At 39.5% G+C, this 288358-nt stretch overlaps 16 protein-coding genes across 28 annotated transcripts in view; 7 read left to right on the top strand and 9 right to left on the bottom strand.

Annotated features, from left to right (window-relative positions):
• Positions 1-18503: 18503 nt before the first annotated feature.
• LOC141778375 (uncharacterized) lies at positions 18504-20037 on the bottom strand. The gene is made up of 3 exons (XM_074652606.1): positions 19642-20037; positions 19033-19414; positions 18504-18935 (listed from the first exon to the last, which is right to left on the bottom strand). The coding sequence occupies exons 1-3, from the start codon at positions 20006-20008 to the stop codon at positions 18827-18829; spliced, it is 858 nt and encodes a 285-aa protein (XP_074508707.1). The 5' UTR covers positions 20009-20037; the 3' UTR covers positions 18504-18826.
• Positions 20038-24732: 4695 nt separating this feature from the next.
• On the bottom strand, positions 24733-53470 carry LOC141779816 (sialic acid-binding Ig-like lectin 14). Its single transcript, XM_074654852.1, has 10 exons — positions 53294-53470; positions 52853-52938; positions 49609-49696; positions 29357-29426; positions 28727-29084; positions 28262-28635; positions 27730-27993; positions 26309-26572; positions 24939-25044; positions 24733-24841 (listed from the first exon to the last, which is right to left on the bottom strand). Exons 4-10 carry the CDS (start codon positions 29397-29399, stop codon positions 24733-24735), a joined length of 1518 nt encoding a protein of 505 aa, XP_074510953.1. The 5' UTR covers positions 29400-29426; positions 49609-49696; positions 52853-52938; positions 53294-53470.
• LOC141778348 (myelin-associated glycoprotein-like) lies at positions 43954-80479 on the bottom strand. Of its 3 annotated transcripts, XM_074652553.1 has the most exons (12): positions 79264-80479; positions 78271-78358; positions 77785-78138; positions 77316-77627; positions 64384-64737; positions 63914-64225; positions 49123-49476; positions 48654-48965; positions 48112-48426; positions 47171-47261; positions 45598-45700; positions 43959-45508 (listed from the first exon to the last, which is right to left on the bottom strand). In XM_074652553.1, the coding sequence occupies exons 2-12, from the start codon at positions 78314-78316 to the stop codon at positions 45125-45127; spliced, it is 2937 nt and encodes a 978-aa protein (XP_074508654.1). In that variant the 5' UTR covers positions 78317-78358; positions 79264-80479; the 3' UTR covers positions 43959-45124. The 3 variants fall into 3 exon arrangements, with proteins under 3 accessions (XP_074508656.1, XP_074508655.1, XP_074508654.1); XM_074652554.1 differs by lacking the exons at positions 77316-77627; positions 77785-78138; positions 78271-78358; positions 79264-80479 and adding exons at positions 64870-64957; positions 68266-68351; positions 68707-69353 and having other exon boundaries at positions 43955-45508; XM_074652555.1 differs by lacking the exons at positions 77316-77627; positions 77785-78138; positions 78271-78358; positions 79264-80479 and adding exons at positions 64870-64957; positions 65883-65905 and having other exon boundaries at positions 43954-45508.
• Positions 80480-80615: 136 nt separating this feature from the next.
• LOC141778351 (NLR family CARD domain-containing protein 3-like) lies at positions 80616-89738 on the bottom strand. Its single transcript, XM_074652565.1, has 8 exons — positions 89566-89738; positions 89096-89437; positions 88108-88185; positions 87909-87959; positions 85985-87794; positions 84236-84322; positions 83563-83730; positions 80616-83432 (listed from the first exon to the last, which is right to left on the bottom strand). The coding sequence occupies exons 2-8, from the start codon at positions 89421-89423 to the stop codon at positions 83099-83101; spliced, it is 2856 nt and encodes a 951-aa protein (XP_074508666.1). The 5' UTR covers positions 89424-89437; positions 89566-89738; the 3' UTR covers positions 80616-83098.
• A 1393-nt stretch (positions 89739-91131) lies between these two features.
• Positions 91132-96020, top strand: LOC141778388 (sialic acid-binding Ig-like lectin 5). Of its 2 annotated transcripts, none has more exons than XM_074652614.1 (8): positions 91132-91299; positions 92962-93363; positions 93458-93769; positions 93853-94116; positions 94479-94751; positions 95123-95225; positions 95318-95483; positions 95598-96020. In XM_074652614.1, exons 1-8 carry the CDS (start codon positions 91257-91259, stop codon positions 95769-95771), a joined length of 1737 nt encoding a protein of 578 aa, XP_074508715.1. In that variant the 5' UTR covers positions 91132-91256; the 3' UTR covers positions 95772-96020. The 2 variants fall into 2 exon arrangements, with proteins under 2 accessions (XP_074508715.1, XP_074508714.1); XM_074652613.1 differs by having other exon boundaries at positions 91133-91299; positions 92959-93363.
• A 2504-nt stretch (positions 96021-98524) lies between these two features.
• On the top strand, positions 98525-124498 carry xrcc1 (X-ray repair complementing defective repair in Chinese hamster cells 1). The gene is made up of 17 exons (XM_074652615.1): positions 98525-99061; positions 101516-101608; positions 102045-102152; positions 102266-102424; positions 103280-103357; positions 104400-104523; positions 104743-104849; positions 107216-107378; positions 107459-107693; positions 109145-109261; positions 116629-116710; positions 116801-116900; positions 120288-120336; positions 121854-121990; positions 122298-122388; positions 122502-122577; positions 123363-124498. The coding sequence occupies exons 1-17, from the start codon at positions 99011-99013 to the stop codon at positions 123468-123470; spliced, it is 1878 nt and encodes a 625-aa protein (XP_074508716.1). The 5' UTR covers positions 98525-99010; the 3' UTR covers positions 123471-124498.
• Positions 124499-129625: 5127 nt separating this feature from the next.
• drd2l (dopamine receptor D2 like) lies at positions 129626-169564 on the top strand. 3 transcript variants are annotated; one of them, XM_074652617.1, is made up of 10 exons: positions 129626-129818; positions 129853-130002; positions 155245-155652; positions 158665-158774; positions 161327-161463; positions 163838-164058; positions 164159-164224; positions 166754-166837; positions 167039-167396; positions 168290-169564. In XM_074652617.1, exons 3-10 carry the CDS (start codon positions 155281-155283, stop codon positions 168484-168486), a joined length of 1545 nt encoding a protein of 514 aa, XP_074508718.1. In that variant the 5' UTR covers positions 129626-129818; positions 129853-130002; positions 155245-155280; the 3' UTR covers positions 168487-169564. The 3 variants fall into 3 exon arrangements, with proteins under 3 accessions (XP_074508718.1, XP_074508717.1, XP_074508719.1); XM_074652616.1 differs by having other exon boundaries at positions 129626-130002; XM_074652618.1 differs by lacking the exon at positions 164159-164224 and having other exon boundaries at positions 129628-130002; positions 168290-169558.
• Positions 169565-172203: 2639 nt separating this feature from the next.
• Positions 172204-185377, top strand: LOC141778230 (uncharacterized). 3 transcript variants are annotated; one of them, XR_012596012.1, is made up of 11 exons: positions 172204-172666; positions 173599-174201; positions 179027-179119; positions 179473-179604; positions 179763-179928; positions 181097-181272; positions 182829-182924; positions 183990-184132; positions 184300-184455; positions 184921-184977; positions 185073-185377. XR_012596012.1 is itself a non-coding variant. In XM_074652424.1 (10 exons), the coding sequence occupies exons 2-10, from the start codon at positions 173652-173654 to the stop codon at positions 185145-185147; spliced, it is 1587 nt and encodes a 528-aa protein (XP_074508525.1). In that variant the 5' UTR covers positions 172204-172666; positions 173599-173651; the 3' UTR covers positions 185148-185375. The 3 variants fall into 3 exon arrangements, 2 of the variants coding, with proteins under 2 accessions (XP_074508525.1, XP_074508526.1); XM_074652424.1 differs by lacking the exon at positions 184921-184977 and having other exon boundaries at positions 185073-185375; XM_074652425.1 differs by having other exon boundaries at positions 184921-185152.
• Positions 185378-187013: 1636 nt separating this feature from the next.
• Positions 187014-191274, top strand: ethe1 (ETHE1 persulfide dioxygenase). Its single transcript, XM_074652622.1, has 7 exons — positions 187014-187572; positions 188679-188823; positions 189542-189690; positions 189962-190091; positions 190269-190358; positions 190547-190663; positions 190825-191274. Exons 1-7 carry the CDS (start codon positions 187342-187344, stop codon positions 190869-190871), a joined length of 909 nt encoding a protein of 302 aa, XP_074508723.1. The 5' UTR covers positions 187014-187341; the 3' UTR covers positions 190872-191274.
• Positions 191275-197551: 6277 nt separating this feature from the next.
• On the top strand, positions 197552-233191 carry phldb3 (pleckstrin homology-like domain, family B, member 3). The gene is made up of 15 exons (XM_074652623.1): positions 197552-197870; positions 210141-210289; positions 211899-212009; positions 213114-213251; positions 214848-214976; positions 219227-219409; positions 223511-223621; positions 226223-226324; positions 226693-226783; positions 227332-227497; positions 229337-229418; positions 229813-229962; positions 231037-231259; positions 232014-232099; positions 232348-233191. Exons 2-15 carry the CDS (start codon positions 210143-210145, stop codon positions 232480-232482), a joined length of 1854 nt encoding a protein of 617 aa, XP_074508724.1. The 5' UTR covers positions 197552-197870; positions 210141-210142; the 3' UTR covers positions 232483-233191.
• A 2323-nt stretch (positions 233192-235514) lies between these two features.
• LOC141778392 (B-cell receptor CD22-like) lies at positions 235515-247385 on the top strand. 3 transcript variants are annotated; one of them, XM_074652619.1, is made up of 12 exons: positions 235515-236018; positions 236142-236184; positions 237647-237729; positions 238609-238974; positions 239060-239356; positions 240042-240299; positions 240386-240646; positions 242004-242270; positions 242358-242654; positions 242748-242838; positions 243881-243956; positions 245594-247385. In XM_074652619.1, the coding sequence occupies exons 3-12, from the start codon at positions 237684-237686 to the stop codon at positions 245909-245911; spliced, it is 2277 nt and encodes a 758-aa protein (XP_074508720.1). In that variant the 5' UTR covers positions 235515-236018; positions 236142-236184; positions 237647-237683; the 3' UTR covers positions 245912-247385. The 3 variants fall into 3 exon arrangements, with proteins under 3 accessions (XP_074508720.1, XP_074508721.1, XP_074508722.1); XM_074652620.1 differs by lacking the exon at positions 235515-236018 and having other exon boundaries at positions 236098-236184; XM_074652621.1 differs by lacking the exons at positions 235515-236018; positions 236142-236184 and having other exon boundaries at positions 236600-237729.
• A 1378-nt stretch (positions 247386-248763) lies between these two features.
• On the bottom strand, positions 248764-263625 carry LOC141778396 (B-cell receptor CD22). Of its 2 annotated transcripts, XM_074652624.1 has the most exons (17): positions 263511-263625; positions 262351-262425; positions 261834-262241; positions 259651-259938; positions 258983-259240; positions 258587-258850; positions 258166-258462; positions 256550-256843; positions 255809-256078; positions 254504-254764; positions 254228-254306; positions 254075-254138; positions 253808-253947; positions 253538-253595; positions 250791-250885; positions 250641-250707; positions 248764-250292 (listed from the first exon to the last, which is right to left on the bottom strand). In XM_074652624.1, exons 2-17 carry the CDS (start codon positions 262403-262405, stop codon positions 250074-250076), a joined length of 3117 nt encoding a protein of 1038 aa, XP_074508725.1. In that variant the 5' UTR covers positions 262406-262425; positions 263511-263625; the 3' UTR covers positions 248764-250073. The 2 variants fall into 2 exon arrangements, with proteins under 2 accessions (XP_074508725.1, XP_074508726.1); XM_074652625.1 differs by lacking the exons at positions 250641-250707; positions 250791-250885.
• Positions 263626-264010: 385 nt separating this feature from the next.
• Positions 264011-265823, bottom strand: irgq2 (immunity-related GTPase family, q2). Its single transcript, XM_074652640.1, has 2 exons — positions 265608-265823; positions 264011-265161 (listed from the first exon to the last, which is right to left on the bottom strand). Exon 2 carries the CDS (start codon positions 265157-265159, stop codon positions 264020-264022), a length of 1140 nt encoding a protein of 379 aa, XP_074508741.1. The 5' UTR covers positions 265160-265161; positions 265608-265823; the 3' UTR covers positions 264011-264019.
• A 1386-nt stretch (positions 265824-267209) lies between these two features.
• Positions 267210-276548, bottom strand: LOC141778400 (uncharacterized). The gene is made up of 9 exons (XM_074652636.1): positions 276428-276548; positions 275975-276089; positions 275075-275287; positions 273297-273620; positions 272893-273117; positions 270666-270971; positions 270376-270487; positions 270056-270125; positions 267210-269816 (listed from the first exon to the last, which is right to left on the bottom strand). Exons 2-9 carry the CDS (start codon positions 276033-276035, stop codon positions 269472-269474), a joined length of 1656 nt encoding a protein of 551 aa, XP_074508737.1. The 5' UTR covers positions 276036-276089; positions 276428-276548; the 3' UTR covers positions 267210-269471.
• A 2062-nt stretch (positions 276549-278610) lies between these two features.
• LOC141778399 (sialic acid-binding Ig-like lectin 5) lies at positions 278611-287143 on the bottom strand. 3 transcript variants are annotated; one of them, XM_074652633.1, is made up of 10 exons: positions 287062-287143; positions 286542-286651; positions 285599-286015; positions 284987-285307; positions 284538-284795; positions 282703-282987; positions 282460-282571; positions 280689-280758; positions 279004-280069; positions 278611-278943 (listed from the first exon to the last, which is right to left on the bottom strand). In XM_074652633.1, exons 2-9 carry the CDS (start codon positions 286600-286602, stop codon positions 279683-279685), a joined length of 1911 nt encoding a protein of 636 aa, XP_074508734.1. In that variant the 5' UTR covers positions 286603-286651; positions 287062-287143; the 3' UTR covers positions 278611-278943; positions 279004-279682. The 3 variants fall into 3 exon arrangements, with proteins under 3 accessions (XP_074508734.1, XP_074508735.1, XP_074508736.1); XM_074652634.1 differs by having other exon boundaries at positions 286542-286631; positions 287062-287122; XM_074652635.1 differs by lacking the exon at positions 284538-284795.
• Positions 287144-287504: 361 nt separating this feature from the next.
• Positions 287505-288358, bottom strand: part of LOC141778397 (myelin-associated glycoprotein-like) — a 34691-nt gene continuing 33837 nt past the window's right edge. Inside the window, exon 10 of the mRNA XM_074652626.1 lies at positions 287505-288358. This exon is cut by the window's right edge and continues 1517 nt beyond it. The gene's annotated coding sequence lies outside the window, so the exon portion shown is untranslated.

Below are 288358 nucleotides of genomic sequence, written 5' to 3' on the forward strand. Positions count from 1 at the left end.
AAAAATGCTTTTGCCACATTAGGTCACAGACTTCGATGGGATTTTTCTTCAGGGACCTCCATCTGAAAATATTTTGGTTGTCTGACCTGATTAAGACCAGAATTCTATAGTTGTCAACTCCAGTTGAGGAGATAATCGTGGAGGAAGTGAAACCTATGATCAGAATATAGTCAGTCTTAGGACTCTTACTCACATTGGGCTCACTTATAGTGAATTAAATAGGGAAAATTAACTATTCCCCGTTTTTCTGGTCACCCCTTGGAACCCCCTCAAGAACCCTTGGGGTCCCCAGAGAGAGAGAGAGAGAGAGAGAGAGAGAGAGAGAGAGAGAGAGAGAGAAGGCACGCTGGCACAAATAAATCAAGGTATGAGAAACTTTCATGCCCAAGTTAACGGATATTTAAATCATTTTTACTGTAATTGGCCTATCATGTTTTATGGAACATAAAACTTCTGAAATGTAATACTTACGTTGAACATCTATTCGACTGAGGTTGGATCGTCCAGCTCCAATGTCATTTTCAGCCTGGCAGAAAAACGGACCGTCGTCTTTCGGTGCTTTAATGGTCAGAACATCTCCGGTCCCAATAACAGTCTCCTGGCATCCGTCAGCTCTGTACCAGGTGTAGCTCCTTACTGCTGGGTTGGCAGTACTACTGCATATCAGAGTCATATTACTGCCCTCTGGTACTGGACCTGAGGGATGGACTGATACTGTGGTGTCTTTGGGGGAATCTGAAAAATAAGTAATGAAACATAAATATTATTGGTATGTGTTACATTGTCTGCTGTAGGTTCTAGCTTCTAATATCTGTATTGTAATAGAAACAGATTAAGAATGCTGACAGCATTTTTTTTTTACACTGCATCTGATTAATAAAATACTGTTTTGTCCTGTTTCCCAACTATTCTAAAAGTCCAATATATAAATCTGGTGTTTTGAATCCAGTCCTAATTGGTACTGACGTTAGGGATGTGCATTTCAAGCAACATTACTATTCAATAATCACTGGGAACTAGTTGATTTTTCAAAAATCCCTACTCTACCTTTTCACTGTTATGGAAAATTATGGAAAAAAACTGAAATTAGGACCAAAACGGATGTATATTTAGGGATTTGAAGAATAATTGATTATACATTGTGCAAAGGGTATAAATATTATAGAAGAATAAAAATGATCATACGCCTGACAACACTGCTGAATCAATAATCAACTCTTGAAGTCAAAACATGGCAAGTAGACCATTAGTTATTGAACCTCAAATGGTCAACAAAGTGATTAATACCAGTGTAAACTCAAGTTTCATGATAGCATCAAGAAACCAGTGGTGAAATGTTGGTTGGCTGCTTCCATTTGAAGGAAAACTTGGAGGAGCGGCTTGTCACTAAAATGAGAGAAGCGCTGGTCCATCTCTCGACCGCACACCGACACTCGCTAACGTTAAGCAAACAATCTATGCATTAGTTATTCCTTAAAGGAGTTTGCTACTGGTATAACACATTTTAGTTTTAAAAATATTAAAAATAAATAATTCTCAGATGCTTAGGTCCGCCGGTGTGTCAACTCAGGTCTGGTGGGACGCGGGGCTTGTAATACACTGGCAGAGACCAGTATGTTGAAGTTGTCTTCTTATTGGTGTTGTCAGATTTATAAAACCAATAAATCTCTGCAAAGACTTTAGAATGTTTTTTTGTTAGAGCTGCAAATAATTATGAATTTTATTATTGATTCATCTGCTGATTATTTTTTCAATTTATTGATTAAGTACAGTGGCTTTAAATATCCAAATAAACCAATTAATGGCTAAATCTGTTAATTAAATCAGAGCAGTGTGTAAAGATAGACCTATCAGGGTGTATAGAACATATGAGTTTGAAATTTGATACATACACTGAACATCTATATGACTGAGGCTGGATCGTCCAGCTCCAATGTCATTTTCAGCCTTGCAGAAAAAAGAGCTGTTGTCTTTCGATGCTTTAATGGTCAGAACATGTCCGGTCCCAAAAACAGTCTCCTGGCCTCCGTCAGCTCTGTACCAGGTGTAGTTCCTTACTGCTGGGTTGGCAGTACTACTGCATGTCAGAGTCACATTACTGTCCTCTGGTACTGGACCTGAGGGATGGACTGACACTGTGATGTTTTTGGGTGAATCTGCAATATGAATAAATCATTTGTGTTATTTATACGTTTAACTTAATCTGATTTGTCATAAAATGAAGAAAGATTATGTCACTTTTTTTCTTGCTTTTTTGGCACTTGTTGGACTGTTTTTAAGCCTATTAATTCATTTAATTAAGCTAATTGAAATGCATTAACTTGATTTTAGAGGTGTGGAAACCATATGATGTTGGCAATAAAAGCAGTCTAAATTCAAAGCTATCATTTAATCATCGGTGCTGTAAGGACAAATGAACTCACATGAAATATCAGCTGTTAAATTGGGGCTAACAGCTGACTCAGTGCTGCCATCTTGTTTGTTGTAGACGGCAGTACAGGAGATTGTCTTTCCATGATGGTGGTGAGAAGCAGTGAAGTACACAACAGAGGTCTTGACTTTAGTTTTGTCCTGATTCTCCTGCAGTGTCTCCTGACCGTCACCCAGGCCGGAGGTCCATGTCAGAGTTGGAGGATGAGACGGACAGGGAGCTGGAGCAGAGCACATCAAACTCACTGAGGTTCCCTCCTTCACCTTCAGTGTGGACGGAGTCAGAGTCGGTCTGGGAGGATCAGCTGGTGGGAAGGTACATATGAACCAGTCACTAAAGAAACAGTCCTTTCTCTCCATTTTTATGCTATTTGCCAAATGCAATGAATGCAAAACAAGGTCACAGCAGTTCTACAAGGGAAATAAATGACTGAAAGCAAGTAAACAGACTTCAAAACCTACCTTTGACTGAAATAGAGATTTTGTGTCTTTCAAAATTATATTTCAGATAATTGTTGCATTCTAATCTGAACCAATAGTTATTGGTGTGAGCAGGTTGCATGTTGTTCAGGGTTGTGGTGCAGTCTTTTCTTGTCAAGTCTCCTGTCAGTTCTCCATTTATTATAGTTTGTTCTGGTTTACCGCTGTCAAACACAACAGTCCATTGATCATTTATCCATACTGCTTTACATGTGCTATCTAAGTTTGATTCATATTGGGCTGTTATGTCAAAGGAGCAGGGGATGGTCACACAGGATCCACTAAGAACCTCTATAGTCTGCGGCAGTAATGCCTTAAACTCTCCACACAGGGCACCTGAAACACAAGAAACAAAATGAATACTACTTTACAGTCATGAGGAGTTTTTGCTAAAATCTTACCACTAAACCTCATTCTTAGAATAATCCAAAATGACGACATCAAAGATTCAGCTTTGTTCCCACAGTGTTTTCCCTCTAGATGTTTCATTTTTCACCCATCAGATATAAGTTTTAAGAAAAAGGCAGCAGAATATAAATGCTTGACTAACATTGCATAGTTATAGTTTTTATAGTCACTGATTTAAATGTGAAAGAACTTCAACTCACCTTGCAGCAGAGAACCAATGAGGAGAGTCAGAGCTGCAGCCATCTTTGTGTGTCCGGAGAGGCAGAAACTCTGGAGATTACACATTAACATTCACATGTTTAGTGCATTTCATCCCTAATTAACTTTTTATAGTCAGGTTTATGTTGGAGGCCACTATTGAATGCAATATTTGCAGAGGTTGCAGATGGCGACACTTTTTCGATCTTAATCAATGTGGAAAAGATTCCAAAGACGCCTGTACAGGATTAAATTATTTTTAGGTGTGTCAGCGTCTCATGAGGACACCCATTTATTATCCATAAGGGGAAAAGGGGGATGTATTACCTGCAGATTTTCCAGACCTTTAAGAAACTTTGGTGATGGAGATATTCAACAGAAGGGTAATACTGGTTTAGGCTTAGTCCACATACATGGGTATTTTTCTAAACCTAGCTTTTTCTATGCGTTTTGGCCTGTCGTTCACACCCAATCAGCTTTTTTGGTCACTGGAAACTGAGCTTTTGTAAACCTCTGGCCAGGGTGAAGATTTTCAGAAACTCAGTGTTTCAGTGTTGATGTGTAGACAGGGAACCTTTGTCAGCTATCACTTATGAGGTGACATATCATGCAACGGCGGCATAAATACAGCACATCCATGAACGCCGGACATAGCCAAATAACCGTAAAGGTGCTAAATACGGGATTGGGAGCATTTCTATTGCCTCTCAAAGGCTCTCTACATGGCGACAGCAAGCCGGTGATTCACAGCTAACGGTGCTAACAGAGCTAACAACAGTGAAAGTGCTGACAGAGATAAGTGTTCACCTGAGGGGGAACCGGAGGGTACACTTCCATGACGACACCATCATTCGGGACGGCGTTATCAGCTGTAACAGCCATATGAAAGCAGTGCAGAGCGGCGGCTGTGAACTAGCTAATGGGGCAAGCTCACATGCACGGACATGCACTAAAAACACACCCGGCTATGTCAACAAAGTATAGAGAAGCTTGGATTACAACACACACTGATGGAGAGTGACTTCATTCTCTGCTCAGGTAGACATTACTCCTCTATATCTTCACATAGCTAATAGTTGTTTGTTGTTATATTAATGCTCTGGATATCAAATTTAGCACCTTTAACTAACATAACTTTTTATGTGTTTATGTCAACCTGCCTACTGGTGTTGACAGCACTGCAATTGTGCTTTTGCTTTTTCATCTGGACAGAGATTTTTTTAAACAGTGCTTGTGTGGAAAGGATCTTTTTGAGAACAAAGGAAGAAAAGCGCCGTTAACAAAAATACCCCTGTAGGATGATTCTTTTCAATGAAATGCAGTCTACCTCAGTCCCAGGAAGCATCATGCATCAAAATCTTTTATTTTTCAACAATGCTATACTGGTGTACGCTCTTGTACATACAACCATTTATGGCTTCAGTTAGGAGTTAAGGGCCAGGGTAGAAGTGTTAATACTAATGTCACTTCTCTTTATTGACTGCTGTCTGCAACTTTTCCATCACGTCACCTTCTTAAATTACTAGCTAAGTTTGTGGTGTCACCCATTTCTTCAGTTTTTTTCAGGAAGTGGAAGGCTTACAGTAGGTATGTGACAACATGTTAACGTGAATTTGTTTTCTTTAACGCATTAGGGCGACTTGTGATTTTGGAGGTTGTAGCAGGCTCAGGTTTTAAAGCTAGAGTGAAGATACTGGCATCATATGAAACCAGAAATCCATCGGTACCAACATGTCATACTGCAATATTTGTCATTGTTTTGTGTTGTTAATTGATTTCCAATAATGAATATAAACATACATTTGCATAAAGAAAACACATTTCCCCACTCCCATGTTGATAAGAGTTGATACTTGAAAAATCTCCTTTCAAGGTACATTTTGAACAGATAAAAAAAATGTGTGATTTATTTGAAATTAATTAACTATTTTAATCGATTGTCAATCCTACTATATATATATATATACACACACACACACACACACACACACACACACACACTACTTAGTCATAGATACTTTTTCTTGATAAAAGAGGTATAAAGGAGTAAGTACTTACTTTTTAGTGTGTTTAATGTGACCTGAAGTAACACCTCACCAAGCTGAGTTTTTACAGTATTATACAGTATGTCCAAAGTTTTACCAGAAGAACTATCTCTTGTCTGAATTACTTCTTTATCCTAATCTTCCATCGTCTCTTGTACGTTTCAGACAGAGTGGCGTTGCCAGTTTTCATCACCACAGTTATCGCTCTACTAGTACTAGTATGTGCTGTACGTAAGGGATAATGTCCAGCGAGACGGTCATTGTTGTGAAAGACTCTCCGACAGGGCGATGCTGCACATTTTCTCTCATTGTCCTGTTCTTTCACAACAATGACCTGCTAGCTGTACATTATCCCGCTTATGACACGGCTACTTACTGAAGAAATCAATAATTTGACACAAAAACAAGCCGCCAGAGTCCGACATCAGAGTTGCGCCCATAGCAACGGTCTGTTATAGAGAAATCACAGGCCGCAGAACGCCATGATCGACCAATCAGAATCGAGTATTCAACACAGTCGCGTAATAATGTTTGTCAACAGTAACAATTTCCAAAACCACAATCGAATGACAGCTAAAATGTTCATTTCTTTCTACCTTTGAAATAGTTCTTTGATCTAAACTATTCGTGACTTTATGTTTACGTTTTTAGTAGGGGTGGGGAAAAAATCAATTCATGTAAGAATCTCTTATCTTCTACGATTCTGAATCCATTTCTGAACTTTCCCCGACTTTATTTCTTTTTATTTTATACTGTACAAAATCATATGTAATGGTTCATCTAAGCACACCACTAGGTTTTAGTATTATGACTATATTTAAAATCAGTTTTGATGATTTAAATGCGTCATAAGAAAGAAGTTGTGATGACTTACATTTTCTTCAGGTCTTCCGAGCAGATAGGTGAAAGATGTGTAGAGAAGTGAAGTTCCTTAAAGGTTGTGCTGCTTTTTCAAACAGCCTGCAAGACTTGAAAATGAGGAAGTCTCTAAAAACTCACATTTATGTGGCAATGAAATGTACTTTTTTTTTATCAGATATGGTTTTAAACGGTCTCACATCTGTTCTGATCCTTGCTTTACTTTACTAATCTCAAATATTCTGCTTTCATACAAATATTCAGTCTTTGGACCTAAAATGAAATATAATGTTTTTATTACCAACCTAATAATGTAATGGGAATTTCTGCAAATGATTAAGACACTACAGAAACCTTTAATTAGCCTTTATTGTCAAAGCGATTTACACATACTATAAAAACAATAACACTGTTAAACTTAATACTGAAATCCCACCAATTTAACAGAAATGTTGCTGTTTCAAATCTACAGACTGACCAATAAATCTGGATCGAGAAGGTGATGACATAGACTCAGTCAACTGTCCCATGATAATTAACAGAATCATAAAACAATAGAAATAGCAGGAAACTTAAGTTTTTACATTGCTACATAAATAATGCCATAATTATGGAAAAAGCACATTAATCATCAGTCAAATTCAAATCAACACTGTAGTCTCATATGATTTCATGAGACACTGAATGAAAGCATGTAAACAAGTAAAGGTTCATCCATGAGAACAACAGTAATACAAAGTGAATGATAATACAGGACTGTTAATTATTATTATCATGTATGGGAGGCAGACAGTGATATGCACACAAACATTTTAGAATGGGATTCAGTCCAATTCAACAGCTCTACGTATGAACCTCAGGATGTTTGACCTTTATTGAATGTCAGAGAAGAGTTCACTCAGTTCAGTGGTGATTGTTGAAGCAGTTGTTTGGAGTTTTGATGACATACATGTTCCCTCCATGTATGTACTGTACATTTAAGAGACAAAATACACCTGGAAATATAAAGCAGTCCAATACAAAACCACCACCAACTCAGAAGAGACCACAAAGTTAAATGAATACCTCTGTGATCCAGTTTCAGCAATAATTAAGCAGTATAACCCCACAAAGCCTCGTATCTCTAGTATTAATCACAGTGCTGTTTTGCATTGCATTGTGTATCTGCTCATGTTATTGTCCTCACCTTTTAGTTGCCAGTAGGGGTTCAGATCAGTGGGTTACCTCCAGGTCTGAAAAGTGAAGCCAATGCTGAAGTGCCTTAAACTTGCATTCTTTCTAACAGCCAGCAGGAGGCGACTTCAAAAAGAAGTCTGATTGTATAGAAGTCTATGAGACAATGAGCCTACTCCTCACTTGATTTATTACCTCAGTAAACATTTTAAACATGAGTTTATGGTCTCAATCTCTAGTTTCAAGTCTTCTTCAATACAGCATGATGTTCATTTAGTAAATTATGGTCCCATTTAGAGTCAAATAGACCATAAAGCAGGGGATGCTTTAGGGCGCGGCTACCTTGTGATTGACAGGTCGCTACCACGGCGGTCTGGGAGTTGTCCGTGTTTTGGTCTGACAGCTTTAACTCTTTCACAGTGTGTTTTCACTTCATGAAAGTTAATTGTAACATTTTGGTCGCCTAAAAATGTCTCATTCAGCGTTCGGTTGTACTTAGCTCCACCCTCTTGTGTCACAAAAAACCAAGATGTCGATGGCCACAAAACTAAATTCCGAGGCTTGAAAGCTGCAGTCCACAAAACCACTGGGTGACATCACGGTGGCTACGTTCTCTTCTTATATACATGCTATGGTTCGGACATGCTGATAATTCTAGTTGGATACTTAAAATCGTTTTTTAAATAAAACATTTACTACTCTTGATCAACAGAGCTTAAAACTACCATGTAATATAATCAATACCTCTCTGATGACGTGTAAACCCAAGTTGAGCATTAGATGCTTCATAGAGAGAGTATTTATTTAAATTACATTGTATAGTTGTTCATATTTTGTGTCCAACCCCCGTAGATAGTTGATTTATAAACACTCATATCACTAAAGTGTCAATTTAAGGCGTTGCAGAAAAGAGCAGAGCGACAAAGGATGTCAAATAATATATAAGATACAAGACACCCTTCAGTAAAGTTATCTGATAATTATCAAGATCAGTGGAAGTTGACTTGGTCATTTTGGAGTTTTTGCAATGACATACTCCGGAGATCTGTCTCTACGCTCCAGTGGCATGTAAGTTCTGTCCTCTTCTTCTGGCTTCACATTCTTTCTTGCTTTCCTTTTGAGGAAAACAAAGAAAAATACATAAATACATACTGTATATGTCATCAACAGAGCTTTCATAGAAAAAGTATAGTCCAGTGTAATAACATACCAAAGGAACACCATGCAGACAATGCACAGGACGTTGACAGTGAGAGATACACCAGCAACAGTCGAGAGAAGGACTCCACTGTACGGTCCACAATGTTGCTCACAAGCTGTCATAAGAAATAACAGAATACTCTACATATCAGATCCCTGTTCAAGTGTAACATTTACATACTGTAGGTTCAAACTATTCAAATATCTATTTTTCCATGATACCGTGTCTAAGCGGGCCTTGAGCGACACAGCACTGTGCAGCGCTACTTATGTGTGATAGATTCTTTCTCTAGGAAAAGAAAAATGCTTTTGCCACATTAGGTCACAGACTTCGATAAGATTTTTCTTCAGGGACCTCCATCTGAAAATATTTTGGTTGTCTGATCTGATTAAGACCAGAATTCTATAGTTGTCAACTCCAGTTGAGGAGATAATCGTGGAGGAAGTGAAACCTATGATCAGAATATAGTCAGTCTTAGGACTCTTACTCACATTGGGCTCACTTATAGTGAATTAAATAGGGAAAATTAACTATTCCCCATTTTTCTAGAGAGAGAGAGAGAAAGAGAGAGAGAGAGAGAGAGCGGGGCAAAGAGGGGCTGGGTGAATCAATGTGCTGTGCGCAGCTCTACAATGAATTCATATTTTACTTATTTTAAATAATAAAAATAAATAGAAAATCAATATGTGGCTGTCAATGTTGATTTTGTGGCACGCTGGCACAAATAAATCAAGGTATGACAAACACTGAATTTCATGCCCAAGTTAACGGGTATTTAAATTATTTTTTACTGCAATTGGCCTATCATGTTTTATGGAACATAAAACTTCTGAAATGTAATACTTACGTTGAACATCTATTTGAGTGAGGTTGGATCGTCCAGCTCCAATGTCATTTTCAGCCTGGCAGAAAAACGGACCGTCGTCTTTGGATGCTTTAATGGTCAGAACATGTCCGGTCCCAATAACAGTCTCCTGGCCTCCGTCAGCTCTGTACCAGGTGTAGCTCCTTACTGCTGGGTTGGCAGTACTACTGCATGTCAGAGTCACATCTCTGCCCTCTGGTACTGGACCAGAGGGATGGACTGACACTGTGGTGTTTTTGGGGGAATCTGAAAAATGAGTAATGAAACATTAATATTATTGGTATGTGTTACATTGTCTGCTGTAGGTTCTAGCTTCTGATATCTGTATTGTAATAGAAACAGATTAAGAATGCTGACAGCATTTTTTTTTACACTGCATCTGATTAATAAAATATTGTTTTGTCCTGTTTCCCAACTATTCTAAAAGTCCAATATATAAATCTGGTGTTTTGAATCCTGTGGAAATGTATAACCTTTCATATAATGTGTTATTTAATTAAAATGCATTTATTGATTCAAGAGATTGATCAATAAAATGTGTAAATTAAAGTAATAAATAAAGGCTAAGCAGATCAAATAACAGCTTTATGAAAAGCTAGATAAAATATTGGATGAACTTTTGAATCAATTTCAATCAGTTTACTGAAATATGACTTAATGCAAAGTAAAACTTTTGAAATGTAATACTTACATTGAACATCTATTTGAGTGAGGTTGGATCGTCCAGCTCCAATGTCATTTTCAGCCTGGCAGTAAAACGGACCGTCGTCTTTAGATGCTTTAATGGTCAGAACATGTCCGGTCCCAATAACAGTCTCCTGGCATCCGTCAGCTCTGTACCAGGTGTAGCTCCTTACTGCTGGGTTGGCAGTACTACTGCATGTCAGAGTCAGATTACTGCCCTCTGGTACTGGACCTGAGGGATGGACTGACAATGTGGTGTCTTTGGGGGAATCTGAAAAATGAGTAATGAAACATTAATATTATTGGTATGTGTTACATTGTCTGTTGTAGGTTCTAGCTTCTAATATCTGTATTGTAATAGAAACAGATTAAGAATGCTGACAGCATTTTTTTTTACACTGCATCTGATTAATAAAATATTGTTTTGTCCTGTTTCCCAACTATTCTAAAAGTCCAATATATAAATCTGGTGTTTTGAATCCTGTGGAAATGTATAACCTTTCATATAATGTGTTATTTAATTAAAATGCATTTATTGATGCAAGAGATTGATCAATAAAATGTGTAAATTAAAGTAATAAATAGGCTAAGCAGATCAAATAACAGCTTTATGAAAAATTAGATAAAACATTAGATGAACTTTTGAATCAATTTCAATCAGTTTATTGAAATATGACTTTACTTAGAGTAAAAATGTTGAAATGTAATACTTGCATTGAACATCTATATGTCTGTTGTCGGATCGTCTAGCTCCAATATCATTTTCAGCCTGGCAGAAAAACAGACTGTTGTCTTTAAATGCTTTAATGGTCAGAACATGTCCGGTCCCAATAACAGTCTCCTGGCCTCCGTCAGCTCTGTACCAGGTGTAGCTCCTTACTGCTGGGTTGGCAGTACTACTGCATGTCAGAGTCACATTACTGCCCTCTGGTACTGGACCTGAGGGATGGACTGACACTGTGGTGTTTTTGTGGGAATCTGAAAAATGAGTAATGAAACATTAATATTATTGGTATGTGTTACATTGTCTGCTGTAGGTTCTAGCTTCTGATATCTGTATTGTAATAGAAACAGATTAAGAATGCTGACAGCATTTTTTTTTACACTGCATCTGATTAATAAAATATTGTTTTGTCCTGTTTCCCAACTATTCTAAAAGTCCAATATATAAATCTGGTGTTTTGAATCCTGTGGAAATGTATAACCTTTCATATAATGTGTTATTTAAATAAAATGCATTTATTGATTCAAGAGATTGATCAATAAAATGTGTAAATTAAAGTAATAAATAAAGGCTAAGCAGATCAAATCAACAGCTTTATGAAAAGCTAGATAAAACATTAGATGAACTTTTGAATCAATTTCAATCAGTTCACTGAAATATGACTTTATGCAAAGTAAAACTTTTGAAATGTAATACTTACATTGAACATCTATTTGAGTGAGGTTGGATCGTCCAGCTCCAATGTCATTTTCAGCCTGGCAGTAAAACGGACCGTCGTCTTTGGATGCTTTAATGGTCAGAACATGTCCGATCCCAATAACAGTCTCCTGGCCTCCGTCAGCTCTGTACCAGGTGTAGCTCCTTACTGCTGGGTTGGCAGTACTACTGCATGTCAGAGTCATATTACTGCCCTCTGGTACTGGACCTGAGGGATGGACTGAAAATGTGGTGTTTTGGGGGGAATCTGAAAAATGAGTAATGAAACATTAATATTATTGGTATGTGTTACATTGTCTGCTGTAGGTTCTAGCTTCTGATATCTTTATTGTAATAGAAACAGATTAAGAATGCTGACAGCATTTATTTTTTACACTGCATCTGATTAATAAAATATTGTTTTGTCCTGTTTCCCAACTATTCTAAAAGTCCAATATATAAATCTGGTGTTTTGAATCCTGTGGAAATGTATAACCTTTCATATAATGTGTTATTTAAATAAAATGCATTTATTGATTCAAGAGATTGATCAATAAAATGTGTAAATTAAAGTAATAAATAAAGGCTAAGCAGATCAAATCAACAGCTTTATGAAAAGCTAGATAAAACATTAGATGAACTTTTGAATCAATTTCAATCAGTTCACTGAAATATGACTTTATGCAAAGTAAAACTTTTGAAATGTAATACTTACATTGAACATCTATTTGAGTGAGGTTGGATCGTCCAGCTCCAATGTCATTTTCAGCCTGGCAGTAAAACGGACCGTCGTCTTTGGATGCTTTAATGGTCAGAACATGTCCGATCCCAATAACAGTCTCCTGGCCTCCGTCAGCTCTGTACCAGGTGTAGCTCCTTACTGCTGGGTTGGCAGTACTACTGCATGTCAGAGTCACATCTCTGCCCTCTGGTGCTGGACCTGAGGGATGGACTGACACTGTGGTGTTTTTGGGGGAATCTGAAAAATGAGTAATGAAACATTAATATTATTGGTATGTGTTACATTGTCTGTTGTGGGTTCTAGCTTCTAATATCTGTATTGTAATAGAAACAGATTAAGAATGCTGACAGCATTTATTTTTTACACTGCATCTGATTAATAAAATATTGTTTTGTCCTGTTTCCCAACTATTCTAAAAGTCCAATATATAAATCTGGTGTTTTGAATCCTGTGGAAATGTATAACCTTTCATATAATGTGTTATTTAAATAAAATGTGTTTCTTGATGCAAGAGATTGATCAATAAAATGTGTAAATTAAAGTAATAAATAGGCTAAGCAGATCAAATCAACAGCTTTATGAATAACTAGATAAAACATTAGATGAACTTTTGAATCAATTTCAAACAGTTCACTGAAATATAACTTTATGCAAAGTAACATTTTTGAAATGTAATACTTACATTGAACATCTATTTGAGTGAGGTTGGATCGTCCAGCTCCAATGTCATTTCCAGCCTGGCAGTAAAACGGACCGTCGTCTTTGGATGCTTTAATGGTCAGAACATGTCCGGTCCCAATAACAGTCTCCTGGCCTCCGTCAGCTCTGTACCAGGTGTAGTTCCTTACTGCTGGGTTGGCAGTACTACTGCATGTCAGAGTCACATCTCTGCCCTCTGGTACTGGACCTGAGGGATGGACTAACACTGTGGTGTCTTTGGGGGAATCTGAAAAATGAATAAATCATTTGTATCATTTCTAGGTTTAACGTAATCTGATTTTACATAAAATAAAGAAAGATTATGTCACTTTTTTTCTTGCTTTTTTGGCACTTGTTGGACTGTTTTTAAGCCTATACTAATTAATTTAATTAAGTTAATTGAAATGCATGAACATGATTTTAAATGTGTGGAAACTATATGATGTTGGCAATAAAAGCAGTCTAAATTCAAAGCTATCATTTAACCATCGGTGCTAGTAAGGACAAATGAACTCACATGAAATATCAGCTGTTAAACTTGTGCTAACAGCTGACTCAGTGCTGCCATCTTGTTTGTTGTAGACGGCAGTACAGGAGATTGTCTTTCCATGATGGTGGTGAGAAGCAGTGAAGTTCACAACAGAGGTCTTGACTTTAGTTTTGTCCTGATTCTCCTGCAGTGTCTCCTGACTGTCACCCAGGCCGGAGGTCCATGTCAGAGTTGGAGGATGAGACGGACAGGGAACTGGAGCAGAGCACATCAAACTCACTGAGGTTCCCTCCTTCACCTTCAGTGTGGACGGAGTCAGAGTCGGTCTGGGAGGATCAGCTGGTGGGAAGGTACATATGAACCAGTCACTAAATAAACAGACATTCCTCTCCATTTCTATGCTTTCTGCCAAATGCAATAAATGCAAAACAAGGTCAAATCAGTTCTACAAGGGAAATTAATGACTGCATTGCAGGTAAACAGACTTTAAATCCTACCTTTGACTGAAATAGAGATTTTTTGTTTGTCAAAACGATATTTCAGATCATTGTTGCATTCTATTCTGAAGTAATAGTTATTGGTGTGAGCAGGTTGCATGTTGTTCAGGGTTGTGGTGCAGTCTTTTCTTGTCAAGTCTCCTGTCAGTTCTCCATTTATTGTAGTTTGTTGTGAATTACCGCTGTCAAACACAACAGTACTTCCATCTTTTTTCCATACTGCTTTACATGTGCTATCTAAGTTCGATTCATATTGGGCTGTTACGTCAAAGGAGCAGGGGATGGTCACACAGGATCCACTAAGAACCTCTATAGTCTTTGGCAGTAATGCCTTAAACTCTCCACACAGGGCACCTGAAACACAAGAAACAAAATGAATACTACTTTACAGTCATGAGGAGTTTTTACTGTTTGATGGCCCAAATGTGAAAGAACTTCAACTCACCTTGCAGCAGAGAACCAATGAGGAGAGTCAGAGCTGCAGCCATCTTTGTGTGTCCGGAGAGGCAGAAACTCTGGAGATTACACATTAACATTCACATGTTTAGTGCATTTCATCCCTAATTAACTTTTTATAGTCAGGTTTATTTTGGAGGCCACTATTGAATGCAATATTTGCAGAGGTTGCAGATGGAGAAATGTTCAGCTGAGCCTATATTTCTTTTTTGATCATAATCAATGTGGAAAAGATTCCAAAGACGCCTGTACAAAATTAAATTATTTTAGGTGTGTCAGCATCTCATGAGGACACCTATTTATTATTCATAAGGGGAAAAGGGGGATGTATTGCAAATTTTCCAGACCTTTAAGAAACTTTGGTGATGGAGATATTCAACAGAAGGGTAATACTGGTTTAGGTTTTGTCCACGTACATGGGTATTTTTCTAAACTTAGCTTTTTCTCTGCGCTTTTGCCGCTCGTCCACCTTTTGTAAATATGACCATTTATAGGAGTTAATACTTGTCTTACTTCTCTTTATTGACTGCTAGTGTTTGCAACTTTTCCATCACGTCACCTTCTTAAATTATTAGCGAAGTTTGTGGTGTCAGCCATTTCTTAAATTTTTTTCAGGAAGTGGAATGTGAAACTCGCTCACACAAAATACAGACACTATAAATGGACCCGGAGCACAACGAGAGTGAGAGAATAAGACAGCCTAACTACAAAAGACACAATTTTTAAAACCTTATTTGACAAATTTCACACATTTTTAATTTGTGTGTGTGTGACAGAGAGTGAGAAAGTGTGTTGAAATATCAGGTGTGACTCTTGGAGGTGTTAAAATGCCCCACTTCCTGCTATCTTGTATGTTTAACATCACATTTTAAATGACTCAAACCAAATTTCATTAGAGATACTATAGACTAATATGTAAATTAATTTACTGACATGTTTCTTTAATTTATTTTTTTTTTCCCTTTCGTTTAATACCTTTATATTGAGGTCATAGTCAAGTCAGCCCACTGACAGCTGTTGTTGCCTATTGGGCTGCAGTTTGCCATGTTATGATTTGAGCATAGTTTTTATGCTGAATGCAGTACCTGTGAGGGTTTCTGGACAATATCTGTTATTGTTTTGTGTTGTTAATTGATTTCCAATAATAAATATATACATACATTGGCATAAAGAAAACATATCCCCCCACTCCCATGTTGATAAGAGTATACTTGAACAATCTCCCTTTAAGGTACATTTTGAACAGATAAAAAAATGTGTGATTTATTTGAAATTAATCGTGATTAATTATTTCAATTGATTGGCAACCCTAATATATATATACACACTACTTGCTCATAGATACTTCTTTCTTGATAAAAGAGGTATAAAGGAGTAAGCACTTACTTTTTAGTGTGTTTAATGTGACCTGAAGTAACACCTCACCAAGCTGAGTTTTACAGTATTATACAGTATGTCCAAAGTTTTACCAGAAGAACTATCTCTTGTCTGAATTACTTCTTTATCCTAATCTTCCATCGTCTCTTGTACATTTCAGACAGAGTGACGTTGCCAGTTTTCATCAACACATTTATCGCTCTACTAGTACTAGTATGTGCTCTGCTGTTTGTTAACAGGTAGTCTAACAGCTCAAGACAACAAAATGCAACACATTACAGTTATTGTTTTCTAACTTTTACTTGGACACTTTTTTTTAACTCTGTCCGTGTGGACTAGGTCTTAGTGTTTGTACTTACTGTGAGAGAAAAACAAATAAACATTCAGTTCATCATTACCACAAAATGCTGCGTTTTTAAACAAGAAGACGAAGATGAAATGATGATATCATGGAAAAAGGAAGCTAATTGCTAAAGGCAAACCTGACAAACATACAGAGTCTTTTATTTATTTCCTATATATTTACAGAGCTATTGTTTTATGCAACTTATATATTCAACAGTAACAATGTCCAAAACAACAATCCAATGACAGCTTAAGAGTTCATTTCCTTTTTACCTTTGAAATAGTTCTTTGATCTAAACTCTCGTGACTTTATGGTTACGTTTTTAGTAGGGGTGGGGAAAAAATCAATTCATGTAAGAATCTCGATTCTTATCTTCTAAGATTCTGAATCCATTTCTGAATTTTCCCAGACCTAATTTCTTTTTATTGTACAAAATCATATGTAATGGTTCATCTAAGCACACCACTAAGTTTTAGTATTTTATATTATATTTAAAATCAGTTTTGATGATTTATATGCGTCATAAGAAAGAAGTTGTGGTGACTTACATTTTCTTCAGGTCTTTCGAGCAGATAGGTGAAAGATGAGTAGAGAAGTGAAGTTCCTTAAAGGTTGTGCTGCTTTTTCAAACAGCCTGCAAGACTTGAAAATGAGGAAGTCTCTAAAAACTCACATTTATGTGGCAATGAAATGTACTTTTTTTTTTTTTTATCAGATATGGTTTTAAACGGTCTCACATCTGTCCTGATCCTAGCTTTTACTTTACTAATCTCAAATATTCTGCTTTCATACAAATATTCAGTCTTTGGACCTAAAATGAAATATAATGTTTGTATTACCAACCTGGTAATGGGAATTTCTGCAAATGATTAAGACACTACAGAAACCTTTAATTAGCCTTTATTGTCAAAGCGATTTACACATACTATAAAAACAATAACACTGTTAAACTTAATACTGAAATCCCACCAATTTAACTGAAATGTTGCTGTTTCAAATCTACAGGCTGACCAATAAATCTGGATCGAGAAGGTGATGACATAGACTCAGTCAACTGTCCCGTGATAATTAACAGAATCATAAAACAATAGAAATAGCAGGAAACTTAAGTTTTTACATTGCTACAAAAATAATGCCATAATTATGGAAATAGCACATTCATCATCAGTCAAATTCACAACACTGTAGTCTCATATGATTTCATGAGACACTGAATGAAAGCATGTAAACAAGTAAAGGTTCATCCATGAGAACAACAGTAATACAAAGTGAATGATAATACAGGACTGTTAATTATTATTATCATGTATGGGAGGCAGACAGTAATATGCACACAAACATTTTAGAATGGGATTCAGTCCAATTCAACAGCTCTACGTATGAACCTCAGGATGGTTGACCTTTATTGAATGTCAGAGAAGAGTTCACTCAGTTCAGTGGTGATTGTTGAAGCAGTTGTTTGGAGTTTTGATGACATACATGTTCCCTCCATGTATGTACTGTACATTTAAGAGACAAAATACACCTGGAAATATAAAGCAGTCCAATACAAAACCACCACCAACTCAGAAGAGACCACAAAGTTAAATGAATACCTCTGTGATCCAGTTTCAGCAATAATTAAGCAGTATAACCCCACAAAGCCTCGTATCTCGTATCTCTAGTATGAGTTTATGGTCTCAATCCCTAGTTTCAAGTCTTCTTCAATACAGCATGATGTTCATTTAGTAAATTATGGTCCCATTTAGAGTCAAATAGACCATAAAGCAGGGGATGCTTTAGGGCGGGGCTACCTGGTGATTGACAGGTCGCTACCACGGCGGTCTGGGAGTTGTTTGTGTTTTGGTCTGACAGCTTTAACTCTTTCACAGTGTGTTTTCAGTTCATGAAAGTTAATTGTAACATTTTGGTCGCCTAAAAATGTCTCATTCAGCGTTCGGTTGTACTTAGCTCCACCCTCTTGTGTCACAAAAAACCAAGATGTCGATGGCCACAAAACTAAATTCCGAGGCTTGAAAGCTGCAGTCCACAAAACCACTGGGTGACATCACGGTGGCTACGTCATCTTCTTATATACATGCTATGGTTCAGCCATGCTGATAATTCTAGTTGGATATTTAAAATCGTTTTTTAAATAAAACATTTACTAGTCTTGATCAACAGAGCTTAAAACTACCATGTAATATAATCAATACCTCTCTGATGACGTGTAAACCCAAGTTGAGCATTAGATGCTTCATAGAGAGTATTTATTTAAATTACATTGTATAGTTGTTCATATTTTGTGTCCAACCCCCGTAGGTAGTTGATTTATAAACACTCCTATCACTAAAGTTGCAATTTAAGGCGTTGCAGAAAAGAGCAGAGCGACAAAGGATGTCAAATAATATATAGGATACAAGACACCCTTCAGTAAAGTTATCTGATAATTATCAAGATCAGTGGAAGCTGACATGGTCACTTTGGAGTTTGGGCAATGACATCATACTCCGGAGATCTGTCTCTACGCTCCAGTGGCATGTAAGTTCTGTCCTCTTCTTCTGGCTTCACATTCTTTCTTGCTTTCCTTTTGAGGAAAACAAAGAAAAATACATAAATACATACTGTATATGTCATCAACAGAGCTTTCATAAGGAAAAGTATAGTGCAGTGTGATAACATACCAAAGGAACACCATGCAGACAATGCACAGGACGTTGACAGTGAGAGATACACCAGCAACAGCCAAATACAGACCTTGACCAGATGTTTGAGGCTCAAGGCTGTAGATGTAAAACCGTTGACTTGCAGATCCCAGAGAGTTGGAGCTGCTGCAGATCAAGGTGGAAAGATTCCTCTCCTGTGGTTGATTCACAGTGATGATGCTCTTCAGACCTGTGTCATTCAGAGACTCATTGCTGATTGCAAACCTGTCAGAGCGATTGACAGGTAACCCATACAAATACCACTGTAAAGAGGGAGAGGGATTTCCCACGGTCCTGCAGGAACAGTTGAGCTGGGCTGCAGCTTTGGTGCAGTCAGGTGAGGGCAGGATCTGTGGAGCAACTGTAAAGAATGGACAGGAAATTTAAGAGTTAAGTCAAGTTGAGTCAAGGAAGGTTATAAGTTAATATAAGAAAATAGTTAACTTTTAATGGGAGTGGAGGTGAAAATGAGACTGTAATCAAATTGTCATCCATTTCATGTGTTGAAATTTGGTTTCATGGCTTTTACTTTGTTATTTCGTGAAATCACGGAAGTGTCAATATTTTACAAATGACAAATGAACTCACATGAAATATCAGCTGTTAAACTTGTGCTAACAGTTGACTCAGTGCTGCCATCTTGTTTGTTGTAGACGGCAGTACAGGAGATTGTCTTTCCATGATGGTGGTGAGAAGCAGTGAAGTTCACAACAGAGGTCTTGACTTTAGTTTTGTCCTGATTCTCCTGCAGTGTCTCCTGACTGTCACCCAGGCCGGAGGTCCATGTCAGAGTTAGAGGATGAGACAGACAGGGAGCTGGAGCAGAGCACATCAAACTCACTGAGGTTCCCTCCTTCACCTTCAGTGTGGACGGAGTCAGAGTCGGTCTGGGAGGATCAGCTGGTGGGGAGGTACATATGAACCAGTCACTAAATAAACAGACATTTCTCTCCATTTTTATGCTATTTGCCAAATGCAATGAATGCAAAACAAGGTCACAGCAGTTCAACAAGGGAAATGAATGACTGAAAGCAAGTAAACAGACTTTAAAACCTACCTTTGACTGATATAGAGATTTTTTGTTGAGCAAAACTAAATTTCAGAGCATTGTTGCATTCTACTCTGAAGAAATACTTATCACTGTAAGCAGGTTCCATGTTGTTCAGGGTTGTGGTGCAGTCTTTTCTTGTCAAGTCTCCATTTATTGTAGTTTGGTGTGGATAACTGCTGTCAAACACAACAGTATATTGATCATTTTTCCATACTGCTTTACATGTGCTATCTAAGTTTGATTCATACCGTTCCGGTATGTCAAAGGAGCAGGGGATGGTCACACAGGATCCACTAAGAACATCTATAGTCTGCGGCATTAATGCCTTAAACTCTCCACACAGGGCACCTGAAACACAAGAAACAAAATGAATACTACTTTACAGTCATGAGGAGTTTTTACTGTTTGATGGCCTCGCTAAAATCTTACCACTAAACCTCATTCTTAGAATAATCCAAAATGACGACGGCAAAGATTAAGATTTGTTCCCACAGTGTTTTCCCTCTAGATGTTTCATTTTTCACCCATCAGATTTAAGTTTTAAGAAAAAGGCAGCAGAATATAAATACTTGACCAACATTGCATAGTTATAGTTTTTTATAGAAAGAACTTCAACTCACCTTGCAGCAGAGAACCAATGAGGAGAGTCAGAGCTGCAGCCATCTTTGTGTGTCCGGAGAGGCAGAAACTCTGGAGATTACACATTAACATTCACATGTTTAGTGCATTTCATCCCTAACTAACTTTTTATAGTCAGGTTTATGTTGGAGGCCACTACTGAATGCAATATTTGCAGAGGTTGCAGATGGAGAAATGTTCTGCTGAGCCTATATTTCTTTTTTGATCTTAATCAATGTGGAAAAGATTCCAAAGACGCCTGTACAAAATTAAATTCGTTTAGGTGTGTCAGCATCTCATGAGGACATCTATTTATTATCCATAAGGGGAAAAGGGGGGTGTATTACTTGCACATTTTCCAGACCTTTAAGAAACTTTGGTGATGGAGATATTCAACAGAAGGGTAATACTGGTTTAGGCTTAGTCCACGTACATGGGTATCTTTCTAAATCTAGCTTTTTCTATACGCTTCTGCCGCTCGTCCACCTCTTGTAAATATGACCATTTATGGTTTCATTTAGGAGTTAATACTTGTCTTACTTCTCTTTATTGACTGCTAGTGTTTTGCAACTTTATCATCATGTCACCTTCTTAAATTATTAGCGAAGTTTGTGGTGTCACCCATTTCTTAAATTTGTTTCAGGAAGTGGAAGGCTTAAAGTAGATATGTGACACTCGCTCACACTAAATACAGGCACTATAAATGGGCCCGGAGCACAAAGAGAGTGAGAGAATAAGACAGCCTAACTACAAAAGACACAATTTTTAAAACCATATTTGACAAATTTCACAAATTTTTAATTTGTGTGTGTGTGAGAGAGTGTGAGAAAGTGTGTTGAAATATCTGGTGTGACTCTTGGAGGTGTTAAAACGCCCCACTTCCTGCTATCTAGTATGTTCAACATCACTTTTTAAGATCATGTTGACTGATATGTAAATTAATTTACTGACATGTTTCTTTCATTTTTTTTTTTTTCCCTTTCGTTTAATACTTTTATATTGAGGTCATAGTCAAGTCAGCCCACTGACAGCTGTTGTTGCCTGTTGGGCTGCAGTTTGCCATGTTATGATTTGAGCATATTTTTTCCAATAATAACATACATTTGCATAAAGGAAACATATTCCCCCACTCCCATGTTGATAAGAGTATACTTGAACAATCTCCCTTTAAGGTACATTTTGAACAGATAGTCTAACAGCTCAAGACAACAAAATGCAACACATTACAGTTATTGTTTTCTAACTTTTACTTGGACACTTTTTTTTTTAACTCTGTCCGTGTGGACTAGGTCTTAGTGTTTGTACTTACTGTGAGAGAAAAACAAATAAACATTCAGTTTATGATTACCACAAAATGCTGCGTTTTTAAACAAGAAGACGAAGATGAAATGACGATATCATGGAAAAAGGAAGCTAATTGCTAAAGGCAAACCTGACAAACATACAGAGTCTTTTATTTATTTCCTATATATTTACAGAGCTATTGTTTTATGCAACTTATATATTCAACAGTAACAATGTCCAAAACCACAATCGAATGACAGCTTAAGAGTTAATTTCCTTTTTACCTTTGAAATAGTTCTTTGATCTAAACTCTCGTGACTTTATGGTTACGTTTTTAGTAGGGGTGGGGAAAAAATCAATTCATGTAAGAATCTCGATTCTTATCTTCTAAGATTCTGAATCCATTTCTGAACTTTCCCAGACTTTATTTCTTTTTATTTTGTACTGTACAAAATCATATGTAATGGTTCATCCAAGCACACCCCTAGGTTTTAGTATTATGAACTATATTTAAAATCAGTTTTGATGATTTATATGCGTCATAAGAAAGAAGTTGTGGTGACTTACATTTTCTTCAGGTCTTTCGAGCAGATAGGTGAAAGATGTGTAGAGAAGTGAAGTTCCTTAAAGGTTGTGCTGCTTTTTCAAACAGCCTGCAAGACTTGAAAATGAGGAAGTCTCTATAAACTCACATTTATGTGGCAATGAAATGTACTTTTTTTTTCATCAGATATGGTTTTAAACGGTCTCACATCTGTCCTGATCCTAGCTTTTACTTTCCAAATATTCAGTCTTTGGACCTAAAATGAAATATAATATTTGTATTACCAACCTAATAATGTAATGTGAATTTCTGCAAATGATTAAGACACTACAGAAACCTTTAATTAGCCTTTATTGTCAAAGCGATTTACACATACTATAAAAACAATAACACTGTTAAACTTAATACTGAAATCCCACCAATTTAACTGAAATGTTGCTGTTTCAAATCTACAGACTGACCAATAAATCTGGATCGAGAAGGTGATGACATAGACTCAGTCAACTGTCCCGTGATAATTAACAGAATCATAAAACAATAGAAATAGCAGGAAACTTAAGTTTTTACATTGCTACATAAATAATGCCATAATTATGGAAATAGCACATTCATCATCAGTCAAATTCAAATCAACACTGTAGTCTCATATGATTTCATGAGACACTGAATGAAAGCATGTAAACAAGTAAAGGTTCATCCATGAGAACAACAGTAATACAAAGTGAATGATAATACAGGACTGTTAATTATTATTATCATGTATGGGAGGCAGACAGTGATATGCACACAAACATTTTAGAATGAGATTCAGTCCAATTCAACAGCTCTACGTATGAACCTCAGAATGGTTGACCTTTATTGAATGTCAGAGAAGAGTTCACTCAGTTCAGTGGTGATTGTTGAAGCAGTTGTTTGGAGTTTTGATGACATACATGTTCTCTCCATGTATGTACTGTACATTTAAGAGACAAAATACACCTGTAAATATAAAGCAGTCCAATACAAAACCACCACCAACTCAGAAGAGACCACAAAGTTAAATTAATACCTCTGTGATCCAGTTTCAGCAATAATTAAGCAGTATAACCCCACAAAGCCTCGTATCTCTAGTATTAATCACAGTGCTGTTTTGCATTGCATTGTGTATCTGCTCATGTTATTGTCCTCACCTATAAGTAGCAAGTAGAGGTTCAGACCAGTGGGCTACCTCCGGGTCTGAGAAGTGAAGCTAATGCTGAAGTGCCTTAAACTTGCATTCTTTCTAACAGCCAGCAGGGGGCGACTCCTCTGGTTGCAAAAAGAAGTCTGATTGTATAGATGTCTATGAGAAAATGAGTCTACTTCTCACTTGATTTATTACCTCAGTAAACATTGTAAACATGAGTTTATGATCTCAATCGTTAGTTTCAAGTCTTCTTCAATACAGCATGATGTTCATTTAGTAAATTATGGTCCCATTTAGAGTCAAATAGACCATAAAGCAGGTTGTGCTTTAGGGCGGGGCTACCTTGTGATTGACAGGTCACTACGCGGTGTCCGGTCTGGGTGTTGTCTTGTTTTTGTCTGACAGCTTTAACTCTTTCACAGTGTGATTTCAGTTCATGAAAGTTAATTGTAACATTTTGGTCGCCTAAAAATGTCTTATTCAGTGTTCGGTTGTACTTAGCTCCACCCTCTCGTGTCACTTCTGTTTGCAAAAAAACAAGATAGCGACGGCTAAAAACCAAAATTCCAAGGCTTCAAAACGGCAGTCCACAAACCACTGGGTGACATCACGGTGGCTACGTTCTCTTCTTATAAACATGCTATGGTTCGGACATGCTGATAATTCTAGTTGGATACTTAAAATCGTTTTTTAAATAAAACATTTACTACTCTTGATCAACAGAGCTTAAAACTACCATGTAATATAATCAATACCTCTCTGATGACGTGTAAACCCAAGTTGAGCATTAGATGCTTCATAGAGAGTATTTAGTTAAATTACATTGTATAGTTGTTCATATTTTGTGTCCAACCCCCGTAGGTAGTTGATTTATAAACACTCCTATCACTAAAGTGTCAATTTAAGGCGTTGCAGAAAAGAGCAGAGCGACAAAGGATGTCAAATAATATATAAGATACAAGACACCCTTCAGTAAAGTTATCTGATAATTATCAAGATCAGTGGAAGTTGACTTGGTCATTTTGGAGTTTGGGCAATGACATCATACTCCGGAGATCTGTCTTTACGCTCCAGTGGCATGTAAGTTCTGTCCTCTTCTTCTGGCTTCACATTCTTTCTTGCTTTCCTTTTGAGGAAAACAAAGAAAAATACATAAATACCTACTGTATATGTCATCAACAGAGCTTTCATAAGAAAAAGTATAGTCCAGTGAAATAACATACCAAAGGAACACCATGCAGACAATGCACAGGACGTTGACACTGAGAGATACACCAGCAACAGCCAAGAGAAGGACTCCACTGTACGGTCCACAATGTTGCTCACAACCTGTCATAAGAAATAACAGAATACTCTACATATCAGATCCCTGTTCAAGTGTTACATTTACATACTGTAGGTTCAAACTATTCAAATATCTATTTTTCCATGACACCGTGTCTTGACTGGCCTTGAGCGACACAGCACTGTGCGTTTTGAGCTGAACTTTGTCGGATGCCCTATTACTATTAATTCCTGTCGCTGGACGAGGAACGGCTGATTTGTGAAGTTGAAGTGAGGAGTTATCTGATACGATACCTCCTCATTTCACTACTAAAACCTAAATGAGGTGGCAGCTGGCTGGAGGGAGATCACCAGGGAGCTGAAAAGTACTCCTCCCCATGTTTTAAGTGGTTACGTCTACACTCCAATGAAAGTGATGTTGTGTGACTCCCGTCATGCGGTCCATTCAGTGTGCACGAGAGAGAGTGTGGCTTTTTTTTTTTTTCCACAATCGAATATTAATTTTCATTTTCATTTTCATTTTTTTTTTTTACAATTTGAATATATATTTGAATTTAGAACATTTGTTGACAGCCCTACAGATGTTGTTTTTTTAACAAATCTCAATATGTTATGTGCAAAAGTTGTTATCTTGTGGGAACAAGATCATCTCTCTTCCATACACCCACAGCTCAGTTTAAGTTTTAATGTCACCTTAGAATCTCGTGCAATGAAAAAATAAATAAATGTATATACAGTATGCATAGTATACAAAAAGCTTTTGATGTAGCCATTATGTGTGATAGATTCTTTCTCAAGAAAAATGCTTTTGCCACATTAGGTCACAGACTTCGATAAGATTTTTTTTCAGGGACCTCCATCTGAAAATATTTTGGTTGTCTGATCTGATTAAGACCAGAATTCTATAGTTGTCAACTCCAGTTGAGGAGATAATCGTGGAGGAAGTGAAACCTATGATCAGAATATAGTCAGTCTTAGGACTCTTAGTCACATTGGGCTCACTTATAGTGAATTAAATAGGGAAAATGAACTATTCCCCGTTTTTCTGGGCACCCTTGGAACCCCCTCAAGAACCCTTGGGGTCCCCAGAGAGAGAGCGAGAGCGAGAGCGAGAGAGAGAGAGAGAGAGAGAGAGAGAGAGAGAGAGAGAGAGAGAGAGAGAGAGAGAGAGACAGAAGGCACGCTGGCACAAATAAAATCAAGGTATGAGAAACTTTCATGCCCAAGTTAACGGATATTTAAATCATTTTTACTGTAATTGGCCTATCATGTTTTATGGAACATAAAACTTCTGAAATGTAATACTTACGTTGAACATCTATTCGACTGAGGTTGGATCGTCCAGCTCCAATGTCATTTTCAGCCTGGCAGAAAAACGGACCGTCGTCTTTCGGTGCTTTAATGGTCAGAACATGTCCGGTCCCAATAACAGTCTCCTGGCATCCGTCAGCTCTGTACCAGGTGTAGTTCCTTACTGCTGGGTTGGCAGTACTACTGCATGTCAGAGTCACATTACTGCCCTCTGGTACTGGACCTGAGGGATGGACTGATACTGTGGTGTCTTTGGGGGAATCTGAAAAATAAGTAATGAAACATTAATATTATTGGTATGTGTTACATTGTCTGTTGTAGGTTCTAGCTTCTAATATCTGTATTGTAATAGAAACAGATTAAGAATGCTGACAGCATTTTTTTTTTACACTGCATCTGATTAATAAAATACTGTTTTGTCCTGTTTCCCAACTATTCTAAAAGTCCAATATATAAATCTGGTGTTTTGAATCCAGTCCTAATTGGTATTGACGTTAGGGATGTGCATTTCAAGCAACATTACTATTCAATAATCACTGGGATCTAGTTGATTTTTCAAAAATCCCTACTCTACCTTTTCACTGTTATGGAAAATTATGGAAAAAAACTGAAATTAGGACCAAAACGGATGTATATTTAGGGATTTGAAGAATAATTGATTATACATTGTGCAAAGGGTATAAATATTATAGAAGAATAAAAATGATCATACGCCTGACAACACTGCTGAATCAATAATCAACTCTTGAAGTCAAAACATGGCAAGTAGACCATTAGTTATTGAACCTCAAATGGTCAACAAAGTGATTAATACCAGTGTAAACTCAAGTTTCATGAAAGCATCAAGAAACCAGTGGTGAAATGTTGGTTGGCTGCTTCCATTTGAAGGAAAACTTGGAGGAGCGGCTTGTCACTAAAATGAGAGAAGCGCTGGTCCATCTCTCGACCGCACACCGACACTCGCTAACGTTAAGCAAACAATCTATGCATTAGTTATTCCTTAAAGGAGTTTGCTACTTGTATAACACATTTTAGTTTTAAAAATATTAAAAATAAATAATTCTCAGATGCTTAGGCCCGACGGGGTGTCAACTCAGGTCTGGTGGGACGTGGGGCTTGTAATACACTGGCAGAGACCAGTATGTTGATGTTGTCTTCTTATTGGTGTTGTCAGATTTATAAAACCAATAAATCTCTGCAAAGACTTTAGAACGTTTTTTTGTTAGAGCTGCAAATAATTATGAATTTTATTATTGATTCATCTGCTGATTATTTTTTCAATTTATTGATTAAGTACAGTGGCTTTAAATATCCAAATAAACCAATTAATGGCTAAATCTGTTAATTAAATCAGAGCAGTGTGTAAAGATAGACCTATCAGGGTGTATAGAACATATGAGTTTGAAATTTGATACATACACTGAACATCTATATGACTGAGGCTGGATCGTCCAGCTCCAATGTCATTTTCAGCCTTGCAGAAAAAAGAGCTGTTGTCTTTAAATGCTTTAATGGTCAGAACATGTCCGGTCCCAAAAACAGTCTCCTGGCCTCCGTCAGCTCTGTACCAGGTGTAGTTCCTTACTGCTGGGTTGGCAGTACTACTGCATGTCAGAGTCACATTACTGTCCTCTGGTACTGGACCTGAGGGATGGACTGACACTCTGGTGTTTTTGGGTGAATCTGCAATATGAATAAATCATTTGTGTTATTTATAAGTTTAACTTAATCTGATTTGTCATAAAATGAAGAAAGATTATGTCACTTTTTTTCTTGCTTTTTTGGCACTTGTTGGACTGTTTCTAAGCCTATTAATTCATTTAATTAAGCTAATTGAAATGCATTAACTTGATTTTAGAGGTGTGGAAACCATATGATGTTGGCAATAAAAGCAGTCTAAATTCAAAGCTATCATTTAATCATCGGTGCTAGTAAGGACAAATGAACTCACATGAAATATCAGCTGTTAAACTTGTGCTAACAGCTGACTCAGTGCTGCCATCTTGTTTGTTGTAGACGGCAGTACAGGAGATTGTCTTTCCATGATGGTGGTGAGAAGCAGTGAAGTACACAACAGAGGTCTTGACTTTAGTTTTGTCCTGATTCTCCTGCAGTGTCTCCTGACCGTCACCCAGGCCGGAGGTCCATGTCAGAGTTGGAGGATGAGACGGGCAGGGAACTGGAGCAGAGCACTTCAATCTCACTGAGGTTCCCTCCTTCACCTTCAGTGTGGACGGAGTCAGAGTCGGTCTGGGAGGATCAGCTGGTGGGAAGGTACATATGAACCAGTCACTAAAGAAACAGTCCTTTCTCTCCATTTTTATGCTATTTGCCAAATGCAATGAATGCAAAACAAGGTCACAGCAGTTCAACAAGGGAAATGAATGACTGAAAGCAAGTAAACAGACTTCAAAACCTACCTTTGACTGAAATAGAGATTTTGTGTCTTTCAAAATTATATTTCAGATAATTGTTGCGTTCTAATCTGAACCAATAGTTATTGCTGTGAGCAGGTTGCATGTTGTTCAGGGTTGTGGTGCAGTCTTTTCTTGTCAAGTCTCCTGTCAGTTCTCCATTTATTATAGTTTGTTCTGGTTTACCGCTGTCAAACACAACAGTCCATTGATCATTTATCCATACTGCTTTACATGTGCTATCTAAGTTTGATTCATATTGGGCTGTTATGTCAAAGGAGCAGGGGATGGTCACACAGGATCCACTAAGAACCTCTATAGTCTGCGGCAGTAATGTCTTAAACTCTCCACACAGGGCACCTGAAACACAAGAAACAAAATGAATACTACTTTACAGTCATGAGGAGTTTTTGCTAAAATCTTACCACTAAACCTTATTCTTAGAATAATCCAAAATGACGACATCAAAGATTCAGCTTTGTTCCCACAGTGTTTTCCCTCTAGATGTTTCATTTTTCACCCATCAGATTTAAGTTTTAAGAAAAAGGCAGCAGAATATAAATGCTTCACTAACATTGCATAGTTATAGTTTTTATAGTCACAGATTTAAATGTGAATGAACTTCAACTCACCTTGCAGCAGAGAACCAATGAGGAGAGTCAGAGCTGCAGCCATCTTTGTGTGTCCGGAGAGGCAGAAACTCTGGAGATTACACATTAACATTCACATGTTTAGTGCATTTCATCCCTAATTAACTTTTTATAGTCAGGTTTATGTTGGAGGCCACTACTGAATGCAATATTTGCAGAGGTTGCAGATGGCGACACTTTTTCGATCTTAATCAATGTGGAAAAGGTTCCAAAGACGCCTGTACAGGATTCTGAGTCATTAAAACTCAACTGAATCCCAACAAAATTTAATTCTTTTAGGTGTGTCAGCGTCTCATGAGGGCACCCATTTATTATCCATAAGGGGAAAAGGGGGATGTATTACTTGCAGATTTTCCAGACCTTTAAGAAACTTTGGTGATGGAGATATTCAACAGAAGGGTAATACTGGTTTAGGCTTAGTCCACATACATGGGTATTTTTATAAACGTAGCTTTTTCTATGCGTTTTGGCCTGTCGTTCACACCCAAACGGCTTTTTTTGGCCACTGAAAACTGAGCTTTTGTAAACCTCTGGCCAGGGTGAAGATTTTCAGAAACTCAGTGTTTCAGTGTTGATGTGTAGACAGGGAACCTTTGTCAGCTATCACTTATGAGGTGACATATCATGCAACGGCGGCATAAATACAGCACATCCATGAACGCCGGACATAGCCAAATAACCGTAAAGGTGCTAAATACGGGATTGGGAGCATTTCTATTGCCTCTCAAAGGCTCTCTACATGGCGACAGCAAGCCGGTGATTCACAGCTAACGGTGCTAACAGAGCTAACAACAGTGAAAGTGCTGACAGAGATAAGTGTTCACCTGAGGGGGAACCGGAGGGTACACTTCCATGACGACGCCATCATTCGGGACGGCGTTATCAGCTGTAACAGCCATATGAAAGCAGTGCAGAGCGGCGGCTGTGAACTAGCTAATGGGGCACGCTCACATGCACGGACATGCACTAAAAACACACCCGGCTATGTCAACAAAGTATAGAGAAGCTTGGATTACAACACACACTGATGGAGAGTGACTTCATTCTCTGCTCAGGTAGACATTACTCCTCTATATCTTCACATAGCTAATAGTTGTTTGTTGTTATATTAATGCTCTGGATATCAAATTTAGCACCTTTAACTAACATAACTTTTTATGTGTTTATGTCAACCTGCCTACTGGTGTTGACAGCACTTCAATTGTGCTTTTGCTTTTTCATCTGGACAGAGATTTTTTTAAACAGTGCTTGTGTGGAAAGGATCTTTTTGAGAACAAAGGAAGAAAAGCGCCGTTAACAAAAATACCCCTGTAGGATGATTCTTTTCAATGAAATGCAGTCTACCTCAGTCCCAGGAAGCATCATACATCAAAATCTTTTATTTTTCAACAATGCTATACTGGTGTACGCTCTTGTACATACAACCATTTATGGCTTCAGTTAGGAGTTAAGGGCCAGGGTAGAAGTGTTAATACTAATGTCACTTCTCTTTATTGACTGCTGTCTGAAACTTTTCCATCACGTCACCTTCTTAAATTACTAGCTAAGTTTGTGGTGTCACCCATTTCTTCAGTTTTTTTCAGGAAGTGGAAGGCTTACAGTAGGTATGTGACAACATGTTAACGTGAATTTGTTTTCTTTAACGCATTAGGGCGACTTGTGATTTTGGAGGTTGTAGCAGGCTCAGGTTTTAAAGCTAGAGTGATGATACTGGCATCATATGAAACCAGAAATCCATCGGTACCAACATGTCATACTGCAATATTTGTCATTGTTTTGTGTTGTTAATTGATTTCCAATAATAAATATAAACATACATTTGCATAAAGAAAACACATTTCCCCACTCCCATGTTGATAAGAGTTGATACTTGAAAAATCTCCTTTCAAGGTACATTTTGAACAGATAAAAAAAATGTATGATTTATTTGAAATTAATTAACTATTTTAATCGATTGTCAACCCTACTATATATATATATACACACACACACACACACACACACACACACACACACACACACTACTTAGTCATAGATACTTTTTCTTGATAAAAGAGGTATAAAGGAGTAAGTACTTACTTTTTAGTGTGTTTAATGTGACCTGAAGTAACACCTCACCAAGCTGAGTTTTAACAGTATTATACAGTATGTCCAAAGTTTTACCAGAAGAACTATCTCTAGTCTGAATTACTTCTTTATCCTAATCTTCCATCGTCTCTTGTACGTTTCAGACAGAGTGGCGTTGCCAGTTTTCATCAACACAGTTATCGCTCTACTAGTACTAGTATGTGCTCTACGTAAGGGATAATGTCCAGCGAGACGGTCATTGTTGTGAAAGACTCTCCGACAGGGCGATGCTGCACATTTTCTCTCATTGTCCTGTTCTTTCACAACAATGACCTGCTGGCTGTACATTATCCCGCTTATGACACGGCTACTTACTGAAGAAATCAATAATTTGACACAAAAACAAGCCGCCAGAGTCCGACATCAGAGTTGCGCCCATAGCAACGGTCTGTTATAGAGAAATCACAGGCCGCAGAACGCCATGATCGACCAATCAGAATCGAGTATTCAACACAGTCGCGTAATAATGTTTGTCAACAGTAACAATTTCCAAAACCACAATCGAATGACAGCTAAAATGTTCATTTCTTTCTACCTTTGAAATAGTTCTTTGATCTAAACTATTCGTGACTTTATATTTACGTTTTTAGTAAGGGTGGGGAAAAAATCAATTCATGTAAGAATCTCTTATCTCGATTCTTATCTTCTACGATTCTGAATCCGTTTCTGAACTTTCCCCGACTTTATTTCTTTTTATTTTGTACTGTACAAAATCATATGTAATGGTTCATCCAAGCACACCCCTAGGTTTTAGTATTATGACTATATTTAAAATCAGTTTTGATGATTTAAATGCGTCATAAGAAAGAAGTTGTGATGACTTACATTTTCTTCAGGTCTTTTTGAGCAGATAGGTGAAAGATGTGTAGAGAAGTGAAGCTCCTTAAAGGTTGTGCTGCTTTTTCAAACAGCCTGCAAGACTTAAAAATGAGGAAGTCTCTAAAAACCCACATGCATGTGACAATGAAATGTACTTTTTTTTTATCAGATATGGTTTTAAACGGTCTCACATCTGTCCTGATCCTAGCTTTTACTTTACTAATCTCAAATATTCTGCTTTCATCCAAATATTCAGTCTTTGGACCTAAAATGAAATATGATGTTTTTATTACCAACCTGGTAATGGGAATTTCTGCAAATGATTAAGACACTACAGAAACCTTTAATTAGCCTTTATTGTCAAAGCGATTTACACATACTATAAAAACAATAACACTGTTAAACTTAATACTGAAATCCCACCAATTTAACAGAAATGTTGCTGTTTCAAATCTACAGACTGACCAATAAATCTGGATCGAGAAGGTGATGACATAGACTCAGTCAACTGTCCCGTGATAATTAACAGAATCATAAAACAATAGAAATAGCAGGAAACTTAAGTTTTTACATTGCTACATAAATAATGCCATAATTATGGAAATAGCACATTCATCATCAGTCAAATTCACAACACTGTAGTCTCATATGATTTCATGAGACACTGAATGAAAGCATGTAAACAAGTAAAGGTTCATCCATGAGAACAACAGTAATACAAAGTGAATGATAATACAGGACTGTTAATTATTATTTACAGGTATGGGAGGCAGACAGTGATATGCACACAAACATTTTAGAATGAGATTCAGTCCAATTCAACAGCTCTACGTATGAACCTCAGGATGGTTGACCTTTATTGAATGTCAGAGAAGAGTTCACTCAGTTCAGTGGTGATTGTTGAAGCAGTTGTTTGGAGTTTTGATGACATACATGTTCTCTCCATGTATGTACTGTACATTTAAGAGACAAAATACACCTGGAAATATAAAGCAGTCCAATACAAAACCACCACCAACTCAGAAGAGACCACAAAGTTAAATGAATACCTCTGTGATCCAGTTTCAGCAATAATTAAGCAGTATAACCCCACAGAGCCTCGTATCTCTAGTATTAATCACAGTGCTGTTTTGCATTGCATTGTGTATCTGCTCATGTTATTGTCCTCACCTATAAGTAGAGGTTCAGATCAGTGGGTTACCTCCGGGTCTGAAAAGTGAAGCCAACGCTGAAGTGCCTTAAACTTGCATTCTTTCTAACAGCCAGCAGGGGGCGACTTCAAAAAGAAATCTGATTGTATAGAAGTCTATGAGAAGATGAGCCTACTCCTTACTTGATTTATTACCTCAGTAAACATTGTAAACATGAGTTTATGGTCTCAATCTCTAGTTTCAAGTCTTCTTCAATAAAGCATGATGTTCATTCAGTTTGCGGCAGTAATATCTCAAACACTCCACACAGGGCACCTGAAACACAAGAAACAAATCTAGATAGTTTACAGTAGTGAGACCATTTCATTGCTCACATGCCTTACTAAATATCTTGTTTTTTGTTATATTTATAGTTATTGATCTATATATAAATTAACCCCAACTCACCTTGCAGCAGACAGGCAATCAGAAGGGAATTCAGCGCACACACACTACTTACTCATAGATTCTTCTTTCTTGATAAAAGAGGTATAAAGGAGTAAGTACTCACTTTTTAGTGTTTTTAATATGACCTGAAGTAACACCTCACCAAGCTGAGTTTTAACAGTATTATACAGTATGTCCAAAGTTTTACCAGAAGAACTATCTCTTGTCTGAATTACTTCTTTATCCTAATCTTGCATCAAACATACAGTCTTTTATTTATTTTCTATATATTTACAGAGCTATTGTTTTATGCAACTAATATATTCAACAGTACCAATGTTCAAAACCACAATCGAATGACAGCTTAAGAGTTTTAAACAGGAATTTTGCCACCTTTCACAAAGTGTTTTTCTTTCTACCTTTGAAATAGTTCTTTGATCTAAACTCTCGTGACTTTATGGTTACGTTTTTAGTAGGGGGGGGGGGGGAAATCAATTCATTTAAGAATATCGATTCTTATCTTCTAAGATTCTGAATCCGTTTCTGAATTTTCCCAGACTTTATTTCTTTTTATTGTACAAAATCATATGTAATGGTTCATCCAAGCACACCACTAGGTCTTAGTATTATATATTATATTTAAAGTCAGTTTTGATGATTTATATGTGTAATAAGAAGTTGTGATGACTTACATTTTCTTCAGGTCTTTCGAGCAGAGAGATGGAAGACGTGTAGAGAAGTGAAGCTCCTTAGAAGTTGTGCTGCTTTTTAAAACAGCCTGCAAGACTTGAAAATGAGGAAGTCACTAAAGAGCACATGCGTGTGACCACGAAGTGTGCTTTTTTATAAGAAATGATTTCAGACAGTCCCACATCTGTCCTGATTAACACGGTTACTATAAAAACATGGTGATGACATACACTCAATCAACTTTCACGTAATAATTATAAATCAAACAACAGAATCATAAAACAATAGAAATACAAGGCCACAGTGTAAATATTAAATTGCTATGTATAATAATAATATAATAATAGAAATAGTACATTTATTCTCAATCAAATTCAATTCAGGACCGGCAACACTGAATGAAAGCATGCAACGTATCCACAACAGTTTGTGTGATATCTTACATAAAGTTGCGTTTTCTGACGTATGTCCAGCAACTTGTGTCACTTTGCCCTCGTTTATGCATACAGTCTTTTCAGAATAATCTTCTGTCTTCACAGGAAACAACTTTGTCAGGTAAAAAGTAAAAAAAAAGTAAAACTACTTAGGTTAGGTATAGGAAAAAATCCTGGTTTTGGGTTACAATAATTATGGAAGTGGTGTTATTAAAGTGCAGACGTTTCGTGACAAATTAACGTTGACTTCTGGTTTCACACGGGGTATGAACACCAGTCTCCTGGGCAAATGTCCAGTGTTATTTATCCCACGCGTACACCCCGACGTCCTCCCTTTGCGGTGTTTGTCGCTCTTCACACTTAACACTTAAAAGAGCCGGCTCTCTGAGCCTGAACATCACTAGTAACTACTTCACAGACACAGAGCGGAGAGAGGACGTCACCTCAACAACGCTACCTCATGACAAGTAACTGCGGCAGTGCTACTGCAGGGCTGAGTTTTCTCTTCCATTCTGCAGGAAACTTGCAGCGGCGACACGCTTTGAGTTCAGGCTGGTGCACGCCAGGGGTAGAGAACGAGCAGGGAGGCATCTGATTGGTTCTTTCCAAGCGGACCGCGAGGCAGTGATTGGTAGACGTTTTTACAGGATTACAGCAGCTACAGATGACGGCTCTTTTACGGTCCTTTTTCAGAGCTCATCAGTAATGGATCACTGTCGGGGTGTAGAGACCATTTCAACCGATATAACAGATAGTGAATACTGGAGAACATCGTCAACCCTGCCTTTAAGAGGCTACAGCTACATCTACAGTCATCTTGATGACTTCTTGGACATCTTGAGGACATCAGAAGAGGTTATTCTCACCTCGGCGTATGAGGCACTTTCGGTGGACAATGAGGCCTCATCAAGACGTGCCCTCACCCTGCGTCTTACTCCCTGGGTTCCTCGCCACCACACCTCTCGACATATTTGTCCTCCATTCATCATTGCTTTGTGCTTGACCACATTTCATTCCATCCCTTGATCGTCCAAACCCCTCCATTACCGTCCATTACCCCTCCATTCCCAACCGTAATTCATTCATCCCTTTCTTACTGTACCTGCCTTTTCAAAAAAACTGATTTGCATACTTAAACAATGTACATTTTTATCAGTAAAGAAAGCAAAGGGCATATGATCCATTCTGGCTCCTGAACACACGTAATTGAAAATAAAACCTCAAAGAATGAAGGTGGGGGTTTTCTGCTGTTTCACAGACAGGAAATAGCATATGATATTTATCTATACTTCCTTAATTACAGATAAGATAAATTATGCATATCAAACGGATGTGACAGAGAAACACCAAGAAACAGACACACGAAACCCACAGGAAACTGGTATCAGACTCTGCTATACCAGAAAATAAAGATTTTATTTACAATGAATACAAATGTCTTTGATTAAATAGTACCAATAATGTAAATGAGTCTTATGCAGGCCAAAGCTAGGTGGTGATGCATTAATGAATTACAATAAATAAATAGATGAATCAAAATATGAACACTGTGGGGCTGGTCTGGACCCTCAGGGAAGCTGGTGTAGAGGTATGCAAAAAAAAAAAATTATTAGTCACAAAATATGTAAGCAAATGAATGAATACACCGTCACAACACACCATCCAATGAATCATCCGCTAGACCTCTCCCTCAAACAGTGATTACCCAACTATAGCTAAGCAAACATCATTTTTAATTCTTCACTCAGTTCAGTGGTGATTGTTGAAGCAGTCGCTGGCTGTGTTGTTGACACAGAAGAGATTTTGGTCTGACGCTACTGTCTGCTTTACAAAACTGTTACAAATCACTGTTGAAAAATATATATATTTGTTTTATGGTAAATTCTTCGACATACAATCCACCTTATTCCTAGCCCCCATGATGCCTTGCGTGAATTATATCCGTAACTTTCGGTGCGTCGTGTTACTGAATCGTTTTCCATGGTAAAGATACGCTAATCCTCTCTCCTAGAGCGATTGTATTAAAGGGACTGTTTGTAACTTTTTAAGCGTATAAATGTACCGGGTCGGGACACATGCGCGCTCGCGTATGGCTGAAGTCTCTGCTCCTCTGCCTGCCTGCCTTCACTCACACCGCGCGCGTTCTCGCTCCACCTCTAGATGTGCATGCACGCTCACTACACTCTGCCGAAGAGTTAGTTTAGCTCTGAGAATATCTAGTGAATGTTCAGTGGACGTTTGTGCAGAAATAACTGCTGCAGCTCCTCCAGACCAACAGAGGTTTCCCGTGTCTTGTGAAGTGACGGGGCTCTGCGGCGAGAATCGTTATCACCGGCACCCGGTCGGCGACGGTAACGTTTCTTTTCCTGCAGCGGGGCTGGAGCAGGAAGAGAAGCGTTACCGTCTCCGACCGGGTGCCGGTGTCTCTCTCCGGCTGCAGTCGGAGGCGATAACGTTTCTCTTCCTGCTTCAGCCTCAAAGCCGACACTAGGATCAGCATTGATTCATGGAGAGACCTTCGTCTGGTCAGCTAACATTACTGCCAAGCAGCTGAAATATAGAGTGATATTGTGCTTTTAGCTGACGTGTGTCGCCTCACTGTGTTGAGTGATGCTCGTTCATGTCTACTTAGAGCGCAAGCGCGAGCCCGACGCTGACTTTCGTTGACTTAACGGCCACAGGTGTCGCTGTTAACAAGCATTTCTGAAAGTTACAAATAGTCCCTTTATTAAATCTAGTAAAACATGTGTGAACACCACCTATTACAGCTCAAACGGGATAATGTGATCATAGCTCTGCCTTCTACTGTTTTTAGCAGTTTTTAGTGAAATTATACAGAAATAAATAAATAAATATACAAGATAGCCATTTTTATATTGTTTTGATGATATAATATCGTCCTATTGCATAGCCCTATTTCTTGACTTAAAAAGGAACCCTTGTTGAGTCCATGGTTTGTTCTTTTTCATACATATGAGACAAAAATTATGCATTACATTTATTTTCATGTACCTGATGATAAATAATTGCTAAGATGTCCACTGACCAGGAATTGACAATAACAAATAGGGTTTTTATTTTTTTTTATTATATTTTCATCAACAACATCTTTTAATAAGTAGTTTATTTTATTTTAAAGATTTGTACCTACAGTTTATGTTCAACAGATTATCTTAATTAAATCTAACTAAAAATTCAGTTAGATTTGAATTTTGCCTTTTATTGGATCAAATAAATTCGGCAACAGTACTTGCTGGATGAATTCATAGCAACATGAAAGGAACATTTATTAAATTAAATTTGTCTGGTTGGTTTTAGTTACCATTAAATACCATTATCTATATTTATACAAGAATTGAGACTTCAATCTTGCAGTTATTACAATGAATATATTTAATTTTGACGATGGCAGATTGTTTCTATAAGTGGGGGTTGCAATGATAACAAATGCCACACACAAAAATGCTGCATAATTTCTGGGGATTTTTCTCTAATCAGATCTTTACTTACTTTATACTTTACTTTATACTTTATTGTCAGACAGGTCTGAAATTTGTTTTGCATAACAGCAGCTCCGTTTGCAACATCACAGAAAGGACAAAGACAATAAACAAGGATACAAACATTTAAACATTACAATCACAGAAGACAATATTCAGGGCCCTTTAACGCACATTTGATCTGGGATTAGGCTCCATATTTAGTTTAAGGATTGACTGATGCAAAAAAGAGTGCTTCAGTCTAACCTTATTAAATCGTGGAACCCTGTATCTCCGATTCGATGGTAACAGTTGATATTCACTGTTCAAAACATGATTGGGGTTAGAGACGATGTTGTTAGCCAGCCTTAAGATGTTATTATGAGAGGCTGATTCATAGAGTTTCTCAAGGGGTTGACCAACAATCTTTGAGCAGATTTTCATTTGGTGCAGCAGTTTTGACTTTAAAGTAGTTGACAAATTCTCGTACCATGTAGTATAACAATACTGCAGGACACTCATAATCACAGAAGTAAAAAACAAAAGAAGAATTTGTTTACTCGCCCCAAAAGACCTGAGGCGGCGAAGAAAGTAAATTCTTTGTTTTGTCTTTTTACAGACAAATTCAATGTGGTCTTTCCAAGATAACAGATGATCAATCATTACTCCCAAATATTTATATGAAAATACCTGCAGGATTTTTTCGTTATGAATAACAATAGGAACTTTATGAGAATCAGATGGTGAACCAAATACAACTTCTTCCGTTTTCTTTGTGTTAATCTGAAGAGCATTACTGTCACTCCACTCGACCATTTTGTTCACGCCATGTTTGTGCAGCCCAGGGTTGTCCGAGTGACTTAACAGGGATATTATAGCCGTATCATCAGAATACTTTAGGATGTATTGATTTGGTGTATTTGTACGACAGTCATCGGTGTAAATGGTGTAAAGCATAGCTGAACTCACGCAACCCTGAGGGGCTCCGACGTTGGTCGTGATGGCAGTGGAAAGGGTTTTATTTATTTTTACAATTTGAACTCTGTTAGTAAGAAAAGAGGCATACCAGTGTATCAAATAGGGATTCAGTTCCCGCTGAACCATTTTTGACACCAAGATGTCTGTCTGTATTGTATTGAAGGCTGATGAAACATCTAGAAAAAGGGCTCTTGCATAGGTATTTGGTTTGTCTAAATGTTTCGTAATAATATGAACCGGAGTGGCAACAGCGTCTTCTGTACCACAACCCTGCTTATATGCGAATTGATATGGATCGAGTTTGTCTTTTGTTGTACTGACAAGATATTGGAGCAGAATTCTTTCTAGAGATTTCATAATCACTGAGGTAAGGGCTATTGGTCTAAAATCCTTGTGTTCTTTAGGACATTGTATTTTGGGTAAAGGTTTTATGTGCGCAGTTTTCCATGACAGAGGTACAGTGTGCGTGTCTACAGAAGCCTGAAAGATTGGTTGCCACACTGGTGCCAGCTCGGTTGCAAAGTTCTTCAGAAGGAAAGCGCTGCATTCATCCGGTCCAGCAGCTTTCTTGGAATTTGTACACCGAAAACTTTTCCTAACATCTTCGACAGTGATGACAATTCTGTCTGAGGTAGTTGGTATAATAGTTTTAAGTATTTCAGTGCACTTATCAGAATTATCTAGTGATTCAAATCTGGTAAAGAAAGTGTTTAGGTCGTTGGCAAAGCAAAATTCATTATCTGTCACAATAGGTTTAGTTGGAGATGACATTCCTGTCATACATTTCACGGTATCCCACACCTTTTTAGAGTTATTAGCTTTAAAGGCATCTTCCAGAAGCTGTCTGTGTGCCAGTTTTGCTTTCCTCAATTTGATTTTGAGCTCTTTTCCTGTCTGTTTAAGTGCTCCATAATCTTTGTTTTTGAAAGCCACTTTCCTTGTATTTATTACCTGTATTATGTCCCTGGTCACATATGATTTATTATTTGGATAGATTTTAATCTCCTTTGTGGGGACAACCAGCTGTACACAAAAATTTATATAATCATTTGTAACAGTAGTCATTTCTTCTAGTGATCCCTCCTGAAAGATTTCCCAATTTGTCCAATCAAAACAGGCTTTCAGTTGCTCCCTACTTTCATTTGTCCATGTCCTTATCACTTTCTTTTCAGGTTTACTTTGCTTGAGTTTGGTCTTATACACTGGGATCATGTGCACAACGTTATGATCGGAATTTAATATGGGTGGCCTACACTTGGAAACATAGGCACCTTTAACGTTTACAAAACACTTGTCCAGGATATTGTCTTTTCTTGTCTGGTCCTTAACATACTGTTCGAACCCAGGTAACACAGTCTCCAAGTGGCACTGGTTCAAGTCCCCCACCACTATAGCCGGTGCATCGGGGTGGCTGAGTTGTAGCTCATGAACACAGTTAGCTATGGTGCTGGCCGCCTGTGACGCTTTGCCGCTGGGAGGCGCGTACACAACAAACAGCAGTATACATCCAAACTCTCTAGGTAACGACTGCGGACGACTGAGGAAACTCCGACATCTGCCATCTGGAGCCCCTTCAGCACAGACTGCGATCATCTGCATCCCTCACTGCATCTACCTGGACCCACTCAGCATAGGTCGTCTTTATCCAGTCCAGGTAGGCCTGAAGTCCATCCAGAGGCGTGGTTGTATTTGCTCCCTCCTTTTCCCCACCTCTGTGAGGTCACTTCCAACAATGCTGATAAAGGAAGAAATAACCATTAACAAACACTAGATGGCAGCGTGTTCATTTGTTGTTACTGTGAGCAGGAGTTGGTTCATTTTCCTGTAATGTCAGTGAGTATCTTCTGAGACGTGTTTTTTTCTAAGGCAGATGACAATGTTTTCTGTTCCACTCTCTGCGGTGGCAGTAACCCCTCAAAGAAATAAAAAATAACTTCAACTGGAATTTAAAAATGCGTTTTGCTGCTCTCTGGCACAAAAGAGAGAAACTGCAGTTATTTCATGATGGTTATGCATGTCAGTTGTGCCAACAACACAACATTAAACTTAAAAATAAAACATTATTAAAAATGTGAAAATGTTAAAATAAAAAGTTAAAAATAAAAAGTAAATATGAAAAATAAAAAAAAAAATATGAAAAATAAATTTAAAAAAAATAAATTAAAAGAGAAAATATGAAAAAAAAAAAAATGAAATAAAAAATAACTTCAACTTGAATTTAAAAACGCGTTTTTTGCTGCCGTGTGGCACAAAAGAGAGGAACTGCAGTTATTTCATGATGGTTACGGCTGTCAGTTGTGCCAACAACACAACATTAAACTTTAAAATTAAAAATAAAACATTATAAAAAATTTTAAAATAAAAAGTAAATATGAAAAAAAAAAATAACTTCAACTGGAATTTAAAAACGCGTTTTTTGCTGCCGTGTGGCACAAAAGAGAGGAACTGCAGTTATTTCATGATGGTTACGGCTGTCAGTTGTGCAAACAACACAACATTAAACTTAAAATGTTAAAATAAAAAGTAAATATGTATAGAAAAAAAAATACAAAAAATTCAAAATGAAACATAATTAAAAATGTTAAAATAAAACAAATTCAAAATAAAAATAAATATGAAAAATAAAAATAAATAAAAATGGAACATTAATAAAAATGTTAAAAAAAAATATGAAAAAAAATAAAATTCTAAATAAAACATTATTAAAAATGTAAAAAAAATAAAAAAATGAATATGAAAAAAAAAAAAAATAAAATAAAAAATAACTTCAACTTGAATTTAAAAACGCGTTTTTTGCTGCTGTGTGGCACAAAAGAGAGGAACTGCAGTTATTTCATGATGGTTACGGCTGTCAGTTGTGCAAACAACACAACATTAAACTTAAAATGTTAAAATAAAAAGTAAATATGTATAGAAAAAAAAATACAAAAAATTCAAAATGAAACATAATTAAAAATGTTAAAATAAAACAAATTCAAAATAAAAATAAATATGAAAAATAAAAATAAATAAAAATGGAACATTAATAAAAATGTTAAAAAAAAATATGAAAAAAAATAAAATTCTAAATAAAACATTATTAAAAATGTAAAAAAAATAAAAAAAATGAATATGAAAAAAAAAAAAAATAAAATAAAAAATAACTTCAACTTGAATTTAAAAACGTGTTTTTTGCTGCTGTGTGGCACAAAAGAGAGGAACTACAGTTATGATGGTTACGGCTGTCAGTTGTGCCAACAACACAACATTAAACTTAAAAATTCAAAATGAAACATAATAAAAAATGTTAAATAAAAAAATTCAAAATAAAAAAATTCAAAATAAAAAAAAAAGAATATGAAAAAAAAAATATGAAAAATAAAAAAAAAAAAAAAGAGAAAATAGAAAAAAAAAAAAATGAAATAAAAAATAACTTCAACTGGAATTTAAAAACGCGTTTTGCTACTGTGTGGCACAAAAGAGAGGAACTGCAGTTATTTCATGATGGTTACGGCTGTCAGTTGTGCCAACAACACAACATTAAGCTTAAAAATTAAAAATAAAACATTATAAAAAATGTTAAAATAAAAAGTAAATATGAAAAAAAAAACATAATTAAAAATGTTAAAATAACAAAATAAAATAACAAAAAATATATGAAAAAATTTAAAATTAAAAATGAATATGAAAAAAAATACAAATACAAATAAAAATAAATATGAAAAATAAATAAAAAATTAAAATGAAAAATAGAAAATAGAAAATAGAAAAAAATACAAAATGAAAAATAATATAAATATTATATATACTCATATTTTATTATAATAATTTGAATATTAATTAATAAAGTATGTTTTCTTTAGTATATTAATCTGAAAATAAGAATCTTTGTTGGCTTTGAATGAGCCGTTTTTATCTACATACGGAGCGGCTCCTCTTCATGGAGCCGGCAGCCAATCGATTACGTTACTCGCTCCGGAGTTAACCACCGTCACTCCACTCAGCGTTGGGAAACAAGACACAGGAAACCTCGGTTGGTCTGGAGGAGCTGCAGCATTTATTTCTGCACAAACTTCCACTGTACATTCACATGATATTCTCAAAGCTTATACTAACTCTGTCTTCCGCTCCGCTAGCTCACTTGTTCTTTCACATACATTCCCCGCCGCTCTCTCTCTCTCTCTTGCTTCACCACTCACTTCCCACGTACACACACACTTTAAGCGCTGACTCTGCTGCGCTACTCTTACAACCACTGGCTCTAGATAGAGCCATTCACATGTTCACGTCGGCCACCATAGTTGATGATAACACTGATGATAAAAATAATAGCCAATAATAGTAAATGATGCAGATATGCTGCAGTAAAAATAGCGGTAGAAGAAGCACATTCATCAAATCACTTAATAATTACAAATCAGAAATTCAGTCTCATGGTGTTACAAGACACTGTAATAATGTCTGAACATCCATGAGGACATCTTATGGAAACATACAAACTGATAGATAGTATAGGACTGTCATTAAGTGTCATTGTCATATATAGGGGGGGAAGACACTAATGCTTTATTGAATAATTAAATTTGATTAATAAACCCTGTGATCCTTGACCTTTTCCACCCCAATCTTTTTTTAACCACTCAAGAATTTATAAAAATGATCAATAATCCCTCCAAAATACCACATTAAGACACCAAGACCTTGAGGAACACCATAGAAAAAAACGTTGGTTTCAAAAACTTTTGACATTTGGAGATTTCTGCAAGAATTGCATTTTTCGGCAATTGGACGGTGAGCACTTCTGTTCTGGAAACTGCTCAGAAACCCCCTTATTGTCAATCTAGCTAGGAAAGCCATCCATCCTCTGAATGCTCTAGGTCTCTAGTTTGTGGCGGTAAAGTTTCATGAGGCTGTGATTATCCTAGAGGTCACCACAGGTCATTTTATACAGAGAGGTCAAGTTTAAAAAATGGTCTCACTACAATGAAATGGCTACTATGGGGACTAACATCATCACACATGAATACAGTTGGGCTCATTGGATCCATGAGAGTCTCAGCTTTACAGTGAGACCAAATGTATGTAATTCAAAGACGTTTTAGGGACCCCAGTATGCAGAAATATTCAAATACACCATTTTAGAATAGGCGAAAATAACACATTTGTACAACATGCAAAAAACAGTTTGATTTTTGCCCAAAACTGCATGTGATTATCATAAAGTGGGCATGTCTGTAAAGGGGAGACATGTGGGTTCCTATAGAACCCATTTTCATCCACATATCTTTAGGTCAGAGGTCAAGGCACCCCTTTGAAAATCGCCTTGCCATTTTCCTCAGCAAAATTTTGCCTACGTCTTTTCGCGTTATTTAGCATTCTTCCCTTCATGCTAGCATGCTGGGGTTTCTAATTCCATATGATACCAATACCTTCACTGTAACTCTAAAACTGAGCCTGTAAAGTCGGCCGAGGGCGCCGACGCCTTCAGAGAGTGGAAAAGATTACATTTGTCATTTTTGTGAGACAGTTGGAGAGGTGCTGATTAGTTCTCAGTGTTGTTTTACATATATGAGGCCTACATATATGTACATGTAAAAAACACCACCGCTACCACAAAAACTATCATAGAATTGAAACCGTTTCAGCAAAGAATAAACAAAACAAGATCTATTTGTGCATAATATTTTTGTCTCTAAATTGAACCTGGGCGTATTCACTTTCCACTTCCTTCTCCACATTTTTAGGCCCCACTTTGTCATATAGACTTGCCAACTCCAGTGCATAATTACTGTACGTTCCTCCCCCCATGCGCCTCTCCTCCTCCAGATAGGAGCTACCAGGCTGATGCATGTCCACACAGTCTTCTCCCTTCTTCTTCTTGCTCTTGCTCTTCCAAATCACACTGGAGTAAACTATATCACTGCCTTCCTCATTCTTCTTCTCTGAGCTTTTACCGGCAACCTGTTGATGTCCTGGATGAGTGTTTGCCATATTTGAGTTATTCATCACACTCGTGTTGACATAGATATCCTCCTCTGTTGTGATAGATACCTGAAATAATAAAAAAAAGAACAGTCAGTGGAACAGATGTTCTGTTAGATTATCCCTGTCTCATACCCAAAATAGGAAACAGTCTGTACCTTATTTCGCTCTTCACTTGTCAGACCTTGACTCATCACAGCTGTGCTGGTGTCACCCGTGCACTGACTCTTTATAGGATTACGGCAGCCGGTCCTCTGAGCCCTACAAAATAGGACAGTAGGACACTCTATTCAACTTAGTTATGGACATATTCATTTCAATTCATTTCAACTTTGGCTGTCAGCCTGCTCATGTATTCGTTGTGATCAGCGAGACAAACTCTGATAAGCACTTCAGGAATAGTTTAGATTATAAAATGTGCTACGATGGTGGTCATATCAGGTGAATTTATAGCACTAGGATGGGACGATATAGGATTTTATCACCGATTCTGATAAAAAATGATCACAATAAGTTGATCTTCACGAGTGAATTGAAAAAGCTGTCAAGCTCGCTATCATGGTTGAGAAGTGAAAAATAGAGCTCGATTTAAAAAATACAGGAATTATCATGTAAGGAGGAACAGACTCACACTATGTTGTCGTTTTAACTCTTTCATATACACAATCAACCCTGGTTTTTAATTTAAAGGCAGGGTTGACGATGTTCTCCAGTCTCCACTTTTTTATATATTGGTTGAAATGGTCTTTACACGCCGACAGCGATCCATTACTGATGAGCTCTGAAAAAGGACCAGAAAAGAGTCGTCATCTGTAGCTGCTGTAATCCTGTAAAAACGTCTACCAATCACTGCCTCGCAGTCCGCTTGAAAAGAACCAATCAGATGCCTCCCTGCTCGTTCTCTACCCTTGGCGTGCACCAGCCTGAACTCAAAGTGCGTCGCCGCCGCACGTTTCCTGGAGAATGGAAGAGAAAACTCTGCCCTGCAGTAGCACTGCCGCGGTTACTTGTCATGAGGTAGCGTTGTTGAGTTGAGGTCCTCTCTCCGCTCTGAGTCTGTGAAGTAGTTACGATGCTCGTGCATGTGTGTTAGACGGAGCTCCTGAAACGATGCTACTTTCAAACTATGCTAGCTTTCCAACATCGTCGACCCTATCTTTAAGTTATTTTTCATGAAACGTATTAATTATTTTGTGTATTCATAACATATTGACGGTGTTAAACATTGGTTTTGGAAAGGAGTTATTCCACTCACAGAGCTGGTAAAGCTAGAAAAACATATAAGAGTTAAAGGAACAGTGAGTAACATTTTGGGGGATCTATTAGCAGAATATTATACAATATTCATAACTATGTTTTCATTAGTGTATAATCACTTGAAACTAAGAATGGTTGTGTTTTCATTAGCTTAGAATGAGCTCGTCATATCTACATGGGGAGCAGGTCCTCTTCACAGAGTACGCTCTGTTGCTCCGCCATGTTTCTACAGTAGTGTTATCAGGATAAGGATGACCTCTGAGCGAGGCAAACGGCATTACCACGGTTTTTGCACTCGGCGGCTCACGTTACCGCAGTCTTGGAAAGGGAGGAGTGAGCGGAGAGGTGCTGTGGTTGCAATCTGCAACCACATCTCTAGATGCCGCCAAAACCTACACACTGTACCTTTAAATTAACAACAACCACCTTGCTGCGTAGTGGTAGTCTGAACATTCATTCCTAGCTGTTACCTACCTGATAGCAAACAGTAGAGCACATATCAGTGCTGCTGATAGAGCAACAACGGTGCCGATGAAGACTGGCAGCGAAACTCGACCTGAAGAATCTGTGTGCGAGAGAACAGCAGATTATGTAGGTTAGCAAGAAGCATAAATATATTGGGTATGTTTTTGTGAAGTACGTTTGGACGTACATGAAGCTTTTAGATTCCTCATTATGTCGTCTTAGTAGTAGTACTGTAGGTTGAAACGTTGTTGTAAATGTTTTCATGTTATTTGTAATTAGGTCTGGGCAATATATCAACATTGTATCGATATTGTGATATGAGACTCGGTATCATCATAGATTTTAGATATCCTAATATTGTAATATGGTATTAAAGGTTGCATTACAGTGAAGTGATGTAATGTTTTGAACTTACCAGTCTGTTCTAGCTGTTCTATTATTTGCCTTTACCCATTTAGTCATTATATCCACATTACTGATGGTTGTTTATCAAAAATCTCATCGTGTAAATATTTTGTGAAAGCACCGATAGTCAACCCTACAATATCGTCGCAATATCGGTATGAGGTATTTGGTAAAAATATGATATTGAACTTTCTTCATATCGCTCAGCCTTATTTGTATTAAATGTTTTGTTGTATCAAAGCTTGACAAATCCATCCCAGACATGATAGATGTTAATGATGGAAGCTGAAACCAAGAGTTTGACTAACTAACATATCCATTACATGCATCTCCCCTACAGGATGCAGAACTGTTACAGTGGGAACTTACAAGGCAGTCAGTCTAAACATTTAAGAACAAAAACACTAAATAGAGATATGATATATACTGTGTAGATATAGAGAATACGGCTCTGGGTTCAAGATCAAGTTCATCAAAAGAATTTCAAGAAATCCTGATAGTTTCCGACTAATCAATAAAACCTGTATTTAGCACAAAGGACAGACCTTGACTTTCCACAGATGTTTGAGGCTCAAGGCTGTAGATATAAAACCGTTGACTGGTAGATCCCAGAGAGTTGGAGCTGCTGCAGATCAAGGTGGAAAGATCCCTCTCCTGTGGTTGATTCACAGTGATGATGCTCTTCAGACCTGTGTCATTCAGAGACTCATTGCTGATTGCAAACCTGTCAGAGCGATTGACAGGTAACCCATACAAATACCACTGTAAAGAGGGAGAGGGATTTCCCACGGTCCTGCAGGAACAGTTGAGCTGGGCTGCAGCTTTGGTGCAGTCAGATGAGGGCAGGATCTGTGGAGCAACTGTAAAGAATGGACAGGAAATGTAAGAGTTAAGTCAAGTTGAGTCAAGGAAGGTTATAAGTTAATATAAGAAAATAGTTAACTTTTAATGGGAGTGGAGGTGAAAATGAGACTGTAATCAAATTGTCATCCATTTCATGTGTTGAAATTTGGTTTCATGGCTTTTACTTTGTTATTTCCTGAAAAAACGGAAGTGTCAATATTTTACAAATGACGAATGAACTCACATGAAACATCAGCTGTTAAATTGGGGCTAACAGCTGACTCAGTGCTGCCATCTTGTTTGTTGTAGACGGCAGTACAGGAGATTGTCTTTCCATGATGGTGGTGAGAAGCAGTGAAGATCACAACAGAGGTCTTGACTTTAGTTTTGTCCTGATTCTCCTGCAGTGTCTCCTGACTGTCACCCAGGCCGGAGGTCAATGTCAGATTTGGAGGATGAGACAGACAGGGAGCTGGAGCAGAGCACATCAAACTCACTGAGGTTCCCTCCTTCACCTTCAGTGTGGACGGAGTCAGAGTCGGTCTGGGAGGATCAGCTGGTGGGAAGGTACATATGAACCAGTCACTAAATAAACAGTCATTCCTCTCCATTTTTATGCTATTTGTCAAATGCAATGAATGCAAAACAAGGTCACAGCAGTTCAACAATGGAAATGAATGACTGAAAGCAAGTAAACAGACTTTAAAACCTACCTTTGACTGAAATAGAGATTTTTTGTTGAGCAAAATTATATTTCAGATCATTGTTGCATTCTACTCTGAAGTAATAGTTATCACTGTAATCAGGTTGCATGTTGTTCAGGGTTGTGGTGCAGTCTTTTCTTGTCAAGTCTCCTGTCAGTTCTCCTTTTATTGTACTTTGTTGTGGATCACTGCTGTCAAACACAACAGTATTTTTATCATTTCTCCATAGTGCTTTACATGTGCTATCTAAGTTCGATTCATGTTGGGCTGTTACGTCAAAGGAGCAGGGGATGGTCACACAGGATCCACTAAGAACCTCCATAGTTTGCGGCAGTAATGTCTCAAACTCTCCACACAGGGCACCTGAAACACAAGAAACAAATCTAGATAGTTTACAGTAGTGAGGCCATTTCATTGCTCACATGCCTTACTAAATATCTTGTTTTTTGTTATCTTTATAGTTATTGATCTATATATAAATTAACCCCAACTCACCTTGCAGCAGACAGGCAATCAGAAGGGAGTTCAGCGCCCCAGACATGTTTGATCGTCAGGAGAGACGGAAGATCAAGTTTAAAACAGTCTGGAGATTATAGAAGGAACAATTCATATGTTTGAGTCGGTTCATCCATAAAGTAATGTGATTTATATAGCAGGGTTTATTTGAAGGTCAATGTCAAATGTGTTTTTTTTAAGTATTCAGATCGACATTTTGTTGAACCTATATATTTTTTTAATCTTCATCAGGGTGGAAAAGCAACATTTAAGACACTAAAATGTTCACCTAAATTCCATACAATTTAAAATGTATAGGTTTTATATAATGTGTTAGCAGCTCTTCAAGGCAGGATGATGCAGTGCACTTATTTACCACACTAAGAAAAATGAGTAATAGATTACTACTTTGAAAATTATTACTTTTAAAACCGAAATTGAACAATTAAATTAATAAGTCATTTTTTCAACATTTCTTGCAGATTTGACGTACGTCTTTTATATAAAAGTTTGATCATGGTAATATTTATTCAAAGCTCAATACTGGTAGGATGTTTCTGTCTGATCCCACTGTACTGTAGAGATAAAAAATAGTTGTTCTCTATAAAATAGGGAAGAAACATTAACTGATGTTTATCACACCTTTCATAACATGGTTATGCAGAACATGATAATGATACAAAGGAAAAACAGGAAGTGCTAACAGAAACGGTAACAAAAGGTTGATGTACTCTTTGCTCTTTTATATTTAATTATTTTTAGTTAGCTCATTAATCTGGAGCAGTGTCATTAATGTCAAAAAACAGAATCGACTGCCTTCCTAAAAGTTTTAAATTTCAAAATAGAAACTTTGCACAATTCTCAATGACCATTTGTGAACTTCCTTTGCTTTTGTTTCAAAATGTGCAAATATATGATGGTTGATTTAAAGCCCGGTGAACCAACCTTTAACTCAATGAAAGAAATCTTGCCATTTTAATCTTATGTTTCTTATGGAAGTTGTAATGACTTACGTTCTCAAGAGGTCTGTTTTGCAATTCACATGTTTAGTGCATTTCATCCCTAATTAACTTTTTATAGTCAGGTTTATGTTGGAGGTCACTATTGAATGCAATATTTGCAGAGGTTGCAGATGGAGAAATGTTCTGCTGAGCCTATATTTCTTTTTCGATTTTAATCAATGTGGAAAAGATTCCAAAGACGCCTGTACAGGATTAAATTCTTTTAGGTGTGTCAGCATCTCATGAGGACATCTATTTATTATTCATAAGGGGAAAGGGGGGGTGTATTACTTGCAAATTTTCCAGACCTTTAAGAAACTTTGGTGATGGAGATATTCAACAGAAGGGTAATACTGGTTTAGGTTTTGTCCACGGACATGGGTATCTTTCTAATCTAGCTTTTTCTCTGCGCTTTTGCCGCTCGTCCACCTCTTGTAAATATGACCATTTATGGCTCAGGAGTTAAGGGCCAGGGTAGAAGTGTTAATACTAATGTTACTTCTCTTTATTGACTGCCAGTGTCTGCAACTTTTCCATCATGTAACCTTCTTAAATTATTACCTAAGTTTGTGGTGTCACCCATTTCTTCAATTTGTTTCAGGAAGTGGAAGGCTTAAAGTAGGTACAGACGTGGACAAAATTGTTGGTACCCTTCCGTTAAAGAAAGAAAAACCCACAATGGTCACTGAAATAACTTGAAACTGACAAAAGTAATAATAAATAAAAATTTACTGAAAATGAACTAATGAAAATCAGTCATTGCTTTTGAATTGTGGTTCAACAGAATCATTTTAAAAAACAAACTAATGAAACTGGCCTGGACAAAAATGATGGGACCCTTAACTTAATATTTTGTTGCACAACCTTTAGAGGTAATCACTGCACCGGTACCAACAATTTTGTCCACGTCTGTATGTGACACTCGCTCACACTAAATACAGGCACTATAAATGGACCCGGAGCACAAAGAGAGTGAGAGAATACGACAGCCTAACTACAAAAGACACAATTTTGAAAACCATATTTGACAAATTTCACAAATTTTTAATTTGTGTGTGTGTGAGAGAGTGTGTTGAAATATCTGGTCTGACTCTTGGAGGTGTTAAAACGCCCACTTCCTTCTATCTAGTATGTTTAACATCACTTATTAAATGACTCAAACCAAATTTCATTAGAGATACTTTTGACTATTATGTAAATTAATTTACTGACATGTTTCTTTAATTTTTTTTTTTTTTCCTTTCGTTTAATACCTTTATATTAGGGTCATAGTCAAGTCAGCACACTGACACTATTGTTGCCTGTTGGGCTGCAGTTTGCCATGTTATGATTTGAGTATGTTCTTTCCAATAATAAATATAAACATATATTTGCATAAAGAAAACATATTCCCCCACTCCCATGTTGATAAGAGTATTCTTGAAAAATCTCCCTTTAAGGTACATTTTGAACAGATAAAAAAATGTAGATGCAGATGGATGGATGGATAAAAAAATGTGTCATTTATTTGAAATTAATCGCGATTCATTATTTTAATCAAGTGGCAACCCTACTATACATATATATATATATATATATATATATATATATATATATATATATATATACACACACACTACTTACTCATAGATTCTTCTTTCTTGATAAAAGAGGTATAAAGGAGTAAGTACTCACTTTTTAGTGTTTTTAATATGACCTGAAGTAACACCTCACCAAGCTGAGTTTTAACAGTATTATACAGTATGTCCAAAGTTTTACCAGAAGAACTATCTCTTGTCTGAATTACTTCTTTATCCTAATCTTCCATCAAACATACAGTCTTTTATTTATTTTCTATATATTTACAGAACTATTGTTTTATGCAACTAATATATTCAACAATAACAATGTTCAAAACCACAATCGAATGACAGCTTAAGAGTTTTAAACAGGAATTTTGCCACCTTTCACAAAGTGTTTTTCTTTCTACCTTTGAAATAGTTCTTTGATCTAAACTATTCGTGACTTTATGGTTACGTTTTTAGTAGGGGTGGGGGAAAAAATCAATTCATTTAAGAATCTCGATTCTTATCTTCTACGATTCTGAATCCGTTTCTGAATTTTCCCAGACTTTATTTCTTTTTATTGTACAAAATCATATGTAATGGTTCATCCAAGCACACCACTAGGTCTTAGTATTTTATATTATATTTAAAGTCAGTTTTGATGATTTATATGTGTAATAAGAAGTTGTGATGACTTACATTTTCTTCAGGTCTTTCGAGCAGAGAGATGGAAGACGTGTAGAGAAGTGAAGCTCCTTAGAAGTTGTGCTGCTTTTTAAAACAGCCTGCAAGACTTGAAAATGAGGAAGTCACTAAAGAGCACATGCGTGTGACCACGAAGTGTGCTTTTTTATAAGAAATGATTTCAGACAGTCCCACATCTGTCCTGATTAACACGGTTACTATAAAAACATGGTGATGACATACACTCAATCAACTTTCACGTAATAATTATAAATCAAACAACAGAATCATAAAACAATAGAAATACAAGGCCACAGTGTAAATATTAAATTGCTATGTATAATAATAATATAATAATAGAAATAGTACATTTATCCTCAATCAAATTCAATTCAGGACCGGCAACACTGAATGAAAGCATGCAACGTATCCACAACAGTTTGTGTGATATCTTACATAAAGTTGCGTTTTCCGAAGTATGTCCAGCAACTTGTGTCACTTTGCCCTCGTTTATGCATACAGTCTTTTCAGAATAATCTTCTGTCTTCACAGGAAACAACTTTGTCAGGTAAAAAGTAAAAAAAAAGTAAAACTACTTAGGTTAGGTATAGGAAAAAATCCTGGTTTTGGGTTACAATAATTATGGAAGTGGTGTTATTAAAGTGCAGACGTTTCGTGACAAATTAACGTTGACTTCTGGTTTCACACGGGGTATGAACACCAGTCTCCTGGGCAAATGTCCAGTGTTATTTAACCCACGCGTACACCCCGACGTCCTCCCTTTGCGGTGTTTGTCGCTCTTCACACTTAACACTTAAAAGAGCCGGCTCTCTGAGCCTGAACATCACTAGTAACTACTTCACAGACACAGAGCGGAGAGAGGACGTCACCTCAACAACGCTACCTCATGACAAGTAACTGCGGCAGTGCTACTGCAGGGCTGAGTTTTCTCTTCCATTCTGCAGGAAACTTGCAGCGGCGACACGCTTTGAGTTCAGGCTGGTGCACGCCAGGGGTAGAGAACGAGCAGGGAGGCATCTGATTGGTTCTTTCCAAGCGGACCGCGAGGCAGTGATTGGTAGAGGTTTTTACAGGATTACAGCAGCTACAGATGACGGCTCTTTTACGGTCCTTTTTCAGAGCTCATCAGTAATGGATCACTGTTGGGGTGTAGAGACCATTTCAACCGATATAACAGATAGTGAATACTGGAGAACATCGTCAACCCTGCCTTTAAGAGGCTACAGCTACATCTACAGTCATCTTGATGACTTCTTGGACATCTTGAGGACATCAGAAGAGGTTATTCTCACCTCGGCGTATGAGGCACTTTCGGTGGACAATGAGGCCTCATCAAGACGTGCCCTCACCCTGCGTCTTACTCCCTGGGTTCCTCGCCACCACACCTCTCGACATATTTGTCCTCCATTCATCATTGCTTTGTGCTTGACCACATTTCATTCCATCCCTTGATCGTCCAAACCCCTCCATTACCGTCCATTACCCCTCCATTCCCAACCGTAATTCATTCATCCCTTTCTTACTGTACCTGCCTTTTCAAAAAAACTGATTTGCATACTTAAACAATGTACATTTTTATCAGTAAAGAAAGCAAAGGGCATATGATCCATTCTGGCTCCTGAACACACGTAATTGAAAATAAAACCTCAAAGAATGAAGGTGGGGGTTTTCTGCTGTTTCACAGACAGGAAATAGCATATGATATTTATCTATACTTCCTTAATTACAGATAAGATAAATTATGCATATCAAACGGATGTGACAGAGAAACACCAAGAAACAGACACACGAAACCCACAGGAAACTGGTATCAGACTCTGCTATACCAGAAAATAAAGATTTTATTTACAATGAATACAAATGTCTTTGATTAAATAGTACCAATAATGTAAATGAGTCTTATGCAGGCCAAAGCTAGGTGGTGATGCATTAATGAATTACAATAAATAAATAGATGAATCAAAATATGAACACTGTGGGGCTGGTCTGGACCCTCAGGGAAGCTGGTGTAGAGGTATGCAAAAAAAAAAAATTATTAGTCACAAAATATGTAAGCAAATGAATGAATACACCGTCACAACACACCATCCAATGAATCATCCGCTAGACCTCTCCCTCAAACAGTGATTACCCAACTATAGCTAAGCAAACATCATTTTTAATTCTTCACTCAGTTCAGTGGTGATTGTTGAAGCAGTCGCTGGCTGTGTTGTTGACACAGAAGAGATTTTGGTCTGACGCTACTGTCTGCTTTACAAAACTGTTACAAATCACTGTTGAAAAATATATATATTTGTTTTATGGTAAATTCTTCGACATACAATCCACCTTATTCCTAGCCCCCATGATGCCTTGCGTGAATTATATCCGTAACTTTCGGTGCGTCGTGTTACTGAATCGTTTTCCATGGTAAAGACACGCTAATCCTCTCTCCTAGAGCGATTGTATTAAAGGGACTGTTTGTAACTTTTTAAGCGTATAAATGTACCGGGTCGGGACACATGCGCGCTCGCGTATGGCTGAAGTCTCTGCTCCTCTGCCTGCCTGCCTTCACTCACACCGCGCGCGTTCTCGCTCCACCTCTAGATGTGCATGAGCGCTCACTACACTCTGCCGAAGAGTTAGTTTAGCTCTGAGAATATCTAGTGAATGTTCAGTGGACATTTGTGCAGAAATAACTGCTGCAGCTCCTCCAGACCAACAGAGGTTTCCCGTGTCTTGTGAAGTGACGGGGCTCTGCGGCGAGAATCGTTATCACCGGCACCCGGTCGGCGACGGTAACGTTTCTTTTCCTGCAGCGGGGCTGAAGCAGGAAGAGAAGCGTTACCGTCTCCGACCGGGTGCCGGTGTCTCTCTCCGGCTGCAGTCGGAGGCGATAACGTTTCTCTTCCTGCTTCAGCCTCAAAGCCGACACTAGGATCAGCATTGATTCATGGAGAGACCTTCGTCTGATCAGCTAACATTACCGCCAAGCAGCTGAAATATAGAGTGATATTGTGGTTTTAGCTGACGTGTGTCGCCTCACTGCACTGAGTGATGCTCGTTCATGTCTATTTAGAGCGCAAGCGCGAGCCCGACGCTGACTTTCGTTGACTTAACGGCCACAGGTGTCGCTGTTAACAAGCATTTCTGAAAGTTACAAATAGTCCCTTTATTAAATCTAGTAAAACATGTGTGAACACCACCTATTGCAGCTCAAACGGGATAATGTGATCATAGCTCTGCCTTCTACTGTTTTTAGCAGTTTTTAGTGAAATTATACAGAAATAAATAAATAAATATACAAGATAGCCATTTTTATATCGTTTTGATGATATAATATCGTCCTATTGCATAGCCCTATTTCTTGACTTAAAAAGGAATCCTTGTTGAGTCCATGGTTTGTTCTTTTTCATACATATGAGACAAAAATTATGCATTACATTTATTTTCATGTACCTGATGATAAATAATTGCTAAGATGTCCACTGACCAGGAATTGACAATAACAAATAGGGTTTTTATTTTATTATTATATTTTCATCAAAAACATCTTTTAATAGGTAGTTTATTTTATTTGAAAGATTTGTACCTACAGTTTATGTTCAACAGATTATCTTAATTAAATCTAACTAAAAATTCAGTTAGATTTGAATTTTGCCTTTTATTGGATCAAATAAATTAGGCAACAGTACTTGCTGGATTAATTCATAGCAACATGAAAGGAACATTTATTAAATTAAATTTGTCTGGTTGGTTTTAGTTACCATTAAATACCATTATCTATATTTATACAAGAATTGAGACTTCAACCTTGCAGTTATTACAATGAATATATTTCATTTTGACGATGGCAGATTGTTTCTATAGGTGGGGGTTGCAATGATAACAAATGCCACACACAAAAATGCTGCATAATTTCTGGGGATTTTTCTCTAATCAGATCTGCGGACGACTGAGGAAATTCTGACATCTGCCATCTGGAGCCCCCTCAGCACAGACTGCAATCATCTGCATCCCTCACTGCGTCTACCTGGACCCACTCAGCGTAGGTCGTCTTTATCCAGTCCAGGTAGGCCTGAAGTCCATCCAGAGGCGTGGTTGTATTTGCTCCCTCCTTTTCCCCACCTCTGTGAGGTCATTTCCAACAATGCTGATAAAGGAAGAAATAACCATTAACAAACACTAGATGGCAGCGTGTTAAGAAAATAAAAAAAAAAAATAAAAATAAAAATAACTTCAACTGGAATTTAAAAAAACATTTTGCTACTGTGTGGCACAAAAGAAAGGAACTGCAGTTATTTCATGATGGTTACGGCTGTCAAGTGAAAAAAAAAAATTAAAATTAAAACATTATTAAAAATGTAAAAATAAAAAATAAAAAATAAATATGAAAAATAAAAAGGAATAAAAAAAATTCTAAATAAAACATTACTAAAAATGTAAAAATGAATATGAAAAAAAATTAAAAACAAGAATTAAAAAAAATTGAAAATAAAACATAAACAATGTTAAAATAAAAAGTAAATATGAATAAAAAATTAAAATAAAAAAAATTGAAAATGAAACATAATTAAAAATGTTGAAATAAAAAAAAATTGAAAATAAAACATTATTAAAAATGTAAAAATAAAAAAAAAATGAATATGAAAATAAATTTAAAATGTAAAATAAAAAGAGAAAATAGAAAAAAAAATAAAAAATGAAATAAAAAATAACTTCAACTGGAATTTAACAAAACGTTTTGCTACTGTGTGGCACAAAAGAAAGGAACTGCAGTTATTTCATGATGGTTACGGCTGTCAGTTGTGCCAACAACACAACATTAAACTTAAAAATTATAAAATAAAAAGTAAATATGAAAACATAAATAAAAATGTTAAAATTCAAAAATTCAAAAAAATAAATAAATATGAAAAAAAAAAAAAATTCAAAAAATTCAAAATAAAACATTATTAAAAATGTAAAAAAAAAAAAAAAAAGTGAAAAAAAAATATTAAAATTAAAACATTATTAAAAATGTAAAAATAAAAAAGAATAAAAAAAATTCAAAATAAAACATTACTAAAAATGTAAAAATAATTAAAAAAAATAAATATGAAAAAAACAAGAATTAAAAAAAAATCAAAATAAAACATTAAAAATGTTAAAAAAAAAATTAATATCAAAAAAAAAAAATTCAAATAAATTCAAAATAAAACATTATTAAAAATGTTAAAATAAAAAGAAAATATGAAAAAAATAAGAAAATAATTCAAAATAAAACATTATTAAAAATGTAAAAATAAAAAAAATATGAAAAAAACAAAATAAATAAAAATAAAAACAAATATGAAAAATAAATAAAAAATGAAAATGAAAAATAGAAAATAGGAAAAAAATACAAAATGAAAAAGGAAATAAAAAATAACTTCAACTGGAATTTAAAAACGCGTTTTGCTGCTGTGTGGCACAAAGGAGAGGAACTGCAGTTATTTCATGATGGTTAAGGCTGTCAGTTGTGCCAACAACACAACCTTAAACTTAAAAATAAAACATTATTAAAAATGTGAAAATGTACTGTTGTCTCAGTGTAAGAAATGCAGGAACTCTTTCAGTGAAGTTGTTTGATGATCATCCTAGAAATTCACATTTGGGGCTAATATATAATAGACAAAAATCACAACAAGGTTAATAGACTCAAACACAAGCAGCCTTATTGATCATCAATTCTCAAAAGTATAATTAGAATTAATACATACAGGCATTGGGTACCTGGTATCTGGGTACCTAAAATGAAATATATTATTTAAAGCAACTTGGACATGGGGATATCTAAGATGTATTAAAGGACCAGTGTGTAACATTTAGGGGGATTTATTGGCAGAAATGGAATATAATATTAATCTAATATTTTATAATATATATAATATAAATAATATATATACTCGTATTTTATTATAATCATTTTAATATTAATTAATAAAGTATGTTTTCTTTAGTATATTAATCTGAAAATAAGAATCTTTGTTGTCTTTGAATGAGCCATTTTTATTTTAACATTCATCAAATCACTTAATAATTACAAATCAGAAATTCAGTCTCATGGTGTTACAAGACACTGTAATAATGTCTGAACATCCATGAGGACATCTTATGGAAACATACAAACTGATAGATAGTATAGGACTGTCATTAAGTGTCATTGTCATACATAGGGGGGAAGACACTAATGCTTTATTGAATAATTAAATTTGATTAATAAACCCTGTGATCCTTGACCTTTTCCACCCCCATCTTTTTTTAACCACTCAAGAATTCATAAAAATGATCAATAATCCCTCCAAAATACCACATTAAGACACCAAGACCTTGAGGAACACCATAGAAAAAAACGTTGGTTTCAAAAACTTTTGACATTTGGAGATTTCTGCAAGAATTGCATTTTTCGGCGATTGGACGGTGAGCACTTCTGTTGTGTAAACTGCTCAGAAACCCCCTTATTGTCAATCTAGCTAGGAAAGCTATCCATCCTCTGAATGCTCTAGGTCTCTAGTTTGTGGCGGTAGAGCTTCATGAGGCTGTGATTATCCTAGAGGTCACCACAGGTCATTTTATACAGTGAGGTCACGTTTAAAAAATGGTCTCACTACAATGAAATGGCTACTATGGGGACTAACATCATCACACATGAATACAGTTGGGCTCATTGGATCCACAAGAGTCTCAGCTTTACAGTGAGACCCAATTTATGTAATTCAAAGATGTTTTAGGGACCCCAGTATGCAGAAATATTCAAATACACCATTTCAGAATAGGCGAAAATAACACATTTGTACTACATGCAAAAAACAGTTTGATTTTTGCCCAAAACTGCATGTGATTATCATAAAGTGGGCATGTCTGTAAAGGGGAGACATGTGGGTTCCTATAGAACCCATTTTCATCCACATATCTTTAGGTCAGAGGTCAAGGCACCCCTTTGAAAATCGCCTTGCCATTTTCCTCAGCAAAATTGTGCCTACATTTTTCGCCTTATTTAGCATTCTTGCCTTCATGCTAGCATGCTGGGGTTTCTAATTCCATATGATACCAATACCTTCACTGTAACTCTAAAACTGAGCTTGTAAAGTCGGCCGAGGGCGCCGACGCCTTCAGAGAGTGGAAAAGATTACATTTTGCGAGACAGTTGGAGAGGTGCTGATTAGTTCTCAGTGTTGTTTTACATATATGAGCCCTTCATATATGTACATGTAATGGGGACAAAACACTGACGATATAAAACACCACCGCTACCACAAAAACTATCATAGAATTGAAACCGTTTCAGCAAAGAATAAACAAAACAAGATCTATTTGTGCATAATATTTGTGTCTCTAAAATGAACCTGGGCATTTTCACATTTACACTACGTTCCTCCCCCCATGCGCCTCTCCTCCTCCAGATAGGAGCTACCAGGCTGATGCATGTCCACACAGTCTTCTCCCTTCTTCTCCTTGCTCTTGCTCTTCCAAATCACACTGGAGTAAACTATATCACTGCCTTCCTCATTCTTCTTCTCTGAGCTTTTACCGGCAACCTGTTGATGTCCTGGATGAGTGTTTGCCATATTTGAGTTATTCATCACACTCGTGTTGACATAGATATCCTTCTCTGTCGTGATAGATACCTGAAATAATGAAAAAAAGAACAATCAGTGGAACATATGTTCTGTTTTATCCCTGTCTCATACCCAAATTAGGAAACAGTCTGTACCTTATTTCGCTCTTCACTTGTCAGACCTTGACTCATCACAGCTGTGCTGGTGCCACCCGTGCACTGACTCTTTATAGGATTACGGCAGCCGGTCCTCTGAGCCCTACAAAATAGGACAGTAGGACACTCTATTCAACTTAGTTATGGACATATTCATTTCAATTAATTTCAACTTTGGCTGTCAGCCTGCTCATGTATTCGTTGTGATCAGCGAGACAAACTCTGATAAGCACTTCAGGAATAGTTTAGATTATAAAATGTGCTACGATGGTGGTCATATCAGGTGAATTTATAGCACTAGGATGGGACGATATAGGATTTTATCACCGATTCTGATAAAAAATGATCACAATAAGTTGATCTTCACGAGTGAATTGAAAAAGCTATCAAGCTCGCTATCATGGTTGAGAAGTGAAAAATAGAGCTCGATTTAAAAAATACAGGAATTATCATGTAAGGAGGAACAGACTCACACTATGTTGCCATTTTTCTATTCATCCTTTATTCATGCAAGGGAGGTCTTATGATTTACTTATTTAAGATTGTTTGATTGTTTGTTTTTCTACTAAAAAAAGATGTGTCCTATCTGTGATGCAATACAAATATGAATTTCTAACAGTTGTGTCACGGACTGTGCGCCCTCATTTGCAACCGAATAGGTTTGGCCCGCCCCCGTTTTTAGCGACCCTGGTCCGACCCTGGTCCGACCCACCTCTCGACCTGGGTCGCAAAGGCGAGTCGTTCAACGCGTGTAAACCCTTTCATATACACAATCAACCCTGTTTTTTTTATTTAAAGTCAGGGTTGACGATGTTCTCCAGTCTACACTATTTGTTATATTGGTTGAAATGGTCTTTACACGCCGACAGCGATCCATTACTGATGAGCTCTGAAAAAGGACCGTAAAAGAGCCGTCACCTGTAGCTGCTGTAATCCTGTAAAATCACTGCCTCGCGGTCCACTTGGAAAGAACCAATCAGATGCCTCCCTGCCTCCCTGCTCGTACTCTACCCTTGGCGTGCACTAGCCTGAACTCAAAGCGCGTCGCCGCCGCACGTTTCCTGGAGAATGGAAGAGAGAACTCAGCCCTGCAGTAGCACTGCCGCGGTTACTTGACATGAGGTAGCGTTGTTGAGTTGAGGTCCTCTCTCCGCTCTGTGTCTGTGAAGTAGTTACGATGCGGCGGTGCTCGTGCATGTGTGTTAGACGGAGCTCCTGAGGCGATGCTACTTTCAAACTATGCTAGCTTTCCAACATCGTCGACCCTATCTTTAAGTAATTTTTCATGAAATGTATTAATTATTTTGTGTATTCACAACATATTGACGGTGTTAAACATTGGTTTTGGAAAGGAGTTATTCCACTCACAGAGCTGGTAAAGCTAGAAAACCCTACATAGAGTCCATATTTATATGAGAGTTAAAGGAACAGTGAGTAACATTTTGGGGGATCTATTAGCAGAATACAATATTCATAACTATGTTTTCATTAGTGTATAATCACTTGAAACTAAGAATGGTTGTGTTTTCATTAGCTTAGAATGAGCTCGTCATATCTACATGGGGAGCAGGTCCTCTTCACAGAGTACGCTCTGTTGCTCCGCCATGTTTCTACAGTAGTGTTATCAGGATAAGGATGACCTCTGAGCGAGGCAAACGGCATTACCACGGTTTTTGCACTCGGCGGCTCACGTTACCGCAGTCTTGGAAAGGGAGGAGTGAGCGGAGAGGTGCTGTGGTTGCAATCTGCAACCACATCTCTAGATGCCGCCAAAACCTACACACTGTACCTTTAAATTAACAACAACCACCTTGCTGCGTAGTGGTAGTCTGAACATTCATTCCTAGCTGTTACCTACCTGATAGCAAACAGTAGAGCACATATCAGTGCTGCTGATAGAGCAACAACGGTGCCGATGAAGACTGGCAGCGAAACTCGACCCGAAGAATCTGTGTGCGAGAGAACAGCAGATTATGTAGGTTAGCAAGAAGCATAAATATATTGGGTATGTTTTTGTGAAGTACGTTTGGACGTACATGAAGCTTTTAGATTCCTCATTATGTCGTCTTAGTAGTAGTAGTGTAGGTTGAAACGTTGTTGTAAATGTTTTCATGTTATTTGTAATTAGGTCTGGGCAATATATCAACATTGTATCGATATTGTGATATGAGACTAGGTATCATCTTAGATTTTAGATGTCCTAATATTGTAATATGGTATTAAAGGTTGCATTACAGTGAAGTGATGTAATGTTTTGAACTTACCAGTCTGTTCTAGCTGTTCTATTATTTGCCTTTACCCATTTAGTCATTATATCCACATTACTGATGGTTGTTTATCAAAAATCTCATCGTGTAAATATTTTGTGAAAGCACCAATAGTCAACCCTACAATATCGTCGCAATATCGGTATGAGGTATTTGGTAAAAATATGATATTGAACTTTCTTCATATCGCTCAGCCTTATTTGTATTAAATGTTTTGTTGTATCAAAGCTTGGCAAACCCATCCCAGACATGATAGATGTTAATGATGGAAGCTGAAACCAAGAGTTTGACTAACTAACATATCCATTACATGCATCTCCCCTACAGGATGCAGAACTGTTACAGTGGGAACTTACAAGGCAGTCAGTCTAAACATTTAAGAACAAAAACACTAAATAGAGATATGATATATACTGTGTAGATATAGAGAATACGGCTCTGGGTTCAAGATCAAGTTCATCAAAAGAATTTCAAGAAATCCTGATAGTTTCCGACTAATCAATAAAACCTGTATTTAGCACAAAGGACAGACCTTGACTTTCCACAGATGTTTGAGGCTCAAGGCTGTAGATATAAAACCGTTGACTGGTAGATCCCAGAGAGTTGGAGCTGCTGCAGATCAAGGTGGAAAGATCCCTCTCCTGTGGTTGATTCACAGTGATGATGCTCTTCAGACCTGTGTCATTCAGAGGCTCATTGCTGATTGCAAACCTGTCAGAGCGATTGACAGATAACCCATCCAAATACCACTGAAAAGAGGGAGAGGGATTTCCCACGGTCCTGCAGGAACAGTTGAGCTGGGCTGCAGCTTTGGTGCAGTCAGGTGAGGGCAGGATCTGTGGAGCAACTGTAATGAATGGACAGGAAATTTAAGAGTTAAGTCAAGTTGAGTCAAGGAAGGTTATAAGTTAATATAAGAAAATAGTTAACTTTTAATGGGAGTGGTGGTGAAAATGAGACTGTAATCAAATTGTCATCCATTTCATGTGTTTAAATTTGGTTTCATGGCTTTTACTTTGTTATTTCCTGAAAAAACGGAAGTGTCAATATTTTACAAATGACGAATGAACTCACATGAAACATCAGCTGTTAAATTTGTGTTAACAGTTGACTCAGTGCTGCCATCTTGTTTGCTGTAGACGGCAGTACAGGAGATTGTCTTTCCATGATGGTGGTGAGAAGCAGTGAAGTACAGAACAGAGGTCTTGACTTTAGTTTTGTCCTGATTCTCCTGCAGTGTCTCCTGACCGTCACCCAGGCCGTAGGTCCACGTCAGATTTGGAGGATGAGACGGACAGGGAGCTGGAGCAGAGCACTTCAATCTCACTGAGGTTCCCTCCTTCACCTTCAGTGTGGACGGAGTCAGAGTCGGTCTGGGAGGATCAGCTGGTGGGAAGGTACATATGAACCAGTCACTAAATAAACAGTCATTCCTCTCCATTTTTATGCTATTTGTCAAATGCAATAAATGCAAAACAAGGTCACAGCAGTTCAACAAGGGAAATAAATGACTGGAGTGCAAGTAAACAGACTTTAAAACCTACCTTCGACTGAAATAGAGATTTTTTGTTGAGCAAAATTATATTTCAGATCATTGTTGCATTCTATTCTGAAGTAATAGTTATTGCTGTGAGCAGGTTGCATGTTGTTCAGGGTTGTGGTGCAGTCTTTTCTTGTCAAGTCTCCTGTCAGTTCTCCTTTTATTGTACTTTGTTGTGGATCACTGCTGTCAAACACAACAGTATTTTTATCATTTCTCCATAGTGCTTTACATGTGCTATCTAAGTTCGATTCATGTTGGGCTGTTACGTCAAAGGAGCAGGGGATGGTCACACAGGATCCACTAAGAACCTCCATAGTTTGCGGCAGTAATGTCTCAAACTCTCCACACAGGGCACCTGAAACACAAGAAACAAATCTAGATAGTTTACAGTAGTGAGGCCATTCTACTGCTCACATGCCTTACTAAATATCTTGTTTTTTGTTATCTTTATAGTTATTGATCTATATATAAATTAACCCCAACTCACCTTGCAGCAGACAGGCAATCAGAAGGGAGTTCAGCGCCCCAGACATGTTTGATCGTCAGGAGAGACGGAAGATCAAGTTTAAAACAGTCTGGAGATTATAGAAGGAACAATTCACATGTTTGAGTCGGTTCATCCATAAAGTAATGTGATTTATATAGCAGGGTTTATTTGAAGGTCAATGTCAAATGTGTTTTTTTTAAGTATTCAGATCGACATTTTGTTGAACCTATATATTTTTTTAATCTTCATCAGGGTGGAAAAGCAACATTTAAGACACTAAAATGTTCACCTAAATTCCATACAATTTAAAATGTATAGGTTTTATATAATGTGTTAGCAGCTCTTGAAGGCAGGATGATGCAGTGCACTTATTTACCACACTAAGAAAAATGAGTAATAGATTACTACTTTGAAAATTATTACTTTTAAAACCAAAATTGAACAATTAAATTAATAAGTCATTTTTACAACATTTCTTGCAGATTTGACGTACGTCTTTTATATAAAAGTTTGATCATGGTAATATTTATTCAAAGCTCAATACTGGTAGGATGTTTCTGTCTGATCCCACTGTACTGTAGAGATAAAAAATAGTTGTTCTCTCTAAAATAGGGAAGAAACATTAACTGATGTTTATCACACCTTTCATAACATGGTTATGCAGAACATGATAATGATACAAAGGAAAAACAGGAAGTGCTAACAGAAACGGTAACAAAAGGTTGATGTACTCTTTGCTCTTTTATATTTAATTATTTTTAGTTAGCTCATTAATCTGGAGCAGTGTCATTAATGTCAAAAGACAGAATCGACTGCCTTCCTAAAAGTTTTAAATTTCAAAATAGAAACTTTGCACAATTCTCAATGACCATCTGTGAACTTCCTTTGCTTTTGTTTCAAAATGTGCAAATATATGCTGGTTGATTTAAAGCCCGGTGAACCAACCTTTAACTCAATGAAAGAAATCTTGCCATTTTAATCTTATGTTTCTTATGGAAGTTGTAATGACTTACGTTCTCAAGAGGTCTGTTTTGCAATTCACATGTTTAGTGCATTTCATCCCTAATTAACTTTTTATAGTCAGGTTTATGTTGGAGGCCACTATTGAATGCAATATTTGCAGAGGTTGCAGATGGAGAAATGTTCTGCTGAGCCTATATTTCTTTTTCGATTTTAATCAATGTGGAAAAGATTCCAAAGACGCCTGTACAGGATTAAATTCTTTTAGGTGTGTCAGCATCTCATGAGGACATCTATTTATTATTCATAAGGGGATAAGGGGGGGTGTATTACTTGCAAATTTTCCAGACCTTTAAGAAACTTTGGTGATGGAGATATTCAACAGAAGGGTAATACTGGTTTAGGTTTTGTCCACGGACATGGGTATCTTTCTAATCTAGCTTTTTCTCTGCGCTTTTGCCGCTCGTCCACCTTTTGTAAATATGACCATTTATGGCTCAGGAGTTAAGGGCCAGGGTAGAAGTGTTAATACTAATGTTACTTCTCTTTATTGACTGCCAGTGTCTGCAACTTTTCCATCATGTAACCTTCTTAAATTATTACCTAAGTTTGTGGTGTCACCCATTTCTTCAATTTGTTTCAGGAAGTGGAAGGCTTAAAGTAGGTACAGACGTGGACAAAATTGTTGGTACCCTTCCGTTAAAGAAAGAAAAACCCACAATGGTCACTGAAATAACTTGAAACTGACAAAAGTAATAATAAATAAAAATTTACTGAAAATGAACTAATGAAAATCAGTCATTGCTTTTGAATTATGGTTCAGCAGAATCATTTTAAAAAACAAACTAATGAAACTGGCCTGGACAAAAATGATGGGACCCTTAACTTAATATTTTGTTGCACAACCTTTAGAGGTAATCACTGCACCGGTACCAACAATTTTGTCCACGTCTGTATGTGACACTCGCTCACACTAAATACAGGCACTATAAATGGACCCGGAGCACAAAGAGAGTGAGAGAATACGACAGCCTAACTACAAAAGACACAATTTTGAAAACCATATTTGACAAATTTCACAAATTTTTAATTTGTGTGTGTGTGAGAGAGTGTGTTGAAATATCTGGTCTGACTCTTGGAGGTGTTAAAACGCCCACTTCCTTCTATCTACTATGTTTAACATCACTTATTAAATGACTCAAACCAAATTTCATTAGAGATACTTTTGACTATTATGTAAATTAATTTACTGACATGTTTCTTTAATTTTTTTTTTTTTTCCTTTCGTTTAATACCTTTATATTAGGGTCATAGTCAAGTCAGCACACTGACACTGTTGTTGCCTGTTGGGCTGCAGTTTGCCATGTTATGATTTGAGTATGTTCTTTCCAATAATAAATATAAACATATATTTGCATAAAGAAAACATATTCCCCCACTCCCATGTTGATAAGAGTATACTTGAAAAATCTCCCTTTAAGGTACATTTTGAACAGATAAAAAAATGTAGATGCAGATGGATGGATGGATAAAAAAATGTGTCATTTATTTGAAATTAATCGCGATTCATTATTTTAATCAATTGGCAACCCTACTATACATATATATATATATATATATATATATATATATATACACACACACTACTTACTCATAGATACTTCTTTCTTGATAAAAGAGGTATAAAGGAGTAAGCACTTACTTTTTAGTGTGTTTAATGTGACCTGAAGTAACACCTCACCAAGCTGAGTTTTACAGTATTATACAGTATGTCCAAAGTTTTACCAGAAGAACTATCTCTTGTCTGAATAACTTCTTTATCCTAATCTTCCATCGTCTCTTGTACATTTCAGACAGAGTGGCGTTGCCAGTTTTCATCAACACAGTTATCGCAGTTATCAGTTTATCATTACCACGAAATGTTGCATTTTTAAACAAGAAGACGAAGAGGAAATGATGATATAATGGACAAAGGAAGCTAATTGCTAAAGGCAAACCTGACAAATATACAGTCTTTTATTTATTTTCTATATATTTACAGAGCTATTGTTTTAGGCAACTAATATATTCAACAATAACAATGTTCAAAACCACAATCGAATTACAGCTTAAGAGTTTTAAACAGGAATTTTGCCACCTTTCACAAAGTGTTTTTCTTTCTACCTTTGAAATAGTTCTTTGATCTAAACTATTCGTGACTTTATGGTTACGTTTTTAGTAGGGGTGGGGGAAAAATCAATTCATTTAAGAATCTCGATTCTTATCTTCTACGATTCTGAATCCGTTTCTGAATTTTCCCAGACTTTATTTCTTTTTATTGTACAAAATCATATGTAATGGTTCATCCAAGCACACCACTAGGTCTTAGTATTATATATTATATTTAAAGTCAGTTTTGATGATTTATATGTGTAATAAGAAGTTGTGATGACTTACATTTTCTTCAGGTCTTTCGAGCAGAGAGATGAAAGATGTGTAGAGAAGTGAAGCTCCTTAGAAGTTGTGCTGCTTTTTAAAACAGCCTGCAAGACTTGAAAATGAGGAAGTCACTAAAGAGCACATGCGTGTGACCACGAAGTGTGCTTTTTTATAAGAAATGATTTCAGACAGTCCCACATCTGTCCTGATTAACACGGTTACTATAAAAACATGGTGATGACATACACTCAATCAACTTTCACGTAATAATTATAAATCAAACAACAGAATCATAAAACAATAGAAATACAAGGCCACAGTGTAAATATTAAATTGCTATGTATAATAATAATATAATAATAGAAATAGTACATTTATCCTCAATCAAATTCAATTCAGGACCGGCAACACTGAATGAAAGCATGCAACGTATCCACAACAGTTTGTGTGATATCTTACAAAAAGTTGCGTTTTCCGAAGTATGTCCAGCAACTTGTGTCACTTTGCCCTCGTTTATGCATACAGTCTTTTCAGAATAATCTTCTGTCTTCACAGGAAACAACTTTGTCAGGTAAAACGTAAAAAAAAGTAAAACTAAGGTTGGGTATAGGAAAATATCCTGGTTTTGGGTTACAATAATTACAGAAGTGGTGTTATTAAATGCTCCTTCCAAGGAAACACCCCACACACACACATGCACAAGCACCGCCGCCTCGTAACTACTGGTGATGGGAATTTCGGCTCGTTTTAGTGAGTCAGATCATTTGGCTCAGCTCACTAAGAAGATCCGGCTCTTTCGGCTCTCAAACGGCTCTTCGTTTTACCACTTCTGCCTTTTATAATTCAGCCAAATTTAGCTTTAGCTGTTTTGACCTATGATTAGTATGTGTGCACATATATCACTTAAATTATTCAATATAATTATACTAAACCTTATAATTTCCAGAATACCATAATTTTACATGCTGCTTCGTTTCCGACTGTCACTCATCTTGTCTGCTATTCGTGCACCGCTCTCCTCTCTCGCTTTCGCTCCTCCTCTCCCTCCTGCTCTGTACCTGTAGACCGTCAGTGCGCCGTGCACCCCCGCCCCTCCCTGCTTGATGGTATGGTCCTTGTCTGTCATCACCTGTTTGGTTGCAAGGACTTCATTAACACAACATTCAGTCACAGTCAGTGCATGGAGTGCCCGTTGGCGCGGAGAAGATCATCCTATCATTCTGCCTTGAATTAATTTAAAAAAAAAAAAACGCTCTCGGACGGGAGCCGGCTCCCATCGTTCAAGTAAAAGAGCCAGCTCTCTGAGCCTGAACATCACTAGTAACTGCCTCACAGACACAGAGCGGAGAGAGGACCTCAACTCAACAACGCTACCTCATGACAAGTAACTGCGGCAGTGCTACTGCAGGGCTGAGTTTTCTCTTCCAATCTCCAGGAAACGTGCGGCGGCGATGCACTTTGAGTTCAGGTTGGTGCATGCCAAGGGTAGAGAACGAGCAGGGAGGCATCTGATTGGTTCTTTCCAAGCGGACCGCGAGGCAGTGATTGGTAGAGGTTTTTACAGGATTACAGCAGCTACAGATGACGGCTCTTTTACGGTCCTTTTTCAGAGCTCATCAGTAATGGATCACGGTCGGGGTGTAGAGACCATTTCAACCAATATAACAGATAGTGAATACTGGAGAACATCGTCAACCCTGCCTTTAAGAGGCTACAGCTACATCTACAGTCATCTTGATGACTTCTTGGACATCTTGAGGACATCAGAAGAGGTTATTCTCACCTCGGCGTATGAAGTACTTTGGGTGGACAATGAGGCCTCATCAAGACGTGCCCTCACCCTGCGTCTTACTCCCTGGGTTCCTCGCCACCACACCTCCCGACATATTTGTCCTCCATTCATCATTGCTTTGTGCTTGACCACATTTCATTCCATCCCTTGATCGTCCAAACCCCTCCATTACCGTCCATTACCCCTCCATTCCCAACCCTAATTCATTCACCCCTTTCTTACTGTACCTGCCTTTTCAAAAAACTGATTTGCATACTTAAACGACGTAAACTTTATTAGTGAAGAAAGTGAAGGGCATGGGATCCATTCTGGCTCCTGAACACACATAATTGAAAATAAGACCTCAAGTCTGTGATAACCCTGGCTCTGTGGGGGCGAGCGTTGTCATCTTGGAGGATGAAGTTAGGTCCCAGATTGTGGAGATATGGGATCGCCACTGGCTGCAGAATCTCATCCCGATATCTCCCTGCATTGAGATGGCCTTCAATGATGACAAGCCTTGTTTTGCCAGTGAGGGAGATGCCGCCCCACACCATGACACAGCCTCCACCAAAAGCTGTTACTCCATCGGTGCAACAATCAGCATAGCGTTCTCCGCGTCGTCTCCATACTTTGATCCTGCCATCCAACTTTGGCAGACAGAACCTGGACTCATCACTGAACATGACATTCCCCCATATGTTCAGGTTCCATTGTCTGTGTTGTTGAGATCAGCGCAAACGGGCCTGACGGTGAAGGGCAGTCATTGCAGGCTTCCTGGTAGCCTTATGAGAATACACTGTTTACCATTGGCAGAGCATTTTGCCAAATTTGTGGGTGCTACCCACATAATCAGCTGTGCTGCTCATCCCACAAATCTCATCTCCCTTAATTTCTGGGGATTTTTCTCTAATCAGATCTGCGGACGACTGAGGAAATTCTGATAACTTTATCTGGAGCTACTTGGCATCCTGTTACCTTCCTGCCATCTGGAGCCCCTTCAGCACAGACTGCGATCATCTGCATCCCTCACTGCGTCTAACTGGACCCACTCAGCATAGGTCGTCTTTATCCAGTCCAGGTTTCCTCCACAAAACAGAGGAACTGCAGTTATTTCATGATGGTTACAGATGTCAGTTGTGCCAACAACACAACATTTAACTTAAAAATAAAACATTATTAAATATGTGAAAATGTTAAAAAAAAAAAAAAAAATTGAAAAAAATAAAAAAAAATAAAAAAAAGTATATTAAAAAAAAAGGAAAATAGAAAATGGGAAATAAAAAAAAACTGCAACTGGAATTTAAAAACGCGTTTTGCTGCTCTCTGGCATAAAACAGAGGAACTGCAGTTATTTAATGATGGTTACAGCTGTCAGTTGTGCCAACAACACAACATTTAACTTAAAAATAAAACATTATTAAAAATGTAAAATCTTAAAAAAATGTTTTTTAAAAAATAAAAAAAAAAAAAAAAAATTCAGCTGGAATTTAAAAACGCGTTTTGCTGCTCTCTGGCACAAAAGACAGTGTGAAAATGTACTGTTGTCTCAGTGTAAGAAATGCAAGAACTCTTTCAGTGAAGTTGTTTGATGATCATCCTAGAAATTCACATTTGGGGCTAATATATAATAGACAAAAATCACAACAAGGTTAATAGACTCAAACACAAGCAGCCTTATTGATCATCAATTCTCAAAAGTATAATTAGAATTAATACATACAGGCATTGGGTACCTGGTATCTGGGTACCTAAAATGAAATATATTATTTAAAGCAACTTGGACATGGGGATATCTAAGATGTATTAAAGGACCAGTGTGTAACATTTAGGGGGATTTATTGGCAGAAATGGAATATAATATTAATCTAATATTTTATAATATATATAATATAAATAATATATATACTCATATTTTATTATAATAATTTTAATATTAATTAATAAAGTATGTTTTCTTTAGTATATTAATCTGAAAATAAGAATCTTTGTTGTCTTTGAATGAGCCGTTTTTATCTACATACGGAGCGGGTCCTCTCTTCACGGAGCCGGCAGCCAATCGATAACGTTACTCGCTCCGGAGTTAACCGCCGTCACTCCACTCAGCGTCAAGAAACAAGACACAGGAAACCTCGGTTGGTCTGGAGGAGCCGCAGCATTTATTTCTGCACAAACTTCCACTGTACATTCACATGATATTCTCAAAGCTTAAACTAGCTCTGTCTTCCGCTCCGCTAGCTCACTTGTTCTTTCACACACATTCCCCGCCGCTCTCTCTCTCTCTCTTGCTTCACCACTCACTTCCCACGTACACACACACTTTAAGCGCTGACTCTGCTGCGCTACTCTTACAACCACTGGCTCTAGATAGAGCCATTCACATTTTCACGTCGGCCACCACAGTTGATGATAACACTGATGATAAAAATAATAGCCAATAATAGTAAATGATGCAGATATGCTGCAGTAAAAATAGCGGTAGAAGAAGCACATTCATCAAATCACTTAATAATTACAAATCAGAAATTCAGTGTCATGGTGTTACAAGACACTGTAATAATGTCTGAACATCCATGAGGACATCTTATGGAAACATACAAACTGATAGATAGTATAGGACTGTCATTAAGTGTCATTGTCATATATAGGGGGGGAAGACACTAATGCTTTATTGAATAATTAAATTTGATTAATAAACCCTGTGATCCTTGACCTTTTCCACCCCCATCTTTTTTTAACCACTCAAGAATTCATAAAAATGATCAATAATCTCTCCAAAATACCACATTAAGACACCAAGACCTTGAGGAACACCATAGAAAAAAACGTTGGTTTCAAAAACTTTTGACATTTGGAGATTTCTGCAAGAATTGCATTTTTCGGCAATTGGACGGTGGGCACTTCTGATGTGTAAACTGCTCAGAAACCCCCTTATTATCAATCTAGCTAGGAAAGCTATCCATCCTCTGAATGCTCTAGGTCTCTAGTTTGTGGCTGTAAAGTTTCATGAGGCTGTGATTATCCTAGAGGTCACCACAGGTCATTTTATACAGGGAGGTCAAGTTTAAAAAATGGTCTCACTTTATGAAATGGCTACTATGGGGACTAACATCATCACACATGAATACAGTTGGGCTCATTGGATCCATGAGAGTCTCAGCTTTACAGTGAGACCAAATGTATGTAATTCAAAGACGTTTTAGGGACCCCAGTATGCAGAAATATTCAAATACACCATTTTAGAATAGGCGAAAATAACACATTTGTACAACATGCAAAAAACAGTTTGATTTTTGCCCCAAACTGCATGTGATTATCATAAAGTGGGCATGTCTGTAAAGGGGAGACATGTGGGTTCCTATAGAACCCATTTTCATCCACATATCTTTAGGTCAGAGGTCAAGGCACCCCTTTGAAAATCGCCTTGCCATTTTCCTCAGCAAAATTTTGCCTACGTCTTTTCGCGTTATTTAGCATTCTTCCCTTCATGCTAGCATGCTGGGGTTTCTAATTCCATATGATACCAATACCTTCACTGTAACTCTAAAACTGAGCCTGTAAAGTCGGCCGAGGGCGCCGACGCCTTCAGAGAGTGGAAAAGATTACATTTGTCATTTTTGTGAGACAGTTGGAGAGGTGCTGATTAGTTCTCAGTGTTGTTTTACATATATGAGGCCTACATATATGTACATGTAAAAAACACCACCGCTACCACAAAAACTATCATAGAATTGAAACCGTTTCAGCAAAGAATAAACAAAACAAGATCTATTTGTGCATAATATTTTTGTCTCTAAATTGAACCTGGGCGTATTCACTTTCCACTTCCTTCTCCACATTTTTAGGCCCCACTTTGTCATATAGACTTGCCAACTCCAGTGCATAATTACTGTACGTTCCTCCCCCCATGCGCCTCTCCTCCTCCAGATAGGAGCTACCAGGCTGATGCATGTCCACACAGTCTTCTCCCTTCTTCTTCTTGCTCTTGCTCTTCCAAATCACACTGGAGTAAACTATATCACTGCCTTCCTCATTCTTCTTCTCTGAGCTTTTACCGGCAACCTGTTGATGTCCTGGATGAGTGTTAGCCATATTTGAGTTATTCATCACACTCGTGTTGACATAGATATCCTCCTCTGTTGTGATAGATACCTGAAATAATAAAAAAAAGAACAGTCAGTGGAACAGATGTTCTGTTAGATTATCCCTGTCTAATACCCAAATTAGGAAACAGTCTGTACCTTATTTCGCTCTTCACTTGTCAGACCTTGACTCATCACAGCTGTGCTGGTGTCACCCGTGCACTGACTCTTTATAGGATTACGGCAGCCGGTCCTCTGAGCCCTACAAAATAGGACAGTAGGACACTCTATTCAACTTAGTTATGGACATATTCATTTCAATTCATTTCAACTTTGGCTGTCAGCCTGCTCATGTATTCGTTGTGATCAGCGAGACAAACTCTGATAAGCACTTCAGGAATAGTTTAGATTATAAAATGTGCTACGATGGTGGTCATATCAGGTGAATTTATAGCACTAGGATGGGACGATATAGGATTTTATCACCGATTCTGATAAAAAATGATCACAATAAGTTGATCTTCACGAGTGAATTGAAAAAGCTGTCAAGCTCGCTATCATGGTTGAGAAGTGAAAAATAGAGCTCGATTTAAAAAATACAGGAATTATCATGTAAGGAGGAACAGACTCACACTATGTTGTCGTTTTAACTCTTTCATATACACAATCAACCCTGGTTTTTAATTTAAAGGCAGGGTTGACGATGTTCTCCAGTCTCCACTTTTTTATATATTGGTTGAAATGGTCTTTACACGCCGACAGCGATCCATTACTGATGAGCTCTGAAAAAGGACCAGAAAAGAGTCGTCATCTGTAGCTGCTGTAATCCTGTAAAAACGTCTACCAATCACTGCCTCGCAGTCCGCTTGAAAAGAACCAATCAGATGCCTCCCTGCTCGTTCTCTACCCTTGGCGTGCACCAGCCTGAACTCAAAGTGCGTCGCCGCCGCACGTTTCCTGGAGAATGGAAGAGAAAACTCTGCCCTGCAGTAGCACTGCCGCGGTTACTTGTCATGAGGTAGCGTTGTTGAGTTGAGGTCCTCTCTCCGCTCTGAGTCTGTGAAGTAGTTACGATGCTCGTGCATGTGTGTTAGACGGAGCTCCTGAAACGATGCTACTTTCAAACTATGCTAGCTTTCCAACATCGTCGACCCTATCTTTAAGTTATTTTTCATGAAACGTATTAATTATTTTGTGTATTCATAACATATTGACGGTGTTAAACATTGGTTTTGGAAAGGAGTTATTCCACTCACAGAGCTGGTAAAGCTAGAAAAACATATAAGAGTTAAAGGAACAGTGAGTAACATTTTGGGGGATCTATTAGCAGAATATTATACAATATTCATAACTATGTTTTCATTAGTGTATAATCACTTGAAACTAAGAATGGTTGTGTTTTCATTAGCTTAGAATGAGCTCGTCATATCTACATGGGGAGCAGGTCCTCTTCACAGAGTACGCTCTGTTGCTCCGCCATGTTTCTACAGTAGTGTTATCAGGATAAGGATGACCTCTGAGCGAGGCAAACGGCATTACCACGGTTTTTGCACTCGGCGGCTCACGTTACCGCAGTCTTGGAAAGGGAGGAGTGAGCGGAGAGGTGCTGTGGTTGCAATCTGCAACCACATCTCTAGATGCCGCCAAAACCTACACACTGTACCTTTAAATTAACAACAACCACCTTGCTGCGTAGTGGTAGTCTGAACAGTCATTCCTAGCTGTTACCTACCTGATAGCAAACAGTAGAGCACATATCAGTGCTGCTGATAGAGCAACAACGGTGCCGATGAAGACTGGCAGCGAAACTCGACCTGAAGAATCTGTGTGCGAGAGAACAGCAGATTATGTAGGTTAGTCAGAAGCATAAATATATTGGGTATGTTTTTGTGAAGTACGTTTGGACGTACATGAAGCTTTTAGATTCCTCATTATGTCGTCTTAGTAGTAGTACTGTAGGTTGAAACGTTGTTGTAAATGTTTTCATGTTATTTGTAATTAGGTCTGGGCAATATATCAACATTGTATCGATATTGTGATATGAGACTCGGTATCATCATAGATTTTAGATATCCTAATATTGTAATATGGTATTAAAGGTTGCATTACAGTGAAGTGATGTAATGTTTTGAACTTACCAGTCTGTTCTAGCTGTTCTATTATTTGCCTTTACCCATTTAGTCATTATATCCACATTACTGATGGTTGTTTATCAAAAATCTCATCGTGTAAATATTTTGTGAAAGCACCGATAGTCAACCCTACAATATCGTCGCAATATCGGTATGAGGTATTTGGTAAAAATATGATATTGAACTTTCTTCATATCGCTCAGCCTTATTTGTATTAAATGTTTTGTTGTATCAAAGCTTGACAAATCCATCCCAGACATGATAGATGTTAATGATGGAAGCTGAAACCAAGAGTTTGACTAACTAACATATCCATTACATGCATCTCCCCTACAGGATGCAGAACTGTTACAGTGGGAACTTACAAGGCAGTCAGTCTAAACATTTAAGAACAAAAACACTAAATAGAGATATGATATATACTGTGTAGATATAGAGAATACGGCTCTGGGTTCAAGATCAAGTTCATCAAAAGAATTTCAAGAAATCCTGATAGTTTCCGACTAATCAATAAAACCTGTATTTAGCACAAAGGACAGACCTTGACTTTCCACAGATGTTTGAGGCTCAAGGCTGTAGATATAAAACCGTTGACTGGTAGATCCCAGAGAGTTGGAGCTGCTGCAGATCAAGGTGGAAAGATTCCTCTCCTGTGGTTGATTCACAGTGATGATGCTCTTCAGACCTGTGTCATTCAGAGGCTCATGGCTGATTGCAAACCTGTCAGAGCGATTGACAGATAACCCATCCAAATACCACTGTAAAGAGGGAGAGGGATTTCCCACGGTCCTGCAGGAACAGTTGAGCTGGGCTGCAGCTTTGGTGCAGTCAGGTGAGGGCAGGATCTGTGGAGCAACTGTAAAGAATGGACAGGAAATTTAAGAGTTAAGTCAAGTTGAGTCAAGGAAGGTTATAAGTTAATATAAGAAAATAGTTAACTTTTAATGGGAGTGGAGGTGAAAATGTGACTGTAATCAAATTGTCATCCATTTCATGTGTTTAAATTTGGTTTCATGGCTTTTACTTTGTTATTTCCTGAAAAAACGGAAGTGTCAATATTTTACAAATGACGAATGAACTCACATGAAATATCAGCTGTTAAATTGGGGCTAACAGCTGACTCAGTGCTGCCATCTTGTTTGTTGTAGACGGCAGTACAGGAGATTGTCTTTCCATGATGGTGGTGAGAAGCAGTGAAGATCACAACAGAGGTCTTGACTTTAGTTTTGTCCTGATTCTCCTGCAGTGTCTCCTGACCGTCACCCAGGCCAGAGGTCCATGTCAGAGTTGGAGGATGAGACGGACAGGGAGCTGGAGCAGAGCACATCAAACTCAATGAGGTTCCCTGCTTCACCTTCAGTGTGGACGGAGTCAGAGTCGGTCTGGGAGGATCAGCTGGTGGGGAGGTACATATGAACCAGTCACTAAATAAACAGTCATTCCTCTCCATTTTTATGCTATTTGTCAAATGCAATGAATGCAAAACAAGGTCACAGCAGTTCAACAATGGAAATGAATGACTGAAAGCAAGTAAACAGACTTTAAAACCTACCTTTGACTGAAATAGAGATTTTTTGTTGAGCAAAATTATATTTCAGATCATTGTTGCATTCTACTCTGAAGTAATAGTTATCACTGTAATCAGGTTGCATGTTGTTCAGGGTTGTGGTGCAGTCTTTTCTTGTCAAGTCTCCTGTCAGTTCTCCTTTTATTGTACTTTGTTGTGGATCACTGCTGTCAAACACAACAGTATTTTTATCATTTCTCCATAGTGCTTTACATGTGCTATCTAAGTTCGATTCATGTTGGGCTGTTACGTCAAAGGAGCAGGGGATGGTCACACAGGATCCACTAAGAACCTCCATAGTTTGCGGCAGTAATGCCTTAAACTCTCCACACAGGGCACCTGAAACACAAGAAACAAATCTAGATAGTTTACAGTAGTGAGGCCATTTTACTGCTCACATGCCTTACTAAATATCTTGTTTTTTGTTATATTTATAGTTATTGATCTATATATAAATTAACCCCAACTCACCTTGCAGCAGACAGGCAATCAGAAGGGAATTCAGCGCCCCAGACATGTTTGATCGTCAGGAGAGACGGAAGATCAAGTTTAAAACAGTCTGAAGATTATAGAAGGAACAATTCATATGTTTGAGTCGGTTCATCCATAAAGTAATGTGATTTTTAGAGCAGGGTTTATTTGAAAGTCAATGTCAAATTGGACATTTTAAGTATTCTGACCGACATTTTGTTGAACCTATATCATTTTTTAATCTTCATCAGGGTGGAAAAGCAACATTTAAGACACTAAAATGTTCACCTAAATTCCATACAAATTAAAATGTATAGGTTTTATATAATTTGTTAGCAGCTCTTGAAGGCAGGATGATGCAGTGCACTTATTTACCACACTAAGAAAAACGAGTAATAGATACTACTTTGAAAATTATTACTTGTAAAACAGAAATTGAACAATTAAATTAATAAGTAATTTTTACAACATTTCTTTATATAAAAGTTTGATCATGGTAATATTTATTCAAAGCTCAATACTGGTAGGATGTTTCTGTCTGATCCCACTGTACTGTAGAGATAAAAAATAGTTGTTCTCTCTAAAATAGGGAAGAAACATTAACTGATGTTTATCACACCTTTCATAACATGGTTATGCAGAACATGATAATGATACAAAGGAAAAACAGGAAGTGCTAACAGAAATGGTAACAAAAGGTTGATGTACTCTTTGCTCTTTTATATTTAATTATTTTTAGTTAGCTCATTAATCTGGAGCAGTGTCATTAATGTCAAAAAACACAATCGACTGCCTTCCTAAAAGTTTTAAATTTCAAAATAGAAACTTTGCTCAATTCTCAATGACCATCTGTGAATTTACTTTGCTTTTGTTTTAAAATTTGCAAATATATGATGGTTGATTTAAAGCCTAGTGAACCAACCTTTAACTCAATCAAAGAAATCTTGCCATTTTAATATGTTTATGTTTCTTATGGAAGTTGTAATGACTTACGTTCTCAAGAGGTCTGTTTTGCAAATAGATGAGAGATGTGAAGTTGAAGTCAAGTTCCTTGGAAGTGAGGTTGCATTGTCAAACAGCTGACAGAAAGTATCTTGAAAATGAGGAACTTGCACAAGTGCAAGGAGGTGAGTGGCATTTGCAGCACATTTTTGCCTAATACTGAATGATAATGTCAAAATGTGTCTCCGAGCAAGTGTTCTTTAAAGGAACAGTGTGTAGCATTTACAGGGATCTATTGGCAGAAATGGAATATAATATTAAGTATGTTTTCTTTAGTGTATAATCAGCTGAAAATAAGAATCGTTGTGTTTTTGTTACCTTAGAATGAGCTGTTATATATATCTACATACGGAGCGGGTCCTCTTCACGGGACATTCATGTTTTTGCGTCAGCCACCGTATTTCTTCTACACGCTTGGCACACAGGAGAAGTTTCAGTTGGACGCCATATGCAACCTCACCACTAGATGCTGCAATATCCTACACACTGCACCTTTAAGTTATGAAAACAAAGTGGTGTTCAATAGAAGTCAAAATTCAGAACAGTCTGTAGTTTAATGCTGTTGAATGTCTGAAAATAGGAGTCAACATTACCATCCCATTCTGTTGACCTTTGGTGGTCTCTCTTGACTGGGTGTTTTTAAATCAATCTGTCATTTATGTCCCAATTGTTTAGGGTCTCACAGACTCCGCGGCTGTATGTATGAAAATAACAATACCAAGTAGAATGACACTCAGAGAGCGCAGACCTCCGCCAAGGTGCGTGACTTTAAAAACAGATCACACCTCCCAGCTGGCGGTACCGTGAGGTGGTCGGCTTATTATTAACACGGTGTGTTTCCGTGTAACGTTTCAGCGGATGCTTCTCTCATTCAGCAGCCTTGTTATGTCTGTATAACGTTACACTACGTTGTCTCTCATCCCGTCATCTACCACTTTTTTCTTTCTCACCGCGGACGGCCAGCAGCCGCCGCCGTACCTCGGAGTCTCACCACACATCCATACACGTATCTCTCTGCTCTCAGAAGGGGGCGGGGTCACTCATCATCAACGCGTCATCAGTTACACTGCGCATGTGTTATACCCTGTGGTCTTAATGCTCAGGCTGATCGGCATCCTTAAAAATATTCCTGAATCCAGATCATGATCTGGATCACCACCAAAATCGAATGGAGTGTTCATTGTGCTACACTCCACCCCTCCAAAATATTTCATTCAAATCCATCGCGAACTTTTGGAGTAATCCTGCTAACAAACAGACAAACAAACAAACAAACGCCTTTGGCCTTGGAAGGAGGTAATAATGATTGCAAAAAAAACCACTCTATTTCCTTCAAATATGTGTTTTTCTTTTCATCTGACTTTATTAAAACCCAAAATGTAAAACAAATGTTGAAGTGGTAACCTTTCCCTTTACCACACGTTATAATTATATAATATACAAATGACAAATAGGCATTATTATTACATGAAAACATTTCACGTTTTAAATGTTATCTAGGCTTTGTATGAACAAATATATATTACATTTGTTTATCAAAATGTAGGATATCTTATCCTACATAGTGACGTTAGTTAAGTTTGGAGGAGTCAGTTAAACCCCAGAAGGTTCTACCTCCCTGTTTGACCTCTGAGGAACAAACTGTTCTCCAATAAGAGAAACCTGAATACACTTATTTGGGATCTGGGAGGGAAGGTCTGTGCACAAATTACTCTCAGCACAGATCTCGGATATAGAAAAGATAGAAAATCTGTTGTATTTAATCTGATGTCTGTGATACCACAAACAGAACTTATACATCAAATTCTGTTTAAGTTATTATCTTTTTGTTGAACCTACATATTTTTTTAATCTTCATCACATTGAAAAACAACATTTAAGCCACTAAATTGTTCACCTAAATTCCATACAATTAAAAATGTATAGGTTTTATATAATGTGTAAGCAGCTCTTGAAGGCAGGATGATGCAGTGCACTTATTTATCACACTAAGAAAAACGAGTAATAGATTACTACTTTGAAAATAATTACCTGTAAAACTGAAATTGAACAATTAAATTAATACATTTTTACAACATTTCTTGCAGATTTGACATCAAAATTAGTTGTTCTCTCTAAAATGGGGAAGAACATTTACTGATGTTTCACACCTTTCATAACATGGTTATGCAGAACATGATAATGATACAAAGGAAAAACAGGAAGTGCTAACAGAAAACAGTGACAAAAGGTTGACGCACTCTTTTCCATTACTTATGCGTCACATTCTGTTTGAGTAATTATCTTCAGTCATGAGCGGTCCACAGCTCCAAACCCCGCCCTGGACCCAGATTACTGCCTCACACATACTTAATACAATAACAAACATATAATGAACGAGTCGTAGTGGGTGTTTCTAAATCAATCTGTCATTCAAAGAATAAATTGTGCCTCTGAAACCACAAACATAGCTGACATCTGAAACATGTATCAGTTCAACATTGTATTTGTAAGCAATTGTAAAATGTGTTGAAGTCATAAAGAATCAAGCTAATAAAAACAATGTTCAAGGTAGGGATAGTAGAGTTATCTCTGGTTGGCAGAGTTCTGTTGTAGTTTCATTACAGTACATCCCGACAGTAATCAATAAATCAAATGCTCTGACAAAAAAGAAAAGAAAAACAAACCTGTCCTTTGCAGAAGTGTAATAATCCCGTCCAATCATTTCATACGGCCCGATTTAAATGATTTATCGGGCTACCTGAATGTCTATACCTGCACGCTCTCTGTCCGTGTAGCTTGACAGCTGTGAGTACAAACAATAGCCATGTTTGTTGTTTACGTGTATAGAGTGCTGCAGGGATGACGTACTTCTGTAGGCCAACCAGGAAGTTAGCATCGCCCTGGTTCCCTCGACAGAAAGCCAATGGGATCTTTCCATTGGTTTTGGATTATTGCAGAAAAACACTCTGTTGCAAACAAACATTCATGATACTTTACGTTTTGTTCCGTAAGATAATCTCCACTTTTAGAATTTTTTAATAGTAAATACAATGCTAGAAGTAAAAAGCTAACGTTAGGCTATAAACAAACTATACTGCGGTCGTATGAGCATGAGTATACACAGCGTGAGTATACACAACGAGGCTGTAAAGGAGGACGAGTCGGCGTGATGACGTTTAGTATAGTCTCATTTAGCCAATTGTTAGCAACCGCCTTTTTAAGGCACGTAAAAGCTTCAAAATTCACGAGTTGGATATTTATTGATTTTATATCGTAGAACAAATCGTTGAAATCTCTTAAGCTTGTGTTAACCACAGACCTTATTTCAGGCATCTAACTAAAAACCCATCGACTTTGAGATGAGGGAACCGCAAGTGCTAAAATGCTAGCTCATTTCTGGGTTTTAGGACTCATTCCTGCAGCGCTCTATGATGATATGTTTATGTTCATAATGATAATTTAATTTTGGGGGAGTGGCTTTGGAGGGAGGCCTGAAGCGGCGGGCTGTCAGTGTTTCCGACTTGGCGACTTTCTCGCTAGATTTAGACACTTTTTGGAGCTAGTGCTGCTTACATTGGAAAAGAGTTGTCAACACTGGGCTCGGTTGTTCAGTTGGATCATTTTTAAAAATCTGTGGTACTCCTGCTGATTTCTCAAGATTACCTTTAAGTATGTTTTTTATGTAGTTAAAGAGGGCTCAGGTCTACAGGACCCCAAGCAGTACAAGAGGATTAATATGAATTCCACTCTTACAGATAGAAGTCAGAATGTTAGATGACTCTTGGCCGATGCTATGAAAGCATCAGATGCCTTCATAAGGGCCCAAACCCTTACACACAGTCTGCTACATGACTTGTCTTCCTCTGATCAGATTAGTAGAAGACTTCAGCAACTCCACAATGTTTGTCCGGAGCTCCTGGGCTTTCTCTGCGTTCTCTCCTTTCTCCACCTGTTCTCCTGCCACCTGGAGCCCCTTCAGCACCGACTGCAGGGCGTCTGCATTCTTCACCGAGTCCATCTGGTCTCTGTCTGCCCGGATCTCCTCCACCCAGTCCAAGTACGCCTGTAGCAATCCACGGTCATCCACAAAGTTTGCAATAATCCGGAGTCCCGGTCGACGTTGCTCCAGCTCCCTCAGCCTCTTCCTCCCCACCTCTCCGATGTCATTCCCTACAATACTGATGATGGAGATATATGCATGGTAAGAGTTATTCATTTTCATTTACATTAACTCTCACTAGATGGCAGTGTTTCCATACATTAGAACATCGAGAACACTGAGCAGAAGTCGATGTGTTTTAGTCTTACGTCAGTGTCTTCAGAGAGGTGTTTTTGCTGAGGCAGTGGACAATGTTTTCTGTCCCTCGCTCTGTGATGCCGGTGATGTCCAGATAGAGTTCCTCCACAGTGGTGTTGTGCTCCAGAGCGTTCCACAGCTCCAAAACCCCCTCTGGACCCAGGTTATTGCCACACATACTGTATACATGAGTAGAAGAATTGTGTTGCAGTTGAATACATTTATAGTATAGTGTTTAATGACTCATAGTAAGGGCTTGTAGCCAGAGGGGTTAGGGTATCTGCAGGTCTGGAAAAGTCTTGAAAAGCATTGAATTCAGTCCCCTCAAACAAAGGCCTTAGAATGCATTAAAATAGTCTTGAATTTCATGTCCTTTTTTATGCAGGCTGTCAGGAGACAAAACATTTAGGTCACTCTGATTGGTTGATTATATTACTAGGAATTATTGTTAAAAACAGCTGGGACGTACTGACAGAAATGTGATATAAATTACAGTAAATTCATAATCTTAATAAATACTTGTAGGCATTATTGTCCCCAGTGGTTTTCCATCATTATTTCTCTTATGACTGAACAATAAAAGATATTAAATTGCAATCTGCTGTATGCGGTATTAAAAAGTTCTTCCATTTTTTTTCAAAGTGTTATTATGATAGTTGTAATAAATCCTCTGTAAAGACTTACAAGAGCTTCTTCACTTGGCACTCATTCGATTTCAGAACTGCAGATTCTAAAATAGCTGCTTGCCTGTCCAGGCAGTTGTACCTCAAACTGGAAAAGAAAAGAAAAACATTACGTCGACATTGTTTTTGGCAGTCCATTCATCCCTTTTCAAAAATGCGTATTATGCTCAGGTACATGCATTCTCAGGGTACACCCAGGTTGTGACTATCACAGAGTTATTGGGTAACTGGTAGTTTCCTACCTAGGACCCTATTTTCTCATGTTTTTGTGGATAAGTGACTAATAGGGAGAACAATTTAGGAAATTGGTTCAGTATTGAGGGAGAGCGCTGTAACCCACAGCCGCAGAACGAGCTGTGATGGCAAGTGACCACCGTCAGTTTACGTCCACTAAAAGTGCTTGTTTTTGCCACTGACAGGTTGTTATGATAAGTGACAACATTATGGAAAGAACCCTACAGAGAAATAAAACGTTTTTCTACCTTTCACTTTGTTTATTGTGTCCAAGTCCCGCTCAAGAAGTCTCATTGTGAAATCTGAATATCCGTATACTCTGACTTAAATAAATACTGGCGGCCATCAAATTCAAACACCACATTGTCACATTCATCTAAATATTCAGCCATGGCATTGAAGATATATTAGACAACACTAAGCTACGCTTTCTGTATTCTAACACAACAAACTCTGCCCGGCTGGCACTCACGTTTCCACCATGGATGTATTCCACTATTCCACCGTTGTCTTCCGGCAACACGTCACCTCGCCAGATTTCAAGACAAGACTTCTCCTTGAGCGAGACTCTTTCCATAATGTCAGACACTTATAATAACAAACAGAGCCTGTCATGGCAGAAACAAGCACTTATAGTGGACGTTAATGACGGTGCCAACTTGCCCCAATAGCACCATATTGCAGCCTGTGAGCAGCTGCTGTCTGCAGCGCTCTCCCTCAGTACTGGGCCAATTTCTGAAGTTGTTGTCCCTATTACTCAGTTAGACACAAAAACATGGGAAAATAGGGTCCAAGTTGAAAAATACCAAAGTTAAGGCTGGCCCACACTAAAAGATTTTTCAAATCTTAACAGATTTTGAAAATGTGAGAGACCCCACACATAACGACATGTTATGATACAGTAAATCTAACAGTCTTGTTCCTATAGTGTGTGGTAAGCAATGATTTAGCCAAAACAGCAACAACACCACACATTAACAGATTCCATTCATGAACAACAAGAGTCCCGACTAAAACAAAATGGAAATCTCGCATCATAACGTGACAAACATTGAGTTTTTACACTACTTTGAACTGAAAATTCACCAAGAAAAAAGAAACAATATGGATGAAATCATTGAGACACGTTAAATAAACACTTGTGTTGTTGGCACGAATCAACAAATTAGTCCTCCATTTCTGTGATCCATCTTATTACCACTTCACAACAGGATATCTGATTGTAAATATTGAATATGTTTTATATTTATGATTTGAGATCGGTGCGACCAGGATGGACTTACGAGCCGATCGGGGGATGTAAAAAACACTTAACATACCTCACACCACAGGAATATCCGAAGAAAGATTCTTTAGAACCATCAAAAAATCTGTCTTTGCTGACGGTTGTCAGGAGGGGTGAATCAGGCCCAAAATCGGCTTGATTCTACCCTTTAACACACAGACAGACAAGCATGCAGACACAGGATGAAGATAGAAACTCCACACAGAAAGGCATAGTCAATCAATTACTCACTAGAGAGATTCACAGCGGTGTAGGATTGGTCCCAGTCTGTTTAGTCCTCTGTTTCCAATGTTGGAGTAGCCTAAGTTGAGCTCCTGCAGCTTGTGTGGAGAGAACTGCAGCACGTAGTGCATAGCTGCACAGTCCACAACACTCAGCTTCATCTTAAACAGGTTGAGTGTCTTGATCTCTGGTGCTGCCATGCTGGTGACCTCCTTCATGTGGAACTCCATCAGGCAGTGGAGAAGATTCAGGGCTGCCTGGTTCTTGAGCTTTCTACCCTTAAACTGGTCTTGGAACCACAACCCCAACCTGGCGGGGATGCCATCCCCTTGCTCCATGGTGGAAAGAACGAGGCCATCCAACTGACCTGCCAGCCGAGCTCGGAGCATTCCCATGAAGAAGCGTGTGAACATCTGGAGGCTCTCCAGCTTGTCCGTGTTGAGGTCTGCGTTTTGCAGGGGTGCAGCTGTGGAGGATGGTGGATGTAGCCCAAAGCACCAGAAGTCCAGAGCTTGAATTATGTCTTCCTGGCTGAAGAGATTGATTGCGCAGTAGAGGGCAGCCAGATGTTCTTGAACAGTCAAGTGGAAGAAAGAGAACATCTCCACTGTTTCCTCTTTGAGAGGCTGGAGGATGTGACAGAGAAAGGTGCTCTGAACATCAGCAGGTGTAACACCGTAGTTCTCCAAATCTGCTCTGTCGAACATGATCTTTTTCTGTAGAAGGTTCTCGTAAGCCAGTTTCCCCAGGTTTGTCAGCTGCTGCTTTGCCAGTGAGAGAACCTCAGATCTTGAGGTGCTTCTATTCGCACTCCCCCTCAGCGCATGGTGCTTGACTGCTGTGAACAGGTAGCAGAAGTACACCTCACTGACTGTTCTGGGCGGGTTAAGCTCCAGAGACTTTGAGTCACCAACGTCTTGATTTCCTGAAGAGAAGAACTCCGCCATAGCGGTGCAGATGATGTAGCAATAAAGAGGGATGAAGGACAGCACGAAGAGGTTGTCATTGTTCAAGATGTAATCGTAGACTTTTTCAGCAACTTTTCTGTCTCTGTAGAACTTGGTGGTATATTCCTTCACCTGGTCCTCCTCAAAGCCCAGCACCACACAGCATCTCTGGAAGAAACGCTTGGGAGCTTCAGTAGATGGTCTTGTCGTGAGAATGACTGATGCTTCTGGGAGAAGGCTTCCCTTGATCAAAGCCACCATCATCTCTGACACTGGCACCTTCGAACGAATGTCAATGTTTTTGTCTGGGCCATTCCAGTCCAAGGGGAATTTGAACTCATCTAATCCATCTAAAATGAAGAGCAAAGAGCTCGGTGTAGCGAAAAGATCAGGTAGAGCCGCCTTCAGGTAGCGGAACCGTTCTCCAAGCAGCTCCAATAAGCTCAGTGGCGTTTCAATCAGATTGAGCTCTCTGAAGCGCAGGTCGAAAATGCAGGTGAATTCACGCATGTTCTTCCCAATCGCCCACTCATAGACGAGTCTCTGGACTGCTACACTCTTTCCAATACCAGCGATACCCTTCACTTTAACCCTTTTCGGGGGCCGTCCCGATGGTCCTTGGGGGCCCAGTAAATGGCACGGCCGGATGCGCTGGCAAGCCTGGTGGACATAGATGCGAGCTCGTCTGCTCGCCAGGTCAAAGTACTCATGTTGGCTGCTGTCAACGAAGTCATCATCTTCAGTCACAAAAAGGTCTGTGTAGCGGATCTCGATGTGAGAAGCTGAGTTTGAAGCCTGTCCCTCACCCTCTGAGTAACACTTTAACTGCTCGGCGCGTTTCAGTAGCGTCGTTTTATGGGCAGAAATTGGAACTGCAATGGAAGACAGGAAGATGAAATACATTGTCAAATTACTCCTCTAATACTTTTCTGTAAGATAAATATGTTTGACTTATCTCCTTCAGTTCACCTAACATATTGACATACCTCGGATGTTGGCCAGTTTAACACTCCTGCTAGGTTTCAGTTCTTCTTTAGCTGCACAATGAAGATCATTTCACTTGAATGCATTTTCAAAATAAGGGAACAAGTCAAGTATTGTTTTATCACTAGAAAGAAAACACTTAAGAAATATTAAATATATTATTGTAAAATCTAGTTTTTTGATGAGATAATAAATCCATACCTTTAACCTCAGTAGTCAGGGTAAATCCTTTGTTCTTTCCTTTGAACAGTTTAGCAATGGGGCCTTTAGGCTTCTTCTCTGTGGATGTAATGGGATTCATATGGTAAATAACACATTTTGATAAATATGATATGACGTAGTGTCATTTCAAGTTTGTTTGGATACCATGCATGTGTTCAAAAATGTCAGGTTCACAGGAGACTGTGTTGCCTGAGCTTTCTTCTAATTAAGGCTTCGAAGCTCCAGTGAGAAATATCCAAAGGTATTAGAAGGTATTCAAAGCTTCACGGAGTAGCGCGGCGTGGCTGGCTTGTTCTTCTGTCTGTTTGTTTCCATCTCCCCCATTTCAGTTCCCGAGACAGCAATGCTGCCACACTACTGTACACACACACTCACCTCTACACACAACAAATACCGACATCTGTCTGAGAATAACTAGTAATAATTAATGTTGAATATGAGTAATGAATAATGTTGTGGGGTTATTCCTTATTTCATGGGCTATTTGGGGATTTATACTTTATTATTACATACTTATATGTTAAAAAATAAATAAGCCAAAGTTTTAAATGAACATTTTGACCTGACGTTGGCGCTCGATGACGAGTCAGGGTCATTCATTACAAGAACAAAAAGTCAATAGGATTCATCCACTGGGCACTATGAATCTGTTAAAAAATGTACATGGATCAGTCCTATAGTTGTTGAGATATTTCCCAATCTGGATCCCTAGAGCCATAATTCTCATAGTCAAATATTCTTCATATATGTTCACTCCTTTATTGCCAAAGGCAGTAAAATAAACTTGGCAAGACATCACAGTTAATTGCACCCTGTTAATAATCTTCTCACACCTCTGTTACCCGAGCAGTAAAACTTGATTGTCTCGAGTTCCAATCCGTCAGTTTGTCAACTTTCCTTTCATATTAAATGTACTTGTTAAATAAATAATAAATACTCCACCACCAGTATATTAAAGCAACCTCACCTTCGACTTTTACAGGTGCGGGCGCAGGCTTACTGACGACATCGTCCCTGCAGTGCCTCTCCACCCAGACCTGCAGATCTCTGCAGTAATAATCCTGCACCTCCTTCAGTACCTGCAGGAACTTCTGGCTGCCCTCCTCAGTGGCACACACCATCTCCAGAGCCTGGGCCACGGCATTGGAAGGTGACCTCTCCAGCAGAGACAGGTAGTGGGCAGGGGCAAGCACCTCAGCATCACGCAGCCAACGCAGCAAGGGTGCCGGGTGCTCCAGAGTCCAGTTCAGCAGCAAGTCTCTCTGAGACCGGAGCAGATGCTGAGCTGAGTTCATGGCTTCAGGAAATACTGCGGGGAGGAATAAAATAAATGCTTTACAAGATGTTTTGCTAATAACTTCCATTCAGAAAGCTACGCTATGAAAAGTAAAGGAATTCTGCACAAACACTGCCATGCTCGATGATGAGAATACTTACCTTAAAGAAACGTTTCATTGTAATGTTCTGTGTCACTCTCCCTCCCGTCTAGTTTTGCCATGGCATTCATAGTGTTTGCAGGAAAGCTGTTTGTGTTCCGTCTTAAGGTGCAGGGAGGCGGAGTGCAGTGACTTACTGTCGGCAGCAACTCAAACAACTATTCAACGGGTCCAGAGGTCAAAGCATTCAAGTCTTTGTCCCTGCCTCTGATTAATCGCTTTTGTTTGATCTGGCAGAAATATGCCAATCCCCTTGGGAGTGACTTGGGAGTAACAGTAAAAATATCAAACTGTTGTGTATTTTCATAACAATTTGTGACTTCATAATCTGAAATGCTGGAAAATGAAACTGACTATAACAGTGCTATATTTTTTATAAACACCGATCAACCATAACATTAACAACATTATGACCACTGACAGGTGAAATGAATAACATCGATTATCTGGTTACCATGGCATCTGGCAGTGGAGGGGGGATATATTCAAGCCCCCAGGAAGAGCGCCGGTCGTCCATCCCGACTTTCGTAGTGGTCAAACGGCGGTACTGCAACTTCTGTGTCCGTCACATGATGCCATTGGGCCCAAAAAGACTTTTTCCCATAGATAGATTTTAACAGGATAAGGGCACAGTGAAGACCTGAACACAAGCTGTATTCACAGAGACTTCCCTCTCTGCTAAACAGCCTCGTCCTGCATAAGACAAGTACGCAGTTAAAAGAGCTAATAGAACAATGGCCAAGTGTTCACTGAATTTGTAAAACAATAAGCCTGTTATGTAAGTATGATTGTTAGAAATTTAAAGATAATAATAATAATACATACAGTACATACATTACAGACAGAGAATTGTATTAAAAGTTCCTAAAAATAACTCAATATTCACGGGAAATATTCTGTTCAAAATTCATCGAAATCACTAATTTTACACAAACCTCCTGCAGTTATTGCGTTCACTATTTTGGTTAATTGTACAGTTTATCAGTTGTTTTAGTTAGGGGTCTTCAGTTTACTCAAAAGAGATCCCTTGAGAAAAAAAAGTTAGAACCGCTGGTCTAAACAGTCTCTATAAATACAAAAGTTGTAGCTTGGCACTTTTCACCTTTGCTTCCGTCCTCTTACATAACTGCAGTGACCTACTTACATTGACGGATATTTATTGTCGCTATAAATCAGTGTCAGGCAGAAAGAAGTTAATCATTAATCATTTTTATTCAACTTTCAATGGAACTTTTATGGCTATCGTTTTTATCACACTGTGAGATGTGTGGTCAGTGTCGACAAAGGGGATTAAGAAATGAACACATTTAGTTGTCGGGGCCTTTGAGGAAATGACCAACAGCATGAGGGTGACTCACCCGCTGTCATGAGTTGTCTCTCAGATACTTGCTGAGCTCTTTCTTTCCAAACAATTCCTATAGTTCCACCGCTTGAATGAGCATTTGAATCTTTTGACCATGTGAATGATTGTAAAGTTGTAAACCTACCATTGCTGATTTGTAAAATGAGCTCAGTGGTATGTAATGAATGAATGTAAACAGCATTATATTAAAGATATGGAAAGAGTGATGTAAGAGGAGGCATCAAGTGAAGCCCTCGCACCAGGAGCACAATGAAACACTCCAACTTCCCCCTCTTTGCTCCTCTGTTCATCCTGTCCTCTGTCTGTGCTGGCAGAGCAGGGTTGCAGTCATGCATGTGGACGCTGTCTTTCTTGTGTGTCCTCTGATTTTTGGTGAGTAATTTAATCATTTATGATTTTTTTTTTAGTAATGGATTAGCTTCAGATTTCTGTATAAATTCATTATTCAGTCACATTAACCTCATTAAGTTTCCCCCTGATATCTCTGTTATTATTGCTGTAAGAGATGGAGATGTTGTGAATGTCTCCTGCAGAACATACTGTATTGGATGATTACATTATATTCACAGATGAGGATCATTTCTGTCGCTTTAATAATGCTCATTTACTTTCTCTGTGAAGTTGATGACAGTGTGAGAATACGTATGCAAATGTTTCCAGAAATAATCTAGTTCATTTAGATTTTAAAGTATTTTTCCTACATAATATCCGCTGAGCATAAAACTTAAAGCCTGTAGATTTTCCAAGAGCCAAAAGTGCAGTTGCCTTCTTCCCTTTTCTAAATATACATCTGTTGCGAAATTGTTCTGGGTCATATTGTGCACTTGCAGACAGTGCAGCTAAATACAGCTGGTCTAACCTCGTGTTAGTTCAAAATGTGTCCTTGATAGGGCAGTCAGCCGATTCAATATTTAATTGCCTTGTCTTACACCCTTTAAAATCAAGAAGGCCTTGCATCCCCCGTGAAGCTTTGGCGACCTCTTATGGGGTCAGGACCCCCAGGTTGGGACCCAGTGGTTTAGACGGCTGGTTAATCTGTTTATATACACAATCTAGGGCTGTCAATCAATGAAATAGTTAATCATGATTAATTGCAAATTAATCACACATTTTTTATCTGTTCAAAATGAACCTTAAAGGGAGATTTGTCAAGTATTTAATACTCTTATCAACATGGGAGTGGACAAATATGCTGCTTTATGCAAATGTATGTATATATTTATTATTGGAAATCAATTAACAACACAAAACAATGACAGATATTGTCCAGAAATCACAGGTACTGCATTTAGCATAAAACAATATGCTCAAATCATAACATGGCAAACTGCAGCCCAACAGGCAACAACAGCTGTCAGTGTGTCAGTGTGCTGACTTGACTATGACTTGCCCCAAACTGCATGTGATTATCATAAAGTGGGCATGTCTGTAAAGGGGAGACTCGTGGGTACCCATAGAACCCATTTACATTCACATATCTGGAGGTCAGAGGTCAAGGAACCCCTTTGAAAATGGTCATGCCAGTTTTTCCTCGCCAAAGTTTAGCGCAAGTTTAGAGCGTTATTTAACCTCCTTCGTAACAAGCTAGTATGACATGGTTGGTACCGATGGATTCCTTAGGTTTTTTTCTAATTTCATATCTTTAAAACTGAGCCCGCTACGACCTAAAAATCGCAAGTTGCGGTAATGCGTTAGAGAAATTAGTGGCGTTAAAACACATTGGCGTTAACGCGTTACTAGCCCTAATTCTTTATGATGACCTTTCTAGAAGATCTCAAGGGATTCATTCAGTTAGACTTGTGAGAGCTTTGTAGCTTTGAACAGAAATATTTTAATTGGCCTGCTCTCTGGTAATGGTCTTTGACTTCATAGTGGTCAAGTTAAATCTAGAAAAGACATCAAGACAACATTATGAGGCACAGTTATACGTCTGAATGGCTTGATAACAACCCTGCTCTCTCCTGTGATTTAAAGCTGAGCCTAGAACAAGGCATAGTTACATTGGTAATTGTTTTCCTTTCTCTATCACAGCAGCAGCCTTGTGGAGGGGGGTCCAGGCCGTCTCTCCTGTGCCCTCAGTCCCTGACCATGTCCAAGCGCTGGTGGGCTCCTGTGTGGTGATCCCCTGCTCTTTCACTCTTCCAGCTCCTCATCCTCTCAAGGGGAGGAAGGAGAGGGTGGACGTCCGGCTGAGGTTCAGAGGCGGCGGCCGCTTCTTCCCTCTCCGCAGCACCGCTTTTAACAGCGAGGACAGAGATCAAGTGAGCCGGGATTTCCAAGGCCGGACATCCCTCTTTGGGCGAATCACAGATGGGGACTGCTCAGTGAAGATGGAAAGGATCAGCCAGGATGACTCGCAGGTGTTTGAGATCACTCTGAAGAGAGGTGATGACTTACTGTGGGGGAGGCCAAGGAGCTTCAATCTGGATGTTGTGGGTGAGTCACTGTACTGCCTCTTTATTCTCTTCTCTCTCGAGATACATATCAGTACTAAAACCACAGTAATGATGGAGATTTTCCTCTCTGACAGACACCCCCGAGGCTCCTGTCATCAGCGGCATGTTGTCAGCCACAGAGGGCCAGCTGGTCACCCTGAACTGCTCCGTCCGCTATCACTGCCCCTCCAGACCTCCTGCCCTGCAGTGGAGCTGGGAGAGAGGAGCTCAGCTGAACAGCACTGAGCCTGAGGAGGTACAGACACTCCACCCAGAGCCCCACAGGCCCATGTTACTGGCCCCTCTGTCCTTCACCGTGTCACACCAGGTGAAACCCAGGCTCAGATGTGAAGTCAGCTACCCCGGAGCCAAAGCACTGGCCGTTTCAAAGGATCTGCATGTGACATGTAAGCACAGCTTGGACGAGTATCTTTGTGCCTCTTGGCTCAGTTTACACTAAAACCTTTTTTTCTTTTCTTATGCTCTATAGTTTCACCGAAAGACGTAATGGTTCAGGTCGAGTCCTTGATGGTCCAGGAGGGGGGCAGAGCCTTGCTGTTCTGCTCATGTAAAGCTGACCCTCCTGTGTCTGAGTACCGCTGGTCCTACAGTCAACACGGCCGCACGGTGCACCTCCACCAGCGCACACACTCAGTCCGGGTGTTCAACGTGACCCGGGACATGAGGGTCCGCTGCTCAGCACAGAATCTGATTGGTCGAGGAGAGTCTCGACCCACGCCGCTGAACGTACAATGTAATCCTACTTCCACCTCCGATGGCCATACACACATATATTTGACAACAAGCCTGACCTGCATGTGTTAATAATAGTAACTTTCACTTCCCTCTCTTGTTGAAAGTTTGTTTCAATCTAACTGGTCGGGTGTGGTCACCCTGTAACCGCACCAAACAGTGATGTCACAGTCTACTGAGCGCGCATGGGACACCGACCCGCAATGATTTATACGTGTTAGGACTTACAAACAGTACCTTTAAAAGGTCCATACACAAAAATACCCTTTAAATGGTTCCATATGTACAGAGTAAACACCATCTGGTGAGTTTCAATATCACATACATAAAAAGTACATTTAATGTGCTCCTTCTCTCCTACAGATAAACCAGTCATCCTCCGGCTCTCCTCCAGCTGTGCTGTGGAGGATCTTGAGGTGCTGTGTCGCTGTTCGGTCGACTCCAACCCCAAACCAGCAGTCACCTGGAGCGTGAATGGTACCGTTCCACCTCGTGATTACAACGTGTCGGTAACATCTGAGCCCGACGCGCTAACTGCCACTCTGAGGGGCCGCATGGACAAACCTCAGCCTGTGATCTGCTTTGCTTTCAACGCACTGGGAAATGACTCCATGGTGTTGCTGCAGGGAGGAGAAGGTGTGTTCAAAGCACTGTTTTTTCCACACTAACAAAAAGACAGCAGCTCTGCCTCTTGTTTATTTGCTCTGATGTAGGAACGGTGCTGAAACACCTGTGCTACATGCCGGCAGCTTGGAAACATAAGTAGAAGAGAATAAGCTGCAGAATGCTGCAAAGAAAAAACATATGTTGTTGTACCTTTTATTGTACCGAGTACAGCTTTACAGTTGCTGCAGTCCATTTTATATTTCCTCGTATTGCTAAGTTTGTTACATTTTTAAATCTTTTCCAGATCTAATTAGAATAAATAAGTAGGAAAAATTGTAATTATTATGTTATAGTTTCACATCAGAAGCTGATCCATCGCTGCTCTTTTTGTCCATAAACAGAGACGGCACCTTTGTTGTGGTTGGTGATACCTGCTGTGTCCATCTGCCTGGTCATATTCCTTCTGTCTCTTTTGTTCTACTGCTGCCGAAAGAGAGCCGGAAAGTACGTGATGCAAATCAGCCCTTTAAATGCTCACTTAAATTTGTCACACTTGCTCATTGTGATGTTTCACGCACCTGTTCTGCCCCTCGCAGACATGTCCTGAGTAGACACCCAGCTGTGTACCCTGAAGGATTGGGAATTTATCAGGACCAGATGCCACTCTACATTAACTGCACAGAAGTGACTCATATCTACACCAACGGCAGCTACCAACTTGTATACCAGAACTGCACACCTCTTTTTGTCCACAGTAAGCAGGTAGGTTATGTCCTTGGCATCAGAAGGTATTGCATAAACAAAAATCTCCAAAATCTGTAATTCCCAGATTTGAGGATTAGCATCTAACATCTGTCTTTTTTTTTTTTTTTTCAGATCCGTCCAATGGGCAGAAGAGGTGGGGAGAGACGAAGAGAAGGAGGAGGAGGAGGAGGAGATGGAGGAGGAGGAATGGACAGACGAGCGGGTTTGGGAGTCAGAGGCTTGAGAGAGGTGCAGAGCTCTGCCGGGGCCGATGCAGACACGGCCATCTACCTGGAGATCCTCTGAGCTCACTGTGGAGAAGTAACATGATTCACCTGCTACATTAAACTCCCAGTAGACTTCAGATTCATCCTCACACTGATGGTAATGCATAGTTTATGTAATTTTCAGTTATTGTATATATTGTACATCTATTGTGTGATCTCTTAAATAGACAGTGGTGGTCCATCTTTATCCTAATCTCCAAATTGAACAATTTGTGCTGTGACCTGCCCCTGTGCTCTTTTTTATATATATATATTAAAGATGAAAAGGTTTGATAAAAGAGTGTTTCTTTATCTTTTCATCCTGTGTCTATTTTAAAACACACACAAGCACTCCGATTTGATTTGGTCTTACCAGTCTGCTGCTGCAATCACATTTGCAACAGCAGCTGCAGCATGTCTAACACAAAGTGATCCTCAGACGGTGTTTTAAAGTTCCTCTGGAGGGAGAAAGACCGCAGCGCAATCTGTGATGCAATTTGCATCATTTATTACACAAGTGAGGAAGTGTATCACAGTGCTCATGAGAGAATACATCTTGTCATAGCAGACATGTCATTGCAGGAAGACCACAGGTGTAATTAATAACATTAACAATGGCTCTGTTCTATTAAGCATCCAAGCAAGTATGTTTTGCCAGTGGCAAGGAAGCACAATAGGGCCCTGGGACTGTACCAGCTAAATTTGTGACCAACTATTTATTCGTTTTAAAGGTCCCATATTATGCTCATTTTCATTCTAGTATTTTATGTTGCTACTAGAACATGTTGTAATGTTGTAATGTTCAGAAAACCCTTTATTTTCCTCATGCTGTCTGCCTGAATATACCTGTATTTACCCTCTGTCTCAAACGCTCAGTTTTAGCGCATTGCGACGCAATTGCGTTGCTAGGCAACAGCTTGGGTCCATGTTTACTTCCTGTCAGCTGATGTCATTCACATACACTGCAACCGGAAATAAACTGGGACACATTTAAAATGTTTACGTTTGAAACTGTGAAAAGGTCTAAATATTGTAGATTTGTGACATCACAAAATGACAGAAATCCTAACGGCTTGTTTCAAAAGGACAATTTATGTATTACGAGCTGTGTGTATTTCTCTGTATATTGAGAGTTTTGATAGTTTAACAGTATTTATAAAGCACTTAAACCTGCTTTATAATATAAAAGACCTGAAATATAACTTTTTACAATATGGGACCTTTAATATATATTTTTGTAATTATGCATTTTAATCTTTAACTGCTCAGCTACTCATTTAAAGATATTTTGTCTCACTCACAAGATTTCTGTTCACATCCTGAACGACTGGTGGCGATATAATCGGATATAACTCTGACGATGTTGTTATTGAAACCGCAGAAGAAGAATGAATGAATGAATGAATGAATGAATGAATGAATGAAAGACTTAATTTCGAACATAAAATAAATAAAAACAGATACAAAATAATAACAAACAAAACAAGAGTTATAGTGTCCAAAAAGGAGTAGGTAGAAGAAAAACATATTTCCCTACCCCTTTCTCACTTCTCCTTTAATAACTCATCATAGAATGATAATATAATATAATATAAAAACTATCCCAGATTTATTTACATCCCAAGTTTATTTACAACCCACAAATCCATCCGGAGTTAAAGTATATAACCAACCCTTAACACAACTCTTCCTCAACCATATACCTCCCAAAAATATCTTTCTTGCATAGCTTTTTTAATTGATTTATATTTGTGCTCCCCATCAACCCATCACCTAACCCATTCCACAAATCCACCCCACAGACTGAAATACACATACTCTTCTTTTTAGAACGAACACAATGCTTTTTAAAATTAAATGTTCCTCTTAAATTATAACCCCCCTCCCTGTCACAAAACATTTTTTTAATATTGCCCGGAAGTGACACAACACTCTCTCAAGAATACTGGGACTTAAGTGACACAGGGAGACATCTGTACAGTATTCAGACACATGTAGGAGATGGTGGAATACGGAGCGGGAGCCCAAGCGAAGAGATGGTCATTACCCGTCTGAAAATAGGACATACAGGATTAAACCAACCACTCCAGAGAATAGGCAAGCACCCAACTGGACTACTATGCACGCTCTGTAATAAACCAGAAACTGTCAAACATGTTCTTATAGAGTGCAACAAATATGACGAAGAAAGAAGGGAATTGCTATCAGGAGTAGATGATGGAAATATTACAATCTGCTAGGAAAGACATCTAAGAAAGTACACAATCTTCCAATTAATTACTTAAGGGCAACAGGAATAATGGAGATAATTTAATTATTATTAGTATTATTATTATTGTTATTATTATTAATAATTAGTATTTTTTATTTTATTGTTATTGTTATTTTATTTTATTTTTTTAAACATTTTATTTATTTATTTATCAACAAATATGACAAAGAAGGAAGGGAATTGGTATCAGGAGTAGATGATGGAAATATTACAATCTGCTAGGAAAGACATCTAAGAAAGTACACAATCTTCTAATTAATTACTTAAGTGCAACAGGAATAATGGAGAGAATTTAATTAATATTATTATTATTGTTGTTATTTTTAATAATAAATATTTTTTTTTATTATTATTATTATTATTTTTATTTAATTTAATTTATTTATTTATATTTATTTTCCTGCCAATCTACTGCTCCACACTCCAGCCCAGTAAGCCGGTTTGTCAACCGCCAATAAACACCAAAGAAGAAGAACACAACGCCCTCTGATTGGATGGGAAGCCCGTTGGGCGGAAGATGCGTCACAGCCCGACACACACATCCAGGCTTTTGGTGGGAATATGAGTTCACTCTCCGCATGTTTACCTTAAGATTAAAAGCATTAGTATGTGTTCTGTGATGTCTAATGTGATGCCACAGTGAGCGGCGATGTGTCCGGTATATAACCGTGTTAAAGGTTGCTGTGTAACGGAGCTGCAGGAGGCTTTAAATCAGGAAGAGTTCAGTGTGTCTATTGTCTGCTAGCGTGCTCTCCCGGTCTGTGACCGACAACAGACCGACACCAGACCGACAACAGACTGACTCTACTGCAGTTTAACAGACTGACTCTACTGCAGTTTAACAGACTGACTCTACTGCAGTTTAACAGGCTTTAATGTTCAGCCACTACAGGGACTTTATGTGAATGTGTTGTTTAGTTGGTTACGATAGAGCTCGGTTGACAAAACAATAATTAAAGCTCATTAATCAGTCTGTGTGGAACCTGTCAGAGAGTCCGAGAACCAACATGCCAGAGATACAACTCAAACACGTCGTTTCCTGCAGCACCGAGGACTCAGTAAGTTACTCACTGCTCACTATTCACTACTCACTGCTCACTATTCACTGCTCACTATTCACTGCTCACTATTCACTGCTCACTATTCACTACTCACTATTCACTGCTCACTATTCACTGCTCACTATTCACTACTCACTGCTCACTATTCACTGCTCACTATTCACTGCTCACTGCTCACTATTCACTGCTCACTATTCACTGCTCACTATTCACTATTCACTACTCACTATTCACTGCTCACTATTCACTGCTCACTATTCACTACTCACTATTCACTGCTCACTATTCACTACTCACTATTCACTGCTCACTATTCATTGCTCACTATTCACTACTCACTATTCACTGCTCACTATTCACTGCTCACTATTCACTACTCACTATTCACTGCTCACTACTCACTATTCACTGCTCGCTATTCACTGCTCACTATTCACTGCTCACTACTCACTATTCACTACTCACCATTCACTGCTCACTATTCACTGCTCACTATTCACTGCTCACTACTCACTATTCACTGCTCACTACTCACTGTTCACTGTTCACTACTCACTGTTCACTGCTCACTACTCACTATTCACTGCTCGCTATTCACTGCTCACTATTCACTGCTCACTACTCACTATTCACTGCTCACTACTCACTGCTCACTACTCACTGTTCACTACTCACTGTTCACTGCTCACTACTCACTATTCACTGCTCGCTACTCACTGTTCACTATTCACTGCTCACTACTCACTATTCACTGCTCGCTATTCACTGCTCACTACTCACTATTCACTATTCACTACTCACCATTCACTGCTCACTATTCACTGCTCACTATTCACTACTCACTATTCACTACTCACTGCTCACTATTCACTGCTCACTATTCACTGCTCACTGCTCACTATTCACTGCTCACTATTCACTGCTCACTATTCACTATTCACTGCTCACTATTCACTGCTCGCTATTCACTGCTCACTATTCACTACTCACTGCTCACTATTCACTGCTCACTATTCACTGCTCACTATTCACTGCTCACTACTCACTGCTCACTATTCACTGCTCACTATTCACTGCTCACTGCTCACTATTCACTGCTCACTATTCACTGCTCACTATTCACTGCTCACTATTCACTACTCACTATTCACTGCTCACTACTCACTATTCACTGCTCGCTATTCACTGCTCACTATTCACTGCTCACTACTCACTATTCACTACTCACCATTCACTGCTCACTATTCACTGCTCACTACTCACTGCTCACTACTCACTGTTCACTGTTCACTACTCACTGTTCACTGCTCACTACTCACTATTCACTGCTCGCTACTCACTGTTCACTATTCACTGCTCACTACTCACTATTCACTGCTCGCTATTCACTGCTCACTACTCACTATTCACTACTCACCATTCACTGCTCACTATTCACTGCTCACTATTCACTACTCACTATTCACTACTCGCTGCTCACTATTCACTGCTCACTATTCACTGCTCACTATTCACTGCTCACTATTCACTGCTCACTATTCACTGCTCACTATTCACTATTCACTGCTCACTATTCACTACTCACTATTCACTGCTCACTATTCACTGCTCACTATTCACTGGACTTTTATCTGTAAAAATGTTTTACCCATTGTGTGTATATATATATATGTATATACATATATATATATATATACATATACATATATACATGTATATATGTATATGTATTTATATATATATATATATGTTTTTATATATATATATATATATATGTATTTATTTATATATATATGTATGTATGTATTCATATATATATATATATGTATGTATTTATATATATGTTTTTATATATATATACAGTATATGTATATATATATATGTATGTATTTATATATATATGTATTTATATATATATGTAATTATATATATATATATATATATATAAGCTTTATTGTCATCTTATTAAATACAACAGGATTCACAGTTTGCACTTCTGGTCGGTTCTTTAAAACAAATACTTGACAAGCCTAAACGAGGCAGATAAAACATATAACAGGTAAAACACACAGTTATAAAGCAAATCAAACAGGTAAAGTAGATGTAATAAATAAATATAAACAGAAGTGTTACACTAGAAGTATAAAAAATTGATGTAATGTAAACGGAGGTAATTGCACTTCTAAAATAGTTAGGGTAGATGTCATAAATAAAATGTAAACAAAGGTAGTTGCACTTGAGGTGTATATTGCATCAAGGATATATTGCACAGACAAATGTATTTCACACATATATATATATATATATATATACATATATATATATATATATATATATATATATGTATATATATATATATATATATATACATATATATATATATATATATATATGTATGTAGTTAAATATGACCCTTCTTTCCACTCACTTCTTGTTATGTTTGCAAAACAGACTCACAAGGCCGACAACCTGCTGAGCTCTGACACCTACAGAAAGTGGAAAGCAGCCAGACCCGGGGAGAAGCAGACCTCTGTCATTCTGCAGGTAGGATTTCTGACCACCAACCCAGCAGTGGTTACACACTACATGTTGTTTTGTCATTATTGATCTGAAGTGTACTTCATGCTGTAGATACTTAACTCCTAAAAACTGTGATGCGGCTAATTTGATCCCTCGTCATAATATTACCAGAAAAAAAGTCGTAGTATTACGAGAATAAAGTCATAACTTCATGAGAAAAAAAGAAAATAACATGTAAAATTACTACTTTATAATATAATAGCATCGATTATACGATTTTACACAACATGTTAAAGGCACTTGGACATGTTGATTAGGAGATTGTATTTTCCTTGGCATAAACATGTTAAAAAGTAGAGACTGGTTAAATACTTTCACCTCTTTCATCTATTCTTTGAGCTCCTTCGACTTTGTTTCCTGTGTAAAGCTCTGATAACCTGTTCTGTTTTACTTCTCTCAGTTGGAGAAGGAGGAGCAGGTGCACAGCGTTGATATTGGAAATGAAGGGTCAGCTTTCATCGAGGTGCTGGTGGGGAACTCTTCAGCTGTCAGAGACCAGGACTATGAGGTATTCTTGCAATCCAAACTAAGTACAAAGTATATCACCTCCTAATTATTGTAATTATTCTGCTACTGTTTTTGTTTCCTCATTCTTTGATGTCAATCTTTCTTTACTTTTAGGTTCTTTTGGTCACGTCTTCCTTCATGTCCCCCACGGAGAGCCGTAACGGCACCAACTTGAACCGGGTGCGTTTCTTTGGGCCCCAGCAGCTGCAGAAGAGCACCGCACAGGAGAAGTGGGACAGAGTGAAGATAGTGTGTAGCCAGCCATACAGCAAGGTAAGGGCCCAGTCATTTAATTAAAAAACACTGAGTGCAAACTGATGAATTCATCTAACTCTTAATCAACAGAATCCAAAAGTCAAACATTTTTATTTTGGAATATTTTCATAACTGACTTTGATAAACCGTACATATTATTGCTTTACACACACGGCACAATAAGGATCTACTTGTATTGAAGCTGCATCTGTAGATGTAGATTTTAGGGATGTCACGAGAACCGATACTTCAGTACCAAGGCGATGCCAAAATTCTAAAAACGTGACGGTACTCTTTTCCTACAGTACGGAAGGTACCGTACGATGCCTACGTACGTATGAGAACCTTTATTGATTTGTTTGAGAAGAGGATTCACTCGTTTGGGAAAAAACTGAACAAACTGAATTTCGATCTTTTGTTGTTTATTGCTAAATCTCTGAAAAGTGGTGTTTTTTGTTTTTCATCAAAATATAACATTAACATTTTAAATAAATATTCATATTAAATATGATTTTAAACTACTGCTTGCAATCTGAGGATATATATAGAGAGAGTTTGTGTGTACGTGTACAGCCTCTGCTGTTTTCTTACGGTCTACAGAGCTATACCTGACGAGTAAAGTCTTATAATGTTCCTTTATTTTTTTTTTTTACCGTGGTATCGAGAATCGTGGAAATTCACTGGTATTGGTATCGAGTACTAGATCTCTGGTATCGTGACATCCCTAGTAGATGTTGTGTTTAGTAGTTCAGTTGAGATAACTGGCGAATTAAAGGTTACTTCTGTGAAAAGAAAGTGGACACTAATGAAGCATATATCCGTTGCTACTTGTGATATTAAATCAACAACGATGATTTTGTGTGTACTTTGTAGAACATAGCTTACGGACTGGCCTTCGTTAAGTTTCATTCACCGCCTGACAAAAATGATCCTCCTCCAACAACCCCCCCGGTAAGTCGTGCCTACAGATGATTTTTTTTTGTCTTCTGATATTTTCACTTGAAACCATGAGAATATTGTTGGCGAGTACTGATAGTTGATCTGATACAATTCCTGACTTTCGGGACTTATACCAAAACAATACTTTTCGATAACATACTTTGAGAGTAATCAACTTTGTCTTCTATAAAACCCTGTACAGAAGACAGACATCTCAAATTTGAAATGTTGTCTTAAACTGCCTGATCAAAAAATAAGTAAACCAAATTATCTGAACAGACATTCAATGTAAACTTTCTTTACTACTGGTCCTTTGTTATACTAAGTTTTTGACATGATGTGACACATTTCAGTTAAAGGTACTATTTGTAACTTCTTACACTTACACTCTTATAAATTCCTATGCGCACTCGCGTGTGGCTACGCTGTTCCAACGAAAAACTACGGCACAATCAGGCTTGACTTAAACATTGCTTTCCTAACTTAGTAAAACAAAATGTAACAAATAAATACATATATATATATATATATATAAATGAATGGATGTTTATTATTAAAATAATAAATCATACACCAGCAACTAGGTAAACTAATCTTCAAAATTCGTTGATTTCTTCGGCATGATGCTTCTGGAGGTGCTTGATTACGTCGGTTGTGTTACATTTTGCGGTGCTACTGTCGCCCTTTCAAACATTGGCTTTGCAGATTTTACAAGTAGCCGTAGAACTTGTTGGCGCAGCAACCGTGAAATACCTCCGAACAACTGACACGTTTGTTGTCCGCTCCCTCAGCTGTGCAGTCTACCAGCGTGCTCTCTGATGCATGACGTAGTACGCACACATGTAAACATGACGTAAACATAGATTTGAATTGAATAGATCGGGCCCATCGTCACCGATACCCGATCCAGCTATTTCAGTCAGTATCGGCCCAATATCCAATATCAGCATCGGATTGGTGCATCCCTAATAATTTGTCAAATTGAAAACGCACTCCAGCCGGTCCCTCCACCTTCTCTTTTGGCTTTCAACTTCTCTTTCTTCTCTCCTGTCAGAAACTGACAAAGCTGGGACAGTTCAGGGTGAAGGATGAGTCTCCTTCAGCTGGTCCCAGCCTTCAGCCTGGCAGCCTCTTCTTCAGTCGGGACAATGCAACAAAGTCTAGCACTCCACTCAAAGGTAAAAACCAAATATTTAAATTTACCAGCTGCTGAAGCCCAATTAAGTTCTTTCATGTCCTTGTAATAATAAAATGCTAATTACATAGAATGATTAAAAAAACGGCAAGAGAGCACTAATTAGGCTTAAAGCTATGTACTTTAAGAGATATTTCAAAGGCATTTTTTATTATCAAGCTACTTTGTTCCTTCAGCAGCCCTCTGCACTTTCTCTGCTTAGTGTCTCCTCAGAGTGAGAAGTTGAGTTACGCTGCTGCTGCCCTGCAGGCTGGTGGCAGCTCCCACTCGTCAGGACATGCTTCCTCCTCCAGCTCTGCCTCACCACAGGTACTAAACACCACCATCATTTTCTCCACTGAAGGACAGCCAACAAACATCGGTTCCCTTAACAAGCAGTAGTTTTTCCTTTAGACAACAGGAAAGTTGAGAGGTTCGTAGAGAAGAAGAAGCAGAGCCAATAAAGCTTGTTGTCGGATGGGATCTATAGTTTTTAGTTTTAACTACCACATCATGTCTGGGAAAGTTAATTTGATTTATAGTGTATGAAAAATCTAACTTTTGACTTATTAACCGAAATGAATTTAAATCAGAAAACAAACTATAATTAAAGCTGGAGTAGGCAGATTGGAGCAAATGTTGGAGCAAAACGGTCACTATATCCTGACAGCAGTGCATGAGACAGGTAATCTGAAAAAAAAATCATGTGCCTCGGTGTCTTCTGGTGCTCCTAACGGCATCTGTAAGAATTCACAGACCGGAGGAAAACAACCAATCAGAGCTGATCTGGAGTCTGCCGTCTCCGAGCAGATGTCAATCTCTCGCGAACTCCGATCAAACGGTCAAACTAGGCAGCGCTGATCAAATATGAATCAATATTCTGTTACTGTAATGCCTATTTCTCTCCTCAAACTTCCTCATTTACAGCTAAACAGTACACTACAAGATGTTTCTGAAAACATTTTACTCGAGAAATACATAAACATTGCCTGTATCAGTACATCAATTTAACTCTGCCTGAGCCCACTCTGAGAAGGAAACCAGGAGGACGGGGGAGTGACGTTCTGTTACATCTCTCTTTGACTTTTGAAAAGCAAAAAATAAACACAGAAAGATCTAGGACTGCACAAATACACCTGTCTATGCATCAGAAAGTAGCCTGTGGAGTTCCCATGTGGAGTCTAAAAATGCATGGAAAACTCTAGCCGTGCTGCTTTTATCCAAGGTGCTTGGGAAGTTGCGCTCCTGCCGCACCTGCCGTTACTAAGCAACCAACACCTGCGTGTGACGATGATAAAGGTTTAGGTAATTTAGCAGGAAGCCTCACTGACCAATCTAAACTCAGACAAAACAAAGATAAATGGATTTCCAGCACTCACAGTAAATTACTGCTTGATTTCTCTGTGTCAGTTTGGCGGACCGTTCAACTGGATGTTGTGACGTTCTTGGACAGAAAGGGTGAAGCAAGTAAAATAGTCCGTGGGACGGATCATAAAGCTCTGGATATCCCTGCACTAAAATGATTAACTTCTCCTACATACTGTATATGTACCGTAGACTGATATTTAGGGAAGAAAGAAAAGATATCTGCTGGCTGTTATTGATTGAGCCTCGTCTCAAGACATGCAGTGTTCCAAATGTTGAACTATTTTTTAGGGCTGTCAAAGTTAACGCGATAATACATTTTAATGCCACTAATTTCCTTAACGCTTTAACTTTCCAAACCTCCAGATCAGTGAATGTAAATGGGTTCTATGGGTACCCACGAGTCTCCCCTTTACAGACATGCCCACTTTATGATAATCACATGCAGTTTGGGGCAAGTCATAGTCAAGTCAGCACACTGACACACTGACAGCTGTTGTTGCCTGTTGGGCTGCAGTTTGCCATGTTCTGATTGGAGCATATTGTTTTATGCTAAATGCAGTACCTGTGAGGGTTTCTGGACAATATCTGTCATTGTTTTGTGTTGTTCATTGATTTCCAATATTAAATATATACATACATTTGCATAAAGCAGCAGATTTGTCCACTCCCATGTTGATAAGAGGATTAAATATTTGACAAATCTCCCTTTCAGACACATTTGGAACAGATAAAAAATGTTTGATTCATTTGAGATTAATCATGATTAACTATACACAATCACGCAATTAATCGCGATTAAATATTTTAATCGATTGACAGCTATCCCATTTTTATCTTGCAACTCAGCCGTCATGTCCTGCAAAATCGGTGCTTTGGAACGCGTTTGAGGCGGCTTGCCGTGCGTCTACATTCACAACAATGGGTTTAAGGGCACAGAAATTGCAGCATTTGAACTGCCCCTAAAAAGATATCCCAGTAGATGCAGTTCTGTTTGCAACTTTCTAGTATAATTGTTTCTCAACTTTTTTTTTTATGAAGGTTAATGATCTATAAATCTGCAGAATCATTGTTTTTGCATACTGAGGAGAATTTTTATCTCAGATGGCTCACCCATGACGAATAGAAAAAATTGTCTGCTACACTTGAGTAAGGTTTATTAAATGTACTTTTATTTGTCAGATGACCTTGTTCTGGCATTAAATGAAATGGAAGTGTGGACAGTTTGTGGCCGTTTACTTTTTACCACTCGTCATCCATCAGTATCTCCTTCAACGCACCTGAAGAGTTGCCATATTGTTTTGTGACTTGTTTTAATTTTTTCTTCATAGCCACCAGCAAAAAGAAAATTTGAGTTCAGTAAAGAGCGGCAGTCTGCCTCCGGCCCGCCATCCACGAAGAAAATAAGCCCAGCTGGCTCACCTGAGGGTAAAGCTGCGACCCCCAAACACAAGCCGAGCCCAGCCAGCACGCCGAGCCCCAGCACCACGAAAGGTAACACTTCCATCAGAGCCTGAATCTTAGCAAACGGATAGTTTCTTGACTTCCTTGACTTTTCACAATTGTCTCTCCAGCTTCCCCGGCACAGAAGTCCGCTGACAAGAAGCGGGAGAGCCAATCTAAACCCGAACCTAAAGCCAAACCACAGAAAGCTAATGCGCAGCAGGTCCCATTCAAACGGATGATGGAGGGGGTCGTGTTTGTCCTCAGCGGCTTCCAAAACCCTTTCAGAGGGGAGCTGAGGGAGAAGGCTATGGACATGGGAGCCAAATACCAAACCGACTGGACAGCCACCTCCACACACCTCATGTAAGTGTCATTTATGAATCCATTACTTACTTTTTTCCTTATTCCTTATTGCAAAGATTTTGCATGACAAGTGTTGATACAGAAAACCTACCAATAGTCTGTTTAATTGTTGCATATATTTCAAAGGAACAGTGCAGCTTTCTTGAAATACCTGCAGATATGGCTGCACGATTACGGCTAAAATGATAATCGTGATTATTTTGATCAATATTGAGATCACAATTATTTATCACGATTATCGATTAATTTTAGGGACAAACTTTTTTTATTGCACTTCACATTTAAAGGGATTGTTTGTAAGAATCAGAAATTGCTTGTTATCAGCGACACCTGTGGCCGTTAAGTCAACGAAAGTCAGCATCTACAGTATATTACTCTTCTACTCTGAACTGAGGCCGAAACATTCAGGGAAGATTTTCACAGGCTGTCGTTGCAGAGTGAGCGCAAAATGGCATGACGGCTCCCCAAGAGTGAAGCCAAAACATCTCAATCGCCCCCTGGTGGCTGGCTGTTAGTTTAGGAAGAGCCTTGATTTGATATGCAGCAGAGTTTTCTATGAGCGCATTTTAAACGTCAATGTCGCAGTCGATCATGTTCATTTAATTGTGGGAAGCCAAAATCGTGATCGCGATTAAGATTCGATTAATTGTGCAGCCCTACCTGCAGTGGTAAAGTAGTCCACCCACCGTAGTCTGACTTGTTTGTGCCAATGTCATTTTACTGACCATTTTGTTAAGTTAACTTGACTGTCTGTCTTGTGTTTTTTCTTTTTCTTTTTTACCACTTTTCACAGAAAAACGCACAATAAAATCAGATTTTTGTATTTCTACCACATCAAAAAGTTATTGCTGCGAGGGACACAATAAACTAAGTCCTAAAATACAGCTCAGAAATACGCCTCCATAAAGAGAAAGTGAAGACAGAAATGGGGAGCAAGTGCAAAAGAGCTGCCGATAGGCCAAAAGACAGTATACATGGTGAAACGGCAGCATGTTAGCAGACAATCAGATTTTAATCATCGTCGACAAAAGTGATTTTTGATCGCATTTCATTGCTGTACTCAGCACATTGTAAATTGTTTGACATTTAAATATTATGTTAACGTGGCTGCTATATGTGATGAAGTTTAAGCTGTGGGACAGAATGAATATTTTATATTAGCATTATTTAATATAAAGTGCAAACATTTTTCAAATGATGGTCTCTTTATAGTTCCAGATGTTCTTTCATGAGAGATTTTTATCTGTGTTTGGTTTTTTATTATTGAAACAGATTGCATGATTGTGTAACAGCCCTGTTAGCACTCTCAGTAATTCAGTTTGATTGCATCTTGATCTCTGCTGTCAGAGCGGACTATTGCCCTTGTCAGCTTCTCTTTAGTGATGTAACGTGTGTCTATTTGTGTGTGTGTGTGTGTGTGTGCACGTCTGTTTCGGCCCATTAATCTCCAGCTGTGCCTTCGCCAACACCCCCAAGTACAGCCAGGTGAAATCAGCAGGGGGCATCATCGTACGGAAGGAGTGGGTAATGGACTGCCATAAGAGGAAACAGAAGCTCTCCTATAAACGGTAAGAGGGCGAAATCCAAAACACACTATTGACAACAGAGGATGTCGTGGTGATAATAGTGAAGTGAAACTGTAGTGATGCTTGTAGGGCTGCCCCCTCTTAGTCAATTAGTTGACTAATTGGTAGTTTTGGTCTTAGTCGACTAAGATTTCCAAGTCATTTTTTAAGCTCTTTTCATGCTGAATGACTCATTTACAAGAAACTTATTACCACATCTCTGGTAAACACGAGATTTAAAGAGGCAGTTAAGTCAACGAAAGTCAGCGCCCTGTTGCTCGCTCTACATAGACCTAAACGAGCATTGGTCAAAACAGTGAAGCGACACACGTCAGCTTAAAGCATAATATCACTCTATATTTCAGCTGCTTGGCAGTAATGTTAGCTGACCAGACCAAGGTCTCTCCATGAATCAATGCTGATCCTAGTGTTGGCTTTTCCTGCCTCAGCCTCCCGACCGCGGCCGGAGGGAACAGGCGAGACGCCGGAGTTTTGGTCGGAGACGATAACGTTTCTCTCTGCGGAGCCCCGTCACTTCACAAGACACGGGAAACCTCTGTTGGTCTGGAGGAGCTGCAGCAGTTATCTCTGCACAAACGTCCACTGTACATTCACTAGATATTCTCAGACTAACTCAGACTTGTAGAAAGGCCTGAGCTCAGCTGAGAGCAGCTGGATGGGATTCAGCGTTTGTTAAAGGGCACTTCCACAGGGTGACTGACCTGGTTTTAGTGTGGAGCACGTGTCCAACGTATGAATCCTCATCTGATTAATACTCTCTCTTAAGCCACGTCTGTACCTCTACATCGTACAATCTGTGCACAGCACTCACACTGATTGAAGCGTCCAAAAATACACCCCTCACAGCAGTGATGCCCACTTGCTACAGGGAACATTGTAACCTTGAGCAGCTGATTCCTGCTGTGATCACAAACTCGACCCCAGCCAGCTCCAGCAGCTCTCTAATTATATGCCTCATTACAGTGCGAGCTTTCGCGATGTCTTCTGTCATCGCCCCACATGAATCTGTGTCTACTGAATAATGTAGATACTGGGCAATGGAAGGTCCAATTTAATTGGTATAGTTTGGTACTTGGGTTATACTGTTTGAATGTGCATTATCATTTAAAGAATTCATTCATACTTGTTGCTTCTGTAGTGATTGTTTGTGGCACGAGGATGAAACAATTTCCCACCGGGCCGCCACACTGCAAGATTACTGGTGCGTCTCAAGCCCGGGCCACACAGGGAACGTCAGCAGCGTGTGTTGTTTTTTCATTTCGGCGTCCATATTAACAGGTTAGAGCAGCACGGCTCGGCTGCGTGTGAGCTGCGTCTCTTCTAGAGATTCGATGTCTCGTCTATTTTTACCACGAGCCGCGCGGTTCACAGCAACAGTAGACAGCGAAAGTGATCTTTTGACAGTATATTGACATCATACCGGCTACATTACTACAGTTTCAATGTCTAGACATCTGTAGAATATGTCACGGACATGAAAAAAAAGTTCTCTTTCTGTGGACAGAATTCCTTGACTTGTCAACAAGAGGCTTTTATTCTGAAATATTTACAGGACAGTGTTGTAGAAAATGCAGTGACTTGCAGGGCTCCATGAATGAATAAAGTACGGGGTTTTAATGGTGGATTAATGTTTCTCCGTTGAAAATAAATATAAATGATCATTATCAATATGAAAGGCAAACTCTATGTAGAAAGAAAGGGCTGACAGCAGCAGCAGAAACGCTGCGAACTCCGACCAAACGGTCAAACTAGGCAGCGCTGATCAAATATGAATCAATATTCTGTTACGTTAATGCCTATTTCTCTCCTCAAACGTTTTCAGAAACATCTAGTAGTGTACTGTTTAGCTGTAAAATTAGAAAGTTTGGGACCCGGCAGCTGAGGAAATACCAAGCACCGCCCGCCAGCCGGAGCACAGCCAATAGGAACGCTCTCTCTACATTTTCTAAAGCCTGAAAACAGAGCCATGAGGAGGTGCAGAAGTCTAGTTTTCTCTCAGAACACTTGAATTACAATATGCTGAAAGGTTATTATGGAATTTTTGCCCAATGATGCCAAAAACATTCTGCCTACTGCAGCTTTAATGTGGCTTTCTTTACTGTCTTCTCTGCTCCGATCACCAACAGCTGTCTGCTCTGAGCAAATCCACCGTCACGCTCTCTCTCGCTTGACCGCACACTCGCTACGCCCGTAAGCTCTTTCTCAGATGACCCACGCTACTCTTATAACACCATGTTTCCATCAAACATTTTTATGTGAGTTATCTCATTAGAGAAGCTGGATGGAAACCACAATTTCCAGCATAACTTTCCCCAGAGTTGTCAAACGCACCGCTGCACCCGAGCCTCTCTATAAAGCTATAGATCAAGAGACCCGTCATCTGCACCTCTCATCTCTGTCTTCATCTTGCTTCGGAAAGCAACAAATACAGTCTCATATGAGCTGAAACAGAGAAACCGGCCCATCTGCTCTTTGTTTCCATGTTTTATGTTCCCTGACATTGGAACCTTGTGCTCAGGTTGACACTTCATTTATAACAGCTGATGGAAACACACCTAATTCACTTTCTAATCGCTGCCAAATGTAACATTGGCTTTAAATCCCCTCGAATGTGGGATGTAACAGTTACGCAAAATAATCCCAGTCAAATAATTGTGATCAGGCGATTATGTAATAATTGTGACAGACCTCGCGGGTGGTGCTAAATTCTAAGAGCTCAATATAAAAGCGCCATAGTCCATCATTAGTTTGTTCTGTGAGCTGATACAAATGTTCTGCTTCTGTTTATAAATGATTTGACTTTTACAGGAAAAGCTGAATGACTCTTGCTTGTGAAATGTTCTGCTCATTTTCAGAATGAAGTGCATGTAACCGAAAGGGGCTTAATGTTGGCGGTTTTAATCTCACAAAATAGGGCTGTCGCCGTGAAGGAATTTCCCCTGCGGTGAGAATGATTGGCTTAACTGCGCAATTTGTTTTTATTAATAATGAATTTATCCAGATTTTAGCACTATATAAAAAAGCTTTATTGTTAGGCTATTATTACGTATATTATTTCAGTTTCAGTTTTAAAACGAATTAAATAGAACACAGAAAGGCAATGAGGCGCTGCCATTTTTGTCAGCTGAGACGCTTTGGTTGCGTCTGGTTGCTATGATACGGAATATACGCAGAAGTAAAAATATCTGTACAAGGTTGTCAGGTTGCAGTCACAACAAGAACCGTCGAGATCTTGTTATTAGTTCCTTCGGTTATAATTAGTTATTTTGATGTGACTATCATTTCAAAGACATTATCGTATTCAGTTCCAGCAGGATTAATCTGGTGATACGACTGGGTGCACAGAAATACAAACTTTACTTATGTTCGTCTTCAAAGCCAGAAATGAAAGCGGTCAGAGGTACGTTTTGATGGGATTATTCTGGACAGCCTCGGTTTGAACAAGAGCCATGCAAAGAGTCTGAGAGAGCGATGGGGAAACCTCTTTCAATAAACACGGCTGAAGGGCGATGGCAAACACAACGCTGTGGTTGTATGAAATCTGATCATTACTTTAAGATTCTCAAAAAGTGCGCTGCAGCCTGTGTCGTCATTCTCCCTCGCGCTCGCCCGTCTCAGTCAATTCCCGATTGTGTCGAAGATCCCTCACCCCCGCCCTCGCCCCTCTCTTGTCGTCAGAATAATCCATTCCCCTGCCCAGCACTGCTATTGTGCAGCGCGTGGAGTGTGCAGCTTTGATGATGTATCCTTTATTTAAAAACTGCATCTGCTATGGGTAATTAAAGGGACCACTTACTTTGATGATGACAAGTGCCCAAACAAATACGCACACTCTCAAACTGTTGCTCCATCATGCACACAAGCACTTTCTTACAGGAGGCAAATGCACCGCTTCAGCTCCTGCCCTGTATACGTACTGTGTAGTGTATATATTAAAGAGATTGTAACATCAGCTAAGCACCCCAGAAATGCATTCTGCGTAGTCATTATCTAATCAGTGAGGATCCAGAGATGGAAAGAAAGAGAGGAGAGCAGGAAACACTCAGGCAGCTCTACAACATCCCATCACAATAGAGCTGAATAATTACACTAATTTGTCATTAAAACCCCGGCTCTGCTGCAACATCCCAAGAGGAAATGAAAATAGTTTTCATGTCGGAGCAAAAATATCAGAACAATCACACCGTGATTAATCTACGGCAAATAAAACTTAGTCACTTAGAAGTTCTTGTCTGAAAACATTCACTGTATCCTGAAGTGTACGGAGACAAAAGTGTAAAAAATTAGGGCTATCAAAGTTAATAACGCCTTAACGCAAACTCGTTTTAACGCCACTAATTTCGTTAATGCAATAACGCAACTTGCAATTCTTAGGTTGCAGCGGGCTCAGAGTGAAAGCTAGAGTGAAGATACTGGTATCATATGAAACTAGAAAACCCAAGGAATCCGTTGGTACCAACCATGTCATACTAGCTTGCTGCAAAAGAGTTTAAATAACGCTCCAAACTTGCGCTAAATTTTGGCAAGGAACAATAACCAGCAAAATCCTCCCATTGGAGATGCTGGAAACAACGAATGTTTGACAGTTTTGCTTAAAAAAAAAAAGTTGTATTAATCGTTTATCAATATTGTCGCTGATCATCTTTCTGTTGACCCATTTAGATTATTAGATTAATTGTTTTCAGCTCCATGAGATGAGAGAGGTTGAAATGCAACAAACACAGCAAACACAAAAAAATGAATTATCAAAAGCGTTTCAGCTCTAGCATAACTTTATAAGTTATTATATATGGGTTTTTTTGTGTCTCCAGTTCTCTGTAAACCGAGCAGATTAAGCTTGTTTGGCTGCTTTTGAGGTAACAACACTTATTGCCATAAGCAACAGATATTGCTTTACTCCCCTTGCCCCCGGTTTCCTCTTTCATTTTCCAATTTCCTGGGCACTAAGGTTTATGAAACAAGCAAGCATAGGTCAGTAAAATGTCTCCTACAGTGTGAGCGGAAATATTTACACCTTACCGGTGGTATTTCGAGACTCTGCACTTTCAAGCTGATGATGTCTAGGTGACTTTTTAGCGGCTTGAGGGAATATGTGGAGAGGGTGCGTAGAAACTGATGAATTGATTCATTGAACTCTCTCACATTCAGAAGATTCTGCTTTTAATTTCTCCTCACACTCTCTTAACCTTTGCAGAGATGATTACAGATTGCTAACAGCAATCTTTTTCCTGCTTCTTTTGTATTTTTTCAGGTTTGACTTGATTTTTTTAATTATCTGCTACAAGGAGGCTGATGTTTGCACTCTGCTTTAGCTTTGTTAGTATTTTTTACAAAAATTTTAACATATTTCAATTAAATGTTTTTTAAAGTTCAGCTAAGGGACAAAGAACAAGTCCTTAGTTTCTGATCTGGATTAATAATAGTGTCCAACTCAAATGTACACAAACTGGCACATTATTCCATGATTGCCTGTCACTCTGTGTATTCTGATGCAGATCTGTATCTAGATGCAAATAAGGAGTTTCTGATATTTATTATTATGAAAATGGAAACTTTGAAGGACTGTGTAGCCAAGACAGAGGTAGTACCCCATCTTACATATGAATGCTTTCTAGTTTATAGATTCAACAAGTGCATGTCGCTGAACTTGATGTCACATGGAGCATTAATAGTATTAGCAATGAAGTAAAGTGCCACTAAATTTTCCACTCCAGGTCCTACCTTGCCCTTTAAAATGGTCAATATGACACTGGACTTTACTGACGCCGGGTCTGAAATTAACTTTTTTCACTTCCTGCCACTGTGACAGGCAAGTATTTTTTTTTTATCTGCCAATCAGAAATTGTATCTGCCACTTTTGAAATCTCTGCGCTAAATAAAGGAATAACATTTTAGATCTGATGTCATTCAATGCTCGATATGTTTTACACAAAAACATTATATACACGGTAAATTACAGTGTTCCAATTACACCGTGGAGGGAGGCTAGTGTCCACAGTACTGTACTGTACTTTGTTATTGTCATCTATAGTGGTTATTTGCATAAAAACACACAATTCAAATGATTATTTAAATATTTGCTTTTATTAATAAAAAAAATCTTGGTAAGTTGTTATGAAGTTAAACGGGTCATAATTCTCTCTCTAATATCTATTTTATATTGATGTGAAAACATCTCCTTCAAACAACTGGATTTATTCAAGTTTCTCGAGAAAACTTAATTTTACGAGATTACATTTGAATGATTTATGATAACGTAATTTACCTTCACCCAATGGTCATTTTTCCTGAGCAAACTTTAAACGCCTCATAATAATAACTTAATGGCACCTCCGTTAACGTTAGTAGCTCCGTTATTTAATCAGTCAGGACTGTGCTGCCCACCGGCTGCTAACAGCTATCGTTACTAACTCTCCTCCTGCTGATTTAAACACGGATTGTTGTTCACAGTGTCGCATTATCAGGGAAAAATAGGGTGCGTCCCCTCAGGTTTAGTAGCGCCAAGTCGGAAAGCATCAATAAGAGGAATCGATTTGCAATGCAATGCTCTTGGTGGGATCTCTTGTTGGGTCTCTAACCTAAAGAGTACGGTCTAAGACCTGCTCTACATAAAAAGCATCTCAAAATAACTTTTGTTATGATTTGATGCTAATTAAAAATTAATTGAATTGAATGTGCTATCCACTAACATAGGCTGGCTTTATGACCTCTACTGCAGCCAGCCACCAGGCGGCGAACGAGATGTTTTGTCTTCACTTTTGGGGAGCTGTCATGTCGTCCATCTTTATATACACTCTATGGGAACATCTTACAGATAGCTCAAGAGAAAACTGAATAGTAGGAGCTGTAATGCAGCATTCAGTCTGACTTGTATGGTTTCTGTTTGCTGACGGCTTCTGGTGATGACTGCTGTCCTGTTGTATAAGTTATTTGACTGCTGCCCATCGTAGCTTTCCCTTTTTGAGGAGCCACTCTTAAGCGAGAGTGACCGTGAAACAAGGAAAGGCTGTGGGGGGAGTACTGGGACAAAGCCTAATTTATGACGTGGTTGAAAGGTTTTTCCTCTTCCTGCAGTAGATTAGACTCGTCTCCCAGCAGGCAAACTTCAAAGTATTTAATATACAAGCATTGGTAATGTTTTAAACATCAGGACATTGGACGTCTGGTGAAAAATATTACTTTCACTCTGAACCTCGCTTTCGTTTCACTATTACTCGACAATGGCCCGCTGCCATTTGAAACATTGTAAAGCTGATTGGTAGCAAGATATATTGTGGAGGCGTTCTTTTCCCCTCTGGCCTTTAATCATCCTGACACATTTTGTTCACTCGTTCTTTGTCTTCCTCCAGGTATTTGATGGATGGAGCGGAGTCGAGCTCGGAGAGTGAAATGGAAGTGGACGACCAGAGTGACGAGGAAATGAACACAAAGGTGCGTTTGTATACAAAACGGTCTGATAACTAAATCCTTTTTTCCAGTCCGTCAGTCAGTTTTAACGTTCTGTCCATGCTGTTCTTTCAGACGCCACAGAAGCAGGAGAGACGAGTGACCCCCAAAAAGACACCAGAGAAGAAGAATGAAGACGATGAGTATGCCGGCTCCACTGATGTGGACGAACCAGGTTTGAGTCAAACTACTTTAACAGAAAGTGAAAACATTAGGGCTGTCAAAGTTAACGCGATAATAAGGCGGTAACACAAATTAGTTTTAAAGGTCCCATATCGTGCTCATTTTCAGGTTCATACTTGTATTTTGTGTTTACAAGAACATGTTTTCATGCTGTAATGTTCAAAAAAGCCTTTATTTTCCTCGTACTGTCTGCCTGAATATACCTGTATTCACCCTCTGACTGAAACGCTCCGTTTTAGCGCATTTTGACGGAATTGCAACGGAATTGCGTTGCTAGGCAACAGCTTGGGTCCATTTTTACTTCCTGTCAGCTGATGTTATTTACATACACTGCAACAGGAAATAAACTGGGACACATTTAGAATGTTTACGTTTAAAACTGTGTCAAGGGTCTAAATATTGTATATTCGTGACATCACAAATGGGCAGAAATCCTGACAGCTTGTTTCAAATGCAGAGTTTCTGAATACGGGCTGTGTGTATTTCCCTGTGGATTGAGCGTTTCGATACTTTCACAGTATTTAAGTGTATAGTAGTAAAAAAAACATGAAAATCTCACTTTTTTAAAATTAGGGGCCTTTAATGCCACTAATTTCTTTAACGCATTAACGCAACTTGCGATTTTTAGGTTGTAGCGGGCTCAGTTTTAAAGGAAGAGTGAAGACACTGGCATCATATGAAACACGAAACCTAATGAATCCATTGGTACCGACCATGTCATACTAGCTTGATGTGAAGGAGGTTAAATAATGATCCAAACTTGTGCTAAATTTTGGCGAGGACAAACTGTAGTGACCATTTTCAAAGGGGTCCCTTGACCTCTGACCTCAAGATATGTGAATTTAAATGGGTTCTCTGGGTACCCACGAGTCTCCCCTTTACAGACATGCCCACTTTATGATAATCACATGCAGTTTGGGACAAGTCATAGTCAAGTCAGCACACTTGACACACTGACAGCTGTTGTTGCCTGTTGGGCTGCAGTTTGCCATGTTATGATTTGAGCATATGTTTTATGCTAAATGCAGTACCTGTGAGGGTTTCTGGACAATATCTGTCATTGTTTTGTGTTGTTAATTGATTTACAATAATAAATGTACACATACATTTTGCATAAAGCAGCATATTTGCCCACTCCCATGTTGATAAGAGAATTAAATACTTGACAAATCTCCCTTTAACTAAATTTTTAGCAGATAAAAATGGGGATTTAATATTTTAATCGACTGACAGCCCTAGAAAAAAATGTAACCCGTCCCGAAACCGTTTAAGATTCAGTCAACATCAGCACTGCCACTTCAGTGACTCCACACTTCTCTGTATTTCTTTGCGTTCTACAGAACCTGTTGTCGGGATGAAAGAAAAAGCCCATCTTCTGCCTTACAAAGGCTTCAATTGTATTTTTTCAATTGACTTATAGCCAACGTTAATCTGAGACAGGGAGTAATGAATAGGGGAAGAACCGGGCAGTCGGACCGTTGTAAAGGTGAAATAAAGGAAATGGAAGAATGACAGCCAAGATCAAAGAGGCACTTAGAGTCTGGATAGAAGTCGAGTGGAAAGGAACAAAACAAGAAGAAGTTCACAAAATTAAATTCTCCTGTCTGTTGAAGCTTTTGTAAGTCATGTAGGCCAGCTTATTTACTTCAGTGCATTTTTTTAACTCACTTAAAAGTGATGTTGAACTTAAAGGAAACTCTTCGGGTTATGTTCCAATAAATGCTCAAAAGCTGGTATTCACATACAGTAATAGACAAAAGTGCCAGTTTGTACGAACAAATATAGTCCAGTTCTGAAAAGACGGGGATTAGAAAGGGGGGAGCAAATGAAAGTGTCTGAGCTATAATATTGTTCCAAGTAACATCAACTTAACATCTGTAGATCAGAAAAAACAGAGGCTTCTAAACTAAATTCCCGAAAATTAATCTTATTGTTTTATTAATTTTTCTTTTGTTTGCGTTTGAAAATCAGGGTTTATCATTTATAATTCCTCAGGTTTTATTATTTTTTTCTCTCAGAATTTACTCAATTTACAAATATATATATATATATATATATATATTAGGACTATCAATCTGTTCACAATGTACCTTAATGGGAGATTTGTCAAGTATTTAATACTCTTATCAACATGGGAGTGGGCAAATATGCTGCTTTATCCAAATGTATGTATATATTTATTATTGTAAATCAATTAACAACACAAAACAATGAGAGATATTGATCCAGAAACCCTCACAGGTACTGCATTTAGCATAAATCAATATGCTCAAATCATAACATGGCAAACTGCAGCCCAACAGGCAACAACAGCTGCATGTGATTATCATAAAGTGGGCATTTGTTCACATATGTCGAGGTCAGAGGTCAGAGGTCAAGGGACCCTTTTGAAAATGGCCATGCCAGTTTATCCTCACCAACATTTAGCGTAAGTTAGGAGCGTTATTTAGCCTCCTTCTTATGATGAAAGAATCTTCACTCTAGCTCTAAAACTGAGCCTGCTACAACCTTAAAAATCACAGGTTGCATGTATATATAGGGCAGATCCAGTGGCTGTGACTCATGGAAAGTGATTCATTCCAACTAAGGAGGCAGCGAGAGGGTAGCACTGGAGCTGAAGAGGACTGAATGAATTGAGAGGGGGCAAGGGCACAATGTGAGGGCGCGGGGATTAGACAACAGGGATCACCTTTATGAAGCACTTGGAAATGGATGAGTTGACAACGCTGCCGTGAAAAGGACATAGAGCAACATACGTACTGTAGATGCTGTCTGAGGGGGAGAGCAGAAACGGAGGCGAGATGCAATCACTGTGAAGGGACTTGTGCATGATTCTCATTTCTATGTTAATGCGAAGCCACAGGTAAAGTGCCGATGTGCATCAGTGAGGCGACACAACACACGCTGACCCACCAAACACATACAGGGGGACGGCATTTTAATTAGACCTGCTCGTCTTTTCCCCTCAACAGCGCAGGATTGTATGGTAATGGAAAGTGTCGCCAACAAGGTTACGGTGTTTGAACTGCTGATATGTGTGTGTGTGTGTCATAGAAATGTGGCTTTTCAAATTAAAATTAAATTTTTATAGCACTTTGTAGAAAACATGAGAACGATCGAACTCTTTCAGAAATGACAAAAACATATATAAAGCAGATTTAATTCTTGGACATTTGATTATCATAGTTAATTAGTTTTATGATTTAAGGTACAAGGCTGTAGCAGCAACCTTGTGTTGTCAGTGAACTGACATGGTCAACTATAGATATATAAAACTTATCACATACATCATTTTCTGCAAGGCCTTTTCAGGCATTAAGATAAGCCAGACAAGGTTTATTTTTTACCATCTTGACAAATAAACTCTTGGTTTCTACAGGAGGCGGTGATGATGAGTCTGCTGTGGACACGGAGGACGAGCTGCAGAGGTAAACAAAACACATAATGTCAATGATGCCGTTTGTAATATTTATGTGGACGAGTTTGTTTTCCGTCTAATTAAAGGTTGTTGACTTGATCTCTGCTTTCTTGTTGCTCCACTAGTCAGTTCATTCTAAAATCAGTAATTCCACTTTGACTGACTTGGACGGTATATTTTCGCTAAAAGAAGAAGAATCAGCTGCATTTAAAGCTGCATTGGGTAGAAATGGAGCAAATGTGATTAAAAAGTGCATGAGACAGGTTATCTGAAGAACATCATGTTCCTCTGTGTCCTCCGGTTTACTCCGCTCCGGAGTCCTCCGGTGCTCCCAGGGTCTGAAAATACCACCCGCCAAATACGGGTAAATTGTTGGCAAATCATCAGGATACCCGCCCCTTTGGCAGGCAGGGAAAACGCTAGTGATGGGAATAGAGAACCGTAGTTGTCCGCTTTCTTGACATGTCAAGCCTCCGTGACCATCAATTGCTCTGTATTGATGCTTTCTGACAGTTACGCATGCACAATGACACATAAGCACGCGTATTATGTTTCAGTTTGTTTGGGACCGGAGCCATGGCGGAGAGAAAAAAAAACGCTCATACAACAAATCTGTGTTGAAATCGGCAGGATGAATGTTAGTAACGTTACCTGTTAGAAGCCGGTGGGCAGCACAGTCCTGCTTGGATAAATAGCGGTGCTACTAGCGTTAACGGAGGTGCCATTGAGTTATTGTTATGAGACGTTCACAAATATATATATATACTTGTCTGCCACAATGGCAGGCAATGAAAAAAGACGTTAAGATGAAAGACGTTATTATGGAATTTTTTGCCCAATGATGCCAAAAACATTCTGCCTACTGCAGGTTTAAAGCTTTTATGAGAAGAAAGATGCGTTTGCCGTACTTCAAAAGTTTAATATACCAACTCATAATATACCAGCTCATCCTTGCACGCTGTAGTCTGTGACCTGGTCACTGGTTGTTCAGCGCTACGTCACATGTTGTTATTGGGGCGGCTGTAGCCCACTGATTAATTCCCAACAATTGTTAGATGGATTTCTATGGATTTTTGTGTAGAAATGTATGGTTTTCAGACAATGAATCTTAACAATTTCGGTGACCTCGGCCTTTTACCGACATTTTTTTGGTTCAGAGTTACAAATCTGGGATGAATTGGAAATGAGGTACAGACATTCGTGCCCCCACAGCATAAAGACCCGTGACTTTGCTTTTAGCTCTACCAGGAGGTAAAAATTCACTTTTTCTGATTAATCCACAAACTTCTACAATTTACGACGCAATAGAATTAGCTTTAATTCTTTCTTTAACAGATTATTTAGCTCCATACAAGTGAGATCTATATTGACCTGCCAATGTAGCTGTGACCGCCATTAGAAGAAGTACTCAGAGAAGACAAAAAAAAACCGAAGGCGAGACGCAGAGAGGTTTGTTCTTTTGAGAGGCAGACATGGAACCGTGACGCATAAAAGATATAAGGGGTCCCTTTCCTGTCCTTGTAATAGGGTGGAGAATGAGAGCAGACAGAAGAAAGCAGCATCAGGAGGGAAGACGGTGAAACAGGAGGATCCGTACGGGGGGTCGACAGATGAAAACACAGACGCTGAGGCTGAAGAAGATCACCCCATCCCCGAGCTACCAGGTATGTCTCTCTGTTCTTGTCTCCGTTGTCCTCTAGTCTCTTTTGTCTGCTCCTGTTCCTATCACAGGAACAGATGTCCTTCCTTACTCGCCGGACGTTGCAAACCCTGACAGAAAGTAATTGGATTGCTTTCTGCCTTTCAGGAACTCCACACACCAGCATTAAAGTGTGTACGGTTTTCTGTTTTCTCTGGTGCTTTGCTCCTTTTCTCCCCTTTTATCAAAGAGCACCTATAATTACTCCTCCTACATATTGTGTAGTTATCAGTTGCACTCTTCTGCTCCTTTCTCTTCCCATTTTCTTCCAGACTTCCTGAAAGGAAAGCACTTTTTCCTCTATGGTAAATTTCCTAACAACGAGAGGCGCCTGCTGTTGCGATACATCGTCGCCTTTAACGGGTGAGAAAGACTTCTGCAAGTACAGTACAACTTTAAATGGTCGTGGGAATTCACTGTGAAAATCTCTGCAATTAAATGTTTGTATAAAAACCACAATATTGTCTTTGCTTCAGACTGATTGAGGAGTACATGACGGAGAAGGTGCAGTTTGTGGTGACCAGTGAAGGGTGGCACGACTCCTTTGAAGACGTGAGTGGAGTCTTTTCTCCGTAGTAATGATGTCTAACACAACCCTCCTGTTCATTTCATGTTAATTCATTTTGTGTTCCCGGTTCAAAACGACCGCCCCACATACCTGCCAACCCTCCCAATTTTCCCGGGAGGCTCACGTTTTTAATTGCCCTCTCCCGGTTTCCTCCCGGGGTCACAATTCTCCCGCATCTTTCCCAATTTAAGGCAATTTCTCACATACCAGCGTGCATGAACTCAATTTGATATACTAATTGTAGGAGGGTTAAGAACAATGTACATTTCTGTGTGTGTGGATGTGAGCGTGTTTGCATGCATGCTTTTATTTTTCACTCTCACAAGCAAGATTTTGTGAAGTTAATTGCTTCAAGAAATGTAATGCTCATTTATACAAAGTGCACAGCTGAAAATCTCTATTCAAAAAGCCACAGGGGAAAAGAAAGCGTCACGCCAGCACACAGAGTTCGTTTTCTTTTAAGCAGTAGGCACTCCTTTTGCAAGGTATCATCAAATAAAAGCATTGAAGCAAATTGGGAACCTGAGTATTTTAGCCCTCCTGGTGAAAATACAGCAGCGTTGGGACCAAGTGCTTTTGAATCGGTTTGAAATTGAGGGTCAGAATTGGTTTTCAGCCATTTGCAGGCCGTGTTAGCATCTGAATTGGCCGTTTCAGTTATACAATCAGAGCTTTCAATTTTTCAACAGCTTTATACCTCTTCCATGCATTTATGATGCAACAAGAACACTTCATGACCTCTCTGTTCCTCTGGCTTTCACTCTCGCAGGCGCTGATGGAGAACGGGAATCTGAACTTTGTCAAACCCGCGTGGATTTACGCAGTCAATGAACGGCAAAAGTTACTGCCCTATCAACCCTACTCCGTCGTCCCCTGAACAACACACTGTGTGTACACACAAAGGTGTGCGCAGACACGCTTACACTTCATATCCTGACCAATGGGGAAAGCCATAGACACATTTTTTATTCTTTTTCAAATTCATCGCTTCACTTACATAAAAGCAATACACCGTTTGTAGTTCATTAATGCCTTTTCCACTGACTTTATACTTGCTATTCATGAAATGTTCTCAGTCCTCAGGTGTTTTCAACACAGATGTTCTCACCTTTCGACCAAGATGGGAAAAATGTATTTTTAATGGTGTCTGTTGAGGTTAATGTTTGGATAAGGTTTAGATTTATATTAGCTTTTTTTTATTTGAAGGTTGTTAGCTCTAGCTTGGCCAGAAAGTAACATCTTCATCATCAGCGCGCCCTCGGTGAACAAAGCACACCGTCTGTGCTTCTGGACTTGTTTGAATCCCTCGGTTCCTGTGCTGCAGTTAGCTGCTGCTCACCACCGGCTACCTCAGGCTCTGTCTGGAAATGAGTTATCACCCGGTCCTGACTGCCAGCGGCACTGATAAGACTCTGACTTGTGTAAACGGGCAGACCCTTATGAGAGCAGCCCAAAGTCAGGGGAAAAGTACCATTTATTAAAGACTGCAGCCACAAAATGCAAAAAAAACAGGACAACTAAATTCTGCAAATGAAAATGAATAGTGTGGGGGGGGGGGGGCTGATTGTTTTTCTCCCTTTATTGTATTAAATGCCATGAGTGGGGAAAATTATGGATTTCTATGTGTTGTGAAAGTTAGATAAATCTGAGTTTGTGGTTTGGTTTTATTCATGTTTGTGGAATTAATATGATGGAGATGGACCAGCTCGGCAGATGTGAGGACGTAAAACGGACGTCAGTGTTTTGCATCACTTGAGATTTCCAAGATGCTTGTTAAGACACGTAGAGCTCACCGTCTGCTTGCTTCTCCAAAGCAGCTTGTTTCTCTATCTTCAACTCTTTTTCTTTGTTGTTCTTATACTACTTAATTATTTTGTCTAAATAAAAATTAGATTTTTGTATTAATGATATTGTTCTCATTTGTATTCATCAAACTGTCTTTGCACTTAGCTGCGCTCATCCTTTCCTCTCTGTGTTCACAGCTTGAGAGGCACTCTCTTCCTTTTCGTTCCTTCTCTCATCTCGAGCTCCTTTCTACTCTCTAATTTACCTCTCGTCTTGTTTTACACCCCGGTGCCACCGGGTCTTCTGCTCTTCAGTCAAGGGGATTAGAAAGCTGGTATGTGGATGTGAGACAGGGAGAAGGGGAGGGGGGTGGTTGCAGGGGAGAGAGGCTGCAGGAAAGATGGAAAGGTTTGGATGTGTGCAAAAGCAAGTGTGAGGCGTGTTCGTACCACTTCCTGCAACCTTCGTACCAGGCGTTGACTGGCTTTTCATAAAAGGCAGAGTGCAAGGTCAAATCCATGTCGGTCTGGAAGCAGGATAATTTACAGCCGCTAACGGCATCATGCAGATACGATGTCATATTTCATTTAGATTCATATCTGTCGTCAAGATGGCAGAGAGGATAGGCTGCTTTCAAACTGTCCCGTTTGACAAGTTGACTTTGTTCAAACAGCAGAGTTTCCACCCTATTCCCGTCCCCTTAATCTCTTCCAGTCAGATTTATTCTTTGCTCTTTGCATTTTTATGTCTCCCGTGAATCTTAGCAATGACCTTGGCTGACTGCTAAGATAGCCAAACATTGTTTGACTCTGTGGTTGTAATCCTCATCTCTGGCACCCAGTGTTGGCTGTCTACAACTGATGGATGTTTTTCTTTAAAGGAGCAATGTGGAACATGATGCCACCTGCTCCAAAGAAATAGAGGTCAGCATTTCCTTGGTCCATGCAATTTAGATTTAACTAACAGCAGGGCAAGAATCCGCAAAATTCAACCAAACTGCTAATACTCTGAGAGTCGGTGAAAATAACACCGCTATCTTATAATCTACACGTGTGGCGTCGGCCTATAGTTTACGTCAGTCTGAAAACATTTTATGCGTGAAATAAGCCATGCAGTTGCTGAATCTGTCTTTATTTTGGATCGACAACAGTCAGTTTAAGAGTTTCTCGGGAGTTTCCAGAGGCGGCGAGTCGCGTTGGACGCCTGTGGTTTGCATAAAGTAGACTAGCCCTCAACTTTATGCAAATGAGGAGCGGCCGTCGGTCTGTCTCTCGAATCGCGCCGCCGCACTACCAGAATGCATTGCATGGCTGCTTACATAGACAATGTGGACATGTACCATCATAGGAATAAACGGGAGCCCGCCTCCAACGCTGTATCCAGTTCTCTTTCTACATCCGCGCTCCAGCCTCCGTCTGGGTCTCATTCACATGAACGGAGGTAGGGAAATAACTCTGGATTCACCTATTAGTGCATTTTACAACTTTTAGGACCTAATGATTTAAATAAGGGCTAGTAGAGTGTTCGTACGGGGAAGTTGATTTACCTCAAAAAATAATTATCCACTGATTTACAGACGTCTCTTTCCTACAACGGAGTATTAGGGCCACATTGAGGAAAATAAATAAATCTGAGATTACAAGAAAAAAGTCATAATATTATAAAGTAGTCATTTTTATGTGTTATTTTCTTTTTTTTCGTTAAGTTTAGATTTTATTCTCGTAATATGACTTTTTTTCTCGTAAAGTTACGACTTTTTTCTCGTAGTTTTATGACTATTTTCCTTCAATGTGGCCCTAATACTCCGTAGTTCATTGTCTCTTTGGCCCTCACTGCATTAGACTTATATACTATATACTTAGACTATAAACTGTGTTACCTTCATCACAATGATCAAATGTTTTGCAGCTCCAGACAGATTCTGTTTTTGTTTTTTTGCCTAAAAGGGCTCTTTCGATGGTAAAGGTTGCTGACCCCTGACCTAAAGGGAGTGTCTTCAAATTTGTAACAAACATCCACTTGGATTCGAGGATGAACTGATATGATTTTGGTGGTCAAAGGTCACTATGACCTCACAAAACACATTTTGGGCCATAACTCAAGAATTCAGAACTCTATTTCTAAACCTCTGTCTGATATCTTTCAGTCAAAAGGAAGCCAAAAAATGATTTTCTCCTCACTCTTGTCACCCAACATTAACATGCAGGTGCCGTATGATGTAAAAGAGAAAGTGAAAGGTTATTCACACTGAATTTTCATTTCAGTGTATAATGAATAGATTGACCTTACGAATAACCTGGATTACTAAATCGGTTCAATCAAAGGTTCAGTTGATGTATTGTGACCCTAGAGCTGAAATACATAATATAATATCAAGTTCAGATGCTCCAGCAAATTCAAACGAGGGAATTGTGATGGCTCGAGGTGTGCAAGGTCAAACACTGCAAACCTGTCTGGAGTCTGGCTCTTTAAAAAAATAAAAATAAAGTCCAGTTTGTGATAAGTTGGCTGGAGTGGTGTGTAAAATGATGTTTTGTTTTTTTTAAAATGAAATAAACTTTAAACGAAATCATGCAATGCACGTAAAACATCTTTGCTATATCTAAAGACAAAAAAATGTATTTCCAATTGGATGTAAAGTAGAGTATTTGTTTTTAGGCTTTGTTTTCCAATAATTAATATATACATACATTTGCATAAAGCAGTATATTTGCCCACTCACATGTTGATAAGAGTATTAAATACTTGACAAATCTCCCTTTAATTTACATTTCACAATTATGGGCAATCATGCGATTAATCGCAATTAAATATTTTAAAGGTCCTGTATTGTAAAAGTTGAGATTTTCAGGTCTTTTACATTATAAAGCAGGTTTAAGTGCTTTATAAATACTGTTAAACTATCAAAACGCTCAATATACGGAGAAATACACACAGCCCGTATTCAGAAATTGTGCGTTTGAAACAAGCCGTTAGGATTTCTGTCCATTTGTGATGTCACAAATATACAATATATAGAGCATTACAATGTTTTAAACATAAACATTCTAAATGTGTCACAGTTTATTTCCTGTTGCAGTGTATGTAAATAACATCAGCTGACAGGAAGTAAACATGGACCCAAGCTGTTGCCTAGCAACGCAATTCCGTTGTAATTCCGTTGAAATGCACTAAAACGGAGCGTTTCGGGTGATTACAGGTATATTCAGGCAGACAGTATGAGGAAAATAAAGTATTTTTTTGAACATTACAGCATGTAAACATGTTCTAGTAGAAACACAAAATACAAGTATGAACCTGAAAATGAGCACCATATAGGACCTTTAAACGTTTGACAGCCCTAATTATAATTCATCATTTATTTGCTGCTGATATTTTGTATTAATCAGAATCTGTGTAGTAAGTAAGGATTTAAAATAAGTGTAGTGGAGTAAAAAGTACAAGCCTCTGACATGAAGCAAATTGGAAGTGTACAAAAAAAATGGAGCTACTCAAGTTCAGTACAAGTACCTCAAAATTGTGCTTAAGTACAGCACTTGAGAAATGTACTTGGTTACTTCATTACGACATTCCCTCTTCATTCTCACCAATAGCTTTCTAGACAACTGCTTTGCTCTCTTGTTGAAGATCATTTATACTTTGATCAGAGTTCCTTCTTTTCCATTCAGGTTTTTCACTCCCAGCTATCAGTGATAAACATCGGCAGCTTGAAGAGCGGTGCCACTGAGATTTCTTTTTTATGATTTATTGTTAATCATGACAGCTGTGACAGTTTTCCTGCATGATGTCTTGAAATCAGTTTTTGCCATATGGACTCATTTACTCCTGTTCAACCCCAAATGGCTTAACATCTCTGGAGTAATTTTGTTTGCCATTAAAGGTAATCCATCACAGTAAATGAAAAACTGACAACACAAGTCACAAAATTACATTAGAGCATTGATATCAGGCAAGAGTGTTACATCCTGAAGATGTTCTGCTATTGCTTCATATTAAAGTTAACATGTTAAAGAAAATTAAACTTTTTTCATAAAACTGCTCTTCATAAATAAGGTATGTTTTGTGTGTATGAAGAGCAGTAATGACAAAACAAATGATGCCATCATACCCCGGTACTCTTCTTAATTGGAAGTTAATTGGAAGTGTAGCCTACTAATATAAAAGTTACACTGTTTTGTGTTTTGGAAGTGACAGTATAATTTCAAAGACACACATTAGTTGCTGCCCATTGAAGGAATTGTTAGACATTTTTGGAAGTATGCTTATTCGCTCTCTGGCAGAGATTTAAAGGGACTGTTTGTAACTTCTTAGACGTATAAATCAATCCGGGTCAGTGTCCCGTGCGTGCTCCCGTGTGGCTACGCTGTTCAGACTCAGACTCCAACACAAACTACAGTGAAGCACCAAAACCTCTTGGTTGTATCTAGTGAAGCCGTCTGTTAAACATTGTTGGCCGCGGTCGGAGGACGCGGGGGAGACCGTAGCTTTGGTCTCCAGGACCGGAGTCTCTGCTGTACTCTGCTCTTCTGCTCCTCTGCCTGTCTTCACTCACACACCACGCTCGTTCTCGCTTTCTCCACTCTCACGTGCATGCTGCTCACTCCACACTGCAGAAGAGTTAGTTTAGCTCTGAGAATATCTAGTGAATGTTCAGTGGACGTTTGTGCAGAAATAACTGCTGCAGCTCCTCCAGACCAACAGAGGTTTCCCGTGTCTTGTGAAGTGACGGGGCTCCGCAGAGAGAAACGTTATCGTCTCCGACCAAAACTCTGGTGTCTCCCCTGTCTCTTCCTTTACTCTCCTCCAACTATTTCCATCCATCTTCCTCCTTTACTCTCCTCCAACTATTTCCATCCATCTTCCTCCTTTACTCTCCTCCAACTATTTACATCCATCCATCTTCCTCCTCCTCCTCCTTTACTCTCCTCCAACTATTTACATCCATCTTCCTCCTCCTCCTCCTTTACTCTCCTCCTCCTTTACTCTCCTCCAACTATTTACATCCATCCTCCTCCTCTTCCTCCTCCTCCTTTACTCTCCTCCAACTATTTACATCCATCCATCCTCCTCCTCCTCCTCCTCCTCCTCTTCCTCCTCCTCCTTTACTCTCCTCCAACTATTTACATCCATCCTCCTCCTCCTCCTCCTCTTTTACTCTCCTCCAACTATTTCCATCCCTCCTCCTCCTCCTCCTTTACTCTCCTCCAACTATTTCCATCCCTCCTCCTCCTCCTCCTCCTCCTCCTTTACTCTCCTCCTCCTCTTGTGTGTGTCAGACTCCCCGCCGTGCTGACTCCCGGCTCTACCGCCGACCGACCACCGACAGGAGAGGAGAGGAGAGGAGAGGAGAGGAGAGGAGGGGAACTCTGTGATTGAGGAGCGAGGACTTAACGAGCGTCTGTGTGTTTATGTGTGTGTGTGTGTGTGTGTGTGTGTCTGTGTGTGTGTGCGTGTGTGTGTGTGTGTGTGTGCAGACCAGACCGTGCACGGACTGAGGTCAAGGTGGGAGGTTGGGCTGTATATTGTTAGATGGGATGCTGCAGCCTGACAGCCAATTTGGTGCCCGGTGTTGTTCCTGAGAGAGGACAGAGGACCTGGATGTGAGCAGCTCTGCCAGCAGAGGGGTAAGTGATTTAACCGCTTTAAAAAAGAGGTTGAAACATGAAGTTTTATTATCTATGTAGGACATCACTTTAATTAGATTTATTCTCTCTGTGTGGGCGAATATATCTCTTTAATGAGGAGATGTTGTGCTTTGTGTTGGAAGGATTGACAAGTTTCTGCTGGAGCAAAACAAATACAATGCAGTGATATTGATTCTTTGTGTTTGGGGAAAACACAATAAAACTGCTAAAAACATTTAAATATTACTGGGAACCATACATTATAAAACAAATATAAAAAGATGTGCATAGGTGACTTCAAATGAGCATAATGTTTATTATCAGAAACAAAACTAATAAAAAGGTAATTTATTTCATCTCTTTCCCTTAAATTCCTCGAGAGTTTGAATTTCATTACTCACCTTGATCTGATTATGTTCCTATAGAAATCCAAAGTGCCAAATGTTTGTACTATTCCCTTTTGCACAAGCCTCCCCATTACTCTTTTAAAGGATTTTCTATATTATATTTATATTTCGAGGATATTACATTTATAGTTGTCTCCAGCGTCATGGTGCCTTGATGAAATAAAATCATCCTCCAGCTGGATCAAAGACACAGATAATATAATGGCTTTTTATGAAGTTCTCATTTGTGATACCCTCTGGTGGCCAAAAGGCTGCAAAGTGTCATTATGTTTGGTTTGGAGGCTTCCTCTCAAGATAATGAAGCTCAGTTTAAGACACATAATGAAAGCGCCTGACTGAAATGTGAGATTTGAAAGGGGTGGAAAATGAACTTATTTGGCAGGGAGACGTGTGGTTAAGTGTGCAGCCAACCCTGATTATACCGACATCTTGTTAAACGTCTCTACCATCTGTGTTATGTGACACATTCTTACTTCAAGTACTCATTTTGAATCTGTATGAAAACAGCAAATAGGGAGAATTACACCTGCTTTTCGGTTATCATTCTGTTATCACACACACACACACACACACACACACACACACACACACACACACACACACACACACACACACACACCACTGAAGCACTTTTTCCTTAACAGTCGGTGTGTGTGTGTGATTGTGTGTTAGTTTAATGTGTGCTGGTTTAATTTCAAGTCTGTGCACATCAGGTAAACATCACTTGGAGCTGGCTTCCAAAAGCTGCAGTCTCTCATGTTTGAATAAAAGATGGAGACGATGCAAAAAAAATGCTTCTTGAATAAAAGATGGTTTGTGTTTGGATCGGAGCGTCGCCCCCCCGGGTGGAGGTCGCTTCGTGTGACTCGGTGTCAAAAAGATTCCCTATTTATTCTGTTAATCAACCGATAAGGAAGAGATTGTTTCCCGTGCAACAGAGAAAACATTTATCATGTCACCGAGTGCCTTCCTCGCTCCCTCTCACGCACTCCTCCGTGACCAGTTTCGTCTCTTTGATCGTTGCTTTGGCAGGTCACGTTTCAGCTGGAGAGGTTTAGATGGAGCTAATGTTTTATTGATTATTGTCAGTGTCAATATCTTGTCTGCACTTTACACGACCACTTTACTCCACCTCCACTTCACTCAATTTAACTCAACTGGACGTATGGATGGATACCTTGTGCTTAATGATGTGGAGGTGTGACCTTTTGTTTCTGTCTCCTCTTCTCACATACTAGAAGTCAAGTACTGAAGGTGTACTATGAGGTGTCACAAATCACAGCATGTGTCATTTCATCACAAGTGGTGCCATGGCTCTGCGCAGGCTGTATATATTACCATATACATGTATATGCTGCAGTTTTAGCAGCACAAGGAAAAAAAACAACAACATAATTAAGCAGCTGTGGTTCTGAATAGCAGCTTGTGATCCAAATCTCTGTCTTGTTCTTACAAGACAACATAATTCAGCCATGAGGAGACATTACCGTCTTTCATTGCTTGATTTATTGTTCTACGAAACAGGTGCATTGGCATATTTTGAGGGAAAAAAACAAAGTTGTTATCACTTGTGAGTTTTCTAGGGACCGATCTGACTTTTTCAGTCCCGATAACGATACCTGGGCTTCGGGTATCGGCCGATACCGAGTACCAATCCGATACCAGTGTTTAAGGGATCATTCTGTTATGTGTCAGACAACATAAGGCTTGACTTAAACATTGCTTTCCTAACTTTGGAAATCAAAATGTGACCAATAAATACATAGTCATACATTTATTTCATTGTTATTTATTATTAAAATAATAAATCGTACACCAGCAACTTGGTAAAAAATCTTCGAAATTATCAGGAATTACAATTCAAGTGTAAACCTTTTTTAATGAAGCAACAATTTGGTCAAAACTTAAACAGGAATTAAAATTAAAGTATATAATGTATATTGTATACAAACATATAATTGAACTGAATAGATCGGACTTATTGTCATCAATATCCGATCCATCGTATCGGTATCGGTGCATCCCTAGAATTTCCCTGCGTTGCATAACTAAAAATACAGCCCTGTAATTTTATATCTTTCCAGAAGTCGCTGTCTGCTCGTTAAAAAGCGGTGAAAAGGGGAACATGAGGAGTTCTGGGAGTGATTGTGGGTAGAGAAGTGTGACACAACAGCGAATAATTTTCTGCCCCAAACTCAGCAGAGAGCTGATTATACTGCAGCTGAACATCCACATCACTCCCAGGGGCCGCGACTCATTCCTGCCTCTCGGTTGAAAGAAGTGAAAGATTTATTGCCGGCCAGCTCCACAGCCTTTAGTTTGAAATTTGAAGGAGTTTCTTGTGTTGTCGGGAGGGGAGGGGGGGGAGCAGACAAGGCCAAGGATGTAATAGACCAGTCAAGTGTCTCCACAGAGGAGCTACAGAGGAGGAGAAACAGGAGATCAGACAGGGGGAGAAGGAGATAAGAGGGAAAGCTGGTGGGACGAAGGCTGTTGGATGTAATTGAAGGGAGATTTGGGACGGGAAGGTTATCAGACAACACAGGATTGAAGGAACGAGAGGCTAGTTAATAATAAAATAAAATACGACGGGGAACCGTATGTAATTACACAAAAAGAGATTACAAGCTTTCATTTGCAGACACATCTCTTTTTTCCATAAATGATAACAGACAATACTTGTTTCATTATGCATCTTTATCCCATGCATTTTTAAATCTGTGGGCCAGAATAACAAATGATGGACCAGAGGCACAGAGCGGGAGGCAGTGGTGAGGGGCAGATGAAGTGTAGATGGTAAATTGACCGTTGAATGAGCTCTTTGTTTGAAGGCAAAGGTCATAATGTAAAGAGCAAAGTGACTTATTACAGTAGTTACTTACAATATGTTCCCCACATAACATCGAGAGTACTAACTGCTTCAGTAACGCTAAATGTTGATATATAAACAGAGAGATTTATCTCTTTTCTGCTGTGTTTTCTGTTTTGCATGCTTGTATCCTCACACCTTTTTTATCCCCTAACGTTTTCATCTGGTTCATTCTGAATTACACAAAAGACAACCTCGCTCTCTCATGCAACCTTGTTTTCTCTCACTACGTTTTGTATCTCCCTCGGTGAATTCCTGTAGCTCCGACTCGAATTAGACTTTGCTTTTCTCATAATGAATGTGAGTCTGCACAAAGTAAATTAAGGCTCTAATGAGCAACATCGTCAAAGGAGTTGCATCAGAAGAATAGCTGCTTTAATCACGGTGAAACATTTGGTAGCTCAGAAAACATCTGGGCTGTGTCTCACTTTTGTTGCCTGTTGCTTGGACGAAACAGTCTGCTGAAACTTTGATAAATGAGCTCTGAAACGAAGATGAAATGTTGTGGACGCGCTCCCGTAGCACAAATTGGATATTCCATTTTTAGCTGTTTCTTAACTGCTATGTAAAAATTAAGTTTAAATACGTTTGGTTAGGGTTGGGGAAACTTGTACTTGGATTACTGTTAGTCAAGTAAAACATCTTTGGTTAGTGCAATGCTTTGTTGGTGATAAAAAAAACTAATTAGACAAGTTTACAGCCTAGATGTCGTCCTCTGACTTTCCTCCACATTATACTGAGAAAGTTGTGTCTTTTTGTACATTTACATTTTAACATATTAGGCTCATTCCACAACAAAGTTTGGGAGACTCTGCACTGCTTGGGAGAGTAGTATAAGACTGGTGCGTTTGCGCGTGCATGTGAAATGCACGCGCGCGCGTGCGTGTGCGTGTGTGTGTGTGGGGATACAGGTGAACCCTTGGTGACCCTGGTGTCCTTTTTGTAACCCTAGGGCTGATGTTAATTATTGGTAGTTGTCCAAAGGTGTCTGCTGTATGTGTTATCAGTTGCTCCACAACAAAAAAGAAGACCCCATCCTGTGGATCCTGATGCAGATAAAAAATACAGTTGTATCCCAATATGTGTCTTTATTACCGTATCATTAAAAGTTCAAACAAACCCCTGGTCCCTGTGACCAAATGTTTTTGCTTTTTGGTGTTTCCACAGAAGACCCATACTGTTGATCCTGAGTCAGATAAAAAAAAAAAGTCGGTTGTATCCAAGATGTTATCAGTTGCTCAGTAAACAAAAGAAGACCCCCTCCTGTGGATACTGGTTCAGTGAACAAAACACAGTTGTATACCTATATGTGAACTCCGTTGTATCCAAGAGGTGTCTTTTTTATTACAGTATCATTAAAAGTTCAAACAAAGCCTAGTGTGCTGTGGTCAAAATGTTTATGGCTTTTGATGCTGTGGTGGTTGGTACTGTTTGCAGGCTATAGCAGCATGGATCCTGTAACCATATGTTTGTTTGTGAGAGGGTGTATGGATTAGCGTTGTTCGTAGTCGATATTAACATGTATCCAGGACAAATGGTGTGAGAAGGGAAGTATGTCATCTCCTTCATGTCATCTCCTAAAATTCTTTATGAGATGTATCTGTGAGAGGGGGTGGGGTATGGGGTGGTATTGTTTGTAATAGATATCAGCATGTATCCAGGGACAAATGGGGTGGATGTGAGCGGGATGGGGGTCATCTCTTGTATGTCATCTCCTAAAATTCTTTAGGAGATGTATCTGTGCTGTAATGATTTGTTAACATTTTAAATTGGTAGATGTGTGTTAGTACACCACTAATTTTGCTTGTAGTCATCTCCCAAAAAAAAAAAAAGCGGTGCAATGTCGGTAGAGTTACAATATAGTGGGTTTTTAAAAAAAAAAAAAAAATTTATGTAGTGTGAATGGGGCAACCTCAAGGCCTGTCAACCATGCGTATTCATGAGATGTCACTAGCTCCATCTTTTACCGACACTTTGTGTATATAGTCAGCATTCAGCTGAGGTCGTGTTTACCAAACTTCACAACTTTTGAAGAGGACGCTTTTCCTAACGCCACTCTTGCATTTTGCACATTAGGTACAGTGTTCTTTTCTTTGGATGCTTCATTTTTGGCGTCTGTGAACATAGAGCTGATGTGACTTGCCAAAAAGCCCCAGTTTTGTCTCATCTGTCCAAAAGACATTCTCCAAGAAGCTTTGTGGCTTGTCAATATGCATTTTGGCATATTCCAGTCTCACTTTTTTATGATTTGGTGTCCTCTGGGGTTGTCTGCCATTAAGTCCACTTTGGCTCAAACAGGAGAAAATGGCTCATGGACTACTACTAAAACACTATGAATACTATAGAACTAACTAGCATTGTTAGAAAAATAATTATTAATGGGACAAATTTCTTGGGTATTTTAGCGTGCGATCAACTGCCTAAACACATCAGGCTGCTTGGAGATGGTCTTATAGCTTTTACCTTTAACATGCTTGTCTATAATTTTCTTTCTAATCTCCTGAGACAACTCTCTCCTTAGCTTTCTGTGGTCCATGTTCAGTGTGGTACACACCATGATACCAATGTTTAATGTGTCCCTATGGTCAAATTATTTTCAATCTTTTCTAGGGGTACCATCATTTTGTCCAGGCCAGCTTCATTAGTTTTTTTTTTTTAAATGATTCTGAACCAAAATTCAAAAACATTAGCTGATTTTCATTAGTTCATTTTCAATACATTTTTATTTATTATTACTTTTTTGTCAGTTTCAAGTTATTTCAGTGACCATTGTTTTTTTTTATTCTTTCTTTAACGGAAGGGTACCAACAATTTTGACTATGTGTGTAGATACACACAAACACACACACACACACACACACACACACATACAGTATATACATATGTCTATATCCACACCCGCTTACATATAGATATCCACTTAGACACAGCCAATGTTTAATGTGCCCCTATGGTCAAATTATTTTCAATCTTTTCTAGGGGTACCATCATTTTGTCCAGGCCAGCTTCATTAGTTTGTTTTTTTAAATGATTCTGAACCAAAATTCAAAAACATTAGCTGATTTTCATTAGTTCATTTTCAATAAATTTTTATTATTACTTTTTGTCAGTTTCAAGTTATTTCAGTGACCATTGTTTTTTTTTTATTCTTTCTTTTAACGGAAGGGTACCAACAATTTTGACTATGTGTGTAGATACACACACACACACATACAGTATATACATATGTCTATATCCACACCCGCTTACATATAGATATCCACTTAGACACATTCGCTTACACAGTTATCTATTCTATTTTACAGACAAAAAAAAAAAAAAGGACATATTTACATCCCTTTAGTTGACCTTTTTGTCGACATTACTTATTAATTAATTTTGTTTAACTCCAATCCTCACCCTGACTCAAAGTAGCCCACCCATGATCAAAAATGATATTCTGTTCTTTTATTTCTATTAACATCCCTCTCAAGAACCCACTGATGTTTCAAAAACATTTTGAAATGTTCAGTGTTTAACTGTTGTCTTTTTATAGCTTTAAATATAAATGCTTTCCCCATCGTAATGATGATGTTGTTCAGGTCTTTTCCTTTTTTTTTTTCATCACCCCTTAAATCACCAAACATTATAGATAAAGGACAACTATAGAAATTTGATTTGTAGACTGAGATCCACTTTTTTCAACGTTAATCCAAAATAATGCAACTTCCTTACAATACCAAAAATAAATGAATGTCTGACTCCTCTTCCTCCTCACACAATCTACATATGTCACCTTGTTGGATGCCCCATTTTAATTTTTTTTAGCATTCTCTTAGTAGGCAAGAATTTGTAGATTAGTTTTAGTTGTAAAATTCTAATGGAGACATCAAAAGAAGTTGTGTAAATACATGCATATACTTTCCTCCATGGGATACATTTGTCTAACAAATACCCCCATTTTTGACTGGATAGCTACTGGTGTAGCAGAAATGTGTTTAAGTTGCATGTATAACTGATATATTTTCTTGTTTATTTTTGTCTTATTCATCCATGTTGTGTCCTTAATGTAGGGGTAACATGCCACTTGTTTTGTACATAATAATAGCTTCCTTTTCCAGATCTGAGGTATAGCTGCACAGAGTTGATTAAATGTAAAAAGGTCACAAACATTACCGTATACTATTTTAAATTCATCATAAGTCTTGATTTCGCCCCCACTATTCAAGAGGTCATTTATAAATAATATTCCTTTTTTCAAACATTGATTCAATAAAGATACGGTGATCATTAATCAAAATATTTCTATTATACCACAACACTTGGCTCTGGATTTCATAACTTCACACTGGTTGATGATATTGGTATTGAAACCAACTGACTATGGCCTCGTCCAAAAAGCCGGATAAGTATGGAAATGACTTTCTCTTTAATATAGTGAACTGAAAAGCAGTTAACTGGAGGTAAGGATAGAGTTCTTTGTGGAACAGAGGATGAGCAGACCTCAATCATTTTGCTGAAAACCACTGCGGATTTAAGATACATTTTGGTATAAGGGATGCTTTTAGTGCAAAGTTGAGTGCCTTAAGGTTTAACAATTTAAGTCCACAGTGTTTGTAATCATTATACAGATAAGCTCTTTTAATTTTGTCAGGCTTCCAACCCCATATGAAATTGAACACATTTTGCTCATATTTTTTAAACAGCTCCTCTCCTGGGGTAGGTAATGACATGAGGATATAGATAAACTGAGGAATCACTAAGGAATTTATCACGGTTATTTTTTTCCATATAAAGTTAAGTTAGTCATTCCCCAAACTTTTTAATTTTCTGTCTACTGTATGTAGCTTTCTATCAAAGTTTTCCTTCGTGATAAGGTCCATGTCTTTAGGGATATGTATACCAATGACATCTATTGGGCCATCTGACCATTTTAGTGGGCAGATTACTATAGATATTAAAATTTGTACCTTTCAGAGATCCAATTCGCAGCACAGTACATTTATCATAGTTAGGTTTTAGTCAGGAAATTACTGAGAAGTTATTCAACTCTTTAACTAATGCAGTAAAGGATGCAACATTTGGTTGATTTTGAAAGTTTACATCGTCCGCATACATTTAGATTTTTGATTCCAAACTATTTATTCTCAAACCTTCTATGTTGTTATTCATTCTTACTTTTTGTGCTAAGATTTCTATAGCTATAATAAATAGATACGCAGACAGTGGACATCCTTCTTTCAATCTTCTATATTGCTTAATTGTTTCAGAAAAAAAACATTGTTTATTATTTTACACTTTGGATTACTATACATTACTTTTTATCCAACTAATTAAAGAGTCTCCAAAGTTAAAATATTCTAAACATTTATAAATAAAATCCAAACGTACTTTATCGAAAGCTTTCTCAAAGGCAGCAAAAAAAAAAAAAAAATGAAAGCAGAGGTTTTTGTTGAGTCATAATATTCAATTATTTCAATTATTTGTCTAATACTGTCACTGATAGATCGACACTGTAAGAAGCCACACTGATCTGGATGAATAATATTGGGCAGTACTAGTTTTAATCTGTTTGCAAGACATTTGGCTAATATTTTAGCATCGTTACATTGTAGTGTGATTGGCCTCCAATTCTTTAGAGTAGTGGGATCTTTATACCTTCCACCTGAATCTTGTTTCAATAATAGTGAGATTAAACCTTCCTGTTGAGTTTCTGTAAGTTGTTTTTTGCTATATGACCAGTTGAATGTGTTCAGCAAAGGTGTTTTAACAGACTCATAGAAGGTTTGATAAAAGTTTACAGGTATGCCATCGGCTCCTGGACTTTTTACCTTTTTCAAAGGAGTTAATAGCTGGATGTAATTCCATCCAGCGTAATAAGTCCCTCACAAGAGTTTTTTCTTTCTCTGTTAACTTTACGGTATTATCGTCTTGAGAATTGGGGCTAGTATTTTGAGGCAATAAATCCTCTGGTAGGCTCTGTAAGGAGTACAATTTTGAAAAATAATTATGTTGTACCAGCAAAATTTCCCTTGGTTTTTTCAATGATTTTATTTCCTACTACAAGCTTCAAAACATTTTTCTTTACAGTGTTTTTATACTGCAGATTTAAAAAATATTTGGTTGATCTCTCCCGATTTTTCCAGCCATTCTATTCTATTTCTCAAATATGATACGTTGGCTTTCTCTGCACATAGTCTTTCTAACTCTCTTTCCTTGTGCTCAAGATTGTCCAGTAGAGCTTGTGACACATTTGTATTATTGTCTACCCGTTCTGTTAAATCTTCTATCTCAGCTATCAATATTTTTTCTGTCTCCAAACGATTTTTATTTTTCCTTGAGCTGTATTGAATGCAGTGTCCCCTTAAGGTGTATTTTAAAAGCATCCCATATAATCAAAGGATCCGCTGTATCATTATTCACTACAAAGAAATCTTTTATGAATTTGTTTGTTGTATCTATAAACTCTTTATCCTTCAATAGCTTCTGATTTAATTTCCAGTATCCTGGACCCCTATGAAACGTTGTGGTACAAATGCTCAAGGTTATAAGATGATGATCTGACCTAAATCTCTCTTTAATCTCGACTTTATTCATTTTTGGAGTCAAAGAAAATGATGTTAAGAAATAATCTATTCTGCTAGCCTGATTTCCTCGTCTCCATGTATATCTTGTTTGCTTTGGATTTCGCAATCGCCATATGTCAATTAAATCTAGCGAGGTCATGAGGCCAGAAATAGCATTATATGCTCTAGAATGATAATTCTTAGTTTGTATGCCTTTTCGATCCAGATCTACATCCAACACAGTGTTGTAGTCTCCTGTCATTATCAAATTTTTTATCATGTAGTTTTTCTTTTCTTGCAACATGTTGAATATATCTTGAAAGAAGAGTGGATCATCAGAATGAGGTGCATACAGATTTACTAATACAAATTCTAGGCTATCCACCAATATATCTTGTATAATATATCTACCTGCTTGATGTATTATTGTATCTTTGACCACAATATCTACTTCCTTTTTATACATTATCATTACAACTTTAGAATTTGAGCATCCGTGTGAAAAGTATATGTTATCCCCTCCACTCTGTTTTCCATTTAATCTCATACAGTTGGGTAGAGTGAGTCTCTTGTAAACAAAATATATCATAGTTTTTATCCGTAAGCCAACTAATAAAGTGTCCCCTTTTCTTCCTATCAGCTAAACCGTTACAGTTGAAGCTTGATATTACTAACTTAGACATATTTGATCTTCAGTGGATTCTATACTTTCATGATTCTTGAAAAAAAAAAAGGATGGAAATAATAATAGTGACACCAAAACAACGGGAAGGGGCTGAAAATATTTCCTGTTTCTTCCATCCTCTGATGATATATTTTCTATTGTCATATTTCTCTCCCTTTTTAAATAGCGTCTAAGAGAAACATTTTACTATAACAAAACATCCAATCCCAATTTATGAGCGCAAAACTAAGAACAAAAGATCATCATTTTTTTATTTTCTGCATTGATGATCTTTTGTTCTTAGTTTTGCGCTCATAAATTGGGATTGGATGTTTTGTTATAGTAAAATGTTTCTCTTAGACGCTATTTAAAAAGGGAGAGAAATATGACAATAGAAAATATATCATCAGAGGATGGAAGAAACAGGAAATATTTTCAGCCCCTTCCCGTTGTTTTGGTGTCACTATTATTATTTCCATCCTTTTTTTTTTTCAAGAATCATGAAAGTATAGAATCCACTGAAGATCAAATATGTCTAAGTTAGTAATATCAAGCTTCAACTGTAACGGTTTAGCTGATAGGAAGAAAAGGGGACACTTTATTAGTTGGCTTACGGATAAAAACTATGATATATTTTGTTTACAAGAGACTCACTCTACCCAACTGTATGAGATTAACTGGAAAACAGAGTGGAGGGGATAACATATACTTTTCACACGGATGCTCAAATTCTAAAGTTGTAATGATAATGTATAAAAAGGAAGTAGATATTGTGGTCAAAGATACAATAATACATCAAGCAGGTAGATATATTATACAAGATATATTGGTGGATAGCCTAGAATTTGTATTAGTAAATCTGTATGCACCTCATTCTGATGATCCACTCTTCTTTCAAGATATATTCAAAATGTTGCAAGAAAAGAAAAACTACATGATAAAAAATTTGATAATGACAGGAGACTACAACACTGTGTTGGATGTAGATCTGGATCGAAAAGGCATACAAACTAAGAATTATCATTCTAGAGCATATAATGCTATTTCTGGCCTCATGACCTCGCTAGATTTAATTGACATATGGCGATTGCGAAATCCAAAGCAAACAAGATATACATGGAGACGAGGAAATCAGGCTAGCAGAATAGATTATTTCTTAACATCATTTTCTTTGACTCCAAAAATGAATAAAGTCGAGATTAAAGAGAGATTTAGGTCAGATCATCATCTTATAACCTTGAGCATTTGTACCACAACGTTTCATAGGGGTCCAGGATACTGGAAATTAAATCAGAAGCTATTGAAGGATAAAGAGTTTATAGATACAACAAACAAATTCATAAAAGATTTCTTTGTAGTGAATAATGATACAGCGGATCCTTTGATTATATGGGATGCTTTTAAAATACACCTTAAGGGGACACTGCATTCAATACAGCTCAAGGAAAAATAAAAATCGTTTGGAGACAGAAAAAATATTGATAGCTGAGATAGAAGATTTAACAGAACGGGTAGACAATAATACAAATGTGTCACAAGCTCTACTGGACAATCTTGAGCACAAGGAAAGAGAGTTAGAAAGACTATGTGCAGAGAAAGCCAACGTATCATATTTGAGAAATAGAATAGAATGGCTGGAAAAATCGGGAGAGATCAACCAAATATTTTTTAAATCTGCAGTATAAAAACACTGTAAAGAAAAATGTTTTGAAGCTTGTAGTAGGAAATAAAATCATTGAAAAAACCAAGGGAAATTTTGCTGGTACAACATAATTATTTTTCAAAATTGTACTCCTTACAGAGCCTACCAGAGGATTTATTGCCTCAAAATACTAGCCCCAATTCTCAAGACGATAATACCGTAAAGTTAACAGAGAAAGAAAAAACTCTTGTGAGGGACTTATTACGCTGGATGGAATTACATCCAGCTATTAACTCCTTTGAAAAAGGTAAAAAGTCCAGGAGCCGATGGCATACCTGTAAACTTTTATCAAACCTTCTATGAGTCTGTTAAAACACCTTTGCTGAACACATTCAACTGGTCATATAGCAAAAAACAACTTACAGAAACTCAACAGGAAGGTTTAATCTCACTATTATTGAAACAAGATTCAGGTGGAAGGTATAAAGATCCCACTACTCTAAAGAATTGGAGGCCAATCACACTACAATGTAACGATGCTAAAATATTAGCCAAATGTCTTGCAAACAGATTAAAACTAGTACTGCCCAATATTATTCATCCAGATCAGTGTGGCTTCTTACAGTGTCGATCTATCAGTGACAGTATTAGACAAATAATTGAAATAATTGAATATTATGACTCAACAAAAACCTCTGCTTTCATTTTTTTTTTTTTTTTGCTGCCTTTGAGAAAGCTTTCGATAAAGTACGTTTGGATTTTATTTATAAATGTTTAGAATATTTTAACTTTGGAGACTCTTTAATTAGTTGGATAAAAAGTAATGTATAGTAATCCAAAGTGTAAAATAATAAACAATGTTTTTTTTCTGAAACAATTAAGCAATATAGAAGATTGAAAGAAGGATGTCCACTGTCTGCGTATCTATTTATTATAGCTATAGAAATCTTAGCACAAAAAGTAAGAATGAATAACAACATAGAAGGTTTGAGAATAAATAGTTTGTAATCAAAAATATCAATGTATGCGGACGATGTAAACTTTCAAAATCAACCAAATGTTGCATCCTTTACTGCATTAGTTAAAGAGTTGAATAACTTCTCAGTAATTTCCTGACTAAAACCTAACTATGATAAATGTACTGTGCTGCGAATTGGATCTCTGAAAGGTACAAATTTTAATATCTATAGTAATCTGCCCACTAAAATGGTCAGATGGCCCAATAGATGTCATTGGTATACATATCCCTAAAGACATGGACCTTATCACGAAGGAAAACTTTGATAGAAAGCTACATACAGTAGACAGAAAATTAAAAAGTTTGGGGAATGACTAACTTAACTTTATATGGAAAAAAATAACCGTGATAAATTCCTTAGTGATTCCTCAGTTTATCTATATCCTCATGTCATTACCTACCCCAGGAGAGGAGCTGTTTAAAAAATATGAGCAAAATGTGTTCAATTTCATATGGGGTTGGAAGCCTGACAAAATTAAAAGAGCTTATCTGTATAATGATTACAAACACTGTGGACTTAAATTGTTAAACCTTAAGGCACTCAACTTTGCACTAAAAGCATCCCTTATACCAAAATGTATCTTAAATCCGCAGTGGTTTTCAGCAAAATGATTGAGGTCTGCTCATCCTCTGTTCCACAAAGAACTCTATCCTTACCTCCAGTTAACTGCTTTTCAGTTCACTATATTAAAGAGAAAGTCATTTCCATACTTATCCGGCTTTTTGGACGAGGCCATAGTCAGTTGGTTTCAATACCAATATCATCAACCAGTGTGAAGTTATGAAATCCAGAGCCAAGTGTTGTGGTATAATAGAAATATTTTGATTAATGATCACCGTATCTTTATTGAATCAATGTTTGAAAAAAGGAATATTATTTATAAATGACCTCTTGAATAGTGGGGGCGAAATCAAGACTTATGATGAATTTAAAATAGTATACGGTAATGTTTGTGACCTTTTTACATTTAATCAACTCTGTGCAGCTATACCTCAGATCTGGAAAAGGAAGCTATTATTATGTACAAAACAAGTGGCATGTTACCCCTACATTAAGGACACAACATGGATGAATAAGACAAAAATAAACAAGAAAATATATCAGTTATACATGCAACTTAAACACATTTCTGCTACACCAGTAGCTATCCAGTCAAAAATGGGGGTATTTGTTAGACAAATGTATCCCATGGAGGAAAGTATATGCATGTATTTACACAACTTCTTTTGATGTCTCCATTAGAATTTTACAACTAAAACTAATCTACAAATTCTTGCCTACTAAGAGAATGCTAAAAAAAATTAAAATGGGGCATCCAACAAGGTGACATATGTAGATTGTGTGAGGAGGAAGAGGAGTCAGACATTCATTTATTTTTGGTATTGTAAGGAAGTTGCATTATTTTGGATTAACGTTGAAAAAAGTGGATCTCAGTCTACAAATCAAATTTCTATAGTTGTCCTTTATCTATAATGTTTGGTGATTTAAGGGGTGATGAAAAAAAAAAAGGAAAAGACCTGAACAACATCATCATTACGATGGGGAAAGCATTTATATTTAAAGCTATAAAAAGACAACAGTTAAACACTGAACATTTCAAAATGTTTTTGAAACATCAGTGGGTTCTTGAGAGGGATGTTAATAGAAATAAAAGAACAGAATATCATTTTTGATCATGGGTGGGCTACTTTGAGTCAGGGTGAGGATTGGAGTTAAACAAAATTAATTAATAAGTAATGTCGACAAAAAGGTCAACTAAAGGGATGTAAATATGTCCTTTTTTTTTTTTTTGTCTGTAAAATAGAATAGATAACTGTGTAAGCGAATGTGTCTAAGTGGATATCTATATGTAAGCGGGTGTGGATATAGACATATGTATATACTGTATGTGTGTGTGTGTGTATCTACACACATAGTCAAAATTGTTGGTACCCTTCCGTTAAAAGAAAGAATAAAAAAAAAACAATGGTCACTGAAATAACTTGAAACTGACAAAAAGTAATAATAAAAATTTATTGAAAATGAACTAATGAAAATCAGCTAATGTTTTTGAATTTTGGTTCAGAATCATTTAAAAAAACAAACTAATGAAGCTGGCCTGGACAAAATGATGGTACCCCTAGAAAAGATTGAAAATAATTTGACCATAGGGGCACATTAAACATTGGCTGTGTCTAAGTGGATATCTATATGTAAGCGGGTGTGGATATAGACATATGTATATACTGTATGTGTGTGTGTGTGTGTGTGTGTGTGTGTTTGTGTGTATCTACACACATAGTCAAAATTGTTGGTACCCTTCCGTTAAAGAAAGAATAAAAAAAAACAATGGTCACTGAAATAACTTGAAACTGACAAAAAAGTAATAATAAATAAAAATGTATTGAAAATGAACTAATGAAAATCAGCTAATGTTTTTGAATTTTGGTTCAGAATCATTTAAAAAAAAAAAACTAATGAAGCTGGCCTGGACAAAATGATGGTACCCCTAGAAAAGATTGAAAATAATTTGACCATAGGGACACATTAAACATTGGTATCATGGTGTGTACCACACTGAACATGGACCACAGAAAGCTAAGGAGAGAGTTGTCTCAGGAGATTAGAAAGAAAATTATAGACAAGCATGTTAAAGGTAAAAGCTATAAGACCATCTCCAAGCAGCCTGATGTGTTTAGGCAGTTGATCGCACGCTAAAATACCCAAGAAATTTGTCCCATTAATAATTATTTTTCTAACAATGCTAGTTAGTTCTATAGTATTCATAGTGTTTTAGTAGTAGTCCATGAGCCATTTTCTCCTGTTTGAGCCAAAGTGGACTTAATGGCAGACAACCCCGGAGGACACCAAATCATAAAAAAGTGAGACTGGAATATGCCAAAATGCATATTGACAAGCCACAAAGCTTCTTGGAGAATGTCTTTTGGACAGATGAGACAAAACTGGGGCTTTTTGGCAAGTCACATCAGCTCTATGTTCACAGACGCCAAAAATGAAGCATCCAAAGAAAAGAACACTGTACCTAATGTGCAAAATGCAAGAGTGGCGTTAGGAAAAGCGTCCTCTTCAAAAGTTGTGAAGTTTGGTAAACACGACCTCAGCTGAATGCTGACTATATACACAAAGTGTCGGTAAAAGATGGAGCTAGTGACATCTCATGAATACGCATGGTTGACAGGCCTTGAGGTTGCCCCATTCACACTACATACATTTTTTTTTTTTTTTTAAAAACCCACTATATTGTAACTCTACCGACATTGCACCGCTTTTTTTTTTTTTGGGAGATGACTACAAGCAAAATTAGTGGTGTACTAACACACATCTACCAATTTAAAATGTTAACAAATCATTACAGCACAGATACATCTCCTAAAGAATTTTAGGAGATGGCATACAAGAGATGACCCCCATCCCGCTCACATCCACCCCATTTGTCCCTGGATACATGCTGATATCTATTACAAACAATACCACCCCATACCCCACCCCCTCTCACAGATACATCTCATAAAGAATTTTAGGAGATGACATGAAGGAGATGACATACTTCCCTTCTCACACCATTTGTCCTGGATACATGTTAATATCGACTACGAACAACGCTAATCCATACACCCTCTCACAAACAAACATATGGTTACAGGATCCATGCTGCTATAGCCTGCAAACAGTACCAACCACCACAGCATCAAAAGCCATAAACATTTTGACCACAGCACACTAGGCTTTGTTTGAACTTTTAATGATACTGTAATAAAAAAGACACCTCTTGGATACAACGGAGTTCACATATAGGTATACAACTGTGTTTTGTTCACTGAACCAGTATCCACAGGAGGGGGTCTTCTTTTGTTTACTGAGCAACTGATAACATCTTGGATACAACCGACTTTTTTTTTTTATCTGACTCAGGATCAACAGTATGGGTCTTCTGTGGAAACACCAAAAAGCAAAAACATTTGGTCACAGGGACCAGGGGTTTGTTTGAACTTTTAATGATACGGTAATAAAGACACATATTGGTATACACCTGTATTTTTTATCTGCATCAGGATCCACAGGATGGGGTCTTCTTTTTTGTTGTGGAGCAACTGATAACACATACAGCAGACACCTTTGGACAACTACCAATAATTAACATCAGCCCTAGGGTTACAAAAAGGACACCAGGGTCACCAAGGGTTCACCTGTATCCCCACACACACACACGCACGCGCGCGCTCACGCGCGCGCACGCTCACGTGCACGTGCATTTCACATGCACGCGCAAACGCACCAGTCTTATACTACTTGGGAGCATCGCTCTCCAACATTTCTCAAAACCGTTCCTTAATTATGCATCATGTATGGGAATAAGTGACATTTATGGTGACTGAAAGTATGAAAGGCAAGGGAGAAAATAAGTAACCCAATATCATGCCAAACCGTGTAACAGACCTGCCTGTGGATAGTGACACAACAAAGGAAGCGTGACCACAACAGTCAGAAACAACCAGCAATATAAAGAAAAAAATATCTTGAAAGCCCAAGACCAGAAAAATATGGCAAAAGTCACACCATAAAAAATGATGAATGGCTTTTTCATGCGACCGTGCTGAAACATATTTCAATTGCCAAGTTACGCACATTGCGCATCAGATCCTAAAAACAGTCATATAGAAATTGTCAAGCTTGCACTGAGTCTGTAATGCAGACTCCTTAAATGTCATTCTCAGGCCAAGCGTGTCCTTACGGGGATGTGATCTTGTAAAATATGACCTTAAGAATCACATGTTAGAAAATCAAATGACTCGTATCCCTGACCTCAGGGACAGTTTAAGACGTATATACGCAGTTTTACTTCGGTGGCCATGTGCGAAATTAAATTGACTTCTCCGAGCAGGGATCATTGCTCCATGTTTTGACAGGAAACCAATGAACTAGTGTTAATGACAGCCTTCCTCTTACAATCAATACGAAATGCCCATAGTGTCACTGTAGTTGTGTAGCAGACAGACAGCAAGTGCTACTCAGAGTCAAAGCTGTTTATAATTCAAACCTCTTGACGTTCTTACTTTCTATTCTGCTGGCATATTGCTTTCAGTGGAAATGTTTTGTTTCGATGACATTCATTCACGAGCAATAAATTCCATGTGTAACAATTTTGAAATCAAATTTCACATTAAAGGTGCTGTGTCATTTGAAGGTGAAGTGAAGCTTCAGTGTTGTAACGCTGAATCAAAATGATCTTTGAAGACCTTGATTCTCAAAGTGGGTACCTGAAAAGTTTTCAGATTCATTCATTGAAATCATCATGACTTTTTTTTTTTTACAAAAGGCACAGGTTCACTGAATAACATTTTACATTTTTACATTTTTAAATATATAATAGTTTATAGATTATATTCTAATCTAACAAATCTATAACTCTTAGAGTCTGCAAATATGTTTAATACATGTTTAATATCTGTCTGTTGTTCTTTCACATAATTAAGACTATAGAAGTGTAAAATAAACATTTAATAAAATTAATTATTCCAAGGAACATACATGAGGGGGTCTCCGGTATATTCTCTATCTCTTAAATGGTAAATGGACTTGCATTTATATAGCGCTTTTCTAGTCTTCCGACCACTCAAAGCTCTTTACACTACATGTCAGTATTCACCCATTCACACACACATTCACACACTGATGGCAGAGGCTACTAAGGTGCCAACTTTACCCATCAGGATCTAATCTAAATACTCATTCACACACCGATGGCTATGCCTTCGGGAGCAATTTGGGGTTAAGTGTCTTGCTCAAGCACACATCGACATGTGACCTGGAGCAGCCGGGGATCGAACCACCGACCTTCCAATTGGTGGACAACCTGTTCTACCCGCTGAGCCACAGCCGTCCCCTCAAGGGATCCTTGGCTGAAAAAATATTCTGAACCTCTGTTTTAAGAAGTGTAGAAAGCAGTTTTGTTGTTCAGATGAAGAATGTCTTTATTGAGTCTAATCTCTTCGATAGAATTGAGCAAGTCCTCACACTAAACAACGTGGTAGACAACGGCACCGATACCACTTTGCGGCAGCGTGACGTTAACCCTTTGTCACCATCTTTCGAGTCCTCACGCTCCACCAGCGTTCTCCCTCAATACTGGACCAATTTCAAAAAGTGTTGTCTCCGTTAGTCACTAAGCCACAAAAACATGGGAAAATAGAGTCCAGGTTGAAAAATACCAAAGTTACCCTTAAAGTAAATCCATTTTAAAGGTCAATATCACTGAATTTGAGAATTGGCATTCCCTACAATTTGTTATAATTGTGTCCTTCAACCAAATAAATGTATTTTAGAGGACGTGCTACAGTCATTTAAATAGAGAACTGACATACAATAGCAGCTTTCTCATATGTGATTAAAGATGAAAAATGAATTGAGCACAACCAAGGACGTTTCAGAGGAATTGATAGGGAGGAATTATAGAAGACTGGTTAATGATGTAATATCCATTTTGTTCAGACATGAGACACACTTGAAGGACATTTTCATCATTTTCACTACCATTACGGTTTTTTTTTTGGTTCTTAGGTCATTAATGTTGCAACAAGACGCCGGTTTCAGTCTGTGCAGCATTTTGAAGTATGATTGGAGATGTTCACTGTCACCTTGATGTGTCGCCTCTGACGATCACAAACACAGACAGCTGGTGCTCCGCATTGTTCTGCTTCTTCTTCAGTCTTTGGACTTTCCAGTTTGCTTGCTGTGTTTGGTTCCAGTTGTAATGCAAGGAAGACACGACTTTCTCAGCAAAACTACACTGCCATTGAAAAGTTTGGAAGCAGCTGTTCTATTGATGTTTTTCGATAATGGTTATTTTAAGAGAGATAATAGTTTTGGCTTTCAAGATATTTTTCAAGTAATCCCTTTTTAACTATATAAAAATGTGATAAACAATGATAAAAGTCCTAATCCTATAACCCTGTGTTTATTACTGAAACAGCATACAATCATAGTGCTACTGTATTTTTACCAGACCCCCAATGCTGTAACTCACAGCTCTAAGTGATGTAATGCAAACGAACTCCAAATCACCTCGCAGCTGCGTGGACAGGGTTGCCACTGAAGGGGCCCAAAACAGGGAATCTGTCTCTGACATAATGGATGTCGGGGAGGCACCTAGAGCAGATGTATGGTATATGTTGATTAGTGGATATTTTGACAGAGACCAGTAAAAATGGAGGATACGAAGATATATGGCAGGAGAGGTGGGATAAGTTCTTTGATCTAGTATATAGGGTTGTGATGTGGAGCCCGCGAACAGTCGCGTCTGGAACGGCTCGGGTTTGGTTGTGTTTTTGTCTGCTGATTTGAAACACAATAAAACTCTGCTTCTTGCACCATACTTGTACAACATTAAGAGATTCATTTGAGTAACCTGTGTTGACTTTCTGACACCTTTAAAATTGAACATTGAAGAACATTGAACTGGGGTCTCAGCCCTTCCAGTCCCAAGGCTTGAGATTTCCAGACTCAACAATTGCTGGTTGTTTCTGACTGTTGTGGTGACGCCTCCTATTGTGTAATCAAGTAGACGGTCCCAAACAGTCCGACGTCTGACCGTCAAATATCGAGTAGACCTCTCAGACATCTGACTGACAGTCAAGCTTTTGTGGCAGGAGATTCCAAACTTTTGAACAGTGGTCTATTCAGCTGGAGATTATTTTTGTAATTCGGTTTATAAATAGAACATCTGTGCTGTGATCACATTAATATTAGCTTCTAATTTGACGTGTTTTTTATTTTAAAAACAATTTAATTTTGATCGGGGAAAAGAAACATTCACCGCTCCGGGCAAAGCGTATCCCATTACTGTTTGAAGACCTCGTCTTCTACTCTGCTGATTACTTTGACCCTAAGCTTTATTGAAGCACAACACTGCAGTCTGTTATTGGCTAACAGCTTTTTCCTGGTCTGGTACTCTGTCTTTGGGGAATTTCTCTCTTTGACATCTTTTAACCCAATGATGAAGGAAACTGAGTTTATGGCTGGAGGGAAACTGTTTAGGTTCATTTTCTAATTCCAAAGAGATTATATTTTAGGTGTTTGTTTGTTTGCCTCGTTGTTTTCGAGATGATGTCTCAAAAATGAGTTAACATTTCTATGTAATGTAATGTAATGTAAACAACAAGTGATCACTTTATTGCTGCAACTAAGGATAATCTCCATTATCGATTAATCTGTTAAAAAATATTGTATTTGAAAATGATTTAATGATGAACAATGCTCACCCCAAATGCCTTCTTTTGACTAATCATTTCAGCTCTAATTCAGTTTTGGTGCAGATTTTTTAAAACACATTTGACATGACAACACTTTTGTAATTTTTTCTCATGAATGACCATCCTTAAGCGGTCTGGCAATGTATCCTGTGATTGTCTGTAGATTTATGCAGATCCAGATTCATGTTTTTTATCATTTTCTACCACTCAAAAGAACACATTCAAAAGATTATGCAGCCTTGGCGGAGCTTTGCCCACTTGGAGTGCTTTCTATTTGTTTTTGTTTTTATTCAAGTTTTTAAGCAGCTAAAATTAGCCATTAGCCGCCCAACAATTTACTGAAGCACACTCGAGCGGACGCACACTTGCCTTCACGGAGGCTTGAAACGAGCTTCTCCAGATGAACGCCAGCCCTCCCCTTCAATCCTGCAGGATGCTGCCTCCTGTAGCGATTGGACTGACCTCTGCCACAATAATGATGTCTGTATGAGTCCTCCACTGAATGAAATCAATATCTAATCGTGTGAAGTCAATACGTGTGCCACCGGCGATAATGTCAGGTGCTGTGGCCAGTGGTTCGAGCTCAACAGGTCGGATGGATTATTGATTTGTTAGGCTCAAGTCATTTTGGACATGTGTTGATTAGCAATGCAGATCACAAGTCAGGGTCCGAGGGAGACAGGCGGTATGTACTGCAAGTATGTGAGACACATCCTAGCGAGTAGGTGGCGTGATGGGTGGTGTTGAGGTGGCGAACTTCTCACTGAATTTATTCACAACCTTGGGACTGACAGGAAAGATCATACAGGAAAGATGCTGCAAGTCAGTAGTCCATTTCAACTTCCTGTCGCTGATAAATATTGTATGCAGCTTTTTGCATGCTATTACACAGCCCGGTTGTTGGAGTGTGTCAGAGCAGAGGGATGGAGGGAGATAAGAGAGGGGAGGAAAAGTTCTCATATATCCTCATCATGTCTCAGAAACACATAAACCTTCAGTAGCGGGTTACTAATGGTGAGTTTTAAGCAGGAGTTTGCAGTTTTCTGCAGATGATCTGTTATAAATCATGGATTCTTGGATTAAGCTGTTCCTCTGTGTCTTACCTTACTGTGGAAATCTTTTATATCAGGTAAATGCTGCATCACAAAGCAACCCCACACATCTTGCTTTTCTTGTTATCTGACAAATTTCAATAGTTCTGGGATCAGGTTGTATATGACTGATGCTGGAGGCATAGCGATGTCCTCAGTCTTTGGTTTTAGATATAGATTTTTAAAAATTAAACAAAACATGTTCTCTAAATGTCATATTCCTCCTTCATCATCCACAGAAATCTGTTTCTGAATATATCTAAAATGACACTTTAAGGACCAGTGTGTAGGATTTAGGGGGATTTATTGGCAGAAATGGAATATAATATTAATAACTATGTTTTCATTAGTGTATAATCACCTGAAACTAAGAATCATTGTGTTTTCGTTACCTAAAGCTGAGCATTCATACACTGTACGAATTTAGCCCGTTTCTACATAGGGGAGCAGGTCCTCTTCCACGGAGTCCGTCATATTTCAAAAGTAGCCCAGAACGGACAAACCAATCCATTTCTTGGCGGTCCTTAATGTGTAAATGTGGATAGGTACACTGTAATCCCCTGCTTTTCTATTGGTCAGGAGAACTGCTTTGTCCTTAGCTCAGTCTTCAAATTTAATTAAACCAATTATTCAGCAGCAGTGACCACATATGAGCTGTGGATTAGTTGAGCTTTAATGTCCCAGACGGACAATTTGGCGTACAGGCAGCAGTCAATGAATAATGAATGCACAGCGATGAATAAAAACAGAAGCACACAGGTTAAAGGTACCTCTTTGGCGGTTTTCACCACTAGTGATGCTATGGAGTGATGGTTTGACAAGTGGGCCCAATTTCACGCTATTCCACTGATCAACACCTGGTGGCAGTAAGAGACAAACAAAGGAAACAACAAAGGCAGTGAAGAAGAAGACTGCCTGCAAGTAAACATCATGGATGTAGTTTAAGAACTGGATACCAGACTCCAAATCGGCACCTACTCACTTGAACGATAATTGCTTACCGAGTGCACAAGCCAATGGAGTTTTCCTGCTTCCTGCTTTGTTTCTGCGTTGTGCAGCATGCACTTCAGTGTTTCTCCCGATGGCCACACCTGTGTGTTCAACTCTCAGCCCATACACTCTGCAGTGTGCTTTATTTAAGCTTCGGTAAAGCTTTACAAATATAAAACCTACATGGATTACAAATTCATATTACAAAGAGTTTGCAAATCTGAGTGTCCTGTCAAAAGTTTTACCGATGTTTCTTTTATAATGGTGGTCTGAGGGGAAAATCCTTTATTGGCCGCTGGGGATTTTGTCGTTGCAGTACCATGAGTTGGCCACTCATGGTCCAGGATAATTGGCGGCGAGTGGTGGTAGTCTACTAGAGCTGTCAAAGTTAACGCGATAATCACATTATAACGCCACTAATTCCTTTAACGCATTAACGCAACTTGCGATTTTTTTGGTTGTTGTTTTTAGGTTTAGGTTGTGCAGTTAGAGTGAAGATACCATATGAAACTAAAAAACCTAAGGAATGCATTGGTTCCAGCCATGTAAAACTAGCTGGTCGCGAAGGAGGCTAAATAACGCTCCAAACTTGTGCTAAATTTTGGCAAGGCAAAACTGGCATAGCCATTTTCAAAGGGGTCCCTTGACCTCTGACCTCAAGATATGTGAATGTAAATGGGTTCTATTGGTACCCACGAGTCTCCCCTTTACAGACAAGTCATAGTCAAGTCAGCACACTGACACACTGACAGCTGTTGTTGCCTGTTGGGCTGCAGTTTGTCATGTTATGATTTGAGCATATTGTTTTATTCTAAATGCAGTACCTGTGAGGGTTTCTGGACAATATCTGTCATTGTTTTGTGTTGTTAATTGATTTACAATAATAAATATATACATACATTTGCATAAAGCATCATATTTGTTCACTACCATGTAATAAGAGTATTAAATACTTGACAAATCTCCTTTAAGGTACATTTTGAACAGATAAAAAAATGTGGGATTAATGGTGATTAATTATGGACAATCATGTGATTAAGTGCGATTAGATATTTTAATCAGCCCTAATCCATAGTAAACATGCACATAAACAATGCATGATTTTGAATATTTAAAAACAAAATGGCTTTGCCAATGTTTTACGTGGAAGGACATTTGTTAGTTATCGAAGGTACAAACAATGCATTTTGGTGAACTTTTGTTTGTTTACAAGAACCTCATTGTTGTCGTCACTTAATTGTCACCAAAACCGTCCAGGAAGCAGCAGAAAATAGGAGGAAAGATAAAATCTTGCTCGAAGAAGAACTTTCTTTTTGAAACCAACCTGTTAAGTCTGTTGACTGTTTGTTCTTCAGAACTTTACAAGAAGTTAAGTTTAATCAGTTAAACTGAATTTATTTGTATAAAAGCGGTGACTGTAGTTTCCCCTGCATGAATTTGAGTTACTCCCTTTAATTCGAGCTTTCGCAGCCCCAGGGTCCAAAAAGACCCCGTAGAGATCCAAGAGATCTTTTATCTCTGTTTCAGTTGGTGGTTTAGATAAAGTCAGGTGACCTTGACTGTGACTGACACATGTGTGAGTACAGTATATAGGCGAGGTTCAGTATTGTTTGTATGCATGTCCTGTGTGTGGTTTCCTCATAGATATAAAACGGTTTCATATCTTGTGGGTGTCCTGCTAAGTTGTATCTCTGAGGTGAGACCAAAGACACATTTTCAGCCCTGGTGCCACAATAACCTTTTCTTTTATATTCCTCTGTTGTCAGACTCGTGACCATGACCGTGACCACCGGAGCAAGATCATGACTTCGCTCAACGAGTCAGACGAGACCTCCCGTCCCTCCTTCCCTCTCTCCTCCCTTGGGCACAATTTCTCCCACTTTGTCACCCATGACCCTTCCTACTCCCCTATATCCTTCCCCACCTCCTCCTCCTCCTCGCTGACGCCCTCTAACTGCACCAGCTCTCCGTCAGCCTCCTCTCCTCCGTACAACTTCTACGCTGTGCTGCTGGTGCTCCTGATCTTCTGCGTGGTGTTCGGTAACGTACTGGTGTGCGTGGCGGTGTCACGGGAGCGCGCTCTGCAGACCACCACCAACTACCTCATCGTCTCATTGGCTGTGTCCGACCTGCTGCTGGCCACGCTGGTCATGCCCTGGGGCGTCTACTTGGAGGTGTGTGTGCATTAATGTATTGTGTATGTATGATGATTGATCAGTGACAAAATCACTCAGCTTGATGCAGTGGGAGCTAAATGTGGATAATAATGTTGTGGCTCATGTGCTTCTTTCTCTAAAAGTTTATTTTCCATTGCAACACATGCAAAACGGATGCAGGAACACCAGATTTCAGAGCAGTAGTGACAGAACAGATATTTATTTCATATGGCAATTTAATGTACTTTGATATTTTAACCGACCTGGGCTGCAACGTACGATTATTTTCATTAAATATCCATTTCCTTAATTGAGAAATCATTATGGAACCTTAACGACTAGTCGAGTAATCAGTTAGTCAATGCGCAGAAAATTAATTGGCATCTATTTTGATAATCGACTTATCGTATTAGTAATTTTTCAAGAAGAAAAATGGCTAACACTCTCGGGTTCCAGCTTCACAAATGTGAAGATTTGCATTTTTTTCTTTGTCATATATGATACTAAACAGAAAATTTAGGTATTAGACTGTTCACTAAAACAAGCAGCTCTTTTTCCTGACATATGATAGACAAAATTATTAATCAATTAATCAAGAAAATGATCAGCAGATTAATTAATAATGAAAAATAATTTAGTTGTAGGTCTAAATCAATTAGTGTTTAAAATTTTGGATAATTGTGGAAAAATGCTTATTATATCATGTTCAAGGCGATGTCATCAAATCAACCTTAAGATGTTCAATCTATCACATTAGACAACGAAAAACAGCAAATTTTGAAAAACCATAATTAAAATAGCTGTAAATTAATTTTCTATAGATTACAGAAGATGAGAACGGCCGTGCTTGCAATTATTTTTTTTAATTATCTTGTTAATAATCTCGTTATCTCAACAAAACAAGCTTTCTTATCTTGAGATAACAAGACTTAAATTTATGACTGTAAGATAACAATAGGCTGCACGGTGGTGCAGTGGTTAGCACTGGCGCCTCACAGCTAGAGGGTTGCAGGTTCGAATCCGGCTTGGGACCCTTCTGTGTGGAGTTTGCATGTTCTCCCCGTGTTAGCGTGGGTTTTCTCCGGGTACTCCGGTTTCCTCCCACAGTCCAAAGACATGCAGGTTAGGTTAAATTGTGGACTCTAAATTGCCCGTAGGTGTGAGTGTGAGCGTGAATGGTTGTCTGTCTCTATGTGTCAGCCCTGCGATGGACTGGCGACCTGTCCAGGGTGTACCCTGCCTTCGCCCAATGTCGGCTGGGATCGGCTCCAGCCCCCCCGCGACCCCTAACGGGATAAGCGGTTGCGGATGGATGGATGGATGAAGATAACAATAATTAACTTGGCATCGCAAGAAAAACTAAAAGACGTTTCCACTAACATGTTTTATATTTATTGTGAATATAATCCATTTAATTTTATTTCCATATATGTGTTTTATATGTATCCTCGTTAACACCTTCTTTTGAAAAGCGGACGTAGTCGCACTTTACTAGTTGCCAACCTTATCGCTAGATTTAGCGACTTTTCAGACCCTCTTATCTACTTTATTTCTAAAAAACGACAAATTTAGCGACTTATCCACATCAGGTAAAAGGCGAGAACTACATTATATTGTAATTAATTCCTGTACATGCTGCTCAGAGTAATCACAGTCCACGGCTCTTCTGCCTCTCGGGCCGTGCACAGGCAGGCAGTCAGCCGACACAAACACTAAGCTTCAGGGCGCGGTCACACATGAGCGAAAATGAATTAATTTGCCTGACATTCAGTTCCATTCTGTGCTAGCGAAGGTGAAAAAACGTTTGTTTCCGGTGGCGAAGCAAATTTGCTGTTTTCGCAAATTCGACTTTGGTGAACTTTCAGGTGAATATCGCCTCGGCAGTCGATGGTCACTCACCTGCATTCGTGGATGTGTGGCTTTATGCAAAGGATGAGCGCTGACGTCGTCAATATGAAAATGAGCGCATGATATCATCTGTCGACTTTTATGGCTTTTGGAGCTTGTGCCAGCTGCTTTCATTGGAGAAGAGTTGGCAACACTGAACTTCACCAAGTCCGTCACTGTCAGCTCGATCTGGGCCATATTAATGCATTTACCATCGGCTGATTGACCGAAACATATTAAGTAATTAGAAAACGTCCTTTTGTTTTCTCGTGATTATGAGTTAATTATCTCGAGCTTGTTTTCTTGAGATAACAACATCGTTAACTTGTGATCTCAAGATAACAGTATTAAAAAAAAGATAATTGCAAGCACGGCCGTTCTCGTCTCAAATGGTTAAATCACCTGATGATAAGAATCGTTGTGTTTTTGTGAGCCATTTATATCTCCGTCATGTTTCTACATTAGTGCAGAACAGACAAACCAAACACTGTTAACTTTTCCTGCTTGGGCTGGAGTCGATAACGTTACTCGCTCCCGCCGCCGCTCTCTCTCTCTCTTGCTTCTCCACTCACTTCCCACGTAAACACACTCTAAGCACTGGCTCTGTAACGCTGCTCTTACAACAGCTGGCTCTAGAGAGGGCCATTCGTGTTTTCGTGTCGGCCACCGTAGTTCTCCAACACACTCGGCACACGGGAGAGGCTTCAGTTGGTTGCAATCTGCAACCTCACCGCCAGATCCTACACATCGCTCCTTTAGTCAAATCTAAAATGTTGCAGATTAATTTCCTGTTGATGAACTAATTATGTATTTAGTACTAATCAGTTGTAATTAGAAGTTCCAATAATCACTGAAGCTAGCTCATTTCAGGTGCAAGAAATTTGATGTAACCATAAAACGCATTATCCTTTTTTTTATTGTGATTTGGAGATAAAATTAAACAAATTCTTTGAGGGTAAATTTGTCACTTCAGAAACAAATCATCATGGCCGACAGTAAAGAAAAAATGGAATTAAATATAAAGTACCTCTGAGTGATCCAGCCTGGTTCATATCAACGCTGCTCCATCAGGAATACTGTACAACGTATTGTATCGGCCAAAATATACAAACCAGTAAAGAAATGTGTTTGTGTTTGTTGAAGGTGGTGGGAGAGTGGCACTTCAGTCTCATCCACTGTGACATCCTGCTCACCCTGGACGTCATGATGTGCACCGCCAGCATCCTCAACCTCTGCGCCATCAGCATCGACAGGTGGATTCTTCCTTTTACTTTACTCCTTAATTTGCTCTCTTTACTGGGCGTGTTTTTCTCTTGTCTTATAACACACACTCTCTACTTCTTTCTCTCTTTTATTACAAAAGAAGAAGTTAATTGATGATAAATAATTTCACAGGAACTTTTATCCAGAGCGAAGACCAAAATAACAAAGATGACAGTGAATCAATATGTAATTTCTCTCCCCTAACCTTGATCTTGATTGGTGCAGGTTGGGCTAAAAACAAAGAGCTGGTAACACACGTGTGCAATAAAAATCTTGTAAAATGCATCCATCATCCTGCTATCACGGACCAGTAGGACAGAAGCCCCTCATACTGTAGTCATCGGTTTGTCTTTCAGCAGGAGATGACAGGCTTCCACTGCGTCTTTCACAACGTCCTCTGCAGTCATTAGTTCTTCGTGGATCAAGGAGACGTGTGTTTGATGATTTGGCGTTCCACCTGATGCCCTCTTCATGGGTCTATGGGGAGGTGGCCAGACGCCCGGCGGGCAGGCCGTCAGCAGCTGCACCCTAATTAATCTGACAAAGTGACACATTGAGGCTGGACCAGATTAGACTCATGTAATTTGGCGCATTAAATAAGGATAGAGTCTAATTGCTTTGTCGGAGCTGTAGACGATAAAATATACACTGCAGTTAGAAAGCTGTCTTGGCTTCATGCCATAGCAGTTTAAATGAAAACAGTGACTACAAGGTTAAAGTGCTGACAACTTCAATGTGAGGGTGCTTAAATCAGATGAACGGTGTAAGAGTCGGAGCCTTTTATACACAGCCCTCCAATCGTGGATGATAGAAAGTAATCGGATGAATTATCACGAAGCCAAATAAAGTCATCACGTTTAGTTTAGTTTCTACTATATAATTATATTATAATATATAATTACTCTCCAGTATTTCTCAGTGATTGTGCTCTCATATGGCTTTGACAGAAACGTGAAGGAGCTGTGCGTACCTAACAAACAATCACTGATCCCCATTGCTGTAACTCCTGTTCCTTTTTTTTGATCTAAATGATTTAAAGGGACTGTTCGTAAGAATCAGAAATGTCTTGTTAACAGCGACATCTGTGGCCGTTAAGTCAACGAAAGTCAGCATCCTGTTGCTGGCGCTTGTGCTCGCTCTACATAGACATGAACGAGCATCGCTCAAAACAGTGAGGCAACACACGTCAGCTAAAACCACAATATCACTCTATAATTCAGCTGCTTGGCAGTAATGTTAGCTGACCAGACGAAGGTCTCTCCATGAATCAATGCTGATCCTAGTGTTGGCTTTTCCTGCCTCAGCCTCCCGACCGGTGTCCTGAGACACCAGAGTTTTGGTCGGAGATGATAACGTTTCTCTCTGCGGAGTCCCGTCACTTCACAAGACACGGGAAACCTCTGTTGGTCTGGAGGAGCTGCAGCATTAATTTCTGCATATGCACATTGCAAGATGCAGCCCAAACTGTGCTGTACACCCTCACAGAGCCACGAGCATGACTGTAGATGTAATATTGGGACTAAATTATGTTAAAATCATGCAGAAACCTCCGGGTCTGAAAAGTGAAGCCAATGCTGAAGTGCCTTAACTTGCATTCTTCCTAACAGCCAGCAGGGGGCGACTCCTCTGGTTGCAAAAAGAAGTCTGATTGTATAGAAGTCTATGAGAAAATGAGTCTACTTCTCACTTGATTTATTACCTCAGTAAACATTGTAAACATGAGTTTATGGTCTCAATGGCTAGTTCCAAGTCTTCTTCAATACAGCATGATGTTCATTTAGTAAATTATGGTCCCATTTAGAGTCAGATAGACCATAAAGCAGGGGATGCTTTAGGGCGCGGCTACCTTGTGATTGACAGGTCACTACCACGGCGTTGTCCGGTCTGGGAGTTGTCCATGTTTTTGTGTTACAACTTTAACCCTTTCACAGTGTGTTTTCAGTTCATTAAAGTTAATTGTAACATTTTAGGTCTCCTTCACAGCTCATGAGGTATAAAAACTGAAAAAGTGCTGCACCTCCAACATTCCTAGACATTTGACATTTGACTCCTGAAACAACAAAGACTTCCTCCTGGGAAGGGAACTGAATCTACTGAAAGTTGAGTTTCATCTGTAGAGTCTTTAGTAACTCTGTTTCGGTCCGTGACCTTCTGCTCGCAGTCGGGATTACAGCCGTTTTCTGAAGAAGACTGCACACACCTGCGCTCAAAGCAGACGGCTCTAATTGGTTTTGACATGCTGACAGATGTGTGTGTGTTTGTTTTGGGCTGTGAATCAGGCAGTTACAGCTTTTGTCTGTTTGAGGGGAGACTGGGAGTTTGTTTGTCTGTGTTCTTTATCAGGTGTCTGAGTTTACTTTAAAATATGTGTGAGCATGTCGATGGGATATTGAAGTCTGAAGAAGCATCAAACTCTGTATTGACAAATGTGCTCAAATGCAGGGACCAGGAGTGAGTGTGTGAGAGGCATGCTGATGGGTTTTCTGTGTGCTTTATGCATCTTTGTGTGTGTGTGTGTGTGTGTGTGGGTGTATCATTGCAGATACACAGCGGTGGCCATGCCGATGCTCTACAACACCAGATACAGCTCCAGGAGGAGGGTGGCGGTGATGATTGCTGTGGTGTGGTTCCTCTCTTTTGCCATCTCCTGCCCTTTGCTGTTTGGACTCAACAACACTGGTAACAGCTACGTCTGACTAGTTTAGGTGTTGTCAGCTCCACCCACGCTGTGCAGTCTTAGACTGTATTCGAAACCGCATACTATACTAGACTATACTACGCACTGATTTGGCCAAAATGTAGCATGTAGTATGCAGTATGCAAACAAAACAAAACCTGCCGGGGTCGCTACCTCGTCAGCCGGGCGGTCACTCTCACCGACCGCTATGAGCTGGCTGGAGCTCTCTCAAGAGACCGGTCTCGTAGACAAGACGCTTCTTTTTCCCTGTTGACGGATGGTTTGTTTAAATATCACAACACAAATGTCGTCACTGTTTTCGTGGACTTTATTTATCATGTTCTGCGTGTTCTCTTCAGCCCAGATGTCAAGCAAACATCAGACTTCTGCAGATCATCCTCTCCCACTCATGTTAACCTGTCGTTTACCTGTGTCCATCTCAAAATTCCAGCATAGACAGCCTGCGTTTTTTTCTCACTTGGAAAAGATCCTAGACCACCTCTCGCAAGCGGTTTCGAACCGGTTGTTTTGGTCTGCACCAGAGTGCGTTTACTACGTTCACAACCGCCCAAACGAACTCCACTGGGGGGTTGAACCGAGTTAGATTAAAGCGGACTAACTGTTTGCTTGTGAAAGCGCCCTAAAAAGTCCTTCAAAAGAAACAATCAATAACCTGTGATGACAAGTGGCTTCACTTTAAGGGGTCACAAGCCAAAAAGGTTGGGAACCGCTGAGAACTGTAACTTAAGATTTTAAAAGACAGTTCAAGAAAATGCTAGAACAAAGCTTAATTAGTCTGATCCTTAATCTCATTTTAAGGAACACCCAGCGACACATTACAAGACTGTATTCTGGGATCCTCCATTTCACTTCCATTAAAGAGGCTTGTTGCAGATCCAGCATCTACTGCAGAATCCACTGGAAGGAAAGCATCTTTGGTTCCAGCATGTATTTAACCTGGTTGCCTGCAGTATGGCCTATTCCACACCAATGCAGGTTAAGGCACAAAACGTCTCTTCTTTTAAATGATCTTAATTTGTAAATGGAAGACTGGCTCCTTCATAGCTAGTTTAGTCTGCAGCTGTTAAGGGATGTTTTCTTAATTTAGGAGTATTCTGCTAAGCGTCATCGTCCTCTGAGGTGTAATTTAACTCACTAAAAGAGCAGCGTACACACTTTCTTACACACACACAGCCTCTGCAATATCCTGATCCATCTGTCCCTGACTTTGATTGTGAATCTCTGATGCGATAGTAAACAAATCCCACGCATCTGCTCAGTCAACAGAAATTAACACCCACCGAGTCAGCAGACTTTAGACTTAAATATCCATTAGCACAGATAAACAGATATTCGATAATAATCCTGTATGTTCTTCTCGTCGAGGGAATGACAGGTGACGTCTGTCCTGCAAACAAGTGGGAACACGTAATCCTCGATTCGTTTGTCGTCTCACAAAAGGAGCAGGGGTGAAGACGCTCGGCTGCTAACCTCTGCCTTATTAATGAAGGCAGCTGAGAGGAGGGACTCGATGGGAATGTGCTCGCATTGAAAGCAAACCACTTGAGAATAAGTGGAAAACAAGAAGTTATGTGAGAGTCGAGAGCCTCAGTTTGTGTGTCCAAACATGGCAAGATACTGAATAATTTAAAGTGCGAAATATATTTCCCCCTCCTCAGTTACGGGCTGCTCAGTGTTTGTACTTCAGTGATCAAGTTGCATGGGCATGCAAATTTGTGTTTACTGAAACTCACATGAAAACAGCATTTGAGTTGTTGAGAAAATAATCTCATCACACGGTCCATTTAGTAGCTGTTCTGGATCATATCACATGGTCTTCATCAGAAGATGGAGTTTGCAATTGTAGATGTTCTTTCGGGAGGCTGAAGCAGGAAAAGCCAACACTAGGATCAGCATTGATTCATGGAGAGACCTTTGTCTGGTCAGCTAACATTACTGCCAAGCAGCTGAAATATAGAGTGATATTGTGGTTTTAGCTGACGTGTGTCGCCTCACTGTTTTGAGCGATGCTCGTTCATGTCTATCTAGAGCGAACGCGAGCAACAGGACGCTGACTTTCGTTGACTTAACAGCCACAGGTGTCGCTGTTAACAAGCAATTTCTGAATCTTACAAACAGTCCCTTTAACTAAGAAAGTAGGCTAAGTAAATAATAAATAGTCCGGTTGTCGCTTTCAGTCCAAAATGCTAAACTCAGCTAATCATCTTCTGGCTCAATATATAACAGACAGACATGAGAAATTGGCCTAACTGAAACAACAGTGAAATCATGTACTGTGATGGTCTCTGAAAGTTTCTGAACAATATATATATATAACAATATGAATTCTTTTGCACTTCCCTCTCTCTGTATTAGCCAGCCGGGAAGGCACCACATGCAGCTTTGCTGATCCGGCCTTCGTGGTGTACTCATCCGTGGCCTCCTTCTACGTTCCCTTCATTGTGACGTTGCTGGTGTATGCGCAGATCTGCGTGGTGCTGCGCAAGCGAGGCAGACGCACCGCCCCGCGGCGCAGACACGGCCTGCACGCACAAGGCGGCGGGGCTGAGGCGGGAGAAGGTCATCAACACAGGAAGGTAGAGTCACAGATTTGGACGTAGACTGAAAGTGTTTTGATGATTCTTAAGCCGTTCATTTTACAGACTGTTTGTCTGTGTTCTCCCTTTTCTCTTCCAGCAAATGTTGGCATTGATAGATGTTGACCCTCTGGCCTGCACCAACATTGATTGTACCACCATAAAAGTTGAGATGAAGTCCATAACTTCAATGTAAAAAAATATCAGTTCAAAAGTTTCCAAAATGTGCTTTTAATTGAGTGTTTGCTTCATCAATCATCCATATTTTAAAAACCCTCTGACACACTCCATCAAATATTCTGTATCAGCTTGTTCCAGCTCTTCGTTATAGGAGCTATAGGATGTTTACACTGAGTGAAATATGCAAACTCAAGACTCTGCACTATTCTTTCAACAAGAAATAGTCCAGATGTCTTTTTTTCCAACCCGTCCTCACTTCCAACTCGTCAAATACCGCCGTTTGGTCAGCGCCTTCGGCATCAGACACCAACGCACGGAGGCACCCTTCAGCAACATTATATGACGAACCGGGCTTTCAACTAACTCCAATGTAAATCCTCCCCCGGCATTAATCGACAGTCGGAGCTAGGGATGTAGTATTAATATCGTTAGTGTCCGTTCAGGGCGGGCGGGAGCGGTGGTGGATGTGTCAAACAAACACAGGACTTCCAACCAGGAGACAGCTGTTCATGTCCCGTGGGAAACTAAAAGTAACGTCGACTTATTTTTGTCACGTGAGTCGTTTAGTATCGTCAGCCCTGTGAGTCACTAGTCAGTGAATTTAACATCAATCACGACCGCTTCCTAAACCTAACTTTGTGAAAACGGAAGTTTATTTTGAAAGGACACGATGCACGTAACAAGCGTATATTGACACGCCGTCCCTGGTCCATCCAAAAGTAACGCAAAAGGGGTACCCCGTGCGTCGTGTCCAATGCCGAGGGGCGCTGACCAAACAGCGGTATTTGACGAGTTGGGAGTGAGAATGTCTTTTTTTCAACATCCAGTTGGAGATATTCTGTGTTTTTGGACACTGTGGGATCTCCTCTAGAATTTGAAATAAAGTGCAGTGGTTTTGAACAATGTTTGGAAGCACAAAATTAGCTTGTAATGACCAGGAAGAAAGATTAAAAGTCAGTCACCAACTCAATATTTCCAGTAGTTGAAACAAAAGGACAAAAGCAAATTACTTTTTTTTGTTGAGTTAAAAGCAAACTAACAACTTACTTAGGTCAGTAAGAACAGAAACAGTACTACACTGGGATATCTTGACCTGTCTTTGAACTGCTGTCCTCTTATACACACAGTGTATGTGCTCCGTGTACTCTAGCCCCTGATCAACACATGGGCATGTTCCTTATATTAGCTGATATAAGTTTATCACGGATGTATTGATATTCATTTGATTTTGGCTTAAATGTAACAAAAAAAAAAAAAAAATTTAGGGGACCTTCATCAAAAATGTTTGCGTTTATGCTTAAAGGAACAGTGTGTAACATTTAAGGGGATCTATTGGCAGAAATAGATCATTCAAACTGGACAGAAACAAAAGAAAACTCACCTAAACCGTCGTCGTTACTCTTTCCAACAATCACCAAGTGTGCTTTGATCGAACTCAACTGTAATTTCACCGAGTTTAATGTGAAAAAACGCCGAATCTACAGTTGTCCCTCCTCCTTCCACCCCCGCTCTCTCTCTGAAGGAAGAAGGCGGGGTCATGCGTCATCAACGCGTCATCAGTCACACTGCACATGTGTTATAGCCAGAGGTCTTAATGTTCTGCATGATCGGAATCCTTAAAAAGATTCCTGAATCCAGATCATGATCCGGATCGCCACCAAAATCTAATGGATTGTTCATTGTGCCACACTCCACCCCTCTAAAAAATGCATTCAAATCCAGCAAGTCCATGGAGTAATCCTGCTAACAGACAAACCAACAAACCAACAAACCAACAAACCAACGCTGGTGAAAACATAACCTCCTTCCTAGGCCTTCGGCCTTGGCGGAGGTAATAAGTGTATGTTTTCTTTAGTGTATAATCACCTGAAAATAAGAATCATTGTCTTTTTGTTACCTTAGAATGAGCCGTTTATATCTACATACGGAGCAGGTCCTCTCTTCATGGAGCCGGCTGCCATGTTTCTACAGTAGCCCAGAAAGGACAAACCACTGTGTTAGCTTTTCCTGCTTGGGCCGGAGTCGATAACGTTACTCGCTTCGGAGTTAACGTCGTCACTCCACTCAGCCGCCAGGAAACAAGACACGGGAAACCTCTGTTGGTCTGGAGGAGCCGCAGCTTTTATTTCTGTACAAATTGCAACTTCCACTGAACATTCACTGATATTCTCAAAGCTAAACTAACTCTGCCTTCTGCTCCGCTAGCTCACTTGTTCACTCACAACGTCATACACATTCACCGCCGCTCTCTCGCCCTCTTGCTTCACCACTCACTTCCCACATACACACACTCTCTACGCACTGACTCTGCTATTCTCCAAATGACCTACTCTACTCTTACAACAACTGGCTTTAGATTCACGTTTTCACGTTGGCCACCGTAGCTCTTCTACACGCTTGTCCCACGGGAGAGGCTCACCGCTAGATGTTACACACTGTTCCTTTTAAAAAAAATCGAGTACCGGTTGGGCTTTTCCCAAGGCTATATTTTTTATGCTGCTTCCTTCCCTTTCAGAATAAGTGTACACAACCAGAGGATGTGAAGTTGTGCACCCTGATCCTGCGGCCCACCACCGCTGGCCCACAGCGCAAGAAAGTGGTGAGTCTCTCAGCATCACATATGGCCTCTCTTTCCTGTCCGTCTCATGCAATCTGTTGCCTCTACAGTGATGCTCTGCCGGCTTCCTGTTGTCCCTTTCTCTGCCTTTGTTTCATCTTTACAATCAAGCGTCCACAACTTTGTTTGTCCCCCAACGCTTCCGTCCCTCACCACCCTCCTTCCTCCCTCTCTGTGTGTCAGACCCTGGTGAAGGAGGCGGTGGTTCACCCCCTCGAAGTGGAGCCGGGTCAGTTCCTGCCGCAGACCGAGCAGAGCCTGGCTCCTCCTCCTGCTGTCCCCCAAACCGCCTCCCACTCGGGACGAGCCAGGATCTCCCTGGCCATCTCAGTCGGACCCGCACCGGTTCATCCCTCCACAGTGACACGATCGGCCCTGATGCCTCGCCCCCCCACCCTCGAGGACGGCATGAGGGGCCGTGAGGGATGGAGGGAGCGTAGCGGAGGGAGAGATAAATGGGGGATCACCAAGGAGAGGGTGAGAGGGAGGCTGTCGCAGCAGAAGGAGCGGAAGGCGACACAGATGCTCGCTATTGTGCTTGGTGAGCGGAGGGTGGTACAGACAGGTCTTCTTTAGACCATGTACAGTACACATATGGTACTACGTGTGTGTGTGTGTGTGTGTGTGTGTGTGTGTGTGTGTGTGTGTGTGTGTGTGTGTGTGTGTCAAGGTTATTATAGTAAACTAAAACTGAAACTAAAAAAAGTGAACACTGAAAAATATTGTTAGTAAACTAAAATAAAAAGTGAGCGAGCCAGTGGGGCACGCTCACATGCACTAAAAGCACGTATGGCCGTATGTAAACAAAGCACGGAGTTCAAATTACAACACACAGAGGGAGTGACTTCATTCTCTGCTCAGGTAGACTTTACTGCTCTATATCTTTACATAGACAATAGTTATTTGCTGCTATATTTATGTTCTGGATATCGTATGGAGGAAGAGTGTTTTTCTTTCCTACCTATTTTAACTCTCTTTCTGTGACGTGTAGCTGTGCTCATTACGAGAGCATCTCGTTTTTGTCGGTGTCTTCTCGTAGCAGGAAACACAATAACGTTGGGCTGAAAGAGGACAGAAAATCTAGGTGAAAATCTGTTTAAAATTATCTTTAATTTTTCTGTAAAAATTTGTAACTGAAAACTTATTCTGTCAAATCATCCACGGCACCGATTTATACGGCCTCCATAATTTATGGCTTTTCACTTGGATTGTATTTTGTTTCCCGCCGACCTCATCTGTTTTGTGATTAATGTGACTTGGCGGCTGTAACGCTGGATTGATGAAGCTCTCTATTTATCTATTCATGTATTGTTTCAGCAGTTTTATGGTTCTGTGGGAAATACAAAAGCAGCAGTTGGCGGGGATGTTTCGTTAATTATATCCCTGCAGAATTTGCTAAAAACTGTAAATCTACTTCCTGTCCCTGTTTCCAAGGTGTGTTCATCATCTGCTGGCTGCCTTTCTTCCTGACCCACGTGCTGAAGGCCCACTGCAGGAGCTGCTGTATCACGCCGTCGCTGTACAGCGCCGTTACCTGGCTTGGATACCTCAACAGCGCCGTCAACCCTGTCATCTACACCACTTTCAACATCGAGTTTCGCAAAGCCTTCATCAAGATCCTGCACTGCTGAGAGCTGGGGAGAAGAGGAGCGTCAACTGTCAAGAGACAAAAAAAAGAGAAAGCCTGACGTTGACTTGGAATCAGAGGTGAGAGAGAAAGAAGTAGTTGTCAGTTTTGATGCACAGGAAAGTGGGGATGAGACAATAGATTGGCAACTGATGAGTTAAGTGGTACAAGCAAGACGAGAGGAATGTAAGTTAGCAGCTCAGAGAAGACTGACGAAAGGCAGAAAACAGACGGAACGAAAACACTAAAAGAGAGTTTGTGACAAGTAAAAGACAGCTACAAGAACACAAACAAGACTGGAGACGTTTATGGAAAAGAAGACGTGCGCTGTGTTGTGTGCATACAGTCTGAAAGGGGGAATATGTGAGAACTGATCTCTCTGCAGCATCCACACTGAAAGACTCCCTGAGGCGTGACTGTTTTCCCAATACTCAATATGCTGTTGTATTTTTCTTGTAATCTTTGAACAAACAGCATCTCGTTATTTGTCCGCGTACGCTCGTTTTTCTCAGAGGACTGGAAGAAAGTCGAGGCAAAGAGAAAGAATTTAACCTAAAAGTCCCGTACAAAAGGTTTTTTGTTTGTCTCATACCCAAGGCTCGATCAGTATTCACACATTTCTCAAAACCACTGAAGTTATATCAAGGCAGAATTATTAATTTGCTGATTGAGCGGCACATTTGAAATCAGCAGTCAGTGAAGAGAGCTTTCATCTGATTTAATGTGTACATATTTTGCTTTAAATAAATGTAAATTTTGGTGTTGTAAATAATTTACTGGTTTAAGAAGAGGGATTGCAAGTATCGTACAAACCATTGATAATAATAGTAATAAACATTTTCTTTCATTGCTTATTTAGTTAACTTTGCTATCTTTATTCATCCCAAAGGAGATTTTTTTTTCTACCCAAGATGCTCAGTGTACGTTGTATTTCTACTAATAAATAAATAAATAAGAAGAATAGGTTTAAATAAATAAACAAAGAACAAACGAGTGCAATGCATGATTGAAAGTACAACCAGTTCTAAAATACAAGCATCCTTAATTTATAGGATTGTAAAGTGAATCTTACTCACCCTCTGCAGTGGCACAGAGGTAGTAAAAAGCACGAAGAGCCCCAGTGACTGTAAAGTTACACAGGTGTTACACACACACACACACACACACACACACACACACACACACACACACACACCAGTTAGTATTCAGACAGGACTCCACGTAAACACACTGAGGATGAGCCTTGTTTTATTTAAGCCTCCATCCCGTATGTAGCGGCGGCGCTGCCTGAATTCACCCTCCATCTGAAACGCTCACATTTTAGCGACTGTCTCTTTAAGCCCGCTCCCCTCCCCCCCTGAAAAAGCCCAGTCTGCTCTGATTGGCACGCAATTTCTGATTCTTACATAGAATCCCTTTAAAGGAATATGGACGTATGTTTATTATTTATATACAATAAATGTGAAGCTGGAGCCAGGAGACGCTAGCTTAGCTTTGTTTATCTTATCTTAGTTTAGCTCATTTTAGTTTATCTTATCTTAGTTTATCTTATCTTAGTTTATCTTATCTTAGTTTATCTTATCTTAGTTTAGCTTATTTTAGTTTAGCTTAGCTTAGTTTATCTTATCTTAGTTTATCTTATCTTAATTTATCTTATTTTAGTTTAGCTCATTTTAGTTTATCTTATCTTAGTTTATCTTATCTTAGTTTATCTTATCTTAGTTTAGTTCATTTTAGTTTAGCTTATTTTAGTTTATCTTATCTTAGTTTATCTTAGCTTAGTTTAGCATAAAGACTTGAAACTGCTCACCTGGCTCTCTCTGAAGTTAACATCCGCCATTGCAGGAATATAAAGATATTTATAGGTACCAGTTATGAAAAGTTTCAAGCGAATCCTACAATTAATTATATATATACAAAATTATATATATATACAATTATTTATATAATTAATTGTCATCAGCCGAATCATACAGTTACAAAAGATTCAAGCATTCAAGTGCCAGAGAGTTTGAGTGTCACAGGAAAGGATATGAAGTTCAGTTTACTGTCTGTGACTGGCAGCTTCCTGACAGTAACTCTGCTGTCCTGTCAGTGAACGCCTCTGATGCGCCCGTCTGCACGGCTGCTGTGGTTGCTGCAGAGCTCTACATGTATGTGTCTGAGGAGATCAGATTGATGCGAGTTGCCAGTAAGCCTGATCGGAGTAAACAAGGATTCTGACACCAATATGGCAGCGAATAGGGCCTGCACTCTTTATTTATTCATTCTTTCAATCATTCATTCACTCAGTGAGTCAGTCAGTCAGTCAGTCAGTCAGTGTCATGTGCAGTTGGGGAGGGTGCAACTCCATGCTCACGTTATAAACAACAAGCAAGCTGCAGCATAGGAATGTTTGACTGGTTACATTATAGACTATTTATGTGATGCAGCCAATAGTAAATAACAGAAAATAGCACAACAGCAGCTCAGGAGGGTAAACAATGTTGTGACTGCAAGAAAGTTGAAGACATTTTACACAGTTTAATAAAACCATAACATCTAAAAAAAAACAGAAAGTGATGACATTGCTCAAGAGAAGAGCACTTTGTACATACGGTACTGTACTTTTCCAGTTGGTGAAATGTTTGTTTGCTGTTATTGTTTTATTTTTACGTTTGCGGCACGGCTCTGTGGATGGCGATAGCGGTCGATAGAGTGCTGCAGGGATGACGTATTTTTGTTGGCCAACCAGGAAGTTAGCATCGCCCGGGTTCCCTCGACAAAAACCCAACAGGAGTTTTCCACTGGCTTTTGGATTATTGCAGAAAATAAGCTCTGTGGCAAACACACGTTTATGATACTTACATGTATTGTTTCGTAAGATAATCTCCACAAATATACACCACTTCTAAGATTTTTGAAGTGTAAATCAGGGCTGTCAAAGTTAAAGGGACTGTTTGTAACTTTTTACACGTGTAAATCAATCTGGGTTTCCTGCAGCACTCGCAGCATCAGTCGGTCCACCTCTTTGTTCCAGACTGAAATATCTCAATGTGCTATTGCCCTGAAACTTTGTACAGACATTTGTGTTCCCCAGAGGATGAATCTTGCTGACTTTGGTGATCCTCATCCTTTAGCATGTAGCTTTCTCTCTGTGTGTTTTGTGAAATGTAACTATTTCTTTTTTTTTCAGTTCCATTTTTGTTTATCTTTTTTTGAAAAATGTTTACCACGCTGCGGACGCAGTGAAACACTTTCCCCGCAGGTGATGCAGTGATGTCTCCTCCACCATGTTTGATCTTTGGAGTGAACCCAGCAGTGTAACCTAGAAGATGCTGAGTAACGACACCACCGGGGCTCCTTGTTGCGGCCAGCACCTCGCACTGTCTGAGGCAGTAACGTGATAGGACAAACAAAATACCCTTGAGATGACTCAACACACACACACACACACACACACACACACACACACACACACACACACACACACACACACACAGACTCTTACACATAATTACGCCTCTTCAGATTCATAATAGGAGTATGATTATTGGACACATATCTTTCAACTATGAGAAATTCAACTCCTTGACTCTGTGAATGTGTGTCTGTCCGTGCTGCCATTATGTTCCTTGTGAGTGGGAGCAGCTCATTGGTGTGGTGTACATTACCCTCTGTTGTTAAACTCTGACCCGAGCTCACAATTATCCCCATACATATTTCATAGACGCCCGACGACAAGAGTGCACGTATCCGTTACTGACCCGACTGCCACAGCCTCGCCTGCTCTGACCAGAGGAGAAAGATTAAGTTGGAGTGGGAAGAAGAGGAGACTTGGAAGGAGGAGGACGAAGATGATGAAGGGGGTGAGACAATGAAAGGATTAAGTGGTAACTGAAGAGAGGAAGAGGAGAAGAGAGAGAGAGAGAGAGAGAGAGCGGTAGAATTGCAAGTGAAGAGGTGACAAAACTGCAGGAACCTGTGCCACCTGAAGATGATGGATTCACGGTAACGGGGGCACATATCTTTGGATTAAAGATGCACCAGAGCAGGCGGGCGTCCTCGGTGTCTAGTCACTAACGGTGCGGCGGTGATGCATTTCTTCTCCTCACTGTGGTTTAATAAGTGTGGAGGAGAGACACACTCGGATGAAGAATCCCACGCATACAAATGAAGCTGAAATCCGGACGGCTGATATTCAGGTGAGATGTGAAGATGTGATGGAGAATTTAGCATATTGAACAATCAATGTGTGCAATCACAGAAGTCCTTTCTTGCAGTTAGTAATCAATGGTAAACAACTCAAGTAATAGAACTCTTAATTCTTAGGAGAGTACTTTTTGTGGCCTTATTTTGCATTTTAGATTACAGCCCTACAAACACACAAATGCAGTCTGTCACTGAGACACTGAATGAGTGACTGAGTGAGTGACTGAGTGATGAAGTTACACGATTGGTCGGCCGAGTGTCGGAATTTCCTCATTGGTCGTTGCGCTTTCAAAATGGTAAAACGGAGAACAGTCCTTTATGCAAATGAGACGTCCACAGCACGACGCGTCCGGCTCACGAAACTTGGACCGAGCCGTCAAACTAGGCGATCTAGTTCTAAAATGAAACAAGATTCAGCAGTGGCATCGTCTACTTCTTGCTTTAAATGTTTTCAGAAGTAGATTTTGGTGGATTGTTTAGACGGAATAACATAGTATACGAGGAGGCCGCGATGTTGTTTCCTGTTTGAACCGGCAAGCAGAAAACCAGGGACCAGGGACCAATCAGGTGCATTCCACGAAAAGGTTACGTCACCACTTGAACGGCCAGTTGAGGGTCTCCAAGTGTTCTCGCCGGACCTAGTTGACATACCGCTGGTTTTAACATTAAAGACACGACCACTGACTATTTGTGTAACAATTTAGCCACAAATTCAGGTTTAATCATCAAGATTCAATCTGACATTTGTTTAAAATGAAGAAATTCTCAAGCCTCTTTTATTTGAGTAATGTGAGATAATAAAATGCACTTTTTAAAAGGCCACAGTGGACTTATTCTATAATATGTTAGTATATCAGCACTCAATATCTTAAAGTTACTCACAGAAGCATTATTCCAATCTCATGACTTTTGTTTTCTTTTGCAGGACTCAGCTGAGGTTTCAGGGTTTCCTTCCATATCCCTCCCTTCAGCTCAGCCATGTCTGAAATCCAGCACATCTCATCCAGACCAGCACTCGTACGCTGCTACTCAGACCCCACAATATCAAAGAGAATGAACGCTGACTTTAAACAGAGTTTGCATTTCATCACAGCTACCAGTATGGACTTGCAGGTCCAAGCAGGCGGCGCCGGCGCTTCTGATGCACAGCAGCCAGTTGTTACGTCACTCTGTCCGTCCCCTGACCGCCAGTCATCAACATCTTTTCAAAGTCCAACCAGTCATGAAGTATTGAGTGTATTGTCTCTGGTCCCTTCTACAGTCCTCACACTCATGCCTCACTATGAACCCCCAGCTAATGGAAACTTCTACCCAGAGCTTCCATCTCTTTATGAAGTACCACCAGAGCCTCAACTCCCAGGAACCTCTGGTTCCTCAGAGGCTCAAGATCAAAACACACTGCCTTCCCCGCTTCCTTGTTGTGATAATCCCCAGGAAGTTCAGCAGAGGAAGCCGTCAGATGGAGGCCCACTGGAGGAGGGATCAGTATGTCTCATGTTACCCAAAGATCTCCCCGATGAAGAGCCAGGTATGGTAATAATTCAGAGTGTTGGTTCAATGTGGAGTTTTCATGAGGTCTGACATGGACTCTGCTTTAAACCAACACAGTCCCAAGTCACTGCAACAAACCCAAATATTTCCAGCCCTTACCAAAGTGCCACCCTAGTTTGCCTATATGGACGCGCCAGCGCTGCATGGCCAAAGGTTTGTGGGTCCCAGGTCCTGTTCGGTTCCTGGTAGTACATTCTGGGTCTTTTTGAGTTTGGGCAAAAATCTTTGGACCCATGAAGACCTCTAGTTTGTGGACACCCGAACATTACACCCACATGTAATAGTTGAACATTCATTTAAAAACCATGGTCATTAATCTGCTGCTATAACAGCCTCTACTCATCTGGAAAGCTTCCCGTAAGATGTTGGACTATTTTCTCAGCCACAAGAGCATTAGCACACTACATGGCCCAAAGTATGTGACACCTTTCCACATACTTTGGAGCACTTTTGTTTTTTGTCCCTTAGTTAAAAATATTCCAAGGCCTTTCCTTTTGGAGTTGACAGACAGGAGCTAAATACTACTGACTTTGGTGATCCTTTGAGTCTTCCTCTAGCGCCACCATCACGTTGACCTTTGTGATTTTGACTGAAATGTCTCAACGTCCATCGGATGGATCGCCATGAAATTTGGCACAGACGTTCATGTTCCCCCTCGGGATGAATTGTAGTAACTTTGGCGATCTTTTCATCTGGCTAGTGCCATCATAAGGTTAACATTTTAATATGTCCAATTCTTTAGTTTATGACCAAATACCTGCAAAACGAATGACATTCCCATCATCCTCAGCTGTTGTTCGTGACCCTCGGTCTTATTATTATTCTTACTCTTCCATCAAAATAATAATCTTCTACATCTCTAATGATCAGTTATCTGTTATCAGTCAATCAAACAAACTGTATTTGTATAGAACCTGTCGTGCAGGTAAGTGCAGTTCAAACTACTTCACAGATGACTGACAATGACAGAACAAGTGCGGAGCGTGAAGAACAACAGAAAAGAAAAAAAACAGTTCAGCATTTTAACAATTTACTGTTACTTCTTGTGAAGCCGAGCGAAAGCAATCACATTATTGATCTACACTCAGCCTTGCACTGTGGAAAATCCAATCTGTGCGTACAGATAATGAATCCCTATAGGATAAATTATTCATTAAAACAGAAATACATAGCCAAGAGCCTAAATATTAAAATGATGAGAAAGTAAAAATGTGATGTTGATGCTGAAATGCCTTAAACACACACAGACAGGCCTGTACGTCCTGCTCCCCTGGCTGCTCTTGTCTTTTTAAGTGATGACATATAGTATATGGTGTTTTTTATCCTTTATAGTCGCGATGATAAACAGCATAGATTTGGACCAAGATTTCCCCGCCTACCATATAACACAGTGATTATCTGTCTTGCCAGTTCGTCAGGTGTTGGAGACACTTCTGCTCCATCTACCTGTCGAGATCCTATCGATACACTGTCCCCTTAAGCTTCATTTTACACACTAAGTGTCTTACCAGCATTTTTCCTTAACGATAAATCATCGCTACAGACTACTTCTGGAAATGTCTGCTATTTCCTGGTGTAAGCTATTTTTCAGCCTCTCCTTAGAAAACAGCCTTGACCCGTCGCTTCCTATTCCGCTTTCTATCAGAGTGGTTTCTTATCAGCGACAGATAGATACAATAACATTTCTCAGAGTTTCACCAAAACAAAGAGTGCTGAGTAAGCTGTTTACAGCCTCAGTGATAACACCATAATGTAGGAGAGTGCTGGTGTGCAATCTGTTTTATTGCTATTCAACCTCGATGACCTTTGATGTTATTGGTTATTTTTTTAAAGCACTCGTGGCAACAGATTTCTTAAATCACCCTGGAATGGATTGGATCACATCTAACAAATAGAAGAAAAAAAAATTTGATTATCTACTGGTGACAATTTGTCATCATTTCCCAGAGGTCTATCCTCGGACATATGATATTAATTATCCCCCCCTCAGGTGTATCATATGTCATTTTTATTGTGCTTTTTACCAATGCCATGCCAGCCATATGGACAGTTTGATCTATCTAAAGATAACTAATGATGTCGGATGACGGATTAGCTTTTGGCAAGGTTGTGGATGGAATTTTTACAGTCATTTTCTTGCAATTTTACTTTTAAAATGGAAATTGGCACATACTATTTAGTAAACCGAAGTAGCTTATACCATGCAGCATGTTAAAGGTGCTCTACATACAATATCCAGAACATTAATATGGCAGCAACCAACTGTTTGCTGTGTGAAGATATAAAGGAGTAATGTCTACCTGAGCAGAGAATGAAGTCACTCCCTCTGTTTGTGTTGTAATTCGAGTTTCTCCACGATAGTTGACATAGCCGCGGGATATGCTTTTTAGTGCATGTGACCGTGCCCCACTGGCTAGCTCATGGCCGCCGCTCTGCACTGTGCTCATACGGGGTTAAAGCTGATAACGCCCGTTCTGACCGACGGAGCCGTCGCAGAAGCGTAGCGCAGTGCCCAACCTCCGGTTCCCCCAGCGTTAATTTTGTTAACGAAAACTACGACAAAATATGTTCATCAACAACTGTTTTTTCCATGACAAAGACGGGACGATGATGAGACGGCACTGACGTCATTAAACACTCTCTCTCTCTCTCTCTCTCTCTCTCTGTCTCAAACACACACACACACAACACGCTGTGGCGGCAGCACTCAGTCCATCTCTGTCCTTCTTGTCTCACACCTCAAGGACTAAGTTAAAATTGAAGAAAATAGCTGGCAATATTAAAGGGACTGTTTGTAAGAATCAGAAATGCTTGTTAACAGCAACTCCTGTGGCCGTTAAGTCAACTAAAGTCAGCGTCCTGTTGCTCGCGCTTCTGCTCGCTCTACATAGACATGAACGAGCATCGCTCAAAACAGTGAGGAGACACACGTCAGCTAAAAGCACAATATCACTCTATAATTCAGCTGCTTGGCAGTAATGTTAGCTGACCAGATGAAGGTCTCTCCATGAATCAATGCTGATCCTAGTGTTGTCCTGCTTCAGACTCCCGTCTTCTACAGTGTGTAGTGTGCGCGCATGCACGTGAGAGGTGGAGCGAGCTGAGCGAGTGAGAACGAGCGCGGTGTGTGAGTGAAGGCAGGCAGTCAGAGGAGCAGAGTACAGCAGAGACTCCGGCCCTGGATACCAAAGCTACGGTCTCCCCCGCGTCCTCCGTCCGCAGCCAACACTGTTTTGCAAGACGGGCTTCACTAGATAGAACTTTGTGGTTTGGTGCTTCCGTGTAGTTTGTGTTGGAACAGCGTAGCCAGACGCGAGCGCGCATGGGACACCGACACGATTTATACGTGTAAGAAGTTACAAACAGTAACTTTAAGAGAGAAAATATTTTCAAACTAAAATCGAGTGACTTTTCGGTGACTAAGACTGGATTCAAACGTTTTGAGTTGCCGTCGACTAAAACTAGACTAAAACTATAAAGGATAAAAATCACTAAAACATGAATAAAACTAATAAGCATTTCCGTCTTAAGACTAAATCTAAAATAGCTGCCAAATATAACACTGGGTCCCCCCCAGTTTAACACTGTAAGCTCTGTCAGCACCGTTGCACTAGTTTTGTTAGCTATACTAGTTTCTGTTAGTTCTGTTAGCACCGTTAACTCTGAACCGCCAGCTCAGCCGTCGTTATGTTGAGAGCCGTACAGTGGCACTAGAAAAGCTCCCACTCCTACATTCATCACCTTGAAGCACTTCTTAGTGTCTTTTTCTTCCCTTCACACTCTGCCCTAATCCAATCTGTTTATCTCTTCATGATTTAGAAAGAATGATATAGAATTAAATGCTCTCATTTCATTATCTCTCATTTCTTTTAGCCCATCCACCGTCTCAGCTTCAAGCACGAAGTGGAGGATAAACCCATCTTATCGGCTTATCCTCCATTTTCATTAAATGAATAGCATTTGTCACACTTTTTTTAGTTTGGTATATATTGTTATATTCATAGTTATGTCACAGTAGGGAGCAACAAACATTATATAAGTTATAGGGCGGCGAAGAAGCATAAATTACCTCACGATTGACTCACCTTAACATTTACCACAACATTAGACCGTCAGTCCGCCTGCCGCTGCAGAATGCTGCCACGAGGCTTTTTATCAAAAACTAGCGAGAGGTTCCTCGTTCCACCAGCGCTCGTCCGCCTCAGGTGGCTGTCAGTCAAGCATAAAATTGATTTCAACATTATTTTTTCTTTAACTACAAGGCATGGCATGCAGCTCATGCTTTACCTCATATTATGGATGTGCTCTGTCCTCAATTCACTGAACTGAGCCTTTTCATCATCGAGCTTTTAACAGCATTGGCCCAGAAACCCTCGGGCAGCCCGCCTCTAAACGCCACACTGACTGACCAGCTCTTGTTTTATAACACAGCTTTTCTGTCAGGCGTTTTCTTCCACTGTCTTGTGCCTTATGAATACATTCTGTGCTGTGTTTTAATATATTTTATGTTGTTTTTGGTCTAATGTGTGCTTGTATGTGTTATACAAATAATGTTTACACTATTCCAAATGATAAATTGTTTAGAGTGGCTATATCCGATATGTTGTTTTTTGTTTTTTGAGTTTCAGCTCATTGTTTAACTATCTGGTCTGTAAATGTACTGTTTTCAGACAAAACGCTTTAAAAACCCACTGTACACTACCTGCTATATATATATATGTATATATATATATATGTTTTAAATATTTGTTTATTTATCTATTCTTAATTTATTCTTTATTTATTTATTTATCTAATTGTAGATTCAGAGCCTCGAGCCTGTTCATCTCGTGAGCTGCTACTGATTGTGGGCTTACCTATCATCATCAAACTGGTCATCACGTCTGCTCTCTTAGGTAACCGACTGTACCTCAAATCAAATTAAAAATAAGGAGAAAATCTAACTTAATGGGTTTTACACATTTAACATGCCATGTCTGAAGCGTCCTCCTGAATTTTGAATTAACTTAAATGATTCATCAGGAGTCAAAAGGGGAAAACAGAGAATATAGCTTCCAGTCTTTGGAACATGTTGTGCGGTCAAAATAATTTGCAGAGGTTAAAATGTTTGTACTTTTTTACAGAGTCAGTGGTAATTTAAAATAATATGGACAGGTAATTTGTGTTGGGAGTTTCAATCATTTGAATTCTGTGATTTAATTCAAGTTAACAGATTGTCATGTCACTGTTTTTCTTCTCTTGATATCAGTCAAGTTCCTGGTATTCCCCTCTGAGTTAGGTGAATCGGCTGCTCGCTGTGTGAAGAGGAACTGCACTGTCCCAACTCAGTTGACTTCTCTCTCTAAGAATCCAGTGAACCAGACAGAGAACATCACTGCAGGTAAAAATGTATATTTTTATATATGTATACTGTATACTGTATATATATATATACTGTATATAGTTTGTAGATTGTTATGAAGTGTTATTGCAGATTTTTCTATCTTTGGTTCGTTTCACTTTGCATACATCCCTTCTCATTCATCTTCTCACACCCAGACTGCCCAGTTCTGGTCAGGGACGGCCGGCGTATCGTTGGGGGGGCGTTGGCGGCCGAGGACAAGTGGGTCTGGCAGGTCAGCATGCAGTGGAGAGGGAGACACGTCTGTGGAGGTGCCATCATCTCCCCTCGCTGGGTCATCACTGCAGCTCACTGCTTTGTTGAGTAAGAGGTTGACATGGGGGAACACCCTATACACCCTGTCTGCATGTCCACAGTCCTCAGTGGGGACGGCTGTACCCCAGATTAGTCAAGTCCAAGTTAATTCTGTGTTCTGATCTAATCAAATCAAGAGCAGGTACAAGAGGGATTGAAGGCAATTCCCCCATCAATGATTTTGCACATTTTGCACCCAGAACAACAACTTTCTTTCTGCAGGGCCTCTCCACTACCCTTGAACCAAACACATTTGGATTTTGGGCAATCAATGCACCATTACATTTTGAGCACCACTACAAACCATAAGCAGCTCATTAAATTGTTCGTAGAGCTGAAGCAAACATAAATCATTGTTGACCTGAATAGAGTGCAGTTTGGGTGTGACTGGACAGTAAACTATGAATTACTTGCATCCATTAACTTTCATCCTACCGACCCATTTAACATACAAGGACTACGGACTGGGACCCCCGAGAATAAACTACTGTAAGAAACAACCATCATAACAAAATGTTAACTTATTTCTTCTCAAAACATTATTAGTTATGTAATTAATGACAAAAAATAATGATCACTCGCTATACTCGACCCAGTCGGTCTCTATACTCGACCCAGTCGGTCTCTATACTCGACCCAGTCGGTCTCTATACTCGACCCAGTCGCTCTCTACACTCGACCCAGTCGGTCTCTATACTCGACCCAGCCGCTCGCTATACTCGACCAAGTCGGTCTTTATTCTCGACCCTGTTGCTCGCTATACTCGACCCAGAGATCTATTTCAGCATTCAGTATCAGATTGAGGGGCCCGGCAGCCTCTATTGTTTCCTCAGAGTTGTTTTGTTTGTTGTTTGTTAGTTTTTGGGACTCAGACCCTGGACAAGAGAGATCTGTGTGTTTTACACACAGAGTGTTGTTTCAAGTGATTTATGCCAATATTACATACAGAATACAAGGGTTGATTTTAGTTTTTTTATAGTGGCCCACTGCAAACCAATTCTCATCTGACATTCAGCAGTATATATATCAAGACCAGACATCACCAGAGGAAAAACAGCATCTCCATAGTCGACTCGCTCTCTCACAGTGAGATAAAGACAGACTGATCATTTCACACTGGGGCCACTTAACTTGCACTCAGACTACAAACGTCTGTGTCTCACTGCTGTTTCTGCAGGAACATGCTTGAAGTGGCCAACTGGCTTGTGGTGGTGGACACGGTCAACATCGCAGACAGCTCTCCGGGGAAACGTTACAGAGCACTGCAGGTCCTCTACCACCCTCTCTATAACAGACACAACAACGACTATGACGTGGGCCTGCTGCGCACCATCTCTGACATGGACATGACAGGTAAGAGGAGGCGGCTCCACCTGTCGGCAGGGCAAAAAAACACATCACGTTCCTAGTTACACTTTATAAGTACTGTAGGCTAATTGCCCTTTACATGCATATAGAAACAGACTCCAAAAATAGACCTCTCTGGCAGGAAATGATTTGTATATTTTGGGGAAAAAAGGCAGTTAACAGCTACTGAAGATGTGCCATTAACGGCTCAAATCCATAATTCAGTTTACTGCACAATGATTGGGTCCTAACGTGCTTTTAAAAAGTTTTTTTTACAATCAAGGTAATGGCGCAACACCAACTTTCTCAAGATAACTAGTTAATTGTTAAAGGTCCCATATTGTAAAAAGTGAGATTTTCATGTCTTTTATATTATAAAGCAGGTTTAAGTGCTATATAAATACTGTTAAACTATCAAAATGCTCAATATATGGAGAAATACACACAGCCCGAATTCAGAAATTGTGCGTTTGAAGCAAGCCGTTAGGATTTCTGTCCATTTGTGATGTCACAAATATACAATATTTAGACCATTGTGTCCCAGTTTATTTCCTGTTGCAGTGCAAGGCCTATATAAAGGAGGCTGGGTTACGCGTCATATCTCCGGGGTTATAACACATGCGCAGTAAAATCTCGCCTGCACTCGCCGAAATTGAGCCAATCGCAACACACGATCGCAGCTTCTGCCTAGCAACGTAAGTCTGTTGCAATTCCGCTGAAATGCATTAAAACGGAGCGTTTCAGACAGAGGGTGAATACAGGTATATTCAGGCAGAAAGTATGAGGAAAATAACGTTTTTTTTAACATTACAGCATGTAAACATGTTCTAGTAGAAACACAAGATACAAGTATGAACCCAAAAATGAGCACGATATGGGACCTTTAAGTAAAATATATGATAAGCCTATCTTGGAAAACGTGAACTACTTCATGGCACAGTTTGCTCATTGTTTCAACATCCGTTGGTATTTCCAAGTTTTGTCCACCACGGGTGGGGCCTGAGCATTTGAACATCCTGGTGTTTTGGGTGGTGTTGTAATATGTGCTTGCGTCACTGTATTTGCCATCAGTGTAGAATCGGCAAATTAAACATTTATTTTAACGTTATTTTGATATACAAATTCTTCAAAAAAGTACCTTCACGCAAATTAAATTAGACATTCCACAAACTATGTTTGTACAGATAAGTGGGTATATAATGTAGTTTTATATGTGTATTTCAAATGCATCTGGTTAAATACAGCTGATCTGTGTTGATTATTCATTTCTTTGCAACGACATTTCTGTTTTAAGACATGTATACCTACAGTATATACAGTCCAACAATACTTATATCTTCGTGCATCACTTTTCAAAGCCCAGTTTAAAAACACTTCACTAAGGAGAAAACAAAAAGACAAAATCTGCTGTAAAAATGTCACAAGCTTGGAAGGAAAGCAAGAGCAGTGCCCAACATTTGTGCTATCATAACCATCATACGTGTGATAACCTTTATATCTTTATTACTTTTCTTATAAATGTAAGATTATGTTACAATCTGATAACTGTGTGCTGTTTGTAGGTGGGGTGCGACCGGTCTGTTTACCCAGTCCGAGAGAGTCCTTTCCTCCTGGAGCGGCCTGTTGGATCACAGGCTGGGGATATACTTATGAACAAGGTGTGTTACACTTACATCAGAGTCGAGCACTCTCTACAGCAGTTGTCACTCGTGAACTCAAATGTTTTCAGAAAAACATTTTAGTGTATTGTTTAGCTGTGAAATGAGAATGTTTGCTCCGGCCGGTGGGCGGTGCTTGATTTTGCTTCGACTGTTTTCAACATGGCAGCCGGGTCACAAACTTTTTGAAACTAGAAACTAAACAACCTAATGAATCCATTGGTACCAACCGTGTCATACCAGCTTGTCATGAAGGAGGCTAAATAACGCTCCAAACTTGCGCTAAATTTTGGCGAGGAAAAACTGTCATGTCCATGTTCAAAGGGGTCCCTTGACCTCTGACCTCAAGATATGTGAATGTAAATGGGTTCTATGGGTACCCACGAGTCTCCCCTTTACAGACATGCCCACTTTATGATAATCACATGCAGTTTGGGGCAAGTCATAGTCAAGTCAGCACACTGACACACTGACAGCTGTTGTTGCCTGTTGGGCTGCAGTTTGTTATGATCAGAGCATATTGTTTTATGCTAAATGCAGTACCTGTGAGGGTTTCTGGACAATATTTGACATTGTTTTGTGTTGTTAATTGATTTCCAATAATAAATATATACATATATTTGCATAAAGCAGTATATTTGTCCACTCCCATGTTGATAAGAGTATTAAATACTTGACAAATCTCCCTATAAGGTACATTTTGAACAGATAAAACAATTTGCGATTAATTCACAATTAACAATTTTAATTGATTGACAGCCCTAAAAATTATAATTTTTTAGGATATTTGCTCAAAGTTACTACCTGCAGCTTTAAATGATTAAAATTCAAATTGAAAAGCAGACTTTGTCCTTGTAATTTGCTCCTGGCAGCGACATGGCCTGAAGCAGCTGCTGTTTTTATGAGGGCGCTGTTAGGCTTGTTGGCTGCAGACTGTCTGAGTGATTTTACGCAAATTAAAAGGCATTTTCTCTACCTCCCTTTGATTTATACACTCACAGTCACATCACAGTTACTAGCCTAGTCTTTCTTCACTCTTTTCTCTTCTTTCTGCTCCCCTGTCAGGCTATGTGAGCGATGACCTAAGGCAGGCTCAGGTCAAGATAATAGCTCAACCAGTATGCTCCGAGCCGAGCGTCTACGGCACATTCCTAACTCCTCGCATGATTTGTGCTGGCACCATGGAAGGAGGAGTGGACTCCTGCCAGGTATACACCCAGTGATATAAACCTACCTGATACAGGTTTATGAAGAACATCTTTTATCTTTACAGTAGATCACCCAAGCCAGACTTGCTCAGTCACCCTTAAGTGTGCAAACGTTGTTTAAACATTGGTGTATTAATGTTTGATGAACGAGTTGGTCCTGTTTTAAGGGAGACAGTGGTGGACCGCTGGTGTGTGAGACAGCCAGTGGGGACTGGAGGCTGGCGGGGGTGGTGAGCTGGGGAGAGGGCTGTGGACGACGCAATAAACCTGGCGTCTACAGCAGAGTAACCCAACTGATCCACTGGGTTAAAAGATATGCGGAGGTACTGTTTAAAGTGACGTCCCTCTCTGTCTTTCACTGTATGAATGTTGACTAAAGTGCTGTACAGTGGAAAAAAGAACAATGAAATATGTAAGAAATATTAAAACATAGTACAAATATAAGTGGCAAAATAGATACAACCTAAGATACAAACATTTTGAATGGCTGTTATATCAGCATTGTTTTTTTATTTTAAACCATGAGCTCTGGATGGAGAGCAATTTGACTATATATATTTTGTGTGCTCCCATAAAGCAGGTTATAGGGATAAAACTGGATGACCTCATAACTATTGTCATATAAACAAAAAGTACTGTCTTTCATGTGCTTGTCCTTCCCAATATCTACTGTTCAACCCAGGTTAAATATAATGCTCTAATGGGGGCAAAAAACTGCCAATTTGGGGATAAAAAATCAACAGAATTAACATCAACAGAAGGGACAGTAAATACACGTATTGGCTCAGTAGACATGCTGGATGTGAGTGTTGAATGTGTGTCCGGGTGTTTTCTATTGGCAGAAGGTACACAATACATTTGCATTTAATACATTACCTTCATGGAAATATATGAAACTATATTTTAGGCTGATGCTGGCATTTTCTATTTTTTGCCACAGGACAAACCAGAGGAATTGGAGGAGAACACGACAGCCATCACTGATACCTCACAAGAACCTGACACATATAACTGACAATAAAGAAGCAAATCACCTGTATCTGCTTGTTTGTTATGAAATTAAAAAAAAAGAAAAGATTCTTCAAAAATATTTTACAAATATAAAAATGTCTGTCTGATATGTTTGTTATGACAAAACAAACAAAACAATACCGTGCCTATATATAGTTATCAATTTAAAGCTGCAGTGGGTAGAAATGGAGCAAATGTGATTAAAACAAAAAGTTATTTTTATTAAACGGTCACTTTATCCTGACAGTCGTGCATGAGACAGGTAATCTGAAAAAAAACATGTTCCTCCGTGTCCTCCGGTGCTCCTAACGGCATCTGCAGGATTTCACAGACCGGAGGACACGGAGGTACATGAGGGTTTTTTTCAGATTACCTGTATACCTTTATAAAAATAACTTTTTTTATCATATTTGCTCCAATCTCGCCTACTTCAGCTTTAAAGGTCCCATATTGTAAAAAGTGAGATTTTCATGTCTTATATATTATAAAACAGGTTTAAGTGCTTTATAAATACTGTTAAACTATCAAAACGCTCAATATACGGAGAAACACACACAGCCCGTATTCAGAAATTGTGCGTTTCAAACAAGCCGTTAGGATTTCTGTCCATTTGTGATGTCACAAATATACAATATATTTAGACCATTACATGGTTTTAAACGTAAACATCCTAAATATGTCCCAGTTTATTTCCTGTTGCAGTGTATGTGAATGACATCAGCTGACAGGAAGTACACATGGACCCAAACTGTTGCCAGGCAACGCAATTCCGTTGCAATTCCGTTGAAATGCACTAAAACGGAGCGTTTGAGACAGACGGTGAATACAGGTATATTCAGGCAGACAGTATGAGGAAAATAAAGTTTTTTTTTAACATTACAGCATGTGAACATGTTCTAGTAGAAACACAAAATACAAGAATGAACCTGAAAATGAGCACGATATGGGACCTTTAATTCTAAAATGGCTTACTGAATATAGCCTGCAAATGTTTAACCAAGGTGTTTTTGTATGTCAGTGACAGCCCTTTTTTATGTTGACATTGTAAACCAGCTTGCTTTATTTGGGGAGGGATGAAACTTCCTGATAAAAGTGAAATGTTATATGTGTCACGTAGGCCACTCACTGCTGCAGGCCACGCTTCTGTTGTGTATGTGGGGTGTGCGTGGGCGTGTGTGCTCGTGCACTTGGACAGACAGTAATGACCCACCACTGATCTGTCCTGATCTGACATGAGTGTGTTAGTGATATGTTGATCACGAACGAGGCGGTTCAAATAGCCGACCCTTTTAAGTGAACGATAAGAGCCGGCTCCCGTCTGAGAGCTGTATTTCTTTTTTAATTTTTCTTTAATTAATTCAAGGCAGAATGATAGGACAATCATCTCTGCACCACGTGCACTCCATGCACTGACTGTGACTGAATGTTGTGTTAATGATGTCCGTGCGACCAATCAGGGGATGACAGACAAGGATCATACCATCAAGCAGGGAGGGGTGGGGATCCGCGGCGCGCTGACGGTCTACAGGTACAGAGCAGGAGGGAGAGGAGGAGAGAGAGAGAAAGAGAGAGTGCGGTGCGCAAATAGCAGACAAGCTGAGTGACAGTCGGAAACGAAGCAGCATGTAAAATTATGATATTTTCTAGAAATTATAAGGATTAGTATAATTATATTGAATAATTTAAAGGGAATGTTTGTAACTTTTTACACGTATAAATCATTGCGGGTCGGTGTCCCACGCGCACTCGCGTGTGGCTGCGCTGTTCAGACTCAGAATCCAAAAAGAGCCGAAAGAGCCGGCTCTTCTTGGTGAGCTGAGCCAAATGATCTGACTCACTAAAAAGAGCCGGACTTCCCATCACTAGTGTGTGTGTGTGGAGGAAGTTGAGCTGCTGCTGCACTAACACACATCATGGTTGCTCAATAACACAATATAAAGGTTATGGCAGTGACTGTAAAAGCCAGTGACACTGCAACACACCACTACTGTCTCTGTGTTCATCCAGGAGGAGAGTTTAGCTTTCAACTCGACTCTGAAGAGAGCTTTCTTGGAAGAAATTGATACATAAACTCACATCCGCTCCTCTCTGGTTGCTACACTACGACACACTAAGTCTATTAGTCTCTGGTTGCTACATTGCATTGGTCTGGGACTAACAGCTGATATCCGGTGGTGCAGTCAGGATATAAAACGACAATGTGCTCGGTAATAATCAGCAGCAGCAGGGTGAGACCTCTTCAACGAGCTCTGGCTCTCTCGCTTCGCCTCAGAGCAAACAACAACAACACCGAGGGCTCGAGTTCCGCTGCAGCCGACAGAAGGCTCCTCTGCTCGGCAGTGAGAGCTGGCGTTGAGCCGCTGAGAACTACCAGCAGGAGATCCTACTGCTGCAGGATGGAGCTGACCAGAGGACTGCTCTTCAGACAGGTAGGTTCATATTCATAATATAACGTTGTTTGTTTGCTTCAGTTGTTATCTTTGCTTGTATAGAGTTAGATAATGTGAGTAGGAAGTGAGCTAGATGGAGTTAGTTAGCTTAGTTAGCTTCATTATCTTGCTGTTAAATTACATTTAAAGTTGTAATTGGTTTACATGGATGATCTCTAGGGATTGTGGTTGTGATTTAGCTTCCTTTACCTTTGCTCAGTCTGCTCAATGTTCATGCAATAACGTTGCAAAACTGATGACTGTATGCACACTGTAATGTAATATAATATAACATGGACATCATGTTGCATTACATTACATTACATTGCACACTGCGATGTAATGTAATGTAATATAATGGCTGTAACATGATGTCATCATGCCATTATATTGCATTACATTACATTATATTGCAGTGTGCATTATGTGTGACATGATGACACTACAGTGGACATCATGTTACAGCCATTATATTACATTACATTGCACACTGTAATGTAATGTAATGTAAGGTAATGGAATGGCTGTGACATGATGACACTGCAGTGGACATGAAGGTGTGTGTCTTGTCCAGCCTGATATAGCTTTAGAGCAGAGGACAGATATTATTTTTTGAGTTGTTTATTATTGACCTTGGATGCAGCAGTGGACAAAACAACTCAAGGTCCTCTTACTTGCTTTTTCTGCTTACAAATGCATCACACGGTCTACATTTCTATGTCAACCAAGCAAACTTTAATCTACTGAATAGGACTTTTCAAAAGCTCCAGAACAAGCGAGTAAGAGGACCCTGAGTTGAGATTGTTTTTGTCAACTTTATGTTTTTGTGCAAGTGCAGGTTTTTCTCTTAAGTAGGTGTCAAACATGCATCATTTGGTTATAAACACTAAATATATTTATCACTAACACTGCAAACGTTCCAACCACAACAAAAGCACAGATGTTGCATTGACAACAAGTAGCTCCACATTATATTCTCTCTTTCTTTCTTTCACACTCTATCAAAAGGACGACGGGGAGGACGTGCACCATTGCCACCTGTCCTTTGTGATTTATTGCTGAGTCACTTCATTGCTCTCGCCTGTTTGTTTTTTTCTTCCGTTCAGCTGTTTGAGCCGGAGAGCAGCACCTACACCTACCTGCTGGCAGACACGGAGACCAAGGAGGCGATCGTCATCGATCCTGTACTGGAGACTATTGAAAGGGACCTGAAGCTCATACATGAACTGGGGCTCAATCTAAAAGTGGCAGGTATCTTAATTTCCTGGGGTTGGGCTAAGGCAGGGGTCGGCAACCTTTACTATCAAAAGAGACATTTTAGGCAAAAGAAAAAAAATCTGTCTGGAGCCGCAAAACATTTGCAGTGAGGTAGGGGCCACATTGAGGGAAAACAAATCTGAGATTTCGAGAATAAAGTCACAACTTTACGAGAAAAAAAGTCATATTACCAGAATAAAGTCATAACTTCACGAGAAAAAAAGAAAATAACTTAAACGTAAAATTACTACTACTATACTACTCTACATACTGTGTATATATACTAATATTATGACTTTATTCTCATAATACTACGACTTTTTTCTCTTATACTTCTGACTTTATTCTCGAAATCTCAGATTTATTTTATTTTCCTCAATGTGGCCCTAATACTCCGTCGTACCATCGTACCATGGACCTACAACAATGATAACTAAAAATGAAAATATAAACAAAAAAACAGTTATTCATTTCCACAAATTTTTTAAAAACATGCTATATTGTTATCGAGATATGAAAAGACCGACAGTATATCGTGATAGAATATTTTGTCCATATCGCCCAGCCCTACTGCAAGGTCACATATAAAATAATGAAACGGGATGTTCAATACAATGGCAATGCATGTCACCACAGAACAACTTTTATACTTCATATTATTGATTTGTTGCCAAACCCTGTGGTAAAACCTACTATTTGATGTTTCTGATAGTTAACACCCACTGCCATGCGGACCACATCACAAGCACTGGGCTGATGAAGAAAAGATTGGTTGGGCTGAAGAGTGCTATCTCCAAAGTCAGCGGTGCCTCTGCAGACATCCTCCTGTCGGAGGGAGACGAGATCTCCTTTGGAAAACATGTAAGAAGAACACATTACTTATTTCATCACATAACACCTTTTCATACAACCCAGCATTATAGTATTGTAAGTTGTGTCAGTATTTTGTATCTTGATATGACTCTGTTTCAGCTTGGTAATGTATATGGACACACCCATAGATACTTTTAATTTTGGATCTGGATCAGTATTCTGGATTTTGGATATTGATCATCTGTTGCTCTTTAAAGAACTGGATCTTTTTTATTGAATTTGCTTGATGAAATATTTCTCTGTCTCTTGTCCCCTGTAGTATCTGACAGTGAGAGAGACACCGGGACACACTGATGGGTGTATGGCGCTGGTATCAGGGGATCAAAGCATGGCCTTTACTGGGGACGCTCTGCTCATCAGAGGCTGTGGCAGGACAGACTTCCAGCAGGGTAGACATACATTTGTATTTATACTTATAATCTCATATCAAATGCAATTTTGCCAAACACCCTGGCTGAAAGAGAAAGCTTTTTTATTTTTGTAATGCTGCCAGAGGAACACAAGAGGGCAGTGTTGCATCTGTTTTCTTTTGGAATCGGTCTCTAATCATTGTCTCTCTAATTCAGGCTGTGCTAAGAAGCTCTATGAGTCGGTCCATCAGAAGATCTTTACTCTGCCCGACCAGTGCCTCGTCTACCCAGCACACGACTACTTAGGTTGGCTGAAAACCCACACATCTGAATGTTCATGTCATATCTCATGGAGTCTATAATAATAGTAATATTATAGAATAATAGAATAATATTTTCTTTTCTTTTGATTGATCAGTGAGGTTCAACATCTGATAAGACCCCACAGTTACCTGTTGACCTGTAGACCTACCGTATCTGTCTTTGTGCATCAGGTCAGACGGCGTCTACGGTCGGTGAGGAGCGCAAGTTTAACCCGCGCTTGACCAAGAGCCTGGAAGAGTTTGTGAACATCATGAAGAACCTGAATCTCCCCAAGCCTAAGAAAATAGGTATCAAAAATATTCTTTCTCTCGTCTTTCCATAAGTATAATAAAATCACATTTTCAAGGTTGTAACACCTCAGTGCAGACTCACACAGATAGTTGAAATATCTTGCTTCTACTTATACTTCTATTTCTGAAAACAGCTTTCTTTTGTTCTTACTTTGCAGATATTTCAGTGCCTGCTAATCTGGTTTGTGGAGTACATGAAGTCTGAGTGTCCTCCAAAAGGGAGGTTTTTAATCAAATCAGGTACATCATAGAATCAACTTTATTGGCCAAGTGTGTGTACAAACACATTACACACAGGCATTTGACTGATTTTGCACATAGAAAATTAATCAACGTTCACAGATACAAAATCTGAACAGGATTAGCCAAAAACTGCTTACCATGAAGTGCTTTATCGTGTGTATTTATGTAAATGTAAAGATGTATATTTGAATAGCTGTTGCCATTTGGAGCGCAGCTACTGATGTAATTGTGAAAATGCTTGAAATACAAATGCAATCAGTTCTATTTTAACTATTAGAAATGATTGCTTAAGATGTGTACATGGGGGAAAAAAACACTATTAATATTGTTTTTGTATTTTGATTAAATTGAAATGTGACTTGCTCTATTCAGCTGTATTATTACGAGTCGGGGAGGAAATTTACGAAAAGGAAAAGCTCAGATAGGAATGTTCCATTCAAGGTTTGGCTTAGTATTCATGAATGCTTGACTGGGACAATTGAGTTCTTCCACATGGCCTTTTTCAGTGATTCCGGACTCCTTTAGCCAAGGCCTCACTCACACACTCACTGCCAGCCACGGCCTTTTTGCATAGCAGGAAAATGACACTACGCTATTTGCATTCAGAATCTGTGAAGTTTCCATTGACAACATGCCATTGCCATGCTTTTGTGCACTCGTCTGCTCCTCTAGATGTCTAATGTCTGTATCATTATCTCGGTAAGATATGAAGAAGAGCATTCGTGCCAAGTCTTAACACAGTGAAGAATGCTTTTGGGTTTCCAGATGTTCTGTACATGTTGCTCTCAGCCTGCGTTGAACCGCTCATCAGCCAGTAAGACAGGTTTGTTTGGGAGTGTCGGCCACATGCCTCTGCCAGAGAAACACGCTCACATGATGGTATGCTGTATGATGGTGTTCGATTCTATTGGGCTGTTTTTAAGTGAATCTAAATATTTGTCCTCCTTGCTAGGATTTAAAGGAGCACTCCCCTGGTCAGTTTACTTGTCTTGGGGAATACCACTCACCATGTGAAAACAACTGTTCAACTGGAGGTGTGGAGTTTGAAGTTAGGACGTGGGTCCTAACTGAACAGAAGAAGCTTTGAGTTTCATTATGTGAAATGTAGGTTCCAACAACATTTTGGGATCTTGACCCATACCAGGGAGTAAAAGTCAGACACACCACTAGATGCTGCAAAATCCTACACACTGTTCCTTTAGAAATTAGAAGTCAACCAAAATAAAACAAGAAGAATATATTGAAGTTAAAATTGTAAGTTTAAAGGGACTGTTTGTAACTTCTTACATGTATAAATCAATCCGGGTTGGTGTCCCATGCGCGCTCGCGTGTGGCTGCGCTGTTCAGACTCAGACTCCAACACAAACTACACGGAAGCACCAAAACCGCAAAGTTCTATCTAGTGAAGCCCGTCTGTTTAACAGTGTTGGCCGCGGTCGGAGGACGCGGGGGAGACCGTAGCTTTGGTCTCCAGGACCGGAGTCTCTGCTGTACTCTGCTCCTCTGCCTGCTTGCCTTCACTCACACACCGCACTCGTTCTCGCTCTTTCGCTCCACTTTCACGTGCATGCGCGCACACTACACACTGCAGAAGAGTTAGTTTAGCTCTGACAATATTTAGTGCATTTAGTGGACGTTTGTGCAGAAATAACTGCTGCAGCTCCTCCAGACCAACAGAGGTTTCCCATGTCTTGTGAAGTGACGGGCCTCCGCAGCGAGTAACGTTATCGTCTCCGACTAAAACGCCGGTGTCTCCCCCACAGGGCGCTGACTTTCGTTGACTTAACAGCTACAGGTGTCGCTGTTAACAAGCAATTTCTGATTCTTACATAGAGTCCCTTTAACGTAATGACCAAAATGCAAAGTGGGTAAAAATAAATGTCATTAATGTTGGTTTTTCAAAAGAAGGAAATAGTTTTTTTGTAAAACTGCGTTACTGCCAGCCGCCGTCTGACTTGCGTTGCTCCGAAAGTAGTGTTATTATGATAAGGATGGACTCTGAGCGAGGCGAACAGCGTTACCACAGCTTTGCACTCGGCGGCTCATGTTACAGCAGTCTTGGGAAGGGAGGAGTGAGCGGAGGGGTACTCAGTTGGTTGCAATCTGCAACCACACCACTAGATGCCACCAAAACCTACACATTGTACCTTTAAATATTTATGAATGGATTAAGAGATCTTGAATTAGTCATAACCTATCATGCCGTAAAAAGCAGAAAAACACAAGTATATTATTTAGAAGAACATTATCAGACAACTCAATAGTGTAATATTCCAGGTATTATTTTTGGTAATGGTTAGGAAGGACCCTTCATCATAGCAGTGGACTTGAATTGTTAACTAATGAGGCGCCGACCTGACACGCTGTATCGCACTGATGCTGACCTTCTGAAACAGATACGGTGTCGCCCATTATGTGACCAATCCACAATAAATAATTAAATACAGTTTAATACCATTAAATACAGTTACTCTGTCAATGTCATAAAGAAATCAGTGTGTCCTCTTATCAGTCACAGTTTTTAGTGCAGCAATCCCTAACCTCATGTTACCTTACATAAAAATGATTGTAATGAGTTTTACACAGTGAGCTATATTTATAACGGGAAAAAGAGAGCACTGTTATTAGATTGGTATTTCGTATCTGCAGAGTTGAGGTATTGATATCAGGAGAGAAGGGATGGATCAGTGCATCCTATTTAAAAAGAAAAAAAAAGGCCAATATTGTCCTGATACTCAGTATATCTGTCCGCTGTATTTAATCCCATCCAGTTCCTTTCAGCTACACTTGTTATTGTTATTTAGGCGACTCATAGCATGAATATCTTTGATGTTTTTATAGTGAAATGCCTGCAAGGTTTTAAACTCCTCAAAAGACGCACAGCAACTTTGTTATAAATAAAAGAAGACTTGTTTAAGCATGAAAGAAAGTCGGCGGGTGTTGGCTGGTCACATGCAAGTTAATACTGTCCACAGACACACACCATCTACCAGCTGTCTCTGTCAGCGCTTGAGACAAACAACATGATTTAGACAGCCTCCGCCTCACCTAGCGTCCTCGCCGACAGACACCTGCATTGTTTCTTTATTCAAAACAGGAGGTGTGTGTGAGACCGTTGTCGCCATCAAGCTGAAGATATGTTGCTTTAGTTTAGAGACACCGTAAAATGGTCTTATTCTCTCGTGATCCTGTTTTGCCGCCGGGAAGCGAAGGTGCCAGCTGTCCTTTCAGCCAGTCTGTGTCACCCATCTGCCAGCCCTCTTTCACTCTCTCCCTCAGCCCACTTACGCTGTGCCACCGTGAACCTGCTGCCCATTCTCTCTCACACCGTCCACATGTCACTGGAGAGAATCTATTACACTATCAGCTCATTCAGAAGGAGCTGTAAAGAGGCCAGTCCGGGCGATAAAGCCCCTCAGAGTGAAGAGCAGGTTCTGCCCAACAGACCCTAAAGAAAATACTCCTATAGGGAGTCTCTGTATACCTAATAGAGTCGCCTTATACTTGTTGAAAATCTCCTACAATGTCAGTAACAAGAGTTTTTGGTATTCTTAAAGGTTCCTTATTGTAAAAAGTGGGATTTTCATGTATTTTTTTTATTATACTGCAGGTTTAAGTGCTATATAAATACTGTAAAAGTATCGAAACGCTCAATCCACTGAGAAATCCACAGCCCGTATTCAGAAACTGTACCTTTGAAACGAGCCGTCAGGATTTCTGTAATTTTGTGATGTCACACATGTACAATATTATACAAAGACTATAGAAACAAGTCATAAGTTTAAGAGAAAAAAGTCGTAGTATTATGAGAATAAAGTCATAATATTATAAAGTAGTAGTTTTACGTGTTATTTTCTTTTTTTCTCGTAAAGTTATGACTTTATTTTCGTAATATTACGACTTTTTTTCTGGTAAACTTCTGACTTTTATCTGGAAATCTCTGATTTTCTTTCCCTCAATGTGACCCTAATAGTCAGTAGTACATTTGCACTTTGGCCCTCACTGCATTAGATTTACAGTATTTACTATATACTTAGACTATAAGCTGTGTGTAAGCTGTATAATGTTTTGCAGCTCCAGACAGATTTTTTTTTTGTTGCCTAAAATGGCTCTTTTGATAGTAAAGGTTGCTGACCCCTGTTCTAGTAGAAACACAAAATACAAGTATGAACCTGAAAATGAGCATAATATGGGATCTTTAAATATCTCTAAGTATTACTAACATTTGCTACAGGAATTCATGTTGCTGTGATACTCAATGGTAAGTTTACAGTGCCTGTGTAATACTTTATGGTATTTTAATCTCAATGTAAGACTGCTGTAAGGATTTACAGTGTTACTCATATGTGTACATACTCTCAGCCATCCAGGTCATGGGATTTCTAATAGTAGCAAGTCACACTGCCTCGATGGTCACGGAATATCTAATAGTATATTTTATGATATTTATATTACCACTCTAATATCCTGCAGGGACATTTGGTTAGCTTGTTGTATTGTATAGGAACATTGTAGAACTTTATAATAAATTGTTATCATCATGATGAGTACCTTCAGAGTATCGATTGGTGCATGTGTTGGACATACAGTAAAAATGGTATCTGTGTTAAGGGAGAACGGGTTCAGTTGTTACACCCCTTTCCCTCCATTTAGAAACATGCTCTCTCAGCCCCCCACATTTTCAGTGGCATTCCCTGTTTGCACACCAACAAGAAGCGACTGCAGACAAAACAGTTTTTTGAGGAAGCCTGCATTTTCTTAAAAAGCCCTGCACACCTGGGGGTAAACCCACACTGGTGATTGTCTGAATGAACCTCCCCTATTATGGTATAGCGCTCTACATTTACCCTCCACCATTGTATCTGAGTATCTGAATTCTGGGTGTGTAAATGTATTCACTATATAATTACAGTAGTGCTCTCAAAAATTATCATAATGGAACAAACACACTTTCTGCTAACAATCCCGCAATGCACCGCATTGTATTGATGTAAAAAATACCATTGTGCAACTCTACAGCAGTCAGTGATGATGCAAAATGATGATGATGATGATTCATAAGTGTCCGAAACCTCAATTAAACCTGCAGTAGGCAGTATATTTTGAGCATCATTGGGCAAAAATTCCATAATAACCTTTCAGCATATTGTAATTCAAGTGTTCTGAGAGATAACTAGACGTCTGCACCTCCTCATTGCTCTGTTTACTGGCTTTAAAACATCCGTCAAAATCCGTGACGGGAGACTTTGGCCAATCACAGGTCAATTCAGAGAGAGAGAGAGCGTTCCTATTGGCTGTCAATCACTCACAAACTCCGACCAAACGGTCAAACTAGGCAGCGCTGATCAATATTCTGTTACTGTGATGCCTATTTCTCGCCTCAAATGTTTTCAGAAACATCTTGTAGTGCACTGGTTAGCTGTAAAATGAGAACGTTTGCTCTGACTGCGTGGGCGATGCTTGGTATTTCCTCAACTTGAGCTCAACATGGCTGCCGGGTCACAGACTTACTCATTGAGCGGAGAATGCGAATGATTGACAGCCGTCTACTGTCACGATATAGCGACCGTTTTATAAAAATAATTAATCATATTTGCTCCGATCTTGCCTTCTTCAGCTTTAAGAGGGTGCAAATATTAATTTGACCCTCCAGGTCAGTTCAGTCTCCCACTATATATCATTATATTATTAAAAACATTCCCATGGGAGCTTGTCATGAAAAGTATGTAAGTGGCCTTTAACTTCTTTGAGAGCGCGTTCCTATTGGCTGTGCTCCGGTCATGTGACCGGAACTTGACTTTCCTTCACCAGATTTCACAATGACGGTGGCGTCACAAACTTTCTCAATTTACAGCTAAACCGTACACTACAAGATGATTCTGAAAACATTTGAGTAGAGAAATAGACATTAACGTAACAGAATATTGATTCATATTTGATCAGCGCTGCCTAGTTTGACCATTTGGTTGGAGTTCAGAGTGATTGACAGCCGGCTCTCATAGACGGCAGCTGGACAGCAGACCTCAGATCAGCTCTTACTGCTTGTTTTCCTCCGGTCTGTGAAATCTTGCAGATGCCGTTAGGAGCACCGGAGGACACAGAGACACATGATTTTTTTTCAGTTTACCTGTTTCATGTACTACTGTCACGATACAGCGACCGTTTTAATACAAATAATGAATCATATTTGCTCCGATCTCGTCTACTTCAGCTTTAAGAGGGTGCAAATATTAAAAATGATTTGACCCCAGCTCAGTTCAGTCTCCCACTATATATCATTATATTATTAAAAACATTCCCATGGGAGCTTGTCATGAAAAGTATGTAAGTGGCCTTTAACTTCACAGCGTGCTGGCAGTCTGCCTGGATGAGTTCAGCTGAGCAGCTCTACAATGAGAGAGAAGCCCCGTCAGCTCCCAGAATAGAAACTCCCATGTCGGTGCTGCACAGGACTGAACGGGACCCTCGACCCGACCGCTGTCTGTCTGTCTGCACAGGAAGGGACCGTCGGTGAAGTCTGCTGCTCACACTAAAGCCATATGCATGCAGCTTTTTTATTTATGCAACACAGACCTGTTGTTATTAACTGTTATTAGTCGAACCCCGCCCCCCCCCGGGTCGTCGCCCTGCTCCGCGTGCTTTCAGTCCAATATCTCACCTGTTGCCGCCGACAGCAGCTCTCACTGTCTCTCTGTCTCTCTGCTCCAACACGGTTTCCTCTATCAAACCAGACCAGGTGAAGATTAAAGAGCAGCAGGAAGGAGGATATAACGTGTCTGTCAGCCTCACAGGAACTCAACACGACCCTGACCGCTCGGTCTGAAAGTGAAAGCGCTTTAAAAAGTTTTGCCGAAGTGACGTTTTATTCCGCGGTTCCTCTCTTTAACGTCGTCCCGGGCTTTAAACACTATGATATGAACCGGAGGACCCACAACAACACGGAACTGTCAACGTTTCCCAGGTAAGAACTACTGTTGTTAGTCCAGGTAGAAGAGCTATTGTTTGCTGTTAGTTGTCTTTTACTCTAAGCTCGTGCAGTTCCTGTTGTAAATAGTAACTTCCCACGCGAGACTAAATGTGTTGAAGTAGCTCTAATGTCAGCCCTGACATCTGACATCTGACATCTGACTACATGAACGCGTTCCTGACCTGAGAAAGTTAGGAGTCTTTTCTGTTCTACATGTACTGTTTTAATCCATGTGCTGCACCCATAACAAGGTGAAGTCATTTAGCTTCCTGGTGTTCAATGCATTCACAAAGCAAAACTATACGTTACTGCTTGAAACTAAATTCTAAATTCTACATTCTAAATTCTGAGTTCTAAATTCTAAGTTCTAAATTCTAAATTCTTAGTTCTAATTCTATGGCTGTGATTGTAAAATAGTTAATTGATTCAGAGGTTACTGAATGTTTCATCCTAGACCTCTGACCTATAAATACAGACCACCTGAATAACATTAATTCATTCATTCATTATCTGCAGTGGTAGAAAGTAACTAAGTACATTTACTCAAGTACTGTACCTAGGTACAGTTTTGAGGTACTTTTATGTCAGTATTTTTATTTTTTATTTTTATGATACTTTGTATTTGTTCTCCACTACATTTCAGAGGGACATATTGTACTTTTGAACTCCTCTACATATATCTGACAGCTTTAGTACAGCTAGTTACTTTACAGTTTAAGATTTTAAAAACAAACCGTGTTATCAGTTTATAAAATATGATACTGTACAAATTGGGACATTTTCTTAGAAATCTGGGAACCGTTTCTGTCACATTCCAGAGAAACTGAGATTAACAGAGTGTAATCTAGTTTGACATATCTCTGAGTTAAAAATAAATAGTCACAGTCCTGTACGTGGTTCTGACAGGTGGTACTGTGTATATGTTCGGGTTAAAGGGCTGGGAGTAAATCACAAATATTGTCCCCTGAACAGTTTTGTTGCAGCCTTTATTTAATTATTATTTTTTTAAATATTTGATTTAATTGTATTCATACTATTATTTAATTATTTTATATTCTGTTTTATTTACTCTTTTGTAAATGTACCTTAAACACACAGTATGTACTCTGTATTTATCCTGTGTGGGTGGCGGGACCACAGTGTTATACTGTAAGTAGGTGCTGGGAATCTGGGATGTGAATTAATTCATTCATAAATAAATAAATCAATTTATTATCATTACTATTTTTTTAAACTTATTTATTTATTTTTATTCATACATTAAAAAAGTGTCTTTTTTTATAATTCTTATTTTATTTATATTTATTATTATTATTATTATTATTATTATTATTATTATTATTATTATTACTACCTTTTTTGTCTACTTTTTTGTCTACTTTTGTACTTTTACTCAAGTAATATTTTGAATGCAGGACTTTTACTTATAACAGAGTATTTCTACACTGTAGTATGAGTATGTTTTCTTAATTAAAATATCTGAGTACTTCTTCCGCTACTGCTTATCTGTTAAAATACCCACACTAACTTTGTCTGACCTAAACTGCTGCTTCTCTGTCAAACCTTGTCCCGTGACAATAACTCCAGCTTACATAAATTCCCCTTTTGTTTACAGTGACCCTGAGATATCTCGCCTTTTATCCCTCCATCAGGGACGCACAGGGTAAACAGAGTGGGTGGGAGTATACAGTAGGTTGAGGCAGGATTGTGAGGAGAGATAGCCTTGGGTTGGGAGGGTTTTCTGTCTGGGGAGTTCTGCCTTATAGTTATTGTCCGTCTCACTCACACACACACATACATGCCTTGTTTTGACTAGCTTGGGACAAATCTGTGTCTGAGCCCTGTGTCCTAGGCTGTCATTAATGGATCACTCTTTTCTTGCATCACAATTCCCAGAGATTTACTGGGGCCAAAGGAATGTCAGTCAGCAGTTGAACCAGTAATGATGCCAGGAGTTACACACAGTAGAAGGAGGGAATTTGATAACAAGTGCCCTGAGAGATTTTCTTTATTTCTAGATTTGTTATTTTCTAACAGAGATTTTCTAACGTGAAGACCTAATTAAAGCCTACTGGTTAATTTATGTAAGGCTTAAATTAAGCTTTTCGTACTGTGACTCTTTCTGTGATATTCAATGCATTTACGTAGGGCTGCACAATTGGTCAACATTTTTGCAATATTGCACCTCCTGCAATTTGAAAATTGACCAGACAAAGGTCTCTCCATGAATCAATGCTGATCCTACTGTTGGCTTTTCCTGCCTCAGCCTCCCGACGGCGGCCGGAGGGAACAGGGGAGACAAAGTGAGAAAGTTGTCTTCTTTTGTTGAATAATAAAATGAGTTTATTAAAAAGTATTATTTTGGTATTGATAACGAAACTTGGGTATTGAGTTGACACTAGCTTTAACATTTTCAAACAACGACCAGGCCTTTCTATGAGTGGTGCTGGTATATCCTGACGTGAACAACTGAACTGAGGGTTGAAATTGCTGAAAAGTGTTCTCCGCATAAAGCTGCCATTGTAGCCACGGCACAACATTTCATACTGACAGCAGCTCGTCAGCCAACTTTCAACAGGAATGTAGAAAATACACCACGGAAAGACAGAATGAGCCCAGAAAGGCATTGTCCAATACCACTAGCTTTTTTTGTTGTTAACAAGTTGTTTTCCTTCCTCCGTTTCAGTAAGCTTGATTCACAATGCATTTTGCTGTCGGTATTTTCTTGAATGTGACACTGAGCTAACTAGCTGCCACTATCAGTGGTTTTGCATATGTGTTGCAACCAAGGTGTCAGGCACGGTCTGTCACTTTGTCCTCACACTGACAGCTGGGTGACGGCGAAAACTCGCTCGTCTCACCTGCTTTTCCTGCTCACAAACTTGCACTGTGACGACAGCTTCCTGGTCCTCGGCGCCGAGCCAGCAGGAGCCACATGCAGCGGGTCCAGAGGTCGCTGCTGGTGGGTAGTCCACACAGCATGTAATCTGTCAGACGACAGCATGCTCTTTGACCCACTGTAAGAACAGGTCCATGAAAATGTCTGTTTTGATCTGTTTTAAACATAGGCTGTATATAAAAGTGGACGTAGTCACCGCTACATCACCCCTTGATTTGTGGACTGCTGTTATGAAGCCTCGAGTTTGGCAATTTCGGTTTTTGGTCGTCGCCATGTTGTTTTTTTTAAACCAGTAGTAACACAAGAGGGTGGAGCCAAGTACAACTGAACGCTGAATATGACATTTTTAAGTGACCAGAGGGGTTGTAATTAACTTCCATGAACTGAAAACGCACTGTGAAAGGGTTAAAGTTGTAAGACGAAAACACAGACAACTTCCAGACTGGACAACGCTGTGGTAGCGACCTATCAATCACAAGGTAGCCACGCCCTAAAGCATCTCCTGCTTCATCGTCTATTTGACTCTAGATGGGACCATAATTTACTAAATGAACATCATGCTGTATTGAAGAAGACTTGAAACTAGCGATTGAGACCATAAACTCATGTTTACAATGTTTACTGAGGTAATAAATCAAATGAGAAGTAGGTTCATTTAGACTTCTATACAGTCAGACTTCTTTTTGCAACCAGAGGAGTCGCCCCCTGCTGGCTGTTAGGAAGAATGCAAGTTTAAGGTACTTCAGCATTGGCTTCACTTCTCAGAACCGGAGGTGGCCCCACTGGTTTTAAGGAAACAAATCTAGTGCAACATTTAAACATAATAGATTGACGTAACTTGCGCATGCACACTTATAGAGGTGTAGCTGTTGCAGACATTATTTCCCCTTTTATACAATCCTGCAGAAACCAATTAATGTTCTAAATGGAGCAGAAGATTTTCCAACCAAAGAGCAAGACTTTATGTGTTTTTCCTGAGCCAAAGTGTAGCAGGACCAGAGCAAGGAAGTGGCAAAAAAAAGGGACTCCAGTGTCTCAATTTTGACAATAAAAATAAGAAAATGACTTGTGCTCTGTGGAAACCTTGTGTGATGATGTCAGGCATGCTATTGAACACAGAGTTTTAAAGACTGGGGATCTGGTCTGTTTGATTGAAGCCACAGCCTGTAATTGTGGCCAATAAAAAGAATATGCGATTCCTAGTAGTTCACATGGCTTAATAGCTGGTTTTGCTCTTATGCCTTCTGCAGATGAGAGGACGTCACTTACAGTAACTACAGAATTTAGTCATCTGGATTGTAGATGCCCCTCTGGTCTGTATCATGTCACTGTGTGCCGCACTGGTACATAGGGGTGTAAGAAAATATTGAGTATCGCAATATTATGATTTGTGATTCTGTATCGATTGTTAGAAACAATGTATTGATTTTCAATTAATAGTTTACATGCAAGATTAACTCATTAAATACTTTATTTCATTTGTAAAGAGATGTGCTCTCTCAGTGTGTGTCCTCTCAAAGTAGAGCTGTGATGTTGGATGTTGCAAGTGATTGCGTAAAAAAAAAGTTTACCCAGATTTTATGCATTGGGTGGTGTGTTCTTTGTACTAGGACAGTTTTCCTAAAATACGATTTAAAATAAGGCTGTCAATTGATTAAAATAGTCAATCATGATTAATAGCACATTTTTTATCTGTTCAAAATGCACCTTAAAGGGATATTTGTCAAGTATTTAATACTCTTATCAACATGGGAGTGGGCAAATATGCTGCTCTATGCAAATGTATGTATATATTTATTACTGGAAATCAGTAAACACAATTTTGTGTTATCTTTGACAGCCCTAATTTAAAATATTCGCAATATATCGCCTTACTTACAGTATCACTATAAATTGAATTATAACCCCTGTATCATGATACGTATCGTATCGCCAGATTCCTGCCAACACACAGCCCTGCCTGTGCAGTACAGCACAATGCAGTGAGTGTATGTTGTGGTGAGCATGACTGATTTCACAACCTGCTAATCCTCTGAAAATATTTCAGTCTGTGAACCGTAACATGACAGCGAGGTGAAGTAGACGTTTAGAGTTTTTATTTTTAAGTCTTTTCAAGGTCTGCAACCAGGAGAGGTTCCGCTTTTGGTCGGTGACAGATTTATTTAATTGCAATAACTTGGACGAAGGTTTTGCACTCTAGAGACAAATCATAAATTCTGACTGTGATCACTTGTACTTTATTTTCAAAGTGTCTGTCCTTAGACCTTCATCAGGTAAAAACCATACAGGTGTTTGTTAACCCATATCAGTTTTACCAGATGAAATGCAGTAAATAAGGTGAGTACAAGTGATTGACAGGATTTAATGGGGAAACAAGATTTTGAGTTTGTGGCGACATCAATCTTTCTTATATTGTGCCAAATTCGAAATGCTGCTTCAGCCCACAGAGCTGACACACATGACCTGTCTGCTGTTTGCACTGCAGTGCACACAAAGCCGGGTCAGTTCATCGGTGTCACTCACTCCTACCTGTTGCCATATTATTATATAATTCAATTCTACAAAAAAACTCCATTAATATTGTAAGTTTAGTCATCGATTTGAGTGAAGTGAGAGCGGCTTGACCTCTGTGGATTAAATCTGCATTGTACACTGCCCCCCCCTCTTTACAGGGCAGTTTTGCTCACATGCTCCGCGTGTGACATGTTTTCCCCATACTGTCCTGGCATTGAACGCACAGTGAGAGGCTGTAATCGACATTCACACCCACACAGAGCATGCCACCGTCAGAGCTCTTTTGTCCTGTGTGTTGCTGGTGGAATATAGCTGTTGTCAGTGTTGACTTTATGGTTTTGTGTACACAATGCTTAGCCGCACTTTTCCTTTCAGTCACTCACCGACGAGGGGTCCTCTCCTGACCGGGACGGGGTCATTTCAGAGTGCTACTGTGTGTTATATTAATCATTTCAGAGCTACAGTATATGCTGTTTTCAGTTTCAGGAACAGATTAGTCAAACTTTATGCGGCTCACCGCAATAATTAAATTCTTCTGCGGCGGGGAGGTATCTTCATGTGTTTAAATTCTTGGTAACATACTGTAGGGTCAACATGTCACAGGAGTCACAGGACTCTGTTTACTGATTGGCTGTGGTGGCATTTTCTGGCTGCACTTCGCCGCTAAAAGTTAAACTTTTCCCAACTTTTAGTTGCACTTCGCCGCTGCTCTGGTGTGAATTCGGCGTTAAATATGCTTAGTTAGGCCCAGGTCTTAATGCCAACATACTAACATGTTTCAAAGACGGTAGTGCAGTTGTAATGGTGCAACTCAAAATACAAAGGTAGGGATTTGGAGAGAGAGTCTGTAAACATAACTGTATATATAATATGACTCAAAAGGTGCTGGATTGTTGACACAATATTCATGTGCTACTATCACGATATAGCGACCGTTTCATAAAAATAACTTTTTTTTTATCATATTTGCTCCAATCTCGCCCACTTCAGCTTTAAAAGAGACTCTGATGAAGCAGCAGCAGCATTGGAAAACTGTTTTTAGTCACTTTTTCTCATGCAGCAGAACTGTTTATTGACGGACTTCTATCTGGATTATTTGAGATCAAATAAACAGGTGATATGAATGGAGATGACTGAAACTTCAGTGGAGCCTCAGTGAAGGAAAGTGATAAGACTTTGCTGATTTGAGCACATGGTGAGACGATATGACACCAGAAGCATTCTGCTGTGTTGTTTAGCAGACGTTACTCTCTCATACTGCCCTGACTGTGTGTGTGTGTGTGTGTGTGTGTGTGTGTGTGTGTTATGGTGAGTCAGCTGTTGTTGGTTATTGCTGATCTGTGGTTGATAATTAGCATTGCAGACCGATAAACAGTCTTGAAGTCTTCTAGGTTTCAGTTTGAGAGTTTAGGGTTATGTCTTGTTACCTCTGGGTATTTATTGCATAACTCATACACACAAACAAACACACACACACACACACACACACACTCTGTTCACTCCCTCTGCTATCTTATTCTCCAGAGGCGCTCCCCTCCCCGCAATCAAGCCCAATTATATTTTGGGCACAAAACAGTTTTTTGTTCTTTGATCTGAGTCTCCGGCTGAACTTTGCCCTCTTTTTTTTCTGCATGTGCTTATTTTTTTTCCGTAGTATTCAGTGCCTTTCTTACTGTCTCCAGAGGCCTGTACTACGAAGCAAGTTCAACATACCCAGGGTATCTTGTTGTTATCTGGCTTAACTAACCCTAACAAACGAGATCACGCTAAACGGTCCTACGAAGGTGGTTATCAACTCGGTAAATCAACCCAGGGTTTCTCCATCTGGCTGTGAGCGAGTTCAGATGAATGGGGCGGTGTTTTCTAAAAGTAACACAGTTGAAGCTGCCAAATGCAGGAAGGATATCTGGTTAAAGAAAAACTCCCGATGTAGGAATGCGTAAATTAACAGACTTATTAATTTAACGGAATACTCAAAAGTCCGACATAGTCGTCTAGATATAAATAGCTTACAGGAGTGTAATGGATGAATGGATTACACTTCTTTAAACCCTGTGGCTAAGATGTGGCGTGTATGACTATTTCAACCTTCTCTCAGCTGCGTCTCCGTCTCCGGCGGTGTGAAACGGACTCAAGAGCAAGTAAAAAAAATAAATATAAAAACATAATTCAAAGCGGTAAACAGCCACAGCATAAATCCAGCTGTCCTTCCTGCATTCATCAGTTAACTGTTGTTTTCAGCCTGGATTATGACTGTAACGTCTTCATATGTGTGTAATATTATCATATAATCACTGCACTGAGCTCTGATTGGTCAGTAGGAGGTGCTTTTATACGAGTTGATCTCTTATCTGGAACATAACCTGCTCCGGAGCAGGTTAGCTGTTCAGCATCAGTTACCATGGCGATCTACCCCGGTAAGAAGTGAACCACCTTCGTAGGACGGAAAACCCTGAAGGGTTAACCCTGAAGTTACCTCGCTATTGCCAAATCCTGCTTCGTAGTACAGGCCTCAGCTGTCTCTTGTTTTGTCAGTGTATTGTGCTTGTTTAGCCTGTTGTTTGTTGCATTTGACAAACTAAAGTGTTAACATGAAAGCATGGACTTTACTCCTGAAATCTCTCTCTCTCTCTCTCTCTCTCTCTCTCTCTCTCTCTCTCTCTCTCTCTCTCTCTCTCTCTCTCTCTCTCTCTCTCTCTCTCTCTCTCTCTCTCTCTCTCTCTCAGCTCAGCTCCACAGTGTTGATAGTGTATCTGAGTGGACTTTAGCTGGAGGTCAAATAGCGAACTCTTACACTGATGTTTGTTTGGATAATAATGTAATTTGGTGTGAAGCTCTCTCTGCCTTGTTTTCCCCAGAATTTGACAGATTTTACTGCACAGCAGAAGGCCTTAGAGCACAGTAGAAACTATCAGTAGCGGGACAAATGATCAATGCAGTAATCGTAATATGTTCCCCTGAGATACTGGAGCTGAGGTGCATATTTGCTGAACTCCAGACATTTGACCTCTAAACTCTTCTGCTTTCTGCCAGTTCAACATGTTGCTGTGTGTAATAGTGATGCACCGATACCGGTTCGGTTATCAGGCCAATACTGACTCAAATAGCTGGATCGGATATCGGTGACAACGGGGCCGATCTATTCATTTCAATTCTATGTTTATATACTGTATACATTATATGCTGGAATTTTAATTCCTGTTTAAGTTAGACACAAAAACATGGGAAAATAGAGTCCAGGCTGAAAATTACCAAAGTGACCCTTTAATTATGCAGTAAATGGACAGCATTAGCTAATTCTTGCTTTTTGTGCTGTTTTTGATGTTTTAGGGTTGTGTTTTCTCGTACAGTAACACTAACACTGTGATGTTTAGAATCATTTATATCATGATGCCAGTGTTACTGTGGGCATCAAAGTCTCCCTTTATATAAGAACAATATGATTATAACACAAACCTGACAACCTGCCAGCCAATTAGAAAATACTTCTTTAAAATACTGTTATTGAATGGCTGGCATCTGCCTGTTAAAATAATTTGCATTTACCTTGATGCAAAATCTGCTGCTCATTTACCTTTTCTTACAGAAAGCATTTTCTGAGCTGTGAAATTAACTGGTTTACTGTAAACTGCGGGTGGTCGGTGTCGACCTGCTAGAGAAACTGCAACTTTGAACACATAAAATCTGCAGTTTCATTTAATTTAAACCGATCTGCTCCTTATAAAAAATCTGGGTAATTTTCTGTGGAAAACTATAAAACCGAAAATAACAATTCAGTACGAGTGTTAAAAGGTCTACTAGGTTGACCACATCAGCCACATGTCTTTATATTGGGCGCTAGTGCTTTTCCTATTATATATATTTTTATTTTCCGTGGAAAATTCATGTTTTCTTTTTTAGTAGCTTCCATGTCATGAGATCCTGTGTATCGGTATCATTTACTCTTACTGCGTAGACCGTGTAAATTGCATGAGTCGTGGACCATTAATGACTTTTTTCCCCTTTCATGTCACATCAGTGACATTTATATTCCTGTAGGTGATAGCCATGTCAGTCCTGAAAGTGAGAGTGTGAATTCAATTTTAATGTTTTCTTGATCACTTTGTCTCGGTTAAATCTTTATAATCCTCGTTATGATCAGAAGATCTGTTCAGATAAGTAATAGTTAAAAAATAAACCTTTTTATTCTTTTTTTTAGTACTTTATTGGAGGTATTTACGTTACACATTATCAGTTTAGTCACTTGTGTCATTCATCCTGCCACATATATGATTTTTTACTGTATTTAACCAAAGAAATTAAAGAAGGAACAAAAAACAAAACACTAAAAATAGTGATAATAGTTACTACTATTAACTTGTTTATTCTTATAGACGAATCCGGGGAAATACTGGAAGTAACCAAGTCGCCATTATTGCGGTGGCATCTCCCTACAATATGCATATGTTTGCATGCGCGTACAAATGTTCTACTTTTACCTTTACTTTCTATCTAAGGTCACTTTTGACAACGATGTAGGAGTTCGGGAAGAACCTGAGCAGTTCTCAGCTGCCTAACGTTAGCCTAATATGGTGAAACCAAGGATATATAAAGAGAACTGGATACAGCGTTGGAGGCGGGATCCCGTTCATTCCTATGAAAGTTGCTCAGTGGCGCATGAAGCCAAAATGGCTCGACTTCCGAGTGGAAAAGTACCCGGATCTTCCGGCAATCTTCCGCATCCATTGGGCCCATAGAGCAGGCGCAGTAGCATCCGTTCAGTCACATGGCTCGGTCACGGCTTGCTAACTCCGCCTCCCAGTCCTCGCTCCAGCCTCGGTCTGGGTCTCATTCACATGAACGGAGGAAGAGAAATAACTCTGGATTCAGCTATTAGTGCATTTAACAACTTTTAGGACCTAATGATTTAAATAAGAGCTATTCAAGTGTTCGTACTGGGAAGTTGATTCACCTGAAAAAAAATTAGCTGTTGAGTTACAGACGTCTCCTTCCCAATGCAAGTCTATGGGAAAAAGTATTTTTGGGCCCAGTGGCATCACGTGACTGACACAGAAGTTGCAGTACCGCCATTTGGCCATTCCGAAAGTCGGGATCGACGACCGGCGCACCTCCTGGGGGCTTGGCTGAAACACGTAACGTTGGCTAAGTTAAGCTGCTTAGCCAGGGTAGCTACCGATGTTAGTGGGCTAAAGACCCTCTCTAGGGTCTGCGGTGGTCCCACAATATAAATTAACTCAATCAACTAACTGTGGCGTTATTGTGAAATGTAATGTAGGTTGCTCTAACTAGAGCAAACCCGATGACCACAAAGTAAACATCATTCGGTCAGCATGACAAACAGAACACGTACCAAGTGTCTGTTAACTGTTAGCTGGTGACTCTCAACCGGAATCGTTGTGATTGCTCGTAGTGGCGGCAGCTGCGTCCTCATAAAACCTTCAATTTGACTTTAATCCATTTGAAATACATACTCATCTGTCAGAGACAAGCAGCCATGGACGCATTCGCCTGAAAGTCTCCAGTTAACGAGGTTAGCAAACAGTACAGTCACTACAACTTGCCACTGCTGTGATGGCGGCGTCCCTAGATTGCGGAACACGCAAAGCGTTCGCCGGGTTCGTCTATAGTCCCATCACACACATTATATCAATATAAAGGTAGATATTTCACAAATAATCGTCTAGTGCTCATTTTATAGGTGCAGATTTCACTTTATTTCACCTGGACCCAAGATTATGGATGTTGATGAAACTCCACCAGTGATGACAGACTGGTGGAGTTGGAATTACTCCAATAAAAAATATCCTCCTGATGAGCAATATTTATATATTTCCTCTGTGAACATTATTGTATTATATTTCCAAGGACAGCTCCTGTAAAGCTGCATGTTGCACATTTGGTGCATCACTAGAAACAAGCCTTTAACATTTTACACTTTACTTCCTGATGCTTTCTCTTTCCTGTCTGTCCATGCTTCCCCCTCTCCATGTCAGTGTGCCAGTCGTTGTTTGGAAGCCCTCACTCATATCTCAGCTGTATATTTATCTCTGTGCTTCCACTCCAGCTGCATTCCCTGCAGCCTAATAAGGTCTGGATACAAGGAGAGAGAGAGAGGGGGAGGGCACGGAGGGCGAGGGAGGATGGTGGGAAAAGGTTGGACAATAGGAATCAAAAGTATTTTCCCACAAATTGGTTTTGGTCGGTGCATGTGTGTGTTTGTTTTGACCACACAGTAGAGGACTAAAGGGCAGAATAGAATAAAGAGACCAGGATAATATAGGCCTTTAGGTTGACTCCCAAATGTCGGGTAGCACTTTGATGTAGAACAGTGTAAACACTATACAATGACATTTGCACAAAAAAGTACAACATAAAAGTACTTCAAAGTTGTGCTCCAACATTGTTGTGGGCTATTTCTCTTGTAGTATTTCACTGATTGTTGTAGTTCCATTCATGTACAGTCTCGCTGCTGATGCACATCAACAGCCTCCAACGGAAAAGATTTAAACCATTTATCACTCCTGTGTCCTTCACTAGAGGAGAGAGTCCCTGAAACACAACCGCAAACCACCGCCCACATCCTGAACTCTCTCTCTCTCTCTTTCACTATTGCTTCCTCTTCACTGTAAGGTGTTTTCTCCATCACGGACTGGTTTTTGGAAGCGGGGGGGATTTCTCTGTGTTTTTATTTAAAGAGCTTGTGCTGTACTACTCAGCTGTGAAATCCCCTCTGTGAACTGTCACCTGATCCCTGAAACGCCTTCAACCGTGCAGCAGCTTAGATTACCACAATATGCACTAGTAGTAGTAGTAGCTCTCATTAACTGCCTCCCCTGTCTCTGCCTTTTTAGAAATGCCCCAACATAACATGGAGAGCACCAGGAGCCCGTGGCAGCAGGGGCTGCGGCCGCCGTGGATCACCAGAGTGGCCGGAGGTCAGAGCCCCGCCTCCTCGGGGGCGGAGTCGGACACGGAGAGCAGCAGCACGGAGAGTGAGAGGGTGAGTGAGGGAGATGAAGTTGTCGATGGAGGTGATGCAGTAATTTGCCTCTTTCATGTCAAACCATAGACTGTGTGTATAGATGGACGAAGCATCTCCACTTCCCCCCCACTGTAATAAAGGTGAAGCGGTGTGAGAAGGAGAGATACCGCAGGTTCTTCTGCTGCTGGAACACCGACAGTTAACACAGATTTTAACTAGATGGTGAATCAGAAGACAACTAGAACATACAACTTTTAATCTGTGATCTGTCTTCAGTCTGGTATGAAACTCAGTGATGTTGAGAGGTAAAGTTATCAGATCAGTCCGGTCGGCGGCAGCGTCCAATCAGTAACTGATATCCAATAAGGGGGCGTGTCTTTCGGTAAAAGACTTCCGTGAAGCCTGCTCTCGTGTATCCTCGCTCCTCGCTCCTCGCTCCTCGCTCCTCAGAGATCCCTCCTCGCTCCTCGATCCTCGCTCATCGCTCCTCAGAGATCCCTCCTTGCTCCTTGATCCTCAGAGATCCCTCCTCGCTCATCGCTCCTCAGAGATCCCTCCTCGCTCCTCGCTCCTCGCTCATCGCTCATCGCTCCTCAGAGATCCCTCCTTGCTGTTCGATCCTCGCTCATCGCTCCTTAGAGGTCCCTCCTCGCTCCTCGCTCCTCGCTCCTCGCTCCTCGCTCCTCGCTCCTCAGAGATCCCTCCTCGCTCCTCGGTCCTCGCCCCTCGCTCCTCGCTCCTCCATGCAGAAATAAGAGCTTTGGGACGGTCTTCAAGATGGTGCACCAGAACAACTTCCAGTTCAAGCGAGGATCGAGGAGCGAGGAAACGACAAATAAGAGAATTGAGATGCACCTTATGTGTGCATCCCAAGTCTCTTAACTGTCATCTCAACATCACTGGAGTTTCATACCGGAGTGAAGACAGATCACAGATTAAAAGTTGTATGTTCTAGTTGTCTTCTGATTCACCATCTAGTTCAAATCTGTGTTAACTGTCAGTGTTCCAGCAGCAGAAGGACCTTCAGTATCTCTCCTTCTCACACCGTGGCTGAAGCAACCTGTCACTGAAAGAGCTATTTAAGACATGACAAACGGATCTTAAAATACTTTCTTCATTTATTAGAAAGACTTTTCTTTTCATGATCTGTTATTTCCCCCATTAACTTGTATTAAGGATACAGTTAAAGTCAGAGAGTGTAGGAGAAACACTTTTACATCATTTATCGTCATTTCCATTCAGTCACACATGAGGCTGATAATTCCTGAATGTCGGGTTTGATATGGGTTACATCATTTAAATTTTCCCTCAAACATTCAGCCTAATACATCATTTCCAGTGTTCAATACACACCATGATCATATTCTGGTTTATTAAATAATGAATTCACAATCAGAATATCAATAAATACAGAAACGTGAATGCAATTAAAAGACTTGGGATGCACCCTGTGTGTCAGACAATGTGGTGCTGGCACATGAAATCAACCTCAGTAGCTCCTGCATGTTAGCAGAAAGAAGCATCTCGCTCGATGCAGTTAAACCAGTGAATCATCCCACTTTACTAACCTGTATTAAATCTTGCATAAAGTCACTTCACATCTGCTTTTTTCCCCCCTTTCTGTCAGTCCTGCGTTAAAAAGCTGGAGATGGGCTCACTGAGGGTCCTGCCGTCGTCCTCAATGCTCCAACAGCGAATCACAGAGATCGACCAACAGAAAGAGGAACTAAAGATCGAGGTAAGCATGTTGGACGATTGTGGCCCAAATCATAGACGGGCACCAGGACATCTAATTGTCTCATCACACCTTGGGCTCTGAGAAACTGTGATGTTGTTTTTTGGACATTTTTCACAGACTTGAGGATTATTTGGGAGAAATAAAATCAGCAGATGATTTGATATAAAAATAATTGTTAGTTGCAGCCCTAGAATGACTTTAAGAATATGTAATTTTGTGTAAAACAGGTGGTTGAAAGAATACTTAACCCCCAAAATGATCATTTGGATATGAATTACTCACCGTGTGTTACCTTGAATTCTTGAAGGAAACAGTAGTCGCACAGACGAGTAGCGCGCCTGCGCAAGCCTGAGACTGTTTATGCACAAGTGTTTGAAATAGTCACGCCGAATTCACACCAGAGCAGCAGCGAAGTGCGGCCTGCGGCGAACTGCCATGCAATGTCTATGGAAAGCTGCGGCGGCCGCTCCCGAGCTCTGCAAACTGAAAGTTGGGAAATGTTTAAGTTTTAGCAGCAAAGTGCGGTCAGAGAGGACCCGCAGCCAATCGGTGAACGGATCCTGTGACTCCTGTTACATGTTGACCTATGTTACACACAATGTCTTCCCGCCTTTTAGCTAAGATGCATGTGACTGGATAAGTGAGACATGGATTATACTGCATGAGTTGTGTGAGAGCTTGTAAACGGATGACATGATATAGTTTTGCTGTTGTTAAACGAGTCCCCTATTTACTCATTCATCAAGACTTTTCTCTGTTTTTGGATTCTCTGTTAGCCATGGAGGCATGCCAGGTAAACAGATTTTTTTCTTCAAGAATTTAAGGTAACATGCGGTGAGTAATTGATATACAAATGGTCATTTTGTGGGTTAAGTATTCCTTTAAGGTTTCATTAAGGGTTCTTTTAACCTACTATGACTGCTGCAACACATAAACAACGAGACCGACGAATGATTTACATTGTGCTTCTGCTGAAGTCTGCACATTTAAATCTCCAAGCCCGTCTCCAAACGTTGACTCAGTCACGGTAAAGGAATGCATATCTGTGACTTGCTCAAGCTCTGGTCGATGTGATTCAGCTCAGCGTCTCCTGTCTCCTCTCAGCTGCAGCTGGAGATCGCCCTGCTGCAGGGAGAGCTGCAGACGGAGAAGACCCAGCTGGACAGACGCACACAGAAGCTGCAGGCTCTGCAGCAGGAGGCCAGACAGAAGGGGAAGCCCAGACGCACCGACAGACAAAAGGTATCATGTGATACAATTCATGTTTTTCATTGGTTGCATTTGTAATGTTTTATGCCATGATTGTGTTCTTCTGTCATGATTCATGACCAACAGAATAATAGTGGTAATTGTAACATTTAAATGACTTAAAGTGATAGTTTGGGTGTTTTGAAGTGGGGTTGTATGAAGTACTTATCCATAGTCAGTGTATTACCTACAGTAGATGAGAGTCAGCACGCCCCCAGCTTGGAGAAGCAGGCAGGAGTTCCAGGCATGGGAGCAAAGCGATGTGCTGCTGTGGACTGGGCCGGCAGCAAAACAGATTTTGGCCACCTAAAGGAAAGGCTCACCTAAAAAAAATCAATATCAGTTTAAGTGTACGTTATATTTAGAATATTTTCTGACGGGAATTGAACTCAAAGTGAAACTTATCTATACTGTGTTTTTGTACGAAATATTCTAAATATAGCGTACACTAAAAGCTGCAGTATGCGAGATTTGAGCAAATATGATTTAAAAAAAAAAAAGTAATTTTTTATAAAACGGTCGCTATATCCTGACAGTAGTTCACGAGACAGGTAACCTGAAACAAATCATGTGCCTTTGTGTCCTCCTGTGTCCTCCGGTGCTCCTAATGGTATCTGCAAGATTTCACAGACCGGAGGAAAATAAGCAGTCAGAGCTGATCTGAGGTCTGCTGTCCAGCTGCCGTCTATGAGAGCCGGCTGTCAATCACTCGCGAACTCTGACGAAACGGTCAAACTAGGCAGCGCTGATCAAATATGAATCAATATTATGTTACGTTAATGCCTATTTCTCTCCTCAGATGTTTTCAGAATCATCTTGTAGTGTACTGTTTAGCTGTAAAGTGAGAATGTTTTTGAAGCTATTGTGAAATCTGGTGAAGAAACGCAAAGTTCCGGTCACATGACCGGAGCACAGCCAATAGGAACGCTCTCTCTCACTTTCTGAAATGACCTGTGATTGGTCAAAGTCTCCCGTCACGGGCTAGATGTTTTAAAGCCTGAAAACAGAGCCATGCTGAGGAGCAGAAGTCTAGTTTTCTCTCAGAACACTTGAATTACAATATGCTGATGCCAAAAATATACTGCCTACTGACGCTTTAAACTGATATAGATTTTTTTGGGTGAGCCTTTCTTTTAAGTGGCTAAATTACGTTTTGCTGCCGTCCCCATCGACAGCACTGAATTTATTTGCTCCTGTGCCGACTGTCCTCTACTGTAGGTAACACACTGACTATGGATAAGTTCCTCATACAAACCCACTTCAAAACACCCGAACTATCCCTTTAACATGAGTTTCACAATCACAGAAACACAAAAGGTTGGTTTGAGGAATTACACATGTAGAAATGTGTGGGCTGAGTAATGGTCCACTAACATCAACACAAGATCATGTCCATGATAAGTCAATTCCCACGCAGTGACTGTTGGAGTAGAGCTGGTTTGAAGTTAGACGTCTGCGGTCATTCAGAACTAACTCTGTAAACACGGTTGAGTTACTTGTGTTATTTTCTGCTCTTTTGAAATGGTTTCTGTTTTGCTTTTGAAGAGTCATGTGATGACTGTGCTCTTGCTTCACTGTCTGTAACTGCAGGAGCGAGAGAATCTGGAGGAGGAAAGACGCAGGGTGGATGAACTGAAGGGGAGGTATGAGGAGAAGGAGAAACTGATCCCCAGTCAGCCGGAGAGCCAGAGAGAACAGCTCACACTGCAGCTGCAGCAGGTGAGTGGCTGAGCTGCACGCAGCCTCGTCATGAATGAAGCAACCTAAAAAGAAACTTTTGCATGTCAACTTCTGGTTTGTCTTAAACAAAGTCATATGTTTCAGAAAGTTCAGCTCTTTCTCTTTCGGACTAGTCTCGTTAATGTGATGGCAATTTAACATGTTGGTCTCATGTCTGAATGAGCACCCCCGTGACTTTAACGATAAAAGTTCATGGCGGCAATCTTACCCGATCGAACACAGCACCATTTCTATATCACTTTCAACCAGGGATGTCCTAATACCAGACATTTAGTGGTTGATACCAACGCCAAGTTAAATTCCATGATTCTTGATACCAGTTTGATACCATGGTAAAAAACAAAAGTAAAACAATAAATCTCATGTACTGCATCATCCTCTCCTTTTATTACCGTTTACATACTGTATTTTGTTAGGAAGTTGAACAGCTCATAATTCCCTCTCTATTATCTATTGCATATTTCTGTGAAAACATCCCCTTCAAACACCTACATTTTACAAGATTACATTTGAACACACCATTATAATGTTACAATTTACCTTCAGCCAATAATCATTTACTGAATAGAGCCTGAATACATCGTAATGTAAATCAGTGGAATGCAACATCTGGTTAGCGTTAGCTGTTAGCTCCGTGCAGAACTGTGCTTCTTACCAGCTGCTGACAGCTAACGTTAACTAGCTTGCACCCTGCTGGTTTCAACGCAGATTTGTTGTTCATAATGTAACACTATCAGGGAAAAAATAGGGTGCGTCCCCTGGATGTGCCGATAGCGAGCTTATTGCGTCCCAAACACATTTTCTTTCGTCAACGGGTAGGCGTTAGTCTCGAGCTCTGACGCGTAGAAAAACAACAAGAAAAAAGTTTTCAGGATTTTGTCATTGACTTGGTACAGAAGTGTTGTGAGTCTCGTGACATCTCTGAACTGAATGCTGTCAGATTAACGTGAAGGCCGCAGCAGCACAAAGTAAAACATGCAGAGAGAAATGTGCGTCTTGTTCTGCCTTTCTAAGACCACTGTAAAACATTTCTTCTCTTATGCACAATGAAAAATAAAATCTGTCTATGAAACACTGTAAAAAGATGTTGTTGAGGAGATTCTTCTCATTCCAGATGATTATTTTGCCCCTTCGCAGTGCGACCGGGGCTAAAGGAGGTTAAAACCCTGTTCTACCCAAATTCACGCTGCTCTTTCTGTAAATGTGCGGTCATGTCTAAATAAAACCATTAGGATCATTGACATAAAAGACACTCATTTTGAATGACAAAAAGCCATGACTTTAACAGTTGATGAAGCTGTTGGGTGTTCCATGTCTGACATATCATCATTACCTGAACAACAATAGAAACTAGGACTGCACAATTAATCGAAATTTTATTGAAATCGCTTACGGCCTACTGCAATTTTCTAAAAGGAGCAGAGTACGGCAGAGACTCCGGTCCTGGAGACCAAAGCTACGGTCTCCCCCGCGTCCTCCGACCGCGGCCAACACTGTTTAACAGACGGGCTTCACTAGATACAACCAAGAGGTTTTGGTGCTTCACTGTAGTTTGTGTTGGAGTCTGAGTCTGAACAGCGTAGCCACGCGCGAGCGCGCATGGGACACCGACCCACAATGATTTATACGTGTAAGAAGTTACAAACAGTCCCTTTTTAAAGGTGAAATGTGTGTTGAAATACCATTTTAAATTTATCGTCCTGCAAAGATGTCCAGGCCTAAGAAAGACTTAAGAAAACATCTTTGTTTGGTGCAGATCCCAAAAAAAAATCACCATTTTTAATATGTTTTTCAATGAAAATGAGAATAATGATGTAAAAAATGATAATTTACCAATCACAACTGCAATATCAGTCAAAATAATCACTATTACATACTTTTTTTTCTAAATGGTGCGGTCCTTATGGAAACTACTTCATAATAAAATATATATATAAAACACAAACACAGCTGATCAGTAGAGCTGTATCGTATCTGTGTTTCCTAGAAATGTTGGTAATCAAACTAAGAAGGTGGTTTGATCTAAATACAAAATCTATTAGATTAGAAGTGACTCAGTTACCAGTCAAAACCGCACAAAAATGGCCTGTGTGTCTATTTACTGCTTCCGAGAGGGTTTCGGTTGTCGGTCATATATTTAAAAACACGACCAACTGTCCACAGCTCTCACCCCAATACTTTGAACCTTTCCAATAAACAATGTATTGATATTTGCGCTTTCAAATATCAGTTGGCAGTTTTTGGATCAATGCACTTCAGTCTGTGTGGTGGAGTATATAATCTTGCGGAATTTGTTTATTGAAGAAGAAATGTAATAAATGATGTTATTGGCAGCTATCCAAGTGGAATCTAAAACCGATACTTGGCGTGCTGTTTCTGACTCCTACACATGATGCTGTTTTTTGATTGCACAAAGTGTGATTGTTCAGTTCCTGTTCAACCAGATGTGTCATCTGTGCGCGCACACACACACACACACACACACACACAGACACACAGAGAGACAGAGAGACACACACACACACAGCACATAGGATGTTTGTTTTTCTTGGTGAATGTGACAGAACCTCCTTGTTTTAAAAGCAGTGTTTAATGACCGGTTTGGGTGCAGCATGTTGTTACTTTATGCTGTGACATGTCATATTTATTTGGAAAGGGCTTTTAGAAACTGGTTTGTCACCAGTTGCGCCACAGAGAAGAACCACACACATGAATGAAAACTGGAGAGTTAAGTACACACATGCAGAACAAGAACAAGAGCACAGGTATTTCGGTTATGAGACAATGAGACCGTACACGTTTTTACTTTCAACTGCACTTGCACTTTTATATACTGAGCATGTTTAGGCTCTTTTTGAACATTCATTTTGGCATTAAAGCATTAAAAACCAATGATTATATAGACAAAGTATAGAGGAATACAAATTCCCAGAAGTTATTTTCTGAATAATAAAAATTATTAAAGCAGCAGTGGGTAGAAATGAAGCACATATGATTAAAAAAAAAGTTCAGTATATCCTGACAGAAGTGCATGAGACAGGTAACCTGAAAAAAAAGCATGTGCCTCTGTGTCCTCCGGTGCTCCTAACGGCATCTGCAAGATTTCACAGACCGGAGGAAAACGATCAATCAGAGCAGAGCTGGAGCCTGACGTCTATGAGCAGCTGTCAATCACTCAAAAAAAACAACTCTCGTCACGGGCTAGATTTGTTAAAGCCTGGAAACAGAGCCATGAGGAGGAGCGGAAGTCTAGTTATCTCACAGAACACTTGAATTACAATATGCTGAAAGGTTATTATGGAACTTTTGTCCTATGATGCCAAAAATATAAACTGCCTACTGCAGCTTTAATAGTAGTGAAAATGTTCACCTCCATCTAAGACTTTGTGTTCATGAAGGTTTTTTTTGTGTAAGAAGCAATTGTATCATTAAAGTAGCTCAAAGTAGCAAGTAGTAAAGTAGCTGTAAAGTGAGAATGTTTTTGAAGCTATTGTGAAATCTGGTGAAGAAACGCAAAGTTCCGGTCACATGACCGGGGCACAGCCAATAGGAACGCTCTCTCTCACTTTCTGAAATGACCTGTGATTGGTCAAAGTCTCCCGTCACGGGCTAGATTTTTTAAAGCCTGAAAACAGAGCCATGAGGAGGAGCAGAAGTCTAGTTATCTCACAGAACACTTGAATTACAATATGCTGAAAGGTTATTATGGAAAACATTCAGCCTACTGCAGGTTTAAGACAGATTTGTTATCTTCTATCAATATAAAGTCTGTACTAAAGCCTTTGATTCTGTACTGAGAAAGCTACTACTTTGAGGCAACATGTGCACGTTGCTGTGTCTTAATATGAACATGATATTATCATTAAAACATATAATATTGCTAAATAAGGAGTATGTATATCCAGGAATATGGAGGAGTAGCATATTGAAATTAGCACTATTTTCATACAAAATTTTCATACCATTTAAACAACTTTATAACAGGATTTTATTAGCTGTAACTGAAGTCCGTCTGTGAGAAAACAACATATTCACAGATTAATCTGGGGAGAGGTTAAATAACAAAGAAGTAGTAACATGTACAGTGTTGCTCATTAAAATCTGAGTTCAGTTTATTACCCTTAAGTTTTAACTTGTTATCCAGCATTTTAAAAAGTGAACCCAAGTATGAAAATAAATCAAAGGCTGTTAAAAACTGGTTATGTTGACTAATTCTGTGTTGAATGCAGGAGAAAGAGGCGATGGAAGCGTCAGTTCGGGCCTTTGAGGACTGGGAGTTCCGTGTTCTGGAGCAAGAGAGCGGCATCGATGAGGAGGACGAGAGCACGGCGGACGAAGAGAAGGAGGGAGAGCGTGCAGGGGAGATGGAGAAGGAAATCTCGCGTCAGCAGCATGCGATCAACGCGGCGCAGGTAAACAACAACAGCGAGTCGTGGGAGGAATTTTTTTCAGAGAATTTCACAGCTGCTCCTGACGTGTTATACGGGTTTGCAGCTTATCTGCGTGTCATGTGCTTCCTGTCAGTGTTTACCCCCCCCCAGGCTGACGGGGGATTAACCTTCACACGAACTCCCCTCTGATACAGACTCGTGACGTCAGATTTGTTCATAGAGCAGGTGGACAAAATAACAGGAACAATAAAGTCCAATACAGTAACCCTGCAAAGACATCTGCTCATGTGATTTTTGACAATAGATTCAGAACAAAATCCAGTTTACAAGAGTGAACCTTCCAGCTCTACAAAGTTTATGATGTTTATGATATCATTAAAGTAGCTCAATACGGTAGATTGGGAGCATTTCTATTGCCTCTCAACGGCTCTCAACATGGCGCACGGCGAGCCGAACCGGAAGGTGGTGGCTACGCTTCCGCGACGACAACGCCGTCGTTTCGCACGCTGTTAACAGCTGTAACCGCCGTATGAGAGCAGTGCAGAGCAGCGACTGTGAGCTAGCCAGTTCGGACACGCTCACATGCACTAACAAAGCGTGGAGAAACTCGGATTCCAACACACACAGAGGGAGAGTGACTTCTTTCTCTGCTCAGGTAGACATTACTCCTCTATATCCCTACGTAGCAAATAGTTGTTTGCTGCTATATTAATGCTCTGGATGTCTAATTTAGAACCTTTAATAACCCAATTATAATAATAATGATGATACCAATAACCTTTAACCTCTACTCCTACAATATTGTTTGATTTTCTTGCACAGACACCCACCTCCTCCCAACGCTATTATTTGTGACCAGTAATTGTATATATAAGAGTATTTATAGTCATGACTGTGAAGAGTAAACCATCACAGCAGAGATCAGACAAACATTTACTGAAGCAGATTTTTTTTTTCTTCCCTTTGTGACTGAAGAAAAAGTTGTTCTTCAACTGTGAGCATCTGAAATGAATCTTCTTCTTTTCAGAGTTAATATAAGGAGAGGGCCGACCAGAGAGTGAACTTTAAAAGCCACAAATCTGAGTTCCTCCTACAATAATCACAGAGTTGTTGGCATTGATCAACGAAGCTATAAATTTTGCTCAGATTCTATTTTTGCACTGAAAATCATCTTTATTGGCCCTGAAGGACTCATCACCACATTATTAACAGTATCCTCAGACACGTTATACACAATCTCCTCAAGTCACAGGCCACGGTTGTCATTGCAGGTTAAGACTCGCCCTCCTTCCTCTCCCCGCCGTTAAATGGTGACTAAAGCGTGAACCTCTACCTCACTCTCACCAGCATCACCCTGACACCGTCACATGACTCTGTACAGCAAGCTTAATTACATCAGAGGCCACCATGAGAGAGAAATCAAGAGAGCAAGACGGAGGCAAAGCAGAGCAGCGACAACCATGGAGAAGATGGAAAGATAAAACGCATGAGGGGATTTGGGAAATTTTGGAGCAAGGCTACGTTGTCATGGATAAAATGATAATCAGGATTAGTTTTGTTCAACATTGAGATCATGATTATTTATTTATGTTTTAAAGTTTTCTTTGGCGGCACCTATGGCGATAAACGGTAATTGCAGGAATGTTTTTGGATCTCTCTTCCAGTGTCACCGCTTGTATCTCTTTTTTTTTTTTTTTTTTAGATCGTGATTTAAAGGGATAGTGTGTAAGATTTGGCGGCATCTAGCGGTGAGGTTGTAGATTCAACTGAGTATCCCTCTGCTCACTCCTCCCTTTCCAAGACTGCGGTAATGTGAGCCACCGCCGTGGTGACGCCGTTCACCTCACTCAGAGGTCATCTTTACCATAATAACACTACTTTAGGAGCAACGGAAGTCAGACGGCGGCTGGCGGTACCATGGTTTTGCTCTCTTAGGCTCATGTTACTGCAGTTTCACAAGCGTGTCTGAGAACTACGGTGGCCTTCAAAAATGTAAATACGCAAAAGGCTCTCTAGAGCCAGTGTTTGGTTTGTCCGTTCTGGACTACTGTAGAAACATGGTGCTGCAACATGGCGGTCTTCCGATTCTTAGTTTCAGGTGATTATACGCTAATGAAAACAGTTATGAATATTGTATTCCATTTCTACTAATAGATTCCCCGAATGGTTACACACTGGTCCTTTAACGGATATTTATTGAAGTGAAAATCTTCAAGATCATTACTTTAAGAATGCAATAGAGGTATCACACTTGATCATTTTGAATTGGCAGAAAACTGCCCTGATAATTATTTACAGGTTGATTTCAAATGTTAATTTTAAAAGAAATATGCTTGACATGAAATTGATGAATCTTTTTAAGTACAAATGAAATACAAATCAATTAAAGAGCAACAATAATGCCACCATATCATGCAACCAAATAAAAAGGATTTCTCCAAGGCATACAGCTTAAACTTAAAACCTGTTTCTGTGAAGCGGCGTGCCTGAAAAAGGCCTGCTGTGATTGGCCAGACAGTTTTGAATAGAGCGGGCTTGATTGGAAGCACCACTTTAAATGCAGAGACAATATACCACCTAATTAATCTGATTTACTGTGGAAGCCAAGATGATGATTGTCATTGTTAAACAATTCATTCTGCAGCTTTGTGATGGAGAGTCAAGAAATAGAATAAACTGGGAGACCGTAAAACTCCTCAGATTCGGATTTACACAGTAATTTGAAGATGGAACATGTTGGCACTTAAATCCTAAATGTATAACTACAGTGAGGCGCCAACTGTGGAGACATTGGTACCTTAGTGTGTACTTTGTTTGGATAGTGATTTAATGCTGAAGTGCCTTAAACTTGCATTCTCTCTAACAGCCAGCAGGGGGCGACTCCTCTGGTTGCAAAAAGAAGTCTGACTGTATAGAAGTCTATGAGAAAATGAGCCTACTCCTCACTTGATTTATTACCTCAGTAAACATTGTAAACATGAGTTTATGGTCTCAATCGCTAGTTTCAAGTCTTCTTCAATACAGCATGATGTTCATTTAGTAAATTATGGTCCCATTTAGAGTCAAATAGACCATAAAGCAGGGGATGCTTTAGGGCGGGGCTACCTTGTGATCGACAGGTCGCTACCATGACGTTGTCCGGTCTGGGAGTTCTCCGTGTTTTCATCTTACTACTTTAACCCTTTCACAGTGTGTTTTCAGTTCATGGAAGTTAACTGTAACATTTTGGTTGCCCTAAAAATGTCTTATTCAGCGTTCGGTTGTACTTAGCTCCACCCTCTTGTGTCACTTCTGGTTGCAAAAACAAGAGGGCGACGGCCAAAATGCCGAACGCAAGCTTCAAAATAGCAGTCCACAAACCAATGGGTGACATCTAGGTGACTACGTATTGAATCTCATGTATCTGAATTATTTCTGAAGCCTTCACTATTTCCAAGTTGTTGTTTTTTTCTGATAGCAAGTGAGAGCAGCTGTAACATGTCTTGACGTTTGTTCACATTCTGACATAGGAAGTTCCAAAATGGCTGTTTTTTCCATTCACATGTCAGATTCCACAAGAACATATGAATATAGACAATAGGTTAGATGGTGAGAATAATGTTGAATTGTTCCCTAAGTAGCTGGAGTATGTAAGAGGAGGAGTGCAGAGTGAGAGAAGAAGAAGAGGGGGATTGTGTGAGAGGGATGGTAGTTGACTCAGCTGCAGTGAGGCCAGGCGACAGCTCATCTCTATACACTCCGTCGGTCTGTCTCTCTCACTGTGTCATATTTGCTGTCCTAAGGTTGGGTGATTTAATACCAGTCCATCATTTCTTTTGAGTTGCACTCTCAGCCCTGCTGTCACATGTCCCTCTCGTGCCTCTCATTAACTTGCAAAATGGATGTTTGATTTGCATTGTGCCTCAGCTGAGGAGATCGGCTCGACTCGGCTCGGGGCTCCGCATTCGCTCACACACACATGCATCAGGGATGTTTACCCAACATTGCACCACAACATAATGAAAAGATTAAGTAAACTCAGGCCAGCCAGATGAATCAGATACAGCACATGCCATTTCTTTTTAAAGGAGAAGAGACCATATGGCCTTCCACTCTGATGGGAATTATGTTGTGAATTTTCAGGAGCGAGTCCAGCAGTTACAGAGAGAGCTGAAGGAGATGGAGAGGGAGAAGGAGAGGGATCTGAACGCCTTGAGGAAAGAGAGGAGAGACCTCGTCCACACAAGTCAAACGGTAAGAGGGATTTATGATATCGTGGACTATCACTATGACCACTGCTACTTAAAGGAACAGTGTGTAACATTTCACAGGATCTGTTATGCCCGGTTCAAACTACATAATATCAGCCCGATTACAGCCCGACACGGTCGTCGTAGGGGATCGGGGACGATAAATGAGTGTCGTGTGCGTAAATCGATCCTCTTATTGCGTGTAGTGTGTCACAGCACACGACAACCGACGCCACGTCTGGGACGCCCCACGACACCCCGAGGAAAAGTCTAGCCTGTCAGAATTTTTCGTCTTGACACGTCTAGAGTGACGTCATCTCCAACCACGTGTTCCTTTGATTTGACCGATCAGCTGCTCTATCCAGCGCACAGTCGCAGTCAGGTCACTTGGTTATAAACAAACATGGCGAAAAGGAGGAGGGATTGCAAGTTTGCTGCTGTCAGGTGGGACAACGAAACTGACTGAAGTATGGACAGCCCGTACCGTCATCTCTGTGCCACCCAGGAGCGCATCCACAACCCTTTTTTCTTTCTTTTCTTTTTCTTTTTGCAACACCAGACCGCCAGCATCAACACAACGCTTCTGTCGCCATGAGCCAGTCACCCAACCAAGACACTGCAAGAGTCTTATGGCGCTGTGATCGTTAGATCTGACATGGTGACCATCGTCAAAGACAAAAATATCGTGTAGTCTGAACACATAGTTAGGAAGATTATGTTCCATTTCTGCTAATACCAGGTTGCGGTTGAATAGTCCTTTTTGCTTAGGAAGGTTCCTAACGGAGTGAAAAGACCCTGAAGTATCTCAGTATCAGCCGTGATAAGAGCTGTTTGAATTCACCAAATGCTGAGGAAAGGAGCTTCAATGCTTCCTTTATTATCTCCTTTAGCAGAGGATACATTGGAGCATCCTTTACCAAAGGAAAAGAGAGAATAACTTCCCACAATCCCTTGCGGCCGCAGCATTTAAAGCGACGCACCATTCGGCCTTTCATAATAACAAATGATATGCTTCTCTTGCATATTACTTTCATACGCTCATATACTAATTGGATTCATGTTTAATATGAGTGGACAGTGACAACCATTTCGTTTCACTTTATTTTAATTAATTATTTATTTCGAACATGTAACAAAAACCTAAAACAAAACAAGAATAACAAATAAAATGAACAGCAAACAATCAGTTAACAAATAATTATAATGTAATGTCCGAAAAGAAGTTGGAAGAAGTATATGATCCTACACCTTCTCCATAACTCCAACAATTAACTCAATATTAATCATATATTCCTTTGATCAAAATAGTTGTCGATTAATTTAATAGTTGACATCTAATCGATCAATTGATTAATCGTTTAAGCTCTACCATTATAACACTATAGTGATTGATTTCATACTCGGCCTTAAGGTGCTAAGCTTCAAAACATAATGTAACTGTGGACAGCCCACGCTGCCATGTGTTATCAGTGTTTATTATGAATACTTGCTGCTCCTTTGTGATTTACTCAGTTACTAATTAAACTGTCACACAGCCAGTGGTTTGCCTTTGATCAGACTTATGACTGCACCAGATGAGACAAGACGTGGACGAGGAAAAAGCGAATCAGACATGGAGAAGAGTGGAGAGAGAGAGAGAGAGAGAGAGAGAGTGGGAGAGAGAGAGAGAGAGAGAGAGAGAGAGAGTGGGAAGGAAAGGGATAGAGGGAGGAGTAAGCAATGTGAGGGAGGGCGCTGCTTTTGTGAATGTGTGTGGACATGTGAGTGTGTGTGGATGTGTGAGAGGGAGAGAAGGCCAGCTGGGAGAAGTTACACCATCCTTTCTAACAAGCGGTAAGCCAAAGAAAAAAATGCACTTAAATCTATATGTGCGGTACAAATTTTTCTTTGTCAGGAAAACTTCCTTCACGTTTAGTTCCTCTGCTCATCTGCTAAATGAGAGAATGGGAACAGCTGGAGGGAGGTTAGAAGGGAGTGGCAGCACGGAGGAGGAGAGAGGGACGAGACAGCGTCAGACAACATGTCTTAAGTGTGTGTGAATACGATACGACCGCGTGCAGGATGTGGTTTACTTACTGACACGTGTAGTAGTCACTCTAATGCTGAGAGCGTGTTGTGTCTGATAGATATATGACTTGTGTAGTAGATAGTTTGAGTCTGATTGGATCTCATTGTTGAAACACAGATGTAGAAGAAAACAAAACCCAGGGATCAGTAGCTGTTGTATAAATGTGGGCATGTACTGGTGTAGAGTAGTGGAAGAGACAGATAAGGGTTAAACAGTGGACCGCATGTGGCGACTGAGTTGCTCATGTGTTTGTGAGTCAAGTGAGGAGGGAGGGAGGGTCGGGGGGAGAGATAGAGAGGCGATGATACTTTTTTAACTCATTACGATCCCTCTTGGAAGTGGAGTTTTCATTCTCAGGCAGACGTGGTATGTCGAACGAAGCAGCAGCTTTCATCAGTCACCGTGTTTATCTGTCATATTCCCCCTGCCGCTCTCGTTCATTTAAACTGCTTTTGTTTTTGTGCCTTGTAGTCATTTTTTCATCGCGGGTGGCATGTTACTGAATTTTTAAATGAAATTGAATCTGGGGTCCTGCAGGTTCTCAAAGAGAAGAAGCCGCTCGCCGATTGGTCCAACATCACCGGCTCAGCCCCCTGCATGATGTCACTTTCCCCTCTGACCGTTCACAAGCCTCCTCAGGTATGCAGCGTGTCACCATGGTTACAGAATGTGTTCACAACTAACAGTTATCCTCATTATTGATTCCTTTTTTGTAATTTTCTCAACGATGATATCAATCATTTATTCTAGAAAATGTCCCATCACAATTTCCCGGAGGCCTCTTTAAAATGTCTTATTTCATTGGTCAAAAACTCAAAGATACTTTAAGACCAGTATCCATAACCCAGTATATATTTACATCTTAGAGGCTGGAAGCTGTGCATTGTTTGGTGTTGGTGCTTAAAAAGAGACTTAATCGATTATCAAACAATAGACTAATTGTTCTATCACGTCAGCTCTAGTTTATAAGATTTAAGATGAAGTTGAAATGTTTTATTATTTTGTAGGATCCATACAAAGAATCTGCCAGTTTGCCCAGAAGACGGAGCTCCTCGCACCGCAACAACAAACTCAACGACAGGCCGATGTCAGCACAGGGTGAGCGACTACCAGCCCCTCTTTCTCTGTTTTCTATTGTGCTTTTGATTGCTTAAGCTGAGAGCACCACGATATAGAACAATAAACCCTCTCTGTCTGCACTCATGTGCTCATTTTGTCTGACTGTTTGCTCAGTTCCCTCCCTTTTAGTCAAATCAAAGGTGTGTCAGCAGAGTCGGCAGGTTGTTATTACGTTGGTAGAAAGCAGGATTTTCCTGTACCGACCGGGTGAGCCAGAGAAGAGCCTATATACGTAATCTCCTCAGTAGTATCTATTTTTCACACACACACACACACACCTATGTTTCACCAAATATCCCCGTAGCCTGATCTACAAGGTCATGTCAAGTCTTGCCAGGTGTGCTTCTTCGTACTTAGTCTGTTCCCGAAAGCTGTAACTGTAAATTCTTGATCTAATGTGATTCATCATCTTGGTACACAGCCACCACTCGCACAAATCCTCTCACACCACATCTCATATGAAGCTATTTGCGCTGACCGATGCATGTTCGTGTGTCTTTTCTCTTATCTCCTTCTTCCTCTCTCAGGGTTGGTGAGGATGCTTCCAGACAGCCAGACCCCAGAGGCTTTCACTTCCCCCCTCTCCTCCCACAGGCTCAGCAACGGGCACAGCGGCGGCCACAGACACGGGACCAGCAACGGCGGCGGGTTCCTCACTCCGTGCAACAGCGCAACAAGCTCCCGCGCTGCCAGGTCAGCTACTTCACTGCTCGTTTGATGAGCACTTTTGTTAAAGAGAGAAATGAAGAGTAGGGGCATTTTTATAGTTCATAGCTCTGCTCACAGGATGGAGACATTTGGAGTGTGTGAGGGTTTTTTATTTCAGAATAACAAAACTGTGAGGAAGATCACTTTTTATGTAAAGCCCCGTTTCCACCGCAGGAACTTTCCCCTGGAACTAAGAACCTTTTGAACGACAGCAGGGACCAGGGTCTTAATTAAGTTCTGGGGACATTTTCCGTGGCCTTTTTGCAGGGTAAAAAGGCCACGGGGTAGTAATTTCTGAAAGTACCGGAACTTTCGGGGTGGAGTTTACAGGGATGACTGTTACTGATTGGTCAAACACACACACACAGCGCCGCTGCTTCAACTGTACCACTTCATTCATAAACAAGGAAGTACTCTAGTATCGCTTTAGGACCATTTTAGAACGAAAGAGGAACATTTCTCTTTGTTTGATAACATTAAAGTAAAGTTAGGCTCTGCTGTCGGCTTCCTAACTCTTTAAAAACGAGAGAGAGAAAAAGAGAGAGGGAGATCACGAGTGATAACTTTAGAAGAGATGTAGCGGGGCGGTGCTGTGAATGAGAGAAAGAAAAGGTATTCTCTGATTGTTTCACGGCGTTTACGCTCTAAAGCACAAATAAATAACCATCAAATACTCGCAGACGCTCTTATTTTCATTTCATTCATTACATCCAACGTGTATCAGTAAATATATGCAGCAGTTAACGTTTATTTGTTTCCGTGTTTCTTAGAGTAAACAGGCGGACACACTGATCTGCAGGCTGCAGAGTGTTTACCGCTGTGACCACTAGCAGCCCACGTCACACGTCATGTTGCTTTTTCATACGTCAGCGTACTAATCTGCCTCATCGTCACAGGTCTTTATGCCGTGGAGGAAACGCAGACAACAGCGGGCTGAAGGAACCTTTTAGTTCCTTGAAAAGTAGTTTCTGACTAAAAGTCCTGGCTTACGGTGCAGTTACAATAAAAGATCATTCCAGTTTATTCAACGTTGGGTCTTATTTAGTGGTTTTGGCCAGTATTGGTTATCCTCCAGCCAATCTCAGGTTCCATAGTCCCCTCACTCGTGAACAATACCCTGAGGTACTTGAACTCCTTCATTTGGGGTAAGGACTCATTCCCTACCCAGAGAAGGCAATCAATCGGTTTCCTGCTGAGAACCATGGCCTCAGATTTAGAGGTGCTGATCCTCATCCCGGCCGCTTCACACTCCGCTGCGAAACGATCCAGTGAGTGCAATCATCTGCAAAAAAGCAGCGATGAGATCCTCAGCACACCGAACGGCATTTGGTTATTTTACCAATCTGACAGCATCCAATCAAGTTGCAGGAGAAAACCACGATAACTAACGTTACGTTACTGAGCGCCAGTTGGCATCAGTTGCTCTATTGTTAAATGGCATTACATGTTGGGAAGTGCGCATTATGAGGGGGACTTGCCTGTCTTGACATGGGTTTAAGACTTATTGTGAATTGCAAAACAATGACTTGGTGTCCCACCTCTGGTGTTTACTGTAATGCCAGCTTTATTTGGTTAAAGCAAACTCAGTTCATGTGCTAAATGTGAATTTGTTTGACTGATCTCAGCGGCATGTTTGTATCTCAGGAGCAGGACAGCTCTGACAGTTACATGAATAAATCATTTAATTGCAGTGCCGCTCCTGATTTTTGCCTACAAAGATTTCCCACCCTTCTGCACATACCAGGGTTGTTTGTAACATAACCGTTACTGTAATTGGCCGATGCCGTTATTCTGATTATTATTATTATTATTCCTCTCACACAGCCCGTGTCTGTTGGATCTTGTTGAGATCGAGAAGAAACTGAGGGAAGCCAAGGCAGAGAGGGAGAGGCTGCTCAGAGAGAGGGTGAGTCACCTGCCGTGGGAAACACTCGCTGACACCTCTAATCACCCGAGACACACTGCATTAGACACGGCTGTCTGATCACTCACACCCACTCGGCTCGCACATGATGGTCCGAAAAAACAGCCAGCAGATGTGTGGATGTTTGTAATGCATGTGTGCAGAATGCCAAGAATGTGTAGCCATATGATTGTGAGTTTGAAACTAGAAATGGGAACATTAAGGAGTACATGTTGATGCCAGGTTTCTTTTTTTGGATGCACACATCAAGTTATCCATCGTAAATACAACTCCATCAGAGCAGTGTCATCATTGTCTAAATCCGTTACCCTGAAAGGGGTCGTCACATTTTTTGGAAGATGGCTAATAATTTTCAGTGATACATGTGTGCACTTAGGAAGAGCGACGGTGGTTGCTGTTGGAGGAGAGAAGGCAGAAAGAGCTAAACTCTCCCAAAACAGAGCCACAGGAGCCAGAGAGCCCACAAAGACCAGAACCAGAACCAAAGGAGCAACCAAAGGCCAGTACACCCCTAAACTCACCAGAGGTATGTATGAAATGACATCCATAAGATGGTGTTAAAGGGTCAGCGTGTCGCATTTAGGGGGATCTATTGGCAGAAATAGCATATAAGTTTGTTTTCATTAGTGTGAGGCCATTCACATTTTCGCGTCAGCCACAGTAGTTCCCCTAGGCGGGCCTCCCCAAGAGGGCTCCAAAACGTTTCAGGGGAGGCTCAGTTAATGGAAGTGAAAAAATGAGTTGTCAAAAGAAGATCACATAGAAAAGCCTAAAAGTGTCTGATTTGGTTAAAGATACAGTCCAGAGATAGTAACTGTTTTTCTGAGAAATGAATAAATGCCTCAGAACAAACCTTTTTTCATGTATTTGGTGTAGTCTGAAGTTATGTCAAACAGCATTATTAAACTACTCTATCTGGGCTTAATTGTTGAGTCTATGTGATCAAAAAACATATGATCCCATTATAATAATTAATATAATTAAGTATAATTATATAATTCTAATTATATCATTATTATATAATTAGAATAATATATAATAATGATATAATTATATATATAATATATATATATATAATTATATATAATATATAATTATACTTAATTATTATTAATAATTTTATATATATATATAATTCTAATTATATATAATATTCTTGAATTTCCCTCTGGATCAATAAAGTTACTATCTGTCTATCTGTCTATCTGTCTGTCTCTCTATCTGTCTGTGTCTGTCTGTCTGTCTGTCTGTCTGTCTGTCTGTCTATAGTTCAATATCCAAAAACACTGAATCCTACCTTTCCCATAATGCAAATATATATTATGTTCCTGTTTTTCTGTGTTTGAATCTTTAACTCTTATCAATGGTTAGTCATTATTTGAGAACAGTTTCAGAAATATTACATTAAATCTGTCAGATTTCTTTTCACACTCTCCTCATGATGACTGTATAAGCCGTGTACTATATAGAGCGAGGGACCAGGACAAAGTAAAGCAGACAAACATCTAAGTACATGCACAAGAAAAGCACAACAAATCTTGTCAGACCTGCCGAGTCCCGTGATCCCATCTAATGTAAATGTTTCATCCTCTGATCACAGAAGGCCGTCCAGCGGAGCAGCCTGCCTCTCTTCCTCTCTCCCAACTTTAACCTCCGGGCCCATGTGGAGTCTCTGGGTCACGGAGTGACCGGCTGCCCGGACCTGCGGATGACGCCTCGACGCTGCGCAGGCTTCCTGACCAAACGAGGGGGGAGGGTCAAGACCTGGAAGAAGAGATGGTTCCTGTTTGACATGGACCACAGACGACTAGCCTACTATACAGGTTAGACTGGCTGGGAGAGTGGTGTGTGTGCACATACTGATTGAGTGTTTGCATCAACGTGTGTCACACTAGCTCACTAAAAGGAAGTCAAACATGTTGTCAAATAATATTGCATCAATAACATTATTTTCCAGCCTTTATCCTCCCCGTTTATGCAGCACATTCTATTATATTTCACCCCCAAAAAAAATATACCTCAAGAGAAAACATCTTTTTCTTTTTTAAAGAGGACCTATAATACTCATTTCAGGTGCATGCTAGTATTTGGGGTTTCTACTAGAACTGGTTTACATACGTTAATGTTCAATGTTTTTCTTTTCATACCGACTATGCCTGATTAATCAACTGAACCAAACTCTTTGGACTTCTCTTCAGCTCCGCTCTAACTAGCTTTTTTTTTTGAGGGCGTGCCAAACTAGCTACTAGGCAGGTGTTGTGCAGATGTGTTACTTGGTGACATCACCACATTACAGAAGAAAAGGCGGGACTTCAAGCGAGGCGTTTCAAGCAGTTCAGGAGCAGTGATTCTGTGGGGGAGAGTGACTCCCTTTGGCGTGGACTTTGTAACTTTGCAGACCTTTTACATGCACAAAAAAAACTATATAACACACTAAAGGAAAGGGAAGAAGCATAATTGGTCCTCTTTAAGTACATGCAACTATTTAATGCAGTTAAAAGAATGTGGACTTAAAATGATAAATGAGTTTGTTGTCACCACATTTTTTTTCTATCCTGCTTCTGTTTTTTGCTGCAGACTGTGATGAGAGGAAGCTAAAGGGAGTCATCTACTTCCAGGCCATAGAAGAAGTTTACCTCGACCATCTACGAACAGCCACTTCTGTGAGTTCTCATACACCAACAACTGACTCAGAGAAATCTGAAAAAAAGCTTCAAATGAACTATTGTAGAAAAGATTAGTCTTATCTGTCTGATCCGAGTTATTTATTTTTAATAACTTTTGGGGTTTCACGTGGAAGAATGCAAAATCTCTGCGGTAATATTAGTGACATCTTGACTTCAGTCAAAAAGCGTCTTCTTCTTCATCATCACGGCTCATCACATTCCCGCTGTCTGTCCCTTCTTTTCAGTCCCCGCGGCCCAGCCTGACGTTCTGTGTGAAGACGTACGACCGTCTCTTCTTTCTGGTGGCTACCAGTCCCGTATGCATGCGGATTTGGATGGATGTCATCGTCACGGCAACAGATGAGCACAGCCGTTACTGACCTCTTGCATACGTGACTGTAAAAAAAAACTTGAGTGAAGCTACTGAGCGGACGCTGGCAGGGAGTCATTTCCCCATCTGAGGGGCTGATTCTGTACCTGGACTCGTGAATCTGTGGATGAAGTGTGTGTGAGATGCAGAGGTGCAGAGGTTCGAGATGCCGAACAGATGTGCTCTAACAGATGTGCCTGAACACAGCGGAGGAAACTGTTACTTGATGCTTGAGTGGCGGCAGAGGTTCACTGCAGAACCAGCTGCAAACCACAGCACCAGCCTGCACACTGGAAGTCTGTTACTGGGAGGGTTTCACTCTTTGAGCCTGACCTCCCCCTGCTGGTCAGAGTCCAGCATTACAGGACTGGTGTGAACTACACTACAACACACTACAAAAGGGGGGTGGACACAATAATAGCAACACCTATACAATATGATGCAATCCAATTACAACAACCCAGCAATAAATATATACGTTATTAATGTGCCAGGGGTCTTGATTTGTGCCGCTGTGATAACTTTTTGTATTTTGTGTTGGATTGTTTTATATTGTCGGGTGTTTCCACTAATATGTCCATATCCTGTGTCTTTGTTTTCATAAATTACATTTTCATGAATTAAGTTATTATTTGGAAATTTATATGGGTTTGATATGCAAATAAATGAAGAAAATACACGTATGAATGCACTATTAAATGTTTATTCATAAAACAAAAGTTTTATTTTAGTTGGCTCTTTTTTTCCAACTTAAATCTTTATTGTCAACATTAAATAATAATGATGGCACAAAAAAAAGTTTTTTTAACTCTTTTTCCATCATTCATGCAGTATTGATGGATTCAAATTTAGCTCCATCGCATTGTCGGCGTTTTGGGTTTTGCACAATGTCCATTCTTCCCATTTTTCTTCCAGTTGTGCTTCTTGTAGTCTCGAGATATGTCAGTTTTAACAATATTTCAACAATTACTAGTCATTGGTTCGGTGTCGAGTGCCCCATTTTTTCTTGTAATTGCTTTATAATAGTGTTTTAACCAAATATCATATTACACTTACTTCAGAGAATTTACAGAAACTACATACAACTCACAGTGACTTTAGATCCTACAGTATTTGTTACATACCATTTCATTTCACACTGTTATTTACTGTATTTTCTTATTTCCAAAAAATATGTGAGTGACATTTATCAAATGATATACATACACTCTCCAACATACTAGACGTCTGTGTAACTTCTTCTTTTTTTTTTTTTTTTTTAAGTATAACACTGCCGACTATTTCCTTACACAGTTAAAACTGACACCAAATTGTAATATACAAATATCTGCAACAGTCGTTGAGCCGGTGAGCTAATTCCCTGCTTTTTTTTATGTGTTTACTGAAATGGATAAAAATCTGCCTGTTTTAGTCTATAACCTCAGACACTTAACCACTCCGACCTTTTCTGTCTTTCATACAGCCATTTCTGCCCACTAGACCCCTTTGAGAACATTTTTATTATCTCGTTCTCAAAACATTGTTAAAACACAAACGACGGCTCTTTCTAACTGTAGTAAGGTAGACAACGAGCTACAACCTTATTTTAATCACAACAAGCCGTCATCCGAGTTGGACAGATTACTAGTCTATGTGCAGCCGGCTGTGAGACGAGTGGTCAGGGACCGTCTACAAAGGCAACGTCGAAAAGAGAAAAATACTCCATAATTTCAGTATTATACAGTGTAGTAACCCCAAAAATACTTCACACATCAATGATCTCCCTGTGGTTGTACTACAACACTTAGTTTGGAAAAATATGCTTTTGCATAATTTTGGTGAATTTGTAATGGGAAAAATATATTTTATAAATTGTAGTGCAACTAAAATGTCTTAATTAGTTTAATAAGTATAATCAGGAGGAGACCATTGATGTGTGAAGTGATTTTGGTAGTACTACACTGTATAATACAATATGACAGCTGCTCGGAGGCGGCAGACTCCAGATCAGCTCTGATTGATTGTTTTCCTCCGGTCTGTGAAATCCTGCAGATGCCGTTAGGAGCACCGGAGGACACGGAGGAACATGATTTTTTTCAGGTTACCTGTTTCATGTACTACTGTCAGGATATAGCGACCGTTTTTTAAAAATAACTTTTTTTAATCATATTTGCTCCGATCTCGCCTACTTCAGCTTTAAGTTTATAAGACCTAAAGTCAAGTCTCAGCCTCGGTTTGATAACACCACTGAACACTGATATTCACGTTCTGAGTTTGTACCCCGTTGGGTGATATAACACTGTGGAAGCCCATTTATCTGTGTGTGTTTTCCAGAGTGAAAGTACTAAATGGTGTAATTGACTCTTTTTTTTTTTTTAGCCGTCCAGCAGGATTTAATTGTAGGGTCAGGGTTTACAAGGATTACAACACTTACCACAATGACATCTAAATTCAAGTATGACATCTCCACAACCTCCAACTGACAACAGACACATTTGAGAAAGTCATCTGTTTTTGAGCAATACAAATATCTGAAAGTTTGTATTCATAATATAAGATCTGAAAGAAATATAAGACATTGAAATGAATGGTATAGAGCAGTAAATATAATGATAGTTTATTCAATTAAAGTGAATGGCTCACATTGTTCTGGGAAACGTCCTCCCACTATCCAGTTAAAAATAGTGATGTTCTCATTTAGCGGTGTCTGACAAGCTGTTGTGACAGTCGATGTCAGATGAGGACACCGGAGGACACTGGAGGACACAGAAGCACATGATTTTTTTTTCAGATTACCTGTCTCATGCACTACTGTCAGGATATAGTGACCGTTTTATAAACATAACTTTTTTTTAATCATATTTGTTCCATATTTGCTGCTTTAAGAAGCAACCAGATTCACAGGATCTTTTTCACAATGTCCATCTCTGCTTATGTTTGTCTGTCGACTTTCAACATAGCTCATGAATGTGTTGGTTGAAGAGGGTTCAGAAATCCAAAACATCACACACACGATGCCCACCGGCAACTATTCTGGTTAAAGCATTTATACCACACTATTTGTTTTCACTTGATTTTAATTGAATATTATCACCCCTCCTTCTGTTTACCCTCAACTTTGATATTTAAGTAATCCCATTTTTTACAATGAGATTACTTCTATATTCAAGTAGTCAGTTTGTAGTTCCTCTCGCTGTATTGACTTTCATTTTGATTCTCTTCATTTCCTCTTTATTGCTAAATGACAAAATCTTTTGCGTAAACAGTGAAACTTTTGTGGAAACATTAGGAATTTAAGTGTTTTTTTGTCGAGTATGCAAATCAGAAACCTCACTGTTTATATTTGATTATAAAATTCTGGTTTAGAGAAAAATAGTTGTGTGAATCCCTCAGAAAAGAAGTGAGGAGACTTGCATTAACTGTTGGGAGAGAATCAAAACCCCGTTGTTGTGCTGAGCGCCACTCCCCCCAGACAGATCGTTCAAGAGCTGGTGTGTGCCATCCAGACACGCCGCCACTCCGACATAACTCAGTGGTTGGATTATTACCACTGACCCTTCCATGCTGGTAAAACCCTTATTTACTTCTTTATCAATTTAACAAAAAAAAAATCAGGTATCAGTACTGTTTATAATTTATGATCAAGTCAGGAGTTGTGTGTTTAAATCTCTTATATTCTTTCTTTTCCAGAAAATAAAGACATCGTATGTTGAACATCATTGCTGGCTGTAAGGTAAGACTGAATTTACAGGAAACTCAAATGAGGGTGAGAACCAGAGGAAGTGACATTGTGGATTAAAATGAGTTATTTGTGTGTGTATATATATATAATCCTAACCCCCTAACCCTTGCCCTCAATTGCATACTGTATATTAGATATATACTGTATGTTAGATATATACTGTATATTATATATATATATATATATATATATATATATAAATATAATATATATTATATATATATATATATATATTATATAAATATAATATATACTGTATATTATATATATATTATATTATATATATTTATATATAATATATACTGTTTAATATATAATATATTTTTATATATATATATACAGTGTATATCAAATGAAAGCTCTTGATGTGCTCTTTCTACCGCCAAAACGGCACATATGAAGTCTAAACCAATCCAGAGTTATTAATTGAAAACCCAAAGACCACTGAACTGTCAAAAGGGCGTTAAGTGCACTTAAAAAAAAAAAAAAAAAATATATATATATATATATATATATATTTTTAATAAATGTCTAAATGTTGCTCATTAAGTAAATTGTCATCCATTTTAGTTTTTAGTATTAAAGATTGAATTTAATAAACAAAGTCAGGACAAAGTTTGGTAGTTTTTACTTTTGGCTTCCTATATTGTCGGTCACTTACACCCTTCTGGTTCTCACCCCTCTTGTTCTCACCCCTCTGGTTCTCACCCCTCAGGTTCTCATCCCTCTCGTTCTCAACCCTCAGGTTCTCCCCCCTCTGGTTGTCACAAACTTCCTTAAGTACTTCAACTTCAGCAGTTTATCTACTGGTACATTAGTTATATCTTTATCATGTGCCAGACTTGCATACTTTTACTCTGCTAAATTTCATCCTTTGAATTCATGTTATACTTTTTCTGTGTTACATTGTTCTGACGGTTTTAGCTGCTTGTTACTTTTTATATACGGTTTTGCATAACATTTAATATGGTTAGTAGTTTGTAGTATATAATAAATGTCTTCATGTTTGCTTCCTCATATGATAAATTATCAGTGGAGAGAAGCACATTATTTTCCAGCTATTATACTGCACAACAAGTTAATGCAATAAAGTTTAAAGATTTTTTTTTTTTACAATTAATACTTTTGATTGTTCAAAACATTTTACTGCAATTAAGTTTTTCTTAAATATAATTCTGAATGCGTTATATTTCTTTAATATAAGTAGTATTCCACTGTGGTATTGATGTAAGCAATACCTGCTGTTAAAAGCTTGAATCAATTTATAATTACTTTCAGCTACAAAAATCAAAATTCACAGGAAGGAATTGGTAACAAACTTTAACTTTGTGTGTCAGTCAGCTAAATATATTTTCCCACTAAAAAGAGGATTTATTCTCCATTACCGCGGCTATTCATATTGTAATACTTAACCAGGAAATATAACTTAATAGATTCTTTTGTATGTGTCCAGTACGTCTTTGTAGGATCATCAACCTGACAGAAAAAGCATGACAGGTGCTGTAAAGGTTTTCCTCATATGCGGTCTACTTCAAGGTATGTCTTACAAATGTTGGCAATTACTCACGAATGTTGGCAAATTAGCTTTTTGTCTTAACGTTTATTTTTTGTGGGATTTATTTATTTATTTATTTTATTTGACCTTTATTTAACCAGATAAATCAGTTGAGAACCAGTTCCTCATTTACAATGAAGACCTGCCAAGAGGCAGCGAATACAAGACATTAGAACATAAATACGACAAGTGCATATATATATAAATATATATATATACATATATATATATTTATTTATATATTTATATATATATATATATAAACTATCACTTGAAATTAGTTATTAAAGGATGGTAACAGAATGATGGTTTGGAGTTTTAGCATCATTTACAACTGGTTCCAGTCGCTGGGAGCAGCAAACTGGAATGAGTGACGACCAGAGGAGGAGGTGCAGTTTTTAGGAATGACCATACTAATGAATTTGCTAGAACGTAAATTGCGGTTACAGTTGGAGATATTGAGTAGTGAGCGGAGATATGGAGGTGGGATCTGCCAATGATAGTCTTCTAAATGAACTGATACTAGTGGATCTGACGCCTGGTATGGAGGGATGGCCAGGTGATTGCAGGATATACAGTGATGAGTTTTTAAAGGGGCACCAGTGACAAAGAGAATGGCAGTATGGTGGATGACGTCCAGTTTATTGAGAATTATTTTTGGAGCTATAATCCAGGTTTGGAAGAATTGTCATTCTAACCAAGGTGTGCTTTGCGGAGTAGGTAAAAGACACTTTATTACGGTACAGGAAGGGTGTGTGCTGTTATTTTAGATGGTTGATAATGACAGTTGATAATTTTGCATACTTATTTTTGTGTTAACCTTGGCTGATATTTCTTTCGTTGCTATTGTTTCACCTCAGGTAGCGTATGCCAACCCTGGGCAGCCTTCATGCCTCAGACAGTCGAGGGACTGAGTGGATCCTGTGTGATGGTCCCCTGCATTTTTAGCTTGCCCTCAAGTTGGGATCAACACCTGGATGATTCCTGTAAAGCCATTTGGAAGAGAGGCTGGAGTCGAACGCAGGTGTTTGATTCCAGCCTCACTGGAGAACATGCAAGCTTAAACATCCTGCAAGGAAACCTAACGGGGATCCTGCGTGAGAAGGACTGCACCACCGTCTTCAACAACCTGCCGTCGGACCATTACGACAGCTATTACTTCAGACTGCAGTGTGACAACGATCTGAAGTTCAACTTTCCAACGAGCGTCCTCATCACCACTCAAAGTTTGTGTTCTGTCCTGTTACACATGTAAACCCAACATCTCTTGGTAGCTCTCTTTCCATTTTTCTTGTTGTTTTTACTCCTCAGATTCACTCCCCAAACCGAGCGTAACTCCATCCAGGCTGGAGGTCGAAGAAGGGTCTCCGGTGAGGTTGAACTGCTCGGCTGTAGCTCCCTGTCCCGTTCTCCCCCCAGCTCTGACTTGGACCCCCAGTATAGGTGACATTGAGGAGAACACGGAGACTCAATTTTTGACCTCTGTTATGAACTTCACCGCGTCTTACCTTCACAATGGACAGAGGTTCTCGTGCACCGCTCTCTACAGCCGACCAGCTGGCATCAGTGACCTTCTGTATGAGAAAAGTCTGACCCTCCGTGTCCTTTGTGAGTATGTTGGATGTTGTTTGGGATCACATCATATAATGTCATCTCATTTCATATAATGTGATGTTATGACATGTTGTGAAAAGTCCATTTGTGTGGTTGTTTATCTACCTTCAGCTTAACGTCTGCCATAATCATCTTATTTACTTTTACAACAGCAGACTTCATTTTTTCATTTCAAAACTTATTTTGAAAATGTAGAATACAAAAAAATTAAAATAAAGACAAAAAGAATGATCATAACTTAATCACAATACAAATTCAATACTTATATATTTAACTTAATCATACTGACTAGTTGTTATCTTTTGACTTGATGAGATTATTGGTGCCAAAGGAATTTTTTCACAATCTGGCAACCCAAAAGTTGTTCTTAGTAAGGAATATTACTTATTCATAATGCCTTAATAAATGCTTTATTAACATTAACCACTTCCACTCCTTGAGGGCGCCGGCGCCCATGCTTTTTTCAGACGCTGTAGCAGGAAGTTGCTACAGTGAAGATACTGGTATGATATAAAACCTGAAGAATCCATCAGTACCAACCATGTCATGCTAGCATGTCGGGAAGAACGCTAAATAACTGGAAACAAGGGGAAACCGCTAGCCCGGCTCTGTCCACACGTAGCAAAATCCGTCTACTGGCATGTCTAAAGCTCACTAGAATTTCAAATTTCTCCTCCAGACCCTCCAAATAACACATCAGTCAGCTACGCCGGTCCTGTAAAAGAGGGAAGCTGGGTGACTCTGACCTGCAACACCAATGCAAATCCAGCTGTGGACAGTTACACCTGGTACAAAGTGGATGGAGATCAGGTGACAGCAGTGGGTTCGAAGAACAGGCTTTCAACTCCGGTCTCAGAGGTGGACAGACATTTTTACTGCAAAGTCAGTAACAGATATGGAAACCAGAGCTCATCCACCACTGAGATAGACGTACAATGTAAGTCGGAGTGAAACCGAAACACAGATGACAAATATTGACCAGCAACATGGACTGAACCCGTACTTGTGTTTGTTTTTTTCCAGTTCCACCCAAGGAAACCGCAGTGATCGTCAATCCCAACGGTGCAATACTGGAGGGCGGCTCTGTTTCTCTGCTCTGTAGGAGCCGTGCCAACCCACCTGTGACCAACTACACCTGGTACAAAGAAGACGAAGAGGATAAGGAGCCTGGATCGAGCTTGGTCATAAACGGTGTCGACGCGAGCCACAGTGGTGACTACCACTGCGCAGCAAAAAGTGAGCTGGGAGAGGAAGTTTCAGCACCGTTTCAGCTGGACATTCAGTGTAAGTTGATTTTTTCACAGTAAAGACATTGATGTACATTGACAAACAACAAAACTCTGTTTCCAGTGTGTTCATACGCTGAATATGGCTTTACTGTAAATCCAGCTGTGGTCGCCCAAACATGATCTGAAGCCAAGAATCTGTCACAGGGCAACACCACGGTGTCTGGACTGTGGACAGTAACGCATTGTCGTATTGCGTGACACAACCTCAAAATCCTTTTCTATATCAGTGGTCCATGACTGAGCTCTGTTGTATGTCCACATGTGTGCTAGTGTGTTCATTTATGTGTAGATGTTTTGTTTGGTTTCTGTCTTTACGACGTCACTTCCAACCACAGAAAATGAAAATGTTGTCTCAGTTCACTGAAAAGACAATTCAAAATTTAAAGTAATTTTCTATCGACCATGGAATTTTTTTAGGGCTGTCAATCGTATGATTGTCCAAAGTTAATGACAATTAATTGCCAATTACTCACACATTTGTTTTATCTGTTCAAAATGTACCATTTAAAGGGAAATTTGTCAAGTATTTAATACTCTTATCAACATGGGAGTGGACAATTATGCTGCTTCATGCAAATGTATGTATATATTTATTATTGGAAATCAATTAACACAAAACAATGACAAATATTGTCCAGAAATGTCTGTAAAGGGGAGACTCGTGGGTACCCATAGAACCCATTTCCATTCACATATCTTGAGGTCAGAGGTAAAGGGAACCCTTTGAAAATGGCCATGCCAGTTTTTCCTCGCCAAAATTTAGCATAAGTTTGGAGCATTATTTAACCTCCTTCACGACAAGCTAGTATGGCATGGTACCGATGGATTCATCAGGTTTTCTAGTTTCATATGATGTCAGTGTGTGAATATTGTCATAATATCAGGATGAAAATATAAGGCATCTCATCTCTTCTTTTTAAAAATATCAAAAAATTTGACACCAACTTGAGGTACCAAACATAGACTGTATAGAAGAAGTGCGCGTAGTCACCGTGATGTCATGGTTTGTGGACTGCCGTTTTGAAGCCTTGAATTCGTCATTTTGGCCATAAACTCATGTTTACAATGTTTACTGAGGTATACAAAACTGACTTCTTTTTGCAACCAGAGGAGTCGACCCCTGCTGGCTATTAGATAGAATGCAACTTTAAGGCACTTCAGCGTTGGCTTCACTTCTCAGACCCGGAGTTGTCCGCTGGTACCGAATCAAACCGTGAATTTACAAATCGCTACAGCCCGAAAACCTGCCGTGAATCAACCTATATATCATTTGTTGGGAAAATTGATTGTGCATTCCCTACAAATAAGCAATAACCTTGGACGCATGACTAACAGAAACGCTATTTTTTCAGATCCCCCGAAGAACACCTCAGTGTCTGTTGACCCCTCTGGTCCAGTGGTGGACGGCAGCTCTGTAACTCTGACCTGCTCAAGCATCGCCAATCCAGCAGCGGTTAACGTCACCTGGTTCAGAGTGGTTGGAGGACAAGAGGAGGTGATGGGCTCCGAGCGAGACGTCACCTTCAACGTGACCAAACTCTCTGGGGATCAGTATTACTGTGAAGCTCTGAATGTCCACGGAGCCGAATACTCACAGCTTGCCAGTATTGACGTCACCTGTGAGATATATTTATCTTTTTATTCTTTCTAAGCCTTTATTTTTCACAACACGATTCCCAAATATTCTATTACCTTCTGTGTCTCAGTTGCTCCAGAGATCCTGCCTTCTTCCCGCTGTGTCAAGGTTTTAACCCTGATCCGATGTTCCTGCGACAGCCAGGGGAACCCGCCTCCCTCCCTGATTTGGGAATTGGCCGGTGAGCCTGTCAATAACTCTGCCGCCATCCCGATCAGGGAAGTTCCCCAGGGGAGCGTGGGCATGAGGAGCCACATCACCCTGTACCGTCTGGACGAAGACATGCCCTCTCTAGTCTGCCTCAGCATCAACTCACTGGGCTCTGATAGATTTGCATTCAACGTGTCCTCCAGCATATCTAAGCTAGGTAGAGGAATCTGCATTTGGCTTTTGCTTTCCTTCTGCATAATCTGCCTCTCTCTGATTGTACTGACTGATATGGTTTGTGGGGACTTTTCAGGCCTCCATGCTTTGTCTCTTTTGATCGGCTCTTCGGCGGGAGCGATGGGGATGCTGCTGGTGTGTGTCCCGCTGCTGCTATGCTGTTACAGGTGAGAAACATGACAGCACAGTTGAAAAGACAGAAGTAACACTCTTAATGGATAACTTTGATATTTTTCAACCTATTTTCCCATGTTTTTGTGTTTAAGGGACTAACGGGGACAACAATTGAAATTGGTCCAGCATTGAGGGAGAATGCTGCCGCCGCTAGTTGCTAAACAAGCTGTAATGTAATCGATTGGGGCAACCTGGTACCGTCAGTTTATCTTCACTAAAAGTGCTTGTATTTACCACTGACAGACTCTGATTGTTATTATCAGTGTCTGACAACATTATGGAAAGGACCCTACAGAAGAATGAAACCTTTTTCTTACCTTTCGCTTTCCGTTTGTTACTGCGTCATGTGACTTGTTGCCGGGAAGACAACGGTGGAAACGTGAGTCAGAGTTGGAGAGGGGAGTGCCACGGGACACCGGTGTTGTCAGAGTTTGTTGTGTTGGAGTACAGAAAGCGTAGCTTAGTGTTATCTAAAAAAATGGCACTGTCATGGCTGAATATTTAGATGATTTCACAATGTTGATGCAACGCAAGATGTCAGAGTGAGGCTTCTCCGAGCGAGACACACAATAACAAACAGAAAGTGAAAAGTAAGAAAAACTTTTATTCTTCTGTAGGGTCCTTTCCATAATGTTGTCAGACACTAATAATAATAATCCGAGTCTGTCAGTGACAAAATCAAGCACTTTTAGTGGACGTAAACTGACGGTACCAGGTTACCCCAACTGATTACATTACAGCTTGTTTATCGGCTGGCGGCTGCAGCGTTCTCCCTCAATACTAGACCAATTTCAAAAGCTCCTTTAATGCTGTACTGTTAACAGGACATTTTAGAAACTGGTTTCAAAATGAGACAGAAGCACATTTTGAAGTTGTTGACAGGGATGAGACTTGGATGGTGACCAGGCTGGCAGTCAATTTCAGTGGGCAACCATTGCTGCCACAGAACATTGTTAAATATGACCATGAAATGAGAGACTTTATTTAAAAAGATAATGAATTACTGTACATATACAATTGCTTTTTTTGTGTTAGTTGTAGGAAAAGGAAAGGCAGCCTTCCACCCAACAAGGGATTGGTGGACACTTCTGACTTTGTAGTTACTAATGGGGTGAGTTTATATCCTTGCACACACCTACACATGCATATAGGTGAAAAGTTACAGATGCATAAGAACAGGAACCTTCACACATCCTACAAGCAGCCATTGAATTTAAAGTACCAGTCAAACATTTCAGGAAATTTGATTATTATTGTTAAACCTGCAGTTGAATGAGGATATAAGAATAATGTCATCACTGCATCCAGTCAAAATGGTATAAAAAATGTCATAGTATAGTCTGTCATCAAAAAAATGTCATAGTATAAACCTTTTCATTGCCATTCTGTTGCTAGGGCAACAGCTTTGGTCCTAATGTGTATCAATTTAGGGGTCCTTGACACGAAAAAAGGTTGAGAACCACTGAACTATAGAACGCCATAAAAATGTCATAGTATAGTATGTCATTAATATAAATGATGTAGTTCGTCTTAGAACGTGCAATTTAAAGGTCATAGTATAGTATGCCACATAAAATTGAATAATATAGTTTGTTATAGAAAGTGCCATACAAAATGTCATAATAAAGAATGTCATAAAAAAGTCATAGTATATTATGTCGAAAAAAAAATGATCGTATAGTATGTCGGAATCAAAAGTCATAGTATAAGATGTTGAAAAAAAGTCATAGTATAGTATGTCGAAGAAAATCATACTATACCATGATTTTTTTTCAAAATACTATAAACTATGTTGAAAAAAGGTCATAGTATAGTATGTCGAAAAAAATCATAAAAACGTCATAGTATAGTATGTCAAAAAAATGTCATACTATTCTGTTAAAAAAAATCATAGTATAGTATATCGAAAAAAGTCATAGTAGTTGTCCTTGACACAAAATAAGTTGAGAACCACTGAACTATAGTATACCATAAAAATGTCATAGTATTGTATGTCAAAAAAATATCATAGTATAGTATACTGTATGTAGTATAGTACAGAAACTGTCATTTAAAGGTCATAGTATAGTATGTCATACAATTTGATAATGTAGTTTGTCATAGAAAGTGTCATAAAAAGTCATAGTATAGTATGACATAAAAAATGTGATGCCGTAAATAAGTCACGGTATATATATGCCATACAAATGTTATAAAAAATATCATAGTATAGCATGTCAAAAAAAAAGAAATAGTTTTAGCATGCCATACAAAATATTTCATAGTATAGTATTACATTTTTTTTTTACAAAAGTCAAAGAACTTCAAAATGTAGTATGTCAAAACAAATGTCCTAATATAGAATGCCATAAACATGTGGTGAGCTTCAGTGTTGAACTGCTGCTTCCCCTTTTCCATCCATATACCTAACATGTTCCAAATACTGTTTTTGCTGATTGAGCTTAATACACTGCTTCTGTTCGTCTCTCCAATGGTGAGCTGTTTGCAGGTACTAAACTAAGTAAGAGTTGTTTCAGACTATAAAAAATAATCTAAATCCATGATATAGCATTTTTTTGGCATATGTAGCGTCTACTGTGAAGAAATTCTAGGCGACTCTCGGGTGTATTGTTGAGTCTTGCTCACAAGATAACAAGATAAAATGTTTGTTTTAATGGAGCGGATGTCATCTTATTGGGCCTAATTGTGTAATGAGAAATACTATCTCTTCTTCTCCATTACTAATGCAAATATCTTGTTTTCCTGTAGATCAACTCTTCAAAAATGGATGGGATTTATGCCAATAAAGCCAATCTGGAAGAGGAAGAAATAGTTGAGGAAGATCCTCTCCACTACGCCAATGTGGACTTTGCTAAACTCCAGGCCATGTCAGAGGATAAGCTTGGGGAAGAGGAGATCAGAGGCCTGGCCTCCAAAACGGCTGACTATGCTGAGATCTGTCTGCAATCAGGAGGAAACAACGGAGGAGATGCAGAGGAAAAAGAGACTGTTGCTGACACTCATTTGGAACAAGGGAATGAAACTGATGGTCTCATAGTAGATGTTGGTGAAGAGGTTGTGGCTTAACTTTATGGGAAATGATAGCCGAAACAGGATTCTGGGCTACAAACAGCTACAGGACTTTACCATGACAGCACAGCTCGAAAAGTCTGCATCACAGCAGCAGAGGTAGAAACTGCACTGCAGACAACCTTATTTAAAGTGAGTAATGCCACACACTTGTGGCTTCAAGTTTAGCTCTCAACTTTGTCACTTTAACTCTTTTTTTTGTGTCTCTTTACTGAAAAATGCATAGCAAAACCACCATAAAAATGAATAGTAGATAGTTATCCCACAATCAACCATAACATAAATGTTCCTCTAAACTCAACTCAACTTTATTCTTCTATATGGTTCACTACTATAGATAAATGCTGTTACATTTATCGTGCTACTGTTAATGTTTAATATTTCAATGCTAACTTTTATCTTACAGTTAATTAGGGCCCGAGCACCAACCAGGTGGTCGGCAAAGGAATTACTATTATCGTCTCAAATGAATCACATTTTTTAGGGGTTGTGTGCACACATATCAGAAGTGGTGAAAATTGACATTCTAGCTAGCGCTCCCTATTTAGTAGCCCCCGCAGTGCGTTTCACCTAGATCTATGACATTTGGTAGGTATATGTAACAAGCGGAGACGTACAGAAAAGTCTCTTGGAGGTATACCGTAAACCCAACAGGAATTTGGTTATTTTGAATTTTACGGTGTTTTCTTTTTTTTTTACATTTCAAGGTGCTGTACTTTAGGGTATAACATGCAATAATATGCAAAACAATGTATGGACTGATACAAAAATAATCCCTCTCAATCTTCACTTATGCCCCACTAGAAATGTGTGGCGGTGTCTGTTTATGCAGACGACAAAGCGCATTCCACCATAAAACAGGAAGTTGTGTACTTTGTCCAATTTGCTCCAGCTTTTTCAACCATGATAAGTGTCAAGGTTTGAGGACATTTATATGCCAATATAGACTCATAGGCCCATCCTCTACACTTTAGCCCCGCCCTCTATCATAACCCATGAACTGTTTGTCAAAGACTCTCGTGAGAGGCATCATTGCACTCAGCAGAGAGTTCCTGTTCCATTGGTGACGGTTATCTCCGTGCCCTACACTTTAGCCCCGCCACTACCCCCGACGTGTGGGAAGGTGCGAAGGCCCACTCGTCATTGCTTGCAGCTTCAATTTATTATTTTAAAACCTTTCTGCAGAGTGAAAAAGCAGTTACACAGAGTTTGTCACACTTTGTATTTGTTTTTTGTTAAGATACATAAATATGTTTGTGATTGTTTATAAAAACAAAGATAGCTATTCTTCCTGAAGTTAAGTTGGCAGTTGTGAATTCAAAGTGTTGTGAAATGAAGCATTATGCATTTGGCACACAGTTTCTACATGCATAAGTGAGAAACAAACCTCAGTAAAAAAACTTCTGCACAGCGTTACAACTTTAAAGCCAAGTCATCTTCTTGTAATGTCAATAAATTGAACGAATATGTTTATTTGCCCAATCTTTGATAATTTAAGAGTTTGAACCAAAATGCGTAGAAATGAGATGCAACTTATGACTTTTTTTAACGTAGTATAGTGTGAAATTTTTCCGACATACTATACTATGACTTTTTTTCAACATAACATACGACTTTTATCGACACTATACTATGACGTTTTTTTTCATGACATGTTTCAATATACTATACTATGATATTTTTTCCATTAAATTTTCGACATACTATACTATGACGTTTTTTCATAACATTTTTCGACATACTATACACTGACATTTTTCATGAAATTTTTCAACATACATGACTTTTTTATGATTTTTTTGACATACTATACTATGACGTTTTTTTCGACATACTATACTATTACCTTTTTTCGACATACGAAACTATGACCTTTTTCAACATAACATACTACGACTTTTTTTCGACATACTATAGTATGACGTTTTTTTCATGAAATTTTTCAACATACTATACTATGTAGTTTTTTTCATGAAATGTTTCGACATACTATACTACGACATTTTTTTCATACTATTTTTTCAAAAATTTCATGAAAAAAACATTAAATATGACGTATTTTTCATGAAATCTTTCGACATACTACACTGTGATGTGTTTTTCATGAAATTTTTCGACATACTATACTATGACATTTTTTTCATTAAATATTTTGACATACTAAATTATGAAATTTTTTCATTAAATATTTCGACATACTTTACTATGACTTTTTTTCACTACATTTTTTGACATACTATGCTATGATTTTTTTCATGAAATATTTCTACATACAATACTGACGTTTTTTCATAACATTTTTCGATGTACTACTGTATACTATGACTTTTTTTCAGAACGTTTTTCAACATACTATAATACAACGTTTTTTTCATGAAATATTTCTACATACTATACTATGACGTTTTTTTCATTACATTTTTCAACATACTATACTATGATTTATTTTTCATGGAATTTTTCGACTTACTATAATATGACTTTTTTAATGACATTTTTCGACATACTATACTATGACTTTTTTATGATTTTTTCAACATACTTTACTATGACTTTTTTTTCATAACATTTTTCGACATACTATACTATAACGTTTTTTTCATGAAATGTTTTGACACAACTTACTATGATGTTTTTTTCATAACATTTTTCTACATACTATACTATGAACTTTTTATTATACCAGTTGTATAGTATGCCATAAAAAGGTCTTAAAACATGTCATAGTCACAGCTACATTTATCATGCTACTGTTTATATTTAATATTTCAGTGCTAACTTGTGTCGTGTAGTTCTGTTAATTTATTATTTAAAACCTTTGTGCAGAGTGAAAGAAGCAGTTAAACAGAGTTTGTCACACTTTTTATTGATCATTTTGTTATTTGTTTTCAGTTAAGATACATAAATATGTTTGTGCTTGTTTATAAAAAACAATAAAGCCATTCTTCCTGCACTTAAGTTGGCAGTTGAGCTGAATTCAAAGCGTGTTATGAAATGGAGCATTGTGCATATGGCACATTGTTTCAACATACATATTTCAGAAACAAGCCTCAAAAAAGAAACTGTTGCACAGCGTTAAAACATTAAAGCCATGTCATCTTGTGCTGTTTACAAAAGTCATTGTCATGTCAATAAATTTAACAAATATGTACATTTGCCCATGCATTCTTTCTTTTACAATTAATGAGTTTCAACAGAATGTGTTATATTTATATTTTAGGTACCATGGGTTTGGATTAAGGGGATAACATTGGTCTCTTTCCTCCCTTCTGTTTGGTACTTGTTACTGCACACTCATAAAAAGCAGCGAAGCACTAAAAGATGTATTTTAGGAATGAAAAAAACAATAAAACACTTATTTAATAATTAGCTGTATAACCTGTAGAGCTGGACATACACGGTACGATTTTAGCCTTCGATTTGAGCCACACGACTCATTTTAGAGTTGGACGTAGTTTCAGCTTCATTGGGTGTCGTTTGCCGTGCAGTGTACAGGGGGGACCGAGGGCCGATTCACTCCTCCTGACCAGCCGTTGGATAGTCGGATAAATTTGACGAGTCAGAAATTTTGGTCGGCCATCCACAGGCTCTCGCACAGTTGAAACAGAGCCACAAGCCGATTCCCCAACGTCATAATGCCTTAGTTATACTTTTTCTGACAGTAAAGAGTGTAGCTATATCAAAATAACAATGTAAAATAGATATAGTAAAACGTAGCTAGCTTACCTCCAATTCTCTACTGTCCATGTCTTTCTAGCCACCTGCGAGTCCATCTACACCGGCGCCTTTTTTTTTTTAGATGTTTCGGCAGACAGGATGGCACAGATGATCAAAGCATTACATTTCTGCCTTGTTAGCATTGTGACCCGTACAGACCTCTGCTAACAAACAAACTTTACCTGCCTCGGAGCTTTCAAACAAATCTTTATTGACAACTGTCAAGAGCCAGAACGGCCCACAGGGGTCGACGAGCCGTTTTTTTTCTTTCTATTTTCCACTCAGGTCGAGGCTGACGATCGGACCGTACAGTGCGAGCACTTAAATCGTGAGCTTTGGCTTCACATCGCACACAATCTACTCGTACATTAGGAGTAGGAATTACACAACAACATTTCTAAAATCGTACAGTGTATGCTCAGCTTAAGGTAGAATAAGAGTCTCAGATTTTGACCTTAGAGTACTGTGTCTCCCCTTCATCAGACGAGCTACTCGAGGCTCTACCAGCTCTCTGATGTCCAGGATTTGCCTTGAAGCTCACCTGTGAATAATTTATCTCTACTTCGTCCTCACTGGTGTCTGTGTCATAGTTCAATGGATTCGGAGAGCTGGCTGCTTTAGCTGCACTGACGTTCTCGTAGTCCTCGTGCCTTTCTTCATTCTAGGGGGATAACAGAGATAGTCACCAGATCATTTGTGTCATAACTTCTGACTGTATCTGGATGTTATGCACAGTGAAATTCATATGAACACACGTTTAGTGCTTGTGAAGACTTGTAAGTTGATTAAATCATTTTGTTTGTAACCGGGAATTCATTCAATTCAAACGAGAAAAGAAGTTCTTTGATACAGTATTGTGGACACACAGATGTACTATACAGGACATACTTCTTTTCTAGATTTCTTCAAAAGTAGCTTTACTGTAAACTACTATAAGCACAATATTATTATGTTATAATGTAATAAACTGAACATGGTACAAAAAGAATGTGGTTTATAGGTTTCTGACCTGTGTAGGTGGGTTTTTTTTGTACACTTTAGCATACAGATCGTCTTCCGCTTTTGCCAGTTTGCTCCTAGAAAAACAAATACCGTCATAAATTTGCCATGTAATAAAACCTTTCTTGTTCTGGTATTATATGAAAAATCATATTCTCACTTTTGCGTATTTTCAAAGTGTAAAGACGCGTAGTTGAGAGGATCATCCTGTGTGTGTCCACCTTGCTTTCTGATTGGCTTTTGTGCAGACGGACCCTGAGCAGATGCAGACAGAAGACATCAATGAATGTACAGTAGCAACTGAATCAGTCCAGTCATGCCTTAAAATGGAAGCTGTAGGTCGTCTGGTCACTCATTCTCTCCACAATACTGATTACTGAATACTGAATGATTACTGTTCTGAAAAACAGTGAGCGCAGAGCTACAGCACAGTGGCAAAGCAACAGCATGATCATTGAAAGACACATCCGCCTGTCTAAAAGAGGGCCACACAACTGACTGAAGCCAAAGCAGACGTTTACATTGTGGTTTTAAGAACACTAATGTTCTGTGTATGTGTTAAAGGGACTGTTTGTAACTTTTTAAACGTATAAATGTAGCGGGTCGGCACACATACGCGTTCGCATATGCGCGCTCGCGTGTGGCCGGAGCCTCGTCATTCTCAGAATTCCTACTTTAAACTTAGAACTATAATACATTTTCACATGTGGCCCTAATCATCTTCCATATGAAATGTTATGAAAAAGTCATAGTTTAGTATGCCATAAAATAATTTCTTAATATAGTATGTCATAAAAAACTCATAGAATAGTAAGTCATGAAAATGTCTTAGTATAGTATAGTACGCTATAAAGATGTCAGAAAAAATTACATAATATAAACTCAGGGGAAAAAAAAGTTTGGAAATTTGTGTTTGGTCGATTATTTCTTTGTTGTTACAATGCTAATTGTCATTGTATTTTACATCGTTGGAAAGCCTGTTTATTTACCTTCACAATGATGTCCAACTTGTTAGGATCATGCATTTGTGGGATGAGCAGCACAGCTGATTATGTGTGTAGCGCCCAAGTGAAATTTGCCAAAATGCTCTGCCAATGCTTAACAGTGTATTCTCCTGTTGGTATTGACAGCATTGGCAGAGAAGTTCGACCAAACACAAATTTCCAAACTTTTTTTCCCGAGTTTTAGTTCTCAAAGTGCAGCCCACAGGCCAATGGCGGCCCTCAGAATCATTTTGTGCAGCCTCTGAACGTGACATGAAATGCATGCATTATATTTCAAACATCTGCGGCCCATTTCAATATCTTACATTTAATACACTACCTGGCTACTGCATCAAACTGCGCCCCCTTAAAAAGCGTCTGCCAGGTTATAAATGACAACTTGTAGAAAGCTACTGGTTGCATGAAAACCAGTGGCACCTTGCGAGTGTCGCAGGAATTACGTTCTGTCATCTATTCTAATGCTGTTAGTTAATGTTAGTGATTTCAGTGGACAACTTGTCAGTTTAACGTGGAAGTGAGATTATCCTGTGTGGCCCTCAATCATACGCCGGCTCCCTAAATTAGCAAAACCTTTAGAACTCCTGATTTACAGGTCTCCCATTGACAGCTCTAATGAGTGGTGGAGTGGGCACACACCTATGCAATTTGGACAAATATACATATTGAAAACAAGCTAAACAAAATGTAATACCTCGGAAAATTGTGTTTAAATACTTTTTAAAGGTCTCAATTAATAAAATACCTTTTAAGACCCGGCTGACACCCTGCAGGAAAGAACTCCCATCACATCAAAGATAGTAATATTTCATTAGATCTTCTCTACCTGGTAAACACCCACATCTTTCACCATACTCCAGTTTCTGTTTGAATATAAAGTTTCCAAGACATCACCAGTTTTTGTTTTTTTTCAAACTGAGAAAAACTCCTCTCAGAGCCACAGAAGACATTACAAAGGCTAAGTAGTACTCATGACAAGTACTTGTGTAAAATTGGTTTACCCCCGTAAAAATAATATCCTGTTCTTCTTAAAGGGACTGTTTGTAAGAATCAGAAATGTCTTGTTAACAGCGACACCTGTGGCCGTTAAGTCAACAAAAGTCAGCGTCGGGCTTGTGCTCTACATAGACATGAAGGAGCATCGATCAACACAGTGAGGCGACACACGTCAGCTAAAACCAGATCGTCGTCTAATGGACCAGACGAAGGTCTCTCCATGAATCACTGCTGATCCTAGTGTTGGCTTTTCATGTTTCAGCCTCCCGACCGTGTTCAGAAGGAACAGGGGAGACACCGGAGTTTTGGTCGGAGAAGACAACGTTACTCGCTCCGGTGCACAGTCTATTCACTCAGCAGCAGGAAACGACACGGGAAACCTCTGTTGGTATGGTGGAGCTGCAGCCTTTATTTCTGCACAAACGTCCACTGTACATTCACTAGATATTCTCAGAGCTAAACTGACTCTTCTGCAGTGTGGAGTGTGCACGCATGCACATGAGAGGTGGAGCAAGTGAGAACGAGCGCGGTGTGTGAGTGAAGGCAAGGAAGCAGAGGAGCAGAGTACAGCAGAGCCTCCGGCCCTGGAGACTAAAGCTACGGTCTCCCCTGTGTCTTCTGGCCGCGGTCGGGAGGCTGAAGCAGGAAGAGTTAACACTGTTTTGCAAGGCGGGCTTCACTAGATAGAACTTTGTGGTTTTGGTGCTTCCGTGTAGTTTGTGTTGGAACAGCTTAGCCACACACGAGCGCGCATGGGACACCGACCCGCAATGATTTATAAGAGTGTAAGTGTAAGAAGTTACAAACAGTTCCTTTAAATTGTGATGTGAAGTCTCCCATATACAACTGCTTTCATGTACAGTATTGTTCTCTTAATTACGTTGTCGTGAACTCTAATTGCTTGACTCACGTGTTGTCCGGTGGGCAGATTCACGGTACAGTAAACACCGTTGATGTTGGATGCAGGCCTGTGAAACAACAACGGATGACAAGAATAAAAACATGCAGAGTCAGTGAGTGGCTATAAATGAATGACTGAGGGAAGACTCGTTGTGCCGTTTGTGTCTGAAGGTTCTTAAATGGATGCTTTGACTCCAGCATGAGCAGCAGCATCCAGCTCTCTGTCCTACAGAGTGTGCCTTGTCCTGGGTAGGGACAGTGTGTGTGGCTGCTGTCTTACGTGTTGTCTGGACGAGGCTGGCATCGTTGGGCATTTGGACGGCGCGGCTGGTCTGGCAAGAGGTCATCTCTGCTCCTGAAAGGCTCTGCCACACCACGGTCGTTCATCAGATTCCTCCTCCTGGCGCCATTCCACCAAGCCTGAATTGGTTTACACACACGCACGCACACACACACACACACACACACACACACACACACACACAGTCATTTCTGTCTATATCTGTTCAGTAAATAAGCAGAAAACGTTGCACAAATGAGTCATCACCAGAAAACCAAAACAGGGCAGTGTGTTCGTAGTTCCTTGTCGACTTGATTTCTTCCTCTTGTGTCTGAAAACATTAAGGGACATGACAGTGGTTATAAATGCCAATTACACATGCAAAATCATCTGTGAAATGTATTTGTTTTCATACTTTACCTGAAGACCAAGACAATTAAGATAAGGATGAGCAGGATAATAAAAAAAAGGACGATGAGCAGTTTCTTAATCAAGCCTCCTGTGGTTAAAAGAGACAGAGCATCAGTTTATAGACACAGATGTGCGAACAAGTATCATAGTTTCAAAATGTTCTCCAAAAAAAAAAAAAATGTTTTGGAAAGTCTGATTTCACAAAACCTCCGACACGTCTCCCGTATGATACAGTATGCCATGTGTCTGTATGTGTACAGACACATGGCCTTGAAATCCACTCACTATTAAACAGAGGGAGTGGGTCCGACGAGCTTTGATTTATTTCATTTTTTGCAGTGCAGTAGTAGTCTCCCGGTTGGTCTGAATACACTGTGTGCTTCTGATGCTCAGACACTTTTTCATCCCTTTCCGTCATTTTCCTGTACCATGAATACTCTGTGACGGGGGGATAGCTTTGACTGCTGCAGCTCAGCGTCACAGACCTCGTCCCGTCAGGCTGCTGCTGCTCGGCTGTTCTCGTGATCTTTGTGTGTTTTGGAGCATCTAAGCAGGGACATTTAGGGGGAAAGGGAAGCAGGACAAAATGATTTACTCGATATCTCAGTGTTCAAAGATCATACAGGAACGACAGCACGAATGAAAAGATCATTTAAAGCTACTATGTGTGGATTTTGAAATGTTCCTTTTGGCATCCCCCTGTGGCAAAGCAATGAACTGCCAACACCCTTTAACATATGCCACAACAGGAACAACTGAAATATGCTATAATCACATATAAATTCTACATAGTGACTTTAAAAATACTCATTGTACCTTGTTTTTTTCTCTACAATTTAATAAATGGAACCCTGTCATAAACATTGTTGTGGTTGTTATTTTTATTTTGGAGGAATTAAGGGCAGAGATGTGATTTGTCGACCAAGTTATTGTCTACATCACATTTAAAGGTACCCTCGGAGATTTTGGCATCTACTAGCACTATGGAGGAATGCTTTTGCAATGCACATTCCTGCCACGTTCCAGGTTACTTCGGTTATTGACAGTTGGTAGCGGTATCGCACCAAGAAATCTAGCGATGCGCTAGAAAATCGGCAGCCAATGTGGATCTAAACAATGCAAGATTTAAATTATTCCAAATATTTACATTGCAAATGACGATGGATTTCAACATTCAGAATGTTTTTGAGGCTATGTGGATGCACAGTATGTTTTGCTGAGAGACACTGAATGCAAACATAACTTTGTTAACAAGTAAACTCCACAGGATACCTTTAACATCAATCACTGAATCAACTTCCATATTTTCTCTAAACATTACAATCTGTTGTAGAAAATTACCACTTAAACTGCCACTTTCTCAATGCCTTTAAATCCTCCTTTTGCTAACGATAGTTAAGTGTACAGTGCTTTTAATACTTAAATAAAAGTCTTATTTTCTGTGTCATATTGCTATTTAGTTTGGGGGTTATAAAGAATCTAATCTAAGGACTCCTGTATATTATGTTTTTGCTCTCAGACGGCCCAATCCACATTTAAAATATTTGCAATAATGTGTTGTATCTCCTAGTTCGTCATCAGTCTACTCACACTTGACTTTAACTTCAGCTTGCTGTGAGTTTCCAGTTCCAAAGCCATTACTGGCTGTACAGCTGTACAGTCCGCTGTCAGAAGGACCGACAGACTTTACAGTGTAGGTCTGATTCTCCCGGAGGATTTCACTCTTCCCATCAATCATCTTCATCCAGGTGACAGAGGTCACCAGTGGGTGGGACTTGGCACTGCAACGTAGCGTCAACGACTGGTTTTCATTCACAACAAGGGCAGGCTCAGCTTGTACGGTCACGCCTTTGGGACGGTCTGCATTTACCAAAAATATAGTAAACAAGAGAAGGGTCAGATCTAAACTGTCGGATTATGCCAGTTATAATGAATGGCCTTGTTTACTTTAGAAGTACATTCTAGACTTTATAAATACGGGAACACATTAACGTGTGCACCTGTAACAATACAATACATTTCATTGTTACACGGCTTTGTTGAATACTCAATTCTGATTGGTCAATCGTTCTACGGTCTGCTATTTCTTTATGGCAGACCGTTGCTATGTATAACAGGCCATTGCTATGGGCGTAGTTTTGATGTCAGACTCTGGTGGACCGTTTTTATGTGTACATTATGACTCATTCAGAACCACATGGAAAGAATAGATGATAAAGATCTACTTTGTAGCTGCTTTTCTTCTCTTACTGATATTAAATGACAACTTCATGGAAAGTTTTGATGATTTGTTTGATTAGCAAAAAGACAATGCACCACTGAATTACTCACATATCACCACCAACTTCCTTTCTGTGCTCGTCTTTGAACCTTCGCTGTTCGTGGCGTCACAGGTATAAGAGCCTTTGTGGGTTGAAGTGACATTAAATGTGTGTACGAGAGTGTTGGGGGGAGAATAATTATAGGGTTCAGTGAAATGCCATTCTGAAGACTGAGAATTTGATTCGGAAGTCCTTCTCAAGGTGAGAGTTGACGGTGGGAAGCTTTCAACAGTGCATCTGATGGTGGTGGTTTCATCTTCCCTGACCTCAGTAGCCATGGTCAGTGTGGGTTCGGTTGGAGCATCTGTAGAGAGGAAGCAGCTGTGTGATTTACAGGAGGATTTTTTTAACATGATATTATAGCAGCAGTCCATGAACAGGAGGTCAACTTATGTCCTGAAAGCTTAAACACTGAAGAGGTTGACATTTTAGAAAATATGCTTATTCGCTCTCTGACAGAGAGTTAGATGAAAAGATCGATGTCACTCACGTCTGTCTGTTGAATATAAAAAGCCAAGTTCACACTACACGACTTTCAAAGTCAGATCGCTGTATTGTTCACTATACAACTTGCTGTCTTGTAATCGGAGTCTTAAAGTCGTGGTTTTCACATTACATGACTGACAACAGGGGGATCACACACTACAAGACCTTTCACCAGGAGAAATTCAAGATGAGGTCTCGAAACTAGCTTTGTCATAATCATATAGCCTGTTTCCACACATCTTTACTATTTCTCCTACAGTATGTAGATCAGTCACTTTGCTATGTGTCATGTTTTATAATTCAAACATCCAACACCGTAGGGGCAACAACACCTTCGGTCCGTGTTTCAAATGCAACACATGGCACACACAGGTACAGGCGACCCCTCCGCCAGGTTTCCCCTCAACCCGTGTCTTGTGCTCTCGTTGGCTGTAGCTCCCCGACAGATCCAGATATATAGCTTGCTAGATATCAGGAATGAGTCCGCGATGCTCGCATCTTTAAACAGTTCACACATAGCGCTCAAGCGCCAATGTGTGAGCGCTGAGCCAACGCCGATTTACTTTACATCTTTCGGGTCTTATCGCACGCGCTCACGCTCCACCTCCCCGACGATGCGGGCGAGACGGGCCGGTGGTGAATTGTAAGGATTAGTGCCCTGGGGGCACGACGCGGTTGGGGCGCACTAAGGACAGTCCACACCCTCGTATGCGGGACTCCCCAGCCTGCCGTGTATCGCTCACACCCTCCAGCTGGCTGTTAACGAGGGTTTTAGGCACAAAGAAGTACTCGTACTGGTACTCGGTATCGGCGAGTACCCAAATGTAAGTACTTGTACTCGGTCTGAAAAAAGTATCGGTGCATCCCTGGTATGGATTAAACAAATGATATACTGTACAACATGTAATTTTTGAGTTTTAGTTTTCACATTAACCATACAAATATGAGAGTTGATTCTTCTCATGTAGGTTAACTGAATGCAAATAAGCTATTTTCCCAAGACGTTGAACTATTTACCTCTGAAAGAAGACAAAGAAAATAAAAAAAATTAAAATTGATGATAAAAGTGATGATTTTTTGTGTCAATCAGGTGTAAATGCCGACTTCCTAATACTCAAACAGGATGTCAAAGCTACTTACAGAGTACTTGTATGCACACCGGCTCACTATCCTCCCCTGTACCGATGCTGTTGGTTGCGTTGCACGTGTAACATGCTTCATCTGCTCTTTGTACCCTCTCCAAACGTAGTTCATTTTCAGGAGTTGTCTTGGACTTCCACTGTGAGGAGTCAATCTGTTTATTGGTGTTGTATCGGTACCAGGAATATCCCGACGGGGTAGGATTGGCATCAGTGGTACAATAGAATGTCAGAGTGTAACCAACTTTCACTTTTTTATCCTCTTTACTGCTGGAAATGTTTGTCTTCCTCGGGCCATCTGGAACAAAGAAATAACTTTTAGTATGCTTTCTATGGTGATACAGCCTGTGGATTCATTTTCTTTTCACTGTCACCATCAATTCTTTTAACATACATGCAGCACAAGGAACTGTGAAACTTACATTCAACTTGAATCTCAAGTGGCTTTGATTGTCCAGTGTCCACAGTGTTAGTGGCTTCACATGCGTAGGAGCCTCTGTCCTCAGGCTCGATTCTTTCAACAACATACTGGTGTGTCTGCTCATGACCAATAGCTGTCCCATTTTTAAACCAAACGTAGGTGTGAGGTTGTGGGTTGCTTCTCTTCACATTACATGTCAAAGTCATTTTATCTCCTTGTTTAACCACGGAAGCAGACGACCCAATCACCTCAACTTCAGGCGCATCTGAAACAGAAGATTTCATTATTTCTTTAGGCTGATTCAGATGATTTACGATTTTACAATATTTTGTTTGGATAAATACCATAGCAAAATGTCGAAAAATTACAGCAGTATTACAGGAGTTGAAGTACTCACATGTAACATTAATAGAGACTGGTTTTGATTTAATTGTCCCACGTTCATTTCGAGCTTCACAATGGTATTCTCCACTCTGTGACTCCTCAATTGATGTGATCTCCCATACTGCCTCTGTTCTCCTTACTTCCTCTTGATTGTTTTTAAACCAGGTAAATATGGGGTCAAGACGTCCTTTGGCAGAGCAAGTGAAAGTCACAGATTGTCCTTCCACGACGTTTCCAGGGCTTATTTCAGCCAACACCTCTTTGGGACTATCTGTGTCCGGAGTCAAAAGTCAGAAGAAATCAGTCAACACACAGTAAAGCCTACAGTCGGAGGATTGTTTACAGAAATCAAATATGTAGAAGAATAGAGCCAAACTGTATTCGATTGTAGGCCCAGTAAAGTGCTTTCTAAAGTGCTCTTAGAGGTATATAGTATTAGTTCTTAACCAAAAAAGTTATAATGTGCACTTCTCAACTGATCACAGTTCCACATGTAGGAATGTATGTTTCCCAGTATTAGCTCCTGTCAATCAATTTGAGAGGGTCCCAAACGTGTGTTTTAATTGTGGGTGCAGGATCAACCCTTAGTTTGCATTTGGATCACAGACTGTTTGTTTACATCAGTAGTAAATATGACCACTGTGATAGTAGACATGACATAAATAAACGTTATGAACTTACATTCAACTTTCATTGTGATATTCCGAACCAAATATTTGTCTTCGTTATTTTCTGTTTGGCATGAAAACTCCTTTCCGTCATCCTGCCAGGTGATTGTAAATTTGCGCGTGGTGCTTTTCGGTTCTCCCCGTATTTGTTGAAGCTCTGAGGGCTGTGATGAGGACATTTGTGTCGACTCTTGAATTTGTAGGTTTGAACGACATGAAGTTGAAGTGGAGCATTTGAGTGTTATGGTGGCAGATTCGTTTACGACAGGTGGTTTCTCAAAAGTGATTGGGCATGGATTATCTGAAAATATGAAAGTAAGACAATATCAGCAGACATGTAATGCATATACAGAATAGACAGTGTTATGATCAATACAGTACAAATAAAACATTTTAATAGAAAAATGCATTAATATTTATTCTGCCTTAAACATTTTGTACCTATAGTTACATATAGTACTAGTTACTAAGGTGGATACTGACTGAATTACTGAAAGCGTTAGTAAAACTGCTCTGGAGTCATAATTGATGTTATTGGCTGAGTTCAAACTTGTGGAACCAAAGATTCAGAGTTCCAATTAAAGCAGGAGGCACATTAGATGATAATTTATTATTATTTTCTAGTGACTGAAAATAAAGATAATAATTTTGAGATAAAATCTCATAATCATGAGATAGTTTCCATATATTTATAAGATAGAGATCTTAAAATATTGGGCTACTTTTAGGATTGAACGCACCGATTGGAATATTTGGTGTTAATCAAATTGGGCAACACTAGGTAGAGCAACCTGTCAGCTTTGGTGTCAATATCGGGGATGGAGAAGATCCGTTATACTCATTATATATACTCATATATACTGACCATATACTAATTTTGAAAAATGTTCTTAACCGTTAACCGACAAGATTTGTGCCTCGCATGCAGTGATGTACCAGCTGCAGGAGCACAACAGATATTCATTGATGGAAGTCCGCAGCTCACTGTCCGGGAGCGTTAACTTAGCAGCTACGATGCTGCGTGAGCGTCACAGACATGCAGCCACTTTCCCAGTAAAAGTCTCCACCGCACATTTAGTTTAGTTTAGCAGGTTGTCAGCTGTGTGTCTGCCCGGCATAGCTTTAACAAGTGGCCAACAAACAGTGTGTGTATTTGTGCTACGTTAGCAGCTCTAGCGTTGCCGGAGGCTTCGTGCTCCGCCGCACATGTAGTCTGCATAACTTTAGCAAATGACCAACAGACCGTGTGTGTGTTGGCGGTGAGTGTGAGGTTGTTGGTGGCGTTCTAGCTGTGAACGAAGGTGTAGCAGTGTGTGCAGTTTATTTATCAGTGAATAAATGCTACGAAAGTACAACTCCTCCGCTCCGCTCAAGCGAGCCAGAGCTCGGAGCTGACTTCCTGTATCCTGCAACTCCGGCTCCGCCTCTTAATGTGGGATGTTAAGGTGAACCAGCTTTTCTCTGTAAAGAGACGAGGCGCTCCTCTGAGCCGCTCAGCTTTTCAGTTAATTATTAACATTTCTTTTAACCGTTTTAACCGATAGCGTTAATCGGTAAAAATGCTTAATATCGGTTAACGGTTAATTATTGACATCCCTAATCTTAAATATTTTCATCCTCTTACCCACAAAATAAATCTAAATTAGATCAGATGTTGAGTCATTTCAAAATCTCTGAACTGATATAAGATCATTTGTCTAGCCATCAATATGATATCAGAAGCCCAGTGACACAGAAGAGGGAGGGAGGACTATCCCCATTCGGATTCTTTTTGCTGATATTTAAAAATATAAATGTATAAATACATATAAAATCATGACTTTCTCAAAAAAGAGTTTTGTCATAATGTAATTGTTTTCACATACTATTACAACTTACTTTACAATTCTCAAAATATTTACTCAAAATTTGACAGGGTTCTTGTCAAATAATTTTTATGTGTGTACGACATTCTATCTTAAAATCAAAACTTTATTCCTGTAAAAGTATGACTTTTTATCGACAAACTTATTTTCACAACTTTAAAAAATATGAAAAAATATTCTTAAAATGTTTTTCTTCATCATATTATTTAATCTTAATTCAATCAATCTAATCATTTCTGCCTCTAGACCAGCTCATCTCAATGTTTGCATAACTCATTTTATTTATGTATTTTCTGAAAATATCTTTCAGTGTTCTGATCGTTGTACTTACCTGTAACATTGAGCATCATTGGTGGTTCAGTTTTCCATGCGGGCACTCCTTCAAATCTGAAAGAATAGTTTCCACTATCTGTTTTTTTCAGGTCGCAGATTAAAATACTACACAGTGGCTTTGGTGAGGGTTGAGGGATGTTCCAACTTAAAGATGGAGAGCCGATATATGTCACTCTGTTTGCAAAGTCTGAACTGACAGGACATTTTTTGCTATCTGTGCTGTGAATGACAGTGCCAGACCATTTCTTTTCTATCCAAATTGCATTCTTTATCCAAAACCAGTATGCACTAGGATCATTAATAGGATGAGTGACTCTGCATTTGATTTCAATGCAGGACCCTTCTGGAGCAGTCAGGGGACCGTCTTCTAGTGTGAAGAAGATTGGTTTGTCGGCACAAGACAAATCTGTGGTGGTGAAACAAAGTGGAAAAGTCAGGTAACGTACGTGACTAATGCAAATGTTAATTATTATTATCATAGCATTGTTATTATAGTGGAGTAATAAAATTCCTACTTTTTATTAGAGCCAGAAATAACAACCACAGGACTGTCTGAGCAATCATTTTCATGTGGCACTAAAGATTGATATCTGAAACACAAAAACAGGTCTGTACATTAATATATACATTATGAACAACAGTGAGCTGCTTTTTTTTCTTCCTTTTTTAACTGTAAACTAGCCTTGTTACCGGGTAGGTTTTTAGTCATTTATACAATGCAAATCAGCTACTTCTCAAGATGGTTCTTCTTCCTCTTTTTTATTCTTTTTCTGACAGTTGTTTGACTGGTCTGCATTTTGTTCCTCATTTCAAGATTGTATGGAATTCTCCAGCATTGCAAAAATATAAGTTATCTTTTCTTACTCAACCAGCAGAATTTGACATTATGTTTTAATTAAAAAAAGATGAGAAAAATAAAATATTGAGGTTAAATGTTTTGTTGCAGGGCAGTTTTAACAAGGCAAAGTGAGCATGGCTCACATACCCCCGTCACTGCTTGAACCCTACTAAAGTCGGGCCAAAAGTCTTGCCATTTTTCGAACTAATGGAATTAGTCTATTGAGCACAATCTAGCTTGTTATTATCAAAAAATGTAGGGCACCCTAAAAACCCCAAAAGGCACAACTAGACCACACTGTCAACCATCATACCGAATTTGAGGTTCCTAAGTTAAATAGTTTCCGAGTTCTGCTCCGGAAACAAGGACGGACGGAAGGACGGACGGACAGACGGACGGAAGGACGGACACACGGAGCACTATATACCCCCGACTACGTTGTCGCGGGGGTATAGTTATTGTGTCTTGATACAGCAGAGCCCAAACATTACATTTTGATACTTCAGGTTACAGGTTCAGTTTCTCTTTCCTTTAATACCCAAAATATGACAGTTTGTTTAAAATCACGTTTGTCTGCTTCACCAGCCGTGCATTCAAAGAAGACCCATGATACACCACACAGTATATTTAGAGTGCAAACAGTTCAGTACATTTATTTTACAGATTTGGTCCCCTCAAATTTCAGTTCAAATCAAAACTTTCTCTAGACAGACATTGTACCACCTTGATGATCGAGATAAACCTTTACAGACTGACGTGACTTTTCAGTTAAATTAGGCAGTTAAAAATAGAGGAAATATTTTAGACTGAAAGATACAAAAATAAGTTTGTTCTTACCTTAAAGAATCCACTTACAGCAGTCTGCCGCACACACCATCCCTCCTAAAGTAAGAGTAGCCGCAGATTTAAAAAAAGGAAGTTTTCACAGTTGACTTAAAATCTTGCAAAAATTTGCATGGCCAATCATGCAAGCCGGAGAACACAATCATTTATAGTTATACTGATGAAGCTGATAAAGTATTTTTTCCTTTCAACTTGTTCGCTACAGTATGCATGCAACGCTCTCTCACTTCCGCTATTTAATCCTTTTGTTAGTAGTGAAAGCCACTGTTCAGGAAGTACTAAGTCTTTTTTAACAGGCACTGAGCAGCTTACAGCATATATGTGCAGAACTTATGCAGTATTTACCTTTTTAATAATTCCAGGCTCATCAAAAAGAGTGAAAATGTATCAAAGGTTTCTGAAGTTTTGTGTAAATAAAGTGTTTAATTATATCCCAAAACATAAAAGTAAAGGTAAACCACACATTAACAGGAAACATTACACAGAGAAAAAAACATTTGACTTCACTTTTCCTCCCCAAGAGCAGCAGCCACTATCTTCTCAGCATCAGCCGCCATTTCGTCAATGGCGCAGTTTAAGGCTTGTAGCATGGCGGCGAAGGAGCGGCTGGCCGAACGGGCGTGTCTGGGCATCGCCATCTCCACCAGCTTTGACGAAACTGTGGCCAAGTCCTTTTCTGCCGCCGCCAGACGCTTTTTCACTTCACCTTTAGTGACCTCCACTGACAGTACGCAAGTCCGCAGCCCTTTAAGTCTTGCGGGTTCCATGCCTCGCTGTCGGGCCAGTCGCTCGACCGATTCATTGTCCAGGCACAGAGATAATTGTGCTTTGGTTAGAATCCGCACTGCTACACTTGAGTCCACCATGGAGGCCACGAGGGGAACAGGAATAGCCGACACCCCACCAGATAGCGATGCGGCGGCCCATACTAGTGCTTTGAATGCCTCCTTTTTCTGAGTGACCAGGGTGGAGGTAAGCGTCGGGAGAGCCAAGAGAAGGGCGTGGGCTCGGATCTCTGGAAGGTCTCTTCCCATGTCCTCCAGTAGGCCAGGGAAGTCAAACTTCTCCAGGGTGGAGGGTCTCACCAGGTAGACTTTAGGCAGCGCCACGCCCTGTGATGTCAGCACCTCCAAACTGGCTTTCCTCTTTTCTTCCAGGCTTTTTTCTGTGCCTTTTGCTGAAGCCAAGAGAATGAAGTACACGGTTTGTCGCTGCAGTGACCGGGCCTCAAGGAACACCACCACACTGTTTGGTTGGGGCGCCTGTGTGAATGTCATGAAGACGGCATTGTAGCGGGAAAACTTAACTCTATCCATGTATCCCTCGGGTTCAAATGGAGAGGTGGACGGGACAGGTGGCAGATCCCACATGCGAAAGTCGGGGTGTTTAGGGTCTGGGTAGCCCGCCACTTCCTCCGGGGCAACGGGGGACGGAGACGGAGCGGCTCCATCGTCCCCAGAACTGAGGCCACGGAGGGAGTTTATGAAGGTGGCTTTTTCATCCCCACGGTCCCCTATCACCGCTAAATTGATCCTGCTGATCAGGAGATCTTCCACTGCATCCTTGACATCTGATAACTTATTGTGCTCCATGGACTCTTTGAGGGTCTCAAGGAGGTTCAGGCTTTTGAAAACATCAGCCATCTCTGTAAAACAATAAAGACAAAGAAGTATTTAATATAGCACAGACCAGAAAGATCATAAGGATATTTGCAAACAAAGCATTAAATCCGATCTACTTCACCATACTGCCAAGTGTAACAATAGACATGATGACATCTAACATATCAATAAAAAATAAATCAAAGTGGCTGCTTTTCAAAAGGAACCTTCTAACATAATACTAGAAGAAACCCAAAACCAAATTATATTTCTAGTGTCACAGAAAACCTGCTCATTCATCACTGCTGGACATGTTTACACCTGAACTGAAGATTTACATTAATACAAATAAATACCACAAGCTAAGATCCATGTGAAAATCATAAAATGTTAAGAATGCATTGATATCAGTATGACCAAACAAACCAATCAAATATCGACATCTTGGCAATGGAAAGTTTCAATTCAGCACAATTCTGCACACACTCACCTGCAGATCTGGAGGAGAAGCAGCCCTGTGGTTGAAATATTTGCTCTCAGATGTCAAATGTAAAATTCTTCTGCAGCTCTGGAGCACCAGCAGCGTCAGGTTGATCTATTTAAAGGTGTCCGTCCTGCTAGTGGAACATTCTAATCCTGTTAAAGTAGCTCAACCTTAATCCAAAATCACATTGAGCAACATACAGTACCATGCACACAGTGTGTAGCTAAAGCTATTTTATTTCATGCATAAGCTTACAAGAAATGCAAACACATTTATGAGCACATTAATAAAATACAAACATATTTCAAATAAAGCATAATTACAATTACATTAGCATTCATTTTTTAAACTGCTTACATTATCATTACTGTGCAGATCTTTACTAATATGCACAACTGTTATCCAGACAACAGAAGGATGGCCAAAACACATCAGTATGACAATGAAGTACCTTTTAAAAAAAATGTTAATTAACAATACAAATAGTTTTTCTCCTCACTGTCTACAATGTTGTAGCTGAGATACCGATTGGTTAAGGTGCATACCTCATTACGGCAACGTCCACGGTTCAATTCCAGTTGGGGACCTTTGTTACATGTCAAACCCCTCTCTCCCTCTCTCTCCATGTTTCCTGTCTCTCAACACTTTCAACACTTGCAAAAAAAATGCAAAAATGTCCCAAAAATATATGACATGAATAAATTAAACTCAAAGCCTTAACCTAGTATTTTTAATTTAGTTTGACAGATCCGAAAAGTATGAAATGGAAGGTCATACCACCTATTTTATTTTATAGGTAGTAGAGGGGGGTCATGTGGAGTACCTCTCTCCTTTAAAAGGGACTCTACTGTATGTTTGTAAGAATCAGAAATGCTTGTTAACAGCGACACCTGTGGCCGTTAAGTCAAAGAAAGTCAGCTTCCTGTTGCTCGCGCTTGTGCTCGCTCTACATAGACATGAACGAGCATCACTCAAAACAGTGAGGCGACACACGTCAGCTAAAACCACAATATCACTCTATATTTCAGCTGCTTGGCAGTAATGTTAGCTGACCAGACGAAGGTCTCTCCATGAATCAGTGCTGATGCTGTGTTTTTCTGCTTCAGTCTCCCGACCGCGGTCAGAAGGAATAGGGGAGACACCGGAGTTTTGGTGGGAGACGATAACGTTTCTCTCTCCGGAGCCCCGTCTATTCACTCAGCAGCAGGAAACAAGACACGAGAAACCTCTGTTGGTCTGGAGGAGCTGCAGCATTTATTTCTGCACAAACGTCCACTGTACATTCACTAGATATTCTCAGAGCTAAACTAATGCTTCTGCAGTGTGGAGTGAGCGCGCATGTGAGTGAGCACGAGCGCGGTGTGTGAGTGAAGGCAGGCAGGCAGAGGAGCAGAGTACAGCAGAGACTCCGGCCCTGGAGACCAAAGCTACGGTCTCCCCTGTGTCTTCTGACCGCGGTCGGGAGGCTGAAGCAGGAAGAGTTCACACTGTTTTGCAAGACGGGCTTCACTAGATAGAACTTTGCAGTCTGGTGCTTCCGTGTAGTTTGTGTTGGAGTCTGAGTCTGAACAGCGTAGCCACACGCGAGCGCGCATGGGACACCGACCGATGTGTTAGGACAAACAGTAACTTTAATGATGATAAAAATACATAAAAAACACAATCAGCAATATGACAGTTTCATTTCCTTTTCATTTACTATAAAAGCTGTTACATGATTTGTGGGTTTCACCACATGGGCACATTATAAAAGGCATTACCAGTAAAGAGAAACAAAGTAATATTAATAAAGTTGAGGGATGTATTTACAGTATACTGTATGTGAGACTCTTGTGAGCGAAGATGCAGAGTCTTTCTTCTCTTTAAAGAGGAACCCAGTATGCAAAGCGTCTGACACCTGGAGGGTGTTTCAGAAGCTATTTTTAGGCTCATTTCCTCTTACACAAAGATTTCCTGTCTTTGTGACAGCAGAAGACACTGTTGTGAATGCATGTTCATTTATAGTTAGTTCATTTCAAATACAAAGTAATTGGACTTTTAAATGATCCAATGGCCAAAAATGTAAAAATAAATGTCAGTTCCTCTGTAATGCTAATGGCTTTATAGAGTCAAGGGAGTAGTACGTGTTTTTCATGTTTGTTTTTTGATTCACAGCTACAAACCCTTTTAACTGCTCCAATACATGCTAAAATATGTTTTATAAAAGTAAATAACATACAGTTACGCCACGTTAACTGTCCGAAAACTGCAAATTCTAATTTTTACATTTCTAAGCGAAGCTAATTGTCAGCTGGCTCTATAGCTCTAGCATAATGCACAAATGGTATTGACCTTCTCATCTACCTCTCAGGAAAGGGGGACGATTAGCCAAAAATGGATGACTACTGCATTGCTTTAACGTTGCATGAACTTGGACCATATTATACAAATAAAAACACAACAACATTCTATACAGAAAACCCTTCTGCTGTACATATGGTGCCTTAATGGCAATGAAATATCCTTATAAACTCTGTTAATTTAACGTGATTTCAGCTCTCCATTTTATTTATTTATTTTTAGGATAACAATATAGAGTAAAATAATAAATTTGAATTGCTTTACTGCAGTAAATGCATAACAAATCTAGCTTTAACATCATCAAAACCTGTTTACATACTCAGGGTTTTTCCTTTTTTTAAAATGAGGTGGCGGTGGTATACATCCTGATCATGTGCACACACACGTGCATGCGTACTGTGGTGGTGTGCCTTCAACTGGCTCAAGCAAACACTTTTGTAGCAGTTATGTTCTCAGATGTATTGTAATGAACTAATGTCATGTTGTTTACAGATGTCTGTTTGACCTTTTGTATCCAATAAGGTGGGAAAGATTTGATAAAAAAAAAATACTACTGTTTCCCCCTACATCTCACCCGGTGTTAACGGAGGCCCCGTTCAGACCTGGTATTAACATGTTTCCTCAGTGATCCGATCACAAGTGGACATCTCTAAGTACATGTGTGAACGCACTCAAGACGCATTGAGATCGGATCTTTCAGACCACATTCAGAGGTGGTCTGGGCCACATACGGCCACATTCTTTTAGCAGTGTGTAGTGAATGTGTCACATTGAAGGATCGTCTACTCAACTGACGTCCTGCTAGGATCTGTGGGTGTCTGCTCCCCTCAGGTGATCAGACAGGCAGATCCGAGAGCTGGTCTGCCTCGCAGCATGGAAACGGTTTCTGTGCTCTACTGTATCCTGTCACTACAACTGTATTTTATTAAAATATATCATACCTAAACAGGAAATGCATTATTATCATACTGTCAGAGATGTGTCGGTGTTTTTGTTCCGATGCTTTGCACGGAGCTGACACCCGCTCGCCCACCAGCTCTCTCTCATCCCCGGCTCTCTGAAGCTCTGTACCCGGCTGTTACTTGGAAAAGGCAGTGGTGCCGGTGGCGCGGAGGTCCCCGGTGACCGCCAGTACAATGACCTTATATTTTGATGTTATAAAAATGTACCAGAATTCACGAACAAGTAGGATATTACTAATGACATCCCTGTAATATTACATCACAACGTCTGATGTATGAGCCGTGTTTACTACGTGTTTATTTGCATATAGAGCGGGGAAGTGAGATCGGATCACAAGTGGCCACTCAATATGCATGCAGAGATGCGTTCTAATGCCGAGTGTGAACAGACGTATACTTAAAGCTGTCTACTTGTGTCCGGACCACTGAGGGTGCATGTTAATACCAGGTCTGAACAGGGCCAGACACACACTGTATTGAGTGGTTTCCACAGGATTTTGTGAGACCGTGGTTGGTGGACCTTGGACCCTCTAGGGGGGTCCGGGGGAATACTCCTACACTATCAAATCTAACTCATTATATCCTTCACAGTGGAATACAGCGCCACATCCTCACCTTCCTTCTCTTCTATTTTTTTCTCCTCGTCTTCCCCAATCATTTCCTCTTCGTCCTCTCCGTCCTGTCTCTCGTCTGCTTCTTCTTCAATTTTCTTTAATTCTTTAATTTCAGCGTACTCTGTTTCTGTGGACTCTGGTGTCATCCCTGCCTCTGCTGGACTCCTTCTCTTAATCAGGGAGAAATTAATCTTGGAGTACTCTGGCACGTCTGATTTCCCTGCCGCCACAGCTCCTCCCGCTTCAGCTACGACTTGGTCGATGGACTGATAATCTTCCACTGCTTGGTCAGCATCGCTCTGTCAGGTAAAACACAGGAATGGTAGGAGTCATTCGTCAGCTGCTTCAACACCAACAATTGGCCACAAATGGCTCATTTCAACATGAAGAAGCTACTTCTACTTAAAACTCCAACACTGCTCTTTACCACAGTGTCTTTCTCAATACAACCACTAGGTTTCACAAAAGTCAGAGTCAAATCGTACACATTAGGGCTTTAACTAACGTATAATATGTCCAGCTGTATAAATATAAATACCAGTGCATCCTCGTGACTTGTCACCATCTCCAGAGTCTCAGCCAGATTTCCATAGATCCTCTCTTTTTTTCTGAGAAATGTTTTTAAACAGCACAAACATTAACATACATTCAGCAGCGATCATTAATGTCTCATTTGAAACAAACGTTTAAGGACCATTCTAGTAGTTTCCGAAGTATGCTATTACAATTTCAGATACGTTCTTCCAGGCGTCCTTTATGAATTACAAATTAACATTATACATGAACAAAGCCTGAAATATTTAGATAAACAAACAAAATATTAGCAAAAAAAGTATGAATAAGAACTTCATAGTGTACCTGTGGCATTTTCTCACCAAACAGCAAATGATTGCAGAAAGAAGAACGCCAATGCAAAACGTTATGATAATTTCCAACCGTGTAACAATTCTTAACAATTTCATGTGTAGACCTGGAATCAAGAGACACAAATTGTTAAAAAATAAAAAAATAAAAACTGAGGCCACTGCTGCTTCTTGTTCTGCAGCCTATGGCAGCTCATTTACTTTTCATGGATAGATGGCAGTTTCATTAAGGTTTGTCTAAATTTAAAGGAGATTAGAGAAAAGAACATTTAAAGACTGAGTTACCGTCTTCTTCTGGTTCTACTTTGTTTACGGTGAGGTTTCTTTTTGCTTTCCCATTTCCATTGCTGCTGACACACTCGACAGAAGTGTTGCTGTTCGTTACAGTTAGGGTGGCGGTGCTGTTGACTATGTGGTGGGACACAGTAGTGGTGATGACAGAGTACTCAGCGTGGTTCTTCAACAGTGGCCATTTGATGGTGGGTAAAGGATACCCCTCGCTGATGCACACACAGGTCAGGACCTCCGACTGTTTTATGCATCCAGAGCTGTTTAGGATCTTTGGATGAACTATTTCATGTTTCATCACATCTTTGAGACAAAAAAAATTTAACAAATTGTTAGAATTTATCAGATAATGCAATTTCTAATATTCAGAATATATGGGTTCAGTCTGAGGCTGAGAACAAACGCCTAAGATACTGTGGAAGCAATCCCTTTTAAACTATATAAAAATGTGATAAACAATGATAAAAGTATTAATCCTATAACACTGTTTTTACTACTGAAACAGCATACAATCATAGTGCTGCTATGTTGACCCCAGTGCTGTAATACTCACACTGGCCACTGTAACTCACAGCTCTAGTGATGTAATGCTGATCCAAGCAACCTTGCAGCTGCAGGGGGCCCAAAACAGGGAATCTGGCAGAGGAGGTACCAAGATCATATGTATGGCAGAGGTCATATGCTGATTAGTAAGACAGAGACCAGTAGAATTGAGGAATACTACAATTTACGATGACAGGAAAATAGGAGGTGAGTTCTTTGTTCCAAGTATATAAGGTTATGATCTAAAGACCGCGGGCAGTTGCGTCCGGACAGATGTGTCCGGACCTGCTCGGGTTTTGGTTGTGTTTGTGTCTGTTGATATTAAACACGATGAAAACTCTGCTTTTTGCAAAATACTTGAACAGCATTATGTGATTCCTTTGAGTAACCTGTGTTGACTTTCTGACTCCATTAAAATTGAACCTGAAGAACATTGAGCTGGGATCTCTGCCGTTCCTGGCCCAAGGCTTGAGATTTCCAGACTCAACAATACCCAGGCTGTTTTCACACCTGTAGTTAATTTGCTCTGGTCCGAGTCAGGCACCAAATTGTTACCATGCTGCATATTGCCTCGAGTTTGGTTTGTGTTCACACGGCAGCATTTACAAGTGGACCACAATTCTGGTGCGCAAAGTAACTGCTCTCTGATTGGTCAGAATTTCCATGCTGGAAAACTCCCGGAAGTAAATGAAGAAGAGCAGACTTCCAGAACACAACAATGGAGGGACAACTACGTGGCTTGATCTTGGCCCTGGTCATCTTCTTTTTTCTTTTTTTTTTATCTCGTAGCAATTTTTCACTCAAGGCAACGATAGAGTTTGAAAATAAGGTGAAGCTGTGACTGGAAAACAATGTATTGATGCTCTGGAGTCGCCGAAGGCTCATATCAAGATGTACGGAGGAGGCGGCGTGCATCAACCCTCCTAAACTGTGACATGCTCATCGGCCGAAAATATTTCTGAAAATCCATCAGGTATGCCCGTGGTCTTCAACACAGCATGATGTTACACCTGTTCAGTACTGATGTGAATAGCGAGGGCAACCGTAGGCTCTTTTGTAGTAATGTTGTTTGGTGTCTGGTGTTGACGAGCACAGCACAGCTTGCTACCGGAGCTGGTTTAATCCAAAAAGGCACAATGCTTTCTCCAGTTGGGCCGGATTGAGGTCAGATCATGTTCCGAACCGTACCGAAGTTCGTTTGGAAGCGAACCGAGACCACCCCTTCAAGGAGTTCTCGGTTCGCTTGTTTTGGTGCTGCACCCGAGTGAGATTGCTGTGTTCACACCTGCCCAAACGAACCGCACCATGAGGGTAAACGCTCCAGGGTTCGGTTCAACCGAACTAAACAAGGCAGGTGTGAATACGCCCTTAGAAAAAGGTCTTTTAATGGTCAGAGCAAAATATCTTAAAACACCTTTAATCTCTAAATGAATGACTAAATAGAATTTAATTAAATCCTTTCAGTGTCGCCCACCATGACATCGCTGCATACATTTAAAATATCAGCACTTTCAGACTTCGTTGCACATTTAAAGATGAGTGTAAAAGTTAATCAGCATGAATTTTAGGGACATTTAGAGAAGGTTCTACTCTGCTCCTGAATTCAAAGATTTTCAAGTTTCAGCTTCCTGCTGATGAATCACAGAACTGCAAATCTTCTGTGTAAGAAGACTGTACTTACTCATCGCTGTCAGGGTTTTGTCCAGATGTATTGCTGTGCAGATGTATTGTCCAGAATATCCTACTGCTGCGTTAGGGATGATAAGTGTGGCCGGTACAGTGTCACTGTTCAGGTTTTTATTCCATGTGATGAGTGATGGAGGGAAACTTTCAATGCTGCAGGTCAGATTCAGAGCCTCATCCTCCTCCACATCTGTTTTCACACTAATTTGAACATGCTTCAAATCTATGAGACAAAATGAGACACTGTATTATACACAATGTTGTATCAATTCTCAACTTTCCTGCAAGAACACTGTTGATGTAAATTTCAACACAATTCAGAAAACCATCAGAAATTACGTAAGGGCACATCTCTTAGCAAACATTTAGATGAAGTGAGAATAAAGTACAGTATTTACTCACAGGTCACATTCAGAGTCACCGTCTCCTCTGTAGTGATGTTGTTGGTGAAGGTGACCTTACAGGTGACCTCACTGCCGTGGTGTTGGGTGAATGAAGGGTTAAACATCAAAGTTGAGCTGTGTCTCTGTGTGACAGCAGTCAGGTTCTCGGTCTTGAAAGCTGTGATGTTTCCTGTGATGTGAGAGTCCTTCTCTCCTGCTCCTCTCCACGTCCAGGTGATATTAGGTTCAGATCCAGAGCAGAGACCAGGAGCAGTGCAGGTCAGTGTGGTCTGCTGTCCCTCTGTCAGAGGAGGAATCATCACTGTGGGCTTCTGGATCAGATCTAATGGGACAGAAAACACCAGGATGATGTAGTCTATTAGTGGAATCAGGTGAGCATACATGAGAGTTAGTGATCAGCACTACAGCAGAGACTCCGGCCCTGGAGACCAAAGCTACGGTCTCCCCCGCGTCCTCTGACCACGGCCAACACCGTTTAACAGACGGGCTTCACTAGATAGAACTTTGAGGTTTTGGTGCTTCCTTGTGGTTTGTGTTGGAGTCTTGTCTGAACAGCGTAGCCACACGCGAGCACGCATGTGACACTGACCCGTAATGATTTATACGTGTAAGCAGTTACAAACAGTCCCTTTAATATTTAAATGAGGCAATAAGTCGAAAGTATTAGGGGTGGGGGGAAAAAAATGGATTCATCTATGTATCGCGATTTTGATTTTTACGATTTTTAAATCTTTTTTTGAATGCCAGAGTCGATATATTTGTTTCTGGGGATGTTAATTTAGAATTTTTTTCTAAAACGATAACGACCCTCGTTAACCGATTAGTATCCATTAACCGACAGGATTAGTGTGTCGCATGTAAACTGCGTGTATTGTCGAGGACATATGGAGCCGCTTTCCCAGTAAGTCTCCACTGCACCACTTAGTTTAGTTTAGCTGCGAGGTTGTCAGCTGTGTGTCTGCCCGGCGTAATGTTAGCGAGTGTCCAACAGGTCGTGTGTGTTTGTGCCACGTTCGGAGATGTAACGTTGCTGGTGGCTTCGTGCTCACCATTGTCACACGCATTTGGTCCGTCAGCCCGGCGCAACGTCAGCGAGTGACGGACAGGCGGTGTGTGTGGCGCTCTTCTGAGTTTTGCTCAGCTTTTTAACATATTTTTAATATTTCTTTTAACCATTTAACCGATAGCATTAAACAGTTAAAATTCTTAATGTCGGTTAACGGTTAATTATTAACATGCTGACCTGCACCCTCGCATGATAAATCCAAAGTCTTAAACACTACACATCCAGTAAAGTATGGAAACACTTTGGGTTTCACACATTACCACAAAAAGCAGAACTAGACATCACGGCTAAAGCTGCATGCTAACTTATGGACAGCTAACGTTATTGTATTGCGGTAAAGTGGCGGTCAAGCTAGCCGTCACTCGCATCTCTCGTCAAATCGGCCGATGCTACAACTGTAGAGCACCCATATACTGACATTTATGTTATCGAATCGGCACCCAAGTATCGTGATAGTCGAATGGAGAGATTATCGTACCAGCATTAGAAGGCATGGCAGGAGTAAAATGAGACTCGATCCATCAGTCTTATTGCCGTTCCTACTGGTCGCCCACAGAGGTCAATAGAGGTCAAACTTATTTCATATCCCATTAAGGGTTTACGGAGCTTTACAGCATTTACAGAGAACGGCCAAACATGTTGGTGTATGTTTTACCTATAACAATAAACATCTTCAGTGAACATAAAGCATTTGCTGTGTTTCTTCATACCTTCTACAGTGATAGTTGTTGTAGGAGATGTGAATCCTTCTCTTGATCCATTCACGATGCCATTAAGTCGGACTTGATATGATCCATTGTCTGACTTGGAGAGGTCATTGATGATGATGCTGCAGTTCTGCTGACTCAGATCCAACATTGACAGCCGTTCTCTAGACCCAGACTGAGCATTTGGGTTGGTGTTGTTCCAGTGGAGTATTACATCTGAATCAGTACAGTTTGGTTTAGAAGGATCACATTTGTACCAATCTGCGCTTTCCAAAAAGAAGTGATCGATGAGAAAAAAACAAGGCAACACAACACAGAGTCCAGCCTCTGCTGTTATTTCTATGGTGATACGGATTCCATTTTCACAGCGATCTTCTCCTACTGGAGGTGCAACTGTTAATAGAAAATGGGAAAAAGATACAGTTAGGGAACAGAGGATTTAGATATTGATAATACATCAGGATACACAACTACTGATGAAGAGAGACTATACTTTTACTGAAAGGCAGTAACATTCCCGACATGCTGACGGACCTGACCAACCGTATGCTATTCGCAGCAACGTGTGACCAATATATTCACTTCCTGATGCATAATGCTGATATGGTATTCGCCAGTCATGGTATCAGGTTCCTCTCTGGTTAGAACCATGGCTGGTGAATTAGACATGCACTATAATTACATTTTAGGTTTTTACATATTTTCATGGATTTATTTTTGGTAAATACATTATTCATTACTTTAGAGCTTTATGAAGCTGCAACTGTATCTGCAATTTTGGAGTGCGAAAGGAAAACATTTATATAAGGACATTTACATTTAATGATAAATGATAAAGAAAAGACTGATAAATATTAACATTTGATTTTGGTCTCATAACAAGATTGCAATAAAGCTGCATACTTGCGTTGACATTGTTGCTTCTCCCAGCAAAGAGCAGAGTCGCCCAGAGGAGAACAAGCATCTTGATTCGATGATTGAGACCCTCAGTCTCTCCCTCCGCTAGACAAAGTCTTTCCTTCAAAAGCACGAACACTTAAAAAAAAAAAAAAAGTGCAATTGACATACAGGAAATTTGGTTGATCGAACTGGACAGAAACAGCTCCACAGCACAGATGTTAATACAGGATGTTACATGTTCACCTGCGATGATACATTTGACTACCACTTTCCCCGGAGCCTCGTTTTAGGCCTCCGACAACAGCTCTGACAAACATGTCTGCGGTCTCTTCAATGTCCGAGGCCAAAGACAATTTGATAAGCAATGTATCAAAGTAGCTGTGGCTTAATCAGTCATTTCAATAGATATCATTTAGAAAGACATTTTATAAAAATAAGGTATATGTTGTGTTTTACCTGTTTCTCTTCTTCTTCTGCTTTCTTCTCTCCAGTGATCTCAGCTGTATGACTCCGCTCTAAGCCGACTCTTCCTCTCAGCACTTCTCTACCTCTTTCCTCTTTGTGCAATAACCGTTGATGCAAAGTACTGTTACTCCTCTCGTCACACTGCCACAATTTCACGCAGTTCTAATCTCAAATCACAATATGCATCATATATATCCTTTAAGGAATTTGTACCTTCAACACTGAATAATGGAGGAAAAGGAAACAATTTTGTGTTTTTGTACCACTTTCATGATTGTGAGCTGATAACAAAACATTTAGAGAGAGGAAGTTAATGGCAGTTGCAAAACAATGAGAAAGAAAATCTTGAGAAACAACCAACCAATAGTATCTTTTCTTCATGCCGAGTTTGAAATGTGAATATTTGTTGGTTCAACAAGTTTTTTTTAATTTTCTTTGTACAATATAATGCAAGACAGTCATGTACCGTGAATGGTCAATATTACTGGCTAATATCTGCAGTGATGGTCAAAGCATATTCATGTGTGAATTTATTTTTTTGTCTTATGAATTCATTAAATACCTGCAGAATATCTGTGTTCCTCCATTTTAGCTTCAGCCTCTTGGAAAGTACTTCTGTATTTATATATAGTGCAACAATATAGACTCACTGTGTTTTCAGTCTCTGATAACTTTCTGTTCTCACATTGTGCTACTAGACTATAACTCTCGTAAGCTAATGAGCTGCAATTCTGTCAATATCTATTGCTACATACTGTCTATCTGCCTACTGAACACTGAACCTGTAGAAGAGAGAGTTCCATATAGTTGAGCACTTTGTCACGGAAAGCTCATAGTTTATACTTCATGTTACAAACTGTGCAAGAAACTTTGTGCTCACTCAAGCCTGGAGCACACTGCCTGCTTCATGCTCGCGTGACGGCAGCGTGGCTTGTTTTTTTATTTCGGCGTCCATGTTAACAGGTTAGAGTGGACACACTGCCCGCATGAGACGCAGACGCACGTCAGACGCGCGTCTATTTTATAGAATAGAAGGCTCGCCTATTTTACACGCGAGCCCCTCACGTCCCAGCAGCAACAGACAGTGAAGGTGATCTATTGACAGTATATGAACATCATACCAGCAAGATTACTACAGTTTCCATGTCTAGACATCTGTAGAATATGTCACAGACAGTGAAAGTGATCTAGTGACTGTATATTAACTTCATACCAGCAAGACTTTACTACAGTTTCGAGGTTTATCTGTAGAATATGTTAGGGAGATAAAAAAAAAAAGTAAAGTTAAGTAAACTTGTTTTTAAATCAACACTTCCTGCTTTCATTTCAAAATAAAAGCCCTCAGGCGTTTTTTCTATAGACAGAATCCCTTCATCAGTTAACACGAGGCTTTTATTCTGAAATATGAGCAGTCAGTGCTGTGGAAACACGCAGTCACTTTGGAATTGATAAAGTTTGGGGTTTAAATCAACACTTCCTGCTGTCATTTCGAAATAAAAGCCCTAAAGCGGGTTTTCTTTGCACAGAATTCCTTCATTTGTTAACACGAGGCTTTTATTCTGAAATATGTGCTGGACAGTGATGGAAAGCATCATAAATGAATACAGTATGGAGTTTTAATTGTGGATTATTACTATTATTTACTAATTACCACACGTTTCTGAACCTTTCTCTGTCTAAAATAAATATAAATTATATTTATCATGAAGTTAAATGGCCATTAAAAGGCAAACTCTATGCAGAAAGAAAGGGCTGACAGCAGCATCAGAAACACAGCTGACAGGTAGCAGACACGCTCCCGACAGGCAGCTAACTTGCATCTAGTGTGAACACCCTAGTGTGCATCACGCGGCCATGACGCGACGCTGCCGTCACGCGAGCCTGAAGCGGGCAGTGTGCTCCAGGCTTGAGAGTCAGTATAGTAATAGTAGTAGTATAGTGATATTGTGGTTTTAGCTGACATGTGTCGCCTCACTGTTTTGAGCGATGCTCGTTCATGTCTATGTAGAGCGAGCACAAGCACGAGCAACAGGACGCTGACTTTCATTGACTTAACGGCCACAGGTGTCGCTGTTAACAAGACATTTATGATTCTTACAAATAGTACCTTTAAAATGGGAAGTAATACATTACTTGTTAAATAAAAACAACAGCTGGTACTAATCTGGAGAGTATTTTTGAAATTTGAGGGGGGAAAAAAGTTATACAGTGTGTTTTATTGTTTAATTCTCTCAAAAGAATTGATGCAAATTCGCTTCACCAAAGTGGTGTACACAGAGTGACTCTCTGAAATGAAATTGAATGAACATACTCCTCTTCCGTTACAGGAATTAGCATTTATTTGTGCACAAAGCTGATCAGTAGCCAAAAGAACAGAGCCGAGGCAAACATAGGGACAGAGATCCAGCAGAGCCCTTGGGGTAAAGCCATACCACCACTAAGAGGTACGAGAAGTTGGAAAATTTCATATAAATAGGCTGCATTTATATACAACAAATGACAGGGAACTAATTAGGGTCAGTGTCTTGTTGGGTGTTGAACCGCCAACCCTGCAATTACTGGACGACCTCCTGAGCCACAGCTACACGTATAGTGGCTTTAAATAAAGGTTTAAAAACACTAGTGCACAAAAGTAGCTGCCATGCCCCCTCTGTGTGCACCAGTACCATAATGGCACAGTCAACTTTTTCATAAACATAGCAGAAACTTGTTTGGAACAAATTAGAGATAAAACAAGGACACACTAACATTTGAACAAATAAATGCTGTATTATATAATAAGCCCTAATTCAATCACAGTAATGACACATTATTTACATGCAATTTTAGCATTTCTTAAATAATAATAATAGCGTATTGTCTAATATATACTGTTCAGCGTCACTTGATGTGGGATCGACCATCTGAAGCTACCCTCGTTAACTGATCATTAACCGTTAACCGACAAGATTAGTATGTTTTATGCAGCGGTGCTGTGGTTTTAGTGGCTAACAAGCCGCCCAGCTGCAACGATAAGCCGATGCACAAACAGGTTGAATCCATCATTTATCACCAGCTGCAGTGTATGAGCAAAACAGACAACCGAGTCTCATCCCATCTCATCCCCTTTCCTCTGTTTAATGTAATGCTCCTCTTACTGTATGTATGTTATGCCACGTATGCTTACGTTGAATCACCTGTTGTGTTTTGTCTTCCTTCACCAATAAAAAAAATGGATCCTTAAGTGTCTCCGCCAAGCTACAGTCCTCAAACATCCCCCATTATTTCTTTCACATTGGAGTACACTGCCACATCCTCACCTCCCTCCTCCTCTGCAGACATACACTGTTTTGATTCCTTATCTTCCTCTATCATCACCTCCTCCTCCTCATTGCCCTCTAACATTTCACCGTCCTCTTCACCGTTGTCTTGTCGCTCCTTTGTTTCTTTGGTCTGTATTTCAGCATACTCTGTCTCCGGGGTCTCTAGCGTATCCTCTGCCCCTGTGGGACTCTTCCTTTTCAACAAGGAGAAGTCAATGTCGGAGTATTCTACCTCTCTTGGTTCCACGTCACCGTCGGGGACTGATTGCCCAGCAGCCTCAGCTCCTCCTTCATGGGTGCCATCATTTCCCACTGATTGACCAGCATCGATCTGTCAGGTACAATTCAGAAATGATATATCATGTGCCAGCTGTTACAAGCCAGACAACTGTATGTTAACGATGCATAAAATCTCTATATCAGTGACATTTAATATTTTCAGCCATCACTCAACACAAAAACAATAGTGACTCAAAACTCTGCAGGGTTTGTCCGCTTACTATAAATCCTTATATTCTCTACATTCACTGCCAACACATTTCCAATTCATTCCACAATCTACATTATTAAATGTATTTTTTCTCTGATCTTCCAGGCTGCAACTGCTTCCTACTCAATTCCATAAGGTTTGAAAATCAGCTTGAACAGACTTGAAACTTGACATATTGTTGGTAAACTGTTAAAATGATCATGCCAGCTTTTATTTAAGGTATAGTGAAGATTGCTGTTGTGCGATAATGCAGTGCAGTCTTCTCAAGTCAGTCTATATTTACAACTGCATTACAGTGCAACAATAAGAAAACTCTTCACAATGTTTAAGTTTCTGTAAGTTGAAATGAAACAAAAGAAAAACAAAGGCAGTGCATGTCTCATCACAACACTAATAGTTCAGCAAATATTGAATCAACATTTAACTAATATATAATAACCAGCTGTGTTAATATACGTACCAGTGGAACCGCTTGAATAGTCCCCATCTCCAGAGTCTCAGCCATATTTCCAGAGCCCTTCTGTTTATTTCTGGGGAGAAAATTAATTAAACAAGAATAAATATTAACGAATGACGAACAATTGACAAGCAAGGATTACTGAATAAAGTAATGAGGTTTTACAAAGGACCACACCTGTTATCTTGAATGTTTCAGCCCACAACTGGTGAACTTTACATTATTATAACCTGTAAATTATCAGGTAATCATGACTGCTAACCATTTCTTTAGAGTTTTGATAGTGTTCTTCCTACTGACCAGGCAATCATTTTAATTTTTTTTTAATTGCTTAAATATACACAAATTCAGGGAAATACCGGAAGTAAACAAGTCGCAATTACTGCGGTGGCGTCTCCCTACAATATGCGCACGTTTGAATGCAAGCTGTCCTAAGAAGTGCACAATTTGCTACTTTTTACATTTACTTTCTATGTTATGTTATATTTGACAACGATGTTTAGGAGTACAGGAAGGAACTGTGCAGTTTTCAGCCGTCTAACATTGGCCTAACATGGTGAAACGAGCAACGTCAGCTAAGTTCACACTGCTCACCTAGCGTAACTAAGGTTAGTGGGCTAAAGACACTGTTTAAGGGCTGCGGTGGTCCCACAGAATAAACTCAATCATCTAACTGTGGCGTTATTACAAAGGCAACCTAATGACCACAAACTAAACATCATTCGGTCGGCATCACAAACAGAACATGTAGCCTACGGTGGTGTCCAGCATTTAACTGGTGACTTTAAGCCGAATGTGTCGTGGTTGCTCGTAGTGACGGCAGCTGTGTCCTCGTAAAAGTTTCAATTTTATGTTAAATCAACTTTAAATACATACCCATCTGTGTTTATTCTGTGCGCTAAACATTTCTGTAAGTTACTATGAGCAACCCCGGACGCATTTGGCTGAGTCACCAGTTAATACTGTTGAATCACAATGACTTGCCACCGCAGTAATGGCTCAGCAGTGTCGCTTCACAGCAACAAGTTTCGATTTCAAACACCAACAAAGCCGACTGGCCTTTCTGTGTGGGGTTTTCATGTTCTCCCTGTGTCCTGTCATCACTCCAGTTTTCCCCCAACAGTCAAAAGGCTTTCAGATTTAATTGGAAACTCTGAATTATCCCTATGTGTCAATGCAGTGGTCTTACTATATTGGCCCTGTAAGACACAGAAGATGTGTCCCGTTGTTTCACCCACCATCTGCTAGGATATGCTACGAACCCTGAGCCCTGAACCGGAGCGGCAAGCAGTCTAGAAGCTGGCTAGATGACTTAATGAAACAACATGCCATTGCAATGCATTTATAATTTCAGATTGATTTGTGAAATCTGCATTGCTTTACCAGAAAACAATATTGTAACAATAAAACATAATCTTCACTGTGATAGACAGTTAAATCCAAGAAAGTTTCTAATAAAACAGATTATTTATACTACATTTATATATATAAATAAATTGATATATGCCTGCATATTGGAAGAAGACATTAAAAAATGTGGTGTACCTTGGAAAATGGTTAGAATTAATGTCAAGTATTCATGATTTTCTGTAAAATGGATAAAGTATGCCAAAACACTGGTGTGGTCCTTTATAACTGATCAATATACACAAATAATGCTTACATCTTTTGTAAAAAAAAAATAAATACAAATAAAGAAGAAACAAAATCAATGCATGATGTCAAAAAGAAAGTAGAAAGATGTCACAGTAAAGTTAAAACATAAAAAGTGTACCTGCGGCATTTTCTGGCCAAACAGAAGATGGTTGCTGAAAGAAGGATCCCAATGAAAAACGCAATGATGACTTGTGGCAGTTTAAAACTCAACAAAAAGTCCTTCAGTAGATCTGGAATGGAGAGGAACAAATTATGCACAGTTATGAACATTTTTGTTAAAAACATTTTTTTTAATAGGTCTTGAAAATGACATAAAGCAGTGGTTCAGAGGAGGTGAAGCATTTAAGTTGTCAATACTTACCCTCTTGTTTTATCTCCTTTCTTGTGATCGAGAGTTTTTTTTTTGCTTCCCCAATGTCATTACTGCTGACACACTCCACTGTGGTGTAGTTACGGTCATTTACAGATACAGTTAGGTTGATTGTGTGGTTTGACATATTGGTGCTGGTGATGACAGAGTACTCAGCGTGGTTCTTCAACAGCGGCCATTTGATGGTGGGTAAAGGAAACCCCTCACTGATGCACACACAGGTCAGGACCTCCGACTGAACCTCACATGCAGAACTACTTAGGATCCTTGGAAAAACTGCAAACATGAAAGAAGAATCTCAGCAACACAGCAAACATACAGTAACGCTGCGTCCTAACTGGATGCGAGCGTCCGACTATCGCGCCATACCACGTAGCACTCTACTCTACTTAATCTCTTGGTCCTTGCGTTTTAATGCACCCGATTTGTAGGCCTACTTTCTATCTTGAGCTAGATTAAAAAAAACACAAACGGGAGCGGATCAAAACGAGGCTTCGCACTGAAATACTGTAATAACGGCCACATTTCCCATAGTTTCCATAATTGTCACTTTTATGCGGAGTGTTTGTGTTTTAACCATTAGTGCTGTTACATTTCTTGACACCAGGTAGCTCGTAAAAAATGTTCACACCACGCAGATAACTGCTAGCGTCAATGCTTGTGCTCAAAGTTGTGATAATCAAGTTAATATCCTCATGTACATCCAGGACAATTGACCCGGTTTTCTTCCTGTCTTGGCGGCACTGACGGCTCATTTTATATAAACTAATCAGCCGCTCCTCGTACATGTTGTCGCTCTCAACGCGAGCAACAGACAAAAAAATAGAAAAAGAGCGTCCGACAAAAGTTCAGCTCAAAACGTCGCTTTGCGCCCCGCTGCATTGCGCGCTCGCGGCCAGTTAGGTCACTCCAATGGACAACAATGTAATGGTACGTGTCCACAGTTTTTTAACGCGAGGGCTTGCCTCGGTTCTCAGCATTGGATGCTTGGTGGGCTTCCACTAGACACAACACACTCGGCACCTGATTGGACGAACGCTTTCCCTCCATGGGCTGCTGCTCCCAGCTTTCAAACCGGAAAAAATGTGGCGGCCCCTTTTTTTTTTCTTTTGCTGAATCTGTCTTTATTCTGGACCTATAAGGCTTAGTTTAAAAGTGTCTCGGGAGTTTCGAGTGGCAGTGAGTCGCTTCCAACGCCCTGTGATTATCATAAAGTAGACAAGACCTCAACTTTATGCAAATGAGAAACGCCCGCCGTGACGCTCCGTCTCTCGAATCGCGCCGCCACGCTACCAGTTACTTCAGCATATGTAGTCAGAGTAGTGATCTGGTGTTCCGCAGTACAGATGTACTCTGCAGAATATTCTGCTGTCACATTAACGATGACAAGAGTGGCCGTTCCAGTGTCGTTCTGCAGGATTATTACATTTTGCAGGTTTTTGTTTGAAACACGTTTAGTCCATGTGATAACAGATGGAGGGAAACTTTCAACACTGCAGGTCAGATTTAGAGCATCACCCTCTTTAACAGTGGTCATTTAAAACAGTTGTGTCAAAAAACACACCTTGAACCCTTCAAAATGCCTCAAGTGTGAAAGGATTATGTTGGTCAGGAAAAAAATCTACAAACACAAGATATTTAACAGGGAGAATAAAAACTAACTAACCTAAAGTTTCACCTCAAGTTATGAAACATGTTTTAGTTAATCAGCATGCTTTTTAGGGAGACGTAGAAAAGGTTGTTCTCTGTTCCGAGTTTCAGTTACCTGATAATGAAGAACATAACTGCAAATCTTCTGTGTAAGAACAGTTGTACTGTGTACTTACATTTTACTGTTATGTTTACTTCTTTCGTCCGGTTGATGTCCAGATGTTTTGCTGTGCAGATGTACGGTCCAGAATGTTCTGCTGTCACATTAAGGATGACAAGTGTGGCTGATCCAGTGTCATTGTTCAGGTTTCTGTTCAAGCCGAGTTTAATCCAGGTGATGAGAGATGGAGGGAAACTGTCAACGCTGCAGGTCAGATTCAGAGTTTCACCGTCCTCCACACTTGTATTTCCAGTGATTTTAACTTGCTTCACATCTATAAGACAAAATGATTATATACAATGTTATAGCGCCATTAAATCACAACTTTCCTGCAACAACACTGTTGATGTTGTAAAATTAAACACAGCTCAGGAAACCATCAGAAATGACATGACAGCACATCTATTACCACACATTTTAGATAGTAAAAAGTAAAGGTGAGAATAAAGTACAGTATTTACTCACAGGTCACATTCAGAGTCATTGTCTCCTCTGTAGTGATGTTGTTGGTGAAGATGACCTTACAGGTGACCTCACTGCCGTGGTGCTCAGCTGAAAGGTTAAACATCAAAGTTGAGCTGTGTCTCTGTGTGACAGCAGTCAGGTTCTCGGTCTTGAGAGCTGTGATGTTTCCTGTGATGTGAGAGTCCTTCTCTCCTGCTCCTCTCCACGTCCAGGTGATGTTAGGTTCAGATCCAGAGCAGAGACCAGGAGCAGTGCAGGTCAGTGTGGTCTGCTGTCCCTCTGTCAGAGGAGGAATCATCACTGTGGGCTTCTGGATCAGATCTAATGGGAGAGCAGTCCATGAGTGGAATCAGGTGAGCAGCCTGAAGGTCACCACTCACTTCAATTTGTGCTAAAATAATCAGATACTCTGTTAAACATTTCAATGAGGCAGTAAGTAGGAGTTATATCAGGAGCTGCTGCAGTTCCTACTGGTTGCCCACAGAGGTCGACAAATGTCAAACATTACTTCATTCTCCATTAAGACTATAAATACAGGAAACACTGTTGGTGCAGTTCAGAGGAACAACAATGAACATCTTCACTGTATATATTTATTGTAGTTCTTCATACCTTTAACAGAGACGATTGTCCTTGGAGAGAATGTAAATCCACTGCCCTTCCCAGACAGGAGACCATTAACTCTGAACTGATATGATCCAGAGTCAGACTCAATGACGTCATTGATGATGATGCTGCAGTTTCCCTGACTCACGTCAGGCTCCAACAGTGAAACTCGTCCTTCAAACCCAGACTGAACCTTTTCGTCGTTGTTCTTGTTAGAGTGGAATATGATGTCTGAATCACCACATCTTTGTTTAGATGGTTCACATTTGAACCAAACTAAATGTTGGGGTGTAAAGTCGTAACTGGTGTTGAAAGAACACGGTATCACAACACAGAGTCCAGCCTCTGCTGTTATATTTCCTTCACTAAGGGTGATACAGTAGGATTCTTTTTGGCAGTGTTGTTTTCCTCCTGGAAAGGAACCTGTTAATGAAGAGAGGGAAAAGGAAGTTTAAAAAGAGAGAACACATATTTTGATGACACATTAAGTGATCATCGATAAAGAAAGTTTACTTTTAATGAAAGGTATGGGTTTATTTGACAAAAATGATTTTTCCAGCATCATTAGACTAGTATATGTTTGCTGATGTTGAGGCTGATATCAAATATTGTCTCAGCCAGTTATGTTGTCAAATTCTTCTGATTATAGATACAAAAAGTGTACTTTTATATATAAAAATAAAAATCTAATTTTGTTGTATGGAAAACCATACATCTGGTATATATTTAAATTGAAGGATTTCCCCGATAATGAATAGATGTTGTGGATCATCCTAGTTTTAACAAGCTACAAAATACTTAAACACAGTTATAATGAAAAATACTTAAGTGGAGCTTAAAAAGACAACATTTAAAAGAACATTTAAATTGACGTTATTAAATTAAATAACATTGAAAGTCTAATCAGCAGCTTCAAAGATAAATATTGGTATCATAATAAGATTCATACCTGGGTCAGCATTGCTGCCTTTCACAGTGAAGAGCAGAGTCGCCCAGATGAGAACAAACATCCTGATACGATGATGAAGACAGGCTCTTCCTCCACAGAACAAACGTTTCCTTTCAGAAGCACAAACATTTTAAACTTTAAAATGTTTCAGTTGAAGAAACTGTATCTGAAACACCTCCACGGTTCACAGCACAGATTTAAATACAGGATGTTCAATGTTCACCTTTTCTGTAATCACACTAACACATGTGGCAAACATCTTCTTCAGGGTTGTGAGAAACTCTTTGTAATATCTGTTCCAGAAAGCTGCTAAATAAATAAACTTAAATTATCTGTAGCAGCTTTAACTACAATCCCCCTAAGCTCAGACTTTCTGAATGAAATGCACACATATTTTACAAGTAAAGCGAGGAACTCTAAAAAGCATTTAATGACTTTAGTTAGGAAAGAATTACTTCTACGGTTTCCATTAACAATTTAAAAAGATATTAAAAAAATGAAGGTAAAAGTTGTGTCTTACCTCTTTTCGTCTTGTTCTCTTCTCTCCACAGTGATCTCTGCTGAGTGTCTCTGCTCTGAACTCTCTTCCTCTCGTCCTTTTGTACTTCTTACTTCTTCACGCTACAACAAGTTTCCAGGAAGTTTCTCTACATTCTGCTGGCCCTCCTTTGACTGCCACACTTAGAGCTAAAACCTCTAAAACTATATATATATATATATATAAATAAACACTGTAGATGAAGTTGATAATGTGCAACTTTAACACTGAGTAATGAAATGAAACAATCTTGATTTTTTTTTTAGATCGTCATGACTGTGAGGGGCTTAGAAACTTTGAGAAAGGGGAAGTACCATGATGCATAACACATTATGTGCACAGTGCGATGTGCATGCATGTGAATGGTCTGTATTACTGATTAATATCTACAGTGGCAGTTAAATAATGATGGTCAACGGTCCAGTATAGTCATTAGTTTAATCATTAGTTTATTCATGTACATTGTCATTGATAAAGTGCATGAAATACCTGCAGATAAAAAAAAATGTTTTAATTATAGTTCTTAATTTAAATGCAAGCAGCCTCTTGGAAAGAACCTCTATATTTGTAACAGTGTTTTTTTTATGATTTAAATGTTTATTGTGCAACATCTTTAAGTTCTGTTCTCAGAAAAGTCCCTGAAGTGGTTATTCGTTGAAACATTACTTTATATGGCATCACTGTGTTCTCTCTAATAACTTCCTGTTGAAACTTTAACGTGCTAGATCAGAACTATATTTAGCCATGAACTACCTACAGTTTTGTCCTTATTGGTTACAGTATGCCTGCATATTGATCAATCACTACAGAACCTGTCAATATTGCAGAATGTACAAGAAGTAAGAAAGGCTTTGTTGTAACTGAAAACAATGATTTCATTCCAAACATAAACAAGTGTTTGTTTTCTGTTTAAAAGAAGTTGATTCCTGTAACACATTAAAAAAGGAAGTGATCTGTGACTCTTAAAACACTAGCAGGGCTGTAGAGACAAATTAGGCCAATCATCTTATCAGTTTGAAAAAAACAGATCAAATAAAAAGATGAATAGCGGCGTGCTGATCTGAAATTTGTAATTCAACAATTCTTTATATTTTATATGAAAATGGATGCATAAATTCACACAAATTTAAAGTAGAGCTTCCTGTTTGTCTTAAAATAATACTAACACGCATACTGTATGTCACGTACATCAACATTTCTGTAATTGTTGTTCCTGTCCACACTGACCCTGAAGAGATCCCATCCTAAGGTAATTCCACTGTAAGAGATGAGGACAGAA

This window comes from Sebastes fasciatus, chromosome 12 (assembly GCF_043250625.1).
Source record: "Sebastes fasciatus isolate fSebFas1 chromosome 12, fSebFas1.pri, whole genome shotgun sequence".
In the NCBI taxonomy this organism is placed as follows: domain Eukaryota; kingdom Metazoa; phylum Chordata; class Actinopteri; order Perciformes; family Sebastidae; genus Sebastes; species Sebastes fasciatus.

What these genes read in the sequence shown, in the direction of transcription:
- LOC141778400 (XM_074652636.1), bottom strand. Translation starts at nt 276,035, where the DNA reads ATGCTTGTTCTCCTCTGGGCGACTCTGCTCTTTGCTGGGAGAAGCAAC. An exon ending in AACAACTATCACTGTAGAAG is followed by an intron (nt 273,621 to 275,074) that starts GTATGAAGAAAC and finishes CTGTCCCATTAG; the next exon opens with ATCTGATCCAGAAGCCCACA. An exon ending in CAAGTCACGAGGATGCACTG is followed by an intron (nt 269,817 to 270,055) that starts GTATTTATATTT and finishes TTTACCTGACAG; the next exon opens with AGCGATGCTGACCAAGCAGT.
- LOC141778230 (XM_074652424.1), top strand. Translation starts at nt 173,652, where the DNA reads ATGTCTGAAATCCAGCACATCTCATCCAGACCAGCACTCGTACGCTGC. An exon ending in CATCACGTCTGCTCTCTTAG is followed by an intron (nt 179,120 to 179,472) that starts GTAACCGACTGT and finishes TCTTGATATCAG; the next exon opens with TCAAGTTCCTGGTATTCCCC. An exon ending in GAGGAGTGGACTCCTGCCAG is followed by an intron (nt 184,133 to 184,299) that starts GTATACACCCAG and finishes TCCTGTTTTAAG; the next exon opens with GGAGACAGTGGTGGACCGCT.
- xrcc1 (XM_074652615.1), top strand. Translation starts at nt 99,011, where the DNA reads ATGCCAGAGATACAACTCAAACACGTCGTTTCCTGCAGCACCGAGGAC. An exon ending in AGACCTCTGTCATTCTGCAG is followed by an intron (nt 101,609 to 102,044) that starts GTAGGATTTCTG and finishes TACTTCTCTCAG; the next exon opens with TTGGAGAAGGAGGAGCAGGT. An exon ending in TACATCGTCGCCTTTAACGG is followed by an intron (nt 122,389 to 122,501) that starts GTGAGAAAGACT and finishes TCTTTGCTTCAG; the next exon opens with ACTGATTGAGGAGTACATGA.
- LOC141778348 (XM_074652553.1), bottom strand. Translation starts at nt 78,316, where the DNA reads ATGTCTGGGGCGCTGAATTCCCTTCTGATTGCCTGTCTGCTGCAAG. An exon ending in AATCTCTATTTCAGTCGAAG is followed by an intron (nt 64,226 to 64,383) that starts GTAGGTTTTAAA and finishes CCTTCCCACCAG; the next exon opens with CTGATCCTCCCAGACCGACT. An exon ending in TTTAACAGCTGATGTTTCAT is followed by an intron (nt 48,427 to 48,653) that starts GTGAGTTCATTC and finishes CATTCTTTACAG; the next exon opens with TTGCTCCACAGATCCTGCCC.
- LOC141778388 (XM_074652613.1), top strand. Translation starts at nt 91,257, where the DNA reads ATGCATGTGGACGCTGTCTTTCTTGTGTGTCCTCTGATTTTTG. An exon ending in CACGCCGCTGAACGTACAAT is followed by an intron (nt 94,117 to 94,478) that starts GTAATCCTACTT and finishes TCTCTCCTACAG; the next exon opens with ATAAACCAGTCATCCTCCGG. An exon ending in GTTGCTGCAGGGAGGAGAAG is followed by an intron (nt 94,752 to 95,122) that starts GTGTGTTCAAAG and finishes GTCCATAAACAG; the next exon opens with AGACGGCACCTTTGTTGTGG.
- phldb3 (XM_074652623.1), top strand. Translation starts at nt 210,143, where the DNA reads ATGCCCCAACATAACATGGAGAGCACCAGGAGCCCGTGGCAGCAGGGG. An exon ending in CCGTTCACAAGCCTCCTCAG is followed by an intron (nt 226,325 to 226,692) that starts GTATGCAGCGTG and finishes ATTATTTTGTAG; the next exon opens with GATCCATACAAAGAATCTGC. An exon ending in ACAAGCTCCCGCGCTGCCAG is followed by an intron (nt 227,498 to 229,336) that starts GTCAGCTACTTC and finishes CCTCTCACACAG; the next exon opens with CCCGTGTCTGTTGGATCTTG.
- LOC141778396 (XM_074652624.1), bottom strand. Translation starts at nt 262,405, where the DNA reads ATGAAAATGATTGCTCAGACAGTCCTGTGGTTGTTATTTCTGGCTCTA. An exon ending in ATTTCTGGCTCTAATAAAAA is followed by an intron (nt 262,242 to 262,350) that starts GTAGGAATTTTA and finishes TCACCACCACAG; the next exon opens with ATTTGTCTTGTGCCGACAAA. An exon ending in AAAAAAACCCACCTACACAG is followed by an intron (nt 250,293 to 250,640) that starts GTCAGAAACCTA and finishes TTATCCCCCTAG; the next exon opens with AATGAAGAAAGGCACGAGGA.
- irgq2 (XM_074652640.1), bottom strand. Translation starts at nt 265,159, where the DNA reads ATGGCTGATGTTTTCAAAAGCCTGAACCTCCTTGAGACCCTCAAAGAG.
- drd2l (XM_074652616.1), top strand. Translation starts at nt 155,281, where the DNA reads ATGACTTCGCTCAACGAGTCAGACGAGACCTCCCGTCCCTCCTTCCCT. An exon ending in CCTGGGGCGTCTACTTGGAG is followed by an intron (nt 155,653 to 158,664) that starts GTGTGTGTGCAT and finishes TGTTTGTTGAAG; the next exon opens with GTGGTGGGAGAGTGGCACTT. An exon ending in GATGCTCGCTATTGTGCTTG is followed by an intron (nt 167,397 to 168,289) that starts GTGAGCGGAGGG and finishes CCTGTTTCCAAG; the next exon opens with GTGTGTTCATCATCTGCTGG.
- LOC141778375 (XM_074652606.1), bottom strand. Translation starts at nt 20,008, where the DNA reads ATGGAGAGAAATGTCTGTTTATTTAGTGACTGGTTCATATGTACCTCC. An exon ending in TTTAACAGCTGATATTTCAT is followed by an intron (nt 19,415 to 19,641) that starts GTGAGTTCATTT and finishes CATTCTTTACAG; the next exon opens with TTGCTCCACAGATCCTGCCC. An exon ending in GTCTGCATGGTGTTCCTTTG is followed by an intron (nt 18,936 to 19,032) that starts GTATGTTATCAC and finishes TTTCCTCAAAAG; the next exon opens with GAAAGCAAGAAAGAATGTGA.
- LOC141779816 (XM_074654852.1), bottom strand. Translation starts at nt 29,399, where the DNA reads ATGGCTGCAGCTCTGACTCTCCTCATTGGTTCTCTGCTGCAAG. An exon ending in CATTGGTTCTCTGCTGCAAG is followed by an intron (nt 29,085 to 29,356) that starts GTGAGTTGAAGT and finishes CTTGTGTTTCAG; the next exon opens with GTGCCCTGTGTGGAGAGTTT. An exon ending in CAGTCGAATAGATGTTCAAC is followed by an intron (nt 25,045 to 26,308) that starts GTAAGTATTACA and finishes TTCTTATGACAG; the next exon opens with GTTGTGAGCAACATTGTGGA.
- LOC141778399 (XM_074652633.1), bottom strand. Translation starts at nt 286,602, where the DNA reads ATGTTTGTTCTCATCTGGGCGACTCTGCTCTTCACTGTGAAAGGCAGC. An exon ending in TTGGCCAGAAAATGCCGCAG is followed by an intron (nt 280,759 to 282,459) that starts GTACACTTTTTA and finishes TTTTCTCCCCAG; the next exon opens with AAATAAACAGAAGGGCTCTG. An exon ending in CTATTCAAGCGGTTCCACTG is followed by an intron (nt 280,070 to 280,688) that starts GTACGTATATTA and finishes TGTACCTGACAG; the next exon opens with ATCGATGCTGGTCAATCAGT.
- ethe1 (XM_074652622.1), top strand. Translation starts at nt 187,342, where the DNA reads ATGTGCTCGGTAATAATCAGCAGCAGCAGGGTGAGACCTCTTCAACGA. An exon ending in GCTCAATCTAAAAGTGGCAG is followed by an intron (nt 188,824 to 189,541) that starts GTATCTTAATTT and finishes TGTTTCTGATAG; the next exon opens with TTAACACCCACTGCCATGCG. An exon ending in CCCCAAGCCTAAGAAAATAG is followed by an intron (nt 190,664 to 190,824) that starts GTATCAAAAATA and finishes CTTACTTTGCAG; the next exon opens with ATATTTCAGTGCCTGCTAAT.
- LOC141778351 (XM_074652565.1), bottom strand. Translation starts at nt 89,423, where the DNA reads ATGAACTCAGCTCAGCATCTGCTCCGGTCTCAGAGAGACTTGCTGCTG. An exon ending in CCTGACTACTGAGGTTAAAG is followed by an intron (nt 87,960 to 88,107) that starts GTATGGATTTAT and finishes TTCATTGTGCAG; the next exon opens with CTAAAGAAGAACTGAAACCT. An exon ending in TGCCAAGTGAAGAAGCTCTT is followed by an intron (nt 83,731 to 84,235) that starts GTAAGTCTTTAC and finishes TCATGTATACAG; the next exon opens with TATGTGTGGCAATAACCTGG.
- LOC141778392 (XM_074652619.1), top strand. Translation starts at nt 237,684, where the DNA reads ATGACAGGTGCTGTAAAGGTTTTCCTCATATGCGGTCTACTTCAAG. An exon ending in TCTGACCCTCCGTGTCCTTT is followed by an intron (nt 239,357 to 240,041) that starts GTGAGTATGTTG and finishes TTTCTCCTCCAG; the next exon opens with ACCCTCCAAATAACACATCA. An exon ending in GTTTCAGCTGGACATTCAGT is followed by an intron (nt 240,647 to 242,003) that starts GTAAGTTGATTT and finishes CTATTTTTTCAG; the next exon opens with ATCCCCCGAAGAACACCTCA.